Source organism: Chlorocebus sabaeus, chromosome 21 (assembly GCF_047675955.1).
Source record: "Chlorocebus sabaeus isolate Y175 chromosome 21, mChlSab1.0.hap1, whole genome shotgun sequence".
NCBI classification, from domain to species: Eukaryota; Metazoa; Chordata; class Mammalia; order Primates; family Cercopithecidae; genus Chlorocebus; species Chlorocebus sabaeus.
Genome location: NC_132924.1, coordinates 40,777,514 through 41,065,871, shown reverse-complemented (window position 1 = coordinate 41,065,871; position 288,358 = coordinate 40,777,514). Strand labels below are relative to the sequence as shown.

At 38.5% G+C, this 288,358-nt stretch overlaps 1 protein-coding gene, 1 long non-coding RNA gene and 1 pseudogene across 2 annotated transcripts; 2 read left to right on the top strand and 1 right to left on the bottom strand.

Moving 5' to 3' along the window:
* Positions 1-19,817: 19,817 nt before the first annotated feature.
* SP8 (Sp8 transcription factor) lies at positions 19,818-24,576 on the bottom strand. The gene is made up of 2 exons (XM_007981924.3): positions 24,319-24,576; positions 19,818-23,350 (listed from the first exon to the last, which is right to left on the bottom strand). The coding sequence occupies exons 1-2, from the start codon at positions 24,337-24,339 to the stop codon at positions 21,848-21,850; spliced, it is 1,524 nt and encodes a 507-aa protein (XP_007980115.1). The 5' UTR covers positions 24,340-24,576; the 3' UTR covers positions 19,818-21,847.
* A 42,354-nt stretch (positions 24,577-66,930) lies between these two features.
* On the top strand, positions 66,931-67,354 carry LOC119626190 (large ribosomal subunit protein uL14-like; annotated as a pseudogene).
* Positions 67,355-75,812: 8,458 nt separating this feature from the next.
* LOC119626263 (uncharacterized) lies at positions 75,813-264,907 on the top strand. Its single transcript, XR_005242446.2, has 5 exons — positions 75,813-75,886; positions 122,959-123,036; positions 263,637-263,772; positions 264,615-264,663; positions 264,813-264,907. It is a non-coding gene; the product is annotated as an uncharacterized lncRNA (long non-coding RNA).
* Positions 264,908-288,358: the final 23,451 nt, after the last annotated feature.

The window sequence follows — 288,358 nt, the reverse complement described above, 5'->3', positions numbered from 1 at the left end:
CCATAATTATAAAAAATGCATGGATCAACCAAATGTCTATAAATAGTACAAGTCTATAAATAGTACCCCAACTTGCCCCCTTTTAGCAAAACCACACTGATGAAGCCTGTATTACCTTCCTAATGCTGCTGTAACAAATTATCACAAACATAATGATGAAAGAATATAAATTTATTATCTTACAGCTCTGGAGGTCAAAAGTTTAAAATCAATCTCTTTGGGGTAAAATCAAAGGTGTCATTCTTTCTACAGTCTCTGGAGAATAATCTGTTCCTTGTTCTTTTTCCTAGTTCCAGAAGCTTCTAGACATTCTGCATTCCTTGGACCTCTGCTTCCTTCACCAAACCTCCAACTCTCTCTGCCTCTGCCCCTCCTCTTACTCTTATAAGGACCCTTGTGATCACACTGGGCCCTCATGTATAATCCAATATAATTTTCCCATCTCAAGATTCTTAAACTTAATCGTATCTGCAAAGTCCCTTTTGCCATGTAATGTCCCATGTTCACAGATTCCAGGAAAGAGGATGCAGACATTTGCAGAAGGCTATTAGCCTTCCACAAAGCCTATCTATTTGAATTTTTATTCCATGGAGAAGGCAAGCCAAATTTTGCACAGCTTTGCATTGAGTAAAAGTTCAATCCAATGTCATCATTATACACAGAAAGAGCAAAAACTCACATATCTGGCCTTCAAGTCCTGTGCTTTTTCCCATTGCAACATGCTTCTCCTACACTGATGCTGGGTCAGGACTTGGAGGACTTGGAAGGTGTTTGTCTTTCTCTCTTCACTTGTGCTACCAAATTCCTCTATTGCTGCTATTTCCTTTTGTCCTAGACTAGATTTATTTAATAAAAGCTTATAATAAATTCTACTTTTATTTATTTATTTATTTATTTATTTATTTGAGACGAACTTTTGGTCTGTCACCCAGGCTGGAGTGAGTGGCGTGATCTTGGCTCCCTGCAACCTCCACCTCCCAGGTTCAATCAATTCTCCTGCCTCAGCCTCCTGAGAAGCTGGGATTACAGGTGCCCACCACCACATCCAGCTAATTTTTGTATTTTTAGTAGAGATGGGATTTCGCCACATTGGCCAGGCTGGTCTCGAATCCCTGACCTCAAGTGATCCGCCTGCCTTGGCCTCCCAAAGTGCAGGGATTATAGGTGGGAGCCCCTACACCTAGCACTAAATTCTACTGTCTTAACATCATTATTCTTTCTACTAAATAATTTTATTTGCCAGCAAGTTAAAATGGCATCGTTAATACTGTAAGTATATGAGCTTTCACACACTACTGAGCCAGCACACTTTTGAATTTTCCTAAAACTATTTCAGACTACTGCTTCTAATGATGACCTATTTTTTTTTTTTTAATGAAATGTTTCATATGGCATGTCACTTTCGGTACATTATCTCATTTAGTCCTCACATTGACTCTATAATGGTAGATATTATTAATACTATCTATTTTTAAAGAAAACAAAAGCTTAAGGAAATTAAGTAACTTGTTGAGAGTCAGAATCTGATTCAGAACCTTTTCTTTCTGACACCAGAGCCTAGAGTCTTGACTGTGGCACCAAGGTCTTCTGTCCACAATTTATTCAGGCAAGATAGCTGATGCAGTCATGGCTCACAGAGTGCACTGGGTCAATGTGAGGGTCAAACCAAAATTTTGGCAGCAGCTGCATGGTCTAATTAACTTAACCAGGCACACCCAGAAAATACTCTTTATATACACATCACTAAAACAAGATTGAACTCAGCTCAAGGTAGATCTGTTTTTCCTTTAGTGTTCACTTACACATATAATTCTTGGGGATTCCGATTCTTTTTATATGGAGAAAACTGCAGAACTATGAGAATTTCAAGCCAAGAAAAATGGAGAAAGAAGCACACTTCTTAGAAAAAAGCATAGTACTTTGACTATAATGTCCGTGGAAATATTCTGAAAAGCATCGCCAATGCAATTGAGCTTGCTGGGCATGTTTTCTTAGTCACTTATACTTAATTTTCAAGGTTCAGTTTAATCCTACTAAAATGTTTTGATTTTTAAACTGTGTGAGTATCTGCTTAAAGATGTTAGTTTACTGAGATTTCAGAAAAGCCAAAGTTAGACAAACAATTGGGTATTTAAAACTGTAAATTCATGCATTCACTGCTGCATTGTTAGACTTAGGGGAAGTCTAATAAGCCAGCCTGTGTTTTTTAGATTTAAATGATGGAATGCCATTATTTATGAACCAGGTAAAATTTGCTATTGAATGGGGGTATTTCATCTAATCAACTTTACTACATCACAGTAAAACAACGCGTGGCTGAAATATTTTCTACCCAGTTCAAAGTCAAGAGATTTTAGGAAAATGGTTGAAATCATTACATTACCAGAGCATTCTGGACAAATGAAGCAAAAAGAAGGATGGAAGGCAGGAAGACAGGCAGTCAGGAAGGAAGGAAGGGAGACAGACTGAATATTTGAATACACTCAAACAATTTTTTAAAATGTAATACATACTAGTAATCAGCTTAGGACTGGAAGTATAAAATACTCTACCTTCAAATCCTCAGAAAACCTTAAAAACCTTATTTATTTATCTTTTGAGATGGAGTTTCGCTCTTGTTGCCCAGGATGGAGTGCAATGGTGCGATCTCGGCTCACAGCAACCTCCGCCTCCCAGGTTCAAGCGATTCTCCTGTCTCAGCCTCCCAAGTAGCTGGGATTACAGGTGCATGCCAGCACACCGGCTAATTTATGCATTTTTAGTAGAGACGGGGTTTCATCATATTGGTCAGGCTGGTCTTGAACTCCTGACTTCAGGTGATCCGCCTGCTTCAGCCTTCCAAAGTGCTGGGATTACAGGCATGAGCCACTGCACCTGGTCTACACACTTAAATTTAAATCCCTAGTCCTACAGCCCCAGTTCAGGCCGAATTACACCTAGTCTACATTAGTTTCATAAATTCATTTAATCTCCAATTTCCTAGAGCTATGTCCCCCTGAGAAGAGATGGGTCAGTGAGTAACAAATTAGCCAAAAAAATGGGGAAGGCAGGGAGCCTGGCTCTCATAAGAGGCCAAAGGAAAAGAGGAGAAGTGGAAGGTGGTCATCGAGAATCAGAGCATGGTCAACATGGTTCCCAAAGATGGCGAAAAAGAAACCTCCAAAGTAACAAAGAGAAGATAAATGTGTTCAATTAATAACTCTGGGAAATCCATGTGGACGTTGAGAAATGCAGAGAGAATTGTCAAATGGAATGTTTCTGTCACTTAGTAGTGGTAACAATAAGATAATGTGAAATGCCAGGTGAGATGGCTCACACCTGTAATTCCAGCACTTTGGGAGGCCGAGGTTTGCTGATCACTTGAAGTCAGGAGTTCAAGACCAGTGTGGCCAACATAGTGAAACTCCATCTCTACTAAAAATACAAAAATTAGCTGGGCATGGTGGTGGACACCTGTAGTCCCAGGTACTCAGGAGGCTGAGGCAAGGGAATCACTTGAACCCAGGAGGCAGAGGTTGCAATGAGCTGAGATCACACCACTGCACTCCAGCCTGGGCCACAGAGCGAGACTCCATCTCAAAATAATAATAATAATAAGAAGAAGAAGAAGAAGAAGAAGAAATAAGCTAAAACTATTAAAATAAATTCATATTTATTGAACACACATATATCAGGCTTAATAAGTGGTTGAGCCTTATAGGCATTAACTTACTGACAAGAAGATACACTCTATTGTTATCAGATTTTACCAAATGGAGAAACTCTGTCTGAGGCACTGGGTAGTTAAGGAACCTTACCATGGTCAAATAGCAAGGAAATGACAGAATGAGGATTCAATGCGGAAAAATCTGACTGTATAGGCCACACTCAGTTAATTCATTGTCCCTCTAAGATGGAATTGGAAACAGTAAGGTAGTTTTGAGTTGTACATATAGAAGTAACTTGCTGTTTTCCTCCTCCTTACATTGCAGAAACACAAAGGTACACATTCTTCTTTGGTTATTTTAACATGAAACTAGATTTTTTTTCTGCCCACCCACACTCTGAAAAAAAATCTTGTACATAACCCAATTGCAGCTTGGAAGGCTTAGAAATACAGCTGCTACAGGAATAACACATTTTCCCTGTGACTCTTCATTTTTCTCTACCTTCCAAAAAGCATACTCCCAAGTGTATGGGGAGATTAGACCCTGGTTTCTACAGAGATTATCTATCACTGTTGAACCATCCCTGCTATCTTTATTTTCAGGGTGTTTATCGAAATTCTTTTGTTCCATTTGCAACCCACTTGCTGATGTATCATTCCTCTCTTTAGTTAAGATTTAAAAAAATCTTGATAGCTGTATCCTGCTAAAACCAAGACAGACTTACAAATGTTGAAACTGAAAAAAAAAAAAAAAAAAGTAGTAACACATGCATTGGGTGAAGTGTTGGCTAAGGTGGAGTCATCAAAGTGGTTTGGAAATGTGCACAGCAGTGAGCACCTATCGTCCCAGCTACTTAGGAGGCTGAGGCAAGAGGATTGCTTGAGCACAGGAGTTCAAGGCCAGACTGGGCAACATAGAGAGACTCTATCTCAAAAAGAAAAAAAAGTGGTTCCAGTTTGCTTACATATACTGAGGCTCCTAATCATATAAATGACTTTCTAAATACTGTAAAATAAATACAGCTTAGGACTGTAAGTATAAAATACTCCACCTTCAAATCCTCAGCAAACTTTTAAAAAAAGTGATACACATTTATTTATTTAATTTACTATTTTATTTATTTATTTATTATTTATTTTTTGAGACAGTTTTCCTCTTGTCATTTACAAGTAATGACATTGTTTTAAAATTGGGATGTTTGGTGATGGGCTATAAAATTTTATATATTTTCATGTATTACCAGAAGTTCTTATGACATTAGCCTAAACAAAATAAAACCATTTGGAGAGACCACTAATAAATTATATCACAAACCCAGCATAGACACAACCAGCAAGAGAAGTGCAAACATCATGAAATTTGGATCATACACTTCTGAAATGGAAAGACAACACACCATGGTTTTTCTCTTATATCTATTGTATTTCAGGTTGCTCCTTCAGTGAAAATTGGGATCTTTGCAGAAAATCCAGTCAATCAGACAAGAGTTAGCCTTTTTCCATATTATTTTTTTGATGTGGATTATAGAGCCAAAGATAAAAAATAGTTAGTTAGATGTAATCAAGTAAATTCTTCTAAAATGTCTAACATCTTAGTAGAATATATAAACTAAGGACCCAACAGCTCACCTCTAGCTCCAGGTCTGGGGTCCACTGAGTGGCATCAAAGAGGTACATTGATGGGCAAACTTTTAAGAGAATGTCCATAGCTGGTTTCAGAATCTCAAAAGAGTTTGTTAATCCAAAAAAGGATGAGAAGCACTGTTCTAGACAAAACAAAAACCTGTCTCCAAAATCAGTCACTTTATATACAGAATTCATGAGTAGGAGTTTTAAACTTGAGTATGGATGGAACAATTAATGAAGTTCAAAATGCTAACTTATTTTCTCTCTTGTAATATACAATAGTTTTAAAAAGACATAGGAGGTGCAGTGGCTCACATCTATAATCCCAGCATTTTGGGAGGCCCAGGCAGGAGGATCACTTGAACCTGGGAGTTGAGACCAGCCTGGGCAACATAGCGAGACCTCATCTCTACAAAACATAAACAAAATTAGCCAGGCGTGGTGGCAGGTGCTTGTAGTCCTAGCTACTTGAGAAACTGAAGTGGGAGGATCACTTGAGCCTGGCAGGTCAAGGCTGCAGTGAGCCACAATCATGCCACTGCACTTCAGCCTGGGTGAAAGAGGAAAGCCCTGTCTTGAAAAAAAAAAAAAAGGAGAGATAGGTTCTTGCCTCCATTTTTTAGTCTCATTTCAATGTGTTCTGAATTTCTTATGTATAGTTAAAAGAAAGAGCTGTTACTTTTTAAAAAGTCTATCTAGCACAATCAGTGAACCCTTTTAGAATGCTATACAAAATGCAACATTTAAATTTACTTAAAAATGAAGTAACTCTATTTGAAGGAAAAACCAAACTAACCTCTGCCCCCTTGTAATAGTTTTAGATAAAAATAGATAAGATTTAATTCTGGGTAAATACATGTACACATACAGACCAAAGCTTAAGTTATTTTAACACACTTCGAACATTTTAAAATTATAAAACTATAAAGCCTACATATTGTTAAATTTTTAAACAGTTAATTTTAGAGTCAGGGTAGGATGATGGGGTGATTTTTTTTTTCAGATGATGACTTTTTTCTTAGAGAAATAACACAAGAAATATTTTACTGTTGTTTTACAATTATAAGTAAGTTCTCAGATTATGACTATGATTCATGATCATGTGCAAGGCTGATTTTTACCCCAAATACATTACTGAACAATAAGTAAGCATTCAGTATTTGTTGATTTAATTTTTATTTTTAAACAAAAGCAAAAATATTATTTAAAATATCACTATAAGATAAACTTCTGTCTACTACAAGCTGAGGCTGTATTAGGGAAATCGTGTTGTTCAAGCTCATAATCCTTTTTCCCTTCTCTCCCCTCAACAACTCAAAGGTTCAAGACTTTTTGGTGTTGATAGGTAAACATTTCTTCCAAGTGCTAATGAATATGTCATTTTGGTATTACAGAACTTCATATTTGCAGAAGAATAACTCTTTTAATTATATAGCATTATACAAGAAACTTGACTTAGAAATAATTAATGATTAACTAGATCTGATTTAACTGTTGTATGCTATTTCTCCAATGGCCATAAAATACCAGAATTTTCATTTTTATTTTTATTTTGTGAGACAGAGTCTCGCTTATTGCCTAGGCTGGAGTGCAGACACGATCTCAGCTCACTACAACCTCTACCTCCTGGGTTCAAGTGATTCTCCTGCCTCAGCCCCCCCACCCCTTTCTAGTAGCAGGGATTACAGGCACACACCACCACACCTGGCTAATTTTTGTAGTAGAGACAGGGTTTCATCATGTTGGCCAGGCTGGTCTTGAACTCGTGACCTCAAGTGATCCTCCTGACTGGGCCTTCCAAAGTGCAGGGATTATAGGCATGAGCCACTGTGCCCAGCCCAGAATTTTTAAGTAGATCTTTTTGTCTAGCTATGATAGTTTATTCAAATCAAAGTTATTATCTATGGTGGACATAAATGAATGAATTTGATTTAAAGGTCAATTTTGTAGCTTCATGCAGCCAGAGACCAAAATATCTACCTAAATCAGTTAACAAAGTAAAATATAAAAATCTTAAGTAATTTTTTTGGCATTCTGTAGACTCATTGATTGATTGAATTTTTCTTTCTTTGCTTTTTTAATCAGTTAAAAGCCTTTTTCTCTTTTTTTGTTTGTTTCTACAACTGGTCACAAAGTTACAGCTTTTATAGAGGCTGCCCGGAAAAAGACACTTAGTAGAATTTAAGATTCAGATATGTTCAATTCAATCTATATTTTAGAATCATATGACAATGCAAAATAATGTCCACTCTTCACTGAAACAATAGGTTGTTCCCCCAAAATTCCTTTGTGAAATAATAACATAAAGTTGCATTTTGCCTACTTACTGTAGTCAATCTAGGACTAATAAAGGGAAAATGACTTTCCAGTCCCAGTTTAAAGGAACTATGCATTGCAAAGGCTTGAAGTGAGTTTCTGCTTCCAGGAAGAATCAGCACTCTTTTCCCCGAGAACATACTCCTTGGCCAGATCTTCTGCCTTATTTTGTGATCAAGTGGACTGTCTTTCTCAAAGCAGGATAGCCACAGAGAAACAATTCATGAAAGATGATATTAAAATGGCAAATAACATATGAAAAAAAGTTTAGGGATCTAAAATTTATTAGACAATAATGAGATTCATTTATTTTTTAAAAAAGGAAAAAAGATTAAGAATTCAGGGCTGAATCTCTAAACCACTGTTTGTTGGAATATAAACTATTACATACTTCTTGGGGAGTAATCTAGATCTAGATTTAATCTCTATCTAGAGCCTTTAAAATGTTCTTATTCCTCAGGAATTCCTTCCTTTTTCGGTATCTTAAGGAAACAATCAGAAATTAAAACAAGAAGTCATGCACAAGGATGTTCGATGCATGTGGGGAAAAAACTAAATATTCAGTATTATAGGAGTAGGTAAAACTTTAATACATGCATATTTAATATATGCATCCCCTACAGTATTTTTAGCCATTTAAGATAAAGTTTGCAGAGAATTTTTATTTATTTATTTATTTTTAAGACAGATTTTCACTCTGTCACCCAGACTGAAGTGCAGTGGTACAATCTTGGCTCACTGCAACCTCTGCCTCCTGGGTTCAAGAGATTCTCCTGCCTCAGTTTCCGAAGTAGCTGGGACTACAGGCGCCCACCACCAGGCCCGGCTAACTTTTTTTGTATTTTTAGTAGAGACAGGGTTTCACTGTGTTAGCCAGGATGGTCTCGATCCCCTGACCTCATGATCCGCCTGCCTCGGCCTCCTAAAGTGCTGGGATTACAGGCATGAGCCATCGCGCCCGGCATGCCCAGCTAATTTTTGTATCTTTAGTAGAGATGGATTTCACCATGTTGCCCAGGCTGGTCTCGAACTCCTGACCTCAAGTGATCTGCCCGCCTTGCCCTCCCAAAGTGCTAGGATTACAGGCGTAAGCCACTACACCTGGCTGATAATTTTTAATAGTAAGGAAAATTTATTTTAATATTATGGTGGGGAGGGGAAAGCAGGTTAGAATCTTGCACATATATGTAAGAAAAAAAATCACACAGAAAAAAGATTATAGGTAACAACACAATTGTCGTGTGTGAGAAGTAGGATTAAGGTAATTTGTTTTCCCTGCTTCTTCACAATTTCTTATATTTTTCAGTGAGCATCCAGTTGTCTCCAAAAAATCTTACTGAAATGGAAAATCTATGGATTAGGATGAAGGCAATATGATTAGACAAATTTGTACTTATATATGAATGCTTCCCTTATAATTCATAGAAGCAATTATATTTTTTAAAGAAATATTTATTAATCCAATGAGTATCTAATTGGTTTGATAAAACAAAGTAAAATGGAAAGATAAGTAGGGTAATTTGTGGGAGCCTGTACACTATTTAACTTCCCAGGGAGTGCTATTATTAAACCAGCCTCCAAAATAAGATTTCCTAAGTTTTCCACTTTCCAATTTCTCTTGAACCCTCATGGTAATATTACCTGGTAAAAGCAAAATCTAAAGAGTAGCTGTCCTTTGAGCCTGGATCCTTGATACATCTTCTGTTTATGAGTAAAAAATTCCCTGTATTGTTCTTAAGGATTTATCTGATTGGTACACATGGGCTGTTAATATTGTTTTCACTTACTCTGTATAAGGTATATGAAGGCAAGATAGAGGAATCTTAGATGCCAGGGTCATTCTCCCTCTCATCCTTACTAGCCTGTATTGTGTATAAGCTATACAGACTTTTACTCATTATTTCTGGGCATAATCACAATAATTATCAAAAGATAGAAAACTACTATAAAAATTAAATTAATAGCGTAAATGAACCAGAAAACTGTTACATAAATATAACAGCTTGTTCCTTCAGAAAATGGCATGAATAAATGAGTGTTATTACCTTTATTTCCTAAAGCAATACTTCCACAGGAAAAAAAATGAAATCCTCCTGCAACAGAGAACTTCTTAGCTTCTGATTATTTGGCTATAATTTACGGAATACTTAGTAAATTTGATACATAAGTACTAGTGCTACAACTTATATATGACTTCTAGAAATACAGGATTCCACATTTTGTATAAGTGAAGTGAGAGCAATTCAACAAGGGGGTGGCTGTAAAGTACCTAAGGAATAGAATTTGTAAGACTAAAACTTAATTATAGAGTCTCAATTGCAAAAATATAATAAATAGAAATGAGATTTTTTTAGATATTTCCTTTTGTACAGCATTAATATTAGAAAGAAGATGGAGATGTTGACCAGCAATCATCAGCATAATATTTTTTTCTTGGAAGCTAGGTAAATGCAGGTTTTTCATAAGGTAGAGTAGGACTAGTGTTCTAAATGTATAAGGATAGTTCAGAATGAAGCCAGATGAGCTGAAAAAAAAAGAAAAGCAAAAGAATAATAGGAAAATAAAACTTATATTTTCACCCTCCAGGTAACAAGCAAATCCTAATGTCCTGTATTAAAATAAGTAAACCCTCTTTATGTCCCGTATGTCCCTTTTAAAATAGTACAGAATGCTACTATAAGCTTTCGTGAACAGTCACAGGCTACTTTGTTTTTACATAATCTTTTTTTTTTAGGTTTGTCCTTATAGATATGTAAAATTTATTTTTAAAAAAACAAAAATGAAAAATCAGCATATTTAGTTAAATTTGGATTTCAAAAAACCAACAAGTCATTTTTAGAATAAATATGACTCAAATATTGCATGAAGCATATTTATATTAAAATATGATTTATTGTTTATTTGAAATTCAAATTTTACTGAATATCCTATATTTTATCTGGCAATGCTAGGTATAGTGAGAATGTATTTTAAATAAAGAATATTTTCTTTTTGATGAAATGCCTTACAATCTTACTTAAATAAAACAAAAATATATGCAAATGTATTACATCATGGAGTATAAAGATGCATTTATCTAAACTTGACAACAAAACTATTGAGTTTTAAAAGAGTCTCACTCTGTCGCTTAGGCTGGAGTGCTGTGGTGTGATCTCAGCTCACTGCAACCTCCGCCTCCTGGGTTCAAGGGATTCTCCTGCCTCAGTCTCCCGAGTAGCTAGGACTACAGGTGTGCGTCACCATGCCTGGCTAATTGTTTTGTAATTTTAGTAGATAGAGGGTTTCACCATGTTGGCCAGGCTGGTCTTGAACTCCTGACCTCAAACCATCCACCCACCTCAGCCTCCCAGAGTGCTGGGATTACAGGTGTGAGCCACTGCACCTGGCAAGTTTTAAAGGTTTCTATACTCCGACAAACTCAGTTTCTTAGCAAAAGTGATCCTAAAGTTTAAGTTTTGAAATATGGGGGGAAATTAATTTAATTGTTTATATTTTCGCAGTAACTACATTAAATAATAATGATTAAATAAGTCATTTGAAATTATAGGATAAAAATAGGAATAAGTAACCAATAGAATATTACAATTTTGGATAATTTGAAGTGAAAATATTGACCATTTAAAATTTAATCTGATGCTTCCATACATAAAATAAAAATGCAAAATGGAACTAAGTATGTTTTCTTATATTTTAGTTAACCATGAAAGAAACAAAACTTTGTTATAAGAAACCATATCTTAAAGACATATCCATGAGGAATAGCTTTCTACTTAACTTAATAATTTAGTACATAGTCTGTCTTGGAGGCAAATCCCAGCTGATCATAAGAAGCTGAAAAAAAAAAAAGGTCGGCAGTTTTCTAAGCTACAACCTACCACTGACTGATAGGCGATGCGTTTTTTGTTTTTTGGGGTTTTTTTTTGGCCTTTATTTCTTCATTAAAAAAAACTCAACTATATCAATATTGATTTCTTACATTTGACAAGTATACCATCATAATGTAAGGTGTTAACAATAGGGAAAACCACAGGAACTGTCTATATTATTTTTACAACTTTTCTGTAAATCTAAAATTATTCCAAAATAAAAAGTTTACTTAAAAAGTGAAGGGAAAAAAAGAATATGCCACTGCTTTTGCAGCATAAAATAATAAAAGTAGTTCCAAACAACTTCACGGACATAAATATTACTACCATTTCTTTACAGTAGGGATCTATTATACCTCTATTGTGAAAGTAATATTTTTTCTACAAAACAACGAGCATAATTTCAATAATGAAAAGTTAACCAAATGTGATTTTCCTGATTTTACTGAAACACTTAAGTGAACACATCACTAAGCAATGTATTTCAAATTTAATAATTACATACGAAATGAATTATTAATATACCATATACTTTCCACAAAGTGTATGTAGCTGGAAACTATACAGTATTCTGTAGCCAAAATATTTACAAGCTTGTTTTAATGCTCTCTGATCATTGCTATGACAACATTCAATTGTGATACTCACTAAAATATGTCAATACTGAGGACACAGGAAGTATAATGTATATGCACCTTAAACTTAACCACTGCAGTTTTAAGTCAAATAGTTATTTACTGGGAGAAAGAGTAAAACTTATGTTGCCTCATAGTAAAAAGCCACTGAATTGTCCTCTATAAGAACTTTCTTTTCTTAAAGTTTGGGGAGAAATATAATTTAATGTTATAAAAAATATTTTGCCCTAAATAAAAACTTCATTTATCTATAGGAAAAGTCTGTGTAAATTCTCTTAAAAAGGATATATAACTCAATAATATTTTTAAAGCTAAATAATGTGAATGTCTTTTAAACACATTTCCACCTGACACTAGCTCCCCTCCCCACCTCCCCGCAATAAGGCCATTGTTTGTTACATTGAAAGGGGAAAGAACCCGCTTAGAAAAAAAAATAATAATCATAAGAGATAGGCATGTAAGAGAAAAAATGAAGCATTGATCAGTGTACAAGAATGAGCACAAAACTTCCTGAAATGATGGGAAACCTGATGATAGGGTGCCTACATAATTAGGGACATTAAATTGGGTGCAAAATTGGGCAGTACAAATCCTTTATTTTCAGTTGAACTAAACAATCACTTGAACTTTAGGGGAAAAAAGAAAAATAGCTACTTTCTTTCTTCTATTTCAGCGCTTAAAATGGAGTAGCTAAAAAACTTAAAGCTGGAAGGATTTGTTCCCCCAAAGATGTAAAGATAACCCAAGGTGAATGATTAAGGGTTTTTCAACATTCACACAGATTTCAGGGTAAAATGAGCATAATGTAAATCAACTTATTGTTTGAGCCCTTTCAAATTAGTTGCCAAGAGAAGAGTGAAAACTTGATAAGCAGGCTCCAGTTTCTGTGTGTTGATTTAGAAATCTTAAAGCTTGAGGGAGCTCAATTCATTTAAAGGAAGAAATGTAAAGAGACAAAAAGTAAACAACGAAAATGCTATACAATGAAGCACTAAAGTGAATGGGGGTATAGAGGATTTTCTTTTAAAAACAAAACAATAAAGAGTTCCATTGTGCTTTAAATTACAATTTTAGAGAGTTCTTTAAGTTAAGGGTCTGATTTTCTTTTGAGTGTCAAAATGTCATGACCCATTTACAATATCCAAACTGTTGATGCTGTTTATCTAGTTTGGAGGGAAATTAAATATAAATATAAATTGGTATCTCCAAGAATTAAGTCCACATTTTGTAATAGGCAGGTGGCTATTTTGAGTGAAGCAGCCAAGGCATTTTTCCTTTTAACCTTCCTGCATGGAAAGTCAATTTCTGAACTGCAAACTAGATACCTTCAGAACACTAATGATCAAATCTTATGCCTGCAGCAACTTCGGGTCCAGACTCTTCTCAGGAATCAAGCCAAAAAGCACTATTTCACTAAAAGAAGTGAAGATAGTTAGCCAGACTAAATCCAGGTATTTGGACATAAATCTCAGGTGGCTCATCTGCCTTTTTCCAGGAAAATGCGGCCCCAGCTTTCATCAGTGTGTGCTTTGTCTTGATAGAAACGCATATTTAATCATCAAAGCTAAGTATTTTTTTACCTCAAAAATAAAATCCTTTAGTACTGATTTTTAAAGTATTCATAAATTAGTTATAAACTACGAATGAAAAAATAAATGACGGCACAGATTTGTAGGGGCAAGAAAGGTGAGTTGGCAAGGACTAGATCATCTGCATCGAGATTTGAAAGACACTTGTGGCTTACTTGCAAAGCTTCATTTAGCGTTGAGCGTACGAGGGAAATTCTGTTCCTGATGACAGCGCAGTGGGAATTCCCACTCCAACAACCCATGAAATGTTACTGCATAATTATTCACCTTCTGAGGCCCATTACGACTTATCAGCAGAGAAAGAAATTTAATTTAAACTCACCCCTCTGTGCTAAAGAATGACTGGGACATGAGATCAAAGCGCGAAGCTCTGTCCTCCAGTGGTTTGCAACACCTAGGCACAATAGGGTGAGAGAACGCAGCATTCCAGCGCTTCCCGGCTTTCCGGACCCCGGAGAGAAGGGGTGGGGGTGGGGGCTCACATCGCCGGCTGGCCTGAGGGAGGAGAGTGGTGGCGGCTCCGGAGGTGGACTTGTCAATTGTATCCTTAAGCTCCGGGAGGCCAGATTGCTTCTACCGGCGGCTCCATAGGCTTCACAAGCTAAGACAGGCGACCCCCCTTCATTCCCCACTATGGGGGATTGGGGTCAGTGGAGCCCGTGGATTTAACCACGAGGGGACATGACTAGAGCCCTGTCACGCGCAGGTGTGCGGCTCTGAGAGCTCTTTCAATATAAGTGCGGGAGAAGATTCATGCTGCAGCCTCATCACACGATGCCTTAAATGCATGTACATAGTGCGTGTCTAACCACCCATAAAAGCCAATTTTAATCCTTGGCGTATCTCGAGAATACAAAGTGGAACCCACAGATCCGAACCTGTGCGATGAGCTTCCAAGGCCAGAAGGCCTAAGACCTAGAGGCGCCTAAAAGAGTCAGGGGGTGGGGGTGGGGAAAGGTTTACCGGGACCCGGTTCCTTTCCTCAGGCAGCCTGGGGAGAGGCAGGTACATTCTCCAAATAAAGACCTTTAAGGGGGGCATGACACTCTTCTCCGAAGGGTTGATCTATCTTGATCTCCTTTCAGATGTCACCAGAATAGAGGCCTTCAGAATGTTGCTAGCACTCCCCAAAGACCCAGTGACCCAGAGTCAGGAGAGAAGAGCAGTGGGAAGGAAGCCCAAGAAAGGTTGTTGGGTTTTGGGTGCAATGCAGTAAAGTAGAGTTCTGTTCAACAGGTTCAGTGATTCTATTTCTGTATCCATCCACCTATCTATCCATCACATTTTCTGTTAGTCACCAAGGTAGCTAAACTTTTTTGATATCCTGAAACTAAAAACAGCAAAGAGTTTTCACATCCATTCACACTTAATTGTGCCTTCTTTATGAAAACAGTGTGGGGAAGGTGGTGAAATTCCTTCACTAGAATCTGGCAACCGCATGGTAAAATGACAAGAATAAATCTTGCCACCTATGGAGGACGCTGCACTTTGACGCTACTGGGAAGAGAAGGCGGGTGCGAGTGAACACAAAGCAGTTTGGCCAAGAAAAGAGCACAGGAGGTGAAGAAAGGCAGGCAGCCGTGGGCCAGGACAGAGAGAAATCTGAACAAGTTCAGGAAGAAGAATCTGAGTCTGTCCACACTGCAGCAGGCTCCGGTGGCACTGGCAGGAAGATCAAAGCACGGCACCCCGGGACAGGGTGGCACAGAGGCCCCGGGCTCCGAGGCGCTAGGATGGCGCAGGGCAGCGGGAGGGTTCGGGAAAACTGCAGAGCAAGCGAGGGAGGGAAGCAAAGGCAGGGGAATCCCTCACTCCGTCCGGCCTGAGCGTCTTTTGAGAGCCCAGAGACCAGAGCAGGGCGGGGGAAGGCTCCCCGCGGCAATTCCCACAGTGGGTTTGCCCAAGGTCAGAGGCCCGGGACTGGCGGGCACAGGTCTGGCCGGCCTTACCCGCGCGGGGCGCGCTGCAGAACGGGAGCAGGGCACAGGGTGGCGCTCGCTGTCCGTGCAGCGAGCGGAGGCGGCCGCGGCGCCTTTGTGTGCGGTGGGCGCGGCGTGGGGCTGCTCGGGTCGGCAGCCCGAGGGAGCGGCGGGCCCGGACCGGGGCCAGGGCTTGAGGGGAGACCTCAGAACACCACCCCACTCTTCGCTGCTACCCGCGGGCAGACCGTGCGGCTCGCCAGCTCAGAACCCTCCCCGGGAGGGCCCGGGGGTCTTTCTTAAAGCACCCGGCACATGGAGGAGCTGGGAAGAGGAAAGCGTTTAGAATGGCTGGGAAGTCCTCCCGGGCTCAAAATCTCCCGCAGAATTCATTCGAAAAGAGAACGAAGGGAACTTTGGGCAGGCTGGACCTCGGCTCAGCACCCTGCGAGAGAAGCAGAGGTCGCTGCCAACGTTTCCTCCCGCGCAGCAAGAAGTTGATGCCTGAGAAGCAAACTTGAGGAATGGGCTTTTTAAAAGCAGCAGCCCCAGGCCAGGCGCAGTGGCTCAGTGGCTCATGCCGGTAATCTCAGCACTTTGGGAGGTCGAGGCGGGCGGATCACCTGAGGTCAGGAGTTCGAGATCAGCCTAACCAACATGGTGAAACCCCGTCTCTACTGAAAAATACAACAATTAGCCGAGCGTGGTGGCGGGCGCCTGTAATCCCAGCTACAGGGGAGGCTGAGGCAGGAGAATCGCTTGAACCCGGAAGGCAGAATTGCAGTGAGCCGAAATTGCGCCGTTGCACTCTAGCCTAGACAAGAGCGAAACTCCATCTAAAAAAAAAAAAGGCAGCAGCTCCGGTAGATGGACTTTCAAAAACGACACTAGAACACCAGGAAAAAGCGGCTGCTTGTAGCGGAGCTTTATTCCGAGTTCGAGGTCACCTCAAGCCCTCCCCACTGTCCCTAGAGCTCTTGAAGCCCCGACTGTTCGTTAGGAACCAAAGCAAAATGTATAAGACTGCTTTCCTCACCGCCAAGAGACTCCGCAGAAAATTAAATTAAATTAAACATGCGCCGAGGGACCAGGGAAAAATAGATTCCCCCCTCCCTTCCGCCGCTGTAAGCAAATCATTTCTGCTCACAGGGAGAGCAGCAAATCTAAAGACATGGCCACTGACGCGCATCCCCTTAAACCGCAGCGGCTAGGGTCCAGGATGGCAAGGAATTAGCGGCTTTCCTTTAATCCGGAAGCAGGCAATAAATAGGGAGAAAATTCCGAATCTTATTTTTAAAATAACATCAACTATTGTATATTGAACAGTCTTCAAAAGACGCCACCCAGAACCAAAGCGCTGACTTTAAAATGGGTACAGCATTACTCTATTTCAATTCCTTACTTTAACACCATTTTCTTGAAATACAGGCAAAGAATTGATCTTCTGCGCCATTTTTTAAAAAGGAGGGAGGGAAATTGGGAGGGAGGGAAGAAGGGAAGGAAGGAAAGAAGGAGGGAAGGAAGGAAGGAAGGGAGGAAGGAAGGAAGGAAGGAGCTGTAGAAACCGTACTTTTAAAAAGAGAGAGAAGGATAAAGACGTTGGTAATCTGGGTTTTTCTTAGGAGTGTAACGAGAAATAATGCCTGTTTGGACAGAAGCAGCAAAAATCAGTAGTAAAATGAACAACCACAGTTTATTCAAAATACCTGCATCAAATCAATCCCTTTTTGAGGCTGTTCGTACAAAATGCTTTTTAAAAAAAATTCTTTGATGATAATATTTGTCTTTACCATCTTAGGTAACCAGATAATAATCAAATCCACACTTTTTTCCCTCCTTTTTCTGCCTTAATTTACCAGCCAAAAAGATCATCTGACCTTTGAGCTAATCCTCTACAATAAAATATTTTTTAAAAAATTCCTCTACAAGCCTTCTGTAGCATTCCATTTAACAATCTCACCAAAAGATCCATGAAAAAGATGAAAATGATAGCAAAATTATTGATCTGCCTACTCAGGAATCCAATCTCATCACCTGCTTGTCTTTAAATTTTAATTTCAGCATTCTCTAACCAAAGGAAGCCAGTTAAGAAGTTATGCCAAGATTGGGGTAAGAGCAGGGTGGAAGGAAGGCAAACTCATTCAGGAGCTTTTTCCAGCATCAGTTGTTCTGAGAGGAAGTCATCACATTGGTTTAAATTAAGTTTCTCACATAAAATATTTCAGTTGATAATCCAGCCTCAACAAATCATGGTCACATTTCTCAGTGAAAGAGATCATCCACAGAGAGAGAAGGTGAAGGAGCCAAAAAAGGAGAAAGCAGGATAGGGAAGAAACATTCAAGTTTGTAGAAGAGATGAGGTAGGAAATTGAAATGGTTGGATTGGCAGCCCTTTCCAGACTCTGGAGGGTGTGCTGATATATGCTGGCCTGACCCCTGGGTCAACAACTAGTTTAACTCTATCTTGATCTGCCAGACTGGAAGCTTGTCCCTTGGTTCAAAGTGAGACCTGGCCTTTGACTTCACTTGAGTGAGCCTCCAGCTACTGCTAGGAGGTGCTTTATCAGGGACAAAGCAGGAAAAAAAAAAAATCACAATTTGGTACTTCATCTGTTTTCCCAAAAGAGGATGCCCATCCCTAAAAGGAGAACCCTGCCCACCCTGCAGAAAATTAAGCTAGAAATACTGTTCAATAACCACCAAAACAAACCAAGTAAAACTAGAAGGGTGAGGAGCCAGAAGGAAGAAAGTGAAAGTTTGCACATCTGTACAGCAGAAAAAATGTCCCCCTTCAATCACCCCAAAGAAATCTTCTTCCAGACAATATTTCTCATTGTCATAACCCACCTCTTAAATCAATGTTGATTCTGCATGTAATACAACTGATATTATAAATGTACCAAGCAGCTTTCCTCTTACCTGCCACTACATTTAACTCCTTCAGAACGGCTCTTTCCGAATCCCTCAGCACTGCAACTTTCAATAAAAAAGAAACAACACTTAAACTGTGTTCTGCTTGTTATTCCTAGGAAGAAAGTGACAGAAAGAAACTATTTTACTTTTAAAATCCATTATTTAGAACTACAGTATACCAAAGAATCAGAGTTAACTTGTTTGTCTGAAACCATAGAGACTGGAGGCCTCAAATACCTGTATAGATAGCAGGATTAAAGGTGTCACCTACTTGGACACGAGCTACATTATTCTAAAACATCTTTTATCCCTAATTGCTTTTTCCTCTCAATTTACAATGATCATATCACTTTGTATTTTCACTTGTTTCTATGTATTATAATTACCATATATAGATTTCAATGGAAAATGTTCAGTTCAAGATGTATACCAAGACTATACTTAGGGTGGGGAGATTGCAAACAGAAAGAAAGAAGCTAAACTTGTAAGAATCCGAACACGCTAACTTTTTATTCAATTTGATTCAAAATAATAATATTAATCTAATAGTGAAATAGTGATATAACATCAATCAACATTTAAAGTATTTTATGTTTCAAAGTATGGCTCAAGGAACACCCATTGCTTAAATGCACTTAGACATAACAAGACAATATTTTTTATTGGCATCATTGACACCTATGAACAATAGCCTAGTAAATAGATTAAGGTTTAACCTTCCCTTTCTTTGGTGGCTGTTTAGAGACTTTTAAAGAACAGATAACTCATTTCAACAGGAATCTACTACTGATATTTACCTCTACATAATCTTTAGCTAAGACTTGGAATGCCAAAAACAAGCTTTTGTTAGCTTGACCTCCTCCACCTCCTAACAACAAAAGTTGTCCCCAAACCCATGTTTTTATTTTAGATGTACTTATCTTCCAATGTAAGGCTTGGCCTTTTAAATACTAAATGCAATCAATGGCCAACAACCTGACTCCTTCTGGAGACTGAGAAGGAAAGAGAATGGTGAAACTTCTTTGAATTGTGACTTAGTACAAATTTTAAGAGGTCAGTAAATCCTGATGCTATGAGCTAAATCTACTGGTAAATAATCAATTACATTCCTTAGACGCTATAATCTTTATCTTGGTAAACAGAGAAAACACAGCTTTGCCAAATAGATCTTTCCATCTAACATCTTAAAGGTAATTATTTAAATATTACCACAACAGGGTTATATTTTGTTTAAATTAGAAATTAACTGAAGATAAAATGCACATGTCCATAGTTTAAAAAGGGGAAAAAATACAGATTAACTAGCCTAGTCTTTTATCTGAGTTTATTAATACCATTTAAAATATTACAAATAAATCAATTACATTTCATGCATTTAAAATGCAAATCTAAAATGCTCCAGAGAAAGGCTTTTCATTTCAATGTGAAATATCCAAATTATTTCAACATTACAATGAGCAATTAGTTTGCAGAATCTGCAAACATTTAAATGTAGTGTCAGAAGTATTTATTAACAGTTAACAATATTACCTTCAGGAAATACACAAAGGCCAAAGTTAGTCGAGTTTCACTTGGACAATTTATTTAATACATGGGTTTTGGCAGACCCACTTATTATGAAATATAGGAGAACTCTCACTTTAACTATGCCTGAACTGCCAGCAAATGCAAATAAGTACATGCTCCATTAAATTAAATGTCATCCAACATTTATCAAATATTGTCTTAGTTACAGCTTGATACCTATCTAAATTCATATTTGAGCAAAACTAGGCCCCGAAAGTGCGTTTGTGGCTCTGCACCTCCAGAATTGAGTTCAAAAAACCTGCAGCTCATCAGAACTGCAACAATAACTCTTAATTTTCTTGTGACAAAAAAAAAAAAAAAAAAAAATCAAGTTTACTTCAATATATTTTCAAATATTTACTGGAAGTAATGTACAAGAAAAATACTATACAAAATCATCTCCTGGACAACTGCACCTCACACCCTACACTGGTGGAGTTATATTTAATTGGTAACTAATCTAGAACGACTCTCCAGTTGTACAAACCATTAGGTTGAGATATATTTTACAAAGGTTTTTTATTTTCCTATTTTCCCTTTTTTTGGCATTTAAACTACAGCCTCGTCTGAAATAAATGATAGCTTCTTCAATTATTTGTAAGTTTAAACCACACAAAAAAAGTGTAACCCTACGATCTTCAATGAATTGCGAGAATTTACAGAAATGGGTACTATACAAATTGACGGCCGGACTAACAAAAAAAGATTGGGAGGTTATGTTTGGGAGTGGTGAAAAAACGAGGTAGAAAAGGACAAACATGGAGATAGTTAATCTGGTCTCACCGGAAAGGAGTATTTTTGCATAAGAAAAAAACACCTACCCTCACCCCCGCCCCCACCCCATAAGTTAAGTTAATGCGGTCAAAATAACTTTGGGATCAATACTAGCAGTTTCGAGAGAAAGACTTGCTCTCCGTTAGAGGAAAAAACTATCATAGAAGGGAAACCAAGTGGAAGGTTGCTATTTTCCCCTCAATGTTTTAGTTAAAAATAAAATATATGCTATAAAGATGAAAGAAAGCTGCTGCAGCGATTCGACAAGACTGCCCTTTGCTGAAACTTGCATCGGTTCCACCTCAGGGAACAAAGAAAAAGAGGCAGAGCTGACATTGGGAGATCTAAACTCTGCAAACTCTGGGTCTCGGTGCTGCCAAAAGGACACCCCACCAAGCCCCGACAGCCTGCGCAGGGCGTCCGGCGATGCCCAGGGGCCTGGCAGGGTGCTCCGAAGTCGAGGTGCCTAGGTCAGCGGCTCTGGAACCAAGTCGGCGACAGCCCGGGTGGCGCTGTTCTGCCCAGGCCTCCAGCCTCGCCCTCCCCACTGCTCCGGCTCAGGCTTGCTCAGCCCGGCCGCTCCTGCCCGTGCCGAGGCCCACAGTCTACCAGGCACTGGATTAGTCCAGCTCTACCTCCAGTGGCCGCTTCCCCCTAAAAGTTACGCCCATCACAACCTGGGGGTGGAGAAGGGGAGGACAAGGAGGGGAGAACGGGAAATAAAGGCCCGGCAAGGCGCGGGTTCCAGCTGCACAGGGTTCAGACAGCGTTACCCACGGAAAGGGAAAGCCAGGACCTGGGACAGGATGAGTTTTACTTACATGTCCATATCCCCTTTACAAAGTTAAGTCACAGAAGGAAGAGGAGGGGCAGAAACAGAAAGACAGAGAGCGAGTCGGATGCAACAGGGAGAGGCTGGAGTTGAAGCCGGGACAGACAGGGCCCAAGAGGACTCGGTGGGAGGAGGTCGGGGAGAGAGGCGGGCGCAAGGTGGGCGTCACTCTAGGCCGTTGCGGTGCCCGGGCTCGGGGGGCTGCAGCAGCTCTGGGGAGTGGCAGGGCGGGCTGCCCGCGGCGCTGTGCTCGCTGTCGGTGTCGCTGCCCTTCTTGCCGCCGCTGCCTGAGCCCGCCGAGCCGCCGCCGCCGCCGCCGCTGTGCGTCTTCACGTGCTTGCTGAGGTGGTCGCTGCGCATGAAGCGCTTGTTGCAAACTGGACAGGCGAAGCGTTTCTCGCCGGTGTGGGTCCGCAGGTGCCGCTGCAGCTCGTCGGAGCGCGTGAAGCGCTTGCCGCAGAAGAGCCAGTTGCACACGAAGGGCCGCTCGCCCGTGTGCCAGCGCAGGTGCGCCTTGAGGTGCGAAGTCTTGCCATATACCTTGCCGCAGCCCGGGATGTGGCAGCTGTGCAGGCCCTTGCGCCGCAAGCTCGCCCCGGCAGGGCCCAGCCGCTCTGCCTCCTGGCAGTTGGGGCAGTCGCAGGTGGCGCGGCCAGAGTAGCGTCGAGCTGAGGAGCGCGGGGAGCCCCCCAGCGGCGCCGAAGGCCCAGCGCTCAACATGGAGCCCCCCGCGCCGGCCAGCGGCGACGGGGCCGAGTCCGGGTAGGAGCCGGGCAGCACTGGCTTGAAGCCGTCCATGAGATGCTGCCCAGCAGGGCTGAGCAGGTGCGAGGAGGCGCCGCTGCTGAAGGCTGAGTGACTCAGGCCCGAGTAATCCGAGTTGTAGCCTCCAAGCGGCGAGTGCAGCGAGGTTTGGAGCCCCCCGGCGGCAGGGTGCAGCGAGCCGGGCAGCGCAGCCGCGCCGTTCGGGTTCTGCACGTCGATCCAGCCGGCCCCCACGTCCCACCAGCTGGAGGCGCCGGCCGAGCCCACCTCTCCCGCAGCACCCAGGCCCGGGTGCGAGGGCTTGAACCACGACTCGTACGGGTGCGCCATGCCCACCCGCGGGTAGATGCCCTGCAGCCCGTCCACAGAGGTGTGCACCTTGGAGATGAACACCGGCTGGTGGGAGCCGTCCTGCGAGTGTGCGGAGGAGCCGCTGCCGCCGCCCCCGCCGCCGCCGCCGCTGCCGCCAGAGACTCCGGGGGCCTGGAAAACAGAGTAGTCGTTGGCGAAGGGCGAACTGGAGGCGGCAGCGGCGGCGGCGGCGGCGGCGGCTGCGGCGCTGCTGGAGGTGAGGGAGAAGGCGCTGGAGCCAGGCGAGCCGCCGCAGCTGAAAGAGTCGGACACCAGGGCCGCGGCAGCAGCGGCTGCTGCAGCGGCCGCCGCAGCCGCTGAGGACGAACCGCCGTTCCTGGAGGCCCCGGACACGCCGAAGCTTGAGAGACTGGAACCCACTACGTTGCAGCTGGAGGAAGAAGAGGACGAGGAGCGTTTCCAGGGGTGGAAGCCTTTGCCGAAGGAAGAAGAGCTGTCCGAGAGGGAGGAGGGAGATGGGCTGGGGCTGCCGATCTTATTACAGGTAGCAGCAAGCATGGCCAGAGGAGTCGATCCCAACCTCGGTTCTTCCTGCGAGAAGGAGGCGAGAAGGAGTGGGGGAGGGGAGGTGGGTAAAGGGCCGGTGGGGGAGGAAAGGAAGAAATGTGCATCAGTCCCCCGGTAGCCTCCAAAGCGCCCCACTGCACCCCATCTCTCGCTGCGGCGCGCCGCCACCAACTCACCTGGCACCCCCAACAGCCCCGGTGCCCGGCCGCTTCCTACTCTACAGGAGGGGACAAGTTTGGCTGCCGGCGTCTGATTCGGGAGCAAAGCACCACGCTAAAGAAGAGTTTGACAAGTATTCTCACCTAAAACAACACTCTCTTGCACACAAGGCCCCAGACACTTCGTAACAAACAAGCAAAAAGTCCATATTGGAAAGGAAGGAAGTTTTCTTTGCCGAGAAGCCTGGGGGAAAACCATTGGATTGCTTTCAGGAGCGCTTCCCCTGTAATCCTGAGAGCTTTGAAAAACCTGTTCCGGTCCCCAGAAACCCATCCTGGGTTGTTTCTCCCAGGCCAAAAGAGGTCAAACTGTAGCGCTCACTCTTTCTTTCTTTTTTTAAAAGCGTATCTACAATAGTAAAAACGAGACGAGTTCAACGTACCTGCGAGACAAGGCGGGCTGCAGAATTTTTTTTAAGGGTTAGGGGAAGATCTGCACTTTGCCCAGTAGGAAAAACTTGCTCTCTTTACCCCCGAAATCGGTGCCTGTAAAATGGGCTGGGCGCAGGTCTCCCGGGCAGGGAGCAGTCAGGCGCTGCGCGGTGGCTTGTCTAAATGCCCTTCGAACCTTTTCCTGCGCTGAAAAAAAGTGACTCTGCCCCCTTCTCCCCCTTTTTCTTTTCTCCAAACTCACTTGTATTTAAAGAAAAAAAAAAAAAAAGCTCTCAATAGAGAGACTGATAGCCCGTGGCCTGGCCGGGGCGACTTTAACCCCCTCCAATCGGCAATAAAAGGAAACTAATTAAACCAGCAAGAGAAAATCCTGAGACTCACCCCTAGAAGTGAAGTTGCCATCACACAAAAGTGCCCTCCTCCTCTCAGAGGATCTTTTTTATATTGATAAATCAGAGGCAGTGTTTTTTTTAGAGGTGTGCAATACAATGATCAGTTCCGCCCATTCCACCACAATTGTAGCTCCCTCTCCGGCTTTGAAGTGCCGCGGAGGCGCGGCCAGCCAATCTGCGGCCTCGCCGGGCCGCGCGGCGCGCGCGCCGTGAGGTCATCGGCGCCGCCGCCTGCCGCCGTGGTGGATGGGGGAGTGGGAGCGGAGGGGGCGGGGGCGGCTGCGTGTGTTACAAAGCGCAAAGCGCGCGCGCGCGCGTGTGTGAGTGTGTGTGTAACAATGTAACTATGTGCGAGTGTGACCAGGCCGAGGAGAGGACAGTGCGGAGACGGGGGGGGGGGGATGTGGGTGTGACACTGTAACTGTGACAGTGTGGTAAACGGGGGACTGGAGAGAGTGCAGAAAAGGGAGGGTTGTGTGATAGGATAACTAAGTGTGCGACAAAGCGGGGTAGAGAGAGCAATTAAGTGTTGAGGGGAAGGGTGTGAGTGTACGGGAGTGTAACTGTGAGTCTGACAAACCTAGGGAGGAAAGAGGGACTAAAGTGGGTGGGGGGTGAGTGTGTTTGGTGTGGGGAAGAAGGAGGACTGTGAATATGTGTGTTTGTGCGACAGAGAAAAGGGAGGGTGTGTGTGGGCGCCTGTGTTGTGTGCGCGCACCGAAGCTGGTAGTGGGGAATGGGAACAATGCAATAAAGTGTGTTTGTAAGAGAGAGACTGTCGAGCTGAAGAGGGAAACCGACTAAGTTGATGGAGGCTGAGTGAATAAATATTCACAAACGCTGCCCCCGTCTCCAACTTCCTTTGGCTCCTTGTACCTAAAATATTGAGTGATTTTTTTTTTCTTCTTCTTATCTGGGTAAACACCGTCACTACATTTTTGAAGAAGATCTTGATACCCACCTTTTCTTTCCCGGCTCTCCAGCGAAACAGTAGAAAGGTTGAGAGTCTAAGGGGTATTTTTAGGGATGCGTTGGGACGTGGATGCGCGCCTGCGCGCCCGTGAGTTGTTTCTTTGATGCCGTGGCCTTTTTTTTTTTTTTTTTTTTTTTTTTTCCTGAGGTGGAATTCTGCTTTAGAAGTGCACGTCTCACTCTAGGGGAGGAGGTGCGTTTGTCCCGTGGTGTTGAGTAAATTTCAATACAAAAGGATTAGATAGAGAAGGGAGTAAGCGAGGGTTGTTTTTTCTTTGGGTGAGAAGTTGAAGAGCGTTTTACAGAATTCAGAAATTTTCGCAGAAAATCTCACTGCCTCTTTCTGAAAAAAGAATCAGTACTTTGATTGAAATATATGGGTTATATTTATCTAAGAATAGAGAGGAGCTTTTGACAAATCTTGGACCACATTTATCCAGGCGTCAGTGTCTAATGGCGATTGGTCCAGAGATCTATCTATGAGTGTGTGTGCATGTTAATAGATACACTTAGTTCAAATTCGGTAGGGTTTAGTCATTTGCTTGCCATTTGTGTTATTAGTTGCCTTCAGAAATGCCATTACAATTTCACTGCCACCACAAGGGAACTTAAACCACAGAAAGCACAACACCAGTGTGGCAAAAAGTCCAGTCTTTACAGCCCTATTGAATATTCATAAGTTATAAAAACAGTTCATATTTTTAACCAGTTACAAATGCTCTCAGAAGTCTAATTTTAAGATGGAATCAACTAAAATGTGACTAGCTGGGAGAACTGTTTTGTTTTGACTGGGGAAACATTTTTATTTTATTGTTGTGTTTGAACCCCCCTCAAGGGTTTCACAGCTGCTAGGGATGTCAAAATATCCTCCTATGGTTTACAGAATTCCGAAGTCAGGTTGTATCGTGTAAATTTCATTGAGCAGAGTTGAACTGATGTTTGTGGTGTGAGAGTGTACATTTATGACCCTTTTTTAAACGCTGTGGGGATATTGACTGTACATCATATCTATTGATTAAGGGGGTAAGGTATACTCTCATACTTTGATGTAAGTGTGAAGTAAATTAATGAACTGCTTTCTTTCTCTGAAGGCTGACGCTTACCATAAATGTCGTGTTTCTCCCTGCAAGCAGCTCTGAATGATTTTAGCGTGTTGAGAAGGCGTGACAGGCCAGCCCAGAAGGAGGAAGGGGTGGGGGAAGGAGGGTACTCCGTTTAACAAATAAAAGAGAATTAACTTCATTGCTTTGGTCTCCTTCTGTAATGATATTCATTTTAAGGGCCTAATATACAGTTGTTCAGATTTGGGGTTTAATTCTAATCAATACCATCATCCTCAAAGGTGGAGAAAAACAGCTTTGAGGGGAGGCTCCCATCTATGAATAGTTATTTATTTTATCTTTTTATCCTCCTATCTTCTGGAAGGAAGTGAGGCAGGACTATTAAAAAGTTAAATGCTGATACGGAGAGTAAACAGAGGCGTTAACACTGTTTCCTCAAAAATGCCAGGAATTAGAAAAACCCAGCATCATGTGACTGCAGTTTTGAGCTACCTAATTCTAAGATTTTTAATGTGTATAAATTCACTTTAGAATCATATGTTATTCTTCCTATAACATAAGTCACAATGTTGGTCTGGATTTAATGAAAATACTGGATTCTTCAATTTGTGTAAGATTGGCTTGCAGCATTTGGGGATTTCCACAAAGGTTTGTATGTGCAACTTTCTTCATTATATATATGTATATATATTTTTATTAGAAATGTGTGTATATTCCATTTACTTTCATTTAAAAAGTGAGCGATTTCTTTCATAGTAGCATTGGTCAAAGGGCATTTTTTTCTTGTACTACCCTTCTTTCACTCCCTCCCCAAAAGAAATGGTTAGTGTTTGTGACATGAGGCAGAAGGCAGCAGTGTTAAAAAGAAAAGACAAAGAGAATTATATAATTGACCAAAAATTTCAGCAGTCATAATTTTGTATCTAAACATGCTTGAAACTAGACTTAATGACAGCTCTTTCTCCACTTTGGAGAAGTGACCCGATCATTCTTAAATCCTGTCCCATAGGAGAGAACATCTGTAATCCATTGTTGATATAGCCTGCCTGGTAAAGCATTTCAGGGTGCATACACTTTGGTTTAACTTTTACGATACTGATTATTACTCTTGAGTATTATATTGTGATAATATAGATGTTTGAAAAAGAGGGGGAAGAAAAATAGGAAGTACAGGCTTTCTAACATTAATTAAAAGTTTCCCCACCCCATATGAAGTTTAATGTGCTGGCAGGAAGAGGGGTAGATGGATATTCTGCTGTTTCTTGCAAACCTGTGGGATCCACTATCAATAAAACTAAAATCTATTAGCATTCTGTATGCATCTGCAGCATAAATTTCATTTGAATTTCAAATTTAATAAACCAGGAGGTTTTTAATCATCCCTGGTTTTATTTGTTTGATATTAACATGCTTATTGACCGGGTCTGGTGACCAGTTTGATCATTACAGGACAGCAAAAAGTTAATTAAAACGACCACAGCCCCTTAATCATATCATCTGTCTCATCCATGTCGCTCTCTTTATTACCGGTGATGATGGATAGTCTCCCAGATTAATTTCTCTGTTTCTTCGATTTGGACAACAGCTTTTGGGACCTAATTTACATCCTGGGAACAACTTGCTCAAGTATATCTAACACCTTGCAGCTACAATATACATCAACATCTCCTTAGATGGAACAGAAAAAGGAAGCTTTTTTACAGGCAGGTTTGAAGACTAATCAATGCTCAGATCTGGAGCTCTTAGCTTTCACAACCAAAGAAACAGAAGGTCCTAAAAGCAAATTAGAGGCCTCAATTCCTGCTTTTCCTTTTGCGGGAGTAGGAAGTGAAATATGCCTCTGCTGTTTGATTAATAGATTAAAATGTGTAGCTACAGCGACAAGTAAATAAAGTCATTTGTAACCATTAAGTACAATTAGGGATTTATAGTGGAAAACATCAAAGTTATCCAGGCTTTCAAGTGTCTGCCAGCTCATCTACACCAAATATGGTTTTTGAACTTGTTAAGTGTGGACCACTATAGAAAGAGTGCCAAATAATAATAATAATAATAATAATAATAATAATAAAAATAGAGAGAGAGAGAGAGAAAATAAAAGGAAAGAAAAAAAAAAGCCTAATGGAAAAAAAAAAAAAAATGCACACGAACTCTAGCGCGTACCTCTGCTGGGTACGTTTAAACCCGGCTCTTAGCATCTCCGTTTCCAAAGCGTTGGCAGGGACAGGCAGCTATGGAAGCTGACCGGCAGGAGCCCGCGGGAGACAGAGCAAACGCGGTGCTGGCACTGCGTCCCTGGCCTGCGCCTCTCCCAGAATGGGAAGACGACCCCAACCCCTTGGCCAGTGTGCGGGGTCCTCGCACGCGGACGTGTTGGCTACTAAATAAAGCGTGAAGAGGGATCGCTGGGGAGCTGAGCGCCGCCGGCGGCCGCCGGGAGCAGAGAGCTGAGCCAGGTTGGGGGTGTTTCCTTGTCGAGAGCTCTCTGGTCAAAGTTTCTTTCCCGCTGGAAAACAAAAACAAAAACAAAAAACAAACCAAAACCAAAACAAACAAAAAAACCTGGCCAGGCGTGGATCTGTAAATTCCTGAGGGGTGCCCCTCAGCAGTCCATTTCTCTTTCGTGTGGTTTTACTAAGAGGTTACCTAACATTTCCTGGGAAGGGAGGTAATAAAAGCCCCTCGCTGGTGGCAGATTGTTGAGCCGTAGGTGGGAAGAGATCAGTCGGCCAGAGCCCAGAGAGGGCTGTATTTTCCTGATTGGAAAATGGGAACTTCCACGCTAAACAATAGCCTCTATTAGTGAGGTTATTCGGTTTCAAACTGTCCGGCCACATTTATAGCCGAGTCCTTACTTTTCTGGTACTGCTTAATTGGATGCATTTGTTGACCACAGCGAAGCAATAGTGACTCTTGATCTACTGGCACAGTAGCTTCTTGGTGATGAAACGCGTTGCCTTGATGACTATAAATAAATGAGACCACTTGAGAGAGCATTTCATATTTTTTCTTGACTTGATATTTTTCTTCCATTTATCCTTAATTTTGCTTTTTCTTCTCTGCCACTTCAAAATGTTCAAAAGTTAGGAACAGTTTAATTAAAAGAGATTTACTCATCTGACTTAGTATATTACCAGCTTTGATTTATTTTAGCTGGATATTCAAATTGTATAAGCTAGAAGACAAGGAGGACTTTCCCTATGTATCAAACAATCATCTTAGTAGTAGGTAAGTTCATAGATAGGAAAAGTGTAAAGATATTTACCAAAATTGACGTTCGAAATCTCCCTCTCTATGTACAGCCTGTATTAAAGGAAGAAAACAAAACACCTTTCCCTATTTATTGTCAACATACATAATGTTCATATCTTCATGCTATGTTAATGTGGCCTCGCATTACTTCTACATGCAGGCTTGTACTCTACAGTACTTTTTATATTCATCTCTGCCCGCCCATAGATAAAATTGATAATTAATTCTACAGCACTTTGTATTTCTCCTTCATCATGTAAATGAAGGGAACACATGTAGGGAAAAGAGTTTGCTCATTTGGGGTGAATGGTGTGTGTTTGTGTGTAATTGTCGTTCAAGGCAAGAGAGCAAAAGAGAAGCTTAGACATTCAGATGAGTGTGTCTCTGATTTTTGTCCTACAATGGATTTGTTTCTGCTATTTTCTATTTTGGTATTATATATCACTTTCTTACAGCTAACATGCAGAGTTAAAAACTACTAAATTCTTAGCCTCAATGCTATTGATTTCTTTTCATTCTGTTCTGTTACTAGAGGAGGTAATGCTCCCAGATTACCCCGGGGTCTCCTCCAGACGGTTGACAATTGCAATCGCAGTTTTGGGAAGATAAATGTTACTCTGGGAATTGTGTTTAATTACAAATAATCTAGGAGCTGCTCCGGGTCTCTGGGTTTAACCACACATTGTGTTCAAATCACTGTATAAGGTTTACAAATGGTTGATATTTGTGAAAGGGGATACAATTCACTTTCTAGAACCAGGGGACAAAGTAGCATGCTCCCACTTGGAGTATGTCAACTGATTCTCAGAGATGACACGACCCAAAATAACACCAATGACCAAAAAGTGTGGTGTCTTAGAGCACTTGAAAAAATTGTTCATTGGAGTTTACTTTCAGGTCAATTTTATTAAAATGAAAATCTGAAAATTAGCCATGCTTTCTTGAGTTCTCAAATTCTCTTGCACAAGTCCATTTGCGTAGAGAATATTTTTGAGTTCACATAGGTTTTTTTGTTTGTTTATTTTATTTTGACAGAAGTTTTGTGGATGTCCCCTGAAATAGCTCAATGGTTATTTTTTACTGTTCCTCTTGTAACTCAGCTGCTACCTTTGTGTGTGTGTGATTCTTTGCTTATATGGCAGCTCAATTAGCGTTGTTTGTGTGTGTGTGTGCTCGGTTTTTTCTAATAGTCTTATTAACAAGAAAAAAGGTGGCGAACAGGTTATTCTCTTAACCTGACCTGGCTCTAAGAGTAAGATGAGCAGCACTGAACAGATGTCCCCATTTAAGCCGTTCTTTTCCCACATGCCTGCTGGATATTGCAGGCGCGCAGGAAGCTCGCTTCAAACCTGGCCCATTTCAGGCCATAATGGCCACGTTATTTCGGCCCAGTGAACACGAACAAAATCGCGTGCTTTAGAATCATTCGACTCTGAGTCCAGGAAAAGCAGGGGGTGTGGTGGCAGTGGGGGTGGCTAGGGAGGGGTGCATATGAGTGGGGGAGCCGATTTCATCTCGGATCGCAGGAAGATAACTTGCTCAAAAGAATTTTTCCCCAGCAAAAATGGTATAATTTACAGCGCAACTTAATAATCCGAGGGGCAATGCAAAAGCCCTTTGCGTTGTAAACCGCTTCTAATTACCTGCCAGAGCAATTAGCTGACTATCACGAAGAAATTAGATCGCTCAATGTAGCATAAATAATGCGAATAATTTTGTAAGAAGAATGGAAAGCGAGACCTGGTGTTTCTTTATAAGGAAATAACACCTCGTACTGTACGAGCCCTCCATGAACACATATTAATGTCTAGGCATGCATGGCAATGAGTCCGAGCAGGAGCCCTCTGGCTGCGGTTCAGCACTTTTTCCGTTTACGTATGCGGGGTGAAAGTCGGCTTCCAGGCGTTCGATCTCCAGCCTTCCAGCTCACAGTAATTAACACATAGCGACTTCAATGGGAAAACCTGTTTTCCAGATGATTTTTACAATGCAGCTTTATGTCTCATTTGGCAGTTTAAATAGCTGGAGTTGTTTTCTGGCTTCATCTCTACTATCATCTGTTGAGCATATTTTGCTTAGAATATTGAATCCCAACCAAAATTTGGGTGCAGGCTTTTGCTGACTTTTATTTTCTTAAGAAGTGGGGATATCAGGAGCCATTTTGAAGGATACTAGAGCAAAGAATTCTTGTGAGGACCTGTTAGTGCCAGCAGATATTTGAGTTCCTGAATGCGTTTGCAAAGTACGTTGGGATATTTTTGTGTATGCTACACTTTAACTTTTTTATTTAAAATCTACCTTAATTATATTTTCTAACTAACTTCTCTTGAGTGATCGTGTCCTATATGGGGGTTCAGATGGTGAGTTCACACATTTCTTAGCAAAGAAAAATAGAAGTAAAGCTACAACCGAATTTGGGAGGAAAGATAAAGGTGCATTTAGGTGTCTGAAAGCACCATAAGCTCTTTGAAATTTACTTGGTTTGTAAATTACAAGTGCGAAAATAACTTCCAAAGATGTTTGGAAAAAGAATATATGCACCAACACCTACACACACACACACACACACACACACACACACACACGCACGCACTTGAAGTTGTCGCCTGCCCACAACTCCACCGCTTTCCTGTGCCGCCCAAGGGAAATGGGTCTCACTTGAGCCCCTTTTTCTGTAGTAAACCAGGTGGGTCATACGTTTATGTCAAATTGAATCAGCCAGGACAGCTTCCGTGGTAATTAAACTGGACGTCTGTATTGGTCACAGTAAAGGGTGCCTTGTGAATCCAGATTTTACTTGGTGCATCACAACTGTCAGGGTGAATCCCGTCCCCCACAGAGGTCTGAGTCATGGGTTGCCACTCTCCTACCACCTCTGCCAGCTCATCCCTACCCATCGAAAGCTTTGGCCCCCGTCATTTCTGAAACATTTTTCACGACTGAGTTCAGTGTTTTGCAGGACTTCATAAAGATCTTGTCCCAGTGGGCCGCACATTCCCAGTTTTCTCCTGCTAAGAAAACATCGACAGTTTTGCTGGTGACTGGAGAGTTCTAGATGAAAACTGAGGGAACCTTAATTGTTATTATTATCATTATTATTTTTGAGACAGAGTTTTGCTCCTGTTGCCCAGGCTGGAGTGCAATGGTGTGATCTCGGCTCACTGCAACCTTGGCCTCCTGGGTTCAAGAGATTCTCCTGCTCCAGCCTCCCCAGTAGCTGGGATTACAGGTGCCCGCCACCATGGCTGGCTAATTTTTTGTTTTTAGTAGAGACGGGGTTTCACCATGTTGGCCAGACTGGTCTTGAACTCCTGACCTCAGATGATCCACCCACCTCAACCTCCGAAAGTGCTGGGATTACAGGCGTGAGCCACCACGCCTGGCCTGGGAACCCAAAATATTATTTCATCAACCTTGGCTACAAATGGGGTTACTCCTGCTTATGGTGTCAAGTCCATGCAGCCCCTCACCCCCTTTAAATAGAGAGGCATTGGCCGCCTTAGGCTCCCCCTGCCCTGAGTTTAGGGCTGTTGAGTGTAGGCCTACAGGGAGGGGGACCCACTAAGCAGAAACCCGCTCCACTTTAGAAGGTGCTGGAAATAAAATATCCATAACAGCTGTCGGAAACTTGACTTGATGCGCTAATCATTCGGTTCAAGGGTGTCTACATTACTAGGTGTGAAGTCCCCACTTCCAATCCCAGACAGAAACGCCCTTCTAGACGGAACAGAGAGCATGTTTTTATTTAAGACTTGACAAGTAGCAACTCTTATTCTGAGCAGAGATTATTTTTTAAGAGGAAATAAGATCTTGATTCCTGCTTATGAATTCTGGAAAAGTCATAAAGGTTGTTCCGATAATTTTCCACAAGATCTTCATCCGAACCTTCCCACTTGCTGATTTTTTTTCCTTGCAGCTTAGTTTCCCCTAAACATTTTGCATCGCTCCCTCCCCTCAACATGGCCCTGAAGATTCTGCATCTTAAATAACAAGGACCCTGCTGGCTACTAAAGGAGGCTGCCCATTTTAATTCAAAACAAGGGCCACGAGTGCTGGTCTTAGAAAGAGCTGAGGAGTGAAGATCAACCTTTTTTTTCTCTTGAAGTGCTTGCACTTAACCCTCAATCGCCAATATAGTACCTCTTTCTCTCTCCTTTATTAAAATGTTTCTTTCATTCTTTTTTTGTGTGGGGGGGAGGGGGCAAGGTTTCTTAAGGTAAAAGAAATAAGCTGAACAGATTCATTATTGTCATGTGTGTAATTGCTCTAAAAACATTTTCCAGTGGGGCCTCATAGGGCAAACATGTTGGTCTTTGATCAACACTGAAGAAAGCAAACATTGGAAAACCAAAACCCACTACTTTGGAGTCTACACTTGGCATTTACAGCCCTGAAATGGAATGCCCATTACCTTCAAAAGGGTAGTCATTAACGACAGAAAGTTCTTGAGGTTTTCAGTAGTTTTCTAGTAGTATTCTAACCTAGGCATAACTTCCTCTCTTCTGGTGAAGCTGGGGAAACCCATTTGCAAAGTGAAACGATTTGACTGGTAATACCCAATGTCAGTTTGAAACTATAGATAAAAAGGGAAAAACTAATAAATCCACTGTGATTACTTTTCTGCTTAGGTTCAAGACGTCTTCTAAGCTTAGATAACAAAAGTGATTTCAAAAATTTTGACATACTTACCAAATGAAACTCTAAGAGGTGTGCAGCAAATTAATAGGAGCCATAGTCAAACCAAAAGAAGGATTTTTTTTTTTTTTTTTTTTTTTTTTACTAAAAGAAACCTGCACTGTTGATTTTATTGACTGACTCAATTTCAGTGTTTTAATCAACTTTAACAAAGTTAACTGAAGACAGGTTAATTGATATATAGTATTTAAAACTTCAAAAACAAGCCGCAGATGTTCACAAATATTTTTTATTAGGTGATTTGCTGTTGATCTACCATTTAAGTAAAAAGATCTATTCTTTTTTTCTAACTTAAGCTACGGTGATCTGAATTTCCTTCCCTTTAGCTTCCTCAGTCAAGATTTGGGAACAGAAATTCCAAAATGCTTAGAAATGGGTGGGAAGATTGTAGGTTTAAAAGTCTGAGGAAGGAAATTACAAGCCGATGCTGATTGACTTTTAAAAGGCCTGGCACGTCCCAGTTTATATAATTACTCAGTTAGAGGAAGAACCTTGAGGACCGGGTGTCTCCAGATCACTTAATGCATCGGCATCCACCACGCTCGGCTCATGGGCAGGGCCCCCGAGGCTGCCACCAACCCACGGAGCCTTGAGGAGCCGTGCTTTCCCGCGGTGGTCCAAGGAACTTCGGAAGTGCTCCCGCTTCCGGTTTCACGTATACCCGGGTGCGTTGCCATACAGGTTTGTCCCGTTTTAATGCTTTGACCCATCTAAGATACGAGGACAGGAGACTGGAGAAGTAAACGAAAGGCAATGGCCGAGGGGTAGGGCGGGGAACACAGTAGGAAGAGGACAGGCTCCCCCTTCACCTTCACCCCCAGTGTTGGCAACGGCTCAGGGATTCTCGGAGCTGAAGCTTCTTCAGAAAACAGTCAGCTTAATTAACATCCTGCCCTTGGGGAATCTGGAATAAACGGCGAGTAGTGGTTAGCTTTCCCCACCAGTTGCAGGATCTAAAAGCAATGAGTGACCGTTGTCTGTGCAGCAGTCAGAGGGAAGAGTGACAGTTCCAGACGAGGGGCAGTCGGACTTGTCAGCAGTCTACCGCCACCTTGGAGTGCAGATCTCCACCGACTGCGCCACAGATAGTCTCCGTCCCCAGCAGTCACAATATTTGCACTCCCCTTTCTTCCTGGCTTGCCAACCCCTCCCTTTCCTTCCTCCTCAACCCTCCCACCCCGCACCCGAGGGACAGCCTGCCATCCCAGGTCCAGCCCGCGCCTCCGCGCATCTTCCGGTCCCCGGCGCAGGCCGCCCGCCGGGGCGCACACGCGTCCCCGCCTGCTCGCCCGCCCGCAAGGCCCGGGCTGCTGGGGCCGCGGGCGCAGGAGGCGGAGGCGCGGGCGCAGGGCTCAGCCGCAGCCCAGCCCCGCCCCGCCCCGCCCCACCCTCTGGCCCTCCCCTCCGCTTAGCCGCGCTCTCCCGCCGAGCTCCGCCGCCGGCTCCGAGCTCTGCCCGGCCGGCAAACCGCTGGCCACCGCGGCTCCCCGGCCGGGAAGGCTGCGCCGGCTCCCGCCAAGGGGGAGGCGCCACCCCGCCCCGGGGCGGTTGTCTTGCTGGGACTCCTGGGCTGGTCACAAAGCCCCTCTCCGTTGACTCGGCGGGCCTGGAGTCGGGTACGCGGCGGCTCCCCACCCCAGCACTCAGCCGCCCGCCCCGCTCCTCCTCCTTCCCTCCTCGTCCCTCCTCCTCTCCCACCCCCCGAGGGCTCGCACACCCAGCGGGCGGGAAGGTGCCGCCCTCGGGGCGGACAAAGGGGCAGGCCGGGCAGGAGGGGCTGTAGCCGGCACGCGCGGCCGCGGGAGGGGTCCGCCTCGCCCCGGGCCGCCGACCTGACACCTGCTGGGCAGCCTACGCGGCCTGGGTCGGAGGCCAGCGGGCGGCGGGATGGGAAGTGCCAGCGCTGGGGCGTGTGTTCGGGAGGGGGTCGCGGACAGGTCAGGCGGCTTGGGACCCACCACCAGGGCAATAGTGACCTACTGCTTCGCTAGCGTCCACTTTCAGGTCTTGACTGGACTTTAAAGATCCTTTAGAAAATTTATATTCTAGTTTTTATGTCAACGACTATACATCAGAATCACCCAAAGGGCTAGTTAAAACGCAGATGGCTGGACTCGTCCGCAGTTTCTGCTTCAATAGGCCAGGGGTGGGGCCCAGTCATTTGTATTTCTAAATTCTCAGGTGATGCTGCTGCTGCTGAACCGGGTACCATACTGGGAGAATCACTGCTATGCCATTCATTCCCCACTGCCCGCTAACTGTAGAAGTGGGGAGAGGATCTCCCGCAGGGATCCCAAAGACACTGCTAGTGTTCTCGTTGCCAATGTAGTTTTATCTCTTTTGAAGGTAAGCTCTGCATTGAATACAGACTGGATCTTCTCGATAGAAGTTTGACCAGATGCTAGAGTGGAACCCTCACGCTGCTGGTGCTGGAGAAAGCAAGTCTGTTTAGATAGATGCCAGGCAGAGAAAGCCACAGTCCAGTTTCCATTTCCCCTAAAGAGCGGGAACCAGGGCGATGATGGTTCTCACCACCCCAGCACAAATTTAAAAGAGAACCAAACAATTTCATTCCAACATAATGACAACTTCCCACCTTCTCTTTATAAATTTTTTGATATTTCGATCGAAATATTCTATCCTATGTTTTACATATTTCCGTTGTTTTATATTTTACTGAAGGACCTAAACTATTTTAAAGCAGAGCAAAATAGCTAAATGATAGGCAGAGAGGAGATTTAAATAAAACTTTAAAAAGCCACAAATTTACAATTGTTTTAAAAAAGCATATCTGTGTATTTAAAGGGAATATAAGGAATTGAATCTTGAAAATGCACTTGTCCTTTCAAATTTGTTTTTTTCAAAAATTTTTTGAAAATCTAAAGTGAAATATATTTTGACATTCCAATCCAGTGAATTAGTTAAGGGAAAACTACCCAAAAAGAGGCACACTAGACTTTTCTTATCCTCAGTGGGCGGTGTTAATCATCTAGTTTGAGCCTTGTAGTTTTCATTGTTGAATACTTGGGTTCTCTCAAAGGGAAGAACGTTGGGGACTTGCATTCACTGTTTTTCAAGAGGAGATTAAACACAAAATCGATTTAATGGAGCATCTGTAATCTTAAATACGAGAAGTCAAGAGCTAACACTATAATAGAAAGGTTAGCTTTCCTCCATTGTTCACACAATCTAACTCATATTTTTGGAACTTAATTATCAATGAAAGCTACCACATCAATGCAATACAGTATAGGCAAATTACAAGAACATTTTACTTCTCCCAACTGGGTTTAAATTGCAAATCTTAACACTGAACAGTGTGTTTTTGGCATTGAATATTCAATACAGGGAAATGTGTTTTAAGTGAACCACCCAAGGGCCCAGGAACATTTGCTTAATAATGATACTTTGCAATTCTATAGGGCCTTTCAGGCAAGGATCTCAAGTGGAATGCTCTTTAACTATACCCTGCATGGGAAACCTTGGGAATATTTTAAAGTGCTCACTTAAGGCCTATTGGAAGGAATCTTTTAGTATAGATTTCACAGTATGATTTTAAGAAATGAGGTACTGCAGAATTTTCAGTCTTGGGGGTATCGTATTCATGGGGATTTGGTGGTTACTGAACGTTTATTAGTTATTTTATGTGAAGGTTAAAATGTACATTTTCTCCAACTTTTTATTTTCAAAAAATTTAAACCTACAGAAAAGTTGAAATAATGGTACTATGAAACATTTAATTTCAAAGAACACCCATATTCCCTTCACTTAGGTTCATCAGCTTTTAACATTTTGTGACAATTGCTTAGATTTTCTCTCTAAGTAGATGGGTAGCTAGACAGACAGACATATACGGATCTACTATGTCTGAATAGATAGGTAGATGTAGGATGTGATTGTTCATACGCATATATAAACTTACTTCTTTTATCTATTTCAAGTAAGTTATAAACATCACTGAACTTTATTCCTAAGTACTAAAGCATGCTTCTCCTGATAAAAGGGTATTCTACATAACTGTAAAGAATACATTCTTGTTTTTGAGTTTTTAAATGCATTCCAATGGTTTTATTTTATTTTTGTATTCAGAATATCCTTAAGTTTTATTAATGTTGTCTACAAACTTAGGAAATGAGATTTAAGCCAGTACTGGCATACAAAATTCTAAAATACTGTCGTGTTACCTAGGCATCTTGGGAATTTTAGAACCTGAGATTCTAATTAAGAAATTGCTGTATGACCCGATTTCAAAAACAATTGAAGAAACAAAACCATTTGCACACGCTTACAGAACACAAACAGAATATTTACATTTCAATCCAAACAAACAAAAAATTCTATTTTTACCTTAATATTTGGTCTAAGTTATCAGAATAACGGTCTTAATTATCCACTTCATTTTGCTAGCTAGTGTAGACTTGACCAAAGTGAAAATAGCATTGGCAGTTATGTACTCTGAAAAGTGTGTGTTGATGATTTATATAATTTCGCCAAAATGGCCAATTAATTGGTATAATTATGAATGTCTAGACTTAGCTTTTACGGGTAGGTTAAAAAAGTAAAACCTCTCGTCTTTCCAATGGTGGCTTTCTACTAGCTTTAATGATCCATGTTTTTCCTCGATTGAATATTTTTGCATGCTTAATTTTAAAATATTCTCATATGTTTCAATAATATAGACATATTAATTAAAAGTAATTAGCCAAAGACTATCAAGTACATCTACTTGTCTCTTACAAGTCCTTGAATTATTACATAACTTAATGTGTGATTTGTCCCACTTTTGGAAATGTATATAATTATATATTTACCTCTGCAGTGTTAGTGTCTTATACTTAATATTCACTCACTAGTATTATTCTATCTTCTGTAGAAAGCCAACTTCTAACCTCATGAAATTCCTGTAGCTTAAAGTCATCTTACAAATAAATGTAGATGAATTTTGCAGTTTGTTAGGTGTGAAATTTATACAACTTTATGTAAAAATTAGTGGGAATATTAAATTTTATATATGTAATTACCTCCTTCGGTCAGAGTCACTGTTATTTTGGTTATTTTAAATGTAATTTAGGCCGGGCACGGTGCTTACGCCAGTAATTCCAACACTTTGGGAGGCTGAGGCGGGCGGATCATGAGGTCAAGAGATCGAGACCATCCTGGCCAACATGGTGAAACCCCATCTCTACTAAAAATACAAAAATTAGCTGGGTTTGGTGGCACGAACCTGTAGTCCCAGCTACTCTGGAGGCTGAGGCAGGAGAATCACTTGAACCCGGGAGGTGGAGGTTGCAGTGAGCCAAGATCACACCACTGCACTCCAGCCTAGGAGACAGGGCAAGACTCCATCTCAAAAAAAGAAAATAAAAAATAAATAAATACATAAATAAATACATAAATGTAATTTAATGTTTTCTTTTATTCTTATGTAGTTCACTTTTTTTTTTTTTTTTGAGACAAGGTCTTGTTCTGTCACCCAGGGTGGAGTCCAATGGTGTGATCATGGCTCACTGAAGACTTGGCCCTCCTGTCTCAAACCACCCTCTCACCTCAGCCTCCCAAGTAGCTGAGATTACAGGTGTGTGCCACCACACCTCACTAACTTTTGTGGTTTTTTTGGGTAGAGACAGAATTTTGCCATGTTGCCCAGGCTGGTCTTGAACTCTTGGGCTCAAGCAATTCTCCTGCCTTGGCCTCTCAAAGTGCTGGGTGTGAGCCATTGTATTTGGCCTCGTTAATCTTATTAAATAAGAACTGCAATATGAATTGATTTAATCAGAATTTAAGCATCAGAGATATATAATCTAAATTGTAATACATGGTTTTTGACAACTGCTAATGGTTATTGTCTCTGTCCCTGAGAAGTTTGTTATTACTGATCAACTGAAAGAAATTAAGAATGACAATATTTCTTTTTTTCTTTTTGCAATGGAGTCTCTGTCATTCAGGCTGGAGTGCAGTGGCGCAGCTCAGCTCATTGTAACCTCTGCCTCCCAAGTTCAAGTGATTCTCTTGCCTCAGCCTCTCGAGTAGCTGGGATTACAGGTGTGTGCCACCTGTAATTAGCCCAGCTAATTTTTGTGTATTTAGTAGAGACAGGGTTTCACCGTGTTGGCCAGGCTGGTCTCAAACTCCTGACCTCATGATCCGCCCGCCTCAGCCTCCCAAAGTGCTGGGATTACAGGCATGAGCCACTGTGCCTGGCTGAGAATGAATTTTTTTTTTTTTTTTTTTTTTTTTTAATGAGACAGAGTCTTGCTCTGTCGCCCAGGCTGGAGTGCAGTGGTGTGACCTCGGCTTACTGCAAGGTCCGCCTCCCTGGTTCACGCCATTCTCCTGCCTCAGCCTCCCGAGTAGCTGGGACTGCAGGCACCCGCCACCACACCCAGCTAATTTTTTGTATTTTTAGTAGAGACGAGGTTTCACCATGATAACCAGGATGGTCTCGATCTCCTGACCTCATGATCTGCCCTCCTCACCTCCCAAAGTGCTGGGATTACAGGCGTGAGCTGCCACACCCGGTCTGAAAATATTTCTAAATAAAATTGCTGTATTTTTTCATACTTTAGGAGAAGCTATATGATATGAAATGACTACCAAATTATAAATTGGGAAAACTAGTTTCTACTTTTGATTCCATTAATTTTCTGTATTGTGTTAGATGATATATCACTTAGTCTGGCTAAGTCTCAGTTTGCTTATTTATAAAATAGGGATATTACCACCCAGCCAACTCCAAAAGAGGACTCTGAGGACCCAATTAGATAATATATGTGACTTGTCCTATTAATGGAGCACCTCCTTTAGAGAAATGTAAGCAACAGATATCTGATTTCTAGACATTTACAGTTCCTGGGTAGGAGAACAACAATGCAGGAAGGTACCACATATGGTAGAGAAGAGAATATGTATTACTAAACATATTTGTTACTTTGGGTCAATAGGGAGTTAAATAAAACTAGGGGTCTTTGGTTTATTGTGAAAAGATACATGTAACAGATATTACATATTTTGGAGGCTAAAATTCTAACTTTTCAGATTTTTTGTTGAGTAAATCTAAGACAAACTTACAGCAGCCCTTATTATTTGAGATATGTACTAAAACTATAGAAAGATCAATAGCATACAGTATATACCTAGTATGGCTAGAATAAAAAGGTAATACTAATAAGTCAGGGAAAAACTGTTGGCATTTTGCATGGATTATCATGCAAGATGGTGTTCTGAGACCTAATCAGTTACTATGGCCTTGTATCAGTATCTTATGTACAAAAAAAGACAGCTGGCTTTAAAAAAAATTCTTTTTATTGAAGTAAATGGGACTCTGAGACTGTCACCCTCTTTTGTCTGTTGGGGATCAGGTCCTGCTCACTTTGGGGCACTGGCTCTACATCTGTCACTCCATTCACCAGTGAGTCTCAAAGTCAGGACACTACAGCTGTCCTGTTCTTTTCAACCTTTTCTGGGATGGAAGAGATGGGACGACTTGCCGGCTGGTCAAGGCTTCATCACATATTCGGGAAATCTGTACAAGCACTATCATGTAATTGTATTGTTCTCTCTTTTGTTTGTAAAGCAGAACTTTTCAGTTTAAAAGGTCACTGGAATGTTTATTTTACTATGTGTCCCTATTTAATTATTCTACTTTGAATTGTATTTGTTAATAAAACAATAGTGACAAATTGTTAGCCATAATTTATGTTGGCCATGCACATGCGTGCATTTGCATAGCCCAAAGCAGTTAGTAAATGGAAGAGGACTGGAGGATCTAGTCAGGAGGTTCTGGTCAGATTTCCTTCCAAACAAGGAATTACTGTTAGCTTCCCTAATAGGGTGTGGACATAGGCAAAGAATCTTTTGTGTTTGAAAGTAGAACATTCTACTAATTCAGTATTAATAGCTTGAATCTTTCACAGAAACTTGAATGTAAAGCAATCAAATGGTTTTTCAGTTGGTTGGTGACTGGGCTGATTCTGGCCAAACTCTGCATCTTTGAGTTGGAATTGGTGGAGATCAAAGTTCACCTGGGCTTTATCTTTCCTGGCTATTATGTTGAGAGTGTGTGTGTGTGTGTGTGTGTGTGTGTGTGTTTTAAAGACAAAAAAAAAAAAAAGTCTTTAATTATTTCGATAGTCTCGGTGGAAAAGTACTAATTATAATTTCTAGCTCCAGAAATTTAGATCACTCCACAGGTGGATTTGGTGCAGTTTTCAATGAAACACACTTTAGAGCCACCAACCAGCAAACCAGATTTCTAGGAAGACCCCAAAACACGAATTATTGGAGAAACATAACAGTTTCAAAGATATTTTCCATTTGGAAATTCAAATTTATTTTCTAGATTAAGACTATTTTTTCCAAAAGTCTGCTTAATTCAGGGTACTTCATAAAGCATGAAGAATATATGATTTCTACACACACACACACACACACAGAAGGTTAAGCAATTTAGCTATAACTAATACCAAATAAAACAGTGAGACTGGGCATGGTGGCTCATGCCTGTAATCCCAGCACTTTGGGAGGCTGAGGCAGGTGGATCACAAGGTCAGGAGACTGACACCATCCTGGCTAACATGGTGAAACCCAGTCTCTACTAAAAATACAAAAAAAGTAACCAGGTGTGGTGGCATGTGACTCAGGAATACCTGAGACTGGGTAATTTATAAAGAAAAGAGGTTTAATTGGTTCACAGTTCTGCAGGCTGTATGGAATGTGTCACACTGTCATCTGTCTGCCTTCTGGGGAGGCTTCAGGGAGCTTTTACTCATGGCAGGAGGTGAAGCAGGAACAGACATGTCACATGGTCAGAGCAGGAGCAAGGGAGAGCTGGGGACGTGCTGCACACTTTAAACAACCAGAGCTCATGAGAACTCACTCACCAAGAGCACCAGGTCGTGAGGAATTCGCCTCCATGACCCAAATGACTCACAACAGGCCACACTTCCAATATTGGGGATTATATTTCAACATGAGATTTGGGGTGGGGACAAACTGTATCAGTACCCATATGGAGGCCACCACCTGCAAAGAGTTTGTCTTTCTGTGGACTCTAGTTCATCAAGGCTCCCTTGGACTCCTACCTTGCACTAGTGCCATAAAAAATAGGATTTTTATATTTCAATTTTTTATGTTTTTTGTTTCATTCGCTACTGGAGTAAAGGTTTATTGGTTTTCTATTGTTGAGCAATAATTATCACAAATTTAAAAGATTAAAACAACCCACACTTATTATCTCAGTTTCTTTTTTTTTGAGATGTAGTCTTGCTCAGTCACCCAGGCTGGAGTGCAGTGGCGTGATCTCGGCTCACTGCAAGCTCTGTCTCCCGGTTCACGCTATTCTCCTGCCTCAGCCTCCCGAGTAGCTGGGACTACAGGCGCCTGCCACTATGCCTGGCTAATTGTTTTTGTATTTTTAGTAGAGACGGAGTTTCACCATGTTAGCCAGGATGGTCTTGATCTCGGCCTCCGAAAGTGCTGGGATTACAGGTGTGAGCCACCACGCCCGGCCTATTATCTCAGTTTCTATGCCACCATGGCTTAGTTGCTGGAATGAATTCAACACATTGGCTGGGCTGGATGTGATTTCATACTGGATTGCACAGGATGAAATCAGCACATTGGCTGGGCTGCAACCTTATCTGGAGGTTTGACTGGGGAAGAATTCACTTCTAAGATCATCGCTCAGGTTGTTAGTAGAATTCATTTCCTTGCAACTGTAAGCTGAAGGCTCTGTATTTTTGCTCTCTAACAGCTGGAGGCTTCCCTCAGTTTCCAGAGGCTGCCAACAGTGTCACGCCATGTGCTTGCTTACTTCATCAAGCCAATAAGAAAAGTATCTAGAGTGGGTTACCAAGATGGAATCTCATGTAATGCACTATAACCTCAGGAGTGAATCTCATCACCCTTGCCATATTCTCTAAGTTAGAAGCAATTGACAGATTATGCTCACACTTAAGACAAGATTATACAGGGACATACATATTAGGAGGAAGAAGCCATAGGGGCTACCCTAAATTCTGTCCACCACAGAAGGTCTTTTGTGCCCTTACACATTTTAGCTGAACGTAGAAGTCCACAATGAAACTTTAAAAAGTCCAGTGTCTTTATGTGGTGGATATTACACCTTCCTATTGGATATACATATTAGGAACCTAGGAAAAAGGTAAAGACTATTCAACAACACTAGATGACAGACTCAATTCAGCACTAAGAACTATCAGGGTTGAGCATTGCTTATAATACATCCAAAACAGGGTAGAAGAAGCATGGTCAAAACTTATGATAAGGCTGGCAAGAAGACATTCTAAGTGGTCATTCAGACAGAGAATAGATTGTGCATCTTTTATTAAGTTATGGATTTCAGTAATTTAAAACCCACAATGCTGATCTCACAATTAGATCATTCTAGTCAACAAAATAAAGGCAAAACAACTCCCAAAACTTTGTTGGTGCAGTCATTTCAAACAACGGAAAATGGACAAAAGAGACACCCTGACAAGAAAGACAATAAACACAGTCATAATCTGGTTCACTGGACAACTGTGATTATGGTTATTTGACTCAACAATTGTAATTATGGCTAGCTACAGTGATTACTGAACACACATTACTTGGTGGCAAGTTTGTGGTCTCTTTCCTTTGTATCCAAAGGAAATACTCTACCACTGCAAAATTTTAGCTAAAGAAGAATTAATGATTTATCTCATACTGGATCATGAAGAATGAAAAGAAGAAAAGAAAACCTTATTACATATCATAGAACTGAGAAGGTTTTCCCTCCTCAGACTTCTATGCATTACATTTTTTCAAAATAGATATATTTTTTTACCTTCTCTCCTTTTCATAACTACTAAAATCTGTATCTTTTTCATTGGTTACTTTAAAATTAAATGGGAAGCTAACCTTACTAATTAAAATTACATATCAGCTGTCAAAGGGATACCATGTTATGGGATTGGTTTTTTCATATGTGATGTAATGGATAATATAATTTTTAAAAAATGATTTTAGCCAGGCGCAGTGGCTCACGCCTGTAATCCCAGCACTTTGAGAGGCCATGGCAAGTGAATCACCTGAGATCAGAAGTTTGAGACCAGTTTGGCCAAACATGGTGAAACCCTGTCTCTGCTAAAAACACAAAAATTAGCTGGGAGTGGTGGTGGCTGCCTGTAATCCCAGCTACTCGGGAGGCTGAGGCAAAAGAATCACTTCAACCCAGGAGGTGGGGGTTGCAGTGAGTCTAGATCATGCCATTGCACTCCAGCCTGGGCGACAAGAGCAAAACTCTGTCTCAAAAAATAAAAATAGGCCGGGCGCGGTGGCTCAAGCCTGTAATCCCAGCACTTTGGGAGGCCGAGACGGGCGGATCACGAGGTCAGGAGATCGAGACCATCCTGGCTAACCCGGTGAAACCCCGTCTCTACTAAAAAAATACAAAAAACTAGCCGGGCGAGGTGGCGGGCGCCTGTAGTCCCAGCTACTTGGGAGGCTGAGGCAGGAGAATGGCGTGAACCCGGGAGGCGGAACTTGCAGTGAGCTGAGATCCGGCCACTGCACTCCAGCCTGGGCGGCAGAGCGAGACTCCGTCTCAAAAAAAAAAAAATTAAAAAAAAAATAAATAAATAAATAAATAACATAAAAAATAAAAACTTGGTTTTAATAAATTGTTATAAAAATTCAGAATGAGGCCAAAGTAAACAGGATTAAAAGCCCTGTAGTGTAAGTGTCTTTTCTCATTTAATGACCTCAATATGCTGTCTTAGATTGTCAACTCTTAAAACAATCTACATTATTTCTTTGTATAATTCTATGTACCTATAAGAACTTGGTAGATTTATTTAGCACGTAATTATTTCAGCATCCTTCCTTCATACCCTGCTCCATATACAGTAGACTCACTCTAATGTTATTTTTGGTGGTAAAATACTTAAATTGAATTTTTTCCCACGGTTCATCATAGGGAGAATAATTCTCTCCCAAACTTTTACCTCTAGAAACTAAAAGCCTTTTCTTACACTGAAGGTTCTTATATTTTGCCTCATCTTGGTATGTCTAGGTTTTTTTTTCTCTTTATATTCTTACTTCATATCTGAATCCCTACTTAATTTTTTGATCAAAAATTATAACTATTTTGTAAGTATATATGGCACTATATTTTTAATGAGAAAATTGATTCTACTATGTATCTTTAATGACGAAAACAGTCACTGATTGCAACAAAAACTTGATGTATTGAAGAAAAAAAATCTATCAGAAAGAAAAAAATTAGCTAGAGCTTGTTTTTACCCAAACATATTTAGATTCTCTTTATAGACTCTGAAAAATAGCCTGAACTGCTTTGTCTTCACTTCAGCCAGCTGGAGGCCACTGGGACAGTATACCACTGTATAGCAAGTAGCCATAATGATCAAATTATATACATAATCTATCCAGTTAGATGTTAACTGCTGGTGGTAATAATTTTAAATTGCAGTTATAGTCGTTATGCCTTTTTTTTTTTTTTTTTTAAATCAATGAAGACAAGTCTACTCCCATTAAGAAAACCTACCTCAATATAAACAGATTGAAGAAAATGTGAGTTAGGGATTTTTTGTTTCTCCCTCCACAGAAGGGAGAACTTCAAGAAAAAAGTATAAAGTAATAGATTATTTGATGTGCATAAATCTTTAGAAAAATTGAGAGGCATTTGCCAAATGCGTTATGCCATTTGGGGAAAAAGTAGCTATCAGTACATAGAAAACTAAACCAATATAATATCAAGGAAATGAACAATTCCAGGAAAAACAAAAAGATAAGTGAGAGACAGAAAACATAATCAAAATATACCACTTGGCTCAGTAGTAAACAATTATTATGTAGTCATAATGCAGTAAATACCAATTATTGATTTAAGTGAAAATTTTGATATACCTATATTGGATGAATGGGGAGATAAACATGTATTTTTTTTGTGAGGTATAAGAAAGCTCAATCATTATCCATAATAGAAAACCAATAGGTTATATATATACATAGAGAGAGAGAGAGAGAGACTACCATATATAAATATATATATAGAGAGAGAAAGAGACTACCATATATAAATATGTATGTACATATATAGTGCATGTATATATATACTTAATATATATTTGTATATTGCGTATACATATAACATTTATGTGTTAGTAATTAAGTACATTTTTTTACACATAACATTTATATACTATATATACAATAAACAAATATATATATACACACATATTTACTTAATTACTAAAAGAAAGAACTAAAAGTGGTTGCTTTGGGCTGTGAGGTTTGGTGAGAGGTTGGGGGTTAAGAGAATTGGGAGTGGGATAGGGAGAACTTGTAATAGTTCTTGATTTTTATACCATGTAGATGTGTTACATAAGTAAAAATTAAAATAATATCTTCCTTAGTAAACAAATATGTGGTTTGAGGAAACACTTTCAAATCATATTCTTTCACTCCCAGAAGCAGTTAACACATACATGTATGATTTCTTTTTTGTTTTGGAATGAAATTTCGCTCTTGATGCCCAGGCTGGAGCTCAATGGCGTGATCTCGGCTCACTGCAACCTCTGCCTCACAGGTTCAAGCGATTCTCCTGCCTCAGCCTCCTGAGTAGCTGGGATTACAGGCGCCCACCATCATGCCCGGCTAATTTTTATATGTTTAGTAGAGACGGGGTTTCATCATGTTGAGCAGGCTGGTCTTGAACTTCTGACCTAAGGTGATCCACCTGCCTCGGCCTCCCAAAGTATTGGGATTACAGGTGTGAGCCACCATGCCTGGCGCATATGTATGATTTCTTAAAGACCATTTCTAATCAAAAATTTTTTAAAAAATTGTGCCTTTTCTTTTTTTAGAGAGAGAGTCTCATTCTGTCGCCAGGCTGGAGTGCAGTGGGGTGATCTCAGCTCACTGCGACCTCCGCCTTCCAGGTTCAAGTGATTCTCTTGCCTCAGCCTCCCGAGTAGCTGGGCCTACAGGCACTTTCCACCATGCCCAACTAATTTTTGTATTTTTAGTAGTGGCAGGGTTTCACCATGTTGGCCAGTATGGTCTCGATCTCTTGACCTTGTGATCCATCTGCCTCGGCCTCCCAAAGTGCTGGGATTACAGGCATGAGCCACTGGGCCTGGACAAAAATTGTTACTTTTGAGAATGTTAAAGTTCAGAAACCCAGTAAAATGGGCTCAGAGTTCCAATCAAACTATTTTTAAAAATCACCAAATAAACCCCAGCTTATAACAATGAAGGAAATAGTTTACACGTTTTGGTTTTTATTCCGTCTCTTTGATTTCTTAGTTGCAAAGTGCAATGCAGTCCACATTCTTGAGTTGAATAAGTCTTATCAATCATGTGATCTTGGACCAGTAGCTTAACTTCTCTAAGCATCAATTTCTTCTCTAAAATTAATGATAAGGTAGTGTAGTTGTGAGAGTTAAATGAAATATATCAGCAAAGTGTTAAGTACATCACAGGCTTTTGCTAAATGCTAACAACGATTACTCCTTCTTTCCTTTTTCCTTACTTTTTTTTCCTTCTAGAAAGCGATTGTTGTCTTGCAACTTTGTTAATATGCATTGTCTTCTACCACTGTGTGACTAGGTGCTCTTTAACCAGCCTATTAGTTATCTCTAGCTACATCTATTTTTATAAACAAATAAATTATGAGCCATTATGCTGTTCAGCATAATGACAGAACTAAATTTATCAGAACAGAACTAAATTCTTAATAAGTATCCTAATTATATATTATGCAAGAATAGGTAACTAGTTTCTGATGTTCTGAGGAGGTAAATTGAATATTAATTAAATTATTTAGCACTTTCATTTGTCAAGCTTAAATTGTGTGTGTATGTGTATGTGTGTATAATTTGATAAAACCTTTCTTGAAGATGGTATGTTATTATCATTTCCATTTGGCAGATTAAAAGACTGAGGTTTGAAGAAGGTGTATAATTTGTTATAGTCTATATAATTTGTCTTTAAAAAACATTTCATTCGGGCCGGGCGCGGTGGCTCAAGCCTGTAATCCCAGCACTTTGGGAGGCCGAGACGGGCGGATCACGAGGTCAGGAGATCGAGACCATCCTAGCTAACTCGGTGAAACCCCGTCTCTACCAAAAAGTACAAAAAACTAGCCGGGCGAGGTGGCGGGCGCCTGTAGTCCCAGCTACTCGGGAGGCTGAGGCAGGAGAATGGCGTAAACCCGGGAGGCGGAGCTTGCAGTGAGCTGAGATCCGGCCACTGCACTCCAGCCTGGGCGACAAAGCAAGACTCCGTCTCAAAAAAAAAAAAAAAAAACAAAAAAAAACCTTTCATTCTGTTCTAGCATAGTGCATTCTTTGTCTCAATTCATTTTAACTTCATCATTTTGGCACTATCATAAATGCAGCTGAATAATCATAAAACATTGTTTCAAAACTTAAATACGGCCAGGTGTGGTGGCTCATGCCTGTAATCCCAGCACTTTGGAAGGCTGAGGCAGGCAGATCACCTGAGGTCGAGAGTTCAAGACCAGCCTGGCCACATGGAGAAACCCCATCTCTACTAAAAATTCAAAATCAGCCGGCCATGGTGGTGCATGCCTGTAATCCCAGCAACTTGGGAGGATGAGACAGGATAATTGCTTGAATCTGGGAGGTGGAGATTGTGGTGAGCCGAATTTGCGCCACTGCACTCCAGCCTGGGCAACAAGAGTGAAACTCCATCTCAAAAAAAAAAAAAAAAAACTTAAATATGTAGTCCTTGATAACTTTCTGCCCAAACGAGTCATATTTTTGAATCCTAAACAGTTGCAGGTTTGATTGCCTTCATTGCTACAGGGTCACTATGACTTTCGTTCATTGATTTGCTTTGATTGGTTTATTTGTTCGTTTATTCAACAACAGACTGTTCATCATGTGATAGGCACACTGCCTGGTACTGAGTATCCAAACTTGAAAGGATATGGTCCTTGCCCTCAAGCAGTCCAGTGACGGGATCTATCTTTGCGCGTTAGTAACACCATGTGATTAAGGGCATAATATGTTAACAAGGCTCTCAGAAGAAAAGCTCCTGGGTGAGTTCAGGGAGAGTCAGGTCTGGTTTAAGCCATTACATCCTAGACTATCCAGGAGCGAAGGACCTCTCCTCTAGGACTTGCCCTTCTCTCTCTGAGACCTGGCTGGAGGCAGATTGCATTGGCATGACTCTTTCTTTTTTGAGACTGTGTTTTGCTCTGTTGCCCAGACTGTAGTGCAGTGGTGCGATCTTGGCTCACTGCAACCTCCGCCTCCCGGGTTCAAGCAATTCTCCTGCCTCAGCTTCCTGAGTAGCTGGTATTATAGGTGCTCGCCACCATGCCCGGCTAGTTTTTGTATTTTTTGTAGAGACGAGGTTTCCTCATGTTGGCCAGGCTAGTCACGAACTCCTGACCTCAGGTGATCCACCCGCCTCAGCCTCCCAAAGTACTAGGATCACAGGCATGAGCCACCGCGTCCGGTTGGCATGACCCTTTTTTAAAAAACTTCTCCCCAAAAAGGGCAATATGTTTCCATGCAGTAGGCCTCTTGGGACCCTTCTTTGTTTTCAGGCTCTAGGGACAATATTCCAATCTCAATCTTAATAATTGGAGTTCCTAGTTGCTAGGGCAATTGCCTTGTTGGCTTTGGATGCCAGTTTTCAAGTGAGAAGCACCCCGGAGTTAATTTTCTGGAGTCCATTTCCTGGAGGCACTTGGCTAACATGACTACAAATTCCATGCTCCATCTGCGACACCACACTACCTCTGGCCCCAGTTTCTTCACACTTGTATAAACAGGAGGAATACAGGGTCTCCTTACTGATTCCATAATGGCTCTTCATCAGCTTGTGTGTGCTGCCCCAGTCTGTCCACTGTCCTTGTGAATTCCAGATACTAGAATGCCATGAAAAGTTATGGTGTGACCACATGGCTGATGACGTCCCTGACATGAAAAGTTTAAAGTGTAGTGTGCTGGCTGAGAGTGCAGCGGTTTGAGTGTTGGCTCTAGTTTGTAGTCATCTCTGGCAAGTTGTTTAACTGTAGTGTTCAGTTTCCTCATCTGTAAAAGGAAGATAAAATATAGTGGTAATCAATTTCATATAGTTGTTGTGATGATTAAGTAACAGAAACCATTATAAGTATCCAAAGCAGAATGTTTGGCATCTAAGTGCTCTGTACATGTTGGTCATTAATTTATGCAGAGAAGATAGCAGGCAGTGCATACCAGCACTTTTTCCACATCTTCCCTCTAGAGTGGTGTCCCTGAGGATTATGCTATTTTTCTCATGGCACGTCTCGCTTTGGTAGTCTTCTCACTTTCAGAAACTGCATCTGGAGATGGTGACTTACCTATTGTCTTTCCATTCTTGAAGCTACTGTGAGGTTTTCTAGGGAAGTCTAGAGAAGGTATTAACTGGGACATTGGGAACTTGTTAGATTTCACCCATCTGGTTTTGAACTGTCTAAAACTCCTTTATTTATTTATTTTTTTTCAATTTGTACCTAGAAATTTGTTGTAGCACCAAAGGAAAATATACACAGAGAGCCGGGCACAGTGACTCATGCCTGTAATCCCAGCACTTTAGGAGGCTGAGGAGGGCAGATCACACGAGGCCAGAAGCTCTAGACCAGTCTGGCCAACACGGCAAAACCCCATCTCTACTAAAAATATACAAATTAGCCAGAGGTGATCATGCACACCTGAAATCCCAGCTACTTGGGAGGTTGAGTCACAAGAATCACTTGAACCTGGCAGGCAGAGGTTGCAGTGAGCTGGGATTGCACCACTATACTCCAGCCTGGGTGACAGAAGGGGGAAAAAAAAGGAAAAAAAAAGAAAATGTATACAGAGTCTCAAAAATTGTGAATAAGTTAGTAACATCATTTCCAAAAGTGTTCATTTAAATGTTATTTTTAAGTAGTATGAAATACCTAATAATTAAGTGTGATAAATATTATTTTTCCACTAGGCACAGTGGATCATTCCTGTAATCCCAGCACTTTGGGAGGTTGAGGCAGGCAGATCACTTGAGGCCAGCCTGGCCAACATGGTGAAACCCCACTCTACCCAAAATACAAAAATTAGCTGGGTCCACACTCAGGTGTCTTCCTGTAGTCCCAACTACTCGGTTAGTCTGAGGTGGGAGAATCCCTTGAGTCCAGGAGGCTGAGGTTACAGTGAGCTGAGATCACTACTGCATTCCAGCCTAGGGATAGAGCAAAACCATGTCTCAAAAAAAAAAAAAAAAAAAAAAAAAAATTGTATGTTTATATATATATACACACACACATAGTGATATATATATAAAATGATATATATGTTTTCTCTATTATGTAAACAAAGTAAGGGTTATTGAGACCCTAAAAGTACAAAAAGGAACTTATTAGTAAGAAAATACAGTATAGAATATTTTCATTGAATAGTGATGTGTATCTTAGTTATAGACTCCATTAGAATCCCAATATTTTAACTCTAAAATTTCAGCTACAAATGATCATTTGATTACTTATGTTTTGACACTAGATACTTTATATTGTTCTAAAAATTTTTAAAACAAAATTTGTCATGAGTGGTTAAAATAACTCTTGAAGAAAAAATATTTGATAGAAATTTGAAATATTTGCTTCCCATGAAAGTACATCTGAGGTCTAAAGGATGTGTGTAAGGATGAGTCAAAGATGGTGTTTGGAGAACTACATAGAGGCTAAAACTATTCACCTTCTAGAACTCACTTGTTTGTGTCCTCCATTGGTTTGAAAGTTCTTTGAGAGTATGACAGTGTCTTATGCTTTTTTATTTTCTTCCTACCATACATTATCTTGCCTTGGACATGGAAAATACTAATTGAATATTCAAGTGAATTGAATGAACATGATGAACTTGAGATCTGTAATGGCCTACAATTTAATTTTTAAATCAGAGTCTAAAATTCTTATCCATGTCACTTGTAACTTCTATCACTTCTGGTTAGGTTACTGGATGAGGCTTTGAGTTAATTTGCAAAATTAGACGAGGTTTATCATGTTGTTTTAGAAAAATAACCTAATTAAACACTGGGATTGTCAACAAGATATGCTTGGTGAAATATTTTTATGGAGATATTTCTCTTTAAATAATAATTGTAAAATAGCGGTTTGGATGAACATATGGAATCATTTATGTAAGGTAGACTGCTTCTAATTCTTTTGTTCCTTTCCAAACACTAACTATGGGACATAAAATAAAAAGACATTAATATTCCAATTACATAGTGTTTTTGGTTCTTTTTAAACCATGATTTTTTTTTTTTTTTTTTTTTTTTAGTGGCTAGTGTAGCACTTGGAAAATCATATACACTTCAATCGCAGGAATAGTGGTGTTGCCAAAGCAAAACATCTTCTATTTACATATAAATGTCCTCATTCAGCATGACTGAATACCTTTCTCATTTATAATGAAGTGGCAACAACCATAGCAATCAAATTCTAAGACATAGAGCCTAGATTTAAGTGACGGAGCATATCTCAGGATCGAAAAACAATCTTTCAAAAAATTTAGCCTGATCCCAATGTATAATCCTTCGTAAAGCTATTTTGAATTATTGCCAGATCCCTGGCTATGATTTTGCACTTCCAACCAAATACTTCATAAGACCTTTGGAGGAGAATCTTGGAAGTTCCTGCGTCAGTCAGTGACACAGAGGAAGTGTTGATCTATTTTCACTGCACCATCTATGTTTTGCTGAGAGACCAGTAGCTTTTATTTGTAAAGTGACCTATTGAAGCCAATGAACATTGTGGTTTTGCATTAACCACAATATTGTCATTTCAAATGGAATGTACAAGTTTATCAAAATCTACTTTAAACTTTTTATGTTTCTCAAAGCCACAGGAAGCCAATTTATGTGGCCAATTAAATAGCTGTTGACTTTGATTTTGATATTTTGTGCCATGCTCTTACCATTTAATTTGAAATATATATATATTTTAATCAAAACATTAAAAAATGAGTAAAATTTATTCTGCAATTGCTCCTTTTAAAATTTAAAATAAGCGTATTAATTTATTATTTAATATTTGAATAAATATCATTTGAACATCAATCTCACTACCAGTTTAGAACAATCTTCTAAGGTATTTTGCTCGTTTTAAATGTATTCTAAGAGATTAGAGCAAACTAGATTTCTGAGAGTTTGTAAAATAAAGGAAAACAAATTAGGCATTTCTTCAGAAATGTAACCTCCTAAAGGACAGCTAAAGAAAAATTTTTAAAAAGGATTGTTTTGACTTCTGTCCTTTCCTTGGACTTTCCTAATCAATTCTTTTGTGCATGTAATAGCTTTTTTGAACTATAAATCATATACCATAATATTCACCGATTTAAAGTATACAATTCAGGCAGAACACTGGTGGCTCACACCTGTATTCCCAGCACTTTGGGAGGCTGAGGCGGGAGGATTGCTTAAGGCCAGGAGTTCAAGACCAGCCTGGGCAACATGGCGAAACCCTGTTTCTACGAAAAATACAAAAATTAGCCAGGTGTGGTGGTACATGCCTGTGGTCCCAGCTACTTGGGAAGTTGAAGTGGGAGGAAAGATCACCTGATCCCGGAGGTCAAGGCTGCAGTGAGCCGTGATCACTCTTCTGCACTCTAGCCTGGGTAACAGAGTGAGACCCTATCTCAAAATAAACAAATAAATAAATAATACAAAGAATACAATTTGAAGGAAATAATGTATACAGTGGTCCATTTTCAAGACAAAGTGCCTTAAATTGGCTTAGGTCAGCAAACTACGGAAGAAACAAGATATACTAGGCCCCTGCTTAGATAACTAACCCCTGCTTGTCATCCTCCTACCCCACAACCCATTAGTTGCCCTCACCCAAACCAAAGAAGTTTAGTCTAAGATAAAAGTTTACTAGCCTGCAAAATAGTTCACTTTGTCTGTTCTTATCAGCCTGCCTAGCTACTTAGGTTATAAGTCAAATACTTAATAGCCCCTGAGCTGACTAGGATTGCAATGTATTGTGGGCTGCAACAAAATGCATCAGGACAACCTTAAAGAAAACACCTAAAGCCCCTACGCAACAACCAGTCAGCGACGTCCGGGAAGTTTGTAACCCCATATACTCAGTCTATGAGGAACTAGGGGAGGGACTTGTGCACTAGGGGATATGTTGCTTGTTGAAACTGTGCAGGGTGTGCCCGCCCATCAGACACCTGATCTGGCAAGACTGTCATTAAAAGTATCACTTTCGCTGTTCTCTGGTTCTCTGAGTCTATTCTTTGGGTTTGGACAGATGAGTTTGTTCTCACACAATTCAATGTTTGTAAATGTATCACAGGGTTGTACTACCATTATCACAATCAATTTTAGAACATTTTTAAATCTCCCTCAAAAAACCCATACTCTTTAGCTACCACCATGCAAACTCCTCATCTTCCCATCTCCACCAGCCCAAAGCAATCAATACATAAGTCTTTTTAAAAAAATGTCTTGCCGTGTCACAAAATCAAGCCTGTCATTTGTTGCAGAGCCAACAATAAATGAATGGAACTGAATACAACCTCCTAATAAGTGCATGCATGTCAGACATGAGATATAAAATATGCTTTACATCCTATGCCCTAAGCTACTAGATTTGCCTATTCTGGACATTTCAAATAAATGGAATCATATAACATGTGGCATTTGTGGCAGGCTCCTTTCACTTAGTATAACATTTCAAAGTTTATCTATGTTGTATAATGTATCAGTACTTTGTCTCCTTTAATGAATGAATAATGTTGTTAATATTACTTCCATTAATAATATTAACATGGATATATGACAGTTTGCTTATCCAGGCATCAGTTGATGGGCATTTGGGTTGTTTACACCTTTTGTTTTTTTTTATTTTATTTTATTAAAAACATTTTTAAGGCTAGTTAAGTGATGCAGTGGGAGTGGAGAAGGAACAAAGAAATCTGTGACTGGGGCCAGGCGCAGTGGCTCAAGCCTCTAATCCCAACACTTTGGAAGGCTGAGGCAGGTGGATCACAAGGCCAGGAGTTCGAGACCAGCTGGCCAACGTGGTGAAACATTGTCTCTATTAAAAATAAAAAAATTAGCCGGGTGTGGTGGTGCACACCTGTAATCCCAGCTACTCAGGAGGCTGAGGCAGAATAAGCACTTGAACCCAGGAGAAGGAGGTTGCAGTGAGTGGAGATCCTGCACCACTGCACTCCAGCCTGGGCGACAGAGCGAGACTCCGTCTAAGAAAAAAAAAAAAGAAATCTGTGACTGGTTGTAATCAATTTGTTATAAAACCACTGAACTCGGACCAAAACTTTTGGTTATTTTAACCAAAAAGAATGACATACCAAGAGCATTGAATCGGAACCTAAGTTTTCTAACCCAAGTCCATCTTCTTTCATTTCAACAAGTTATCAGAATTTTATTTGTCCAAAATGTAATGTTTGATAATTATTATTTTTCTTTTTGTTGTTTCTTGTGCATATAGCATAATGCCTGGCACATAGGTGAGAATCAGCTATTTTATTTCGGTGTGTCATTCATAGTGCTGCTATGAACATTCAGTACAAGGTTTTTTGAGGAAAAATGTTTTTCATTTCATTTGGGTATATCCCGAGGCCTCTTTTCCAGATGCTGAACAAACAGCTTCTACAAACACAGACTAACACACTTCTGTAAGTTGTGAGAACTATCCCCTTTAGCCCATGCCTCCAAACTTAGGCAAGTTAAGTCAAAATTCTACTCAACCTTCCAGGCCCAATTCATTCATTCATGCATTCACTCAATAAATATTTTATTTATTTATTTATTTATTTATTTATTTATTTATTTATTTGATAGGATCTGGCTCTTTCATCACGTCTGGAGTGCAGTGGTGCCAACAGAGCTCACTGTAGCTTTGACCTTCTGGGCTCAAGCAAACCTCTCTTCTCAGCCTGTTGCATGGCTAGGACTCCAGGTGTGTGCCACCATGCCTGGCTAAATTTTAAAAAAATTTTTGTAGAGGCAGGTCTCACCATGTTGCCCAGGCTGGTCTAACACTTCTAGGCTTGCCAGGCACGGTGGCTCATGCCTGTAATCCCAGCACTTTGGGAGGCCGAGGCAGAGAAGATCACCTGAGAGGTTGGGAGTTCAAGACCAGTCTGACCAACATGGAGAAACCCTGTCTTTCTTTAAAAAATACAAAATTAGCCGGGCATGGTGGTGCATGCCCGTAATCCCAGCTACTCAGGAGGCTGAGGTAGGAGAATCGTTTGAACCCAGGAGGCAGAAGTTGCAGTGACCCGAGATCGTGCCATTGCACTCCAGCCTGGGTAACAAGGGAGAAACTCTATTTCAAAAATAAATAAATAAATAAATAAACTCCTGACTGGGCGCGGTGGCTCATGCCTGTAATCCCAGCACTTTGGGAGGCCAAGGCAGGTTGATCACGATGTCAAGAGATCGAGACCATCCTGGCCGACATGGTGAAACCCCGTCTCTATTAAAAATACAAAAAATTAGCTGGGTGTGGTGGTGGTGGGTGCCTGTCGTCCCAGCTACTCGGGAGGCTGAGGCAGGAAAATCACTTGAACCAGGGAGGCAGAGGTTGCAGTGAGCCAAGACTACGCCACTGCACCCCAGCATGGTGACAGAACGAGACTCCGTCTCAAAAAAAAAAAAAAAAACTCCCAGGCTCAAGCATCCTCCCACTTTGGCCTCTCAAAGGTGTGAGCCACCATGCCCGGCCTCAACAAATGTTTATTGATTCTCACTTATGTGCCAGGCACTATGTTATGTGCACAGGAAACAACAACAAAAAGAAAAATATTAATTACCAGATGGTACATTTTGGACAAATAAAATTCTGACAACTTGTTGAAATGAAAGAGGATGGAGTTGGATTAGAAAATTTAGGTTCCAATTCTATGCTGTCAGTGTGTCACACTTTTGTTATATAACATTGGGCAACTGATGGAATTCTTCAAATGTTTTCTAATCTGTGAAATATATATAATATTTTCTCCCTAATGAAGCTGTGAGAATTCAGCTTAATATGACATCTGAAAACATTCTGCAGTGTTTAACAAGGTATAATTATTATTCTTTTAAATATTTTAATGTATTTTAACAGTATATTAATATTATTCTTTTAAATATTCTATTCCCTATAATACAGAATAGGGTTGTGGTTAAGAAGATCCGACTGTCTGGACTGGGTCTTGGCTCTTCCACTTACTGACAAAGATGTTATGAGAATAATGTGAATTAATACATGTAAAATATTTCGAATAATACCTGGCAGTTAATAATCACCCAGTATTTAATATCAATTATATTATTGTTATTATAATTAACATAATTAAATGTTATTATTTATGAGGTAGGTTTATACAGAATAATCTCTTTAAAAATTTTTTTAAAATTTGTTTTTTGTTTTGTTTGTTTGTTTTTTGAGACGGAGTTTCACTCTTGTTGCTCAGGCTGGAGTGAAATGGTGCAATCTTGGCTCACCGCAACCTCCACCTCCCGGGTTCAAGGAATTCTCCTGCCTCAGCCTCCCAACTAGCTGGGATTATAGGCATGTGCCACCATGCCCAGCTTATTTTGTATTTTTAATAGAGATGGGGTTTCTCCATGTTGTTCAGGCTGGTCTTGAACTCCCGACCTCAGGTGATCCACCTGCCTCAGCCTCTCAAAGTGCTGGGATTACAGATGTGAGCCACCATGCCCTGCCCTAGCTCTCTAAATTAAGTGATAAAGTAGATACTGTGTATGAATTGTGCACTTACAGGATCTTAGAAATATTTCATACTTCCAAGGGCTTTTTATTATACTTTAAGTTCTAGGGTACATGTGCACAACGTGCAGGTTTGTTATATAGGTACACATGTGCCATGTTAGTTTGCTGCACCCATTCACTCGTCATTTACATTGGGTATTTCTCCTAATGCCATCCCTCCCCCAGGCTCCCACCCCATGACAGGCCCCAGTGTGTGATGTTCCCCTCCCTGTGTCCAAGTGTTCACATTGTTCAGTTCCCACCTGTGAGTGAAACATGCAGTATTTGGCTTTCTGTCCTGTGATAGTTTCCTCAAAATGATGGTTTCCAGCTTCATCCATGTTCCTGCAAAGGACATGAACTCATCCTTTTTTATGGCTGCATAGTATTCCATGGCGTATACGTGCCACATTTTCTTTCTTTCTTTTTTCTTTTTTTGTTGTTTGAGACAGAGTTTTGCTCTTGTTGCCCAGGCTGGAGTGCGATGGTGCAATCTCCGCTCACTGCAACCTCTGCCTCCCAGGTTCAAGCAATTCTCCTGCCTCAGCCTCCTGAGTAGCTGGGATTACAGGCATACACTACCACGCCCAACTAATTTTTGTGTTTTCAGTAGAGATGGGGTTTCTCCATGTTGGTCAGGCTGGCCTTGAACTCCCAACCTCAGGTGATCTGCCCGCCTCGGCCTCCCAGAGTGCTGGGATTACAGGCGTGAGCTACTGTACCTGGTCCATGTGCCACATTTTCTTAATCCAGTCTATCATTGATGGACATTTGGGTTGGTTCCAAGTCTTTGCTGTTGTGAGTAGTGCCACAATAAACATACGTGTGCATGTGTCTTTATAGTAGAATGATTTATAATCCTTTGGGTATATACCCAGTAATGGGATCCCTGGGTCAAATGCTATTTCTAGTTCTAGATCCTTGAGGAATCGCCACACTGTCTTCCACAATGGTTGAACTAATTTACAGTCCCACCAACAGTGTAAAAGTGTTCCTATTTCTCCACCTCCTCTCCAGCACCTGTTTTTTCCTAACTTTTTAATGATTACCATTCTAACTGGTATGAGCTGGTATCTCATTGTGGTTTTGATTTGCATTTTTCTGATGACCAGTGATGATGAACATTTTTTCATGTGTCCATTGGCTGCATAAATGTCTTCTTTTGAGAATTGTCTGTTCATATCCTTTGCCCACTTTTTAATGGGGTTGTTTGTTTTTTTCTTGAAAATTTGTTTGAGTTCTTTATAGATTCTGGATATTAGCCCTTTGTCAGATGGGTAGATTTCTCCCATTCTGTAGGTTGCCTGTTCGCTCTGATGGTAGTTTCTTTTGCTGGCCAGAAGCGGCTTTAGTTTAACTAGATCCCGTTTGTCTATTTTGGCTTTTGTTGCCATTGCTTTTGGTGTTTTAGTCATGAAGTCCTTGCCTATGCCTATGTCCTGAATGGCATTGCCTAGGTTTTCTTCTAGGGTTTTTATGGTTTTAGGTCTAACATTTAAGTCTTTAATCCATCTTGAATTAATTTTTGTAAAACATGTAAGGAAGGGATCCAGTTTCAGCTTTCTACATGTGGCTATTGAGCTTTCCCAACACCATTTATTAAATAGGGAATCCTTTCCCCATTTCTTGTTTTTGTCAGGTTTGTCAAAGATCAGATGGTTATAGATGTGTGGGGTTATTTCTGAGGCCTCTCTTCTGTTCTATTGGTCTATATGTATGTTTTGGTACCAGTGCCATGCTGTTTTGGTTACTGTAGCCTTGTAGTATAGTTTGAAGTCAGGTAGTGTGATGTCTCCAGCTTTGTTCTTTTGGTTTAGGATTGTCTTGGCAATGCAGGCTCTTTTTTGGTTCCATATGAACTTCAAAGTATTTTTTTCCAATTCTGTGAAGAAAGTCTTTGGTAGCTTGATGGGGGTGGCATTGAATCTATAAATTACCTTGGGCAGTATAAGCATTATTTATGAAGTAGGCTTATACAGAATAATCTCTTTTAAATTTCTATTTTTTTCACAAACCCCTCTCTGCTTAAAAAATTCATAATATGCTTCTTCTCAGTAACTAGAAGCAGATTTCATAAGTAAATAAATTCTACACACATACAAAAATTTCTAGTTGATAAGAGGGCTCAAAGACTTGCCATGTCACAAAATCAAGGCTGTCATTTGTTGTAAAGCCAACAAGTGAGTGGGGCTGAATATAACCTATTAATCAGTGCATGCATGTCAAACATAAGATATAAAATATGCTTTACATCTTCACAAGCTACTTTCTGGAAAAATGTGGAGGTCATTGTAAAAATCCTAAGATTGACTATTCAACTCTGTCAACTTACCAAATTAGGAATTTTCAGATGAAATCCAAATCTCTTCAATATGTGAGACATTGACAACATGTTATTCCCTTTGTTTCTTGGTTTCATTTAATAAACTGTGTATTTAATTGCTCATTTAATAAACTGTGTATTTAATTGCTCAAGATGACACAAATTCACTTATTACTATTACTGAAACTTATAAGCATTCATGGACGGCTAACTGAATTGTTTTTTATTAAGCATGGTTTGGATACCACCACGGATGTGTGAACTTTGCTCCATTTGACAAGGATGAGCTGTATCCCTTATCTTTTTATCTATATCTTCACAGATACATGACATTCATTCTCATGATAAAAATCTTTCTGTTTAAGGAATATATATTAAAGATAAGCTGATATAGCAAACAGATGTAAATATAATTGCTTAAATAAAGCAAAAGTTTCTTTTTCTCACTGCATCCAGAGAATGGTCCAGGGCAGCTTGACTCCCTGATATGAAAGACTCAGGTACCTTCCATCAGCTTGCACAACCATCCCCTAGGGCACTGTTGCCATATGCATGGCAAAGTGAGATTGCCAACTCATTTCCTTCAAGTGAAAAAGGAGGAAAGAACAGGAAGAAACATACCCTGTGTCCTCAACTCAGGCCAAGTAGTAGAATTGATTACTTCTCATGTTCTATAGCAACAAGTAACCACTAAGGATGCTGGGAAATGTGATCTACCCTGGTAGTCATATGCCCAGGAAAAGAAGGAAAATAGATTTTGGTAGATAGCCAGCAGTTTCCGTCAAATATATTATTTTGTTGATTTGGAGAATTATGTCTCCAAGATAAATAATTTGTGTTTTCAATAAGGGTTTTCTTTCACTGATTCATAGCAATTTAAACCTGCTTTCATACTGCGTTCATATTTCTATTACATTGTGCTATGAGGAAAGCAAAATTCATGCTTGGGAGTAAAGTACTCACTGATTTGCACTGTTTTCTTGCACAAAGCAAGATAGCCCGAGTCTTTTGAATGAAGAATACATTTTCCTCAGGGTCCAAAGATGAATACTCATGATTTGGGGATATCAAATAAGCTAAAATAAATGCACTTGAAAAGTGTAAATCTTTCTATAAATGCAAGATTTTAATTTTTAGGTTTTTTTGTTTGTTTGTTTGTTTTTTTTTTTTTTTTGAGATGGAGTCTTACTCTGTCGCCCAGGCTGGAGTGCAGTGGCACGATCTCAGCTCACTGCAAGCTCCACCTCCCAGGCTCACGCTATTCTCCTGCCTCAGCCTCCTGAGTAGCTGGGACTACAGGCGCCTGCCACCACGACTGGCTAATTTTTTGTATTTTTAGTAGAGACAGGGTTTCACCGTGTTAGCCAGGATGGTCTCGATCTCCTGACCTCGTGATCCGCCCACCTCGGCTTCCCAAAGTTCTGGGATTACAGGCGTGAGCCACCGCACCCGGCCTAAATGCAAGATTTTTATGGTTACAGTATTATCATCACTTAAGTGTTAGCAGTCCATTCTTTATAGGATATTATGTGTATTGGCTCAACAAGGAATTGGCCTTTTACAAAGACTCTTTGTTCTTTACTTTCCAGTTTACATTTCCAGCCTATCCTAGAGTTCAAAGTGTGATCTGCTAAGCTGACTAAAATATGATGATAATTATTACATACTTTGTCACAGAAATGAATAATATAGTAAAACTGTATGCTTTCATTATCATGATCTACACAGTTATACATTCTAAGCTTCTTGTCTGGAACTTACCAAATTTCCTATCTTGCTAACATACTAGTTTCCCACAAGTTACGTTAATTTCTTAGAATTTATTCTTACTCTTTTAGAAAAAGCTACATTAACCCCGGGCATGGTGGCTTATGCCTGTAATCTCAGCACTTTGGGAGGCTGCCGTGGGTGGATTGCTTGAGGCCAGGAATTGGAGCTGGCTAACATGGCAAAACGTTGTCTCTACTAAAAATACAAAAATTAGCCAGGCATGGTGGTGCATGCTGTAATCCCAGCTACTCAGGAGGCTGAGGAAGAAGGATGACTTGAACCCAAGTGGTGGAGGTTGCAGTGAGCTGAGATCACACCACTGCATCAGCCTGGGCAACAGAGTAACACTGTCTCAAAAAAAAAAAAAGAAAAGAAGAAGAAGAAGAAGAAAAACTACATTAAAATTTACATTTGTTTATTGTGGTACTGGCTTTTCCATCCAAGATTCTCAAAAATGTTTGAAATATGCTTTGGAGAAATAACCCTTATTTACTTATTTTTTCAAGGATTCTATAAATAAGTCTCTTGACAAAGTGAGCTTGTTTGTCCCATAGAGGTGTGCCTACTTTGGTTGGTGAGAAGACACCTGCAAACATATTATCTCTTCTCAGGAAAAGAAAAAAAAAAAAGAACCAACTTATTTTTTCTCATAATATGCTCTATTATCGTTAAATTGGTGTGATTGTTGTCAAACAATAATTATTTCTTATAGCTGCCTATGATTTTTATTTTTGCACTATTTATGTGGAATTTTCTACCAATCTTCAGGGAAAAAAACGAGCGGAAGAAGAGCTTTACAGTAATAATAATACTGTAAGGATGTCCAAAAAAATAAGATAATATGCCGGGCGCAGTGGCTCACGCCTGTAATCCCAGCACTTTGAGAGGCCGAGGCGGGCGGATCACAAGGTCAGGAGACTGAGACCATCCTGGCTAACACGGTGAAACCCCGTCTCTAAAAAAATACAAAAAATTAGCCTGTAGTCCCAGCTACTCAGGAGGCTGAGGCAGGAGAATGGTGTGAACCCGGGAGGCGGAGCTTACAGTGAGCCGAGATCTCGCCACTGCACTCCAGCCTGGGAGACCAGTGAGACTCCGTCTCAAAAAAAAAAAAAAAAAAAAAGGATAATATTATGAGAGTGGACTAATTTTTTAAAATTAGATAATCCTTGTGTACCAGAAGTTATAAAGCATAAAGAAGTTCTTGCCTTCAAAGAACTACAGTCTAATTTTAGAAAAATTAGACCATACTGAAGAGATGCATAGAGTTAGTCTTGTGCAGAACACATGACTTGTAGAAAGTACCTACTCTGACTCACCCAAACATTAGCCTATATCTTACTTTGGTTAATTTTATACACCACTCCTATTGTTTTAAGAATGTTTGTCCTCTACAAATGTCTCTTCTTTCAAAAACAAACCCGTTTGGGGATTATGGCAATCTTTGTTCCTGATTAAAATTTCTCTGTCCTGTTGCTTTGTATTTTTCCTTTCACAGTAGCTTAATCCATATTCTATGGGTTTGTGATTAACCCTGAGTATGAAATCTTAGTGTCGGTTTCATATGAGCCTCATTGGAACATAAAGCATGTCTCTTTGTTTCATTTACAATTTCTGCAATAGCATTGATTTACCTTGCCTTTAGTTTTGTTCACTGAGCAAAGAATTTTCTTTTGAGTTTTTGTTTTCTTTCTTTCTTTAATTGGTTAGCTCTGGTAGGTGATTTTGTAGATTTTTTGAGGGGGTATTCAAAGCACTGATCAGTAATTCATAAAGCTGATTTCTTTTTTCTAAGTTGAAATAAGCAGTGACATTTGGCAATCCACAAATGCTAGCCCTACTGTCCGCAGTGTTAAGATAACTGATTAGTTCCGCAGCCCTGCTCAACACCTCCCAGCATGCACCTATAATGGGCCATAAACTTGAAAGCCCCCAGGCCTCTTTCCTTGCTTCTGGGTGAGGTTTGCAGTGTGGAGGAGGGGCGCCAAGCCCAGTAAGAATGAGTGGGAAACACTGACAGAATCACAGGGGGAATGGGAAAAAAAGAACTTAAGAGGATTATAACAAGAAAGGAAGCATTTGGAGTCCTGGGAGGTGATGCCAGTCAGGATCTCTGAACTGCTAAGAAAAGAGAAATTTTCCCCTTCCTTATGTAGGCCTGGGGAAGGGTATTTCTTTTTCCCTCTCCTATCCCTTTCCATCTTTCTTCACAGGTGGTGATGGTCCTGCCCTTAGGGAGGAAAGGGACCAGGCCAACCTTCCCAGAGAAGGAAGCTCCTTTGAAAGGGTGACCTTAACTTTACATGTTCATGGAGTAGGAACGAGCAATCCAAAGACGCATGTTTTTGCTGGACAAGCTGATGATGTCTGAAAACCTCAGGCCAACCTGACTCTGAGTGGAATGTAGAAAATGGCTATTCAACGGTGACTATTCAATTTAGGGAGTTCTAAGAAGGGTTTTTCCACAAAAAGCCTTAGACCTTCCGAAGGAAGGTCAGGCAATATGAACCATTTAAATGAATATTTTAATCTTGAAGTGTATTTTAATCATATTAGATTGTATAAGTCTTTTTTTCTTTTCTTTTTTTTTTTTTTAATACTTTAAGTTCTAGGGTACATGTGCATAACGTGCAGGTTTGTTACATATGTATACTTGTGCCATGTTGCTGTGCTGCACCCATCAACTCATCAGCACCCATCAACTCGTCATTTACATCAGGTATAACTCCCAATGCAATCCCTCCCCCCTCCCCCCTCCCCCTGATAGGCCCCGGTGTGTGATGTTCCCCTTCCCGAGTCCAGGTGATCTCATTGTTCAGTTCCCACCTATGAGTGAGAACATGCGGTGTTTGGTTTTCTGTTCTTGTGATAGTTTGCTAAGAATGATGGTTTCCAGCTGCATCCATGTCCCTACAAAGGACACAAACTCATCCTTTTTTATGGCTGCATAGTATTCCATGGTGTATATGTGCCACATTTTCTTAATCCAATCTGTCACTGATGGACATTTGGGTTGATTCCAAGTCTTTGCTATTGTGAATAGTGCCGCAATAAACATACGTGTGCATGTGTCTTTATAGCAGCATGATTTATAATCCTTTGGGTATATACCCAGTAATGGGATGGCTGGGTCATATGGTACATCTAGTTCTATAAGTCTTTTTTTCATGAACATGTTGCAAATATTCAGTACTAGAGATTACTGTTGTTTTGAATTTTTAAAGAATGTTACTAGATCCGTTACCAGCCACATAATTTTTTTTGCATGAGCCTATTTCTGGTGATTATACTTTAACAGATTTGCAAAGATATTCAAAGTTCTGAATATGCGGAATTACTGATTGCGGAGGTGAGAACTCTGGTTTTTTTTTTTTTTTTTTGAGATGGAGACTTGCTCTGTTGCCCAGGCTGGAGTGCAGTGGCTTGATCTTGGCTCACTGTGACCTCTGAAGCCCGAGTACAAGCAATTCTCCTGCCTCAGCCCCCTGAGTAGCTGGAATTACAGGCGCTTGCCACTGCACCCAGTTAGTTTTTGTATTTTTAGTAGAGATGGGGTTTCACCATCTTGGCTAGGCTGCTTTTGAACTGCTGACCTTGTGATCCACCTGCCTCGGCCTCCCAAAGCGCTGGGATGACAGGCGTGAGCCAGTGCGTCCAGCCTATTCTTTTTTTTTTTTTTTTAACAGGATAAATTTGCCTAAAATTTGTTTAAGAATAGTGTCAAAATCTACTTCCCTTTTCCTTCTTTCTGGGTTCAAGATGTGGAAGTGAGGATGTGGTGGGTCCTCTGGTGCGAAATTCCGAATTTCTGTGAGTCTTCCAGTAGGAGTTGTGATCAAATGAGCTGACAACACAGGAGCCAAAAACCTGTATATCATCTCCCTGAAGAGGATCAAGGGACGGCTGAACAGACTTCCCGCTGCTAGTGTGGGTGACATGGGGATGGCTACAGTCAAGAAAGGCAAACCAGAGCTCAGATAAAAGGTACATCCAGCAGTAGTCATTTGACAATGAAAACCCTACCGGAGAAAAGATGGCGTGTTTCTTTCTTTTGAAGATAATGCAGGGGTCATAGTGAGCAATAAAGGCCAGATGAAAGGTTCTGCCATTACAGGACCAGTAGCAAAGGAGAGTGCAGACTTGTGGTCCCTGGACTATGTCCAATGCTGGCAGCATTGCGTGATTGATTCTCCAGTATATTTGTAAAAACAAAACAAACAAGCAAAAAAAAACTTTAAACCCATTAAAAAGTATTTGTTCACAGAAAAAAAAAGAGCAGTGTCAAAACACTTTAACAGAAGCCAATTTGTAAATACTTATGGTATTTTAATGTCCTACAAAATTATTTTTGAGGGACTGAGGCAACAGTGAACAGGTAATTTTCACTATTCATTCAAAAGCAGGAGATCTCTGGGGCAAGAATGGAGGGGAATCCATGAGAAGCCTATAGCTAAAATAATCCACAGGGAAAAAAACCTTATCTGGAGTCCTAACACCAATAGACATGTTTGTCTATGTGGCATGACCATTTCTCTGAGTTTTTTAGCCAAAAGAAGAGTATGTATTTAAGAAATTGCTCTAGGTGATGATTAAATGATTGTGAGTCCGGTGACTACTTTAAGCAGTAAAAGTGGCCAAGGAAGATATATTTCTTCCTTCATATTCTGCTTCTTTTCAGTGCTCAGGAACTCTGGTCAAAGGAACACCACTAGAGAACACTGAAGGAGGTATGTCAGGTGGTTCTGCTTTTCCATGGCTCCCTATGATGAATGCCTAGAGAGGGTATTGACATGGCAACCTGATGCCAGCACATCTGTCCACAACTGGTGAGTCTCACACCCTTCAGTTACAGTGAGAGATGTCTGATCTGGGCAAAACCAAGTCTTCGGGTTAAATGTCTCTCTCTCTCTCTCTCTCTCTCTCTCTCTCTCTCTCTCTCTCTTTTTTCTGAGACGGAGTCATGCTCTGTTGCCCAGGCTGGAGTGCAGTGGCCCGATCTCGGCGCACTGCAAGCTCCACCTCTTGGGCTCACGCCATTCTCCTTCCTCAGCCTCCTGAGTAGCTGGGACTACAGGCACCCGCCACCATGCCTGGAGAATTTTTTGTGTTTTTAGTGCAGACGGGGTTTCACCGTGTTAGCCAGGATGGTCTTGATCTCCTGACCTCATGATCCACCTGCCTTGGCCTCCCCAAGTGCTGGGATTACAGGCGTGAGCCACCACACCCGGCCTCTCTCTCTTTTTTTTTTTTTTTTTTTTTTTGAGATGGAGTCTCATTCTGTTGTCCAGGCTGGAGTGCAGTGGTGCAATCTTGGCTCACTACAACCTCTGTCTCCTGGGTTCAAGCAATTCTCCTGCCTCAGCCTCCCAAGTAGCTGGGATTTCACGCACCTGCCACCATGCCTGGCTAATTTTTGTATTTTTAGTAGAGAAGGGGTTTCACCATGTTGGCCAGGCTGGTCTCCAACTGCTGACCTCAAGTGATCCACCTGCCTTGGCCTCACAAAGTGCTGAGACTACAGGCATAAGCCACTGCGCCCAACCTGGTTAATTCTCTTAAGAGCAGCATTCAGAGTGCATTCTTATTGTGTCCTGGCTCTGAATCGACATGGTCAGGATGGAGGCAAACCTTGATGCAGAGCCCCCATAATTATTAAACAGGACAGGCTCCTGTGGGTGAACATACAGGAAGCATATCCACAGAAGGGGTAATGAAATCTTATTGAACAGTCACCTAGCAAACTGCTGGCTCATTTTTAATGGTCTATTCTATCCCTTTATGCTGATTTGCTTGGAGGTAATAAGGCATAATAGTGTTGATTTAGAGAGGCTCTTGACTACAAATTCATCAGCTTGCTGGAGGTAATTGTCAGAGGCAACACGGCATTGTTCAATGAATTACACCTGGTCAGCACCTAAGGCTGAATGTTGCAGCTGAGGTTTGAGATCAAACTAGGAGTTTCAGTTTTTCTAGGCTAAAACCTGGTGCCAGCCTCCTCCCTTTTTCTCATTTTATCTTAAATGATTTCCTCCTGGCTCATTCTGTTCTGGCCTCGCCCACCTTCTTTCTGTTACTTAAATAGGCCAAAATCCTTCTTGTCTCAGGTCCTTTGCTCCAGCTGTTTGCATTTCTCCTAGATTTTCCTGTGAGGGACTTGCTCCATCCGTCAATAAGCCTCAACTCTAATGTCACCTTCTCAGAGACATCTTAACGAAATTAGAGTACCATTTCTCCCATCTCTCACTTCAGCTGTTATCAAATGCTCTCTTTTGTTTTCTTCATAGCATTTATCACTCTTTAGAGATTATTATCTTTCTTTTCTCTTTCTCTTTGATGGCTTTTTTTTTTTTTTTTTTTTTTCTGAGACAGAGTGCTCTGTTGCCTGGACTGTAGAGCAGTGGCAAAATCTCGGCTCACTGCAACCTTTGTGTTAGGTCCAAATGCCAGAGTCTGGGTTCAGCCCATGCTGAAGTCTGATGGGAGTGGGTGGATGGGCAGAAAGAATACTTGGGGGGCCGTAGGCAGGTGAAATGTAGTTTCATTCAGCAGCTTTCTCATCAGTAGCTTACACTAGCTCTCTCACACTGTCCACCTTTATCTCAGCTATTTGCTCCGGCTCTGCGGCTCCTGCCACCCCCATGCCTGCAGCTGCATGGCGGGCTCTCCCTTGCCTTTGGGATCAGCAGCTTAACTCTTTCTCTCCCTGGGTACCAGTGCAAACTGTGCTGTGGCTCCCCTCTGTCTGCAAGATGGACATCTTTGGCTGTCTCTCTCTTTCTTTCTCTGGTTGCCAGCACGCCTGCCATGTCAAGCCATGTTGAGCTGAGCTGAGCCCCAGGAGCCAAGCCAAGAGCCCCTGTAGAGCGTCAGCAGGACAGTTATACCTTTTACAGACAATAGTGGCTTAGAGCCAAGTATGAACTTACACAGACAGGTTACATAACAAGTGGAGGTGTGCGCCTGTGCACCAGACTCACTGAGTCATGCAGGCCTGACGTCTGCCTTGGCCTATCCTTGACCAAAGCACATCCATGTACCTTACACTCCACCTCTTGGGTTCAAGCAATTCTCCTGCCTCAGCCTCCCGAGTAGCTGGTATTACAGGTACACACCACCATGCTCTGGCTAATTTTTGTGTTTTTAGTAGAGACAGAGTTTTGCCATGTTGGCCAGGCTTGTCTCAAACTACTGGCCTCACGTGATCCATCCACCTCGGCCTCCCAAAGTGTTGGGATTACAGGCGTGAGATATGGTTTATGGTATAAATGTTTAGGAGAAAACATAGGAGAAAATCTTCAGAACCCTGGACTAGGAGAAGAATTCTTAGACATGACACCAATATTATAATTCTATAAAAGAAAACAAATAAATTGGGCTTCTTCAATACTAAAAACTTTTGCTCAATGAAAGATCCTGTTGAGAAGATGAAAATACAGGCTACAGATTGAAGGAAAACATTTGTCGACCACTTCCAAAGCATACATGTGATAAAGAACTCTCAAAACTCAGTAGTAGTCTGGGCACAGTGGCTCATGCCTGTAATCCCAGAACTTTGGGAGGCCTGATGGCATTTTCTATTTGAATTTTAAGTTCCATTTTAAGGTTAAGAGAACTGGACTTTACCTAACACTGTGTCCCATGGACTCAACACAGGACGTGGCTCTTAGAACAAACTTGATACATATTTGTTCACTGAATGAATAAAAAACATTCCTGGGCACTGTTGCTCACGCCTGTAATCCCAGCACTTTGGGAGGCCGAGGTGGGTGGATCACCTGAGGTCAGGAGTTTGAGACTAGCCTGGCCAACATGATGAAACCCTGTGTCTACTAAAAATACAAAAATTAGATGGGAGTGGTGGCGCATGCCTGTAGTCCCAGCTACTCAGGAGGCTGAGGCAGGAGAATCACTTGAACCCAGGAGGCAGAGGTTGCAGTGAGCTTAGATCGTGCCACTGCGCTTCAGCCTTGCCAACAGAGTGAGACTCCATCCCCAAAACAACAGCAACAATAACAACAACAACATTCCCATCTATAGTAACCTTTTAAAGCTCTGGGCCAGCACCCCATCTTTGCTTTCGTCAGTTGCCACACTGAATCGTGTATGTTCAAGTCCCCTATTTTCCTGACCAACCTAAACTTAATCAAATATGTTAACAGCCTCAGATTTCCCTTCAGATGGTGGTCACAAGCCCAGCCCTGGGTTCTGCAGGTCCCTATGCAAATCAGGAGAGAGAGCCTTGCAGCCAGCCCTGAAATCTGGGATCTGGAATCCTTTGCTCCCAAATGACCTTGAGACTCTGCAGAGATCTCAGGTCACCATTTTGCTCTCCCCTATTAGTCCTAGTTTTTAGGACTATGCCACTGCTTGTTTTCTAACACCCTCCTTCTCTCCAGCCTGGGAACTGAAGGCCTGCCCTTGGCAAGGATCCTGTTCCACATGGACAAAAATGCCTAAATGACAACCATCTGCCATCTACTGGCTCTCTTTCCTTCCCAGCTTTCTCTGCCTACCCCCCCCCACCCCCAACCAAGTTAATTACTGCTTGACAATCCAGAAAGTCCTGGAAGGCCGGGGAAGGCAATGCCATTACACCTCCCTGATCAGGATCGCTTGCCTTTGGAAGAAAGAAAAAACATAGTGGATAGTTAGTACCTTCAGCAAGGCTTGAAATTCTTGCTTTGCTATTAGAGTAAGCATTTTTTGCATTTTACGTGTTTTATTTCAAATGCAGCATTGGTATGATCAGATAAGTTGACACTGGCATTTCTGATTTTCATTTTCCTCTCTTTTTTTTGTTTTGTTTTTTATTGATGTTTGTACTTTAAGAATCTAAATGTAGGGATTCTGGTACCCTTCTTAAAATCCAACTTTTCTTGATACCATGTCTTGTTTCAAGTATGTAAACAAGCTGTTGTGTTCTCTGGTGCCAACTGGTAAGAAGGAAGAGAGGGAAGTTTAGCTTTGTATTCTCCTGGCTCCTCCCCAGTGGGTTGCTAGGCAGGCCACAGCTCTTGCTGTGAGGACTTCCGCAGCTACAGCTCCCTGGTATCTCCTCTCCCTCTCGCCCAGTCAGGCCTAGGAGTGGTAATAGTGCCCCACTGTTGCGACCCCTAGGGTGCTTCACCTTTCTTGGTTTCTCTTTTCTCTTCCTGCACCTTTGTAAATGGTCCCTTTATTAAGCTTTATCCAGTTATCTGTTGGAGGGTGTCATTTGTTTCTAATGAGACCTTAAGTATATGGGATATGAATTAGGGTAAAAGCATTAGTTCATGAGATATGGTATATGGTATAAATGTTTACAAGAAAACATAGGAGAAAATCTTCAGAACCCCGGACTAGGTGAAGAATTCTTAGACATGACACCAATATTATAATTCTATAAAAGAAAACAAATAAATTGGGCTTCTTCAATACTAAAAACTTTTGCTCAATGAAAGATCCTGTTAAGAAGATGAAAATACAGGCTACAGATTGAAGGAAAACATTTGTTTGGAAGGAAACACTTCCAAACCGTACATGTGATAAAGAACTCTCAAAACTCAGTAGTAGTCCGGGCATGGTGGCTCATGCCTGTAATCCCAACACTTTGGGAGGCTGAGGTGGGTGGATCATGGGGTCAGGAGATCGAGACCATCCTGGCTAACACGGTGAAACTCCATCTCTACTAAAAATACAAAAAATTAGCCGGGCGCAGTGGTGGGCACCTGTAGTCCCAGCTACTCGGGAGGCTGAGGCAGGAGAATGGCATGAACCCGGGAGGTGGAGCTTGCAGTGAGCCAAGATAGCACCACTGCACTCCAGCCTGGGTGACAGAGCGAGACTGCATCTGAAAAAAAAAAAAAATTTTTTTTTCAAAAGAAGTGATAAAGTGGTAACACCAAATGCTGGCAAGAATGCAGAGAAATTGGATCCCTTATACATTACTGGTGGGAATGCAAAATGGTACAACCACTTGAAAATAGTTTGGCCATTTCTTAAAAATCTAATCACATTTTACCATACAACTCAGCAATGATACTCCCAAGCATTAAACCCAAAGAAAAGAAAACTTATAGACACCAAAATGTATACACAAATGTTTATAGCAGCTTTATTTGTAATAGCCAAAGATTAGAAACAACCCAGATGCCCTTCCATGGGTGAATGAATGAAAAACTTATAGACACCAAAATGTATACACAAATGTTTATAGCAGCTTTATTTGTAATAGCCAAAGATTAGAAACAACCCAGATGCCCTTCCATGGGTGAATGAATGATCAAACTGTGTGGCATCCATACCATGAAATACTACTCAGCAACAGAAAGGAATCAACTATTATTACACATGTAACAAGGTGGATGGATCTCAAGGCAATTATGCTGAGTGAAAAAAAGGTTATAAACAGAAGGTAACACACTGTATTATTCTATTTCTATTACATTCTCCAAATGACAAATTTATAGAGATAGAGAACAGAGTAGTGGTTGCCAGAGGATAGAGATGGTCTCTGGGAGGGAGATGGATGGGTATAACTATAAAATGGAACCATTAGGGATCTTCATAGTAATGAAACAGATCTGTACCCTTATCACATCTACATGTAATAAAAGTGTCTGACTCATAGACATATGCACATACACACAAGTGCCTGTCAACATTGGTGAAATCTGAGTAAGACTGTACTTGTACCAACGTCATTTTCTTGGTCTTGATATTGTATTAGTTATGTAAGATGTTATTTTTGAAGGTGAAAACGGGTGAAATATACATGGGACTTCTTTGTATTATTTTGGCAACTTCTTGTGATTCTGTAATTATTTGAAAATAAAATTGGCCCCACATTGGGACCATTAACTTGGGAAATATGTTGTTTTATTCTTTAGCGTGGGAGAAGGGGGAAGATGAGGGTACTGCCACAAGAACTTTCGCTGTTAGCTATATGTCATTGCTAAGCTCTGTCATTAATTGTTAAATTGACAAACGGCCTAAAATCAAGATCCCATTATTCCAACAGGAATATTTTATTTTCAATTGTTGTTTAATGTAAAAATATAAACTTTCCTTAAAAATGGGTTTTCCATATCCTGTTTTCTTGTGGAAGTATTTCCAGGAAAGAATATCAAATCCATAGAAAGTTTTCTCATTGTACAAATATAAAAATACAAAATGCTAGTAATTTGCTCCTTAAGAATGCTCAAACTTGTGCAGAGACTTTACACGTCTTCAGGGAGCCCTGGGTACACTTACAGAGACTTTCCTTTTTTTTTTTTTTTTTTTTTTTTGAGACGGAGTCTTGCTCTGTAGCCCGGCTGGAGTGCAGTGGCCGGATCTCAGCTCACTGCAAGCTCCGCCTCCCGGGTTCACGCCATTCTCCTGCCTCAGCCTCCTGAGTAGCTGGGACTACAGGCGCCCGCCACCTCGCCCGGCTAGTTTTTTGTATTTTTTAGTAGAGACGGGGTTTCACCGTGTTAGCCAGGATGGTCTCGATCTCCTGACCTCGTGATCCGCCCGTCTCGGCCTCCCAAAGTGCTGGGATTACAGGCTTGAGCCACCGCGCCCGGCTGAGACTTTCTAAAGAGATATCATCATTCAGTGATGACCAAAAACTGCAGTAACTCCAAACACACTCTGCACGAAGAGAACACAAGAAGAAACACTGATGGAGGCAGTGTGGCATTTCAGGAGGCTGTGGCAGCTGTGAACTTTGCCTAACCAGGGTGATGAGCTTTTCTCTTTGGTTACAGACACAGAGAACTTGGCTTTCAAGTCAGAGCACTCACTGACTAGGGTTTGGACAACAAGGGAGAAAGTGGACAACATCAAACATCTCATTAATTCAAATAAACATGGAGACAGCCTGATTTTATTCAATCTCAAAATTATATACTTCCTGAAAGGCTGACATAATATTTCCAAATAGATCTACATCAAAAAATAGATTTAAAATATGTGATAGTGTTCCAGACATTTGTATATGTTGCTGTCATTATGTTAACAGTTCCTTGACAATTTTTATAAAGACCTCAAAAATTTTTCTAAAAATTGTTCCCAAAGCTTGAAGTGCATGCTTTGCCTGTACCACCACCTTCAGGAAGACTTCTGTAGTGCCTGGCACTAATGTACTTTCAAAATGACACTCAATATTTCCCTTGCAATGTCTTCTTTTTCTTCTAGAGACACGTAAATTCCTCTTTTTTATATACCCACGTTTTGACCCACTCAAGTTATAAACATTTTTTTAAAAATAAATAAATGAAATTCGAGACTCAATAAAGACTTGCTATATTCTAGTTTTATAGATTAAAGACATTTTATGGCATAATAGTGTTGTGGGACTTTTTCCTTAGTTCAGCTAAAGACAGGGTTCTTTATCACACGGCCACGAAAAATTAGGCTCACAGACGATTTGAAGCATGAGGAGGGCAGGGTTTATTGGGTGAAATGGAAGAAAAGGTGAAACAGAGACTCTTAGCAAAGCGAGAGAGTGTTTCCTGCCAGTGAGCTTCCCGCCTCACAGATTGAATCCCAGGTTCCACCCAGGAAGAGGAGAGGCCAAGCTCCTCCCGCTGCAAACGCGCGCGAACTTCTGTGGCTCCATCCCATTGCCCACTTCTCCCAGTGCACTGGCCGGTTGGAGTTTTGCCAGGGAGCCCTTTCCATCTGCGTGTCTCAATACAAAGAATATGTGGATGTGGATTCAGGGACACCGTTATCACCTATGTGACTTTAGGTAAGTTACAAACACAGCGAGCCTCAGTTTTTGTACTAGTAAAACCTATTATGGCACAGGTTTGCTGGACGGATGAATGAGGTCGTGACCGTTGAAGTGATTTGTAATGTACTTACATTAGGACTGGAGTTAGTGGGCTAACTCAGAGGCCACAGTTAGTGGTACTGACAGAGATTGCATTTAGGTCTTCCCAAAGGTGGTTCCGTTCTTTATCCTTTGATGTTTTCCATATTTAATGTTGTTACTCATCTTTTAGCATGTTCTAAAGTGGGTCTGAGGACAGTGAGTAACATGACACAAAGAGTACCAGGGCGAGATTATGTCTGTCACAGATGAAAATACTCTATTTATGTGTCATAGTAATCTATTCATTGGTTTATGGACCCAAAATTCTCCAGGGGGACTCACAAATCCCCATAATGTTTCTATGTGCCAGATTTTTCATTTCGAACTCTGATTTAGTTGACAGATGTGTAAAAATCACATGTAGCCAAATGACTCTTCAGTCAGCACTAAGCTGATAATGCTGAAGACTGGTTATTCCTGCTAAGATTCACTGGACCCTCTGCCCAGATTATGTTTTTCAAATCTCATATTAGAGCTTAATGTTATTTTATTTTAATGCCAATGCTCTGCTCCCCAATGCCATATCTTTAAAATATTGTGCCCCATTCTAATACAAACACTGACTTACATGGAGAGCTCTCTTTTGAGGAAGTCGAAGTAGATCAGTAACTAAATTCAGTTCCTTAAAGGTGTTATAGTAAAACTCAGAGAGTCACACACAAGTCAGATTGGGAGAAAGTTTCTTTCTTTTTTTTTTTTTTTTTGAGACGGAATCTCACTCTGTTGCCCAGGCTGGAGTGCAGTGGTGTGAACTCAGCTCACTGCAAACTCCGCCTCCTGGGTTCACGCCATTCTCCTGCCTCAGCCTCCCGAGTAGCTAGGGCTACAGACGCCCGCCACCACGCCGGGCTAATTTTTTGTTTTTTTTTAGTAGAGACGGGGTTTCACTTTGTTGGCCAGGATGGTCTTGATCTCCTGACCTTCAGATCCGCCTGCCTCAGTCTCCCAAAGTGCTGGGATTACAGGCATGAGCCACTGCGCCTGGCCTGAAAGTTTCTTAGAATAATAAATTTTAAAATCTTAAAAGATAAGAATTAGTTGGATGTTAAATATTGAGTCTCAACTGTATCATGTCTCTAATAAAGAAGCTGGTATATGGAGGTAAGTTGACTTGCCCCAAATCTGCTGAGAGTAACTGGTAGAGCTAGAATTTGCATCCACGCGTCTTCTGGTTACTCCAGTTTGAGTGTTCTTTTGGCACTTTTACTATCCTTTATGTAAAACTATTAATTGTGTATTGGTAGGACAGTTTCAGTAAGCACAGAAATGATATTAATGGCAGTGCTATATCAAGAAGTGGACAAATTCCTGTGTTTTGTTTTAGATTTTGTGATGATGATAGTAGTCCTTAACTAGGATAGCTATGTGATAGAACAAAACTTTACAAATTTTGCTGCATCTTTTTTTTTTTTTTTTTGCTCTTTGTGTTATTTCAGAGTATTTTCCCCACCCTCTTTTTCTCTTCAACTGGGGAAAACAAACCCAAAATATGATTCTACACGAAAAATTTCATTAGTTTGATTTTTTTCTTAGAAATTCTGTCATACTTCTTAATATATGACAGCTTTTAAAAATGACTTTATTTCTTTAAAAAGAAAAAAATGGGTTTCAATTTGCAGTGCAGGCAAAGTATATCAAAATATGTGCTAGGATATGTATCAGGAAAGTCTAGCCTGAAATAGAGTAGACCTGTGATATTTATAAATATTTACAAATGAATCTTTTAGTCACTCCCTGAATTTCTAAATAGTGCTTTGGCTGCAAAAAAATAAAAATAAAGATCTAGTACTTCCAGACGTCATGTAGAGAATGTAAATGGTGTAATTCTAGAGGAAGACAACAGAGAAGAGTGGGGACTATGGTTCACTGGAAAGTGCATGACCTATCTTCAGGGACCATTCATAATCAGCTTTAGTCCTGTGATGTCATAGGGGAATGCAATTTCAGTATTAAGTGTTCCTGATTTTGTTTTTTGAGAAGTTTGAAGTATTGCTTTTTTTTTTCTTTAATGGTGACAACTAATTTCAATTTTTAAAAAACATCCAGGCCAAATTAAATACATCTGTCATTGTATCTGGCCTGTGGGTCTTTAGCTTTTGACCTCTGATCTAAAGCATTTAATTCCTTCCTATAAAATTTAGTTGTGACAAGTAGAGTGCAGCAAAGCTGAATTAAAAGCAGATGCTGGACGGTCAGCCACGCTCAGCCCTTAACACTGCTCTTTGTAACTACATGATTCAAATTCAGGATTTAGAAAAATAATACGTTCCTTTAAGCCATGGTCTCAAGATCTCTGAGGGAAGCTGCATGATATCCTTACAGCCAATATTTCCTATATTTGAAAGCTCATTGATTTGGAAAGTTCTCTGTGGTCCTTTTTGTTCTTGTTCTAAAAAACCCAAAAAACCAAAACAAACCAACCCAGGGGATTAATCTCATGATAGGTAGAAGGCCTTAAATGCTAGGGTCTTACACTGAGAGCAGCTCCTGCCAACTTCCTCAATACACGTGGCTGGTTTGAGCAAGATAAAACCATGATATTGAAAGAGTTTTGATATTTTCTTTCATTAACACTTTTTAAATCCAAATACTCTATTTACAATTTTATGTTTTGCAAAGATGAAACCAATGTCTCAAGAATGAATGATTAAAAAACGCAAAAGGTAATTACTATAATACAATTTAGCATTAAGAGAAAGAAACCACTCTTCTATTCTGCATTGTGTGCGTATATATATATATTTCAGTCTAGGGTTGTTACTCTTATTAGTAACAGTTTGATGCACAAACTCATTAAGAATACTAAAAACTGCTCTTATGTTAAATTCAACCGTCTTTATTGGATTTATCACTTTAAAATAGCTGTTCTCAAATTTTATCATCTATGTAGTACTAGTCTCCAATGATGGCTACCAACAATTCTTCCTAACCCTGTACATTCATGGTGCCCCTTCCATCAAAAGGTAGAGTCTTGCTTCCCTTTCCTTGAATCTGGTCAGGTCACATGACTTGCTTTGATCAACAGAAAGCAGCAGAAGAGTCCCTGAGTCAGTTCTGGAACTAGCCCTGAAGAGACCTGGCAATTTTCATGAATATGATCTTGGAAATTGGCTTCCATGTGAAGAAGCACAGAGTAGGCTAATGAATGGGGAGGGACCAGAGGAGAGAGAGAGATTCCCCATGGAAGAGGACTTTGGTGCCCCATTGATGGTCAGCACCAAGTGCCAGACCATGAGTGAGACTCTCTTGGATAATTCAGTCCAGTAGAGCTCCCAGCTGAATGCAGCCATTTAAGTGAAGTCAGCTGATATCACAGTGGAGCACAAGTCCAGTCAATCCACAGAATTGCAAGAAAAAAAAAACCAGTCATTATTTTGAGCCATTACATTTTGGAATGGTTGTTTATGCAGTGGTAAATAACTGACATGACCTGCTTGTTACCAATGCTGAAATCCTGGCATCTCTTGCAGAGATTCTGACTCAATAGGTTTGGATGAGGCTTGGAAATCTGCTAGTTTAACAAGGTCCTGGAGTAATTCAATGCCAGGTAGTATTTTCAGAACCACACTCAGGACCATTACTCTGAAGTACTCCCAGGGATTATTCAAGAAATTTATTGTCAAGTATGAAGAAAATATTAGAATTTCTGTTTCTATATTTCTTTGGTCTAAAAAAATGTAAATAAATTATGCTTGACTGTGATTGACATCCTGTATATTAGGTGCTCATGTGATTTTTTGGGCATGTTATCCTTCAAATAGAAGGGACCGTCTAATGTAAAGAGGAGTGGACATTCTCTCCTTTCATTCCTTTCGGAACCACCTAGCTTACATGTGTCTATCCTAAGTGAATCTATGGATTATACTATAGAATATATTATATTATAGAATCTTCCCAGTGTTTAGTAATAAGATGGGGGGTTGACCATGAAAATCTCCTATGCCTTACTTACAGTTCAGTGGTTACTTTGAGACAAAACATTTGGAATTGTCAAATTTAAAGAGACATAGTTCACATTGCTTTCACAAAATACAAGTTTCCAAGTAGGCTGACCTTTCTGTGATAAGTAACTGTGAGTAGAATGCTACCTAGTAGAAAATTAACATAGGCATGTACACACACATACTTGCTCACTTGCTTTGTACCCACAAAATAGCAGCAGTTTTCACAGTAAGTGAGAATGTTTCTTTTTTTTTCTTTTTTTGTTGAGGAGCGTTTAAAAATAAATGATGGAAATGTTTCCATTGTTATATGATTTTGCAGAAAATGATGTGTTACATAAGAAATGGCTTATTTTGGTACACTTCAAAAATTTGGAAACAGAACTTAAAAATCTTTTTTCATATCTTCCAAGTTAAGAATTTTTATGTGTTTGAACACATTTATGATTAGTTTGCAACAATGATTGGACATTAGAGAAAATGGAAATTTATTGGCTGAATTTTACCAAAAATCATATTTGGTTGAGGGATTAAAATATGAGCATCATGGTCGGGCAGGTGGCCCCTAATCTCAACACTTTGGGAGGCTGAAGTGGGAGGATCCCATGAGCCCACGAGTTTGAGGCCAGCCTGGGCGATATAGGGAGACCCTGTCTCTACGAAAAGTTTTAAAAATTAGCCCCGCATCAGGGCACACACCTGTGGTCTGAGCTACTTGGGAGGCTGAGGTGGCAGGACGGCTTGAGCCTGGAGGTTGAGGCTGTAGTGAGCAGTGATTGCGCCACTGCACTCCAGTCTGGGCAAGACCCTGTCTCAAAAAAAAAAAAAAGTGCATTGTGAAAAAGAACAGCCAAATATGCAGTTCTTCTGTTTGGGATTTATATATATTTATGAGAAGTCTTTTTCACCTATCTTTAAAAAATCATAGCAAAAGAAACTGAACTTAGAAGCAGACCTTCAAATCCTGTCACATGGTGTTAAACCAAAATTTGTAAAACTATTCAAACATATTATTGTATTAATTTAATTAATATTGTATTTTTAATGAGAATTTTTTTTATTTTTTATTTTTTGAGACTGTCTTCCTCTGTCACCCAGACTGGAGTGCAGTGGTGTGATTTCGGCTCACTGCAACCTCCGCCTCCTTGGTTCAAGTGATTCTCCTGCCTCAGCCTCCCAAGCAGTGGGGATTACAGGTGCATGTCACCATGCCTGGCTAATTTTTGTGTTTTTAGTAGAGATGAGGTTTCATCATGTTGGCCAGGCTGGTCTCGAACTTCTAACCTCAGGCAATCTGCCCACCTCAGCCTCCCAAAGTGCTGGGATTATAGGTGTGCGGCAGCGTGCCTGGCTGAGAGTTGTGTTTTTAAAAATACTATCACCTAATAAAATTCTGTATGCTTTATTATTTGGTAAATTTTCTTTTTTATTTTAGATATACCTAATATGACAGCACATGTATATAATTTTATTATTTATTTATTTATTTTTGAGACAGAGTTTTACTCTTGTTGCCCAGGCTGGAGTGCAATGGCACTATCTTGGCTCACTGCAACCTCCGCCTCCCGGGTTCAAGCTATTCTCCTGTCTCAGCCTCCCGAATAGCTAGGATTACAGGCATGCGGCACCATGCCTGGCTAATTTTTGTATTCTTAGTAGAGATGGGATTTCTCCATGTCAGTCAGGCTGGTCTCGAACCCCTGACCTCAGGTGATCCACCTGCCTTGGCCTCCCAAGTTGCTGGGATTACAGGTGTGAGCCACCATGCCCAGCCTATGATTTTAAAATGCCCAGCCTATGATTTTAAAATGAATAAATTTACAACTACTTGCAGTTCATACTTGGATATTTTTTACTGATGGAGTGTATTATCTAAAAACTTGGGAGACCAAAATTCTAGAATATCAAGAATTTTTGTTTTTTTTTTTTTGAGACAGGGTCTCACTCTGTTGCCCAGTCCTGAGTGGAGTGGTGCAGTCACAGCTCACTGCAGCCTCAACGTCCCAAGCTCAAGTGGTGTTCTTGCCTCAGCCACCTGAGTAGCTGGAACTACTACAGGCACGCACCACGACACCAGGCTGATTTTTAATTGTTTGGTAGAGACAGTTTCACCGTGTTGCCCAGGCTGGTTTTGAACTCTGAAGGTCAGGCCTTACTCCCGCCTTGGTCTCCCAAAGTGCTGAAATTACAGGCGTGAACCACTGTGCCTGGCTCAAGGACCTTTTAGAGTATCTTCCATGTTTGTCACTGTGTGGGAAATAATGTATTTCTGATTGCCCATGGGTGACCAGGCTTTAGAGCGGGAACGTAGTGTTTCAGGCCTTTCTAGGATGAGAGAATGGGGTGCTGGCTTAGATCCATCTTTTGGCAGATCACTTGCAGTTGATGTTGTTAGAGTCTACTCTAAAATAACATAATTATACATATATGGTGCCTTATGAGAATTCTATTTAGCATATACTACAAAGGATAGCACATTTCTGAATAGATTATCTTTTTCTTATGTACTCTAGAATTGACATTTAGCTCTCTATCTTGAAAATAAACCATCCTGACAAAATTACTTTTTAAAAAATTCTACTTTTTAATTTTTTTTTTTTTTTTTTTTGGCCTGATGCTGTGAGAAACATTAGCAAGGAGAAACTAAACTTCATCTAGCAGAGGTTCCTGGTCACTTTAGCCCTCAGGAGGGGAACCCACTATTTTTCTCATTCTTGCTCTCTGGGAAAGCAGACGGAACATTTTAGTGCAGGCACTTCTCAGCTGTATGGTGTGTAGTGAGTGCATCATTAAACAGGGGCACGTGCTTGTAGGCAAAAGTACATTTCAGTAAGTGGATTGAAACCTCGCTGAATTGTGCTGAAGCAATTTAAGCCTCTTATTCCATTTTACTATTGGAGAATTTGCGATAAGCAACTTGTATAAAGAAGAATACTATAGAAAAACATGCTCTGTGGTAAGCACTTGAGGTGGCAATGTAGTCTCAAAACACAAACCTTCTTTCTTTTAATTTATCAGGTTCCCTTGATATTATAGATGTTATAAGATTAGACACCACAAATGCTAAACCAACATAGATGAAATATGTGTTATCTTCATAGTAGAAGGTGTAATATAAATAAAAGGAAACGCCTTTAGGAAATACTTTCCATTCACACTTTAGTCCTTTGGTGATTTTCTATAATATATTTAAATGAGTGCTGTAGTTCACCCAATATATATCTGACAATGTAGTTGCTCACATTTTTATCATTTTATCAACTGGATGTGTTAAATTATTATTCATTACTTACAAACACCCTCCCTCCACCTCTGGCCTTTTAAGACTCTCTAAGAATGGCATTTAACCCTAGGAACATTTTTGTTACATTTGTTTGTGGAGGGGCCTAGTGGGTGAAGGCAAAAATTTGGGACATTTCTTCAAAGAAGAAAGGGACAGAGACACTAAGCGGGGGATCAGAGTTTGAGGAGAAAAAAGGAAAAAGATTCATGTGACAGGATAAGGGAAGAGAACCTGAGGGATTTCAGAAAAGGAGAAAGGAGATGAAGGATAGAGGAGAAAGGGTTTTTTAAAAGATTCCCTCCCTCAGGTCCTCGCTTCCAAGACTACAAAGCAAAGAAGGAACAATGGTGGTGCGCAAAAGGGCCATGACCATGTGTAGCCTATTTGCTGCACAAGTTGAGCCCAATGCATGACCAGCGACAAGGCTATTAACAAGTTCGTCATTCGAAACGTAGTAGGGGTTACAGCTGTCAGGGACATTTCTAAAGTCAGCATCTGCCGGGCGCTGTGGCTCACGCCTGTGATCCCAGCACTTTGGGAGGCCGAGGCGGGCAGATCACGAGGACAGGAGATGGAGACCATCCTTGCTAACACGGTGAAACCCCGTCTCTACTAAAAATACAAAAAAATTGGCCGGGCGTGGTGGTGGGCGCCTGTAGTCCCAGCTACTCGGGAGGCTGAGGTAGGAGAATGGCCTGAACCCAGGAGGCGGAGCTTGCAGTGAGCAGAGATCGCGCCACTGCACTCCAGCCTGGGCGACAGAGGGAGACTCTGTCTCAAAAATAAATAAATAAAAATAAATAAATAAAATAAAGTGAGCATCTTCGACAGCAAAGTGCTTCCCAAGCTGTGTGGGAAGTTACCTTGCCCTGTGAGTTGTGCCATTCACAGCAAGGTAGTCAGGAATCGATCTTGTGAAGCCTGCAAGGACCGAACACTTTCACCCCAGTTTAGACCTGCGAGTGCTGCCCCATGACCCCCGCCAAAGCCCTTGTAAGGAGCTGAGTCCTTAAGGACTGAAGAAAAATTATCCTCTGGAGAAAAAGAGAATGAGAATTGTACCTAAAAGAAAAAAAATTGGTTACGTTGTCCATTATGTAACTCCTCTTTTAGCCTTCCAACAAAGCCTCATGTAGAATTCAGTTGTTCAGTGCTTTTGGAGTATTTATATTTGTTTCTCATTCTGAATGTATGTGTGAGGCTAGCTTTAAAGTGTCAAGGGGTTTGAAAGAGCAGAAATCTTTTAGAGTTTTGGTTAACATAAGCAGTGGAGTACTAAGAAGCAGAATGTGGTTGGGTTGGGTGAGTTGCTTTGGTAGAAAGGAATATCTTATCATGGATAACATTTAGAGCTTTTCGTGCATGGTGGTGATAAAGAACAGACTGATTTTTACGCACTTCTAGTGTTTTAAAATTTGCAACTCATATGTCTCCTTGTTGCAGGTGCCCAGGCTGAATGCTTCCACTATCCACCTTGATCTGTCATTGGAAATCAGCAAACAGCTTTAATTTAAAATAAGCCAGGCACGGTGGCTCATGCCTATAATCCCAGCACTTTGGGAGGCTGAGGTAGGAGAATCACGTGAATCTGCGAGTTCGATAGCAGCCTAGGCAACATAGTGAGACCCAGTCTCTACAAAAAAAAATAAAAAATACATCTGGGTGCAGTGGTGTGCACCTGTAGTCCCAGCTATGCAGGAGGCTGAGGCAGGAAGATGCTTGAGCCCAGGATATCGAGGCTGCAGTGAGCCATGATCATGCCATTGCACTCCAGCCTGGGTGGCAGAGTGAGACTCTGTCTCAAAAAATAATCTCAAAATAAAAATAAATAAATAAATAAAAATAAAATAAGGCATATATGTGGCAACTTCCATCAGAAGCTTGTCACTCTCTTTTTCCAGCTGTTCTCTACCAACTTAGAAGACATTGCAGGTATGTAAGTGAAAGACGAACTTGAAAGTTCCTGGTGACTTTGGTCTTAATTTGTAGCCATCCTTTCTGTACTCAAATCTGAGGTATCCTCTGAAACTGGGAATATAGAGAATGACATTTCTGTCTTCCTTTTTTTTTTGCAAGTGGAGTATCACTCTGTCACCCAGGCTGGAGTGCAATGGTGCAATCTCAGCTCACTACAACCTCCACCTCCCTGGTTCAAGTAATTCTCCTGCCTCAGCCTCCCGAGTAGTTGGGACTACAGGCACGCGCCACCATGCCTGGCTAATTTTTTGTGTTTTTATTAGAGACAGGGTTTCACCATGTGCCAGGCTGGTCTGACCTCAGGGGATCCTCCCGCCTCAGCCTCCCAAAGTGCTGGGATTACAGGTGTGAGCCACCGCGTCCTACCTTCTGTCCTCCTTTAGGTAGCTGAAATTCCTCTGTACTATTTCTGATCCTGTGTAAATAGGTTGGAATAGGATTCTGCTTTTTCATTTTCATCCTTTCTTTCTTATCGTCCTCCTCTTTTTTCTTTCTTTCATTTTATGTCTACCTGTCCTTTTTGCTGGCTCTTATTTCCATATCCGTAACAGTGAATTGTTAGAGAATAGGGTGGATACAATGGGACATACAGCACCTGGTGGTAAATATCCTGCTGCCTTTCTTCTTCATAGCTAGTCAAACTCAAGTTTAATAAGTTTCTATCAGTTATGTTTTCTCAGGGCAATCAAAAGGGAGAGTTAGAGAAAAGGGAGAACACATAAATGCATAAGCAAAGACACTACTATGAAAATAACGAGGCTGAGCGTGGTGACTCACACCTGTAATACCAGCATTTTGGGAGGCCGAGGCGGGTGGATCACAAGGTCAAGAGATTGAGAACATCCTGGTAAACATGGTGAAACCCTGTCTCTACTAAAAATACAAAAATTAGCCAGGCATGGTGACGTGTGCCTGTAGTCCCAGCTACAAGGGAGGCTGAGGCAGGAAAATTACTTGAACCCAGGAGGTGGAGGTTGCTGTGAGCCGAGATTGCACCTATTGTCCTCCAGCCTGGGCAACAAGAGCAAAACTCTGTCTCAAACAACAACAACAACAACAACAACAAATAAAATGAAGGCCTTAAAAGTTGTCAGTCATTTGTTTCTAGTTGGCTGTCTTCTCTTTGATTGTGCTTATGCTTGTGGAATACTTACAATGGGATTAGAAGCCTTAGTTATTTGCTTGTTTTGATGGAACTTAGACTTCCGCCCTGCAGTAGGTAACTGTTGAATTGCTAAAGTTGGAGTTCTGCTAATACTTGTGTTGCTACATCTACAATATTTTAAGGAGGGGGAAAGAGCTAGTGACAGCCCAAACACAAATTCCTTACACGGACTCTTAGGTCACTTGTGCCTTGCTTCCTTCTCCATACCTTTTTGGTCACTGCTGGAGAGTCCTTGGTCGTTGGTTGTACACCTTTGCTCTTCTGATAAAATTTCAGAGTTAGTATATGGGCAGTTTCAGGGGGTTATGGGTGGTGGCCTGAAGCTTGTGCCCAGGCTGCCAAGACATGGCACACCCTCTTTCCTTCTTCCTCCAAGAAGCACACCCTCCTTCGGCTGTGCTGTTTTTGACCACATGTAAGCTACTGAACCACAGCTAGAACAGAGATCATCAAACTCTTTCTGTAAAGGACCAGATAGTAAATATATCAGGTTTTGTAGGCAAGATACTCCTTTTGCAACTATCCATCTTTGCTGTTGAAGTGCAAAAGCAGCCATAGATGTAAACCAATGGGTGTGGCTATGTTCAAATGACATTTATTTATGAACACTGAAATCTGAATTTCATATATGTTTTATATATCACAAAATATTATTCTTCTTTTGATTTTTTCCTCAGCTGTTTACAAATACAGAAACTGTTTATAGCTTGTAGGCTGTACAAAAACAAGGGGGTAGACTGGATTTAGTTTGAGAGCTGTGGTTTGCCGATCAGGAATGAGAACATTGTCCTTTGTTATGTTACTGTGCACCGCAAGTTTAGTGGCTTAACACGACAGCCGTTTACTTATTTAGCTTGCTATTTGTTTGTTGGCAATTTGGGTGGGCTCAACTGGGTGGCTTTTGACTAGGTTCAGTCATGTAACTGTGGTCAACTGTTGGTTGACTGTTTCTGTTGGCTAGGGCAACAAAGGTGACTGGGCCATGTGTCTCTCATCATTCAGCAGGCTAACCTGTGGTCGTTCACATGCTGGTTCTAGGATTAGCCAAAACAGGCAAACTCCCATGTATGAGCACTTTTTGAGGTTCTGCTAGTGTCATTTTGCAATTGTCTCATTGTTTGAAGCAAGTCACCTGGTCTAGTCCAGAGTGTGGGGAAGAACTAAGCTTATGGATACAGGCAGGCATGAATGATTACGGTCTATTACTGCCATGTCTTATCACAGAAGGCCTCTAGTGTTGATGATTTATATCCTTTCTGCATTCATAATGTATTTCCTCCCAAGACCCCCTAAATCTCACCCAATCACAGCATCATATTCAATGTCCAGGATCTCTTGTTCGATAATTGTGTTTGGGAGTGACTTTTTGGATGCAGATCCTCTTGATCTAGCTGCATTAAAAAGACAAGTTATGCAGTGAGAAGACAAACACATGATAACTGCAGTAGACACTACTATTGGAAGGAGGGAAAATGGGAAACACATAGCAATCACTGGTTCATAGAAATTCTGAAACCCAGCCAGGCATAGATTTTCAGATCCTTATATTTCAAGGATCTGAAAATTTTCCTTGGAGAAAATTTTGGAGAAAATTCCAAGGAGAAAATTTTCCTTGATTGGGATAAGATTCCACTTCTGGCAACTGTTTCTCCAGTGTCTTATTTTCCGCTGCTCTCTGGAAGTAGTACTGTAGTCCATTGGGCATCACCGTTCTTGACTCTGTCCTCTGAAATGTCATTCCTTTTTAATAAGAAATGGCCTCTGTATACAGCTGAATACCTTCCTCAACCTTCATTCCTGCAGAATGCTGGGAGCCCAGAAACCTCTTTTTGTTTCAAGCTGATGTGAATATTTCAGTCCAAGCTTGTGGTGCTTTTGTTGGCACAATTGACTTCAGTGTTTTCAGAACTTCCTACAAGGCAGATTCAGGTTCACACCATACCCCAGAAGCCACATCTATAATTTTTATTGAGAGAGACTTTTTGAGACTTTTTACTTTGGTGTGTCAGCCTGCTGGGGAAAACAGTCTTTAAAAATCTTAAAAGCCATTTTTGTCTGAGTGTCTACTATGTGTAATCTTAAATTCTTCAGCGTTTTTAACAAAGGGACTTACAGTCACACTATGATTTGATCTTTACCCTGAAGCCATTTCTTATTTTGACAATTTTTTACTGACAGGGAAGACTGGAGATAAGGAACAATTTATTTTCTTCCCAGCATGTTCCAGCCCCTCTATATTTCTCCTAAGTTCTGCTTATAAACATAATTTTTTAAAGCTCATCTCTCCTTTCTAGTACTTTATCATAGGCAGCTAAAAGAAGCCAATTAACAAGTTTAACTTTCTGTGAGGCTGTCGTTATTAATCAAATCCAAAAGTTCATTAGTTACCATAGGTAACATTTTACCAATTGTTCCACAACTACCAATCTCAAATAACTGTTTTTCTAGGCTGCCATAGTAGTTTCTTTGCTACTTTTGCAGCCTCTGCTAACAGTGTGCTTACCATTTTTCAAGGCTTCATAGTTGCTTTGCTGCTTTTCCAGCTTCTACCAGCCACATCATTCCAAAGCCAAAATGCAACGTTTTTGGTTTCTGTTGCAGAAATGCCCCACTTCTAGGTACCAATGTCTTTCTCAATTATCTATTGTTGCAAACAAGGCATTCTCAAATTTAGTGGCTTAAAACAATCATTTGTGTATGTGGGTTGGAAAATTTGGGCTGGGCTAATTAAGGAGGAACTTTTGCTGGTCTTAACATGGTGACCAGGCCACATATCTTTCATTATCAAGCCAGCTAGTCTGGGCTTGTTCCCACAATGGGAGTGGCAGGGATTCCAAGATCAGTCAGAGAAGAGAAACTCCAAAGAACAAATACTTCTCAAGTCTCTACTCGTGTTACATTTACTATTGTCACATTGGCCAAAGCAAGTTACATGGTAAGTCTAGACCAGTGTGAGTGTGGGAGGGAATTACCCCCAGGCTTATATTGAAGGAGATGATGGGTTCAGAGAAGTGTGAACAAAGTTGACACCATTATTGCAACAATCTACTGGGCTTATGTTAAATAGAGTAGACTATTATCTGACACATAGAAAGCCTATCAAACTTGCAGAGGAATTGCATCAGCAAAAGGGCTGCCAGCTTGCAGAAAAAACAAACAAAAAACATGAAGTTTGCTCAAATTGCAAATTTAGAGTGATTGATTATGCAGCTAGCTGACGCAAACATCACAAATTCAAGTAATGACTTAAAATTTGGTAAATAGAATTTACCAAATATCAGTACTACATACGTTTGTGCGTGTGATTTTTGGAGGCTGAGCTATCAAAAATGCAAGAGGATGGAAAGAAAAATACTTCTGAGATTAGGCAAACACAGTGAAAAATAACAATGGATACTATCTAACATTTATGGTGTATTGATCATGTGACAGACACTATGCTAGTAGCTTTTCATGGATTACGACATTATCTCTTTTAAAAATAGAAAAATTAGTATTAACTAAGATGATTAAAAATAATTTTTTGCTTTTTGCATCTAGGAAACATGACCTGCTTAGTATAATGTAAAAGCTTTTTACATTGTAATGCTGCTAAGGATTAGTGAAAGCATTACTGGTTTAAAGTTGGAGTTTAATAGAAAAATGTAGGCAGCTAGTCACGCCTGTAATCCCAGCACTTTGGGAGGTTGAGGCAGGAGAATCACTTGAGGCCAGGAGTTGAAGACCAGCCTGGGCACCATAATGAGACCCCATGTCTAGAAAAATAATAATAAAAAAATTATCTGGGCATGGTGGCATGCAACTGTAGTCCTAGCTACTCAGGAGACTGAGGCAGGAGATTGGCTTAAGCCCAGGAGTTTAAGGCTACAGTGAGCTATGATCATGCCGCTGCATTCCAGCCTTCGTGAGAGAGTGAAGCTCTAAGTCCGAACAAAAAAGTATAGGGTATTTTGAGGTTTATTAGTCATTTGCCCACTTTCCCAGTTGAATAAACACTACTGTTTAGGGCAGCTTTCATCTTTGTAATGAAGCCACCTCAAACTGAAGCTTCTTCCTTTACTAAGTAAAACATTTTAGTATAATAATTGGCTTTTGTGAAGAGAGAGCATATTATGATTCCTTTTGTATATTTCTCATCCATTCTTTATTGATTCCAAACAAAAGAAAAAAAAAGTGAAATTTTTCTAGGACAAAATATTTACTTCTCATAATTAAGGCAATTTATAAGGATTCACAGGAAATTAGCAAAGAAATGACAGTAGTTAGACTTGAGGAGAAGAGTAGTTAAAGGTGTTTTTCTTTGGAGTCTTAGGTTAAAGTGAAGAGTAAACATGAAAGAATGAACCAAACCTAGGGGTATGTCAATATTTTCTCCAAATGGATAGAAAGTAATCATGTTAAAGCTTTCTGAGACACACACACACACACACACACACACTCACAAACACAGAATTAAGAATGACAAATGGATGGATGGAGGTGAAAAAAGATTCTGCAAAGACATAAAATGTTAACCAAAGTTTATTTTTATATTGAAATTCACTATTTTGGAAAAGATACCTTCCTCCATGAAAGAAACAGGATTTGAGAAAACACATTTGAAAAGTGCCTCAGATGTTCAAGTTTGTTACTGCAAAGTGTAATTCATAATTGGCAAAAGTAAATTAGGAGCTTTGGCAATTAAGACAGTACCTTAATTTAGACTGACAGATATACATGCCAGGCTGAACAAACAGAAAGTTCTTGAACCCTTATAGAAAAAGTAAATATATTAAAAATATTTAGTATTGACAGTGTATTTTAATGTAGCGGGAAGATTAATAAATTCACTAAATTGTATAATGCTTAATTTTTTAATTTGATTTTTCTCCTTTTCTTTAAGAATATTTGTTCCTGTTACATGATTTGCAGAAATTTGTCTATTTTTTTACTTTTTATCTTGAAAAATTTCAAATCTACAAAAAAGTAATAGAAGACTTTACAGTGTAGGGTAATGAACACCTGTGTACACTTCACCACATTCCCCAAGTGTTAATATTTTCTCACATTTGCTTTATCTCTCCATGAATATGTACACATCATCTATCTAACTAATCTATTTATCATGATGAATTATTTGAGAATAAATTGCCCCTAAATACATATAACATATGTGTCCTTATAGTCTTCCCTGGAGCAATAGTCTCATGATCAAATTCACGAAATTTAGCATTATTAATACAACACAAATTACACAATATATAGTTCATATTTTTTTCAATTGTCCCAATAATGCCCTTTAGAGAAAAACAAACAAAACAAAAAAACCTTTTCCAATTCCGGAATTGATTCAGTATTCCATATTGTGCTTAGTCTCTTTAGTCTTAAATCTGGACCAGCTCATCAATCCTTTTGTTGTTCATGACATTTTGAAAATAACAAGCCAATTGTTTTGTGTTTGATCATTTGTGTTTGATTGTTTCTTCATGATTAGAATCAGGGTGTGCATTTTTCTTAGAATACTGTATATGTAGTGGCGTGTTCATTTCTGAGTATCCTATCAAGTGCCATGCGATGCCAGTTTATCCCATTACTGGTGATGTTAACTTCCTTAAGGAGGTGTTTGCTATTGTCTCTACTTTAAAGATATTATTCCCTTTGGTAGTTAATACATAAACCAAGAGGAGGTACTTGGATCCTGTTCCCAACTGACTTTTACCCAGAGATTATGGCATTTATTGATGATTTTAGCCTAAATCAGTGATCACTGTGTTAGCTACCAAATGTTGATTCTTAAAAATTAGATCAAGCAGAATTTCTTACCAGTGATTATTTTTAAAGCATATAAGGGGCTATTGTTGTAGGGAATTAATACATCTGTAGACAACCAGAAGGGCAAAATGTTATTACAGGTAATTAATCTGGAAAAGCAAAAGAAAAGAATAACCCCATTGAAGAACAAAGCTATTGCAAAGAATACTCTGAATTTTTCATCGAGCAGCAAGATGGTAATAAGTTAGGTTTATGAAGTGAAATGTGCGCATCAACCATTTTCCCCTGCATAATCTCCAACTGCTTTGCATTTATACACAATCATGCACCGTAATAATCAGGAAAATGTTTGGACTGTACAAAAAAACCCAGCTTGGTACCGAGTATAATAGAAGAGAAAAATGAAAACAAGAAAACTAGGTAAGACATTTAAGATTAGAAAATGTTTATGTAAAATTTCTAAAGCAATTGATAAAATTATACTAATATTAGTTTTCTCTCTCCATTTCTGGCTAATTTTATTAATATACTATAGCTTCAGATTATTCCCAGTTGCATCTAGTGAATTTAAAAAAGAACAACCTGCAATAAAGTATTTATCATGTCTTGCTGAATAAAATGTGTATTTTGTGCAACTTGAGATTGAAAGCTTTCTAAACCTCTCAGAGTTTTAAATCAGACAACCCCCCACTTCTTGCAGGCACAGTTGCTTATTTGTCACTTTGAGTTTGATTTATCTCAAGTAGGAGCTAAAACTGTATTAAAATCGTCTGTTAAGCATGTAAAACTCTACATATATACAGCCAGTCAGTTAAACATCTCTAATGAAAGATAGCTGAATTCTTATTGGAAACAAAACTAGGATAGAAAGAGATTTGTTTCTGTGAAGGATGCTATGAAAAGTATGAGAACCAGGTGTCTTTTCTTTACAAAATGGTGCTGATATATAAGGCAATGAAAATATTTTTAATGATTTTTTTTTAAAAGAGCACATAAAGTAACCAGTGAATCTGTGTATTCAGTTATTGATCAATTTAGTGATGGGCTGAAAAGTCAGTGAATTAACTAGTGTCCTCTGCCTTATTCATTATATCATTATGTCATATTTTTTCTTTTTGTTTGCATTTAAATGAGAACAACTCAAAATATAAAGTTGTATAATATTGATAGTTTTATAAGAATTGTTTCTCATAGAGTATTTTTTCCTCAGATTAATTAGAATCTATTAATAGAATAATTGTTCCTAGGATAGAACAATAGAATAATTGTTTATTCTGTTAATAGAATAAATTATTAATAGAATAATTGTTCATCATAGATTAATTTTTGAGACTTTGTGGCCTCGTGACACTTTTGGTTTTTCATCTATATTTTTAATTTAAAAAATAAATTTTATTGATAACTTTAAAATATTATGACTATGAAGTTTTAGCTCTAAAAATATGTAACCAAAGACAATGACCCATATACACTAAAGTCAATGTAAGATATCTAGCTAGAGATCTTGTAAATTTTTGTTCATATATTTACCATAATGTACATGAAAGGAAACAAAGGTAATAATTGATGACTTTGTGTTAAGAAACTTAAGCCTAAATTAAGGCAACGCTTGATTATAGCTTAGTCTTCAGAATTCTGTCTGGTTTACCTGATTATGGTGATATACTGAAATTCTCAGATTCATTAATTAATTTATTCAGAACATTTATTTAGTGCCTGACACATAGAAAGTGTTCAATAAATGCTCATTACAATGTTTTATTTATACACGCACATCCACACGTGCATACTGCTGATACGGATTCCTTATAGATTAAGAGATTTGAACTTTGCTTTTAGAATATGTGCTGTGTGATTTCATATTTGTCTCGTTCATTTAATAAAGAATTGAGGGTCTTTCATGAGCCAGGCAGTGTCAGACTCCAGCAATATATCTGTGGAGAAGACAGGTGGATTCTCTGCCTTCAGGGAGCTTATATTTTTTGTAGAAGAGACAGAAAAAAAGTGAGTGAACAGGTAAAGAAAACAGCAATATATTTTGATAAGTGCCATGAAGGAAAAGTGCCCAGAGTGATTGGCCTTAAAAATTAAGTGTGTGCGTGCATGCCTGTATGTGTCTGTGTATGAATGCATGTTTTCTATATGTGGCAAAGGAGGGCTGAGGGATGGGTATTTGTGTATATGATATGGTAAATTGGGTGGTAAAGGAAGTCCTCTCCTAGAGAGAATAATGTATACCTGAAGAATGAGAAGAAACTAACCATGGAAAAAGGTATGGAATGTCATGCCAAAACAATGATCAGGATTTAATATGACTCTTATGATACTTTCAGATTTGAAAGCAGCCAAATAACTCATCCCCTTCTTCTGAAGCCCCAAAGCTTAAATTACTTGGCAATGTTGCACTAGCCAGGACCAGACCCAGGCATGACTGTCATTCCTTAAAACAGAGTAAATTAAATATGTAGAGCATCAAAGCAGAAACTTATCATGTGGTGGCATTAAAGGAATGGAGTCGGAAGCTTAGAAATACAGATCTCTTGCGTCTTCACATTTTCTATTTCATCTAAACTCAGTGAAGAGTTTAAAATTGAATACAGGTAAGTTGGATAAAACTGTAATTCTGAGTCATCAACAACATATCTGAAAGGAACAACACAGCCAACTCTGGCAGCTCCTATTTTGCAGATTAGAAATTAACTGTTATGTTGTCAGGATGAAATGGTACGTTTTATTATTGAAAAGGCAGCTCTATTAGCTTCTTTGGGCCACAAGGGCCCATTTATTTAATTACTTCTTCCAGGACACTAAGTGGATCCCTAGTGACCAGGCCAAATTATTGCGACTTCAAAAGTGAGTGATGTATGCAATTTGACTGGTAGTAGATTTCCTTTACTTTTCTTTCATTTATTTATTAATAAATTTTAAAAAAAATGGAATTGGGGGAATCTGGTGTCTTCACCTCTGATAAAAATGACAGAAGCTGGTTTGATTCATTTTAATAATGTCATAGATATAGAAGGGAAAAGTAAGATAATGCCCATAAATAAGAAGCACGACTTGTTTTAGAATTTTTTTTTTAGAGCTTAAAACCTAATAAAGATTTTCAGTGAGAAGGTTTAAGATCAGAAAAGGAAAAGTAAGCTAAAATTATTGCTTTTTATAATAAAACATGAAGAATAAATGAATTCTTAAATTAACCATGCAAGAATGTAAATGTAAGTATTGTTTTATGAAAATGTTTTATTTATTTAATATATTAACAAAGTTAAGGTAATGCTAAAATCTCAATAGAATCAATAATAAGAAAGGATAAAATAAAAGTTAAGACATCTCACAATATAAATATAGGTCATTGGTAAATATCAAAATAGAAAAAAATCTGTATCTTCATGATATTTAATTGGATCATCAGATAGCCTTTCAAGCCAACATTCTTTCAGATTCTTTATGGGTGTGGTTGATATTTAAGTTTGCTAACATACCGTCGAGCAATTCTTACTGATGGGTTATGAATTTCATCCTTTAATTTTCCATTCTTAATTTAGCATACTATAAAGCAGTGACAATTCTAAACCTTCAAAATGAGTTTTTGTTGCTACTCACTTTTGTTGCTTGGGATAAAAATATACAGTATTATATAATTTCTTTCTTCAGAGAAATGAAAGCCTTTTCAGACATTATTAATTTTCAGAACTTTCCTGTAAGGTAGTGGAAAGATATTTATCACTACTGTTACTGAATGAATGGAAAAACATTTGTATAATCTGAGAACCAATCTCTTTAAGATGAATTAATAAGTCAGTAGGCATAAGGGAATAAGGGAGAACAGAACTTATGTTTTTTTGTTTTTTTTCGTTTTTGAGATGGTGTCTCGCTCTGTGGCTCAGGCTGGAGTGCAGTGGCCGGATCTCAGCTCACTGCAAGCTCCGCCTCCGGGGTTTACGCCGTTCTCCTACCTCAGCCTCCCAAGTAGCTGGGACCACAGGCGCCCGCCACCTCGCCTAGCTATTTTTTTGTATTTTTTTTTAGAAGAGACGGGGTTTCACCGTGTTAGCCAGGATGGTCTCGATCTCCTGACCTCGTGATCTGCCCATCTTGGCCTCCCAAAGTGCTGGGATTACAGGCTTGAGCCACCGCGCCCGGCCTGTGTTTTTAAACTTTTAATGTTTGAGACAGGATCTCACTTTGTGGCCCAGGCTGGAGTGCAGTGAGTTGAGTATAATGGCTATTCACAGGTATGATCATGGTTCACTGTGGCCTCAACCTCATGGGCTAAAGTGATCCTTCTGCCTCAGCCCCCTGAGCAGTGGGACTACGGGCACATCTTGCACTTGGCTAGAAATTCCATGTGTTGACTCTTGGGATCTGGTGTTTTCCTTTGAAACCTTGCTTTGTTGATTTTAGTTATGTGGCAAATTGGCATGATTTGTCCTTCATTAAATCATAATATATGATAAATTTAGGTAGCCATCTGAATTCTGTTGGATTTTCTTTTTTCTAGCCTTCTTTCTCAATAATGGAAGGAAGGTAATAGGCAGTATTGCTTATGATTAAGAGCCCTTGTTTTGGAAACAGGCTCCAGCTGAAAATTTGATTCTGCAACTTATTAACAGCATGATTTTAGGAAGAATACTTAATCTGCCTAATCTGTAAAAAAAGAAAAGAGATATGCATTCACATCATATCATATCTATATCATCATTTTTATGTAGATAAAGCCAAACATTGACTATAATGTACCTAGAGTACAGTGCTTAACACATTGAAAATGTCCAGTAAATATCAATTTGTATTATACAGAGAAGGTAGAAAATTGTTTGTGTTATTGTTTTATAGATTATAATTTCCTCCAGCAATATAATTTAAATGTTGAATTATTTAAGTATGTGTTTTACTGTTACTTTCAGATTTAAAGAAATTTTTCTGTTTCTCTTTTTACTTAGTGCAGATCTGGAGGGTTTCATCTGTGTGAAAAAAACCTTTGGGCTCCTATTACTATATTCAAAGAATCTAAGCTTTGGTATTGGAAAAAGTGTTTTGTTTTTTCATTATCATAACATAATTAATATTTTAACTACTTAGTATTTGTGAAAGTATCCACATTTTATTTTTATTTATTTATTTGTGATAAAGTCTTACTCTGTCACCCAGGCTGTAGTGCAGTGGCATGAAAATGGCTCACAGCAGCCTCGACCTCCTGAGCTCAAGGAATCCCCTGCTTCAGCCTCCCAAGTGGCTGAAACTACAGGTTCACGCCACTGCTACTTTTTAAATATTTTGTAGAGACAGCATCTCGCTCTGCTGCCCATGTTGGTCCTTTTTTTTTTTTTTTTTTTTTTTTGAGACGGAGTCTAGCTCTGTCGCCCAGGCTGGAGTGCAGTGGCCGGATCTCAGCTCACTGCAAGCTCCGCCTCCCGGGTTTACGCCATTCTCCTGCCTCAGCCTCCCCAGTAGCTGGGACTACAGGCGCCGCCACCACGCCCGGCTAGTTTTTTGTATTTTTTAGTAGAGACGGGGTTTCACCGTGTTAGCCAGGATGGTCTTGATCTCCTGACCTCGTGATCCGCCCGTCTCGGCCTCCCATGTTGGTCTTGAACTCCTGAGCTCAAGAGATTCTCCCATCTTGGCATCCCAAAGAGCTAGGATTACAGGCATAAGCCACTGTGCCCAGCCAGTATCCACATTTTAGAATGGTGTATTCTAACTGCTGCTTGATAGGCCTCAATTAAAAATAAAATTATGATTCAAATAAAATGTGTTGCAACTTTGATTAGTATTTTAAATATTGAAGTCAAACAGAAAGCTCTAGTCTAAATGACTAAAATTGATATGTCATCTCGAATACCCATATTTGAGGAGTTTTTTTTGTTTTGTTTTATGTTGTGTGCAAAATACAATCCTGTCCCCAAAATACATTAATATTCTACTTATAATAATAAATGTAACCGAAAAGCAGAACCAATTTTCACCTTCCACTGACTATTGACTACAAACTCAGTATGTACTTGTTGAGTTGATTTAATATCATGCCTTTGTAAATGAATGCCCTTATTTTATGGATACTAGTCTTTAGTGCCCTGTTCAAATCATTATATGGATTCCAGCAAGACACTTCACTGATTTGTTTCTTTAAAATACATCTTATTTATCTTGTAAATAATTTAGATTTGATTGGTAGTTGGGTGTGTCGGAGTGTGACTGTCAGGAGGCGACCTCTTTGGGGACATAACATTGAAGCTGAGATCTGAAAATTGAGAAGGAATTAATTAGCCCAAGAAGGAGGAAAAGAGCAATTCAGGCAGAGACAATAGCATGTGCAATGACTCCAGTGCAGGAAAAGCTTGGCGTATTCAAGGATATGGATGAAGGCCAGGAGTGTTGGAGTCCTTGACCAGGCTAACTCGTGAACCTGGCTGGTCAATGACAAGCTATTTGCCTGTGCTTTGAAAAGCCATGATTTGGCTTATGTGCAGTTCTGCTTGGCTTCCAAGTATACAACCCTTCCCCTGCCAATTTGCATAGGCCCTATTTCACAACATTGGACTGAGGAATTTCTGCTCTTAAGAGATTTCTTATTAGAATCTGACTGGCGCATGAGCCACAGCAGAATAACTTTGTCTCCCTAATAAAAACTTCCACTACTGCTACATTTTCTATTTAGCAGTATAAGAATTTGAGCACAGAATAAAAAGTAACCAGAACTATGAAGAAGCCATTGATCCTGGTCTAGGCTTCCTTTCTTTTGCATAGAGAAGGACAAAAATAATTTCTCTTCAGGACAGCAGCTGAGCTTTAGAGGCAATCGATGTTAAATTCCGTTTTTTGCTGTCTTCTAAAATATTGACGACCAACCAGCCACAGCCTTAAACAGAGGCACAAATAATCTAGGGTCTGAGCATATGCGTGAAATAAAATGCTGAACGGTGGAAGTCACACATGTCCCCAATGGGAAGTTAGAACTCTATTATAGAACATTCATCTCCTTCATGATAAAGAAATGCAACTCCAGCCGGGCGCAGTGGCTCACGCCTGTAATCTCAGCACTATGGGAGGCCGAGGTGGGCGATCACGAGGTCAGGAATCGAGACCATCCTGGCTAACACGGTGAAACCCCGTCTCTACTAAAAATACAAAAAATTAACCGGGCGCGGTGGCGGGCACCTGTAGTCCCAGCTACTCGGGAGGTTGAGGCGGGAGAATGGCGTGAACCTGGGAGGCGGAGCTTGCAGTGCGCCGAGATCGCGCCACTGCACTCCAGCCTGGGCGACAGAGCGAGACTCCGTCAAAAAAAAGAAAAAAAAAAAAAAAAAAGAGAGAGAGAGAGAGAGAGAGAAAATGCAACTCCAAACCAAAACCCAAGGACTTTCACGGGAGTTAGTCATAGATCATAGAATAAGAATTCCAGAAAAAGCTCAAAGATAATGAAATCAAATCCTCTCATTTTATAGATAGGCAGTCCCAAACAGGTTAAACGACTCTATCTATGGATGGAGATTAAATGACTTGCCTAGTGTCACACAGCTAGTCAGAGGTGAGCTAGGCTCAGAACCAAGTACCCTAACTTCCAATTCAATGTCTTTTCCATTAAGCCTTACTGGCCCCTAAATAACCAGATTTTTATACCAATAGTAAAAAGAAAAAAATTATTGAAAACAAAATGATTCATAAGGTTATATCTAATCTGGGATACTTCATAAAAAACTGCTCATTTTGAATACCTGAAATGCAATTTATAGACACAGGTGTCAGTTTTTAAATTGTGAAAATACTGGCACAGGCCAATATAAGTAATTTCTCATAAAATAGAGAAATATGTATATTCTGTGACCACATCTATTTCTTTCTTACTCTCTTTTGCCCTCTGCCCCCACCTTGTTCATCCTATGCATCTTTCAACTCATTAATTTTCTCTTTCCTTATAGAGGGAATCAAATTCTGGCGTAGTTTATCCTATGGTGGATCTTAATCTCTTTCTCTTTTTTTTTTTTTTTTAGACGGAGTCTCGCTCTGTTGCCCAGGCTGGAGTGCAGTGGCGTGATCTGGGCTCACTGCAAGCTCCACCTCCTGGGTTCTTGCCATTTTCCTGCCTCAGCCTCCTGAGTAACTGGGACTACAGGCGCCCGCCACCATGCCTGGCTAATTTTTTGTATTTTTAGTAGAGACGGGGTTTCACCGTGTTAGCCAGGATGGTCTCGATCTCCTGACCTTGTGATCCGCCCGCCTCAGCCTCCCAAAGTGCTAGGATTACAGGCATGAGCCACTACGCCCAGCCGCCATTAGGTAAGTTTAGCAAACAAACATAAATTTGAGATAAAGGAAGGAAATTGAAACTGGAGATCTTTGTTTTATTTGACAATCCATCTTTAGTCAGATTTATTTGTATGGTGTGGCCATTACATGTGCAGTTTAAAGGAAGGGAAGGCATCATTCACTTCCCAATTGAATTTGATAGGAAGATGTACCCGTTTGTCTCCAGCTACCTGGAAGATATGTCTTGGGCACAGTAGAACAGTTGAGGGAATTTGCTTCAAAGTTAACTTTGAATTTCTTCATTCTGTTGCTTCCGTCCAGGGCAGGTTGTTTGAAAGAAGTGAAACAAACACACCAGGAAAATGCTCATGAATATAATATTAATTATATTTTATAATATGGCATGGAAAATTTAGACTTCAGGTAAATGCAAATCTTTACACATCTCAGTGTCTTCAGCATATTTTATGCAAATAGTTGTTAAGAATAAAAATTCTAATTTCAAATGAAGAAAATTCATGACATGCATCTTGGGTTGCGGTTTAATCACTGTATACCCAGGAAGGTATCGACAGTTGTCCCGTGGAAGCTATTAAAGTTGCTGTCCAAGGTTAAATGAAATTGCAGTTTATCAGAGCAGCATTGAGAAAATAAGGGAATCTGTTCATGGCTCTTGATTAATGCCAAGCGTGATCAACACAAGGGGGTTCATTAAGCTATACATCATGTGGGTAATTTAACATGTCATTGTGCCTGCTGTCTGCTTTGACTGTGCACAGCCCGGAGTCTCAAAGTTGTATCTCTTATGCCACTAAGTTCTACACAGAAGAATCCCTCTTACTCCTTTTGCTGTAGATTTTCCATTATGCAGACGTACTTTTTTTCAGACATATTAGGCATTTCATATAAATTATTTAATGTTTGGGGGCAAAAAATGTATCTTGACTTTTTAGTGGGTTTTCCCCACACTATATAAAATAAAACTTATCAGGAAACTCTTCCCCTTTTGAATTATTCTTTTCCCCTAATTTTATATATATGTGTGTCTTAATCTAACATGACATGGACAAAAAATATCAAAATTCTTAATCCATGTTAATTTTTAATACTCTTAGTTATTAATACTCTTATTAAACTATAACTTTCACAGTACATATTTACAAGAAATGTTTTCTCATCATTCTCTCTTCAGTGGTTTTCTCATTACTATCTGCTTCTATAGCATCCATTTTTAAGTTGATAAGGATTGGGCAGATATTAATTGCAAAACTGGGACTTGAAGTAGATTATTCATCATTTTATCATGTATTGGAATGCCATTTAAACATAATTGTTACTGCAAACATTTCCATGTCATTTGGAAAAATATACCAGACATAATAAATGATGAAATGCTTGGTATTTCTGCTTCAGATATTTATTTTTCTATTACCTTGGTTTTTCTGGGCATAATCAAGCCTTTTTCTAAAAACATAAGAGCTATGATTTTGACTTCTAGTTTTATTTAATTTTTTAAGTAATTTGCTTCACAAAATTAAATTTGCTAGTATTATTACTATTGAATAAAATTTGACAACTTAAGAAAATAAAATATTTCCATGTATAAGACTAAAGAGCTATAATTTATCATTTCATGTTATTTATTTATTTGTTATCTAATACATGGAATTCAATATAATCATACTTTATCACTCTCACTTAAAAGTAGGCTCTCCTAGTCACAGAAGATTTATGAGATGCAATGAACTAGAGGCCAAGATCTCAGCCATAAAGTCAGTGGTTGTTGCAAGGGAGGACATGACAAGAAAAATACGACCACATTGCATGCAACTTTAAAATAAAAATTTTGGCTACAGGAATCTAGTGAGTAGGTTCCATGTTGTGCTTCTTTTAGATTCTTGAGAGTACACGTGCCAATCAGTAATCTGGCCAGAGCTCTAAAACTTCCTTAAATGTCCCACTACGACAACTGTATATTGTTGACCATGGCTTGGAATATTGCAATATTGGGATTTATATGTCTAATGTCCTATTACATTGGAAGCATTAAGAATTCTCTTAAAAATGAACTCCCATATGATATTGTAATGTTTTAAAGAAGAAGAACAACAAAAAACCCAAGGTAATATTTTACAGAATCGGAATACACATGTGAAAGAAACGACCATCACTGATGTACAAAATACTGAGCTATGTTTGTTGGGAGTGATAACCTGGTTGGCATCTACCATTCTTGGGAGGAGATTAGAATGCCATTTAAGAGCTGATGGTACCCCGTGCCAGCTTGTAGAGACACACCTGAATAATGGAATGCTATTTTAATTTCGGTCTTTTTGTTTTGTGGGTTGTGAATGCACTATCTACAAGACTCTCAAAATAAATTGTTTAATGATTTAAACTGGGTGTTTAAAATGTATTTTAATTAGGTCTAAGATCAAATTAGAATGATGTCTAGTGAATAACAAACATTTTCAAAAGTGACACAACATAAAGCGTTTTCTTTGCTGGTATGTAAAGTAGGAAGGATGCATTTTACTTGTCAGCTTTCTGTTATAACTCCCAACCGTTTATTCTAACTATATGATAGGTCTCCCCTCCCTGAAAAATACTGCAAAGGTTATTCACTTGGTCAAGGTCCTTTCCTTGAATTTTTTTTTTTTTAAAAAGGTACTATATTGTTTTCTGTCGCCATTCATTACTAAGGGTTTATTTACAAGACAATAATTAATTATTCCTCTGGGAAACTCAAGAGTCAACATGAATCAAAGCAGGCTTGGTAAGGAACATAGAAGTCTCAGATAATTAAGCAGGGCACTGGAGACCAATTGTTTATAGAATGATTTTGCTGCAGCTAATTGACACTAATTATTTAATCTGATTTTCTTCTTCCTAGTTATTCTTCTACAGTCACTGCTTTCTGCTAACGATGCACAGGAAAGGTGCTCTGTGCTTTCATTCAGTGTGGCCAGCCTTCCCTATAGAAAATCGATATTGATATTGATAATTGACATTTTCCAACATGTTACAGAGTGTTACAGAAAACAAACCACAGAAGACATCCACAAATTATCAATAGTAAAAATACATATCTGGCAATAACTTGTATCTTAAACTATTTTTTTTTTTTTTGAGAAGGAATCTTGCAGTCACCCAGGCTGGAATGCAGTGGCATGATCTTAGCTCACTAAAACTTCGAACTCCTGGGCTCAGGCAGTCCAGGCAGTCCTCCCACCTCAGCCTCCCAAGTAGCTAGGATTACAGGCACAAGGCACCATGCCTGGCAGTAAATTGTGTTGATGGTCATCGTCTCCAGTTTTCACTCTGAATTAAACTTAATTCATTTTAAAAGTGTGTATGAATGAATGTGTAAAATGTGTCAAAATGCAATGAACTCAGAGTTTCCATAGTATTTTTTATGCATGAGATGAGGTAAGGACTGTAGCATGATTAACAGGAGAAATGCAAGTTTATGCAGCTGCCTGAGTAAAAAGAAATATTCCGATGAAGCATATGGTAAAACTTAGGGAAAAAAAAAAAACACATGCAATCATGCTACTCTCCATACAGGATCTATGGTAATGGTTAAATGAAAACTTGGGAAATATGCTCGTTAATTAAAAAGCATGCAGTCTGAATTGTATTTTATGGTACCAAGTGTCTCTGTGGTTTCTGCTTGTGAACTGCTCCCTCTTCTGAATATATCTGTTCTGTGACAACATTCACTGTTGAGATAATTGAAGATGGGTATTAATTTATTGGTGTGTTGTTTTGATTTATTAGCTTTTTAACCCTCCATCATATTCAAGCTAGCTATGCAAGATTCGGACTCTAAGTAAACTTCTAACTAAAACATTAGTAAAAATGGAATCTCTGCACCCTTTGTAGTACTGTGAAGAATAATAGGTTTACCTTTTGGTCCCTGTCATCAACCTCACTCTTTCTGTGAACATACTCCTCTCCTTGGCGATGTCCTAAACTAGCCTGTGTTAGTAGTCTGTTTTCTAAATTGCTGTCTCCTCTTTCTTTTCTTTCTCTGCCATTAAAAGTTATTTTTATAATTGTTTCCTCAATCTCTCATTCTCTATTTTCTGTAGGGACAGATAACTAAGGGGTCACTTGATTGATTTTTATGTATTCATTACCCTACATTATTGCCAATTCTAGATTTTATTAACATTTTGTTCGCCGTAGAGTGCCCCAAAGAACTTAGTGTAGTGAGATGATTTAGACATGAAAAGAAGTATTTCAGAATATTGTAAGAAATACAAATGGCAAATTGCAGAGTTTAGAATGGAAGGACATTCACCCAGCCTGGGAGATGGAGGGGATCAGTTAAAGCATCCTAGAAAGTCGAGGAGTAGTTAGTCTCCTCTGTTTGCATCAGAGTATTTAATGTCCATGATTAAAATCCATCCCCAAGCTAAGTAGCTAAATAAGCTAAAGAGATGTAAGTGGTTCTCTTTTAGAGACACTGCGAGATATAATAATTGCCCTTATTTTGTACCAGCCATTGTTCCAAATGCTCTACGTGCTTAAATAATCTTAACAATCACAGGAAGACAAAATGTTGTGTATTTGCTTATTGATCCCCATTTTACACATGAGGAAGCTGAGGCACCAAGATGAAATAACCTGTCCAAGATCACGTAACTGTTTAATACGATGAAACTGGGATTCAAGCTCAGGTGGTCTGGCCCAAAAGCTGATTTCTTAAAGCTGGCATCTGAAGGAGACTTGGTGACATTTTTATTCCAATATCTTTGATCATTATAGTTCTAAATTCTGGCTTCTCATTAGAATCACTTGGCGGGATTTTAAAAATAAAACATGATCTCTGGGGAAATCCCTGGGGCCAATGCATGGGCACTTTCAAAGGTGCTCCCGGTGATGTTAAAGTGCAGTCGAGGCTGCTAAGGCTTGCTCTAACCCTTCAAACAGGAGGTCCCCTCTACCTGGCTCCTCTCCATACCCTTCACCCATAGTTTCTAAAGTTTGTAAAAGCAGTTCAACAATACTGCCAAAAGCAGTTTCTTAGGTGCTGATTCCCCACATCACCCTTAGTGAGCCAAACTCTGCACTTTCCAGGTCTTGATATTTGTGAATAGATCAAAACTGGCATGAAGGTTGTCCTGGGACTGACTCAGGTTGGAGTCTTCCTGGATGATTAGTCCAATTTACCAGTGATGGAATTTTATTTTATTTATTCATTTTTTTTGAGACAGGATCTTACTCCGTCATCTTTACTGGAGTGCAGTGACGCAATCTCAGCTCATTGCAACCTCTGCCTCTTATGTTCAAGCAATTATCGTGCCTCAGCCTCCTGAGGTAGCTGGGCTTACAGGCGTGTGCCACCACGCCTGGCTAATTTCTGTAATTTTAGTAGAGATGGGGTTTTGCCATGCTGGCCAGGCTGGTCTCGAACTCCTAGCCTCAAGCGATCCACCTGCTTCGGCCTCCCAAAGTGCTGGGATTACAGGCGTGAGCCATCGCACCCTGCCTCATGGGTGTAATTTTAACAACCTGATGTCCTGGGATCCCTGGGCCTTTCTCTTTTCATACCCCACCATTCTCCAGTGCATCCCAACCTTTTAATGTGCAAAAGTACTTTGCGAGTCTTTGGAGAAACCTTGAAATAAGACCTTTCTAGGTAGATAAATTTAAGCATAATCTTATAACTTGATTTATTAATTGTAAAGGGCTTTTTAAAAAACAAAACCACAAACCATTATCACACGTAATACAATTTTTAAAATTATTAATATGATTATCAAATTGTATAAAAAATATCTTAGAATTAGCTTATTAGAATCAGGATCCAAATACGGTTTATGCATTGCATTTGTCCATGTGGCTCTGATATCTCTTTTGATATATATCAGCCCCCTCCCTCTTATCATGCTATTTATTTGTTGAAGAAACTGTGGGGCTATTTCTCCTATAGAATTACCCATGTTTTATATTTGTCTGCTTATAATCTCCTGACATTTAGCATATTCTCTATTCTCTGTATTTTCTGTAACTTGCCAATGAGATCTAGGCCCTTGGTTACTATGGATTTTGATTTTTTGCAAGCATTCTTTGTAAGTGTGTGTATTTTCTACTGTATCACAGCAAGAGGTACATAATGCCTAGCTATCTTGCTTTTAGTGAATAAGATTTATCAGTGAGTTCAAGTATTGCCAGTCTGAAACCTCCATTATGAAGTTCCCCATCGACCTTTTACCTGATGGCTTCAGCTGCCATTGGACAGTTGCAAGATCAATTATTCCATCTGGGATTATAAAATGGTTATATTCTAATTCAGTCATTCTTTCTGCACTTATTAGCTAGATTTCTTTTATAAAGGAGAGCTTTTACTCATCAACTATTTAATTGATCTGAATCAGTTTGTTAAGAAAATGTTTAAAATGGTGGATTTTTTGCCTACCAATTTTCAGAGTAATGAATTTGATGTTCTGTTAACTTTTAAAGATAACTCAAATTCTTTTGGTAGCATTTTAACAACTTTTGGTGCATTGCAGCATTATTGTTTTCCATACTGACATTAGCCCATTTTCAGCTGGGGGATCATTTTCAAGTTGACTGCTATGTGTTTTTGATATAACTCTAGTAGACTTCGATAGTATCCTTGCTTTCAGTCACAACAAGATATCATAGGCACATACTGTGTAATACCAGCCCTGAAATCAGCCCTAGTTCCTTTTTATTGGGAAGTGGTGTTTAAAGATCACAGTCTGGGCCTTAGGGGTGCTCATTGCTACTGGTTGTATGTCACTGCTTCTAATCTTTTTAATAGACAGATATGATATGTTTTTAAGAAAGAGAGAAACAAATTACAAATGTTTATTATTTTCAATCCAAATATAAAATTGAAGTTTTTAAACCAATTTTTTAAAAAAATGTATGATTGTATTTTTTTCTTGTAACAGAAAATGTTTCCTAATAACATTGACATAACCCAAAATCACTTATTTGCTTTATTCTTTTTTCTCTCTCCTTCCATATGTATATGTGTGTGTGTATATATACATACCTACCTATAATATTTCTTACTGCTTTCTTTTTTTTGAGACAGAGTTTCGCTCTTTTTGCCCAGGCTGGAGTGCAATGGCGAGATCTCAGCTCACCGCAACTTCCGCCTCCCAGGTTCAAGCGACTCTCCTGCCTCAGCCTCCCTAATAGTTGGGATTACAGGCATGTGTCACTACGCCCGGCTAATTTTGTATTTTTAGTAGAAACGGGGTTTCTCCATGTTGGTCAGACTGGTCTTGAACTCCTGACCTCAGATGATCTGCCCGCCTCAGCCTCCCAAAGTGCTGGGATTACAGCCATGAGCCACGGCTCCCGGCCACCTATAATATTTCTAGCAGCTCTTAGTAAGGAGCTCTTCAACTGAATGCAGTTTAATATTTTATTGTGGTTCCTTTTGTCTTTTTGATATATACTACTAGAAATGTATCATCATTTACTTTGTTTTAAAGTCACTTGAAATAATTAACATGACTATGTTATCATAATAATGTATAGCTAGATTCATTTGTTTCAGTATGTTTTTGATTTTAAATGACTCCCTTTTCAAAAAGTTTATTTTAAATTTTGTAAAAGAATTACGTATTTCCCAAGTCAAAACCATAAAAATAATTTAGAGAGCTCTAACTTCCATCTTAGTTCTCTTCTTTTCTTTCTATTCTCATGTAGATAACCATTTTTATTAGTTTCTTGGGTTATCCTTCCACAGTTATAGCAAGCACAAATACACATACATATACGTGCACACACACACACAACCACCCAAGTGCGTGAATGTCTTTTCCTCTTCTTACATAAAGGTAGTCAGTAATACATACACTCTTCTGTCCCTTGTTTATTTCACCTCATGATATACCCTGGAGGATCCCTCCACCACAGAATTTAGAAGCCTTCCTTGTCACTTTTCATAGCCACAAAGCACCCCATGGTACGGGTGGCCACGGTAGGCTGCTGTGTTTCCTTCTAGTTCTTTGCAATTCCAACATGATCGTTTAAGTTCAGTTATTTTAGTCTCAGAGGAATCCTACCTACTATTTCCTGTCCAAACTTCCCCCCACCACACACACATAAAGCTTCAGCATTTGGCAGCGCTTGGAGTAGGCATTTAATAAATTTTGAGTAAGTGGAATACATGCAGCAATGAAGTTTCCTTCATTTCACTCACAGAGAGTCCCTGAAGTTAAGACTCACATTTTTTCTTCCTTGAGCAGCCCCTGATTTTTCAGTCTTGATGATCTTACATTAATTATATCTTTACCTGCTTTTAATCTGGCTTCATTCGGAATCTAAATTCTCTCTGAGCACCCTTCCCTACCAGGATTACCCATATGATCCCACCCCACCCCACCAGATGCCTGGATGACAAAAGATTTCAGGATACAGAGATATTTCTTTTTTTTTCTTTTTTCTCCCTTAGTCTAGTGATTTTCATTTATGATGATATAATTGTTAGAGATATTTCTAATCTGAACTTTCTTTTTATTTATTTATTTTTATTTATTTATTTTTTCAATTTAATTTTACAAGTTGATTACAGCTCATATCTGGAGCTGATTAAGGTGTCAACATTTTAAAATTACTCAAGATAATTAACCAGAAAAGATGATTATGGCCTCTAAAACTATTGAACAAACTGATGCTATTTAACATTGTTCACAGCCATTTAATTTGAATTACAAATTTTAGATTCTGGTAAGTAGGCCATAACTTCTTTGAACTTTCTTTTACTTCTTTAGAATTTCCTCTCTCAGGAACTAATTTCTTCTCAGTTATAGCATGGGACTATATAAAAAACAAAACAAAACAAAAAAACTCTATATTTTGTTATTTAATTATACTCTACTTTATTCCAGAGAAGATTCTAGACACTTAACTGTGACTACATTATAATTCTTTAGTGGCCAGCCAAAATGTTGGAGGAGGGTTTTAAATTATGGGCACACAAACTCATACATATATAACTGGTAAACCTATCAGAACTGTTTTTATATTGAAACAATTGCTGAAGTACTGTATGTGTATCATTACTTAATTAAAAAATTGTATTCAGTAGTATAAACAATCACGTGTGTGACTTCTGAAATTTTATATGTCTCTAATTTAAGGCATGTAATTCCTAAGGCTAAGGAGAAGCTCCTGCAGGCTGTCTTTGTCTTATCGTAATGAGTCATACACTTAAATTTCGGAATTTGATTTATCTCGGAAGACTAAACTTTAAATTCTTCAGTGGAATTTTAAAAGGCACTTTTGAGAGTAATTTAAGCTTATTTATTTATTTATTTATTTATTTTTTATTTGTTTTAAAAAAGCTGCTTTGTGGTAGACACATCGACGTTTAAGTTGAAGATACATTTATTTTCCTGTAAGGGAATTAAGAGAACACCAATGGCTGGGCGCAGTGGCTCACGCATGTAATCCCAGCACTTTGGGAAGCTGAGGTGGGTGGATTACTTGAGGCCAGTTCAAGACCATCATAGCCAACATAGCAAAACCCATCTCTACTAAAAATACAAAAATTAGCCAGGCGTGGTGGCGCACACCTGTAATCCCAGCTACCTGGGAGGCTGAGGCAGGAGAATCACTTGAACCTAGAAGGGAGAGGCTGCAGTCAGTTGAGATGACGCCACTGCATTCCAGCCTGGGCAACAGAGCAAGACTCCATTTCCCCCCTCCCCCCCCAAAAAAAAGAAAGAAAAAAAGGAAGAGAAAAAAACACCAATGTAAGAATAATTACTCACATTTTCTCCCTCCTAGGATTTTTATTATCAATATAAATGTAATAAATGTTAAGATTATAAAATGTAGATCATACCTGAAGTAAAAAGAAAATCTCTAAACAACTGTGATAAACACTATTAGTATTTTTATGTATTTCTAGGATTTTTCTAAATATAAATTATAAATTTATATAATTCAAAATATGGTTGAAATTGTATTACTTACAGTTTTTTATATCTTATTTTTCTTTACTTGTCATTATGCTTAAACATTTTTAAACCATATCATCTAAAATTCCTTAGAATGCTAATATAGCATTCTATTACACAGAAGTTGTAAAATTTCTGTAATCATTCAGTTGTTTCACAATTATAATATTTTCCATGTGTAAAGGTGTAAATCACTGTTCACATTTTGAAAAATTTTCTCAGACTCTATTCTAAGAAGAGAAATTACTAAGCAGCAAGTGACTCAGTGTTTTGTCTGTCACCCTCATGCTTACAAAGATGGTCAAGTAAATCAGGAAATATAGGAGGTATAAGTTTTGCCTTAATTTCAATCATGACACATAGGCTGCCTGTCAAGAACAGTTGATGTCAGGCTGGGTGCAGTGGCTCACATCTGTAATCTCAGCAGTTCGGGAGGCTGAGACGGGCGGATGACTTAAGGTCAGGAATTCCAGACCAGCTTGGCCGATGTGATGAAACCCCATCTCTACTAAAAATACAAAAAAAAAGTTGGATGACAACAGATTTGTCGTAGTGGTACATGCCTGTAATCCCAGCTGCTCGTGAGGCTGAGGCACCAGAATTGCTTGAACCTGGGAGGCAGAGGTTGCAGTGAGCTGAGGTTGCACCACTGCACCCCAGCCTGGGTAATAGACCGAGACTCTGTCTCAAAAAAAAAAAAAAAAAAAAAAGAGCAGTTGATGTCAGGATGTCAGTTAATAAGAGCATTCCCTCAGCATAAGCAGATTTGCGTCCTCGCTGGTCTCAGATGGCTCAGCATGGAGTAGTGCTAGGACAATGGGTAGAAGACAGAATTCTAGTTCTAGTCTTGGCTTGTTCATTATCTATTTGCATGATCTCAGCAACACTAACATCTCTGCTCCTTGGTTGCCAGGCCTATAAAATGAAGGAAGTGCATTGCATTTCCTAAAATTCCTTTTTTTTTTTTTGGTAAAGACAAGGTTTCGCCGTGTTGCCCAGGCTTGTCTCAAACTCCTAGACTCAAATGATCCACCTGCCTTGGCCTCCCGAAATGTTAGGATTACAGGCATGAGCCACCACACCCAGCCTAAGATTCCTTGTAGTCCCCAAATCCTCTGATTTTATGTTTAGAAGTTTAAGGTGACCCACGCAGTTTCAAAGGCTATTGTCTAAAGATGTGGCTGATTGGATTCTTGCCATCAGCATTCCATGAAAGTCATGCTTTATTTGTAAATGAGGTGAGCACAGTTTTACTTGTTCTAGGTGAGTGCTGAGATTACAGATGTGAGCCACCGCACCCAGCCTGACATCAACTGTTCTTGACAGGCAGCCTATGTGTCATGATTGAAATTAAGGCAAAAGTTATATCTCCTATATTTCCTGATTTACTTGACCATATTTGTAAGCATGAGGGTGACATGATAGTCCTAGCTGTTCTAGTTCACACAGCTTATATTGAGGAAGTACCACGTTACCTGGAAGACTTGTCTGGCAGCTGCCTCCCATTCTATGGCAAGCTCTTTCAATTCTATATATTGCAATCTTCAGGAGAAGTTCTAGAGACAATTTTCTGGAAGATTTTGCTCACTAATAACCTAACCCTTCCATCTGCTATACAAGGAGATATGCAAATCATGCAATGTTAGTTCTCCACTAATGCCCACTCATCAACCATTTGTCACCCATCCAATAGACAAAGACAAATCTATATTAAGAAGTTCAAAATGGGCCAGGTGCAGTGGCTCATGGCTGTAATCCCAACACTTTGGGAAGCAGAAGGAGGAGGACGATTTCTTGAGCTCAGGAGTTCGAGACCAGCCTGGGCAACATAGTGAGACCCTGTCTTTACCAAAAAAAAAAAAAAAAAAAAAAAAATTAGCTGTGCATAGTGGTATGCACCTGTCATCCCAGCTACTTGGGAGAGTGAGGTGGGAGGATTGCTTGAGCCTGGGAGATGGAGGCTGTAGTGAGCCATGATCATACCACTGCACTCCAGCCTGGGCAACAGAGGAAGACCCTATCTTGAAAAGAGAAAAAATAAATAATAAAAGAAGGTCAAAATGTCTTTTGGAGCACAAGATACAGGAATGTATTATTAATTTTCCATTGATCCTCAGCCTAAAGTAAAGGTAGGTTTACAGAACAGCAGTTGTAGCCAATCTATCATGTGACTATAATATGGGGGAACAGCCAAAATCTCATGTGACATCAAGAGGAGTATTCACAGGGCTATATGCACTCACCCTCAAATGGAAAGAGATGGCCACTCACAGAAAGATCTCATAGAAAAGTTTGTTATATTGCTGTGGTTCTAAAATTTTAGCATGCATCAGAACCAACTGTTAAAACACAGATTGCAAGCCGGGTCACTTGAGCCCAGGAGTTCAAGACCAGGTTGCGCAATATGGCAAAACCCCATCTGTACCAAAAAAATATAAAAATGAACTACAAGCACGTGCTTGTAGTCCCAGCTGTGGGGCGGGGAGCTGAGGCAGGAGGATCGCTTGGGCTTGGAAGGCAAAAGTTGCAGTGAGCCGAGATTGCACCACTGCACTCCAGCCTGGGCAACAGTGAGACTCCGTTTTACACACACACACACACACAGAGAAAGAGAGAGTCAGACAGAGAGAGAGAGAGAGAGAGAGAGGAATTGCGGAGCCCTATCCCCAGAGCTTTTTGTGTCAGTAGATCTAAGCCTGACCAGAAGAATTTGCATTTCTATCAAGTTCCCAGATGATGCAGAGATGACAATAGATATTTTAGAGAGATTAACTCAGGGACAGTCAAAGTAGTGAAACCAAGAGTGTGGATGCTAGAGCATAATAACTGAAGGTAGTCCTCCCAGAATTTGGCTGTCAGAGATGAAGTAGCTAAGCCTAAGAAGCCACCTGGATAAGAGGCTAAACTGACAACAGCAACAAGCTCTTTACAGAATAACAATCTACAGGTCAGTGATACGTTAAACTAATCAAACATCAGATCTTATTAATTGACACCTCTCTTAGCTAGTAACATTATCTCTGGTTTTCTCTTACCGTATAAGTAATAGTGATAGATTACTAATAGAGTAGAATATTGTTGAATATTGGCTCACAGGAACCATCTCTTTTTCTTGCATTTTTTCCAGATAAGGATTTTTTTTCACATTTAAATGATCTGCATCTTGAAGTATCTGCCATTTATAAAGGGAGTTCAATATACCACAGCACCCAGGAATATGAGTGGGAGGAACTCTATTTCATAGTTACTTTCTCCTGGAGGCACTCCCTCTTGTCCAAGTTTCAGCCAGGGAATCAATGGGGAGCAAACCAAGATCAATTTTAATTGATTGTTCAGATTTTTAAATAATTTGCATTCTTCCCTAATACTTGACAGAATAACCACAGTACTTGAGTCTTGTACCTTGTAATTTTAACTCTAATTCTTAAAGCATTTTACTATATGGCAACTTTTGCATCTACAAACAGCACACCGCCCTCATAGTGTGTCAGAGGAAACAGGGGAGCAGAATAAAGGGGGAAATGTGACAAAAACATGCTTATATTTGTGTACTTAAACACGCAGACATACACACACAAACACACACACACACTCTAGCTGCCATGGTTCCCATTGCTGGTATTAGAATGTTGTGTAGGGAATAAAATTTTGCAAATATTAAATTGATGCACTTTAATTTCTTCTTAAATCATATTTGCAGACTTCTACCTTCAAAATTATGTCATAAGGCTAGTTGACCCAAAGCAGGAGAGAGCAGCATTGGGAATGGTCTTTAAAATCAGGTTTGGATGCTAGAGTACACTGGTAATCGCTTTAGCAAATGGTTAGCAAATGTGGCAGATGCCATTGGTTGTCTACCCAACAGTAATTCTCTGCTTCTAATCTTGCTAACAGAATCCAGACTGTGGGGCATTCATTGTGCCCAGCCTTTTGAGTGTCTAAGTAATTCAAATGACAAAAAAATGCTTATAGAGACTGTATAAATTAGTGGTTCTCCATTTTGATGATATATTACATTCAACTGAGGAGCTTAAAAATACTGAAATCAGGGATCTACTCCCATAAATTCTGAGTTAATTAATCTAGAGTGAGACAACGCATTGATATTTGTAAAAGCTCAAAACTAGCTATGATGCAAATCATTGGTTTTAATTCTTGAAATCATCACATTTTAAAACAAATAGGTCTATTCTCAGTTCTCTCTTCACTTCCAGTTATGAGAATATTTAAAGACAAAATAATGAATAATATGGCTACGACATTGGAAAACTGCCAACATCTCATCTAATACCAAGAGCAGTAATTACAGGGCCAACTATACTGCATTAATGAAACTAAATTTCCTCTGTAGCTCTGAGTCATAGTCTGAGAAAACATGTGGACTGCCTAAATAATATCCATTTTTGAGTCCTGTCATTGGTAAGGTATTTTTCATACACACTCATTAAATACTTATAACATTACAAAAATGCGGAATTAGTATCCATCCCCATTTTATAGATGAGAATATTGAGGCATGACAGGAATATAGTTAGTGGGATCAACTCAGATTTCTTGGGCTCCAGAGTTCATAATCTTTCCACTTTACTGTTACTGCTTTTCAAAAGCTGTCTCTTTTCACCCCTTTCCCAGTATCAGATCCTCTGCTTATATAGGGCAAAGCCAGAGTTAGAATTTGGCATTTCTGTCTAATGCTTCAGCTCTTAAATTTAAGATTCAGTATAGTCATGAGACAGTTCTATTGGATTACTTTTTGGGACCAAGATTGTGTCTATCAGTCCAAGTCCTCAAGGCCAAACCCTTCAGCTCCTGGGAGCATTCCAGTGCCTCCATTCCTAGGGGAATGATAGCAATTCCCATGAGCTTCTTGGTGTTTATTTTTAGAAACTGTTTTTCTTTTCTGGAAGTATTTGCCATGAATCACCAAGAATTAAATTCATCAGTACATTGTCTCTCAGTCACTTTGGGATGTAAGTGATCAGGATTGGTCATCACGTCCAGCAGGCTGACTGGATAAAAATCAGATTTTTTTTTTTTTTTTGAGACGGGATTTCGCTCTTGTTGCCCAGGCTGGAGTGCAATGGCGTCACCTCGGCTCACCGCAACCTCTGCCTCCTGGGTTCAAGCTATTCTCCTGCCTCAGCCTCCTGAGCAGCTGGGATTATGGGCATGTGCCACCACGCCGAGCTAATTTTGTATTTTTAGTAGAAACGGGGTTTCTCCAGGTTGGTCAGGCTGGTGTCGAACTCCTGACTTCAGGTGATCCACCTCCCAAAGTGCTGGGATTATAGGCAAGAGCCACTGCTCCCGGCCCAGATTTCAATTTTAACAAAACATTTCTTGTCATGAATTTTAACTGTTAATGTGCCTTAGAAGAGGGTCTGTGATTTTCCAGAACAAAATTTAGTTTCATGTCTGAATTTTCTCTTTTGACCTACTAGTAACTGAAAATGCCCTAGACGATTTGTTATTAGTATTTTGCTTAGCTGTCAACAAAATCTTTACCTGTAATCAGTGGATATTTCTTGGGGAAAAGAAATCTCAAGCCAATATTAACTGACTTGATTTATTCTGTTTCTGATGTTTCTCTTACTTTACTCATTTTTCAGTTCATTGCATCTAAGCTGTTGAATTCTATTAAGAAGGCCTATTTTCCAAATGACCAAAGCAGTTGTAAAATAATATTACTGTTAACTTTCTGAATAATATAGTACCTCAATTCATGTCCATTTGCACTCACTGAACATGCTGGGGTTTTTTTTGGGTAAATGTGACAGAGATATATTGATCTCTTAAGTGCTTAATCAAACTCTATTAATACTGCTAGCCATAAACTACCTATCAGAATGGATGGCTTGGAAATATTTGCATGTATGAGTCAAACTTAAATAAAATAATTTATCACAAGACTACTTTTCTGGACTTACTGGGAGTGCATACTAGATTTTTTTGTACAGTGTTATTAACCTACGTGTTGGCTTTGTCTAATTCTATGTAAATTATGCTGATTTATTAGAATGCTCACTCTACAGTAAACTGATAATTGGATGCTCTTGAAAGAATGAGTTTCATTGATCTAGTCAATGACCACAGATATTACTGAAGTAAACCTCTTAACAGTGTTGGGGCGTATTTTGGCCATGATCAATGTTTCTGCATCTTCCCTTGTATTTTTTTGTTTTGTTTTGTTTTATTTGGCACTATCTGCATTGATTTAAATCTGCAGCAAATTTAATGTGCTAAATGCATCTTGACACAAAGTTTCATTACTTTTCTGGAGATGCGAACTTTTCTTTGTTTATTATAGATTAAAAATCTTCCCTGACAGTCTTTGAAAATTATCTGTTTGTACTTATGTCAATATGCATCAGTGGTTGACAGTAAGTAAAGTGAAAAATTAAAGATATTGCCTTTAAAATAATTGAATTACATTTCTTTTCTTTTTGTTTTTAAAGCCATTGCAAGGATCTACCTTGGTGCCCTCTAAAGAAATTCTGAATTTTCTGAGAATAAGAGGTCAGGTCCAGTATGTGGAAGTCTTTTCTGTATGTCTGTGAGTAGAAAGTGAGAACTGATATTCCAAGGGATGAGTAATGAACCTCATCTTGACGCAGAGTCCCCAAGAACCAACTTTTACTGAAGAGCGTGCAGGCAGCTTTATACCCCATTTGACAACATGAAACCCAAAAGAAGAAAATGCACTGGTTCTAAACTATGTGCAGATTGCTTATCAATCCTCTGACATATACGTAATGAAAAGATGTAAAATATACAGGTTCATGACATTTTGTTAGAATTACAAGACAAAGAGGGAAAAGCCTCACAGTGTGAATATGCATGCCATACTTTCTGGTTAGAGTAGAAGCCATTTGAGAATGTTTGATTTTTTGTTCCCCATTTTAATGTTTAGGAAGTTAAAATTTTCTCTAGATATAAAGAAAATCAGGGTCACCATGTTTATTTGATTGATTTTCTTTGAAAAAATAGTACAAAAAGCTGTACATGCATATGGTAATAAGTTCAAAAGGTAGCAAAGGGATTTGAGGCAAAAAATAAGCCTCCTCCCTCCTAAAAATATTAGGTAATAGGCTACCTAAGATCTTCCTGAAGACAGCCAGCTACCTGTTTCTTGCATATCCTGCCAGAGACACGTTCAATGCATTCACAAATATATATGTATGTAAATATGTGTGTATATGTGTATATATATAACACACCTGCATTCAACACATACACATACACAAATAATAGCATGTTGCACAGTGTCTTCTACTTTGATGTTTTTCATTTAATAATGCTTTTTGAAGAGTTTTTTTATATTGTTGCACACAGAGTTGTTCCATGCCTTTTTTTTTCCTTGAGACAGTTTTGCTCTTTTTGCCTAGGCTGGAGTGCAACGGTGCAATCTCAGCTCACCACAACCTCCGTCTCCCGGGTTCAAGCGATTCTCCTGCCTCAGCCTCCTGAGTAGCTGGGATTACAGGCATACACTAGCACACCCAGCTAATTTTGCATTTTTAGTAGAGATGGGGTTTCTCCATATTGGTCAGGCTGGACTCGAAGTCCCCGACCTCAGGTGATCCGCCCACCTTGGCCTCCCAAAGTTCTGAGATTACAGGCATGAGCCACCATGCCCGGCCTGTTCCATGCTTTTAAAAAACTGCATAATATTTTATCAATGTAGCATAATCTATTTAAGCAGTCCTCCATTGATGGACATTTAGGTCATTTCCAATTCCTTGCTATATTGAATAATGTTTTAATGAATATCATTTTACATAGATTATTTCTTACATATGCAAGTATATCTTTAGGATATACACATATGTGGAGTTGTTGGGTTTAAGAATATGTTTAATTAAAATTTTGACAAGCTTTGCCAGTGTGATATTTGGGCATTTAACAATCAGTGTGGCACAGGCTACGATTCATCAGAATGGATGCTGACTGTAGACAGCTGGTAAAGGCTGCATGTCAGATGAGAATATTGTCAAACTGCCCTTTAAAGATGTAACTGATGGTTCTCCTTTAAATAAGTGATGAGGACAGGTACTATAGATTTCCATTACTATTCCTATTTATAGAATTAGCTAACTCTCAATGGTTTTTAAATAGTCATTATTACCAATAAAATGTTACCTGAGACCACTGGTGAATTGTAGTCATGAAGGTGCTATATTTAGACTGCATGTTAAATATATTAAATATATTATTCATTACAAAGAAAAATTAAATATTGTCTATCAACATTAACATCACATAGAGCTCCTTCCTGATGTAGCTGAAAAAGTGACCAGAGCAGGGGTCTTATCTGCCTCTTTTTTTGGAAGGTAAACTTCATAGGGGCAGAAACTTGTTTTGTTCTTTTTCCCCACAATAATATCTTCAACATCTAGAAAAATGTCTGGTAGTGGTTTAACCAAATATTTCCTAACCAAATATTTCCTTGCTGAATACATATACAAATATTGAACTGAAATATAAAGTCTTCTCTACAAGGACAAGGAAAAATTGTAAATATTTATATAGTCACACTTACTTTTCTTGTTACATCTATTTTCTGTTCCTAACATTTGGAGATTGGCCACTTGTTTATTATTATTATTAGAGATGGAGGTCTTGGTCTGTTAAACAGGTTGGAGTATAGTGACACAATCACGGTTCTCTGCAGCGTCAGTCACCTGGGCTCAAGGAATCCTCCTGCCTCAGCCTCTCCAATAGCTGGGGCTACAGGCATGCACCACCCTGCCTGGCTAATTTTAAATTTTTATTTGCAGAGATGGGATCTCACGATGTTGCCCAGGCTGGTCTTGAACACCTGAGCTCAAGAAATTCTCCCACCTTGGTTTTCCAAAGTGTTGGGATTATAGGTGTGAGTCACTGTGCCCAGCCATGGAGACTGGCCACTTATTTATTTATTTATTTATTTTTTGAGACGGAGTCTTGCTCTGTCCCCCAGGCTGGAGTGCAGTGGCGCGATCTCGGCTCACTGCAAGCTCCATCTCCTGGGTTTACGCCATTCTCCTGCCTCAGCCTCCTGAGTAGCTGGGACTACAGGCGCCCGCCACCTCGCCCGGCTAGTTTTTTTTTTTTTTTTTTTTTTTTTGTATTTTTAGTAGAGACGGGGTTTCACCGTGTTAGCCAGGATGGTCTCGATCCCCTGACCTTGTGATCCGCCTGCCTCGGCCTCCCAAAGTGCTGGGATTACAGGCTTGAGGCATCGCGCCCGGCCTCTGAGACAGGCCACTTATTAAAGATGTATCCTGAAGTCAAAATTGTTAAAACAAAGCCTAGATTTCATTAGGAAGAAATCCTTGAGGAAGAGTGTCTATGTTTGAATATTCTTAAGCCATGGTTATTGCTGAAATTTGTACATTTTATAATATGGTAATTGTATTTAACTAGCTGATGTCTTTTGTTTTGGAGGGCTGGGGTGTAGATACTTGTGAATGTAGAATTTAGCACCTGAAGTAGTAATTATGTGTACTTAGAAATTACAGGGTAGGAACTGGAAATTGGAATGGAAAAGGCAGGTTATGGAAAATAATATGCAATATATAGATTTATATGTTAAGTACTGTGGGGACACATAGCAAAAAATGCTTGTGATACCTTAAAACAAAGTTGCTAACTTTCTTAATTCTCTCCCGCCTCCCTGCCACCTCCAAATCATGAGAAACAATGAGGCAAAGTCATGGAACAAGATGATGATTCAAAAACACCACAATATCAACACTGAATTCAATGCAGTCTCATAAATTGAGACTTTCTGGGAAATGCTTGATGTAGGAATATGGTTTCACATCTAATGCAGAGTCTTCACAACAAACTGCATTATTTGGACTATTTTAAAACTTTTCTCCCGTGGAAATATAATTCTATATTATAAACACAGGAACTTGAGATGACTGAAAAAACAACACAGAATTTCAGATAAACAAGGACTAGCTAAATGTAGTAGGTGAGACTATATAGGAACCCTAAAAGAGTATGAATGCTACATTTTTTTTTTTTTTTGAGACAGAGTCTTGCTCTGTCACCCAGGCTGTAGTGCAGTGGCGCGATCTCTGGTCACTGCACGCTCCGCCTCCCGGGTTCACGCCATTCTCCTGCCTCAGCCTCCTGGGTAGCTGTGACTATGGGCGCCCGCCACCTTGCCCGGCAATTTTTTATGTATTTTTAGTAGAGATGGGGTTTCACCATGTTGGCCAGGCTGGTCTCGAACTCCTGGCCTCAAGTGATCTTCCCACCTTGGCCTCCCAAAGTGCTGGGATTACGAGGCATGAGCCACCGCACCTGGCCTGGCATGCTACATAATTGTTAGGAAAGACTCTCACTGTAAGCTTCATGAGGAGTGGGTTTCTTTGGTTCACCATCATATTCCTGCACCTAGCACCCTGTGCACAGTAGGTACTAACCAAATATTTGTTGAATGAATTCGTGAATGAAAAGGAGGAATGTTCTTTGTCAGGCTAACACAGGGGAATCTCAGCAAAAGCAACAAGTGGTCAGCGTTTGTTAAAATGTTGAACTTCATAAAGGAAAGGGATAAAGTGTGAGTTATTAAATAATGCCCGTGATATCCAGCCTGTATTCCATTAAGCCCCAGGCTAAAGGGTGAACAGTTAATTTCATAGCTGTACTAAATAGTTATATCGCATATCAGTCAAGGTGATATATGCCTCTAAATCCCTCGGAAAGCACCCAAGGGCAAAGGCCAGAAATCATTATAAGCTTGACTAGGAAAACCACTAATAAAGTGGGTCATGGAACTTTTTTTTTAATGCCAAGAAAATAATGTAATAATGGGATTGTGTCTTTCCTCATTTCCTTTGAAAATGCTTTTAGTATTAGGATCTGTTCAATCAAAGGATTTAGGAATATTCTAACAATGAAAGGTTCTGCGTTTTACATTCAGTACTTATTAAAGTGGATACCTGCTGAGTTGTATTATCAGATTAAAATCTCTATGAATCAAAAATAGAGAGAGGGGAGTTTATTGGACTTTGTAAAGATATTTACATTAGGAAGACTGACAATTACTGAAGTTTTATTTGAGGGTAGTAAATGGGAAGATTTTCTGTGTGAAAATTGAATGTAGATAATAATAATGGAAGAATGTTTAATAGATAAGGCTTTAGAATTTTACAAAGAGCTTTCAGTTATAATATGCAATTAAGCATATTGGAAAAGCTATTGAAAATAAAGCATAGTTCCACATTGTTAAAGAAATGAGGCCTGGAAGCAATATTCACAATTAACATCGGGTTAGTTCATCATCCTCTGATTTACAGTGATTTAACAATGTAGCATGGCACACATTTTTCAAATCCAATTGCTAATCTATTTCAGGTCAAAATGAATTGGAACACGATTAGAACTTCATCTTGGTGTTCTGACCTGAAATGAAAATGCATGTACCGGTGCTGTCAAGTTTGCATTACTTCTGGGTACTACATCATGTTTCTAGGATGGTTTTTCATCATCACAGCAACTGCACCTCGCTGTCTTATCCCTTTTTATTCCTGGAAGAAGTGGAATTGTCTTTGAAATAAAAGGAAGTTCTGCATGTGAGACAAATGTGGAGTCTCATTGTGGAGGTGGTAGAATAAACAGTGGTTGGGATGAATATAGACACTATTTCAATCCTTTGTGTGTTTCTTTTCTTCTATCCCAAAACTTCCTAGTGAAGTACTTTTCTATAACTCTCCCCCACTCACCTACGAAGCGATGTGGTAAAACAAACTTTCACCTTTTAATCAAGAAAGATATCAGTTAAGAGGTGATTTAGCAATTTCCAAGGAATCTCTGATTTTTGCAAAACGTGTTGGGGAAGGGATTGAATTCTTCAATGTTTCCTTTGGGACCATGCAATAAAGATGCAGCCGTGTTAATTGGTGAACAAAGCTGATTGGCTGGGATTGCCTTGGATTACTGCATTCAAATTTGGCTTAATTCTCCCCAACTTAAGGTTACTGGCTTATGCGATGTTAAATTGTGAAAACTAAATGAATAGAGAAAGACTTAACAATTCATCCCCAAATGGTTTTCTACATATTTTTAATGATATCCATGTGTACTCCCTTAATAAGCAAGATAGACACTCATAAATATTTTCTCAGAGCTTCTGGGCAAATGCAACTTGCTTTAAGAAAACTCTGTTTGTGAAAATCCAAATTTAACCTTTTTTTTTTTAAAACAAAATAATCATCCCCTTGAGAGCCTGTGAGAAACCGAAGGGAAGTTATATCCATTTGCTTAGTTCTGAAGGAGTTTCTATATTTTAAATGTTTAATGGTCCTCTGAAGGGGGAGCAGTTTGTTTTAGCTAAGGGCCTGCAGCCACAAACAGATATGTGAATTTTCTACATAACTGTGGAATCTAGCACTTCTTGTAGAGCAGCATTGGTAGTTTTGGGGGCATGATGGTTATAAGAATTTGAGAATGAGCTAGAAATAGATTTGCTGGGAAAATATGGGCCAAAAGGGATTCTCCAGACCTTGATACTACATAACAACAGACTCATAGTAGTACTTCTTCGATGAAATGAGACAAATCTTAAGAGCACTGGAGGCTGAAAAGGTGACTCTCTGTGGACCATTTTACTTTTCTCTTCACAGGAGTCAGTGAAGCAAGTTCATGAGACTCGGAGGCAAGGACACCAAACCAGGAGTTTTAAGCTCCTACCCATGGTACTGGTAAGTGATTAAAGAGCTGCAGCTTCACAAGAGACAGCAAGGGCAAGGCTAGGGCCATAAGATTTCATAAGTCTTGAAATCAGGGAAAAGGCACCTCGCCCCTGCTTTTACTGGAAACAGCAAGATTCAAAGTCAGGAATTCCAAACTGTCAGAGGAAGGAGTGGGTCATGGTTTTGTGGGGCCTGAAACTTATACAACTTTCAGAATACAAAATAAGATGTAGTGTAGGGCCCTCCAAGAAATCTGTGTTAAAGAAAGGTCCTGAATCTTATGATATGATCTATAACAGATCTTTATCCCTTGCTGTGTAAAGCAAAACATACATCACTCTTTTTTTCTATTGACACCTTGATATAACATCACTCTTGAGTAGTAGTAATAATAATAGTTTATTGAGCTCTTATTATGTGCTGAGCTCTATGTTAGAACCTTCCTGCATTAGTTTGCTAGGACTGTTGTAACCCAATGCCACAAACTGGGTGGCTTAAAACAACCAAAATTTATTTTCTGAGCTCTGGAGGCTTAAAGACCAAAACGAGCACATCAACAGAGCCAATTTCCCTCCAAAATCTCTAGGGGAGGATGCTTCTTTGCCTCTTTGGTTTTCTGGTAGCCCCTGGCATTCCTTGGCTTGTGGCACCATCGTTTCAATCTTTGCCTCCATCTTCACATGATGTTCGTCCCTGTGTGTGTTTTATTATAAGGACACCAGTCATTTTGGATTAGGACCTACTCTAATTCAGAATGATCTCATCTTATTTTGATTACATCTGCAAAGATCCTATTTTCCCAAATCAGGTCACATTCACAGGGACTAGGAGTTAGGACCTCAACATACATTTTGGGAAGAGGGGACCACAATTCAACCTATTGCACTTACAGATGACTCCTTTAGTCTTCACACTAATCCTGAGAGGAAGTTGCTATTATTACTCCTTTTTACAGTTGAAGAAACTGAGAGAAATGCCTGAGGTCACTAAGTTAGATGCATTAGTGCTGAGATTCCATAATTCCAACCTAAGCCTCATGCCTCCTGTGCCCAACATTTAATTCTGATAGAAGTGAATTAATCAATTTCTATCTGTCTGATAAAAGACCGTAATTATAGCTAAAGTTTTCTTTAATGGAAATCAAGACAAGGAATTCACCCATTTCTTAATTCTTTGAGATGTTCATGAATGACTTTAAGGACATCATTCCTTAAAACTTGTTTGGCAGTGATATTTAAAGATGCTATTCTAGAGTGTTTGGGGACATACTCAGGTCATTCTAAGAATCTTTTTAATCTCCTATTTAAAGCTACCAAAAATTTTCCTGGCTTAGATTTCTTATATGCAAAGACTTTTAAAAAACTGTGTGTAATTGGAATCAGAACAACACAGCTAGAATTTTTAAAAATGCCCAATGGCCATGAGTTGGTACCATGCATTTTGGGAGTAGAGGGGTAATTGTTTTATTTATTATAGAAATATTTCTCATGATTTATCTATGTTATAAAAAACAGAGATGGTTTGATGAGTTCAGAAATAAAATGGCTCACAGCCAGAAATTGTTGAGATCTTTGGAGGATTACACACCTTTATATGCTGGGCAATAAAGGAATTCCTTGCAAGAGAAATGTCAAGTATATAGTGAAAGGGAAAATTTAGTTCTTGACCAAACCACAAGTTACTTAACACCCTGTAGGCCTTAGTTTCTTTCTTTCTTTGTTTGAATTATACTTTAAGTTCTAGGGTACATGTGCACAATGTGCAGGTTTGTTACAGAGGTATACATATGCTATCTTGGTTTGCTGCACCGATCAACTCATCATTTACATTAGGCATTTCTCCTAATGCTATTCCTCCCCCAGCTCCCCATCCCCCCGACAGCCCCCGGTGTGTGATGTTCCCTGCCCTGTGTCCAAGTGATCTCATTGTTCAGTTCTCACCTATGAGTGAGAACATGCAGTGTTTGGTTTTCTGTCCTTGTGATAGTTTGCTGAGAATGGTGGTTTCCAGCTTCATCTGTGTCCCTACAATGGACATGAACTCATCCTTTCTTATGGCTGCATAGTATTCCATGATGCATATGTGCTACATTTTCTTAATCCATTCTATCATTGATGGACATTTGGGTTGGTTTCAAGTCTTTGCTATTGTGAATAGTGCCACAATAAACATACATGTGCATATGTCTTTATAGTAGCATGATTTATAATCCTTTGGGTATGTACCCAGTAATGGGATTGCTGGGTCAAATGGTAATTCTAGTTCTAGATCCTTGAGAAATCACCACACTGTCTTCCACAATGGTTGAACTAATTTACACTCCCCCCACCCCACAGTGTAAAAGCGTTCTTATTTCTCCACATCCTCTCCAGCATCTGTTGTTTCTTGACTTTTTAGTGATTGCCATTCTAACTGGCGTGAGATGGTATCTCATTGTGGTTTTGATTTGCATTTCCCTGGTGACCAGTGATGGTGAGCATTTTTTCATGTGTCTGTTGGCCACATAGATGTCTTCTTTTGAGAAGTGTCTGTTCATATCCTTTGCCCACTTTTTGATAGGGTCATTTTTTTTTTCTTGTAAATTTGTTTGAGTTCTTTGTAGATTCTGGATATTAGCCATTTGTCAGATGGGTAGATTTCTAAATTTTTCTCCCATTCTGTAGGTTGCCTGTTCGCTCTGATGGTAGTTTCTTTTGCTGGCCAGAAGCTCTTTAGTTTAATTAGATCCCATTTGTCTATTTTGGCTTTTGTTGCCATTGCTTTTGGTGTTTTAGCCATGAAGTCCTTGCCCATGTCTATGTCGTGAATGGCATTGCCTAGGTTTTCTTCTAGGGTTTTTATGGTTTTAGGTCTAACATTTAAGTCTTTAATCCATCTTGAATTAATCCATTTTGAATTAATTTTTGTATAACATGTAAGGAAGGGATCCAGTTTCAGCTTTCTACGTATGGCTAGCCAGTTTTCCCAGCACTATTTATTAAATAGGGAATCCTTTCCCCATTTCTTGTTTTTGTCAGGTTTGTCAAAGATCAGATGGTTGTAGATGTGTGGTGTTATTTGAGGCCTCTATTCTGTCCCATTGGTGTATATCTCTGTTTGGTACCAGTACCATGCTGTTTTGGTTATTGTAGCCTTGTAGTATAGTTTGAAGTCAGGTAGCATGATGCCTCCAGCTTTGTTCTTTTGGCTTAGGATTGTCTTGGCAATGCAGGCTCTTTTTTGGTTCCATATGAACTTTAAGGCAGTTTTTTTTCCAATTCTGTGAAGAAAGCCATTCATAGCTTGATGGGGTTGGCATTGATATATTGATTCTTCCTATCCATGAGCATGGAATATTCTTCCATTTGTTTGTGTCCTCTTTTATTTTGTTGAGCAGTGGTTTGTAGTTCTCCTTAAAGAGGTCCTTCACACTACTTGTTATTTGGATTCCTAGGTATTTTACTCTTTTTGAAGCAATTGTGAATGGGAGTTCACTCATGAGTTGACTCTGTGTTTGTCTGTTAATGATGTATAGGAATGCTTGTGATTTTTGCACATTTATTTTGTATCCTGAGATTTTGCTGAAGTTGCTTATCAGCTTAAGGAGATTTTGGACTGAGACAGTGGGGTTTTCTAAATATACAATCATGTCATCTGCAAACAGGGACAATTTGACTTCCTCATTTCCTAATTGAATACCCTTTATTACTTTCTCTTGCCTGATTGTCCTGGCCAGAACTTCCAATACTATGTTGAATAGGAGTGGTGAGAGAGGGCATCCTTGTCTTGTGCCTGTTTTCAAAGGAAATGCTTCCAGTTTTTGCCCATTCAGTATGATATTGGCTGTGGGATTGTCATAAATAGCTCTTATTATTTTGAGATACATTCCATCAATACCTAATTTATTGAGAGTTTTTAGCATGAAGGGGTGTTGAATTTTGTCAAAAGCCTTTTCTGCATCTATTGAGATAATCATGTGATTTTTGTTGTTGGTTCTGTTTACGTGATGGATTACGTTTATTGATTTTCATATGTTGAACCAGCCTTGCATTCCACAGATGAAGCCCACTTGATCTTGGTGGATAAGCTTTTTGATGTGCTGCTAGATTCAGTTTGCTAGTATTTTGTTGAGGATTTTTGCATTGATGTTTATCAGGGATATTGGTCTAAAATTCTCTTTTTTTGTTGTGTCTCTGTCAAACTTTGGTATCAGGATGATGTTGGCCTCATAAAATGAGTTAGGGAGGATTCCCTCTTTTTCTATTGATTGGAATAGTTTCAGAAGGACGGGTACCAGGTCCTCTTTGTACCTCTGGTAGAATTCAGCTGTGAATCCATCTGGTCCTGGACTTTTTTTGATCAGTAGGCTATTGATTATTGCCTCAATTTCAGAGCCTGTTATTGGTCTATTCAGAGATTCAACTTCTTCCTGGTTTAGTCTTGGGAGGGTCTATGTGTCCAGGAATTTATCCATTTCTTCTAGATTTTCTAGTTTATTTGCCCAGAGGTATATATAGTAGTCTCTGAGGGTAGTTTGTATTTCTGTGGGATCGGTGGTGATATCCCCTTTATCATTTTTTTATTGCGTCTATTTGATTCTTCTCTCTTTTCTTCATTAGTCTTGCTAGCAGTCTATCAATTTTGCGATCTTTTAAAAAAACCAGCTCCTAGATTCATTGATTTTTTGAAGGGTTTTTCGTGTCTCTACCTCTTTCAGTTCTTCTCTGATCTTAGTTATTTCTTGCCTTCTGCTAGCTTGTGAATGTGTTTGCTCTTGCTTCTCTAGTTCTTTTAATTGTGATGTTAGAGTGTCAATTTCAGATCTTTCCTGCTTTCTCTTGTGGACATTTAGTGCCCTAAATTTCCCTCTACACACTGCTTTAAATGTATCCCAGAGATTCTGATATGTTGTGTCTTTGTTCTCACTGATTTCAAAGAACATCTTTATTTCTGCCTTCATTTCATTATTTACCCAGTAGTTATTCAGGAGCAAGTTGTTCAGTTTCCATGTAGTTGTATGGTTTTGAGTGAGTTTCTTAATCCTGAGTTCTAATTTGATTGCAGTGTGGTCTAAGAGACAGTTTTTTTGTGATTTCTGTTCTTTTACATTTGCTGAGGAGTGCTTTACTTCCAATGATGTGGTCAATTTTAGAATAAGTGTGATGTGGTCTGAGAAGAATGTATATTCTATTGATTTGGGATGGAGACTTCTGTAGATGTCTATTAAGTCTGCTTGTTGCAGAGTTGAGTTTAGGTCCTGGATATCCTCGTTAACTTTCTGTCTCATTGATCTGTCTAATATTGACAGTAGGGTGCTAAAGTCTCCATTATTATCATGTGGCAGTCTAAGTCTCTTTGTAGGTTTCTAAGGACTTGCTTTACGAATCTGGGTGCTCCTGTATTGGGTGCATATATATTTAGGATAGTTAGCTCTTCTTGTTGAATTGATCCCTTTACCATTATGTAATGGCCTTCTTTGTCTCTTTTGGTCTTCGTTGGTTTAAAGTCTGTTTTATCAGAGACTAGGATTGCAACCCCTGCTTTTTTTTGTTTTCCATTTGCTTGGTAGATCTTCCTCCATGCCTTTATTTTGAGCCTACGTGCCTCTTTCACGTGAGATGGGTCTCCTGAATACAGCACATTGATGGGTCTTGACTGTATCCAATTTGCCAGTCTGTCTTTTAATTGGGGCATTTAGCCCATTTACATTTAAGGTTAATATTGTTATATGTGAATTTAATCCCGTCATTATGATGTTACCTGGCTATTTTGCCTATTAATTGATGCATTTTCTTCCTAGCATTGATAGTCTTTACAATTTGGCATGTTTTTGCAGTGGTTGGTACCAGTTGTTTCTTTCCATGTTTAGTGCTTCCTTCAGGAGCCCTTGTAAGGCAGACCTGGTGGTGACAAAGTCTCTCAGCATTTGCTTGTCTGTAAAGGATTTTATTTCTCCGTCACTTAGGAAGCTTAGTTTGGCTGGATATGAAACTCTGGGTTGAAAATTCTTTTCTTTAAGAATGTTGAATGTTGGCCCCCATTCTCCTCTGGCTTGTAGAGTTTCTGCTGAGAGATGTGCTCACTGTTAGTCTGATGGGCTTCCCTTTGTGGGTAACTCAGCCTTTCTCTCTGGCTGCCTTTAACACTTTTTCCTTCATTTCTACCTTGGTGAATCTGACAATTATGTGTCTTGGGGTTGCTCTTCTCGAGGAGTATCTTTGTGGCGTTCTCTGTGTTTCCTGAATTTGAATGTTGGCCTGCCTTGCTATGTTGGGGAAGTTCTCCTGGATAATATCCTGAAGAGTGTTTTCCAACTTGGTTCCATTCTTCCCATCACTTTCAGGTACACCAATCAAATGTAGATTTGGTCTTTTCACATAGTCCCATATTTCTTGGAGGTTCTGTTCATTTCTTTTTAATTTTTTTTCTCTAATCTTGTTTTCTTGCTTTATTTCATTAATTTGGTCAGACCTTAGTTTCTTGTTTATAAAATATGGAAATGGGCAGGGTTCTTAAGGTATTTTTCTATGTCAAGTTATTACTCTAAAATTTTCCCACACAATGTTGGGATTTAAAAAATATTGACTACAATTAGCCATAAAAGCAAATAAAAAATTTAGAATGAACACCCACCATCGTTCTATTTTGCAAATTGTTTTCTCGTGATAGAAATTTTTGCTTAATAATATTATATTTTATGTCAATCCATGATGAATGTACATGTCGGGTTTCTACGGCTTTGTTTCCTTTCTCTTCCAAACATGTAGTATAGATCAGGGGTCCCCAACCCCCAGCACTGGCACCAGTCTGTAGTTAGGAACCAAGACACAACAGGAGGTGAGTGGTGGCGAGTGAGCATTACCGCTTGAGCTCCATCTCCTGTCAGATCAGCAGTGGCATTAGATTCTCATAGGAGCACAAACTCTATTGTGAACTGCACATGTGAAGGATCTAGGTTGTGCACTCCTTATGAGAATCTAATTAATGCCTGATGACTTGAGGTGGAACAGTTTCATTCCCAATCATCCCTCCTCCACCCGCATCTGTGGAAAAATTGTCTATGAAACCATTCCCTGGAGCCAGGAAAGTTGGGGGCCACTGGTATAGATTATCTGTTGCAGTATTTCAGATCTAGAAACTCTAATGGAATTGAAGTGGGTTCTCTGATCTACTGGTCCCACCCAGTACCTGGCCTGTGGGCTTTAACCATCACACTATCATGTCCTACCCTCTGAGGGAGGTGCTTGCTGGTGGTATTCTGTGTAGTTAGTATAGAACTCAGCAAAATGTCAGAGAAGGGTTGCAAATCCTTTGGTTCACAATGCATGAAGATGAAGGTGGAAAATTAGGAAAGCAGGTTCTCACCCCACAGTGGTGAGAACTTCTAATGAAGACACGCCCACTGGCAGGCACTGCATGGTACTGAGAGCACTCACCAATGCCACCACAGTGACAGAACTTAGTCCTGTGTAGACCTCCCAGGTAAGCCCTCCCAGGAAGGCCCTCTCAGTAGCCTCTTATCCTCCAAATCATATACTACCTTCTGGCTTCTCCCTATATCAGATTGTGGGAGGACAGAGGATCTGACCACTTAAAAACAGACAAACCAACAAAACAACATCTAAAACATTCCCAAGAGTCCGTTATGGTACCTATTCTCATCTCCCTTATATAAGTAAATGAACCGATGTAAAACTCAATCTCTTAACCTCTGTAAACTGACATTAATAATTCAGCCTTTTATTGACTATTTTTTTCTGCTGGCCAAGAAGCTGCCTAGGGCCCTAAAAGGCAATTAATTAAAATATAAAAGATATTGTTGCCCATTCATTTAATAAAGTCTATCCATTCATTCATTTTCCCAATCAATGAATATTTATTGAATGACCATTTTATGTGAGTCATAATTTTAAGCCGTGGGTATATGATGCGGAGGAGCAAATCTAAAAGAAATATCCCTTGCCTTCAGGGAGCTTACAGTCTCATTTGTTAAAAACAAGTCTAATTTGATAATGTGTAATGGAAAGTTAAATTATAATTAATATTTTTCAGCATTTATTTTTATTTGTAGTTTTAGCATTCATTAGATTTTAAAGGTATATCACATATTTGTCTTTCTGTCTATTTTATCTTTAATTTTATATTTGTGACTGATGGGCATTTTTTAGATTGCTGGATCCTTGAGAACAGGAAGTTTTTTCTATCTTTTGTACAGGTCTTATTACAACAAATACATCTTAATCAGCACTTGTTAATGATTTTGTCATTAAAATTCACACAATTTTAACCTTGGAAGAGGCTTTGGAGATCATCTAATTTAATCGTTGAATTATATAGGTGAAACAATGGAGGCTCTAAGGGGAATAAAGCTTTTTTTATAAAATACTAGAAAGACCTGTAATTATTAACATTGTCGCCAGGTTCATGTAGTTAGTTTGGTCAAAACAGGCTAGAATCTAATTCTTCTGAATTATTTAATAAAATATTTCACTCAGTAACTATTTATTGAATAAAATGCAGTTTAAAGAGCTTTGATTTCAGACAAATGTCTCAAATTTAATGTTATATCCCTTCCTGCACGATCTTTGCCAATTTCTTCATTTCTCTGAGCCTTAGTTTTGTCACAGGTGAACTGGGGATAAAAATAATACATTCTTTTGAGAATTATTTGAGGATTAAATAAGATAAGATATGTAAAATACTTGATGTAAAATAAACTTAAAACCAACAGTCTCTCATCATATGGATGGCCTGTTTGCACCATGGCTGCCAAATATGTATGGAAGTCAGGAAAAGGTGAACAGGGCCTGAGGTAAACTCAGCATATTCTCCAGCTCTCTTCGAGACACAGCTGGAAATAGTACTTCCATCTTCAAACTCAGAAGACTCATCTGGTTCTTGCACAATTCACAGGGAGGAGGCAGAGTCTAACTTGATACTACAGGAACCGAAGTGGCTAATTTGAACATTAAAAATAAGTATTTAACTTTTTGTTGTCGCTGTTCTCCAAGAGGGTGAGTTGAGTCCTGCTGATTACTGTATGATTATTCCTTAATCTTGCATTGGTGATTTATTCAAGTGCCTTCCGCCATATATGAAAGATCATATTCCTATCCTCCATCTGAGCAAAAAGTAAATGTAAGGAGCATTACTTAAAACTATGATGGCTGGGTGCAGTGACTCATGCCTGTAATCCCAGCACTTTGGGAGGCTGAGGCAGGCGGATCACGAGGTCAGGAGATTGAGGCCATCCTGGCTAACACTGTGAAACCTCATATCTACTAAAAATACAAAAAATTAGCTGGGCGTGGTGCCACATGCCCTGTAGTCTCAGCTACACGGGAGGCTGAGGCAGGAGAATAGCTTGAACCCACGAGGTGGAGGTTGCAGTGAGCCGAGATCATGCCATTGCACTCCAGCCTGGGCAACAGAGCGAGAGTCCTTCTTAAAAAACAAAAACAAAAACAAAACTATGACGAGATAACATTATCAATTTTTTCTTTTCACTGAAAGCTGTAATTATCTTATACCTTTAATCTCTGTAATTGTTTACTGTCTTTGAAATAAACAGTATTTGGGGAAAAGAAACATAGAAGCCTTTATGTTTAACAGCACCTGATTACCTAGGCCTTTTGGTAGTGGCATTTTGGCTGTGAGGAATAGGAGAGAGAAGTAGCTACTTGCCAAATGAAATAATGATTTTTATTTCATCATCTTTTTCTATACTGATCACCTAACCACAACAATGGCTATTTGTGAGAGGGATGATATTATAAAAATATAAATAAAATCATATATGCCTAAATAAACAGGGTATATTCATGCAATGGGATACAAAATGATTTGAGACCTACCTACCTATCTGAAATACTAAACAAACTATTAACTTGCATAAATTTCTAAATTAAAATGTTGAGTAAAAAATTTAAGTGAGATTATTATTAATATAAAGGTTTAAGTGCTACTGTTCCTTAATGAATACACTTTAGGAAAAATATCTATTTTAAAAATATGGGTGGGAAAGATGTTCAACTTCATGACAGCAATTCCCATGGGGAATGAAGGAAATTATATTAAACAGAGGGACAAAGGAGGCTTCAATAGACTTTTTTTGGCATTAAAAAATGCAACAAAAGTACTTTAACATGCAATTGAAAGTAGAACTTCCTGTGACAATGAAAATATTCTGTCTCTGGGTTGTCCATTCAGGTAGCACTAGGCCACAAATAGCTACTGAGCACTTCAAACATGGCTAGTGTGACTGAGAAACTGAATTTTAAATTGTATTTCATTTTAGTTAATTTGCATTTTAAATTAATTTAAATTTTAACGTGACTAGTGGCTACCATATTGGACAGTCCAGCGTTAGACTACAGAGAACATTTTAAACCTTCTGTTTGACTTCAGTTAGGGAAGATCCCATCACATTGTTCTTTCATTATGAATGTGACTATAAATATTTAAAGAAAACTAAACAATCTCTTGATAACATCCTTTAGTATGGCAAAGGGCAACTGAAAGTTATTGGGGTATTGGGGGAGGGTGGAAAAAGAATTACATTTGTGAAGTGGAAAGAGTAGAAAGGTCACTATCCAGTTCCATTGGGTGTCTATAGAAAAGAAAGAATCAGGTACTCATGGGGGGTACTTCGGATTTGGTAACAGATTTGATAACTGAAGACTTAATTTCCCCAGTGACTCAGCTGATACAGGAGGTTTTATCTTTTTCAGAAAATTAAGAGTAAATTGGCTGGCTCAATAGACTTACTGACTCCAGTTAGATAAGTATTTGCTGTGTTTATTAAGTTGTTTATGTAGTATAATAATACAAGTGATTTAATAAAGATAAGACTTCAGATAAATGTCAACACACTTCCCACTCTGCAGCTGGTCCATTTCAAGCAGTTAAAATAAATTAAAAGATAAAACACCACTCACAAAAAAATTGATCATTGTCCAAGGGAAACATTTAAAATTGAAAGAAATCTTTCACTTTCAGTACACAAAGGCATATGCATATGTGTAGGAAATGAACCTCTCTGTAATCCAGCGATTCTTTACCTAGAAGGAAAGGACAAGGAGTTATGTTTTGTAGGTGTTTGCTGTAATGAGATACAATTTAAAAGTACTTACGGTTTGTAGACAAGTATTAATGACCAGTGTTATTTATAGCACAAGTAATGGAGATCTTTGAATGAGACAAAATAATTATTATTAATTTTGTTATTTTTCTGTCTTTATGTACTTCAAGACATAGCTAGTGAAAGCTTACTAAAAGCTGTAAAATGTAGATGCTGTTGCTGAAATTTAAATAACATAAAGTGGATCTGAATTTTGCCCAACCTTCTCTGTTTACATCATTTTGGGAAAAGAAGTTTTGTTTTTACTTGTAGTTTCTCTAGAACATCATCTAAAATTTAAAAATATAGTAAAAAGCGTGATAATAGAGAAAGAAGATATATCTTCATGGTGGTTAAATCATTGTTTCAGTGGAGTTATCTTCCAGATTAGGGGCGATGAAGCTCCCTTCCTATGTTCTCACAAAGCACTCAGGGAAAATTTTTACCATTTCATTATGCCCCTCATATATTTTTTCCATCTAAGGAAAAAACTTCTATCACAGTTGTTAGCATATGGAACTTTCTTAAAAGAATATTTACAGCGCTGTTCAGTTTAGAAGTGATAGCCCAGAGGGCCCATGGTGAGCTCTTGGTGAATTCGGAGTAACTGCACTTGCTTACAGGACACGAAGGCTGCTTTCACGTAATAGGAAATATTGTATGAGCACATAAAGCATGATGCTAATGATGCCAAGTTCTTGGTTTGATCAGAAAAACATTATTTACCATACATGGTTCTAGATTAGTCTTCTGTCTTTTTGAAAATTGTGTGGAATATTGGTAAGTGTTGTACAAGCTGTTTTTCAAATGCTTGACACACACTGACATTGGACATTTGTCATTTCAAATGCCTGGGATGAGATGTCGACCTGTTCTATGAACTGAAAAGTTGGCCTTTGTAACTAGGTATGGTAGGCTATTTAATGGGCACACATTTCTCCAATCATTGTATCCAGGCCCCTGTGCAATATGACTTTGCTGTTCCTTCCATCCAGAAGTGGAGTCTATTTCTTTAGACCTGGACGCTGGGCTAATCATGTGACTTGTTTGACAAAGAGCATGTGCCAGAAGTGATGTTGTGTGAGTTCCGGAGGCTGGGACTTAACAGAATTTTCACTTTCTGCCTTTGCATTCGTAGAATGCTACCCTGAGACCTCCATGTGACAAAACTTGTGCTTACTGGAGGATGAAAAGCCATTAGGTGAACTGAGGCTTCCCAACTGACAGCCAACACCAAGTATCAGACAAGTGAGTGAGACTACCTTGGACCCTGCAGCCCGTCTGATCCTCCAGCTGAGTGTAACCACATGAGTGAGCTCCAGCAAAGCCCAGAGGAGACTTGTTTTAATCCACCAAATTTTGTAGTAGTTTGTTATGCAGCAAAGGGTGACTGAGACACTGAGGGTACAGCTTTTGTTCTGATTCTTAAGTGAGAGTTTTGTGATGGACTATAGAAAAATAAAGAAAAAGGATGCGTTGTTAATTTCTAGATTCTTTTGGGTTTTGGAAGGATCTTAATTCCCTGATTTTGAGAGTGACATGTAACTTAGTAGGGAATGACAGATGTTTTCATTAGTACAGTGTTTAAATGTAAAAGGTAAATTACATGATTAATGTTCATGCATTATTACTAACTTGTCCATTCTGTTCATGCAAATGCATTTTGTACAACATATTTTTCATGGTAGAAATTAAAATTATTTTCTTCAGGAGTTATGAGAATTAAATCGGTTGATGATTGACAAGAACAGTGGTTGAGATTTCCAGAGATTCTATATATGGGAATGACTCATCCAAATTTACCACGTATTGTTCATTGTGTATATTTGTTAACCTCAGGAAAGTAAGTGTTTATGAAATGCTTGAAATAAATATATACTCACACATACTTATTATTTTACTGTGGTTGTTTTGGTTGTGGTGGTTGTTCAGATTGCTCTGGGTCTCTAAGCAAAATTTAAAGGTTTTTCTTTTTTTTTTTTTAAGTAAAAAAATTTAGAAAAGAAAAAGCTGGAGGAAAGAGGAGGAGAAGTAGTAGCAAAAATCATTCCTTAGTGCATGTTGCTAAGGGACTGCAACCTAAAGAAAGGTTAAAAGTTGACTGGTGAACCTTAAGCAGTTTAAAAATATGCTCATATTAATCAATGCTTCTCCAAATATCATATCAGTACAAAATTTCAACAGCAAGAGTAAGCACGTTTTTACCAAGTTGTAGGCAACTGAAAATGCTTCTCAATAAAACATTTTCCAATCTCAGCTCAGAGAAATAATAATCTTATAAAAATATAGTGCTTAGAAGGTTGGAAGAAAGAGCAGAAGATTGCAAAACTAGGCACAAGAAGTCCACCAGCTGTTAGAAAGTTCAAAAAGTCAATAAATGAAGCTAAATACTAGTCTTCTAAAGTCATTTTTCAGGTAAGATAAATAGGGTCTTTTTCACCTTAAATTCTCATTTGACAGTATCCCAGCACATGTCTTGGCTATTAATACACTTGGGTAGCCTCAGGGAGACTTTCAAAAAGTGGTTCTTAAGACACCGATATTGTTGTCTCCAGACTCATGAGTCATTTGGACACAAGCATTGAATTTAAGGAGTAGTCACTTCCTCACCGTTGAGGAGCTGGTAGAAAACACATGATTATTGTATTGAAGATTCAATAAACATTCTTTCATTTTCAAAGTAGATTCTCACAACACTATTCTGAAACCTTTCATGACTGGGTCTTTGGTGAGAAACGAATAACATGTCTTAAATTTGTCCCTAGACCCATGGCTCTGACCATCTCTAAATACCCCTCCCCAAATAAAGACAGTGAGTTACAATAGGAAGCAGCCACAGATGCTTGTCATGAATTTCTTCCAGCTAATAGGAAATAGACCTTGTTAACTTTTTTTTCCACATAAAGTTTTCTGTGGCATTGGAGCTATTTTAATGAGAATTTGTTACTAGAAGAATTCTAGGATCACTTTTTTAAAGATGGATATCTGATGTTTGCATTTTTAAAAATGACTGAAATGTTCTTCGGTCTTGGTTTAGTTACAGAAGGTTAGTTTAGATTGAGGTAGGCGGCATATTTTTAAAACACGGAAACCTAATCCTGTGTGTTGTGCGTGCGTGCGTGCGTGCGTGCGTGTGTGTGTATGAATACACAGAGTAAGCTTTAAAGAACTGGCTCCTCCATATTAAACATTAAGTTTGTTACAATGATATGCACTATGTATCAACTATATGTAAGGTACTATGCCAAAGGTAGCCAAGGGAGAATAGTCTTGACTCCTAAGGATCTTTTGATGCAGTGAATTTATGTTACATGTTCTTGTCTTCTACATTAAGTTATTTGGATCCTAACAACAATGCCCCTTATTTGGAGATACATGTACTTTTTGAACAGTCACTAACTATAGAAGCGACCTGGAAACATGGAAATGCTTATATCTGTAACTAGTTCATAGGCAGTTGATGCTTAGCTTCTTTTGGCACAAAAAAAGAAGTTAGTGTACAAATCAATATTTAATGAAGGAACAAAGAAAATACAATATCCTGTTAAAATAGTATGTAATTTCTGCATGTTGCTTATAAATGATTTTTCATTTATGGCAGTGTAAGTAAGAGGAGAGCTGTTTTTAAAAATCTTTTGAAACAAATAGGAGGAAACTATGTCAGATCTCTAATACTGCCATTAAGAAAAAAAAAAACATTTTGGCACAGAACTCTGGCATTTTAATCAGTTTTTTATTTTCTATTGTAATGACTCTTGTTCTGTGTCAATGAGTTTTGTGGTAGCTGATTAAGTGACTCAAGAAATAGTTTTGTGGTAATATAACAGTTTTGTTTAAACTATAATATACAAAATGTGCTAGGCAATGTCCAATTAAATGAAATATACTTTACGGGTGAAAAGACTCGTGTAATATCCTAAGGTGCCTTAGACAGATTTATGACAGTCAATTTATAGGCAGGCACAATATTACCCAATTAGCAACCTTGGCTTTATGAATCAATTGCATTATGTATTTTTAGATTTCAACATCTCTTGTGGTCAATCATCTTTCAACATCAAGTACTCAAATGCAATTTCAAAATGAGGGAGCCAGAATCATTGAATGACATAGATGCTTGGCCAGTTGTTTTATGATGCTGGTTATTGAGAAAGCTAATAGTTCTCTGTTGATAGCAATCATGTATCTCTAACAATACTATCATCAAATTAAATGCTGTAGAAGTTAGCTGGTATGTTTAAAATATTATTAGGGATTATATATTATCAGTGAATATACATAATACATATATAAAACAAATATGTATTATGTATATTAGCTATATAAAAGTAAAATAAAATAAAATTTAATTTTTTATTAATCATCTCATAGTAGGGTTTTCCAAGTATTTATTGTGTTTGGTGAAGGAAAGAATGGATTTTATTTAATAGAATGGTGGGGCAGGCCCACATGTCATTCAGTCCAAAATAATTGTGCACATTTCTTTTTTAAAAAATAAACTACTAAGAAGAAAGTTAATATAAAGGGAAGATGCAACAAAGACCTCTATAGAGAACAGCCCACTGTCACTTCATCAACAACTGTTAACATTCACTTACTGAATATTCAGCTTATCTGTTGACTAGTTTGTTTAGAACTCAATCCCTTGTTGAATGGCTTTGCAATTGTTTGAGTTCTCCCTCTCCCTCTCTCTCTTACTGTCTCTTTCTCTCTCCCTCCTCTCCCTCTTTATAAATTCTTAGAATTAACCAGTAAAACACTTAGCTTGTTGTTTTAGGCAATACTGCTTAATGTTATGCCCTTTATAACTGATAGAACTGTTTTGTACACTTTTATTTTATATCTACATCTATATCTACATATTTATATCTATATAGTACCTATATCTACATAGATATACATTTTCAACATTTCAAGCACTTTTTAAAATCTAAAGACTTATTTTATGTTTGGTTTTAAGGGATTTAACTTGAGGTGGGCTAAAGATTTGGAGACACTTTCCTAGTAGAGAGCTTATAAGAAGGCTGGATAAATTTTTTAAAATAATAATTTAATTGCATGGCTTGATTCAGTGGAAAGTAAAAGTCCTTGGAAGCCAGGACGAAAGATAAGTTAAGGATGCTAAAAATGGAGCCAGCATTGAAACCAGTCTGCCCTGACACATCAGTCGATCTCTGCAGGCACGGGAGCTGGGACTACATTTGTAGGAAGACAAGAGGCAACGTCTGAGGACAGAACAATGAGAGTTTGGTTGCAGACTGGTGAAGGAACACCAAAAAGGTATTCAGAGGGTAACCTGTAACTGTTTCTCCCAGGGGGAAAACATAGAGACACTTGCCTATATTGATCCTGGCCTTAGGTAAAGAGTTAAAAAGAAAGTCTCCTTTTAGAATTGATTCTCACAAGCCCATCCTCCTAAGGCTTTAGGGTCAGAGTTTATACTATTACACTACTGTAGGGGGAAAAAAGATAAAAACTCAGGCTTTACTTGTAGTCTGAAGGGGTCCAGGCTGAGAGGGTCTGTTTCTCCTGGAAGAGACAAATATGAATACATTTTGGAGCTACACAATTTAAATCCAGACCATAATATTTCCCATAAATAAAGTTCCAGGAAATATGAGCTCATAATCACAAGCATATAACAAAACAAACCACTATGCACGAGAGTCTGCATTAAAAAATAATAAATAGGCCAGGTGTGGTGGCTCACACCTGTAATCCCAGCACTTTGGGAGGCCAAGGCAGGCAGATCACCTGAGGTCAGGAGTTCCAGACCAGCCTGGCCAATATGGTGAAACCTTGTCTCTACTAAAAAAAAATACAAAAATTATCCAGGCGTGGTGGCGGCCACCTGTAGTCCCAGCTACTCAGGAGGCTGAGGCAGGAGAGTCACTTGAACCCAAGTGACAGAGGTTGCAGTGAGCCAAGATCTCACTATGGCACTCTAGCACGGGCAACAGAGTGACACTCTGTCTAAAATAATAATAATAATAATAATGATAATAAATAAAAACTACAGAATGAGACCCATAGAAAGTGTAGATTTTGGAATTAGCAGAAACAAAAGATTAGTACATTAAAAATAATAAAAGACTCTCAAGGTATGATGAAGAAATAAAAGAAAAATAATCAGACACTTTTGAAAAAGAGCACAGTAGAACTTCTAAAAATAAAAACTGTAAAAATTGAGACTAGAAAAGTACAGTTGTGTTAAACATCAGATTAGACACAGCAGAAGATAAAATTATTGAACTGAAATCTCAGTCTTAATAAATTACAAGAGTGATGGGCAAACGAGAGGTTAAGAGACATAGAGGGAGTGGAAGGCTTAATCTAGATCTAATCAGAGGTCTATGAGAGAAGAGAGGAAAATGAGGAATAAACAATATTCCAAGAGATAATGGCTATGACAATAAGACACATCAATCTTTACATTTAGGAAGTCCAAACATATCCCAGAAAGATACATAAAAAGAAATCTAACCCTAGGCACTATACACCCTAATAAAAAACAAAGAATAATATATAAAATACATAAAGAACACTCACAAATTGATCACAAAAATACAAATTACAAAAGAAAAGTGGCAAAAGAAATAAGCTTTTATGGAATAGAAAGAGGATTAGCTAATAAACATATAAAAACATACTTAATATTATCAGAAACCAGGAAAATACAAATAAAAGCAACAATGAGATCATTTAACACTCACCAGATTGGAAACATTCTGAACACCATTTTATTTTATTTTATTGGTTTGTTTGTTTAAGACAGAGTCTTGCTCTGTCACCCAGGCTGGAGTGCAGTGGCACGATCTGGGCTTACTGCAGCCTCTGCCTCACAGGTTCGAGTGAGTCTCCTGCCTCAGCCTCCCAAGCAGCTGGGACTACAGGCACACACCACCATGCCTGGCTTATTTTTGTATTTTTTAAGTAGAGTCGGGGCTTCACCATGTTGACCAGGCTGGTCTTGAACTCCTGACCTCAAGTGATCTACTTGCCTTGACCTCCCAAAGTGCTGGGATTACAGGTGTGAGCCACTGTGCCTGGTCTTTTTTAAAATTTATTTTTATTTTTTTGAGACAGGATCTTGCTCTGTCTCCCAGGCTGGAGCACAGTGGCATGATCATGCTCACTGCAGCCTCAGCTAATTATTTTTAATTATTTGTGGAGACAGGGTCTCCCGAAGTCGCCCAGGATGACCTCAAACTCCTGGGCTCAAGCAGTCCTCCTGTCTTGGCCTCAAAAAGTGTTGAGATTATAGACATGAGCCACTGTGCCTGCCTCCAAATATTTTTTAATATTAAATGCTGGCAGGTATGTATATGTCTTAGACTGCTTGGGTTGCCATAACAAAATATCTGTATGGCTGCAAGGCTTAAACAGCAGAATTTTTTTTTCCCTCACAGTTCTGAAGGCTAGAAATCCAAGATTGAGGTGCCAGCATGGACAGTCACTGGTAAGGCCTCTCTTTCCGGCTTGCAGACAACCACCTTCTTGCTGTGTCCTCACATGGCTCTCTTCTCATAAGGGCACTAACCCCACAATAAGGTCCCCATCCTCATAAACTCATTTAAACCTAATTACCCCACAAAGGCTCCATCTCCAAATACCATTGCATTAGGGGCTAGGGCTTCAACATTTGAATTCGGGGTCGGGGAGCACACAATTCAGTCCACAGCAGTGTGGTAGTGGGAACTATCACACAATGCTGGTGGAAGTATAAATTGGTATAATCACTTTGGAAAGCTATTTGGCTCATGTGCCAGTTATTCTCTATTTACACCTAATCTCTACCTGTCAGATTCATTCTCTGACCTGCTTTTTCCTGCTCTAGGCTCTGGGAGGCTGATGCTGAGGACTGCCATCAGCTGGACTGCTTTGCTTCTGGTTGGTCTTGGCTAATGGAACGCAATGGCAGGAGAGCAGAGGACAGAAGAGAGTTTGAAGTATGTTTTCCTTCATCTGACCATGTCTGTCTTCACTTACATCTTTTGCTAATGGCCCCTTGCTTCAAAGTTCCAGCTCTCGCTGAGTTTCAGCAACAATCTTTCTTTTCTTTGGAATTACTGCTGCTAGACCTGAATTACCACCACTAGACCTGAACTACCACCTTCAGGCCTGGCGGGGATAATGCCTTCCCATATTTTCCCATTAGGTTTATCAACATCTCTCATAGTAATTTAACCCTGCCTATGCCTCTGTTTCCTACCAAGAACCTGCCTGATTATCCTAGTAAAGGCGAGATATTATGACCCGGCATCCTAGGTATCTACCCTAGAGAAAGTCTTGCAGACATGTTCAGGAGTCCTATAAAAATATGTCCTTGGCAACACAATCCATGATCACAAAAAAAGGGAACTGCCTGAATGTACGTTCATAATAGGATGGGACAAGTCATTGTCATAAAGTAACACAATGGAACATTGGAAAGTGGTAAAAGAATGGGTGAGCTGATAACAGCTACCCAGAGTGACAAGGATATATTTAATAAAATATCAAGTGAAAAAAAGCATAAGTGAAAAAAATCATACATAGCATGATTCTAAAACTAAACATTATACTGTTAAGGATTATACACAAGAGTAAGAAGCATGTGAGAAAGAGCAAAGGCAGGATAGAGGTTACCTCTGGTTTGAGAGGAAGAAGGCTGAGATCCAGGACATCACAGAGGTATCTTCAAGCATCCTGGTAATGCTCTTTGTTTGGCTGGTGGTAGGAACATGGCTGCTCTATTGTTCTTAATGGAACATATACAATGTATGTTCTTTTTTGGTGTGTGATTTTTTTTCTTAAAATGTAAATTAAAATGTAGTAGCTGAAGAATACTCAAAAAGGGGTGGCATTTTAAGTAAAATTTTATGTGGTAGGCTAAAGAATAACCCGTCAAAGATATCCAGGCCCTAATTCTCCAAAACTTGTGACTGTGTTGCCTTAAATGACAAAAGGGACTTGGCTGATGACATGGTTTGACTGTGTCCCCATCCAAATCTCATCTTGAATTCCCATGTGTTATGGGAGGGACCTGGCAGGAGGTAATTAAATCATGGGGACAAGTCTTTCCCATGCTGTTCTCATGGTAGTGAGTAAGTCTCATGAGATATAATGGTATTTATAAGGTGGAGTTTCTCTGGCAAAGCTCACTTTTTGCCTGCTGTCATCCATGTAAGATGTGACCTGCTCCTCCTTGCCTTCCACCATGATTTCGAGGCCTCCCTAGCCATATGGAACTGTAAGTTCATTAAACCTCCTTTTCTTCCTAGTCTCGGATCTGTCTTTATCAGCAGCATGCAAACAGACTAATACAGCTGATTTGATTAAGTTAAAGATTTTGCAATGGGGAGATTATCCTGGATTATCTGGGTGGGTAATCACAAAAGTTCTTATAAATGGGAAGCAGGGGATAAAAGGCAGAAGGAGATTGGATGATGGGTGCAGAGGCTGAGGTGCTAAGTGTTCAAGAAGGTAGAAGAGGCCATGAGCCAAGGAATGTAGGCAGCCTTTAGCTGGAAAAGCTAAGGAAACAAATTCTCCCCTGGAAACTCCATAAAGAATGCAGCACTACTGACACTTTGAATTTAACCCTCATTTCAGATTTCTGACTTCCAGAACAGTAAGATAATACATTTGTATTATTGAAACCACTAAGTGTTTGGAAATTTATTACAGCAGCAATAGAAAACTAAGACATGGTGGTTTGATGAGTTGGTTTCAGGAAATTTTGTTTTTTAATGGATCTTAGGGGATAGTAAAAAAGAAATGATTTTAAGTGGAGGTCTGTCACTAGTCTGAACCATCAGAAAACAGGGAAAGAAATGTGTACTTGGATTGAAAATTGAAATCTCTGTTTAGAATGTTGCATTTGCAAAGTATAACTAATTCCTCTAACTCATTTGCAGACCAAAGTCTTTCTATCTTGTGCATTCAGAATACATAGCTTGAATTTTAGGACTGTGCCAATGTGACATACACTTAGGTTGACAATCCCAGAGTTAGAATCTAGAATTTACTGCCTAATGACAGTGTGTGATGTTTTTTCTGAAAATCAAAAAGTACTAAATTGTTGACCATAACTGCAGGCTTAGGTACTTTGGTGCTTAAAATAGCTGCCCAAAGTAATTGTAGCAAGGGCTAATTGGGAAAGCTAAGCTGACAATTATGGTTTTGCACCTGAGTTTTAAAAGTATATTCCTATGAGACAGAATATGACAAAAATGCAAAAATGAATAAAAGGAAAAGAGTTGAAAATACAAGGACTTGTGGTTCAGTCTCTGACCCAGGATACTGTCACCCAACAGTTTTAGTAAGTGTTCCCTTATTTAATCCCTTATGCATCTTATGTCTTTTCTATAAGATATAAGAGGATGGACCACACTAGGACACCTGTCTGGAAAATTCTATACATTGATGTAGAAACATATGTTACACTGTTTTTACCAGCTGCTGCTCAGGGGGAGGTCACAATATGTGAACTCGACTGCTGGCTTCATACATCCTCAATTAAGATTCTCAATGGTGAAGGTTGGTGAGTAAAAAGAAATATCTTTCCCAATAAATATAATTCCAGAATTTGATATTGTGAGAAAAATACCATGTAGCCTTATTTGCTCATAGTATTTTCTAAACATTTATTGTTCATATAGGTTTTGAACTGGGAATACTTTATATGAAAATCTGAGTGTTAAGAGAATTAGGTTATCTCAAGATACAAATGTAGGTTATTATAAGCATGAAAAATGTGGTTGAAAATAAAATGCTGTATCCTGGCTAACACGGTGAAACACCGTCTCTACTAAAAATACAGAAAATTAGCCAGGTGTAGTGGCGGGCGCCTGTAGTCCTAGCTACTCTGGAGGCTGAGGCAGGAGAATGGCATGAGCCCAGGAAGCGGAGCTTACAGTGAGTGGAGATCGCGCCACTGCACTCCAGCCTTGATGACAGAGCGAGACTCCATCTAAAAAACAATAAAAAAGAAAAAAAAGAAAATAAAATGCTAATTTTGATTTTTTTTTTGAGATGGGGTCTTGCTCTGTTGCCCAGGCTGGAGTGCAGTGGCATGATCATGGCTCACTGCAGCCTCATGCTCCCGGGCTCAAGCTATTCTCCTGCCTCATCCTCCAGAGTAGCTGGGACTACAGGTGGGCACAACTTGGCCCAGGTAATTTTTTTTAATAAAAAAAGTTGTTTTTTTTTTTTTTGAAGAGACGTTATCTCACTGTGTTGCCCAGGCTAGTCTCAGACACCTGGGCTCGAGTAATCCTCCCACCTCGGTCTTCCAAAGTGCTGTGATGACAGGTGTGAGCCACGACGCTTGGCTTAAACACTAATTTGAAAATCAGTATTTCAAATACCAGAATTCGGATTGTTCAGGTAGAATTATTTTTGCATCTTCACAGGGTGTCAAATACAATGTCTGAACCGTCGTCATAAGCATTCAGTACTTGCTGGGTGCAGATAGTTACTATGCCCACAGTTACTTGTTTTAATTCTGAGTTCTCTTTAATACTCAGCAGTAGCTGGCATATGGGAGTTGCCAGGATGTTTCTTTAGGAAGCCCCGGGAAAACAAGAGTGGAAATATAAATGGGAGAATAGCAGGATATTTCTTACTGCTCCACTTCTTCACATGTAACTGTTCTATATCAAGCCACGATAGGTTAGAAAGGGAATGTTACTTAGATCATTGAATGAGTATGTGTGAGATTACTGCAAGAACAGACCTTATGTGCCAAAATAACAAGTATGTGCTAAAATATTAATGCAGATAAAATTTGAGCTAATTCCTAGCTCATTTTATCTAAGACTAGGCACAATTCTCAAATACCGAAGAACTTGTAATGTGAAGTAGTATATTGTAGCTAAAACCTTTTAGGGTTCTATCAAGTAGCGATATGCACAATCATTGGTACAATCCTCTGTAGCAAAATAACATTATCTATCACCTTAAAAATATGATCCAGGCTGTGGAGTCTACCATTCCTTGTATGAGTATCTTAATGTTCACATGAATATAATATTAATGTGTAAAAGTAAGGCAATTTCAAGAACAAGAGAAAAATAAAATGGAAGATGAAGGTGCTATTATTTTCTTTTTGATATTTAAAAATGTTCTTAAGATGAGAACACGTGGACACATGTGGGAGAACAACACACATTGGGGCCTGTCAGAGGGTGGAGGGGGAGGAGGAAGAATGCTAATAGATGCTGGGCTTAATATGTAGGTGATGGGTTGATCTGTGCAGCCGACCACCATGGCACACATTTACCTATGTCACAAACCTGCACATCCTGCACATGGACCCCTGAACTTAAAATAAAAGTTGAAGAAAAGAAAAACATAATGAGAAACCACTACACACCTACCAGATTGTCTAAAATAAAGAGTACAGTAATGAATGGTAAAATAAATAATAAAAATTTTTAAAAAAGATCTCTGAGGGACTCCTGAAGAGAAAAGCTGTGGCCACATCACAACAGACCACCTTCTTGCTGCCCTATTTAATGTGGTCTTAGCATCTGTGAAATTATAAAATTGAGCCATAAAAAAGTAATTTTCCAGAAGGTTAGTCAATTTATGAGCATGATTTTTCTATTATGCAATAACAAAAATGTGCATGCCACAAATTAACATTGATCACACATAATTTCCTTGACCAATGGCAAAATTGCCAGATGATCTAGAACATAGTTAGATCTAGTTCTTATGCAATTATTTTATGGCTGGGTGCCCGAGTCAGAAAAAGAAGTGGGGAATTTGGGAATATGTAGGTGTCCACGGGAGAGGGGCATGGGCTGCTTTTATATTAGTGATGTGTGTTTGTTGAGAAATAGCAGTAGAATATATTCCAGCTCTTCCCAGCTTGCCCTTGTTCTACTGGACTCCAGGTACCTCATAATAAAGTTTCATTTAACATGCAGATGTGTGAGTCTTATAGTCTGTGCAGTTTTATAATATGGTTGAACAAGACTATAAGGGATCACCTAACCTTCATGTGAATAATTAACTCATAAAGATTAGCATTAAAACATCTTAAATTCAAAAAATTAGGAGACTACCCAGCAATCTTTTTCTTGGAGGCAATCTCTACTTATCTTTTTCATTGTCCTGTTGTCCAGGTATGAATTTCTTTGTGTCTAGCAGCAATTCCTCTATGGTTCATTTTAGAATAATAATTTCTTTACTTCTTTGAACGACTACCATCAGAATCCCTGGCCAGAATGATCCTCAAAAACTCTAGATATTCAAAAACAGCCTTCAAGTCACCCTGGAGCCACTTCTTAAAAGTGCTTGACCTCACCTTGCCCGACTCCTTTTTCATCGTTTTAGCTAGTCAGCTCTCTTCTTTGAATGCGGTTGGTTTCTGCAATTTTTTCAGTGTGCTGTCCAAAACAGGATACTTTCTTCCCTTTGACTAATGGGGAGGAGAGAAGAAGAATTATGTTTCAGCCTTGCCTACTTTACTCCTATTGATTTGTGCTGGTATCATATTGACTTTTATCACAATAGCACTGAATTGCTGATTCATATTCGGCTGTGGCCAACCACTAGTTCTCTCTCTGTTGTTTTTGTTCATACTTGCTGTTCCCCATCATGTATTCATGGTGCCTGATAATTTTTTCAGAGTATATTGCTCTGTACTTACCTTATTAAATATTTTGTAGCTGTTCCTAATAATCAAGTGTTAATGTCTTCTTACAGCAAAATATGAACATGTTTTATAAAGCACTATTATGTCTTTGAGTCTTTAGCATACTGATTTGAACACATAGCTGATTTTGCATAGCTCTTCTCCAAAGCCACATATTATCTGATTATATGTATAAGTAAACTATCACTATTCATTTCATAGCATGTTATGTACATGTAGAGATAGCATAGTAGATGCTGAGTAAATATTTATTGATAGTTAATGACCACAGGCTGTTGTACATAGAAACTATTCCAAGTTCTTGCAGGAAACACTGATTTTTTAAAAAGCATGCTTTGGCCTGTCTTTCCTGTTTACATTTAAACAATAAGGATGAAAAACTACAAGCCAGAGGGCTTCTGTTGTTCTCAGTGAATAACTGAGATGGTGTTTTGGTGGCATGCTCACAAGGTTTGTGAAAATTAACTTCACACCAGGAACTCTGTATTGAAATAGATTGTTTAAGAATAATTCTTCTCTTTGAGAAGGGTGAGGGATTAATCTGCAGAAATGTTCATGCTAGAGCTGTGCATGTGTTGAAATTTGTCAGGGAGAAGATAAATGGGCCCTCCTTGAAAAGTAAATCGCACCATGGCTAATCCCTTGGGAAAGCTGGAGAATTGTTATGGTAGCAAAAGCAACCTCGAAAAAGGAGGCACCATCACTGTTTACTTAGAAAAGAGAAAGATGGGGAGAAAACTTGATGGTAAAAGGAAATGAAGGTGTGCATAACTTTGAAAATATGTTTATTCAAATATATATATGAGATGTAAGTATGACTGCACTGGGATTTTTATTTTTGGGAAATCATTTATGTGCTTTAAATTAAGTGTTGCACTTAGTACGGTTAGGAAAAATATGTAACAGTAGTGTGTCTGGGCACTGACCAATCAGAAGAGACATCAGGAGAGGTGCCTGAGCTGGGTCTTGAAGATGCCCTGCCCAGTGCCAGGTGTTAACCTTTTAGTGCTGACACAAAAGAAGCAGTTGAAAGGCCGCTTAAGAAACTCAAAGTAGTGTCTATCCCTAAAATGTATGGGAGATATTAATATTTTAACAAATAGTATGGCTGTTCTGGAGTATAACATCTAAATATCAGCTATCATCCTAATATAAAAATATTTACTAATTTCACTGAAAAAATAACATAATTTTTTTCAAAGAGATGATACATACTACATACTAAAGAAGAAGTCATAAAATGTCCATGAAATTTTGAATATCTTTAGTGTTGCCAGATTTAGCATAACAAAACAAATAAAACAAAAAAGCTAAAAAGACCAAAAAAGCAAAATGCCCAGTTAAATTTGGATATCAGAGAAACAATGAACAGCTGTGATTTTTAAAAAGTATTAATATGTCCCAAGAAATATTTGGGACATACTTATACTAAAATATTATTCATTATTTATATGATATTCAGGTTTAATTGGGAATTTTGTACTTTATCTGGCAACCCTAAATAGAATGCATTTAGCAGGAAGTGTATCAATATTCTTCTGAAAGTGCTAAACGAAAGAGAAGAGAAAGATATGTTCAGGGAACCCAGCACATTGAGATCACTTGAGCATACTTGACAGGCAGCCGCTCTGGAATTCCAATGTTGTGGCAAGAAATGTTAACTGTAGAATTATAGAACCCTGGCATCGAAAGGTTGCATATAATGAGATGTTTTTGAAATTATACTAATAGGATCTAAGGTGCCACTGGCATTTAAAAGAGTTGCATTTTCCAACTAGGAAATGCCAATCCAGTAATTATCGAATAGCATCCATCAAGTGCCTGTCTACATGGGCCACTGTGTAAGGTGTTTTACAAAGTGAGAAAAGAGACATGGCAGATAGCCCTTGTCAGCCTGTAGTCTAGGCATCTGCACTGAAATGGAATCATGAAGGGGATAACCGAAAAAAATGTTGATTAAAGATTCATAATCTCTTTCATTTCCCTAAACAGAGAAAACTTAGCTTGATTTATAGGATAGGGTTTTGTATATCGTTTTAAAATGCAGTTTTAGTACATCTAAGTGTTGATACAATTATTTAGTAGGCTCAGAAATATATGCCATAGGACAGAATTTCTCAACCCAAGCACTATTGACAATGTTGTACTGGATAATTCTCCCTTGTGCAGAAGGCTATCCTGTGTGTTGCAGTATTGCAGCAGCATTCCTGGTCTCTTCCTGGCGTGTGCCAGTTGCACACTCTCTGCCAGTCATGCTAATCAAAACTGCCTTTGGATATTGCCAAATGTATCCTGGGGGTAGGGGACAAAATTGCCCAGAGTTGAGAACTACTCATTTAAGCAACTGCTGGAGAGAGATTCCTGGCAACACAGGTGGGGGAAAGGTTTCTTCAGACTCACAAATGTGCCCATGATTCAGCTAGTTTCAAATATCTGCTATTTCCAGAAAACCTTCATATTTAATCACCACCTGGTCCCATCCCAGAGATTCTGATTTAATTCATCTGGAATAGGGCATAGGCAACTGGACGTTTTAAAAGGCTCCGTGTAATTCACTCTTTAGAGTGGTGGTTCTCAAACCTTAGTAAGCATCAGAATCACCTGGATGGCTTGTAAACACAGACCTCTGGTTCTTAATTCCTGGAGTGGGGCCTGAGAATTTGCATTTCTTGTAAGTGCACAGCTGCTGCTTATGTTGCTGGTCTTTGGATCACACTTTGAGAACCACTAGTTTAGAGACACACTCCTGACCTCTCTCTTTCCCTTCATTTCCATTTTTTCCAAGAAAGGAGATATGGCTGACAGGGACACATGGAATTGATGAACTATAGATGTATACCTATATGGTTTCCTCCCTGCCAAGCACCCATTTTTGAATAATCCCTTTTACAGGCTGAGCACATTCACCTGTTATCTGCAGTGCAGTAAAGTTGTCTGCCCCTGTGCTAGTATCTGGTAACAGGCCTGGCCAAATTCTAGACTGCAATATAGGAATCCAGCTGTGCTCATACATCTTAGCACTATTCCTTAGTGATGGATCAGTAATGAAGCTGACAGTTTGAAAAAAGATTCTCCATCTGCCTGTCTCCTTTTTTGTCTCTTAATTTGTTCTGACCTTGGATGGGAAATGGGAATAACTGATTGGAGCCCTCGTCCTACCAATCATATTTTAGTTCAGTGACTTGGGCTGCTATTTTCTCCAGAATTGGAGAGGAAAGGTGAGGACAAGGGGGCACACATATAACCCTTTCTCTGATGTCTACACATAACTCTTGATAAAACGTATAATTGTTGGAAACAAAATTAAAGTGCCTAAAATGTGGGGAAGCAAAAATCTTGGGCTTTCATCTCATGGCAATATTAGAAAGTAAAAACAAAGAAGACCTTTAAGAATTTCCTGGAATAATCCACCAGTATTAAGGCTGACTTTTCTTTATCTTACCCTCCGCTGAACCACATCTGTGAAACTCACTTTCTTAGTTAAGGCAGCTGGAATTCTGGGGCTCACACTTGTGTCCATAACTCACTGTCTTGGTACTGTGCCTCATATTTTTGTTTCTCCACTATACTTTGCCTTGTGATAGTATAATTCCAATTAATCAGGTTAAAAGTTGGCCTAGAAGAGGGTCATGGGAGCCCACTGATATTTGTTCATAGAACACTGCAGCAGTCTTTAAGGGAATTGCCTGCTAAAGTGCTATAGATATTAGACCGACACATAAATATTCATATATTCGTTGATGATGGATTGCATGAATAGAATAATGGACAAAGGTGGTTAGGAGAGCTAGTCTATTAGAAAAATTTAAAATACAACCCTTCTGTCCTACAAGTAGAACATGAAAATTGCTGTGCTAAGGGTGTTTCTCATTCTCTACCTTGTCATTCTATGCATATTCTAGAAGACCCAAGGGGATACCAACTCTTCCTCTCCACAAGGGCCACCAATTCTGTTTAAATTCTCTTCCTCCAGGAGAGATCCCTTACAGTGACTCCTAAGGTACGAACAGCAGAGTTTGAAAAATGGTAGAGTATATGTAAAGCATTCTGTGATTGAATCATAGCTCCCAGAAAATGAACTCTCTGAGCTGTGCTTTCCTCTAGTCTGAGTGATGTATACATTTATTTATAAATACAGAATAATCATGGCCAGTGATAGCAAATTGTCTAACTCCTGGATTTTTATTTATATGAGTATTTCCTTCTTTTGCCTGTATTTAATCATCCCACTTAAGTCTTTTTAGAAGTTTCCCTGGACTTCCAAATGGCTAAATAAACCTATCTTAGTATCAGAAGGAAACTCAAGAAGTGATTCAGCCCAAATTCTACTTCTAGGCAAGATCCTCCCTTCAATTTTCAACAAAAAAAAATGGTCTGTTCTCCAAGTTCTGCCAGATCCCGTATCCCCTAACAAGCTAACTTTTATTAGTTGGATGTAGCACTGAATCACCCTTGTTGTCAGGTCTCTTTCTTCTGGCTAGTTTGTGGTGTTTAAACCCATTTCCTCCGACTCATGGTGCTCAACTGCTTGGCTGCTCCAATACAGACGCCTTCCACTTTTTGTGCCTCACTGGCAAAGCCACCTGTTGCTTGTTTCCTGGAATATGTAATCTGCCATTTTTCACAGTTGACTGTACTAGTCTGGGTTCTCTAGAGAAACAGAAGCAATAGGAGATAAACACGCGCACACACACACACACACACACACACCAGTTGAGAGAGAGAGAGTATTTACTGTAAAGAATTGGCTTGGCAGGGCACAATGACTCAGCACTTTGGGAGGCCGAGGTGGGCGGATCGCTTGAGCTCAGGTGCTCGAGACCAGCCTGGGCAACATGGCAAAACCCCATCTTAACAAAAAATATGAAAATCAGCCAGGCATGATGGAGTGCACCTGTAGTCTTAGCTACTCAGGAGGCTGAAGTGGGAGGATCACTTGAGTGTGGGAGGTCGAAGGTTCAATGAGCCGTGATCACACCTCTGCACTCCAGCCTGGGCAACAGAGTGAGACACTGTCTCCATAACCAAACAAACAAAAAAGAATTGGCTTGTGTGAGGAGGCTGAGAAGTCCCTAGATCTGCAGTCAGCAAGCTGGAGACCCAGGAGAGCCCATAGTATAATTCCAGTCCAAGTCCAAAGGCCTAAGAAGCAGGAGATACAATAATAGAAGTTTCAGTCAAGTCTGAATCTGAAGGCTGGAAGACAGGTGGAGAGAAAGAATTCTTTAGTACTCAGTCTCTTCTTCTATTCAGTCCCCTAAGGGACTGAATGAGGCCCACCCACACTGGGGAGGGCAATCTGCTTTACTTAGTCTACCAATTCACATGTAAATGGCATCCTGAAACACCTTCACAGACTCACCCAGAAATAATGTTTCACCAAATATGTGGGCATCCCATAGTCTAGTCAAGTTGACACATTAAAATTAACTATCACCATGACACATTTTAATCCTTAAATCAGCATGCTCTTCTCTAAACCTTTCTAATATCTCCTTGTAAGATGTTAAAACTAACACTGGCCACAGAATGTAATGACAGCTGGACCTGGCTCAGAAGTAGGAAAGATTGCTTTCCAGCCTTGAAAAGGTAGCAAGATCCCTATTAACACAACCTGTCAGCAGAGTGTGATGACAGGAGCATGGAGAGAAAAACAGTCCTTGCTCCCTGTCCCAGCCTACCATAGAAATTGTCCATTAGTCTTCTTTCAAATCTCTACAAACATGAATATTTCCCTTTAAATCTAGAGGGCCCCAAGAGACCTCTGTGTTTCAGAACTGGACCTAGGATTTGATTTGGGTGCTATTGATGATAACAGCAATGATACCACGGCTGCTCTTTATTAAATGCCTCCTGAATGCTAGGCATTTTACAGAACTATCTCAGGGCCTCTGTCATGTTGCATAGTTGATATTGAATACGCCACTCTCATAGATGAGAAAAGGGACTCAGACAGGTAAGTAACTTACCTTGGGCAAGTGATGGTTCTAGGGTTCACATCCAGTTCACCTTCGAAGTCTGTTCTATTTTTCCTGCTTGCACAGTCCCAGACTTGGCCAAGTAGGGGCAAATTCATTAAGTGATCTAGGTTTAGCTGGTCCGGATTACATGGGTTATGATGACAGGTCATATTAGATTTTGGGGAGCTGCTCCAAACTCCAGCCTAGCATCCTAACTGAAGATTTAGTTTCCAGGGCTAAAAATGTCAAATTGATCTTGGCATCATCTGTACCGTCTGACAAAGTGTCTTACACATAATAGGCAATCAAAAGATATTACCTGATTGGTTGACAGATTCATTGAGAGGCTGGTGCAAGCCTGAAGTAATGATACTAATTTAACTCCTCTGATTCTACTAAGAATCAGAAACATCTCCTGATGTTTCATCATCTCTGGGAATTTGCATGATATTGGGGATACTTAGATTTTGGTTCTGACACTGCTAACCTTAGGCTAGTTATTTAACTCTAAACCTTGATTCCCTCCATTTTAAAGAAACAGCTGGAACTGTATGTGTCTCTTTCACCACAAACACTCTCCTGTTAGATGACATAGTGAGGTTCTAACAATTGATTTAGAGTTTGTAAGTTACATGGTGATCATGGTGAAGAAGACAAAGCCAGCATCTCCGGCCACCCACTCCTGGCAGGAGCTTATGTCATTTTAAAATTGGGTTAAGACAGGCTGGGCACAGTGGCTCACACCTGTAATCCCAGCACTTTGGGAGGCCAAGGCAGGAGGATCAATTGAGATCAGGAGTTTGAGACTAGCATGGCCAACATGAGATCCATCTGTACCAAAAATACAAAAAATTAACTGGTCTTGGTGGCACATGCCTGTGGTCCCAGCTACTCAGGAGGCTAAGGTGGGAGGATCACTTGAGCTCGGGAGGTGGAGGTTGCAGTGAGCCAAGACTGTGCTGCTGCACTCCAGCCTGGGTGACAGAGCCAGACCTTGTCTCAAAAAATAATAAAATAAAATAAAATAAATAAAATCTGGTTAAGACTGGTCATAGACCATCAACATGCTGGCAGCTGAGGATTTAAAGAGGATGTCGTTAGGCCAGAGCTGGAAGTAAAGGTGACAGCAGATCAACTCGGGACTGTGCTCCATCAGGCAGACGAGAAGGGCATTGTTTCTGCTTCAAAGAATCCAGTTGCTATCGCCACAGATTCCTGCCTTGGGGATTCCACGAGGCCTCTGTTAACTGCTATGGCAGCTTCTTCAAGAAGGGTCTTGACACAGCTCTTCAAGTCCCATCTGGGTCCATTTTCATGCAGTAGGCGGCGTGCCCACTGGGCGGGAGCACAGGCAAACAGACCTGTGTTTACCCTCTGCCTCCAGTGCTCTCTAGCACTGAGATCCAGTTCTTTATTGGAATAATGAGAACAATAATAATAATAGTTTCTTCCACCTAGAGTTATTTTGAGGATAAAATGAGATGATAAATTGTATGTAGATGATAAATCATATGCTTGGCTTAACAGCAAGCCTATAATAATGGGTAGCTATTATTATTCAGTGCTGTGGGATATTCACTACTGGTGCTGCTACCAGAAACAGAGGTTGCACTGAGTGAGGACTCATGACATGGATTCTTCCTTGTCCTTCCAGCCCTTCGATGCATTGACCTATTTGAAAACTGATGCTGAATTCATGAAGTGGGAGGCATCCTATGAGATTAGAGTTTAGGATCTCAACATCAGAATTATTTTTTTTCCCATTTTCAGTGCAGTCAGTAAAGTTTTATAACATACCTACTTTATGCAAACTACTATATTGGGCGTAAAGAATCAAAGAGGAAGATACAGACTGTGCCATTAAAGAGGTTATGGATTATTTAGTTAGTGAATTACTTCTTAAATGAGCACTTGATTCTAGATGCGGTGGGTTAAATTGTGTCCCTCCCTAAAAAAATACATTCTAGCCTCAGGATGTGACTTTATTTGGCAATAAAATCTTTGCAAATTTAACCAGATTATGATGACATTATTAGGATGGTACCTAATCCAATAAGACTGGTGTCCTGATTAAAGGGGGGAAATTTGAACAGACAGTCACATAGGAAGAATGCCATGTAAAGATGAAGGATTGGAGTGATACATGTAAGAAGCCACGGAAAACCAAAGCTTGCCAGCAAACCACCCGAAACCAGGAAGAGGCAAGTGGCAGTGTTTAGATGGAGAATGGCCCTGCCAACACCTTGATTTCAGACTTCCAGTCTCTAAACTGGGAGGCAATAACATTCTGTTTTTTAGGCCACCTGGTATGTGGTACTGTGGCAGCCCTAGGAATTTAATACTCTAGGCTGAGGGATAGATATGACTAGCGAAAATAAAATTATATGTGTGCATTGATTATGATATACACAAAGGGAGAGAGAGAGAGAGATACCCACAATGGAGCATTACTGAGATCTGATGAATGAGGAGAGAAAAGGACTTATACGTGATGTGACATATAAGCTTGGTCTTCTAGTGGCCTTTGCATTAAACCTAAGATGAATGTTGATTTATCATTTCACCTCTGTTTTAGGGTCCCCAAAATGCTCTGGCCAAGAATAGTGTGGTAATGTGCACAATGAAAATCAGAAGTGACACTTGAGCCACTTAAAAACATTCAAAGCATGAATACATTTTCTATTGTTTTACACACTTTTAAGATTTTCAAGTTGTCTGATATTCTCCATTTAGTAAGCTCTGAAGTTGGTCTAAGTTTGGTTGGAATACTTGCATATTTATATTTTCTGGATTTACGTGTCAGGTGACAAAAGGAGACCACACGAAATCCCTGGACTCTCGCGCCCACCCAGAGATTAACCTGGAGAGGTCAGGAGCTCTCCGTAGACTTCAGTGGCCTTGATGTCTGAGTTTTCAGAGACAGGATAAACCCACATATTATTTTTAAACAAATTTCTTACAACTCAGAAGCTTTCATCTCTTACTTTCTTGGTAAGAGTCAAGTTTATTATCCACGTCCATGCAAACACAGCTGACTACGCAAACTGATCTAGGACAAAAAGTAAGAAACATGGGGCCATAGGATTCTGGGTAAATGTGCTTTCTAACAAAAACTATTATATTTACAGAAAAGTATACAACATGATGAGAGTCTTCTGCCTTTAGAATTAGCTGACTTTAAAAATTAATTTAACTATGACATGTGACAAGAATTGTATACATCATTGCAAAATTAAAAAGGCACTTTGGAGTGGAAATATTGATTACAGCATATTTTTGATAGAGATAATGGACTTTATTTAAAACATGTTCTATCATTTTCTCCTGTGTTTTTCTTTGAGTCCACAGAGCAAAGTTACTACACAAATTCAGGTTATTTTTATTGACAGTTATGTTATGGTGAAGCTAGATGAATAGAGTTTAAAGTTAAGTATTGTTGGGTTTTCCAGGCCACTTGGCACCTCAAACAGGTAAGCACTTTTTCTCAAAGAAAAGCATGTTGTATTGATCTTGCTTTGCTCCAGCATTTGACAATTATATGAAATTTTAAGCATCTCTTTAGAATTCTCAGTTTTTTGAGGCCAATTTCTATTCAGGTTTTTATGGCTAATCTCTTAGTCATTCCAAGTATTTCAACTCTCATATGTTTCTTTGGTGTGCATTTTTTCATTTGTTTCTTTAAGCTCATTTCTTAGATCAGTGAGGGTGCGTGTTCTTTCTTTTATATCACAAGGCTTTGTCCACAGGGTAGACTCAACTCATGTTACTATGATGGAAATAAAACCTGGAAACTTCATACTGTGGCTCTCTCTGCCAAGGGGAAAGGGTCTTTCCTTCCTTTCTTTGTCTGACACTGCTACAAAACGCCTTGATCTTCATTCTCATGAGATCTATAAATGGCTTACTTTCTATTTTACCCTCTCTTCTCTCCTAAGAAATATGTTTTTCACCATTTTTATTTCTTGCCTTATCATAGAAGTAGAGAAGTGCTTGACTCTTTGTGGAGTCCCATCCAGCCTGCCATTCTAATGAGGTCATTTTCCCTTATTAGCATGTGGGCAGGGAACTAAGGAGGAGAGGATAGAAAGGAGGACTAAAAGAAGAAGTTGTATATGTATTCTGCTCAGTATTTTGAATGTTCAAATAATATTTTCCAAGGAAATAGACAATGAGATTGACAGAATGGGATCCTAGTCTCGGCTACGCCATTTCTTCACTGGTAACCGTGAGTTAGTTGCTTAACATTTTGGAGCTTTAGCGTCCTCATGTGTAAAATGGGAATAATAGAACACCCTGCTTACCTTGTTGGGTGTGCTAATACAAATGCCAGGCAGAATTAATTTTAGGTCAGTAAAGCTATCACGAACCAGGCTTCAAGAAGATCTATCTATCTATCTATCTATCTATCTATCTATCTATCTATCTATAGTAAGTTCATTTCATTTTGCTTTGTTTATTCCTTCAAACTTCTGCCCGAGGTCAGCGTCACTCACCCTTCATTGAGGCTTCCTGAACTATGGAAGGATCTGTTCCTCCCAGGAGAAGAAAGATAATGCAGGATTAAACAGATACCTACTTTAACAGCAAGTCTATACTCATGAAATGATTTGGTAGAATATACTGAAACTATTTAAATTAATTGTATTATGAAGTTTCACCAAATGTAGAAAATATTTTCTGGTGGGGAGGGGTGGCACCTCTGTAGTTTCCTGAGGAAGTCTATGCTGTGGAGTGTCCTCTGAGGAGAGGGCACATAGGTAGCAACTATTAGGTTGAGCCATACGAAATCATACCATTTGCCACTTTTGACTCCTGAAATGACAATTTTACATGGCTCAATCTCATACATCTTCTAATGCTACCACAGTCTTCTATGGGTTATAGAGTCATAGCATGGCCCCAGAGCTCTGCAGTCATAATGAAAGTAAAATTCTGCTGAAAACTTGTAGCTGTTACCAAAAAATTTTTTCTTTCTCATTTGCAAAGCTGCCATATGTCTTTCTTTAATTTAAAAACAAAGAACATGAAGCGTAGCTGCCACATGTCTGGCAGAAATCTGTTTATGCCTGGAATCTGCAAATATCAAGATGCCTCTTTACACTGACTGGCAAAAGCTGCAAAAGTAAAATATGTAAACAAAAAAGAACTCCATGCCTAGGCGAGTGCATACTCCAAAGAGTATTAATTTGCATAATAAATAGTTCAATATTCAGGAGATTATAAAATAGCAATTACTACGGAGTTGCTATATTAAGGCTTCTAACAAATAAAGACATTCAAAATGCAATAGTTTGCCTTTACAAAGAACTTCTCCCAACATCTGTATTTTGAAGCAAAATCTTATTTATTTTTTAAAGGGGTTTTAAATACTTTGCACATTTCTTTAGAAAAGACGCAGAAATATCATAGCCAAAAAAATAATAGTGGTAAATAATCTATGGCTAAAAAAAAGAAATAAGCCATTAATGGATTTTTTTTTCCAGTTAAAAAATGTTATTGCAGGGGAGAGTGTGTTTCACCATCTGACAAGAGATTGGGAGACCAGTGGAGAGGTGTAGAATCAGACTGTGTCAGTAGCGGGTGGTACACTGGCAGGGGTAGGCACAGAAGTCACTGCATGTGAATAAACCATCGTCTACTTATGCTAATGGTGAAGCAGATTTTCAAAAACACCATCTGTGGCTTTTAAAATGAATCAGGTGTTTCAGGTATTGTATATGCAAGTGCAGTTTCTACTTTCTTGACATACTGTAAGCATTTAACATTGGAAAAGAAATAGAGCTTTTGACGATAGTATATTTTTGCAATGAATATCATAATTTAAATGCTCTTACATGGAACTTCTTGATTTCTCAGTAACACTGTACTTAGAAATTTTTATGTATATGTTGCATTAACCACTTAACTAAATGTGCATCGATACTCTAAGCCTTTTAAAAAAATGTTTATTTCCTGCCAGAAAGAAAATGCTGTGATATGCAGGGAAGGTTCTATGTATACCTGTTTATCTCAGAAAACCTATTAAAAGTAAGCCCTTGGAAATGGAATAATTGTTAGGCTAGTGGTTTTCCCAACAAGGATGGGAACTGGAAGGATGAGAAACAAGAAGACCGAGAAAACTAACAGTGGAAGACCCAGAAAACCAACATTCAATGAGCACCTTTTGGGCACTGGAAACTGTGCTGGAAAGTGGGACATTCAGTAACACAGTGCTGGGCTTACATTACACCAAAGAGTTGTAGACATCACAATAGCTCCAGGATTTAAAACGCCCAGGGTACCGTCCAAAGGTACAATTTATCTATTGGTGTGTGGAAGAAGCCTGCTCTGATTAAGACTCCATAATTATCAACCCCATCTTATAAGGAGAGGCAATTCCAATAAAATTTTATTTTTTATATTTCATAACCTCTAACAATATTTTTGAAGTATTTAAATTGTTTTGTTAAATTGAATATTGCTAATACTTTCAATAAAAACTATCCAGATGGCTCTAATGCTTAGAGCCTCATAATGGCAGGCCATTTTTTAAGTTAAAAATTTCAGTGTACATTTTCGTTGTTGCAGAGACATAAAATATAATCAATGAATGAAAGACTTTCAAACATTAAACACTTATTACGGTAAGATAAAATTGTATGCAAAAAGAGGAGTGGAAACACAATTTCAACAGGAAGAAAGAATCATGTAAAATTGGGAACTGTTTAAAATAATTAGTTGAATCTGGTTTTCAGTGATCCATTGGTAGATGTGAAATCACTATGGCATTTATTTTCCACTGAATTCATTGAAAAGAGTGATAAAGTTGTATTTTAAAATGCCAATATTACATTCTTTACAACTATTCTCACTTATGATTAATTTAAGATGTCAGCTTGAAATGTATGAGAGGGTATCTAGTTTTTCAAATTCATAGTCATTTTTGTCCCTCCTCCTTTTATGAGTAGCCTCAGAAAAGATGCCTCTTGAAGGCTAAGATTTCAAAGAAGTTTAAACTTCAGGTTATCTTCTTTTGAATATTCAAAAAATTGTTTTTAAATTTTTAGTACATTGCAAGGTGGATAAACATATACATGATGTCTTCACCCATTTCCATCACCGACTCCTACGCTTGTTCTGCATTTGCTTATTGTACTTCAAGTCAAAGAGAGTGTCTAGCTCTATAATGGCATTTTCCAAGGATTTGATAATGATTTTTGAAAATTCGACTGAAATATTCATCTGTTTATAGCCTGAAAAACTTTTTTGTTCCTTATGAAAACTTGCCTGCTTGGAAGCTCAGCTCATGGCATTAAATCTTTCTTTTAGATGTTTATGAATGAAATTCCAGGCTTGTGGTACATTGTGTCCTTCTGCTGCCATGTTTCCTGGCTTCCTCTTGGTGACTGGGTGTCTCCTATATTTTTTTTTTTTTTTTTTTTAACGAGACTGAACTTTTCCTCCATTGTCACATGGGAAAAAAATTTCAGAGATGTCACTACTGTTGTTATAGTTTCCTTATCCTTCCAGGCGTCTCTTAAGGTCTTAGCCACTGTCAGTAGAATCATCTTGAAGTGATCACGGTTACTCCATATTACAAGATAACCAACACTTGGCCTTTATGTCCCTTACAACTCTTTTTTTCTTTTTCTTTCTTTTTTTTTTTTTTTTGAGACGGAGTCTCGCTCTGTCGCCCAGGCTGGAGTGCAGTGGCCGGATCTCAGCTCACTGCAAGCTCTGCCTCCCGGGTTCACGCCATTCTCCTGCCTCAGCCTCCAAGTGACTGGGATTACAGGCGCCGCCACCTCGCCCGGCTATTTTTTTGTATTTTTAGTAGAGACGGGGTTTCACCGGGTTAGCCAGGATGGTCTTGGTCTCCTGACCTCATGATCCGCCCGTCTCGGCCTCCCAAAGTGCTGGGATTACAGGCTTGAGCCACCGCGCCTGGCCATTTTTTTTTATCTTAAAAAAAAAATAGAGACAGCGTCTCACTATGTTGGGCAGGCTGGTCTCAAACTCCTGAGCTCAAATGATCCTCCTGCCTCAGCTTCCCAAAGAGCTATGAAGGGCATGTTAGGTCGGGCATGAGCTACCACGGCTGACCCCCTCACAACTCTTGATATTTCCAAATCTTCATGCTATATCCCATTTGCCAACACTTCCCACTTTGTCCCTTAAAATTACCATAGTTACTAGATCGATAAAAATTAAATAAAAATGTAAAGCTGTCAACTCCATAAATGTTGTTACGTCTGATCTAACCTAGTCAGAATTATAATTCTGCTTTATTGCTAAGAGAAGTATAGGATGCCCTCACAAAAAAGTCTTTTGATCTCCTTGAATCATCATATTATCAGATTCTTACTCTGTGAAATAAACTTCATTAATTACGTTAGCAAGTTTAGCACATCTCCTGCCTTGTTTAGAAACTCCTGGGTTATGAATATGAGGATGATGTGATAGCATAATGCCAAAGAACGTGAAACATGAAGAAGGCAATGATATATCAAACACAAGTTTTCAATTAGCCCTGCTAAGAAGCTATGCTTCCCTTGCTTTCCACCACAAAGTAATGTCTGAGTAGATGTGGTGTAGACGGAACCGGAAGTGAGAATAGTGGCTGATGTTCCACTGGAATGCACTGGTAGCCTGTACTAGGAATTAAAATAATGAAATAATTTTGCACCCATTGGTGGGCAACCACTAGCCCAGCACCAAGTGCACTCACCACCACCTCTTTGCCTGAGCTGCCTCAGCGTCTCCTGGAACACCTAAAACAAGCCTAGATCTGGGAATTAACACAGTGATCCCAGGCAAGGTTGTAGGTCTCATGGATCCTGCTCTAGCATCTCAACCAGCACGTGTTCTGATCCGTCAGTACCTAGACCAGATATCTAGTTGCCCAATATTTTAAATATATCCCTGGTTAAGAGGATCGTTTTAGACTCTCAAACTTAATTTTTGGCCCTTTGCCTTGTCCTTTCTTTGCAGAACTGTTGGACCCAATTTTTCACAGTTTGAGAATAGAAATAATCCCAGGGTTGATAGCATCTATTTGATTTATGCACATTTTAGTGCATTTGTTACTTGTTTCTTGGTTCTGTGTTTTATGATGGTGGTGTCACTGTTTCCCTACACCATAATTTCCTGGTGCACTTCACTGCTCCTTCATCACACAAGAAACTGTAAGGGTCAGTGATCTTCGGCGCCACCACTTCCATTTCCTCATTACAAAAATTGACCTTCTTTCTGTTGTTTGAAAGGGCTCAGGCCACTGTCATTCAGATTTCAGGACTGTTGAACAGTAATAACAGTATAGGAGGAACAGGCAACCAGCGCAGCAACTGGGCATTGTGCTCTCTTCCTGGAATCCATTTTGGATCTCTTAGTGTAGCCAGCAGGCGCTGCTTGCAGCCTTTCCCCAGCGTTATATTTTGTAGTAATTCCCTACTTGTCATTAAATCATTTAGCTGCATTAAAGCATTGTACTCTACTCTGAATATTCGCCAAGGTTCTTGTGCTTTCTAGGCAATTTTGTGTTTATAACTCACGTCACTCAACTCAGTATGTACAACTAGCATCACAGAAAACTAAACTGGTCAGTAATTCCTGTTAAACTACCCATAGCCTTCTCATCATCTATGAACTTGGTGAGTGTGTGTGTGTGGAAGGAGGACAAGTGTGAAACCAGCTCAAACATGAAAAATAAAAGTACTATGAAAAATAAAAATCAGACCTCTCATCTTTTCCTATAGGGTGGTTCCCCTATTCGTTCTTTTATTTCACATCTATGGTAATCCCACGAAATACTGTACTGTTTTCTGAGTGCCTGGTTGTTCGTTGAATAGGAATTTTATACGTTGAAGTAGGATGTTGGAATACAAAATTATCACTATTAACTTAATAACAATAACCTCCACGTGTTAAGCAAAAATTTCTTTTTTAAATAAGTTAATTTAATTTTAAGTTCTGGATACATGTGCAGGATGTGCAGGTTTGTTCCATAGGTAAACATGTGCCATGGTGGTTTGCTGCACCTATCAACCCATCACCTAGGGATTAAGCCACACATGCCTTAGCTATTTATACTGATGCTCTTCCTCCCCCTGCCCCCCTTTCAGGCCCCAGTGTGTGTTGTTCTCCTCCTGTTCTCATTGTTCAGCTCCCACTTATAAGTGAGAACATGCAGTGTTTAGTTTTCTGTTCCTGTGCTAGTGTGCTGAGGATAATGGTTTTCAGTTCCATCCATGTCCCTGCAAAGGACATGATCTCATTCCTTTTTATGGATGCATAGTATTCCACAGTGTATATGTATGATATTTTCTTTATCCAGTGTATCATTGATAGGCATTTGGGTTGATTCCATGTCTTTGCTGTTGTGAATAGTGCTGCAGTAAACATGTGCATGCACGTATCTTTATAGTAGAATGATTTATATTCCTTTGGGCATATACCCAGTAATGGGATTGCTGGGTCAAATGGTATTTCTGGTTCTAGGTCTTTGAGGAATCACCACATTGTCTTCCTCAATGGTTGAACTAATTTACATTCTCACTAACAGTGTGAAAGTGTTCCTATTTCTCCACAGCTTTGCCAGCATCTGTTGTTTCTTGACTTTTTAAAAATTTCCATTGTGACTGGCATGAGATGTTATCTCATTGTGGCTTTGATTTGCATTTCTCTAATGATCAGTGGTATTGAGCTTTTTTTCTTGTTTGTTGGCTGCATAAATGTCTTCTTTTGAGAACTATCTGTTCATATCCCTCGCCCATTTTTTGAAGGGGTTGTTTGTTTTCTTGTAAATTTGTTTAAACTTCTTGTAGATTCTGGATATTAGCCCTTTGTGAGATGGATAGATTGCAAAAATTTTTTCCCATTTTCTATATTGCCTGTTCACTATGATGATAGTTTCTTTTGCTGTGCAGAAGCTCTTTAGTTTAATTAGATCCCATTTGTCAATTTTGGCTTTTGTTGCCATTGCTTTTGGTGTTTTAGTCATGAAGTCTTTACTCATACCTATGTCCTGAATGGTATTGCCTGGGTTTTCTTCTAGGGTTTTTATGGTTTTAGGTCTTAGGTTTAAGTCTTTAATCCATCTTGAGTTAATTTTTGTTTAAGGTGTAAGGAAGGGGTCCAGTTTCAGTTTTCTGCAGATGGCTAGCCAGTTTTCACAACACCATTTATTAAATAAGGAATCCTTTCCCCATTTCTTGTTTTTGTCAGGTTTGTCAAAGATCAGATGGTTGTCAATGTATGGTGTTATTTCTGAGGCCTCTGTTCTGTTCCATTAGTCTATATACCTGTTTTGGTACCAGTACCATGCTGTAGCCTGTAGTATAGGTTACTGTAGCCTTGTAGTATAGTTTGAAGTCAGGTAGCGTGATGCCTCCAGCTTTGTTCTTTTGCTTAGGATTGTCTTGGCTATAGGTTCTTTTTTTGGTTCCATATGAAATTTAAAATTGTTTTTTCTAATTCTGTGAAGAAAGTCAATGGTAGCTTGATGGGGACAGTATTAATTCTATAATTTCTTTGGGCAGTATGGCCATATTCATGATATTGATTATTTCTATCCATGATCATGGAATGTTTTTCTATTTGTTTGTGTCCTCTCTTATTTTCTTGAGCAGTAGTTTGTAGTTCTCCTTGAAGAGGTCCTTCACATCCCTTGTAAGTTGTATTTCTAGGTATTTTATTTTCGTTGTAGCAATTGTGAATGGGAGTTTACTCATGATTTGGCTCTCTGTTTCTCTATTATTGGTATATAGGAATGCTTGTCATTTTTGCACTTGATTTTGTATCCTGAGATTTTGCTGAAGTTGCTTATCAGCTTCAGGAGATTTTGGGCTGAGACGATGGGGTTTTCTAAATATACAATCATGTCTTCTGCAAACAGAGACAATTTGATTTCCTCTCTTACTATTTGAATACCCTTTCTTTCTTTCTCTTGACTGATTCTCCTGGCCAGAACTTCTAATACTATGTTGAATAGGAGTGGTGAGAGAGGGCATCCTTGTCTTGTGCCGGTTTTCAAAGGGAATGCTTCCAGATTTGCCCATTCAGTATGATAATGACTGTGTGTTTATCATAAATAGCTCTTATTATTTTGAGATACGTTCCATCAATACCTAGTTTATTGAGAGTTTTTAGCATGAAGGGGTGTTGAATTTTATCGAAGGCCTTTTCTGCATCTATTGAGATAATCATGTGGTTTTTGTTGTTGATTCTGTTTATGTGATGCATTACGTTTATTGATTTGCATATGTTGAACCACCCTTGCATCCCGGGGATGAAGCTGACTTGATCGTAGCGGATAAGCTTTCTGGTGTGCTGCTGGATTTGGTTTGCCAGTATTTTATTAAGGATTTTCACATTGATGTTCATCAGGGATATTGGCCTGAAATTCTCTTTTTTGATGTGTCTCTGCCTGGTTTTGATATCAGGAAGATGCTGGCCTCATAAAATGAGTTAGGGACAAGTCCCCCTTTTTCCATTGTTTGGAATAGTTTTAGAAGGAATGGCACCAGCTCCTCTTTGTACCTTTGCTAGAATTCAGCTGTGAATCTGTTTGGTCCTGGGCTTTTTTTGGTTGGTAGGCTATTAATTACTGCCTCAGTTTCAGAACTTGTTATCAGTTTATTAAGGTACTCAACTTCTTCAGGGTTAGTCTTGGGAGGGTGTATGAGTCCAGAAATTCATCCATTTCTTCTAGATTTTCTAGTTTATTTGCATAGCGGTGTTTATAGTGTTCTCTGATGGTAGTTTGTATTTCTGTGGGATCAGCGGTGATAGCTACTTTATCATTTTTTTACTGTGTCTATTTGGTTCTTCTCTCTTTTCATCTTTATTTGTCTGGCTAGTGGTCTATTTTGTTAATCTTTTCAAAGAAAAAAAAAAAAACAGCTCTTGGATTCATTGTTTTTTTGAAGGGTTTTTCACATCTCTATCTCCTTCAGTTCTGCCCTGATCTTAGTTATTTCTTGTCTTCTGTTAGCTTTTGAATTTGTTTGCTTTTGTTTCTCTAGTTCTTTTAATTGTGATATTAGGGTATTGATTTTAGATCTTTCCTGCTTTCTCCCATGGGCATTTAGTGCTATAAATTTCCCTCTAAAAACTGCTGTAGCTGTGTCCCAGAGATTCTGGTACATTGTCTCTTTGTTCTCATTGGTTTCAAATAACTTCTTAATTTCTGTCTTAATTTCATTATTTACCCAAGAGTCATTCAGCAGCAAGTTGTTCAGTTTCCACGTAGTCGTGTGGTTTTGAGTGAGTTTCTTAATCCTGAGTTCTAATTTGATTGCACTGTGGTCTGAGAGACAGTTTGTTATGATTCCAGTTATTTTGCATATGCTGAGGAGTGTTTTACTTCCAATCATATAACCAGTTTTAGAGTGAGTGCCATGTGGCACCAAGAAGAATGTATATTTTGTTGATTTGGGGTAGAGAGTTCTCGTAGATATCTATCAGGTCCACTTGGTCCAGAGCTGAGTTCAAGTCCTGAGTATCCTTGCTAATTTTCTGTCTCTTTGATCTGTCTAATATTGATAGTGTGGTGTTAAAGTCTCCCACTATTATTGTGTGGGCATCTAAGTCTCTTTATAGGTCTCTAAGAGCTTGCTTTATGAATCTGGGTCCTCCTGTATTGGATGTATGTATATTTAGGAGAGTTAGTTCTTCTTGTTGAATTGATCCCTTTACTATCATGCAAGGGTCCTCTTTGTCTTTTTGTTGTTGTTGTTGTTGGATTAAAATCTGATTTATCAGAAACTAGAATTGCAACCCCTGCTTTTTTTGACTTTCCATTTGCTTGGTAAATATTCCTCCATCCCTTTATTTTGAGCCCACGTGTGTCTTTGCATGTAAGATGGGTCTCCTGAATACAGCACACCGATGGGTCTTGACTTTTTATCCAATTTGCCAGTCTGTGCCTTTTAGTTGGGGCATTTAGCCCACTTACATTTAAGGTTAATATTGTTATATGTAAATTTGATCCTGTTGTTATGATGCTAGCTGGTTATTTTGCCCATTAGTTGATGCAGTTTCTTCACAGTGTTGATGATCTTTACAATTCAGTATGTTTTTGTAGTGACTGGTACCAGTTTTTCCTTTCCATATTTAGTGCTTTCTTCAGGAGCTGTTGTAAGGCAGGTCTGGTGGTGACAAAATCTCTCAGCATTTGCTTGTCTATAAATGATTTTATTTCTCCTTTGCTTATGAAACTTAGTTTGGCTGGATATGAAATTCTGGGTTGAAAATTCTTTTCTTTAAGAATGTTGAATATCGGCCCCCACTCTCTTGTGGCTTGTAGGGTTTCTGCCAAGAGATATACTGTTAGTCTAATGGGCTTCCCTTTGTGGGTAACCCAATCTTTCTCTCTGATTGCCCTTAACATTTTTTCCTTCATTTCAACCTTGGTAAATCTGATGATTATGTGCTTTGGGCTGCTCTTCTTGAGGAGTATCTTTGTGATGTTCACTGTATTTGCTGAATTTGAATGTTGGCCTGTCTTGTTAGTTTCTCAAAAGAAGACATTTATGCAGCCAACACACATATGAAAAAAGGCTCATCATCACTGGTCATTAGAGAAATGCAAATCAAAACCACAATGAGATACCATCTCATGCCAGTTAGAATGGCAATCATTAAAAAGTTAGGAAACAATAAATGCTGGAGAGGATGTGGAGAAATAGGAACACTTTTGTGCTGTTGATGGGAGTGTACATTTTTAGTTCAACCATTGTGGAAGACAGTGTGGCGATACCTCAGGGATCTAGAACCAGAAATACCATTTGACTCAGCAACCTCATTACTGGGTATATACCCAAAGGTTTATAAATCATTATACTATAAAGACACATGCACATGTATGTTTATTGCAGCACAGTTCACAATAGCAAAGACTTGAAACCAAACCAAATGCCCACCAATGATAGACTGGATAAAGGAAATGTGGCACAATATACCCTGGAATACTATGCAGTCATAAAAAAGGATGGGTTCATGTCCTTTGCAGGGACATGGATAACACTGGAAACCATCATTCTCAGCAAGCTAACACAGGAACAGCAAACCAAATACTGCATGTTCTCACTCATAAGTGGGAGTTGAACAATAAGAACACATGGACACAAGGAGGGGAATATCACACACTGGGGCCTGTTGTGGGTGGGGGCCTAGGGGAGGGATAGCATTAGGAGAAATACATAATGTAGATGATGGATTGATGGGTGCAGCAAACCACCATGGCATGTGTATACCTATGTAAAAAACCTGCACGTACTGTATATGTATCCCAGAACTTAAAGTATTAAAAATAAAAATAAAAAAAAATACTTGTGTTAAAGTGCATGAGAGCTCAGCTTAAGCAATTCTGAGCACCATTAGTATCTCTTATTTGAAATGGGACTTTAGAATAACAAAAATATAATAATTTTGCTGAATAAAAAAGTTAATTATGCAACCTGAGGAGAGAAATAAGGAGCAAGCAGGTATAACGCAGGCCCAGGAGGAGACAGGCACATGTGCAAATCCAACACAAGCCTCTAGGTGATTAAGGAAGAAAAATAGTGGTCACACATTTCATATTTCTAGGAGAGCAATTTCTTTTATTAAGATAATTCAGTACTTCTTTATATCCAGATTTTGTACTTGGCCTAACTCTAGCCAAGGATTTAGAAATAGCTTATTCTGTGGTCAGAATCATGTAAGTTTTCACCAACTGATGTGTGCGGTTGGTGGAATTTCCTGAGGAAGGCTTTTTAACTGAAGGTAAGTGAGGCAGGTCAACCTCCACATTTTAGTCATAGATGTCATCATTACCAGTGGCAGCAAACAAAGCTGCATTGAGCTCCAGCCATGCCAATCAGAAGCTGATGGAAGCAGAAAAAGGAATTCCCTGTAGATCTTGCTCCTGTAATGCCATTCCTTAAAACAGAAGAGAATTCTCTTAGAGAAGGGAGTCTCACTGATTTTTAGGGGAGGTGTTGTTCCGACTCAATCTGAACATTTTGATTGCTTGGTCTTTTGGATTAGACATATCCACCATAATTTGTTTATAATAAAAACTTGTACATTAATGTGAATTCATTTTAGATAAAATTTTCTGCCATGGTTTTGGCTCTAAAACTTGTTACTGGGTGTTAACCAATTACACAACTTTGTAAAAAAATTACGAAGATCAAAGTTGTTGTAAATTTATATTTTTCATTGTGTCCTAAATGACTTGTAGGAGGAGCAGTGGAATGGAATTGCCTGAACAAAGATGGAAATATTGAGGTTCCAAAAATGAAGAAAAGAACTGCATTAAACTAAAGGTATTTTACAAGCAGAAAAACAGATTTATTTATTTTGTTCCTGCTGGGCATTCCCAAAAATCTGAAGCAATACAAAGAAATACCTCGGGTTATGTTATCAATTATCTTGACATAGCAACTTTCATCTAGAGCTTAAAATGCAATACAAAGAATATACTTTTACTTTCTAATTCCACCAGATGGAAAGAGTACCCCACCCCAAAGCCACAGAAAAGAGAAAACTGTCTTGTTTTTGATGTGCCACTATAAAAAGAATAATCCATCTCCCTACCTTGTTTTGTGACTGCTAACATCTTCCTTGCCCAAGGAGGATGCTGTTCACAGGAGAGAAGTTAGTCAGTTTGCTTTCCTACTTACATAATGACAGAAGTTCAAATACCTCGTTCTTCATTTTTGCTAGTTCTATCCGAAGTGTAATTATTGTTGTAAAATAATGATTCCCAAGAATTTGTTAATCTGTATATTAATTTGACAGGACAAAAGGCCTTATGCCACCCCATTCTTAGTTACCAACATTAAAATAGAATGAGGGGAAAAATAATACCATCTCTGATGACTCTTACTCATAAATGAGATGATTCCTATTTTTTGCCCATCATTACGCCAAAATTAATAGTACAATGACTATTATAAAAGACTGCCTAGAGCCAAATCAGACTATAAGCACCATTGTTCCAAAATAAATATTTCCCATTTGTAGGTTCAACCTCCAGGTCTCTGGCACTCTGTATAACTTTTGTAAGAAAGCAATGTCACTTTATTATTTTTTTTAAAATTTGAAACGGAGTCTCACTCTGTCGCCAGGTTGAAGTGCAGTGACTCGATCTCGGCTCACTGCATCCTCCGCCTCCCGGGTTCAAGCAATTCTCCTGCCTCAGCCTCGAAAGTAGGACTAGGACTACAGGTGCCTGCCACCCTGCCCAGCTAGTTTTTGTATTTTTAGTAGAGACAGGATTTCACCATGTTGGCCAGGATGATCTTGATATCTTGACCTTGTGATCCACCTGCCTTGGCCTCCTAAAGTGCTGGGATTACAGGTGCGAGCCACCACACCTGGTGGTAATGCCACTTTAAATAAATGAAAGCATTCCCTCCTCCTTCCCCCCACAGACAAACAAGCAAAAACCAAATGGATTGATCCAAGCATAAATACAATTAGAGGGTCTTTGGGGATAAAATGAAACAGTGATATTTAAATAGAGAAGGGAAAATGAGCAAATGAAGGGACTATTCATAAGTGATTTTTTGGGTGTGCCAGCCTCGTATTATCTCATTTAATTATCCCACCAAACTTAAGTTTCAAACAAGAAACCAAAGGTTAGCACTATTAAGAACATTGCCTAACAAAGTGGCACTTAAGCCTAGTTTTGTCTAAACATAATTGCTGTCTTCCTTTCATTCTTGTGTAGTATCTCTGGGATAAGGAGGCTGGAAATAGGCAGAAAATACAAGGTTATCACAAAAAAGATATTTTTAAAATGACGATGAGAAACGAAAACAAAACAAACAAACAAACAAAAAAATCCTTCTTTTCCCACCTTTCTGGAGAAAAATGGGCAAGAATTCCAAGAGTTTATCCTTATGGAGACGATGAACAATTTATCCAATAATTTTCAAATTTGTTAATTTGCTTCCTTCATCATGCAAAAACAGACAAAACCAAACATTTTTAGCCTGTCTAATGGTGAGCTGGAGAAAATAAGTAAAATAGGTTCTTATCTTAGCCTAATTGAGGCCATCATGCACAGGCAGGAGTCATGATATTCAATATTCGAGGAATATTGAAATCAGATAGCCACACACTTTGGGAACACCCACACGGCCCAGTCACAGTGGAGGCTCCGTGACCTGGCAGGTACCCTATCTTGACATAGCTTCATCTGGTAACTTGGTCAACATCCGCTGTCTCTATACCTCATTTTTTTTCAACTTTATTCTTCCTCACTGATTTGTTAGTCACAGAAATGTTGCACAAATTTATGAGATGTCTGTAAGTGCTTTGAGCGTCTTAGAAGAAGTGAATTTAAAAAGTGGCATCTTATGACAGAACTCTACTTTGGGAAAATGTGAGCAAGAAGAATGAATGTGTAAAGATGATAACTATGAGGTCTTGGGAAGTCCCTACCTTGCTTTTACATTTGAATAATAATTAGAGCAATTTCACTATTCAAGAGAATACAGCAAAACATATCTGGGGTTTGGATCCAAAGTGTCATGAAAAATGCAAATAAGAAATCTGTTACACAAACAGGTCAAAAACAACCAACGGTTTTTCTCTTGTGAAACCACCATTTAGAATATGTCTGTTTTAATGTTTTGTCCTGAAGGAACTGAGTATTTTGGGGACACGTTGGAAGATTCAAAAAGTGGGAAAGGTCTTCTAGGAATTACTTCTATTAGAGGAGAAATGATTTCAAGGTTAATGGCTTCTCAACATATGACTGGGAGCTAAGAACGATCACAGCTGACATTTAGTGCAGGCCTACACATTGTTCCAGGTATTTTGTTAAACATTTTAAATACAATATGTAATTCAATCTTCATAATGGGTCTACAAGTTAGATTCTGTTATTATCTCCATTTTGGAAAGGAAGAATTGAGGCGTAGGTAGCTCACTAATTTGTCAAAGCCATACGGTAGCTAGTGAAGGTGGTGTCGTATTTAACCTGAGATCTGCCTACGTCTGGCCGCTCTTAAACACTGTGCTACAATTTTCATTCTTCGGGTAGCTTAATAGTAAATGGGAAAGGCTGGGCTTTGCATGTCTTTTGCTTCACGTGCCTCCCTTTCTTTCTTCTTTCCCCAGAAATATTTCTCTAGGGTGAAGGGGAATAATAATACTGCCTCTGATGGGTCATTTTCATGAATGAGGTGGTTTTAATATTTTGTCAATCATTAATCTATGGTACATCATTTATCAATAGTACAATGACTGTTACACAAAACTGCCAAGAGCTGAGCCAGACTTAAAGCACCATTGTTCCAAAATAAAATTTTTCCATTAATAGATTCAACTTCCACTCCATCAACTCACTCTCATAGGCCACTGGGAAAATGTCCAGTTGATATCTGGGCAAGTCTGAACTACTAGGCAATTCAGTGATATTGCTTTCTACGCTAAGATTTGAGAGGAGAAATATGGACATCACGTAGTTTTACTGCTGATAAAACTGGATTGGGGAATTTGGCTTGGACTAAGGCAAAATAGGCTTCCTAATACTCTCCTTTTATCACCACCCAAAACAAACTGACCAGCAAATCAATAAACAAACAAAGGCACTGGGAAATGTAGGGCTTTGGTGCACAAAATTCAAACGTCCATTCTTTCAGAATATACTGTCTTTATTTTTATACGCTGTCTTCCTTTTCATCCTATCCTAAAGGAGAAACCGGTTACTCGATTGGGACAATTGAAAAGAGGCTCAGTTGCATGCAAGTGGTCTACACTCTTTTTGCCTCCTTTATTTAGGGCTTGCCAGCTTGTAGACTGGCCCCATTCTCTTGTCTTTTGCTTGGTAAAACTACTGAGGCAGGTGAGTCCAACCCTTGTTCTCCAATCTCACTTTAATGCTAATATAGCTGATATTTTTACCCCTGACTGTTTTGTTTGTTTTCCAAATGACTCACAACTTGAAGAAACCAACAGAGTGAATACTTGGCTCTCCCTTCAAAAACTCCAATAACCTCTAGAATACACCAAGTCTGTGTTCCCATTAGTGGGAATGTTTCATGTTTCACAGAGTTGGCCTCATATCAGACTGTATAACCCAAGACCAGTCAAAACTAATATTTACTCCACATGTTGGTTCCCTCTTGAAAATACTCTCTCCTGATATCCCAGGAGAATTATAGATAAGGCCCAGCACCTCAACCCGATGGCTTTCAATCTCCAAAGAAAAACAGATTGATTTTGTTAAGTGCTAATTTCCAAGCACGTCACAAAATCTGTTTTACTATATCTTTTACTTCCCTAACCCTTTATCTTTTCTTTCATCATTACTTGCATGTGTATTTTGAGTGTGGTAACCAGATAGATTTAGAAAAAAAATCTTGGTCTGGAAGCTGTGACAGGCCACACTGTAATACAGCTGGCAGCATGGTGTTCCCAATTCACCACAAAGAACATATGAACTCTTTGTACCTGACACTTTACACAATATGCTCCCTGGCTTTAAGAAAACATTATTTCATGTTCTTACTCTAATCAGTCTTGTCTGCCAGCCTCGAGAACTGAGAGGTTCATTGTTATATGCAGCTGTCATTTGTTCCATCTCCAGGCTCTCTCTGCCTTCAATATCTTTGTGGTATTTAGTGAAAGTAATTTTCAGTTGGAAATCTTCTGCCCTTTCAGTAAGTGCAAGTATAGTACTTCATCAATGGCCAAAGAATCCTGAGCTATCTGGGATGTATCGGGACAGTTGATAAAACCTCACGGAGCAACCTATGATAGTACATCCCATCATAAATTTTTTAAAAAAGGCAGAAAGGGCCTTTGTCAGTGTTTATCTGAAGCGCTTTTATTCTTTGCCCTTGATTTCCTCTTCAGAAAATTGATGCGCCCTTAAATTGAAGCAAGAGGCTTGACAGGTGATGGTTAGTGTGATAACTGCTCAGATTTCATCAGCCAGTGTTTTTCTGGTGGTGCAATTGTCGGAACTTTCAGCTAGATTACCTGTCATCCACTACATCAGATAAAAGAGGCAGGGTTGAAAGATGCAGTTTTGCCACTGCACCTTATAGCAAATGAAAAGTGCAGGTGTGGTAACAGTAGCGAGGAAGAAGTACAATTATTTTCTAATCAGGCTATTTCTTTAAGAAAGTTGGTGCCCAAATTGGGAACCACTGGGCAAAACTATTGCTAAATTTGCATTGTTTAATTTATGAGGAATACATGAAAAGAATAGTCACACAGTAGTGCTATGAGCGCCCCTTCCAAATCCATTTTATTTGTTCCACATATTGAAACAGTAGCAGTTTATTTTTAGACACAAAAAACGTGTTCCTATTTTGGATACATCTCAATATGCTGATGTTGAGCCTGTATTTTGATCTGCTATTAAACTGTTTGAAACTATGAAGGGAGGCGTTATTCTAGAGAAAGTTTTACAGACAAACTTTTTAGTTAAAAAATTGAAAATAGCACATTTTGGAAGAATTGTACTTTGTAAGAATAATTGTGTAACTTTTTTTCTTTTAAAAGCAACATGGGGTGATAAATCAGGTCAGAAAAACTCTAACAATAGAAATGTGTGTTTTTTTTAAATTTTGGTTTGGTTTAGTTTTTGTAGAGACAGGGTCTTGCTATGTTGCCCAGGTTAGTCTCAAACTCCTGGGCCCAAGTGATCCTCCTGCCTTGGCCTTCCAAAGTTTTGGGGTTATAGGCATAAGCCGCCACACTCAGTCTGAAAATGTGTTTTTATTTGTGAGGTTATACTGTGCACTATTCCCTAAACTTCAGATTTAAAAAATGATCAAATTTCATTATCTTCAATCTGTCACTTCCTCAGAATAGAAAAAGGTATTTGAATGTAGCTGTCACATGACAATTGGAAATTGGTTTCCTCTGAAAAGGGAAGAGTACTTTTCTTCTTGATAGGATAGAAGAGAGTTATACACTTTGTTACCACATTAGATAAAGCCCTTTAGAATTTTCACTAGAAAATACTTATTTTCAGAGTTTTCTACAATTACCCAGGATCATTTATTTTCCAGGGTGAAATATAGCATTCAAATCTGGCTGTCATACAAGGGACAATTGTTCCTTATTGAGGCAAAATAATGATTTTTCATAGCACAGTCACACACACGTTTAGATCTTCTCATTTTAATTAAATATACATACTCAGGGCAAATCTCAATAGCAAATTGTCAACTTAATATGAGCAGTTGATGCTTAGTTACTAAGCCATTTCTAAAAATTTCCCCTTTCCTTTGTCTTTTTCTTTTGGAGATAGTTTGCTATAGCAGAAAGAAGGCTAAACTAGGGAGGCAGCATAAGCATAATGGTCAAGGATTTGGGTGTTACTGAGAGAAGAGTCTAAGATCATATGCATCAAATTGGACATATTGTTTACCCCAAGGAGAGTGCTTTGGGAAAGGAGAGAGGCAGATTATTAACTTTTTCATTATACACTTCTGTACTGTTAGAGTTGAATTACTTTTGTAACTAAACGCAATATAATCAAGTTTAAAAGTTTAAAAATATATATTGTCTTAGGAATTGATATCCTAGGGTTTAAATCTTGTCTCCTCTACTCATTCACTGTGCCATTTGGGTCTAGTAATTTTTCTTCTTCGAGCCTCAATTTTCTCATCTGCAAAATGGGAATAATAATAACCAGGTTATGAAATTGTTATGAGGATTAAGTTACGTAATCCATTTTAAATACTCTGAACATAGAAAGTACCCAATAAATACTAGCTTTTTGGAATAAGGAGACCTGTATATCTGTCACAAACTAGATACAAGATGCATTCCTTGGGTAAAAAATTTGAACTTTTATGAGTCGACTTTCTTTTCCCCATAAAATGGGTAAATTAGAAGTGATGGCATCTGAGGCGCATTCCATTTCAAACATTTTGTATTCCACATACAATTTAATTGGAGAGGTGCATGTGTGTTGATTTCATAGAAAGAGACTTATGTTGTGATCTTGGTCTACCATGTATCTATTTCTTCACTTAGCAAAGATCCGTACCTTCATGTTTTCAAAGTGTGAAGGCTTTAACTATTTAAGTAACCTAAAGTGCACCCTCCACACTGTGAAATCTTGCCTGACTTCTCCAGCATATAAGAAAACCCTCCTCCTTCAAACTGAAGCATTTCTAATTCTGCCTTTGGCCTTGTGAGGTCATCTGGGTCAACCTATCATTACAGCTCATACAATTATATTGATGGAGAGTGGACTATATTTTGAGCTAGAGCATTCCATGATCTATTAGCAAAACATATTAGAGAGATTTTTCTTACATTGAGTTGAAATCCAGCTTTCTGTAACTTTTACTGACTCGTCCTAGATTGTATAACAGCATTCAAATCTAGCTGTCATACAGATTGGTGTCCCCAAAGCTGTACAGAACCCATCTTTTCTTTCTTCCACGAGATAGCCTGCCAAACATTTTAAATTTGCTTCATGTCCTCTTTATGCTTATTGTTTCCCAGGTTCCACTGAGACTGAAATAACTAATATGTGGCTCTTCAACATTCCTCCAAAGTCATAACTGCAGACATTTGGTCTTTCTTCTTTACACACCTTGAGGTAGTCTTAAAATATATCATCCACAATCACAGTTCTGCTCCAGAGAGTCTGTGACAAGTATTGAATACATTGAGACTATTATATCTCACTCCCTGAGCAGCATATTTCCATCTAGGAGTATGTGTGTTAAGTTTGTTTGATTTTGCTAGCATTCTCTGGATCTCCCAGCATATAAATCTTATTTTAAAAAAAAGAAGAAAAGAAGATGCTTTGGCCTAATTTGGTTTTAGTAAGATTTTTCTGGCTCTTGTTAATCATCATTGTGTGTGTCTGTGGTTGGGGGATGGGGGACAACCATCTCTTTAACAATTCCTTTTAAAATATTTCCATGCTGGAGAATTTGGACATTAATAGGCAAAAATAAATAAACCTTGACCTAATAGATCATGGACTTAAATGTAAGATGCAAAACAATAAAGCTCTTAAAAAAAAAAAAAAAAAAAAAAAAAGGACAAAATCTTTGAGACCTAGGTCTAGGCTAAGAGTACTTAGATTTGACCCCAGAAGTGTAGTCCATAAGAGGAAAAAATGCCAAATTGGACCTTATCAAAATTAAAGACTTTTGCTCTGTGACAGTCCCTATGAGGAGAATGAACAAGCCACAGACTGAGAGAAAACATTCGCCACACATTTGACAAAGGGCTTGTGTCTAAAATATATAAAGAACTCTCTAAACTCAACAGCAGAAATAGACACAAGGCAATTAGAAAATGGGCAAAAGACATGAAGAGGCATTTCACTGAAGTGGATATAGAGATGAAAAATAAGCAAACTGAAAGATTTTCAAAATATTTAGTTATTAAGGAAATGCAAAGTAAAATCATCACAATGAAATGTTCCCATACCACTATGAGAATAACTAAAATAAAATACAGTGACAACCCCAAAAGCTGGCAAGGATGTGGGGAACCAGATCACTCATACATTGCTAGTGGAAATGTAAAATGATAGTTACTTTAGAAAAAGAGTATGGCAGTTTTGTAAAAAACAAAAAACTGAAAAAAACTAAAGAAGTGCTTATCATATGATCCAGCAATTGCACTTCGGTGCATTTATCCCAGAAAAAGGAAAGCTTATGTTCACATTAAAACCTATACATGAATATTTATAGCAGTTTTATTTGTTATTTAGCTAAAATCTAGAAGCAACCTAAATATCCTTCAAAGGATGAATAGTTAAACAATGTGTGGTATATAAATACCATAAAATACTACTCGGTAATGAAAAGGAATGAACTATTGATGCAGCTTCCCTTGAAGTGTGATATAGCTATGTCACTGTGTTTGGACCAATGGGATAAAAACATATATGTTTTCAAAGGCCTTTTGGTCATCCTGCTGGCTGGAATGTGAACGTTATGAATGGAGCGCCAGCCGACCTCTTGGACCACATAGTACAGGCTATGTGTAGAGAATGGTGGAGCTACAAATAGGAGAAGCCTGGTACCCTGATGATTGTGGAAGTATCATACCAGCCCTGGACTAGTTACCCCTGGATCTATTTTAATTGAAAGTGAAATAAGCAATAAGTGAAAGTCATCTTTATTTGGAGTTTTCTGTCACATGTAAGTGAATCCAAACCTAGAAAATGCAAGATGCACATCCAAGCAGTGGAAGGAAAGGCAGTGTGACTGGGGAATAGTGGCAATGAGAGAGAGAGAGTTGTATAGAATGAAGTCAAAGAGATGGCTGAACCAGGGTAGACAGTAGGGTTGTATTCAACCTGTAAGGGAAAACTGTCTTAGTCTGTTCAGTCTACTATAACAAAACTCCATAAACTGGGTAGCTTGTAAACAACAGAAATTTACTTCTCACAGTTTTGCAGGCTGAGTAGTACAAGATCAAGTACTCACGGATTGAGCAAGAGTCTATTTCCTGGTTCACAGAAGACATCTTCTGGTTGAGTCCTCACATGGCAGAAGGGGCAAATAAGCTCCTGAGATCTATTTTAAAAGGTCAATAATCCCATTCACTTAACCTCCCAGGAGGACCTACCTCCTAATACCATCACCTTGAAAGCTAGGATTTTAACATATGAATTTTGTGGGAATACAAACATTCAGACTATAACAAAAGCTACTGGGACATTTTGAGTGGGAGAGTACACAGTCTGATTTACATTTTAAGCGTTTGCTTTGTTTGCTGCAATGTGGCAAGAGTGAACCATGGACCCTAGTTCTAAGGCTGTTGAAGTATTCTAGGGAAGATACAGTGAAGTGCATAGAGTTCATAATTTTTACAGGCAGTGTTGGCAGGACTGCTTCAGGTTTAGATTAGAGTGATATAGTACAAGAAGAACCAAAATAACTCTTGGATGTGGGATTTGGCAAGTGAATGGATAATGACGGGCAAAAATTCTGTTTTGTCTGGGTTAAGTTTGAATGAGGTCTTTTGGCCTCCTTGTAGAGAGGAGTTGGCAGTCAGATATATAAAGCTGGAGCTCAGGGAGAGGTCAGCCTGAACCTAGAGATTAGGAGCCATGGGATATAACACTGGACGAACCCGCTATGGGACCACATGCAAAGAGAAGGAAAAAGGACCCAGAGCACAACCTTGAGGCACAGAAGCAAAATGGTGAGTCCCTTAGAGGTAGGGGTATAAGAGGATCAGGGAAACCTTCCTGCAGAAAGGTCTATCAGAGACATGAAGAGTGGGTGTGACTGTGTCAGGCAAATGGGGATGGGGTGTTAATAAAATGTTCCAGGCAGAAAGAACAGCACAGACAAGAGCTGAAAAGCATTCAAGGAACTGAAGGAAGTTCATTCATGGTGAGGAAGATGGTTAAGAAGTGTGGGAGTTTTGGTCAGGGTGGCGGCTGTTGAAGTCAAAGAAAAAGATGAAGGGATGAGCAGGAGTCAGATTTTGGAGAGGATAGTAAAGAAGTTGAATGTCACCCTGAGGGTAAAGGGGAGCCATTAAATGTTTAGGCAATGGTGTGACTTAATCCTAAGAAGCTAAGGTAATGGACATGGGCTCTGGAGCCAGACTGCATGGGTTGAAATTTGAGATCCATCACTTTCTGTGGTGGAAACTTGAGAAGTTGCAAAGATACTTGGTGCCGTAGTTTCCTTATTTGGGAAATGGGAGTCATAACAGGATCTATTTTATAGGATTGTTGTGGAGTTTAAATGGATGTAAAGTGCTTGGAACAGGCCCAGTAAAGTTATTTACTATTTTCAGATTTGAGTAGCTAGAGGGAAAAGTGAGGCAGCTGTCATATGGAAAATTTAAGATCTCAATACAAGTAAATAAACACATGGGCAATTATAAAGATTAGTATTCTTGTGACAACAGTTTGAACCTCCAATTTTTGCTTTCTTCATTATTTAAGAAATGAATACATTTAAAAAATTATCAATCTAAAGCTAGTATTGTTACAAACTTTGCTTTGTAGCTCTTTGTTTTGTTTTCTATGTAATTTAGGAAACTAATGCATTTAAAAGAATTATTAGTTTGTGTTTTGAGGTATGCAATGTTTAAAGACATAATTTTATGACAATAACCCAAAGGGGTGGTGACAGAGCTGTAAATAAAACAGAGTTTTTATATGTTATTGAAGTTAAGCTGCACAAATTCAAATTGGAGTGTTATAACATTAGGATGTTAAATGTAATCCCCATGGCAACCATAAAGAAAAAATAGTTTATCGTATACACAAAGGGAAATGAGAAAAGGAATCTAAACATTTCACTATAAAAAGCCAACTAAACACAAAAGGCAGTAATGCAGCAAATGAGGGACCAAGAAAAAATAAAGACCATATGGTATATAGAAAACAGATATCAAAATGACAGAAGTAAGTCCTTCCTTACCAGTAATTACTTTAAATGTGAACAGATGAAACTCTCCAATCAAAAGACAAAGATTGGCAGAACGTAAAAACACACAATCTAACTATAAGCTCTCTATAAGAAACACACTTTAGGTCCAAAGATACAAATCGATTCAAAGTGAATGTACGGAAAAAGATATTCCATCAAATGATAGCCAAAAGACAACATATATGGCTATATTAATATAAGACAAAATAAATTTTAAGTCAAATAAAGGTTGCAAGAGACAAAGAAAAATGTTATATATTAATGAGAGGAGATACAGCAAGAAGATATAACAATTATAAACATTTGCTCCTAATGTCATGCTCCTAATGACAGACTATCAAAATATATGAAGTAAAAACTAACATAATTGAAGTAAAAAATGGGCAATTGTACAATAATAATTGGAGACTTCAATATGCCCTTTCAATAATAGATAGAACAACCAGATAGAAGATAAGTAAGAAAATAGAGGACTTAATGAAATAAACCAACTAGATTTAACAGACACGAACAGAACACTGTCTCCAACAACAGCGTACACATTCACCTCAAATGAACATGGGACATTTTTCAGGATAGACTATATGCTAGGTAACAAATAAAGTCTTAATGGATTTTAAAAGATGGAGATCATGCAAACTATCTTCTCCAACCCCAATGAGATGAAGTTAGAAATCAGTGAGAGAAATAAAACTAGAAAATTCACAAATTTGTGGAAATTAAACAACGCATTCAAACAACCATTGGGTCAAAGAAGAAAACAGAAGGAAATTAGAAAATACTTAGAGATAAATGAAAATGAAATCATAACATATCAACATTTATGGGACTCAACAAAAGCAATGCTGAGGGGGAAACTTCTGACTATAAGCACTTACATTAAATGCACACACACACACACACAAAAAAAATTTCAAATCAACAACCTAACTTTATAACTTAAGGAACTAGGAAAAGAACAACAAACTAAACACAAAGCTAGCAGAAAGCAGGATATAATAAAGATTAGAACAGAAATAAATAAAACAGACAATAGAAACACAATAGAGAAAATCGGTGAAACCAGAAGTTGTTTTTTTGAAAAAGTTAACACAATTTACAAATCTTTTGCTAGATGGATGAAAAAAAGTTAGAAGACACAAGCTATTAAAATCAGAAATGAAAATGCAGACTTTGCTAACAATTCTAGAGAAGTAAAAAGGATTATAAGAGGGTATTATAAATAATTGTACACCGACAAATTGGATAACTTGCATGAGATGGTACATTTCTAGAAACACAAAGTCTACCAAATTTAAATAGGAAGAGTTAGAAAATCTGAATAGACATAACTGGTAAGATGATTGAATCAGTAATCAAAAATCTCCCAAAAAAGAAAAGCCTTGTACCCGATGATTTAATGAGGAAATTCTACCAAACATTTGAATAACTAGTATCAATCCTTCTCAAACTTTCCCAAAAAAATGGAAGAAGGGACACTTTCTAACTAATTCTATGAGGTCTGCATTACTCTGATACCGAAGACAGACAAGAACACTGTAAGATAAAAGAACTACGGACGAATATCCCTTAGGAACATTGATCTAAAAAGCCTCAACAATATACTGGCAAGTCAAATTTAGCAGCATATTAAAAGGATTATGCACCATGACCAAGTAGAATTTATTCCAGAAATGCGAGGATGGTTCACGAAAACCAAGCAGTGTAATACACCACATTGATTAAATGAAGAAACAAAATCACATGATCTTTTTCAAGGCAAAAATCAACACCCTTTTGTGATAAAAATGCTCAACAAACTGGGAATAGAAATAAACTACCTCAACATGATAAAAGCTATGTGCAAAAATCCCACCGCAAACATTACTCTCAATGGTGAAAGACCAAAAGCTTTTCCTCTAAAATTAGGACTAAGACAATGATGCCCACGTTGATCACTCTATGCCACATAATGCTGGAAGTTCTAGCCAGAACCGTCAGGCAAGAAAAAGAATAAAAGACATCAAAAATGGAAAGGAAATGCAAATCATAACTGCAATGAGATGCCATCTCACTCCCATTAAGATGGCTACTAGAAAACAAAACCATAATGTGTTGGAAAGCATGTGGAGAAACTGAAATCTGTGTGCACCATAGGTCAGAATGTAAAATGGTACAACTGTTGAGGAAAACAGGGTGGCAATTTTTCAAAAAATTAAAAATAGAATTACCATACAATAAAGCAATTCTACTTCTATGTATATATTCAAAAGAAATGAAAGCAATATCTTAAAGATATTTGTGCAACCATGTTCATAACAGCATTATTAGCACAGCTAAAACATGGAAGCAACCAAAATGTCTATCAATGGATGAATGAATAAGAAAAATGTGATATATACAAGCAAAGGAATATTATTTAGCCTTAAAAAGGAAGGAAATTCTGCAATATGCTACTGCATGGATAAACTTTTAGGACATTATGCTAATGAAATAAGCCAATCACAAGAAGACAAATACTGTATGATTTCACTTATATGAGATAAGGTTATACTCAAGTTCATAGAGACAGAGAGTAGAAAGGTGGTTTCCAGGGACTTGGGGGAGGAAGGAATGGGGAGTTATTATTTAATGGGTATAGAGCTTAAATTTTACAAGACAAAAATGGTTATGGAGATGGATGGTGTTGATGGTTGCACAACATTATGAATGTGTTTAGTATCACTGAACTGGACACACATGAAAATGATTCACTTTGTTCAGTTTTCTGTTATGTTAATTTTATCACAATTTTTAAAAATGGGGGTAAAAGTGAGGCAGCTGTTACAAGATCCAAATAAGCGAGAATAATGGTCTAATTGGAGATGGTAACAGTAGGTACTAGCAAAAGTGAATGGTTCAGGGTGCCGTGGCTCATGCCTGTAAACCCAACACTTAGGGAGGCACAGGCAAGAGGATAGCTTAAGCCCAGGAGTTCAAGGCCAGCCTAGGCAACAAAGCAAGACCCTGTTTTCCACAAAAAGGAAAAAAGTGAATGGTTTCCAGAGATGTTTAGAAATGACTATTGGTAGCCCTTTGTGATTGGATAAGCATGGATTAGAAAGAGAAGTTGAAGATCGGGCGCAGTGGCTCATGCCTGTAATCCCACCACTTTGGGAGGCCGAGACGGGTGGATCACATGAAGTCAGGAGTTTGAGACCAGCCTGACCAACATGGCGAAACCCCCTTTCTACTAAAAAATTACAAAATTAGCCGGGCGTGGTGGCGCATGCCTGTAATCCGAGCTACTCAGGAGGCTGAGGCAGGAAAATTGCTTGAACCTGGGAGGTGGAGGTGGAGGTTGCAGTGAGCTGAGATTGTGCCATTGAGCTCCAGCCTGGGAGCTCAATGGGCTGGTTCTATCATTCAACAAGTATTTACTGGGTACCTAATTTGTACCAGGCAACTCTTTCCTTCATAAGTTTACATTTTAGTAGGGATAAACAAAATAATTTGGTGTATTATACAGTATATTGAAAGGTGAAATGTGCCTTGAGAAAAGATAAAGCAAGGAAAATGGACGAAGGATGCCAGATGAAGGCGTGAGGGCAGCCTGTAGTTTTAAATAAGAGCAGGAAAGTGCTCTTTGTAGCATGAAGGGGTAAGGTACTCACAGAGCTATTGGCAGAAAGGACGTTCTAGGCAGAAGGAACAACAGATGCAAATGTTCTACAACAGCAGTCTGTCCAGAGTGTTAGAGGAACAGCCAGAAAGCCAGTACGGGTGGGAAAAACAGTATTTAGGAGGAAGAATAGTAAAAGAGGTCAGAAAAGTGATGAGAAGCCAGTCCATGCAGGGCCACATTGACTATTACAAGAATACTTACAGTCTGTAAAAATTGGGTGCCATTGTAAGGCAGAGGGTGGTGGAGGGATGGGATTTAACCAGAGAAGAAACATGAGCTGACATCCTTTATAACAAGATTAATCTAGGTGTATATGTACACCATTGCCTACACCACTCTGGCTAACTGGGTGGTCCTGAGTCAGTCAACATGACCAGTTCATTACTACTACAAACAGCATTTGAGAAATCCAACACACTAAGGCTTTTATAACCAAGGAATCTCACAGAATGTATGTCACTCCCCTGTCATCTCCATCAGAACTGGTGCTGGCACCCACTACTGGGGAGACTTGAGGACAGAACACATCACTAGATCCCTTGCAGACTTTCCCCAGCACGACCATGGAGTATGGCAGCCCCACTGGGTGGCTAGACTCAGAGGAGCAGCAGCATTTACAGTAATCAGCTCTCAGAGACTCCTAATCCTAGGAGAAGGAGGAGTGCACCATATCAATGGAACACCCCATGGGACAAAAAGATCTGGATGGCAGGCCTTGAGTCCCAGATATTTCTGCTAGTGGGAAGTTTCTTTTAGCAGAGGCACAGTTGCAGTGTTGGACTCAGTGGGAAAACTCTGCAGCTTTACCCCAATAGTCAGGCAGCCCTTGTGCTCATGAAAGGTCTTGGAGAAGAGGACTTCTTTTCCCCATTGTTCGCCACTGCAGACAAAGCTGGGGCTTCTTCCATGGGAGCTCAGCATAGGTGCACATACACACAGCCTTTCTGGAACACTGCAGGATTTCAGATTGCATCCCCACAGGAGGAACACCCTCCAGGTTCAGACTTGCACAAGAGACAGAGTCACGATTCCTCTCTATTTGGAACATCAATATTCCTGCAGATGAAAAGAGGTGCTTGTCTGTTCTGAATAGCCAGAACACTGGGTCAGGAGTGTGTCTGGAAGGTGGATCACTTTCTTGCTGGACTGATGGGAGAGCTGAGGTGGCTACCACCTGATAAGACCTCAATGTGTTTCACTGAGAGCCCCCCAGCCATCTCTGTCAAAGCCGAGACCTCAACTCACCATTGTGTATTGCATTTACCCACCTTCTTTAGATACAACTGATTTCTATCCAGGGACACCTCTCCTACTGGCCTGAAGCCTGAACTACTCAACCCAGCAAACAAAATACTGGGAAAAAAAAATCTAAAAAGTACACATCATAGGGGAACAAGGTAAGCTTCTAGAGACTTCTGCTATTCCAATCCCATAGAAGTCAGTGAACTTTCTCACAAACTGAGGACGTTGCTACTACAACCAGCATCTGAGAAAGCCATCATACAATGACTCACTATAGTCACGGAACTTATACAGAATCTTCACCCCTGAAAGCACCAAGAATTAAATTAGATCACAATAAACTATGAGTATTAGTAAGGTCATATTGTTAAGGGGGGAAAAAGGAATTAAATAAACACAGTCAAATAAAAAATAATTCAAGAATAATTAGAAGAAATAGTCTACCCAAATGAGAAGGAACTAGAAAACATGAATAATTCTGGTAATATGATAAAAAGAGTTATATAACATTCCTAAAAGATCACACTTGCTCTCCAGCAATGAATCCCGGCACAAGACAAGGATGCCCCTTCTCACCACTTCTATTCAATGTAGTATCGGAAATTCTGTCCAGGGCAATCAGGCAAGGAGGAGAAGAAGTCAAATTGTCTCTGTTTGCAGATGACTTGATTCTATATTTATAAAACCCCATCATCTCAGCCCCAAACCCCTTAAGCTGATAAGTAACTTCAGCAAAGTCTTTGGATACAAAATCAACATGCAAAAATCACAAGCATTCCTATACACCAACAACAGAGGAGCAGAGAGCTAAATCATGAATGAATTCCCATTCACAACTGCTACAAAGAGAATAAAATACCTAGGAATACAGCTACAAGGGATGTGAAGGACCTCTTCAAGGAGAACCACAAACCACTGCTCAAGGAAATAAGAGAAGATACAAACAAATGGAAAAACACTCCATGCTCATGGATAGGAAGAATCAATATTGTGTAAATAGCCGTTCTGCCTAAAGTAGTTAGTAGATTCAACGCTATTCCCATCAAACTACCATTGGCATTCTTCACAGAATTAAAAAAATATACTTAAAATTTCATGTGGAGCCAGAAAAGAGGCCGAAGGGCCAAGACAATCCTAAGCAAAAAGAACATCAAGCTACCTGACTTCATACTATACTACAAGGCTATGGCAACCAAAACAACATGGTACTGGTACCAAAACAGACATATAGACCAATGGAACAGAACAGAGATCTCAGAAATAACACCACACATCTACAACCATCTGATCTTTGACAAACCCTACAAAAACAAGCAATGGGGAAAGGATTCCCTATTTAATAAATGGTGCTGGGAAAACTGGCTAGCCATATGCAGAAAACTGAAACTGAACCCCTTCCTTACACCTTATACAAAAATTAACTCAAGATGGATTAAAGACTTAAATGTAAAACCGAAAACCATAAAAACCCTAGAAGGAAACCTAGGCAATACCATTAAGGACATAGGCATGGGTAAAGATTTCATGACAAAAATGCCAAAAGCAATTGCAACAAAAGCCAAAATTGACACACGGGATTCAATTAAACCAAAGATTTTCTGCACAGCAAAAGAAACAATCATCAGAGTGAACAGGCAACCTACGGAATGGGAGAAGATTTTTCAATCTACCCATCTGACAAAGGGCTAATATCCAGAATCTACAAGGAACTTAAACAAATTTGCAAGAAAAAAACAAGCCCATCAAAAGGTGGGCAAAGGATATGAACAGATACTTCTCAAAAGAAGACACTTATGTGCCCAATAAACATATGAAAAAGAGCTTAACATCACTGATCATTAGAGAAATGCAAATCAAAATCACAATGAGATACCATCTCACACCAGTCAGAGAGACAATTATTAAAAAATCAAGAAACAATAGATGCTGGCGTGGCTGTGGAGAAATAGGAATGCTTTTACACTGTTGGTAGGAATGTAAATTATTTCAACCATTGTGGAAGGCAGTGTGGTGATTCCTCAAGGATCTAGAATCAGAAATACCATTTGACCTAGCAATCCCATTACTGGGCATATACCCAAAGGAATATAAATCATTCTACTATAAAGACACATGTACAAGTAAGTTTATTGCAGCACTATTTACAATACCAAAGACATGGAACCAACCCAAATCCATGAATGATAGGCTGGATAAAGAAAATGTACATATATACCATGGAATACTATGTAGCCGTAAAAAGGAATGAGATCATGTCCTTTGCAAGGACATGGATGAAGCTGGAAGCCATCAAGGCCTCAGCAAACTAACACAGGGACAGAAAACCAAACACCGCATGTTGTCACTCATAAGTGGGAGTTGAACAATGAGAACACATGGGCACAAGGAGGGGAACAACACACACCTGGGCCAGTCGGGGGGTGGGAGGCAAGGGGAGGGAGAGCATTAGGGCAAATACCTAATGTATGCAGGGCTTAAAACCTAGATGATGGGATGATAGATGCAGCAAACCACCATGGCACACATATAGCTATGTAACAAACATACATGTTCTGCACTTGTATCCTGGAACTTAAAGTAAAATAAATAAGTAAATAAATAAATAAATAAATCAGTAAATAAATAAAATTTAAAATACATGAAAAATGCTCATCATCACTAATCATGTAAGAAATGCAAATTAAAACTATGATGAAATACCAAAAAAAAAATTACTACTAGACCTAAGAAATGAGATAGACAGCAACAACATAATAATAGTGGGGGACTTCAACACCCCACTGACAGCACTAGGCTGATCATCTAGAAAGAAAGTCAACAACAACAACAAAAATGGGCTTGAACTACATTCTAGAACAAATGGATCTAACAGATATTTACAGAACATTTCACCCGAGAACTGCAGGATATACATTCTTCTCATCAACACATGGAACGTGCTCCAAGACAGACCGTATGATAGGCCATAAAACCAGTCTCAATAAATTTTTAAAAACTCAAAATTATATCAAGTATTTTCTCAGACCACAATGAAATAAAACTAAAAGTCAACTTCAAAAGGAATCCCTAAAACTATACAAATACATGGAAATTAACTAATCTGCTCCTGAATGATTTTGGGGTTAACAATTAAATCAAGATGGAAATTTAAAAATTCTTTGGAATGAATAATAGTGAAAGAAATTATCAAAATCTCTGTGATAAAGCAAAAACACTGCTAAGAGGAAACTTTATAGCACTTATGCCTCTATCAAAAAGTCTGAAAGATCATAAACTGACAACCTTATGTCACACCTCAAAGTACGAGGGAAACAAAAAGAAACTACACCTAAAGCTAGCAGAAGAAAATAACAGATCAGAGCAGAACTAGATGAATTTGAAACAAAAATTACAAAAGATTAATAAAACAAAAAGTTGGTTCTTTGAAAAGATAAGCAAAAATTTTAGCCCATTAGCTAGATTAACCAAGAAAAAAAAGAGAGGAGGCTGGGTGCAGTGGCTCACACCTGTAATTCCAGCACTTTGGGAGGCGAGGTGGGCGAATCACAAGGTCAGGAGATCGAGACCATCCTGGCTAACATGGTGAAACCCCATCTCTACTAAAAATACAAAAAATTAGCCAGGCGTGGTAGTGGGTACCTGTAGTCCCAGTTACTCAGGAGGCTAAGACAGGAGAATGGTATGAACTCAGGAGGCAGAACTTGCAGTGAGCCAAGATTGTGCTACTGCACTCCAGCCTGGGTGACAGAACAAGACTCTGTCTCCAAAAAAAAAAAAAGAAAAAAAGAAAAGAAAAGAAAAAAGAGAGGTGATTTCAGCAAGTGCAATTAGAAATGAAACTGAAGATATTACAACTGACACCACAGAAATACAAAAGATCATTGGAGATTACTACGATTATCTCTATGCACACAGACTAGAGAATCTAGAGGAAATGGATAAATTCCTGGAAAATACAACCTTCCTAGATTAAATCAGGAAGAAATAGAAACCCTGAACAGACCAATAAGAAGCAGTAAGATTGAATTTGTAATTTAAAAAATTGCCATCAAGGAAAAAAAATCCCAAAGCCAGATGGACTCACAGCTGCATTGTACCAGACATTCAAAGAAGAATTGATACTAATCCTACTGAAACTATTCCAAAAGATTGAGACAGAGGGAATCCTCCCTAACTCACTCTGTGAAGCCAGTATCACCCTAATACCAAAACCAGGAAATGACATAATAAAAAAAGAACACTACAGATCAATATACCTGATGAACATAGATGTAAAAATCCTTAACAAAATACTAGCTAACAAAATCCAACAGCATATCAAAAAGTTAATACACTATGATCAAGTTGATTTCTTTCAGGAATGCAGGGATGGTTTAACATATGCAAGACAATAAATGTGATACATGATGTAAACAGAATTAAAAACAAAAACCATATGATCCCCTCAAAAGATGAAGAAAATGCATTTAATAAGCATCTAACATCCCTTTATGATAAAAGCCCTCAACAAATTAGGCATTAAAGGGACTTATGTCAAAATAATAAAAGCCATATATGACAAACCCACAGCCAACATAGTACTGAATGGGGAAAGTTAAAAGCTGTCCCCTTGAGAACTAGAATAAGACAAGAATGCCAACTTTCACCACTTCTATTCAACATAGTGTTGGAAGTCCTAGCCAGAGCAATCAGGCAAGAGGAGAAAATAAAGGGCATCCAGACTGAAGACGGGGAAGTCATACTGTCACTGCTCATTGATGACATGATTGTATACCTAGAAAATCCTAAAGGCTCCCTCAAAAACTCCTAGTTTTGAAAAATAAATTCAGTAAAGTCTTTGGTTATGAAATCAGTGTACACAAATTAGTAGTACTGCTAGACACTAACAACGACCAAACTGAGAAACAAATCAAGCATTCAATCCTTTTTACAACAGCTGCAAAAAAACAAAACCAAACAACACAAAAACCTGGGAATATACCTAACCAAGGAGGTGAAAGATCTCTACAAGTATAACTACAAAACACTGATGAAAGAAATCATAGACGACACAAGCAAATCAAAAATCAAAATACATCCCATGCTCACGGATTAGAAGAATCAATATCATGAAAATGACCAGAGTGCTCCCAAACAATCTACAGAGTCAATGCAATTCCTATCAAAATACCAACATAAATTTTCACAGAATTAAAAAAAATCCTGAAATTCTTATGGAACCAAAAAAGAGCCTGAAGAGACAAAGCAATCTTAAGCGAAAAGAATAAATCTGAAGACATCACATTTCCAGACTTCAAATTATATTACAAGGCTATAGTTACTGAAACAGTATGATACTGGTATAAAAGTAGACATGGACCAATGGAACAGAATATAGAAACCAGAAATAAAGCCAAATACTTACAACCAAAGACTTACAATCTTTCTGACAAAGCATATGAAAACATATATTGGGGACACCTATCTAATAAATGGTGCTGGCAAAACTGGATAGCCACATGTAGAAGAATAAAACTGGATCCCTTTCACCTTATACAAAAATCAACTCGAGATGGATCAAAGACTTAAATCTGAGGCCTGAAATCATAAAAATTCTAGAAGATAACCTAGGAAAACACCTTCTATACATTGGCTTGGCCAAAGAATCCATGATTAAAACCCCAAAAGCAAATATAACTAAAACAAATGGAACCTGATTAAATTAAAAAGTTTCTATACTGCAAAAGAAATAATCATCAGAGTAAGCAGACAACCCATAGAATGGGAGAAAATATCTGTAAACTATGCATCCAAGAAAGGACTAATATTCAGAATCTATAAGAAACTCACATAAATCAGCAAGAAAAAAATTCAACAATCACATCAAAAAGCGGGCAAGTGACATTAATAGACAGTTTTCCAAAGAAAATATACAAATTGGCCAACAAACAGGAAAAAATGCTCAACATCACTAATCATCCCCATCTTTCACCTTATACAAAATTCAAGGACATGTAAATTAAAACCACCTTACTCCTGCAAGAATGGCCATTACTAAAAAGTCAAAAAACAATAGATATTGGCATGGGTGGGATGAAAAGGGAAAACTTATACATTGCTGGTGGGAATGTAAGTTGTTAGTACAAACCATATGGAAAACAGCATGGAGACTTTTTAAAGAACTAAAAGTAGATTTATCATTTGATTCAGCAACCCCACTACTGGTTATCTATCCAAAGAAAAAGAAGTCATTATATGAAAAGGACACCTGCATGCGTTTGTTTATTGCAGAACAGTTCACAATTGCAAAGATATGGAACCAACCTAACTGCTCGTCAACCAATGAGTGGATAAAGACAATGTGGTATGCATACACTATGGAATACTACTCAGTCATAAAAAAGAAGAAAAGAATCTCTTTTGCAGCAACTTGGATGGAGCTGGAGGCTATTGTTCCTTTTCTTTTTCTTTTTTCTTTCTTTTTTTTTTTTGAGATGGGATTTCACTCTCTTTGCCCAGGCTAAAGTACATAACCTCACTGCAACTGAGTTCAGGTGATTCTCCTGCCTCAGCCTCTCAAGTAGCTGGGATTACAGGCGCATGCCACCATACCTGGCTAATTTTGTATTTTTTAGTAGAGACAGGGTTTCATCATGTTGGCCAGGCTGGTCTCGAACTCCTGACTTCGGGTGATCCACTGGCCTTGGTCTCCCAAAGTGCGGGGATAACAGGCATGAGCCATTGCACCCAGCCTGGAGGCTACTGTTCTGTGGTCTATGCAAAGTAACACAGGAATGAAAAACCAAATACTATATGTTCTCATATAAGTGGGAGCTAAGCTATGGGTACACAAAGGCATACAGAACAATATAATGGACTTTGGAGACTCAGAAGGTGGAGGGTGAGAGGGAAGTAAGGGATAAAAACTACATATTGAGTACAATGTACACTACTCGGCTGAAAGGTGCACCAAAATCTCAGACTTCACTACTATATAATTCATCCATATAACCAAAAGCCACGTGTACCCCTAAAGCTATTGAAAATAAATAAATAATAAAAATCCTTCCAAATACTATTACATTGACTTGAGAATAGCTCCATAAAAGTGCATACTTTAGGAAAAAAATAGTATGTATTTTAAAAAGTAATACATTCATGTAATAAAGATTTTGATAATACAAAAGGAACACAGCAAAAGCCTATCTCCTTTCCATTCCCATCTTCCAGTTCCTCTTCCCAGAGATAACACTCTCATCACTTTCGCATTTCCATCTACATATAATATCCTCTCCCCAACCTTTAAATTATAATTAGCACATTATTCTGTACCTCATTTCTTTGGAAGTGTTACAGTTTACGCAGGTCTTAACAGATAAATCAAGATTTGCTGGATGAGATAGGCAGGCAGGGCAAGGAGCGTGTGCAAAGGTGTGGAGGGTACAGCAATGCTCCCGTATTAAAGACAGGGTAGTTCTGAGTGGCTGGAGCATGGGGTGATTAGAGAAAAGGCAGGAAAGTTCTGTCTAGTTACCTCCAAAGTGAATGTATAGACCAATGAAGCAGAAAGTCTGCAGACCCACACCGTGTAAGAAATTGCTCATTTGCTAAAGGTGAGACTTCAAATTCGTGTCAGGGAAAAGATGGATTATTCAGTAAGTAATGTTAGGGCAACATTAAGGCTCTCTGAAAAGAAGTTTAATCCTTTCTCCACATCACACATCAAAAAGTTCAAAGATTTCAAAATGAAGCCATAACAATAGAGAGTACAAGATGGGAGAATCCCTTTATAACTTTGGAGTAAAAAGGCTTTTTAAATTATGACTGAAGTCCAAAGATTATAATAGGAAATTAAGGTAAATGTATGGAAAAATAACTTTTAAAACTTCTGAGTTGAAACAAAAGCAACACACAAATTCAGAGAAAAACAAAAAACTAGGAAAATTATTTCATGTCAACCAAATAGCTAATTGCACTAATGTGTAAAGAAATTCTACAACATAGTTTAAAACTAAAATAAAAAAGAATTTGAATAGAGATTATAGAAATAAACTCTTAAACATGTGAAAAAGTACATAACCTCACTCAATATAAAAGTAAATTAAAACCACATCAAGATACCATCATTTTTAAAAGTTTGTAATCAAAATTCCAGATTTTCCTAAACAGAAATTTATTAGCATTTTGTTTCCAAGATGGTGGGAGGCCAGGTGCCCTGGCTCATGCTTGCGATCCCTGCTCTTTGGGAGGCTGAGGTGGAAGGATTACTTGAGCCCAGGAGTTCAAGTCCAGCCTGGGAAACATGGTGAGACTCATCTCTACAAAAAAAGTAGAAATAAATTGGCCAGGCGTGGTGGTGCACACCTGTAGTTCCAGCTACTCTGGAGGTTGAGGTGGGAGGATTGCTTAAGCTCAGGAGGTGGAGGCTTCAGTGAGGTCGTGTTCATGCTGCTTCAGTCCAGCCTGGGCAACAAAGCTGGACCTTGTCTCAAAAAATAAAAAATAAAAATAAAAATAAAAAGGCCAGGCACGATGGCTCACGCCTGTAATCCCAGCACTTTGGGAGGCCGAGGTCGGCGAATCACGAGGTCAGAAGATCGAGACCATCCCAGCTAACACAGTGAAACCGTGTCTCTACCAAAAATACAAAAAATTAGCCGGGCGAGGTGGCGGGCGCCTGTAGTCCCAGCTACTCAGGAGGCTGAGGCAGGAGAATGGCGTGAACCCGGGAGGCGGAGCTTGCAGTGAGCCGCAGAGATCGCGCCACTGCACTCCAGCCTGGGCGACAGAAAAGAAAAAGAAAAAAAGAAAAGAAAAAGGAAAGACCGAGAAACAGGTAATTTAATATATTGCTGATAGTAGTGTAAATTAATGCATCTATGGAAGAAAGTTTAACATTATCTTTCAAAATGACTACTGCCTATGTTCTTTGACCAAGCAATCCCACTTACGGAGATTTTTCCTACAGATAAATTTGCACACATGTAAAGTCACATATGTTCATAGTTATTGACTGTTGCATTATTTTTTGTAGGAAAAGACTGGCATCAACCCAAATGTCCACCAACAGTGGTATATCTATGTGATGGAATAACATGTAATAGAATTTTAAAAAATGAAATGAACTCTCCGTGTATCAACATGGCTAAAGTTCTAAGGTACATGCCGTGAAAAAAAGCAATGTACTGAACGGTGTGCATAATACGCTGTCTCTTCAAGGGAGAAAATAGAAGTGCATATTCTGTCTTGCACAAGGAAATTCTGGAATTATACAAAGAAACTAATAAAAATTGTACTATGAAAGGCTGTGGGAACTGACAAATGGGAACAGTAGTAGAAGCAAGTGCTCTCACCATACCTGTTTGAATGTTTGATGTTTGAATTATGAAGATGTATTAACTATCTAATAATTTTTTTAAAGTATCTGCCTCTATCTTTGCACTACTTCAGTGATTAGCCATTCATTAATTGCAAGCAGTGGGGTTTTGCACTGGGTTATTTTTCCTTTTGCCTGTCGCTTTTGTTTGTAAGATTTGATCCATGAGTAAAATCACTAAGCAAGCCTTGCCCATAGCATCACCATGTGTTGAAATACAGGGGAGAACTGACAATCACAGGGTGAATGGTATTTTTGATGTATTCTCTACCCTGTGGTCAAAGAGGTGGCCTGATACCTGCTAGGAGTGGAGGGAAAGTCTAGAACATACAAATAATTCAGTTCTCATTCAAGGTCAGAAATGCATTTGCTTTAAAGATGGAGCTAAGTATTCCTGGAACAAACACAGGGAAATAACATGGGAAGAGGATTAAAACGGAAACGAAGTGACTTAAAGGAAATGAGATGGGAGAATGAGATGCCAAAATTAGCACCTACGTGCAAAGGGGCAGGTAGACAGGATCCAGTGTTGTACAAGGAAACTACTCCACTGAAGGATAACCAGGAAGGGAAGGGAGGAGACTCATTATCAGGGAAATGTGAATAACAAGAGACTGTTCAAACTGATTTAACTAAGGGTCATGACTAAGAAATATCCCAAAGATCCTCAAGAGTAGAACTAAAACGTTAGAGTTGCATATTGAGATCTCTTTGATAGTCAAGGAAGCCAAACCTGAAGTTGTGAAGAGAACAATCTAGGGTCACACAGAAACCGTGTCTGACACTTCTAGCCTAGCATTTTTTTTTTCTTGCTTGTTTATTTTCATGCAGCATCTCTTGTTAATGCTCGATTTGATTTAGTTTCAAGACTCTCATTTTAACATGAATAATCACTGTTGACTCTTGCCAGAAAATAGGAGAGTGGGAAAGAAAGCGAGTGAGAGAGAAAAAGATATAGAGAGAGATGTTAAATCTTATAAATGAAAGCACATTGATAACAGCAACTAGCAGACATACATATGAACCAAACAAGCAAAAAATGTCATTCCTGCTAGAAGTGGGCCCAGCCAAGCTGTTCTGAGCAGTGAAGGTCAAAAGTTCCATGACCACAGCTCTGCATCTCTCTCAGTACAAGGCTTTTTGTTAAATGGTGGCAAAGCATTTTTAAAAATCATCCTTTCTTAAACATCTATAAACCATAAAAAAAGAAATTTTTCCCCTTAGGGCCTTTAGCTATATTATGTTTTCTTGCAGATAGCTCATAAAAAACTCCCCCAGAATAGCCCTCAGTATGTTCTTTTTAAGGCACAGTTCTTCCCCTAAATTGTTATTTAATCAGTAAACATTCTTATTCTTCACATAAGTTTTTCTCTGTGGTGGGCTAGGAAGTGTTTGAATTTTTACTCTAGAAAATTGTTTTCTCGGTTAGTATAAAAATATGTTCTTTATTTCAGTTCCTGGACCCACATCACATAAATGTTCACATAAAAAAATTCACAGCTTTTAAATGTGACTTAGTAATAAAGTTGAGTCTCTGTTAACGCTGACCAATTCCAAAGAGTTGTAACACAGATAATTCTGCTCATTTTCGCCTTAGTCTCAAGGAGGGGGGAAAAAAACCAAAAAAGGAGGCTACTCTCCATAGGAAGAAAGGGAATCCTAATTTTCTATTCAATAAAATATTTAACATTCCATATTTTTTAACTTCCAAGTACCTCCAGTAATCAAGGGTGCTTTACAGGTGATAATCAGGGCGTTAAGGCAGAATTTTGCTCTTCCTGGCCTGGAAGAAGATGAAGCTCTAAGGTAACATAGAGATTCAAAAGAAAAAACAGAAAACAACTCTCTACTCTTTTGGAAATGTAGACAATCAGGTAAATACATTAATAACTAAAGCTCTAATTTTTTACTCATATTCTGATTTGAAATTTAGTCCTTTCCAAGTTTGTGCTGTCTCTCGATTTTGTTTTGTTTTCACAGGCTTACCAAAAAAATTAGTTCTGATCACTGTAGACCGTTTTCTACCGTTTAGACCGTGATCACTCCGTAAACCGTTTTTCTATGGGAAACTGTAATAAGGGTTGTGGACTTTCAGAGACATAAAATTACCTTTTTAAAAATTACCAGAAGAAAACATACAACTAAGACTTTCTCCCTGTTGATGTGGTAGGATTCATCTTTTCTGCTTCCTAAGCTTGATGGTAGCTGCCTAGTTCTCTAAATTAAGTGATAGCGTGGATACCGTGTGTGAATTGTGCACTTAAAGAATCTTAGAAATGTTTCATACTTCCAAGGATTTTGGTTTTTAAAAAATTGAAAACATGAGACAGTCTGTGCCAGGAGCTATTGGGTAAATAGCTCTTTCTGTGTTTGGCTTGATCCTCTCTGCCCACGACATTCCTCCACACCCCTCGCACATTATATCCTCCCATTCCCATGGTGTGTGTCTATGACAAGCCTCTGAGAGTCAGGGAATCATGGTGTTTACGGGTAGAGCAAGAAGGCCAGGGAAAGTGTAATAATTTGAAATAGATCAGGATTTCAGAGATCTACTTACCAGAGCCAGGTGTGGTAGTGCACAGCTATGTTATCCCAGTTACGTGGGAGGCCAAAGTAGGAGGGTCCCTTTAGTCCAGGAATTTGAGACAGCAGTGTGCTGTGTTCATGCCTGTGAATAGCCACTGCACTCCAACTTGGGCAACATAATAAGACCTCACCTCTTAAAACAGTCTATTTGCTAACATGCCACTAATTCTGCAAGATTTATAATAATAGCTACCATTTATTATGAGACTACAACAAGCCAAATATTCACAAGACATTTAATCCTCAGAATAACCCTGTAAAGTTGGTACTCCTTTTCTATTTTACACATGTGGGAAATGGGGTTCATATTGCCTAGGAAAACTCTCCAAACAAAAACAAACAAACAAAAAGCAAGCTAGTTGGAATCAGAGTTAGGATTTGAGCCTGTGTTTACCAGAGTCCAAACTCCTGCTCTTTCTGCTGTTAGCCTACTTATGATCTAAAGCCTAAGTAAGGTTCCTTGAATTCTAAAGGGATTCTTATGGTCCCGTGGTTCTATTTCAGGTTAACATGGAAATCTCTTCCTTGAGTGCATTCAAAAAAAGGTTAAATTTTATGAGATACACTTTAGTGCTGAATATGCTTTACCTTATCCTATGAAAATAATTAATATTAGGAATAGGAGGTTGAATAGAAACCAAAGTATTACATTAGCTGGAATATCATGCTTCTCAATAACTATGTATAAATGAAAGTTCACTCTTCCATTCATTATCACTCATCCACCTACCTATCCATCCATCTATGAGTCCATCCATGTATCCATCCATCCATCCTTCCACCCATCCACTTAACAAATTGAGAACTACTGTGGACCAGTTGCTATTCTAGGCCCATAGAAATGGAGGTAAAAAGAGGCTGGGTGTGGTGGCTCATGCCTGTAATCCTAGCACTTTGGGAGGCTGAGGCGGGTGGATCACTTGAGGTCAGGAGTTTGAGACCAGCCTGGTCAACATGGTGAAACCCCGTCTCTATTAAAAACACAAAAATTAGTTGGGTGTGGTGGCACATGCCTGTAATCACAGCTACTCGGGAAGCTGAGGCAGGAGAATTGCTTGAAACTGAGAGGCAGAGGTTGCAGTGAGTCGACACTGCTCCACTGCACTCTAGCCTGGGTGACAAAGTGAGACTCCATCTAAAAAAAAATTAAAAAAAATAATAAAAAAGAAATGGAGGTAAAAAGTCAGAACTTTCTTTTGCTCTCAAAGATTATATTCTGGATCAGCACTGTTCAGCAGAACTTTCTGTGAGACAACAGTGTTTTATATCTGTGCTATTGAGAAAAACTGGGTAATGGAATTTGTAATTGTAGTTAATTTTCGTTTTAATTAATTTAAACTTAAGTAACAACATGTCATTACTGTACTGGACATCACAGTTCTAGAAGATTTAAGGAGCCGAGAAGATAGAAAATAAACAAATTAAATTTTTAGTTTTAATTTTATGGACATATATTATTTTACATATTTATGGGGTACATGTGAGGATTTTCTTCATGCATAGACTGTAATGATCAAATCAGGCTATTTGCAGTATCTATCACCTCAAGTATCTATCATTTCTATGGACTGATAACATTTTAAGTCCTCTCTTCTGGTTTAAAATATACAATATATTGTTGCTAACTATGGTCACTCTATTCTTCTGTGGAACATTAGAACTTATTTCTTCTGTAACTGTAAGTTTGTATGCTAACTCTTGAGTGAAAACAAGGAGTTAGACATGCCAAGAGCAAAGGAAGAACATTCTAGGCCTAGAGAAGTATGTCAAAAGCTCTAAGAAGAGAAAGACTTTGGTGTGTTCACGTTTCAGAGAGTGAATCAATGTTGGTTAGATTGCAGTGAGCAGGGAGGTAATGGTCATACAATGCTGTTGGAAGGTAGGAGAGGCCAGATAATGTGGAGTTCTTTCGGTTGTAGTAAAGGGTCTGGATTTAATTATAATTGAAATCTCAATCTATAGATAACTTTTTAAGAGGGATTGCATTGTCCTAAAAAATACTGGTATCCAAAGTTGAATTAGTTAATGATGAAGTGGGCGATAATATGGAGCTTTACTCTTTTTAAAAGCTTTATCTACAATTTAGTTCAGAACATGACCTATATTAAAGAACTACTGGTGGTTATGATATTGTCTTGAAGATTCAAAGATATGTATTTTCGAGATGTTGGCATTGAAGATGGCAAACAACCTACTAACATAGAATATCCGAAGAGAGAGTGAGCGAATCAGGGCATTTCATTTTAAGTCTTCTGTGAAAATAATTTTTACTATCTCTCCGGGCTCATTTGCTTTGGAATACAGATGGGAAAACTCTTTTCTAGATGTGGCATGGTTTGTCATCCTCTGAAAATATGACTCTTTATACAATTGGTCTACAGCCAGTTTTTAGTGGAAAAGTCATGACATCAGAATGCTCATGAGCCATAGCCGAGAGTCCGAGACTTCCTTATTAATTCTGAAATGGTTCTTTAATGAGACTGGGTTTAAAATATATCACTGTTTTTGAATTTACCAGAGGATCTGAGCTACTGGTGCAAATCAATTCAACATAGTACCTCTCAGGGTCACAAATCACTTGGGCCAGCTCATGAAAAGGAGGGTCATGGTAACCTAGTCTCCAGAGCAACTACATTACCTACCGTCACTCTTGCCGGAAAAAGCATAATTTATACTTTTAACATCATTGGTTGAAAAATAATGCAAACAAATTATGTAGCATAAAATGGTAGGAAAAAAAAATTGATAGTTACCAGAATAAGCAAATTGCTAAATTATGTAGACAATCTAGATGATGAAAGCCCCACAGCCTGCTTTATTGTAGAATTTGAAGTCATCAGCTTATAATATTGAACATCTACTTCACAGAGTTTTAAGACTTACAAATTTCTATTTTTAAATGATGTAAACTTTTCAATATTCATAAGGTAGTAATTATTGTTTTGTGTTACTATTTTAAAAATACAAGCAACAAAAATGCAAGACCAAACTATCAAAAAATACTTAAAGTTTCAAGTTTGTATTTAGCAAAAGTCTTTTCTTATAATAGAGAGTCATTTTGTACATGAAGTGCAAGGGAGAATGAAAAGATACAGAAAGAGAGAAAGGCAGAGAGAGAGAGAGAGAGAGAGAGAGAAATCCTTTTTCACCCTTACCAAACTAGCTTGTGTTTATAAAGATGTCAAACCTCCGTTTTACCCAATAAAACATTTTTGGTGTGGTAATGATGTTTCCCTGGTGAATTTGCATAAAACTAAAATGATTTTTAAAATCCAGCTTTGTAAACCAATGTGGAACTATGATTGTTTTAAACCTTTAAACCAAAAGCAGGGCATGGTTTTTGTCTTAAATTTAGAATAAATTGAAAGCATACATTGATGTTCTTTGTTTCAAATACATTTTGGAACCCAGCAGACCACATTCAACCTAGTTAAATTATCTGAATGGATTTGGGGAAAAGAGAAAGGAGCCTGTTCATTTTAATATACCTTCAGAAATATTTTACTTCTTGATGATGACAGCAGCTCTTGCTGACAACTATTAATACATTATAAACACCCCATCAGAGTTATATAAAAACATGTCAGTTTTAAAGAGAACATCTTTGACAGCAAATTTTCTGATTGTGAAACAGCTGTGCCTTCAGTACAATGCATTAAGTAGTTTATTCCTTTTAGATAGTTAAATTGTGCATGAAATGTTGCTGGCGCAAGGGCTCCAAATCTGGCCTGATTAGTGAACATCTGTTACATTGGAAAAATTCATGTCTACCCTAATTAGCTGTCAGGCTGATGTACATCAGGCCTGATGGTGAGGGATCCTGTGCTGTTTAAGTCAAACAGGTTCCTCTCCTCTCCTGTCACCTGCCCTTTCAAATCTCTTCCTTTCATGGGTTGCTGTAATTAGAGATGGTTGGACACACAATGGAGCAGGCTACGGTCAGTTATAGTCCCATCTGTGCAATACTTTTATTCCCACCAAACTTGGGAACCGATATATGAAGTAGCTCAACAGCAGCAAGGCTGTTAGACCTGTTAGGACTATGACATTTCTTAATCTTGGCTCAAGATCTTTCTCTGAGTCTTAGGATCCTGGAGTCATCATCTTATGGTGACTGAAGGGTAATCTATAGCTTCTGAGGAATTGATCTTTATTTCATTTGTTTTAAATAGGGATAGCACTCAGCTGATTTCGAAATGTTGCAGTGTTCTCTAGAATGACATGTTACTGTAAGATCAGGTATTCAAAAGAAAAAGAAGTTCAGTGTTCTGCAGTGTCCAGGCAACTGACTATAACAGCTACAGGAGGCAGTTGACACCAAAAGATCTGATTTTATTGGGTTTATTAGTCCTGTGCACACAAAGTTTTCCAATGTAGACAAAAACTTTCTTTAACCTGTGGATGGGTACCTATCATAACTTTTTACCTTTTTAGCAAACTGGAATGTGCAGTTTGATGCTTGAGCTGGTTAAATCTTCATTTGTTCAGTAACAGCCTTTCATGAAAGAGCTAGAGGGCCTGGGGCCAAATTCAGACTCAACCTGAAAGATTAAGAATATGTAAGATTACAACATTAGGTTTTATTAGAGTGTGATTTGACCAAGGAAGAATGAAAAATCAGCCCTTTTCTGACTTTGTATCATCCTTTCAAGATAATTCAAGTACAGGATTATTATTCCCAAGCATACATGAGGTATAATTACAATGTACGCAAAATTTAGTAATTGAGGACATGCTTTATGAAATGCTTGATGCATGAAGTTATAAACAAGGAAACTCATTTACCCAGAGCGTTCAGAATTTTTAGGTGAACTCAAGCAGGATCGCGTTTAGAATTCTGAATGCTCTTGTTACAGCACTCCAATGAAACTGGACTTGAGCTTTCTAACCTAAGCGAGGTTCTTTCCTCCCTCCTGTTTCTTCCTTCCTTCTTATGCTTTTCCTTTTACCTCGAAGTACTTTCTCTATCTATCCAAAACTTACCTAATAAAACATTTAAGTATGATCTCAAACATCAAATATTCCATACCACTATCAACTTGGTTTAAAGGAAAGGGCAAAGTTTATCAAAACCATTGTGTTCTGTACTATGGTTTCACATGAATTATCTACCTCTTCTACCAACCATGGTGTTTTCATTTCTTTTAAGGTACTTACCTTTTATAAACTTTTATTTAAATATTTGTTTGGTATAGGGTACCCCTTATCTTTTATACTAGACTGTAAGCTCTTTGAAGAGAGAGACAATGATTATATATATATACACACACACATATATCTCTATGGATATATCTATATCTATATATCTCCCACATAAAGCATAGTCCATAATAGGGGCTCAATAAATGTTTGTTGAGTAAATATAATTCGACTCAGATCAGAGCTATTGAAACACAGTGATACGCCTCCAGGGGAATGTGACCATTTTGACTAAGCTCTAGTGAATTACAGGGCCCCATGGCCATCTCCAGCTGCCCAAAGACAGCCACCACAAGCTAGTTGCAGGCCACTAGAGTCTGGTTTAGAGATGTAAGGTATCTTGCAGGTATGAGGTGCTCTTGGGAGTGTTCACTAGCATTCCACTAAAGTAAAGAATGGCCTAACTCCTCTCCACAGAGCCAGCAAGCGTTCCTGAAGCATTTGGAATCGTCTGATTTCCCCAGATGAATGATCCCTGAGGGACACCATGGATCCTGCTGGTGTAGGACTGGCTCCAACTTTTTCTGGATCTGCATTTGCTGTGCAACCCTGCTTGGCGGCTGAGAGATGCTCTGGAGCTGTCTAGGCTGTGAGTCTGACTTCCTCCCCACTTCCCTCTCTGCTTTCCTACGACATTCTCTATGGTCTTCCACACTGGTTTCTAGGTTATCGAGAATGAAGAATATAGAAAACTCTTCATTCTTAATTTTCTGCTTAATTTTGTGGATGTAACAGAAACTAAGCAATTTACATTTTTTAAAACACATGCAAAACCTTCAAATTTTGTTCATTCTAGCTTGAAAACTACTTTGTAATAATTGACCAAGATACAATGAATTGCAATGTGATTTCATCCCGGCTTGAAAAATACCTTTTGAGGGATTTTTTTCTTTTTGATGATAATATTAAAAGTTTCCTGAATTTTATGGCACATTTTCAAATGTTTTAATACAGATTCCGTCATCTGAATATAGCAGCTATTTCTCATTTTTATCCATAGAAAACAACATAAACATAGAAACTCTTGGATGCTTACCAGGTTAGATTATCTGATCATCATCATCATCATTCACAATAAAAACAACTACAATCATAATAACCAATGATTTTTATTTAAACATCTAGTATATGCTACTTCTAATGCGATATTTTTACTGCTCACAAACATTTCTGTAAGATTTTATTATCTCCATTTTACAGATGACAAAACTTGGACTCAGATTACGTGATTTGCCTTTGGCTACACAGCTAATAAATATCAGAGCCAAAATTCAACCCATATTTTACCCCAAAGTGGTTGCACAACTGCCATTCGAGAAACTTTTTTTTATATTTTTAAGTGCTTATGATTTTTAAATAAACATCATTATTTCATTGTCTTCTTAAAATACTTTGAGGACTAAAAGACTTCTATTTGGCTAAATGGCGTTGCTCCCGAAGGGGTGCTACAATTTTTATGCATTTTGCCTGCTTGATGGTAGCAAGTGCAATTGAGTAGTTTTACAAGAATTTACATCATCTTTTACTCATGTTATTACATTTGATGGGGCAAGTCTAATTAATGTAAATATGTAGTTCAACCCAAACTAGTAAAGACTCTGAATCCTCCTCTCTGGGAAACTTTATCTTTAAAATCCAAGTCTCTGAGGTGTGAATTCCATTAAATTCTAATTTCTCTATGAGGAATTAGGACTACAATAGTGACTTTGAAATACTTTTGATGATTCTAGCACTATATGCTTTATGGTTAATACAGTTGCTGTGTGTGATTTTGACTAACTTAATAAATACATTTGAAAGGCTTTTTCTGCAGTTAATAAAGAGTGATACAACAAAAATATTTACTATGCACTATGCCAGCAACTAAATTAACCAGTAATAATTGTTTTCGGTGGTACCAATCAAAGGCTGAGAAAAAAAAAATCCCTCAGGTCATTATATTTATCAAAATTAACTATGGTTTCTGCCCATCCTCTTGTGTAGCACTCCTTTAAACATCCTGAGTCACACACACACACACACACACACTCTTAAACACAGACACATACACACACAAGGGTATGAGGAGCTAATTCTTCTCAATGTTTGTTTCTCTGGAAGCGATCTTGCAAACTTTTGAGTGTTTTGTACTGGTGAGATAGCAAATCTCTTATTGCTATTCCTAGCCTATAATTTACTCTCAAGACTGCTGATGCCATCCTTCCGTGGAATCATCCCTGTCATGTTGTGGATGGCAACAGAAGGTCACTCCCTTCTTATAGTGACTTGTTCTTGAGTCTGTCAGAGAACAGTTAGAAAATGCATGCATTTCTTCAGAACACAGTTGCACACAGGCCACCTAAAACCAGAGAGAGAATTATTATATCCTTCTGCAAGCTTCACGTTACAGAAAATGTAAACCCTTCTAAAAGGACTCTGCCTTTCCCACAGAGGCTAACCCCTCTACTTTCAGTCAAGTAATAGACTTGTTTCCGAAGAGCCAACATGGCCAACATTGGGCCATAGTCCCCTGGACAATGCCCTCATTGCTCAGGGATGATCCTCATTGAGTAATTTAGATGACACTCTCTGCGACACCAGCAGTAGGGAACTGCTTGCTGATGTTCCTTAAGATGGTCATGAGAAGAGGCAGCCGATAAAACTGATAAAACTCGGCCGGGCGCGGTGGCTCAAGCCTGTAATCCCAGCACTTTGGGAGGCCGAGACGGGCGGATCACGAGGTCAGGAGATCGAGACCATCCTGGCTAACACGGTGAAACCCCGTCTCTACTAAAAAAAAAAAAATACAAAAAAAACTAGCCGGGCGAGATGGCGGGCGCCTGTAGTCCCAGCTACTCGGGAGGCTGAGGCAGGAGAATGGCGTAAACCCGGGAGGCGGAGCTTGCAGTGAGCTGAGATCCGGCCACTGCACTCCAGCCTGGGCGACAGAGCAAGACTCCGTCTCAAAAAAAAAAAAAAAAAGAAAAAAAAAAAACAAAAAAAACTCTTCCCCGGAGCTGCTACTGTTGTTTGGTACAAAGTAGCAGTGAGTAAAGTATGTGAGGGAAGTATCTCTTGACAGAATGAAGCACCATGTTAGCAATGATTTGAGAGGGCATCTCAAGAAAAATCCTAGAGTCATGTGTCACCACAATACATTAGGTCCCATTGTTACAGACAAATCTGAATGCTACACGTCAACTCTGAATTCCCTTGTAAGAAATTATTTTCTGTAGACTGGAAGGAGTCAAAGATGAGCCCTGTGATACAGTAAAAGCTGTTACAAAATGGAGTTGCTATTTTCACAATAGGCCTTTTCACTAATAAAAATCTTCATAATAAAACTGTTTCCTCTTTACTATGAGTATCTCCCATACATGCATGTCTGATGCTCTTTCTTTGCTGGTATGGAAATCATGGTGTCTGAACTCAAGCAAGACAAGGACATTCACGAGGATAAATATCCAGCCTTGTTCTTAAGCCAAAATGATGTCAGTTCACTCAAAACAGGAAGACCGGCCCTCATAGATATAGGCCTAAAATAACTCTCTCAGTCAGCCAATATAGAGATGAAAATTAAACTTAGATTTTCTGACACTCTATTCTTGTTCTCTCACCACGAGATCCTCCCAGTTCACTGAGAAATCATTAGGTTTACACTATAAGCCAATTCTCCTCAAGGCCTGACAAATTTATAGCTTCTTCAAACATGGGAACCAAAGCAGAAGTTATCAATTATTTTCAAGGCGTCTAACTTTTAGCTGGGAATACATTGATATAGACATGTGATGGCATCTGTAATTCCAACCAGTCCTCAGGAGAATATCCACAGATGCCTTTTTGGAGCCCTCTCGAAGATAATAAAATAGGCTCTGGTCAGACACACTGTACCTCACACTGTATAACAGCTTTCAACATAAATCTGGAGCATGATTTACATTTGAAAGCACCAGATCAATATTTGAGGAGGGATTATTTTTTATCAACTTGGCTCTAATTCTCTGAAATATAAAGTTATTTTTTAAATGTCAAGACCAACTACACCCACACTGGCATGAAATGGCTTTGTCGAAAAAGTTGAAAAAAATTAAACGTAAATTTTGTGTTGACATAATCCAGGTTAAGTCTAAAAAAGAAAAATACTTACTTTTGTAAAATGAGAGGCTATTTTATCACTCAGAGAATGTCACATCAATTGTAAAGCCATCAGCCCCAAGGTTTGGTGGTGATTGCTTCATATTTACTGTTAGTCCAGCAACGGGGATGGTACTTTTACAGTCTTTGGACAGACTAGTGAGTGTGACATTTAAAGTGTTGATTTTTGCAGCACTTATGTTAATTGTTGTAATTTTCCTGATGAACCACCATTCTGGTTTCCTGATGCAGCCAAGATAGTTTTACATTTTCTATGCAGGGCCTCTTTGCCATTTGGTCTGTGTAGTGTCAGCTTCGAGTGCTACTGAAAGCAGACAAAATTGCAAGCAAATTGCATCAGATTGCCAACATTGTGAAAAGGTAAATTGCTTGCAAATCTATTTAAACCACTGCCCTATTTTCATCAGCTTCAGTACTTGGTATTCATGATTGCTTAATTGGCGACCTTTCCTATTGTGTAGTGCTTTATGGTGTAATGGAAAGCGATCTTTACCAAACCAATTACCCTTTTTTTCTCAGCACTACATTATTGCTGTGATTGCAACTGCCAGTCCTTTGTAAATGAACTTTCTGATTTCAATGATGTTTTTAAAATGTAAGATAGAAAAAAGTGGCATTCATATTGTGCGATGTTCTATTTTGAAGCCTCTTTGTAGTCACCATTGTCTGGGAAAATGGACTGAAGGGTTACACAGTACCTACAAATATCCATGTAACTATTATTAATATTATTATAATGTCCTCCTTTGTACTGCAGCTCAATTAGGAAAGGATAGGAGAAATATTTTGTCACCCTGTCAAGTGCACAGGAAGTGCATTTGAGGCTTCTTTTTTGACACATACATTATCTCTAGTAATAAGATTCGTTTTAAGGAGTGGTGATGAAGATACAAAATCAATTTAAATAAAATTCACATTGCTAGTTTTATGGTCAGTCAACATTTAAAAGGGAGCTTTAAATGACTCAAATATTCAGCCTTGGAATAAAAGCTTAATTTTAAAAGAGAGAGTTGTGAGCATACTAAGAAATAGTGAATTTTTAAGATCTTAGGTTCTGAATATAGATGCCAAAACACAGCAAAACATGACTATTCTATAGTTCAAAGCTAAAAATACGTAAATACATATATGTAGCCTGAATAGGAACAGAACTAAGACAGCTTTTTAAAAAAAATTCCCCTAATAAGATTCTATAAAATCAGCATCCACATGAATTCTCATAAAAATGGGGCATAGTACGACATTGAATCCTGTTTACCTATTTTTGTGTGATTTAGCAAATTATATCATTACTCATAAGTGTATGTACAGAAAGGGAGCGACAAGTAATTTAGTCATTCTCTAATACTGTAAGTGGAGATGGATGCATCTTTCTACCCCCTACAGTTAGAAACTCTATTGTATGTGGGATATTTTGCAAAGATTTCTTTTACTCTCTTCTCTCATTTAATTAGGAAAAAAATGGAGTTCAGAAAAGGCTTGCCAATGATGATCAGGTGATTGTTGATTTTAGTACCTTTGATGTAATGTAATGATTTATTTACAGCACAGCAACTTATTCTTTGAAAGCAAAGAAATGTGTTTATTATCTGCTGCTTATAAAAGTGCTCACAACAACCAATTTCACGGTGATATTGAGGTCTAATACAGTTATGACTTTGTATTGGCAATGTATATTCTTTTGGAACAATTAGACACATAATTCAATTGTTTAACTTTTAGTATAGTCATGTATTTACAGGTGGAAGGATGACGTTTGTTCAGGTGTTTGCTAAAACAAGGGATTTTAAAAACAAGTGTCCTGTCAATTTGGAGCAGGACCCAGAAGAGCTCTCACCTTGTAGAGGGACTTTATACTAAATAATTTTTGTAGAAAGACTTTTAAGAGAATTTTACTTTTCTGGAGGGCAGGGGAGATCTATGATGGGAGAAACCTCAAGGGTTGGCAGGGACTGCAGTTATTACTGTCAGCGTTACTGACAGAGGCTGGTCGTGAACTCTCACTCTCATCATTCATCTTTTCATCTTTGTAGATCACTACTGAGCCCTGTGATGGTGACACAGACGATAATAACTACAGCATACATAGTCAGGGCTCACAACGTGCCAGGCACTATGCTAAGCCCTTTAACTAGTGTGTCTCATGTAAAATCCTTCCAACATTCCTATTAGGACAATAATATTATTCCCATTTTATAGATGAGGCAACTGAGGCTGAGGAGGTTTTGAGGCTGACACAGGGAGCGTCATGCAGCTAATATGAAACTGGAATATGACCCTGGGCAGCCAGGCTCTAGAGCCCTGTGTTCTGTCACCTAAAGAACTCTGTTTCCCAGTTCCAAATTTCTCATTCTTAGGCTAAGAAAGAAAGCCGATTGGTTAACAGACACATAGAATCTAAATATATGATTTTCAAGACTATTTTAAGTAGTTATTAAGAAAATAGACAAGTGTGGCCAGGAGTCATTTGATCTTTTATTTTATTTATTTATTTATTTATTTATTTATTTATTTATTTTTGAGATGGAGTATCCCTCTTTCACCCAGGCTGGAGTGCAGTGGCACGATCTCTGCTCACTGCAAGCTCCCCCTCCCTGGTTCACGCCATTCTCCGCCCTCAGTCTCCCGAGTAGCTGGGACTACAGGCGCCTGCCACTAGGCCCAGCTAATTTTTTTGTATTTTTAGTAGAGACGGGGGCTCATGATGTTAGCCAGGGTGGTCTCGATCTCCTGATCTTGTGATCTGCCCACCTCGGCCTCCCAAAGTGCTGGGATTACAGGCGTGAGCCACCGTACCCAGCGAGTCATTTGATCTTTTATGCTTTTCATCTCTTTAGACTTGGTATAGTTTTGGCATTGATATTTATGTTTTATATGCAAAACTCTTGGAAACTCAGATGCTCAAATCAGCTTCTGCATGCATGAGAATGAATTCCTGTATATGCCAACTATCACAAAGAGTCCTGTAGCTGGACTCTTTCTCCTTCCTTTGGGAAGAGAAACTCCTGAATGCTGTCGGCATGGTAAATATCCAGTCCATCTTATCACCTCTGCTAAATAATGTACTCTGGTGTTTGTTATTTGAGTTTGTTGGTGGGTGGAACCATTTTGTTTTAGTTCAAAGCTCTTTCAAAGTAGTGGCAATAAGAATAGTTGTCAGATTTCTTCCTGTGAAAGAGGTAAAGAGGGTGGGGACTGGAATGAGAGTGAGAGAGTAGGGGTTTGTTCCATTTCAAGGGATCTACAAGTAAATGACAGCACGAATGAAATATTTTTTTGAGATTGCACATGAGGCATTTGTTGCACTGACTTAAGTAAAAGCCAAAGTGTTTTGCTTGGTATCCCAATGCTCATACTGCCATGAGTAACCAGTGCAGCCTTGAGCACACTACTTCATGTTTTCAATGGGAGTTAGCTCCATGCTCTCATCTCAGCAGGTCATACATAAGGTCCAATAACCAAAATGTTAGGAAAACTTAGAAAAAAGCAAGAAGCTGGAGAGCCCGTTTTATTCCCCTTTACTCAGACTCATATACCGATTTCTGGATTTACTCCAAAGATTAATTCAGAGGTGGGGCATGGTAGGGGGGAATTCTAGCCAAAGAATCACTTATGTAAAAATTCATTACATAATTTATGGCCAGGCGCTGTGGCTCATGCCTGTAACCCCAGCACTTTGGGAGGACGAGATGGGAGGACTGCTTGAGTTCAGGGGTTAGAGACCAGCTTGGGGAACATGGTGAAATCCCATCTCTACAAAAATAAAAAAAACTAGCCAGTCATGGTGGTGTGCACGTGTAGTCCCAGCTTCTCCAGAGGCTGAGGTAAGAGAATTAACTAAGCCTAGGGAGGTCAAGGCTGCAGTGAGCTGTGATCACGACACTGCACTCCAGGCTGAGTGATGGAGTAAGACCCTGTCTCAAGAAAAAAAATTATCACCACATTTTTATTTAGCAAACTCCCTGCACAGATTAAATATACTATTTCATTTATGGACAAAAAAACTGTATTTAAAGTTTTCAGACTTCCCACAATTTCAGGAAATGACCTCTGTGTTGTTTTTCTTTGTTGTAATACTGCTACTGCAATTCCTTGCTCTCCTGCGGGGTGTGGACCTGTCAGGATCGTTTATTCTCTCAAATAATGTCTTCTTCATAACCAACAGCATCCATTTACCCCAAGCAGATGGAAGTTAAGGAACAACAAACAAGATTGACCATACATGTATTACTGACCCCTCATGGATATTAAATTATTAAATTAAAAACTTTTATGATCCAACACATTTTTACCATTGATAATAATGATGGATGCTTACAAAGCAGAAGTTCTCTGAGCTTTCTTGGCCTTAATTCCTTCTCTACATGAAAGTAAACTGTGAAACCCCTCCACATACACAAAAATAGCTAATCTCTTATTTCCAATTTATGATTTTTTTTTTAACTGTAGTATACCCTTAGAAAGATCATATAATTTAAGAGCAAATGGAAGTGGTATGGTATAAAGGAGACATAAAATTTGTGGAATAGGATTTAAAATTTTGAGATAGTTAGTTCATTAGCTCTGTGTATTTTAGGGAGACTGTAACTACCTGATATACTAGCAATAGTAATAAACAATATGCAACATGTGTTTAGGGTTTACTATGAGCCAGGCACAGCAACAACTCTGAGATAGATACTATTAACACTTCTGTTTAATAAATGAGGAATACGGGATCTTGAGATTAAGCAAATTTTTCATGATCAGAAAGTTTGTGTGTGGCAGATCTGGGATTCTGATTCAGATAGCCTGGAAGTCATTACCGACTTCCAGTTTACAAAGAAGGAAGAGGAGAAGGAGGAAAAGAAATGAAAGGAAGCAAAGAAGAAAGAAAGGGAGGGAGGGAGGAAAGGGCAAGAGAAAAAAAAGACAGAAGACATTTCAGAAATTAAGAAAGCCAGCAAAGGGCTGTATTATCTTATTAAGAAGCTCCCAAATCCCTAAATATGCACAATAGAATTTAGAGTTCTCCCTAGGTTTCTGGGTAGTCACTTCTTAATGTACATACCTGGCCTTGGAATTAGTATCATTCCTATCTTTACAAATTTTTTTCGGTTCGTTTTTCATAGCCAATGCAGAATTGCATTAACCTTATATTGGCGGCAAATATTCTTGTCGATTGTATAACAGTGTAGGAGATGATATCACAATGTAGGGAAACTTCCACCTTCGTGATGCCAACAAGAGGCTATTGATAGAGAGCCCTACATAGAAATGCCTTCCTTCTCCCTCTCATGGTAGAATTTTCAAGGGCTCATCTTAGGTTAGCTGAACAGCAGACAAAGAAATGGTAAGACTGAGAAGAGAGAAGTGTTCAAATCCAGAGAGATGAATCCTGCTATGGACTCACTGTGTTTCCCCAAAATGCATATGTTGAAGCTTAATGGCCAGTGTGATAGTACCAAGAAGTGGTACCTTAGGAGGTGATTAAGTCTCTGCCCTCATGAGAGGGATTAGTGACCTTATAAAAGGGCTGGAGGGAAATACCTTCCTCCCTACTGCCGTTCCACCTGCCTCCATGTGAGAGCATAGCATTTGTCACCTCCTGAGGACACAGCAACAAGGCACCACCTCTTAGAAGCAGAGAGATTGGTCCTTGCCAGACACTAAGTCTGCCAGTCCCTTGGTCTTGGGCCTCCCAGCCTTCAGAACCATGAGAAAATTTCTGTTCTATATAAGTTACCCAGTCTCAGGTGTGTTGTTACACAGCAGCACAAACAATCTAAGATCCCAAGATGAATATAACCCACTACTTCTGCCTGGGCCTGCCTGAGTGACCTGGCACCCGTTCTATTTAATGTGTTAGTATGTAAAAGGATCTTAATGGAGAGAAATATCTGAGAGCCCCACCACTCAGGTTTAGCTATTTGGGAAGGCATTCCTAAACCAGAATGGATAATTACTTTTCTTGCTCCCAGGAAATGAATGATAGTTTCTCAGCAAGGAGAACCTTCATTCCTGGAGGCCCAGGTGAAGTGATTCATTCCATTACTGAATAAACATTTGCCCAGCACTTTCTGTGTGTCAAAACACTGTGGCAACACAGACCTAGCAGTCCCAGCTTCTCCCAGCGAGCCTCAAAGTGTGATGGTACACATTGACATAAGCCACAAGAGAGACTTATTTTAGAATGCAGTACCATTTAGAAGAAGAAATTTTCTTTTAAGTAAGTAAGTCAATTTGAGAAAAATCAATGTTTAAATGGCAGTGAGGAAAGAAGGAAAAAAAAAGGAAAACAAGAATAGAGTTTTACATTAGATGGAGACTTGCTTAACTTAAAATAGTCCATTTAAGAAGTGTGCCAATACATTTATAACATTACATTTCATGTGCTGATATTTATTTCTACTTATTATTTTAATAGATGTAAGGGAGATTTCCTAACAATGGTGTCTTTTAAAGAATAGAGTTGTCATTGGTCCCTAAACTGCATTTTGACAATCAGTGAATATTTAATCTAAAATTTTAACTGGCCTCTGTTTTAAAGAATTTACAGTTTAGATTGTTTTTGTTTTTTTCAAAAGGATTGAGACTTTCTGACTTATGATGTCCTCCTAAGATAAAGAACTGAATGGTTTCATTATTTTAGAATGAAATAATCTTAGTATATTTAAATGTGAGTTAGACTTCCACTGCACTTTTTCTAAGTTATATCGTATGTAGTCTTCGTGAAATATTGGGTTTTTGAATGCTTACTGAAATTTTTTTAAATATCTATTTTAGGAACATCTTACCAACGTACAGCATTTTAATGAGCAACTCGTTATTTGAACAAAGCATTTCTGTAATGAACCCAGTAGCCAGGAGTAATGAACCCTGCAGTCTCTGGAACCCTGAGCACCGCATAACTCATGGGTCTGGCTACCATGAGATTGAGCATGAAATTTCACATCAAAGACCTCCATGCTTGAGGAGCAGAGATGCACGGGGGTGGGATGACCAGGGCGAAAGAGCATGCACAAAGCAGGCTGAGTTCTTCCCAGTGTGTTAGGAGACCAGATGGAGTTTCTGCAGGGGAAGAACCTTTGCAGTCACTGCTCGCTCTGGAAATAACAAGCTCCTGCAGTCAGAGCTGCAATAATAGAGGAGTGATCACTGAAACACCAGCCTCAAAAGTCCTAGAGCACCGTATAGTAGTTGGCCTGTACCTTGAGGGTGGGTCAGATTCATAGGCATACAACCTGTACTGTTGCACAGAGTCCTTTGCCTAAAGGGATTCCATGCTTGGTTTAATGTTCTACAGTCATTGTTCTGTAATTTTTAATAAATGTTGAAGAAGAGGCCCCTCATTTTCATTATGTAACGGGTCCTAGCAAGAGATTTATTTTTAATTATGGCCATTTCATTCTAAGAAAGTCACTGACAAGACCCAGGATTCAGAAAGGTCTGGAAATTGTCGAAGAGGAGACTCTTGAGGAAACCAGGAATAGTTATTAAGCAAAAATATAACTTGCAATCAACATATAATGCTTTATGGCTATCTTGATCTGGTAAAACTAGATAGTATAGTCCAGGCTGGGCGCGGTGGCTCAAGCCTGTAATCTCAGCACTTTGGGAGGCCAGGGCGGGCGGATCACGAGGTCAGGAGATCAAGACCATCCTGGCGAGCACTGTGAAACCCCATCTCTACTAAAAATACAAAAAGATTAGCCAGGCGTGGTGACAGGCGCCTGTAGTCCCAGCTACTCGGGAGGCTGAGATAGGAGAATGGCATGAACCTGGGGTGTGGAGCTTGCAGTGAGCAGAGATCGTGCCACTGCACTCCAGCCTAGGCAATAGAGTGAGACTCTGTCTCAAAAAAAAAAAAAGAAAGTATCGTCCAGAGAAGGAAGGAGAATTCTATACCTCTGTTATTAGAGTCTTCAACTTGTAATAATGGCAAAGGACTCCTACATATCAATGGCATTTAATCATGACCCATGCAAAGAAATACATTTTATTCATGACCATGTATACACAAATATACACAGACATATGTATTTATACATATGTACATATATGTGTGTATATCTATGTGTGTACATTCACACAGTTTCATGAGCTTACCTTTACCATATGGTATGCATTCTGAGGCTTTCTGTTCTTTTCTCTTTTATTAAAAAGAAGTGTGTGTGTATGTGTGTCCTATTTGCCTAAAACTCTGTTATGTAGTGCAGGATTGCATTAGATAACCCAACTTTTTTTAGCTCTATGATTACAATTTTCAAGGGCTGAAAATTGCAAGTGATGCCACGGGTGACTTGAGAATGTGCCCGAGCAATTGGATGGGGGGTTCCTATACTCTGCTCATCAGCCTCCACTCCTCATTCAGCTCCCCGCTGAAGAGCTGTGGGCCTGCAGTGAACAGACTTTGAAAGTGATTCAACTCAGCAACTGAATCTTAAACTTTGATACATGGACTACCGGTGAGCAATGAGAGTTAGGAATGAAACGAAAGAGTCTATGTCTTTCTTAAATTATGCTCACCCTTATACTCACAGAATGAACTCCACGAGGAGAGGGGCTATGTCTGTCCAATTCCCTGCTTTCTCTATCGTGTGCACAGTACCTAGCACACAAGAGGTGCTCAGGAAATACTGAGTGAATGAATGAATTACTTTTTAAGATATGTCAAAGTAAAATCTGGGGAAAGTGGGGAGAGATTTATAAAAAGTCTCAAATTGTTAACAGGTATGAATTTTAAGATTCATCCCTCACCAGGTTGATAGTAGTACCACATATATTTATAGTAAAATTGGACATTGTCATCTCCATTTTATAGATAAGAACACCAGGGCCCTGTGAAATTTAATGCTCTTGGAGTTACCTAACAATTTATAGGCAGGAATGTTGATTGAAAGCTATTGAATTTCTGACTTGCTTATTGGTAAATTCTAGAAGGAAGCTCCATGAGGACATCCCAATGTTCAATGAATGAATGGGGTGCATATTAGTGAATAACTCTGTCGAGCCCTTTAAAACATTGGTATTTTGTTGAGTGGTGTAATTGTTAAAAAGAAACTTGTGCTGTTGTGCCAATCACTGGCCTCTATGGGCTCACCAATTTCACTCCTGAATATGACAGCCTCACTGTTAGTAGCAATTTGTTTCACAGTATTGTGGTGTGATGGAAAGCGAATAAGAAAGAAACAGGCCATAGGAATTTTTTTCCCTTAATGGAATTACTACTCAGAAAAAAATGGTAGTTTGGTTGGGCAAGTCCTTATCATACCAAGTGAGCTCTTCAAAATGTTATGTCCCATTTGTATCACTAACTGTATTTTTAAGATGACAAGAGATGAATGAAATATAAAGCTTATGGTTACACAGGATACTCATCTTCATGCACAACTTCAGCATTAATGTAACCTTTAAAATGTAACCTTTAAAAAGCGCGGTAGTTATCAGCAGCATGACCCATATCAAAATGGAACTGCCTGTCAAGCCTTGCTCATTTGATGCATGAAAGTTCTGTATTTTCCCTCATAGGTGTACGTTACGGTACCTTTATGTTAGCCCGCACAGCATGCCAATGTGGAATTTCCATAATTGTGAATTCCGCACTGAGGGTATAACCACTAGCATCTATCTATTTAGGTGGCCCAGAATACCCAGATGTTTTGAAATAGTCGTTCCCTTAAAATGAAATAGAACACCCTCGCAACTATTATGCACATCTTTAAACTAAGTTTGAGCATGTGTATTCTCTTTTAATACGATTCAGGATTGTTAAAAACATACTCAGAACCTACTTTTAAATTTCTCAGGTACAGTTTACTTGACCTAATGCACATGCTGTACAAAAGCTAGTTAACTCCTTTTGAAATGGCAAGCAATATTTTGTATCATAAATCCCAAAATAAAAATTGATTCAGGGCACTGAAAACACATCATAATAGCAAAACACTCTAAGCACGGAGGGTAAGAGGAAAAGCTGTTTTGCACTACTGGATGAAGTCATTTAACTACATGAAATTGCCCATTCTCAGCCATTTTTGGCCTATAAAAATGGCAATTTTGTAGAGCTCAATATTTATTTCTCGGCACCTGTTGCTCATTCTGTCTTTATGATTTCCCAAGAAAGTTGGGGCTCACCTGAGTATAAAGAAAGCAGGAATCAAAAAATTCCAAGTGGTTTTCACTTGGCCTTCACAGGAAGGCAAAATGCTTCAACAGATATTTAGTGGGCCAGTTTCAGTCCTTTAGCTATCCTTGAAAAAGGTGGAAAAGCCCCCTGAAAAAAATTACCAACAATTTATTCCACCAAATATTTTTACCTTCTAGAAAAGTGCCCTAAAATAATAAAGATTACGTGCAAATTTTATCTATGAAAATGTTAGTAGATTATAATATTAAAGATTTAAATACAACATAAAAAACTAATTATAGAAGCTTGACTAAATAGAGTATAGCCCTTCCATAATAAAAAACAAAATAGGGAAAGTATTTATCAAGTAAGAAAGGTGTTCATGAAAGAGTATTTATTTAAAAAAAAAAAGGATGCAAAATAGCTTCACATTATTGTATCTCATAAAAAATCAGTATAGATACATGCAAACATAGATACATTTAAATATATATAAACAGAATTCATAACAAGACCTGAATTGTATTCACTGTTGTCAGTGATTATTTCTGAGTGTGAGCTTAAGGTTATGAATGTCTTTGGGCTTTTATTTATCTATACTTTCTATAATAAACATGTATTATTTGTGAGATAAGAAAAAATAAAATAAAATGTTACCAAGAATATTTGGTTAGACAGAATTTATCAGTCCACTCTTTTTTTAAAAAAAAAAAAAAAAAAAGATCTGACTCCTAAATTAAGATGATTTCTGAGTATTTGCATCAGGAAGCATGATTAGCACAGACAAAATCCCATGGAACGTTATGCATGTGATATATCGATAACTTCTCTTGAAGTTCCAAGAGAACCTGAATCAGTGAGAGAACAAAAGGCAAGGGGTGCAGAGGGCTGGTAAGCAAACCTCTGGGAGGGGACTTACAGCAAACTAATGAATTTAAATAATTTTCTACATACCCCGTGCCTCTTCAAGTTACCCATTTGGGTTGTTTACCTTATACCAGTGAGTAGCAATTAGGCTGCTAAAGAAGGCAAACAAACTTGATTAGTAAACAGGAAACATTTTACATGAGAGGAAATTAAGTGGGGTTGGTTATTTGACCTTAATTTAGGAAATACTTCAGACAAATTTTTTTTCTATCTCTTGTCACAGAGAGAATGCTTTAAATGGCCAAGGGCAGAGTAAAATATTAGAGCTTCATTCTGAAGAGATGATACAGATAGATAGATAGATAGATAGATAGATAGATAGATAGATAGAGATAGAGATATATCAAATTGATACATAGATCAAATTGATAAAATAATGATTTCATAGGACAAATGGACATGACAGAACAAGTGAATGGAAATAGGATTTTATGGGAAAGTTAGTGAACATACTGAAATATCTCTTCGGATGAAAATAAAAATAGGCTCCAATAAAATTACATATCATGTGTAGTGCAGTGGCTGACACAAATTGAGAAAAATTGAGAACACATGTAGTTCTCAATATACATTTGTGGGTTGGATTTTTTTTAAAAGAATGAATGAATTGATATAACTTCACGTCATCAACTTAGACCATGGACCAGATCTCTGCAATTTATATACAGTAGCACTGAGTTAAATTATACTGATATGGTTACATGCTACATAGCAAAACGATTAAATTTTGTGATTGGGGAGCCAGTTACATTCACTGTCATATGCCAATTTAGCTCTTCAATAGTTATTTCTTCTATGGAGCTTTATATATTTAATTCAGAAGTTTAAAAATGAAACTTATGTATACTCTATAGCGTACATAAATATATAATGTAAAAGCAAAAAGTCATAAAGTCACAGTAAAGGAGAAAGCATTATTCTAGAATGCTAACCACAAAATACGTAGTTTTCTTTAATATAACATAAATTGGTTCTAATATTTTTCATGAAGCTAGATTGAAAAAAAAAAAGGAAGAGTAACTCATTACAATTTGGCTGGGCAAGTAAAAACACCTATGTATTCTTTTTACTAAAGTGAAAAGTTTAGAAGTAAAAGAAGTATTATATTTACTTTTATTTCCTATATATGCACAGATTTTCCCATACCAGTATTTCATGATGAGTATACAACTCATTTGATATCTACACAACCTAAAGCATTGTTGAGGTGGCAATGTCATCTGCAAAAATCAATCCTCATGTATCAAAGGAAACTGAAGCAAGTTCAGTGATTAACATGTCTGAGAGTGATATCAGAACAGAAGTACTGGTTGCCTAGCCATCACTTTGGAATGATAACGTAAAATGCCGATGTTCAATTATTTGAAATTGAGCACTTGCAAAACAAAGACTGATTCTCCAGACCTCACAAATCTAAAGGTAATAGATACCCATATTGTTGTGCCATCCATTTTATGATGATTAGTTTTTTTTCCAAATGATGGTAGATACTGAAATGTTAACTGACATGTTTGACATATGCCCAAGCGAATTATTGGCAAACTTCTGCTAATAAAAAAAGAAAAATAGCTAAGAATTCATAATATAATTAATTGCTATTTTATAAATCAGATGCATTCATTTAATAAATGTTTACTGAATTCATGCCATGTGCCAGGCACTGTTTTAAGTGCTAGACAATTATTACAATAGTCCACTTTTATCCACAGTTTTGCTTTCCACAGTTTCAGTTACCCATGGTACACTGTAAGATATTTTGAGAGAGAGAAAGAGACCACATTCACATAAGTTTTATTATAGTACGCTGTTGTAATTGTTCTATTTTAAGTTGCTGTTGTTAATCTCTTTCTGTGCCTAACTTAAGCTTTATCAAAGGTATGTGTGTATAGGAAAAAATAGCATATATGGGGTTCAGTACTATCTGAGGTTTCAGGTGTCTCTTAAACCAAACTTCAAAATGTGAAATTTACTAGTTCAGCTGGTTTTCAAAACAAGAATAAATTTGGAAAGAAAGCCTCTTGATTTTATCTTAATTTTCTTCAGAAGTATCAAGTGGCTTACATCAGCTTATAGATCACTGGTATTGTATGATAGTAAGATATATGTGATAGAATTTGATATCCTCAACATACCTTAGTTATTGCCTGGAAACTAAATTCGAGTTCAGTCACAGGTAGAATAGTTTGTAATATTCTAGAGAACAAGAGAAGTAAATAACTCTGCAAAGGTAAAAAAAAAAAAAAAAAAAGTGAAAAATGAATTTCTCTTCCAGGCTTTGCTTTCAGAGATCCTTGCTGCCACTAGGAGATTTCTACTGTCTCTCTCTCTCTCTTTTTTTTTTTTTATCTGGAGAAGGGAGTGGGGACAGGAATAGATAATAAAATAAAAGTCTACGTGCAGTGTGGGAAGCACAGACCTTAGCCTGGGGTGTGAGAGTGGACACTAACAAAGTCTGACACATCTTTCAGAACTCTCCATCAGATGAAAAGTGTAAAATAACAGAGCTGGCTAAGCCAAATTCTAAATCCGTAAAAGGAAAAGATAAAAACTTAAAAGCACACAAAGACCATAGCCCCACTTGTTCGCACTAGTGTGTTTAGGGTTTCTCCTGCATGTTCCTTGATACCTGTAAAGAAGTCAAAGTTCAGTGATCCAATACCACATTCACATTATTTTCTTACTTGCTTTTCAGAAGCAATCTGTGTTGGCTCTGTTTGTCTTTGTCTTGTCTTCCAGAATATTTCCTCTCTGGAGAGTCTTTGCTCCTGCGAGGCAATATCCAGCTGGTTTTTCTCTGGCTTGGATAGTGGGGAAGGCATACAACTGTGTCGTGCTCATCTTGGAGGTTTCTTGTCATCCTATTTGTTTTCTTTGGGTCTTAACATGACTCAGCAACCTCACCTTTTAGCTCCAGGATATTTTATAACACCTTCATTGTGTATTAAAATGGATCCAAATCAATATGTACAGCAGTATATAGATCAAGATATTTATATCTACCTGGAAGGACACCAGCTAAGTATCAGAATTTCCATCTTAAGAAAGAAAATTATTTGGAGCAGTCAGAGAGACCTCCCTGAAATCACTGATTAACACATTTGATCATATTATAATACTTACATCTAGATAATTTTTTCATTGCGCTCATTTTGAAATCCTTCCAATTTGACACAAGAGATCTGGCAAATTAGACACTATTTTAAACACATAATATGTGAACTAGTTAATTCTTACAAGCCTAAAGGATAGGTGCTGTTATTATCACCATTTTACACTGGACAACACCCTGGCACAGCAAAGCTAAGTAACTTGTCCAAAGTCAAACCACTGCTATGAGGGGGAACTAAGAGTTGAATAGAATCATCATGGCTCCACAGCGTGAGTACTCAATCGCTTCATTCACTCTTCCAAAAATCAAGGGTCTGTTATCTTTATCTAGAACAAGCACAACAAAATTATTGTAGAGAAAAAATGGAGAGTTACAAAATTTTTGAGCGAGAAAAGTTAATCTGTCCAGATAGAATGAAAACATGTGGGGAACTTATAAATACAGCAAACCTGCAGGAAGATGATGGCACAATGATTCTTGCCTGGGCTAGCACAGCCATGTCCTCACTGCCTCTCTGCACCCAGTTGCTTAATGGACCCATCTAGCATCCACACTTTTGCCAGAGTTAACATGCCAGAAACAGTCATACTAAGCTCCTGCTAAGCAGGGACATGTGGGCAGGTGCATGTGCACGCGTGTGCACACACAGACAGGCTCCCTGTTGCTTATGTCCTGTGAGATATATAGGTTGACCTTGGCTTCAATTCTAGTTACTCCTCTACCATCCTTTTTTTCACTGGTCTCCCTAATTGTTTAGTATCTCAGGACTTTGGCACGTGCTCTCACACCTCCATATCCTTCTTTGCTCATGGTCTTCCCAACGACAAGAATGCCTTTCCTCCCCACTCTGCCCAGGACCCCGTGGAAAATTTCTGATCATCCCTCAAGGTCTAAGGCAGGGGTGTTCTAAGTCAGGGGTTTCCAACCTTTTGGCTTCCCTGGGCCACATTGAAAGAGGAAGAATTGTCTTGGGCCACACATAAAATACACGAATACTAATGATAGTTGATGAGCTAAAAAAAAAAATCGCAAAACGTTTACAAATTTTTGTTGGGCCACATTCAAAGTTGTCCTGGGCTGCATGCAAGTCTATGGGCTGCAGGTTGGACAAGCTTGGTCTAAGTAAAATGTTATGTTCTCTTTGGTACTTTTCTTGAACAACTCCTTTTTCTCCGTGGCGGTTTTGATCCCTTTCAATTATGTTTCCACAGCATCACACACTTTTATTGAAACATTTATCCCAATGTATAATTCTTGACATGTCTCTTACTCCCACGAGATTCAGCCTTAACTACTTTTTCTGTATCCCCAGGGTCTATCAGAGCCTGGCACCGATGAGTGTTTCAGTAAATAGTTTCAAATTATATTTGTTGCTATTCCATATGATTTAATGGATATTTATTATCTCCTGGCAAAATAAAGCATCAGGGTCCATGTGTGGGTGTTTCACAGGGGAAGAAAAAAGCCTCTTTTAAACATCTTGACCCTTAATGAAATAGTGTTTTCTTTTACAAGAAGTTAGAGAGGGTCTTTGTCACCTCCTTCTTAACAACATGAATATTTCTAAGATTGATATGTTCTAGTTTTTTACAAACAAAATAACCTCGGAAATCAAACTCTAGGAGTTGTGACTTTCTCCCCAATAGGAGAGAATAACTATATTGTTCTCCACAGATGCCTTTAGGTTAGTTTTAATTCATGTGTAATATGGCCAAATGAGTGGGTCAGTGATTCCACAGAGTTCTTCTCCCCAACTGTTCCAAATCACTTTCTTTATTAAGATGGTTTCTGATACCTAGCTAGTTTTACTTCCTTCCAAGTACCCACATAGCACAAAATTATCTTATTATATGCCATTGGTCAACTAAGAGTAAGGAAAATATATTCCTGGAGCCGTTTCATTATTTTTATCCAGTGTCTGTATCTGCTAGAGCTTTAGACATCAAGTGCCACGGATAGAAGCGGGTCTTTTATCAACCCAGGGGGTGCTTTCTCTGTATCTGAGCTGTTGGCAGATACAGTCCCATTCTAGCGGGATCCACACACAACATACATTTCCCCCAAGTAACTGTTTTCATGTTTTTCCTCTGGTCCTGTTGAGCAAATGCCGCACCAAATAACCCTCTCCACTGGCATACGGTGAGCCCAGAGTCTCTTGCGGGCTTGGAAGGGGAAGTTCCATAGACTTTCTCTCCAATGTGTCAAGTCAGGGCACACGCAGCCCCAGTTACAAGATAAATGGTGGTGTGGGAACAAGTCAGCTGAGCCAACAACTGCCCGAGCGCCACAGTCAGTGTCTTTTCTGTAATTATTGCATTTAATACAGCTAGTTACTTGCACAAAAGAGCTTCCGGATACAGCAATTTCCACTGGGGGCTGTTTAGGAATGTACAGGCCCATCATTTAGCCCTGATATTGTTGGGTTGTCAGAATTGATCATAGCTCTTGACGGAACACCTCTAGCTTTTTTTTAATGGAGTGCCTCAGAGTGACATTTCACATTGTTTAAGTAGGAGTGATCTGTTAGTTTATATTTTATCTAAAACTGCAGATCAGATGACCTCCCTCAGGGTCTAAATACATGAATCCTTTTCGCATGTTATAATTAATAGTAGAGCCGGGAGAGAAATTCATAACAAGAGGCCGAAGAAACTGGGCAGAGCAACTTGTCAAAAAGAAGGAAATTCCACTACAGATTAGCTTATTTTTAAGCATGTCAAGCTCTACATACAAACATGATCTATTGCTTCCTTGTAATGTCTGTTTGGGCCCACATGCTCCGGGCGGTGTCAGAGACTGCTGTAAATTTTGTCTGAGTCAGGGCAATTCTGATTGATCTCTGAGTGTAAAATCGATAAGAAGACACTGTCATTTTCTTAAAGGATGAGCTAGAAAAGGAAAATAAATTAAGACTCCACTGAATGTCTATCTCCAGCGCTCATTAATTCAGTGTGGTCTGTACTTTGTTAATGTTATGGTCACAGCTTTAATCTTCCAGGTGCTCTTCCTGTGGCTCCTTGCCAGGGGCCCTTTCTTATGTTATGTATATTTCATCTGAAAGTGGGCAGGGGGATAAAAGGGCTGCCCTCCTTTCTCCCTTAGCTCTTGATTAATCCATTTTATTATTTTAGAGAAATACATCACCATAGATACTGATTAACTTTAAAATGGACAGAGTCATCCTCTCTCTCTCTCGTTCTCTCTGTCTGTCTCCTTCTCTCCACTGTCCCCTCTTCATCAGGAGATGTATTCATTTGTCTTGAATAGTTTGAACAAATAATAATTCCAAGCATTTTGCCTTGTATAATAAACTCTATGAAGATCAATTCTCTCTCTGCCTTTCTCCCCACTCCCGCCTCTCTCTTTTCTACACCCCCTGCCTCATCTCTCTCCTTTTTCATCAGGAGATATACTCATTTGTCTTCAATAGTTTGGGCAAATAATAACTACCACACCTTTTGCCTTATGCAATACACTCCATGAAGGTTAACTTTCTTCTCTCTCTGTCACTCTTCCTTTGTGACTCCCTTACCTCTTCTCCTTCCTTCCCCTCCTTCCCTTCTTCACTTCCCCATTTCCATCTCCCTCTCTAATCATCTCCCTCTATCCTTCTGTTTCTCATCTAAGGCTTTTTTACCAGACATTTAAAGAATTGTATTTGTAGATTTCAACAGCTTTAAAACTTCTTGTACATCAAGAGTTTTCCCAGAATGCTTCCATTTTGTGGTTGTGTGTTGTGTTTTCTCCCATAGGCTCCCAAACGTGTCCTCCAGTTTCAGATTTTGCATTTTGCCCCTCAGGAGAAGAAGACAAGGAAGGTGGAATGTTCCCTGCCTTATTTGTATTCTATGTTAAATATCAACATTATAACAATCTATGTTTCTGTCTGCTGCAGAAACTAAGCATCTCGTTTTGTCTAAAACTCTGTCTGGCTTCTGTGAGTGGAGGTGGGGAATCAAGTGTTCTTTAGATATCGCTCATTTCAGACACATTCTAAACATCCTGCTCAAAAGTCATAGCTCCAATAATTGTTCGTGGAAATCCATCAATCAAAGGTTGGTTCCAGAAGCTTTTTGTGAAAACTTACAGAGATAATGCAAAATTTTGTTATGTTTTTCAAAACTGCAAAGTCTAAAAGGAAGGGAGAGACTGTTAAAAAAAATCTGGATCTATGTGCTTCAAAGGCATTAAATTCATATTCATGAAGGGTGTTTGCTTTCTTTAACAAAGCCTAGCACATGCCAATTAATTATTTCTCAGGGAAAGGTCACTTAAGGGACTAAGTCTGTATCTCCATCTTCCCAATTGAGCATACTAAATGAATAGATTTGCAAATTTAATCTAGAAGCGACATACATTTGGCCTTGAAATTATTTGTCGTATTTATCTTCTTTAGAACATTAGTCTTTACTTGTTATGGAGATCATGAAATAATTAAATAACATCTTGAAATTCATAAATAATGTGCAATTATTTTAAGATGAAATTAGAGAGGAAAATGTATACTAAGGTAATACACTTACTATTTATTCCCCCCATTGCCACCATCCATATAGTGCCATCATAATTCTTTACCAAGGAGACTGCTCTCGAAGAGCTGAGAGGCATTAACTGAAAGTGATCATTTGTATTTTTTTTAATTTTTGTTTCTTAGATCTAAAAATGTAAGATATTTTTCTTGAAGATTGTTTATGAAGTTGGACCAAAATAAGAAGTTTGATGAGACAGTTAAATGGTTATTTTGTGTCTATGTGGAAGTCCAGAGTTTGCTGAGGGGCACCTTCACTCAAGTATTCATTCACTCCTGCCTACCGTGTGCCTGGCACTCTGTCTTATGTACTAGAAAACTAAGGGAATGAATGAGAAACCCTTCTAGCCTATTTCTTCATGTAAACATTAGAGATGACACCTACCTCACAGGGTTACTATGAGGATTACATGAAAAAAAGAGGTATATGAAACAACTAACATGTAGTAGGGTTTTAATAGTAATAGTTTCTCTTCCCTTCATTTATTGACTGGGTGGCCTTAGGCAAATCATTTATTGAAGAACTTTGGTTTTCTCATCTATAAAAATGAGATAATTTTTACCATGCGGAATTGTGAAAATGAGTAATAATGTGTTTTTGTGGCAGCCCATGATACATTTAATCCACTTAAATATTATTATTATTAAGACAGAGTCTCACTCTGTCGCCCAGGCTAGAATGCACTAATGCAGTCTCAGCTCACTGCAACCTCTGCCTCCTGGGTTCAAGCGATTCTCCTGCCTCAGCATCCTGAGTAGCTAGGACTATAGGTGTGTGCCACCCTGCCTGGCTTATTTTTTGTAGAGATGGGTTTTTGCCATGTTGGCCAGGCTGGTCTTGAACTCTTGACCTCAGGTGATCTGCTGGGATTACAGTGCTGGGATTACAGGTGTGAACCACTATGCCTATAGGACATCCAGGTGGAGATTTATGTTAGGGTGTTGAAAATACAAAATTGTGGTAACTCAAAAATTTTAGAACTTTAAATACCTAAAACAAATATTTGGAATATATTATATTCACAAACAATTATGAGTAAAGATGAGATGAATTTAGAAACGGCTAAGACATCTTTTGCAAGGCTGTTTTCAATTCATTACTGATATTTCTGCATTCACAGCTTGTGTATTAGCTAGACTTTCATAATTGAATAAGGCTTTGGTAGAAAGTAGGCCCCTTGGAATTTTGGCATAGGCATTGTAGAGAGAAAGTTACTTGCAATGTAAATGGTGGCCAATGTAAATGGTATGTCTTTCATACCACAGACATCAGAGACTTCCTTTTGGCCAGAAAACTTAAAGAGATGAGGAGTGTGAAAAGTCTATTAGTTCAAACACAGTACCTGAGCCACACTAAATTTTCTCAATGCCATTGACAGACTTAGGAAAGGATTAATTTTCTAAATATCTATCTAAAATTTAAATATACATTTACTTTGACTCAGCAATAATTCTTTTAGAAATTTAGCCAGAGAAGATAATTCCACAAGTGTACGTAGATGCACAAACGGGGTTATTCACTGCAGTCTTGCTTAAGGGAAAAATCTAATTGCTTTTCCGTAAGTGATTAAAAATAAGTTATGATTTGTAAATGCAATTGAATCTTATGCATATGTTTGAAATGTTTATCATGCTTTATAATTCTTGATATCTTGGACATATTCTTGAGATTATATGGAAGAATGATCACTAAAATGTAAACTACAGTTATCTCCTATGGATGGAGTTTCAGTTGATAACCTCTGTGATTCCTTGCATTGTTTGAATTTTCATAATGATTATTCTTACTTTTTATAATCAGAAAAAAATGTTTATTATTTTTGGAGAAAAAGGTGTACCTCTATATTTATTGGTTGGGTGGTTTTAATCCAGGTTAGTGGAAATGTGAAATGATTTTTCTTTGGGATTCTGGGATATATCTCCTAATTACCTTTTCAGATTCTAGCCCAGCATGTTAGCTTATTTTTCTCTCTACCTTTTCCACTGACAGACAAATCTAAGAAACGTAAGCTTTCTTCAGTTCCTTTGCCTCTTGATCTGGAGATTTCATTTCATACTCATCCTATTAATTACATGGGTTTAGCATGATTATTTGTTAGCCAGGCTTGAATTGTCACTCTGATTGACCCTACCTGGGCCCTGATCAAGAAAGGGGAAAGAGACTGGGTGTGGTGGCTCACGCCTGTAAGCCAAGGGAGGTGGATCACAAGGTCAAGAGATCAAGACCATCGTGGCCAACACGGTGAAACCCATCTCTACTAAAATTACAAAAATTAGCTGGGAGTGGTGGCATGCACCTGTAGTCCCAGCTACTCAGGAGGCTGAGGCAGGAGAATCACTTGAACCTGGGAGATGGAGGTTGAAGTGAGCCAAGATTGTGCCACTGCACTCCAGCCTGGCAACAGAGCAAGACTCTATCTCAAAAAAAAAAAAAAAAAGAAAGAAAGAAAGAAAAAAAAGAAAGGGAGAAGACAGGGAATTCACACATTTTTAGTGAAATAACAATCACACATATCATACATTTGTAGATTTGGAACTTCTTACTTGGTTGCTTATGTGGGGATCCTGTTCTGCCTTAGTCTACTCAGGCTGCCATAACAATATACTGTAGACTGGGTGGTTTACCCAACAGGAATTTATGTTTCTGGAGACTGAAAGTCCAAGATAGAGGTGCCAGTGGAGCCAATGTCTGCTAAGGCATGTCTCCCTTGGTTACAGGTGGTTGCCTTCCTCACTATGTCCTCATACAAGCTTTATTTTCTGGGGTGTGGGTAGAGAGAGAAAAGAAAAATTAATCAGACTCTCTGTGGTGTCTTATTATAAGGGCACTAATCCCATCCCATCATGTGGGTTCTACCCTGAAGAACTCATTTAAACTTCATTACCTCCCAAATGCCCCATCTTTAAATACCATCACATCGTGTGTTTGGGCTTCAACATATGAATTTGGTGTGGGTGGAGGGGCATAATTCAATCCATAGCAGCTTGTCAAACCCGAAAAGGTAAGACTGAGCCTGCTAGACTGTCAAAGGACCTGCAGGCTTTGAGGAACACTCAAAATGATTACTTTTGTGAACTGCATAGGGCCATAGGGAGACTGTATGTGGAAATACAGTCCATTCATGTTATTCACAATAATTATGTTCTATAAAAGTCACTACAAACACTGAATTAGCAAATACTGAACCATTGCTCCTAGGAGAAATATTAGATTAAGTTCCTTTGAGTCTCTGGCCATAGGATTTTCATCAATCTATCAATATATAACTTTGTTTTATGTGTGTTTCTGTTTAAAGGCACCTTATTTAATATATACATATTAATTGACATTGAACTCACAGCCAACAGCACTATAACTCATGCCTGAATGAAGTGTATGTAACACACATGTTTTCTCTGTAAGACCCATGACAGCCTTCATGAGCTTAGAACAGTAGAAATGACTTCAGCATTACACCAGAGTGGTCATTTTAAACAATGAAATAACTAGCAAAGATGTAAAACATGTGGTGTAACTTTTGAAGTCAGGACTTGTTCTTCTTTTTCACGATTTGTTCTCAAGAATTATTAATTTAGAAAAACTAAACAACTTGTCTTGGGTCCATGTTCTTCAGGCCATTGCTATATTCCCTACCCACTAAAGGGAGAAGCACATCCCATTTGGGCAATGAACTGAAGTGCCTTGACACTTCTTGTGTGCAGTTTCATTAAACATTGCAGCAACAGTCCCTAGGGGAGCAGTGTTTTAGCTTCTTTGGACCAAATAATGTGTAAATTCTGTCACAGAGAACCATGCACTGAGTCTAAAGACTCATATTTTGAAAATATATTTTATTCCCCAAGTTCCCTATCGTTTCTAAATTTTTTATAGTATTATTATCTTTTCATATTTGTCTTCTATCTTCTAGGTTACTATTTATAATTTACCCCTACCCTGGATTTTAGACAGTAAATAAACATTTGAGGCATGTGCTGAAAGTTAAGATTTTACCAGACAAACAAGGAGAAGAGTTTTTATTTTCAATTGCTTTTTGATGTTTGTTTTGATCTGAATCAAAGAAGCAAGAAAGAGCTTGGTGTGTCCAGGGATCATAAGTGGATTGAAGCGACTAGGGCAGTGATTCTCAAGTGCTTTCCTTCATAGCACCCCGGAACTGTGGGTGGTACTCTTTAAGGGATAAAAAGATATATGGTGACATTAAACAAATCAGCAATAATCATAACCCAACTGGTACTCCTGTATAGATAAAAGTGCCCACAGTTATCTCACCACACAAGGGGTTCCTCTTCAGCAATGTGGTTGTGTTGGAGTAGTGTAGTTTACTTCCCTGATGAGGTGTACTCACGGGGCTTGTAAATCTCACTTTAGAGTACACTTGCTTTAGCCTCTTACTGGACACACCACATCCTCCCAGCTGAACATTCCATCTGACAGGCCATGGCAAAACACAGTGCACATTCTATTGTAACAAAAATTAAGTTTGCACATTTGTCAAAATGGGGTGGCATACCTTGCGGACGCTTGGCAGGATGCCTGTGGGGAATCACTAGGCTCCAGGAGAGGGATTGTATGGGGAAATAGAGTAGATGTGGGGGAAAGGGCAACAGCAGCAATAAAGATGACATCCAGGATGTACTGAAGGCTAATATTGATAAATCTTTATTTACAGTGTTTCTAATCCTCACAACTACAACAAGCAAACTTGTTGTTATTAGTTTCTTTTTCAGAGGAGGAAAACAAGGCTACAAAGGTTAAGTAACTTGTATGCAGCTCTTCAACTAATAAGAAACAGAACAGGAATCAAACTCAAATTTATCTAATTCTAGAATCCAGGTCTTTTCCCCATGAGGTCTCTAAAATCTGATCAAAAATATCCTCATATGTTATCACACTGGGATGTTTAAATACTACAATCAAAATTTCCTAAAGTGTGTCCTGTGGGATAGTAATTCTTCAGGATGGGAAATGTTGTCACTCTAAATTAAGGGCTCTGGATCCCACGTAGGTTTATAAAATGCTGGATTTCTCTAGCCATGCACACGCTCAGGTTGCCCATCTCTTGAGCAATAGTTTGCATTTATGAAACCACTGTTTGGTGTTGGGGTATATTCTGGTGCCACGAAATAGAGTTTCTGTAAGTGTGATGCTAAACTCACCCATTCAGAGATTGAACTCGTGACCTTAATCTCATTAGCAACGCCATTCTAGACCCATGCTATAGCTTCTTAACCAATCACAGTGATACAGCTATACTTCAAGGATACGTAGCAAATTCCTTCAGAAGCATGTTTTGTTCTGCTTTGCTTTTAAAAAAATCTCTTTTTAAGTCAATTTATTCTAGGATGTTTAAAATTGCTTAAAGAATTTTACCTATGCATTTGAATGTATAATTAAATATATACATATGTGTACCTATATATATAGAATAAGTTCTCAATTTTATTTTTAAATATGTGTATTTATACATGTATGTAATCATGTAGGGAAAAAAGGTTGGAAGAACTATAACAAATGATGAGCATTGAATATATCTCTAGTGGTAAGATTACTGGTGATTTTAATTTTCTTTTTTATACTTCGCTACATTTTCTAAATTTTCAATAAGACTATATATTATTTTTATAAGGAGAAAAAATGTATATTGCCAATATGTGTTCCCATTACCTGATTTTAATATTTGTTATATAGTTTTTTGTGTTTCAATATACCTGGCATATGTCCCTTTTGGATATTTTATTAATGGACTAAAATCCTTGTCTGACTTTCATAACTAAATCCGCTTCTTAGTGCTGAGAAGAAAAACTAAGATTTGCCTTGAGACCAAGTGAGTGAGTAATCATCATTATGAGTAGGAACTCTTTGGAGTTGTATTTGTTTGTGTGTTTCTTGTGTGTGTGTGTGTTTTGACTTCATGATGGAGTTTGAATGAGCAGAAATACAAAACACAGGTTAGCTCAAGCAAGAGATGGAAGGGAAAATGTAGAAAGAAGAGGATGGGGAATGAAGCCAGAAATGGGGAAAACACAGACAACAGCTAGGAAAGAGGTGAAGAGTAACAGCTAGTTAATGTAAGGGTTATACATTTCAGAGCATGTTATGGAAATCTCAAATTCCTAGAGGCTAACTGCAGCATATTTCTAATAGAAACTGAGACTATCCTTTCTCTTCCATGTTATTTATATTTTTCTTTGTTGTTAGTCTCCATGATCCTTTTTACATAAAGTTTCAGCCTCTGTGGCTGTGAGCACGAACAGCAGGCTACTGCTTTAGACAATTACAGTCCTGTAATATAAGTAAATAAGTTTGAATCATGTTATTTTCAAAGAATTATATTTTCAGGATACATTGATTGACTTTATCTATTTGATTCCCACAGATATTAAAAGGAAACAAAATAAGTAGTCATATTTCTAGAATTGTGGAAATTTATTAGTTTTGGTTTATGCCGATTTATGTAACCCACATTTTTTTCTTGGTGGTGGTCCTTTTCTCCTTTTGGGGAGACTTGTACACCTGGGGTGTGGAGTTTATGTGAACCTGAAACTTGGCCCAAAACCCCTAAAATTACCTAGGCTTTCATTGCTTTCACTAAAAATTGTGAAACTGCTTTGCTTCTCATCAGCCTGCTCATCATGTGCAGAATTATCTCCCATTATTTTGTTTACATGTGTAAGTGCTTCCCCAAATTTGGGGTATGAAAAGATAAGTCCTTTAGACTGAGAAATGTTGATTTCTGTCTTTGTTAGTTATTAAATACAGGAAAAGTTAAATAGTCATATTTGCAGCGTATTTTCCTCAGGGAATTTTGAAAAAAAACAAAAAAGCAAAAAAAGTACCTCTATCTTTTGAGAAACAAGTTGCACTTTGTCCTGGCCAAGAGACAAGTCTTCCAAACAAAGGGGAAAAACAGCTACAGTGTTTAATGTTGTTTGGATTCTACATGAAGGCAGAAGTATGATCACCCAGACTTGTTTCATGACAAAATTCAGTTCAACAAACACACACTGAGGACTTGGTAATGTGTATGTCACTATGGTCGTGCTAGAAATTCAAAAACAAAGCCAACATGACCAAGTCCTGCAGGAGCCGAGTGTTGTGGGGAAGACAGATGCATACACATGTAAGTTAAGAAAATTAAGTTATCTGAGCTGATTTGGAATATAGCACAAATGAAAGAGCAACTGAGTCTTCCATTAGGGGCTTGTCCAGTTATTACCAACAAACCAGACATGGAAAACTGCGTGGCTTAATTTTCTTTCATCTCTCTGAACTTTTTGTGGTATGTTCATTCTAAAACTTCAAACAAATTAAGGATCTTTTTAAGTGTCTTTGAGGGTTAATTGTTGAAGTACATTCTCCACACTGGAGACACCCTAGAATATCAGTTTTCAAGTGTTTTAAACTGAATCCCTTTTCCAAAAAAAATTTTTTACATGAAAAGTCAAAATACAAAATGCAAAACAGATAAAGGCAGTGCTAATCCAGCTTGTACCTCCCTCCTCTCCTCATGCTTCCATGGCATAGCTCTAGGATCGGGCTCAGCAGGAGGCATTTTGAACCCCATTGCCCTAGAAATCACAAAATATTTATGCACTTCATTTTTCTATTCTATGCCAATTTCATAACAATTCTAATTTTTAACATTTTATATTTTGTTTATGTGTTTCTATAGTTATATGCATATTTGCTACTTTAAGCTTATTTTATGTTAGAATATAACATCTTGAGCACAAGAGTCCAGAGGTTCAGCCAGGCGTGGTGGGTCATGCCTGTAATCCCAGCACTTTGGGAGGAGGCTGAGGTGGGCAGATCACCTGAGGTCAGGAGTTCGAGATCAGCCTGACCAACATGGAGAAACACCATCTCTACTAAAAATACAAAATTAGCTGGGCATGGTGGCACATGCCTGTAATCCCAGCTACTCGGGAGGCTGAGGCAGAAGAATCGTTTGAACCTGGGAGGCGGAGGTTGCAGTGAGCCAAGATCATGCCATTGCACTCCAGCCTGGGCGACAAAAGCGAAACTCCATCTTAAAAAAAAAAAAAAGAAAGAAAGAGTCCAGAGGTTTAGTATCACTTGTTTTAAACAACAGACCCCACTAAGGGGGCCTCTCAATGCTTTGATTTGGATAGAAATCTTAAAAAGTAAATCACATTCCCTAATTACATATTTTGAAGAATTTATGAGAAAAAGTACATAGTTGATACTTTCATCAAAATGGTGATGTTACTATTATTAAGAAATCAGTTATTCTGAAGCTGTTTATGGTTTGCAGATGACTGTGGTCTTTAATAGATGTCCCTTCCATTGGTTGCTATTTGGAAATATCATGCCCAATATCACTTTTAAAGTTAGCATGGGATAACTTCATATTCATTGGAGAAAGGGTCACTCATATGGGGGAGGCGCCAGCCCTACCCCCTCTAAAATCTCCCCTCAAACCCAACCCTTCCACACTGAGTCTGCTCAGACTTAGATTCCATGATTAGAGTTTCATTCTTTGTGACTCTTAATGTTTTATCCCCTATGAAAATATACGGATATCTAGGAGAGAATGTTCGTGAGATGGTAATCCACTTTTTATTGGGACTGATTTTTTTTAGAAAAGTTCGTAAGATTTTGAACGTTTATGAATAGAGACATCACAAAGGACACTATACCTACTAAGTAGATTTAATATGTCAGAGAAGAGGAAAACAGCAGAGATGACAATACATAGTCCAGGTTCTACTTATACTCTGCAAGCTGTGTTCACATGAAGCTCTTTGTTTGAACTGTATCATTGAAATACCAGCTAGATGGCTTCAGAGTGTTCTTCTCTACACTGGGATTTCTCAATTTGGGCACCAATGCTGGACTTCGGGTTGAATAATTCTTTGTTGTGGGGTTGTCCTGTGAATTGCAGGATGTTTATCAGCATTTCTGACCTTTATTCACTAGGTGCCAGTAGCATATGCCCCATGCTCCCAGTTGTGACAACCAAAAATATCTCCAGGCTTTGCCAAATGTCTCCTGGGGGGTAACTATCACCCCTGATTGAGAAGCACTGGTCTAAGTTAATCTGTGTTTTTCTCTTCCTCCCTAGGGGCTGAGGTCTCGTCAGCATTTCTCCAAGATTATATTGAGCAGCTGTATATTTACTTTAAACCATTGTCTCCTCATCTTTAACCTACTCTCCAGTTCTCGATCAGTATGATGACTCTTTTAGTCCCCAAATTTTATAGCTACCCATCACACCTAACCATTGTTACTAAGCTTAATCTTTGCAACATAACTGAAGTCAAGAAGAGAGGATTTTTCAGCCAGGTAGGAAATTGAGCACAGACACTATGCTCAGTCCTTTGACCATAGTAATTCATTAGTTTTCAACTGGTCTCCCAGATGATACAGTGGCCATCAAAATCCAGTTTTCCACTTCATCCGACAACTCATAATTTTGTGTTTGTGAGTATTTGTTAACAAAATAACCTAATATGGTAAAAATAATTAGTTCTCTTTTGAAGATTAAGTGTTAGCATCTGATTTTAAATAAGTTGTTTCATTTATGGTGTTGAGTTCAAGATAACTATGATACAATGACATCACAACAATTATATTTAGCACGTCTAGATTCTACTCAGAGGACAGCACAAACCCACAGGTAACACTATGCTGATAAAAGTACCAAATCATAGTGCTCTAGGGTCTAAACAGGGCCATACAGGATCTTAATGCAAAGAGACTCAGGCTTCACAGGTTAGTGGAAACCCTAAATTATGGTAGAGAAGGCAACAGAAGGTTAAAGCAGAAGCAATGCTGTAGAGAAAGCATGAGAGCCAAGGTGAGGGCACAGGCAGATCTGGGTCATGAAGTCAGAGCTAGGGAGAACAGAAAGAGGCAAAGGAGTATAATAAAAACAGTTTAAGGCAAATTATTCTGCCTTAATATAGAGAACAATGCAAGAATCATGCAATCCCTTTTCCATGTACACTGGCTACACAGTGTACACTAAAACCTGAAGGCTTACCAGTGCACAGTGCACAGTAGGACAAGATTATACTTTGAATCCTGGACTATTAACTCATTTCCTCTAGATAAAATTCCCAGCCTATCCACAAGATTATAATTGTATGCTAATATTTGTTTCTAGGTCCCTCATTATATACTAAATCATGGCTCTACAAAAAGCACAAGATGAACTCAAAGTAGATTTAATTATGTATTTTTGCTACATTTTTGGCACTTTAAGAATACACTTGATAGGATGCCTTTAGCTGTAATTCACTTGGTCATATGAATGCTAGAAAGTTTCCAGAATACCCTATTTTTGAAAAGATATATAAATACTTGCAAATTACACATCCAACAAAGGTCTAATATCTAGAATCTAAAAGGAACTTAAACAATTAAATTAGCAAAAAACCAAATAATCAATTTAAAAAATGGCCAAAATCTGATCATGAGGTCAGGAGATCAAGACCATCCTGGCTAACACAGTGAAACCCCATCTCTACTAAAAATACAAAAAATTAGCTGGGTGTGTTGTGGTCCCAGCTACTCAGGAGGCTGAGGCAGGAAAATCCCTTGAACCCAAGAGGCAGAGGTTGCAGTGAGCTGAGATCACACCACTGCACTTGAGCCTGGGAGACAGAGTGAGACTTGGTCTCAAAAAAAAAAAAAAAAAAAAAAAGGGCAAAAGACATGAACAGACACTTCTCAAAAGAAGACATACAAGCAGCCAGCAAACATATGGAAAAATGCTCAAGATAACTAATCATCAGAGAAATGCAAATCAAAACCACAATGAAATACCATTGAACACCAGTCAGAAGAGCTATTATTAAAAAGTAAAAAAAAAAACCATATGTTGGCAAAGCTGTGGAAAAGGCAATACTTATGCATTATTGGTATGCAGAAACAGAAACAGATATGAATGAGGGATCATTCGTATCCCAAAACTCAGCACACACAATAGATATATTTAACAATCCTACACATGTACCCACTGAATCTAAAACAAAAGTAGAAAAAAATGATAAACAAACATTAGTCAAAGTTATTGGCAAATACAATATGAGATAATGTGATTCTCATTATCTATTGCATAATAATTTAAAAATAATTTGCCAATTTTGAAATAATAAATTTAAACTTTTTAAAGATCAGTGAATACATTTAATATTTTAAAAATTCAAGGAATATTATTGGTTAATAATGTATCATAGTAGTATGTAATTCTATCAGTCAACAATGGCACATCATCATTCACATAGGATAGTGTTATACTTTTCATGTCTGCTAACTATGCACAAGGAAAACAAAAATTGGTTGAATCAATTAGAAGAGATAACATGTAAAAATGGTTAGCACGGTACTTGAAATAAGCAGGTACTCAATGGTAACTCTGGGTGAAAAACTGGAGCAGGGAAGTTGTCTCAAGATAATCCGGTGTAATTGAGCCAGGGAAAGAATACAGGATTCCTGTCTTTTTTTGATATGTTGGGCCTAGGAAAGGAGGCTTTACCTGACATAATTTTTCTCTTTATAGTATTTATCAACATGATGATTATCTATTAGATTATATTAGTTATGTCTTAATCATAGTGAAGCCTTAACTACTATGAACTCTGATCAATTTACTTCATATCTCTGAGTTTTCTCATCAGTGTAGTGGATTTACTACCACTTGCCTCATAAGACTGTTCTTGGGGTTAAAGGAAAGAATGTATGTATAATGTCTAAGTATTTTACATTAAGAGAATCTAAGTATTTTGAGCAATATTTCAGGCCATTATTAAAGAAGTTTCTTTCAGAAAGGTGTCTCTATGATATATTCTAACTTGAGAATTTGGTTCATATATTTAACTTTTCTGATTAGACATTTTTAATGGCTACACCCTTAAAACTATATTAAAAGGATTTTTGCTCTATTTTCTATAAGCTTTCTCATTGTTTGGCACAGAGCATTATTTTACACTATCCCTTAAAGGATCCAAATGAGAATAGATATGGCTTCTGAAAGTCTTGGGTATTTTTAATCTTCTAAGTCTTCAACCAATTGTCATTTCATTAAGGTGCCCTGCCGAGATGTTCTTTCACATACCATCATTAAGATGAATTGTAGCTCTGCTCTATAATACACATATTACAAGCTCAGTTCACATGTGCTGAAATTATAACTACAGACAAGGTTCCATTTCCCGGAGAGGAGTGCAGCATCACAGCTGCTGTTTCAGGCAGCTTTGCTGTCAGTTTCAAGTTAGAAAACACCTTTCTTAGTGATAAGATTGCAGCCCAAACTAGGAATTAAAAAATCGTTTCTGTGACAGAAGACAAGTGGTAAAGTGAATATCAAAGATTACTTTATAATTTATTTAATGTGGTAAAATATACATAACATAAATATCTAGCACTTTAACCATTTGTAACTATGTGGACAATTCAGTGGCATCAAATACATTCACCATGTTGTATAACCATCGCCACTACTTTTATTCAAAACTCTTTCATTATTCCCAACATAAACTCTGTCCCTATTAACGGTAAGGTCCCATTTTCACTTACCCCCAGTCCCTGGTAACTTATATTTTACTTTCTTTGCCTATTCTAGGTACTCCATATAAGTGGAATCATTCAATATTTGTTCTTCTACATCTGTCTTATTTCCTTAAACCTAGTATCTTCAAGGTTCATCCATGTTGTAGCGTATATCAAAATTTCATTACTATTTATAACTTAATCTAATGTATTAGCCTGTTCTCATGCTACTAATAAAGACAGCTGAAGCTGGGTAATTTATAAAGGAAAAAGGTTTAATGGACTTTCAGTTCCACATGGCTGTAGAGGTTTCACAATCATGGTAGAAGGAAAAGGAGAAGCAAAGGCATGTCATACATAGTGGCAAGCAAGAGAGCTTGTGCAGATGAACTCCCATTTGTAAAACCATCAGATCTCTTGCAATTTACTATCACAAGAACAGCACTGGAAAGACCCACCCCCGTGATTCAATTACCTAGCACTGGGTCCCTCCCACAACACGTGGGGATTATTACAATTCAAGGCGAGATTTGGCTGGGAGCATAAGGCCAAACCATATCATCTAGTGAATGTATATCCCACATTTTGCTGATTCATTCATCTGTTGATGAATACTTGGGTTGTTTCTACCTCCTGGATATTGTAAATAATGCTACTGTAAACATTGGCATATAGATATCTGTTGGTGTCTCTGCTTTCAATTCTTTTGCATATATGCCTAGGAGTGGAATTGTTGGGTCATACGGTAGTTCTCTATCTTTGATGTCTAAAAAACCATCTAATTGTTTTTCATAGTAGCTGCACCATTTTACATTCTTACTAGCAATGCACAAGGGTTCCAGTTACTGCACATCCTCACCAGTACTTGTTATTTTCTGTTTGTTTTTTTTTCTAAAATTATTATTATAGTCATCATAGTAGATATGGAGTGGTATTTCATCATGGTTTTGATTTACATTTTCCTAGTGACTAATGATATTGAGTATATTTTCATGTGCTTATTAAACATTTGTATACCTTCTTTGGAAAATGTCCATTGAAGTTCTTTGCTCACTTTTGAATTGGTTTGCTATTTTTGTTGCTGTTGAGTTGTAGAGGTTCTTTATATATCAGATATTAATGCCAATATGTGATTTGCAAATACATTCTCCCATTCTTTAGGTGATCTTTTTGCTTTTTTGATAGTGTCCTTTGATGTTCAAAAGTTCTTAATTTTAAGTCCAATACATCCATTTTTTCTTTTATTACCTATGCCTTTGGTGTCATATGAAAGCTTACTGTTTAAAATTTCAAATAGAACTTTATCGTTTATTTCCAGTAATTATTTTTACAACTTTCCTGTCTTCTGTTATCTGTTGCCATCTGCGGAGACCAGCTCTGTCAGGGAGACCCTAACCCAGTGGTTCTAGAGGAATTAAATACACACACACAGAAATATAGAGGTGTGAAGTGGGAAATCAGGGGTCTCACAGCCTTCAGAGCTGAGAGCCCTGAACAGAGATTTACCCTTGTATGTATTAACAGCAAACCAGCCATTAGCATTATTTCTATAGATATACAATTAAGTAAAAGTATCCCTTATGGGAAATGAAGGGATGGGCCGAATTAAAGGAATAGGTTGGGATAGGTAATTGCAGCAGGAGCATGTCCCTAAGGCACAGATCGCTCATACTATTGTTTTTGGCTTAAGAATGCCTTTAAGCAGTTTTCTGCCCTGCGTGGGCCAGGTGTTCCTTGCCCTCATTCCCGTAAACCCACAACTTTCCAGCTTGGATGTTAAGGCCATTATGAACATGTTACAGTGCTGCAGAGATTTTGTTTATGGCCAGTTTTGGGGCTAGTTTATGGCCAGATTTTGGGGGGCCTGCTCCCAACACCATCAAATATGTTATCTGAGTTTACAGGGTGCCATAAGTGGAGCTTAATCCCTTTTTACAGCCAACATGATTCTCAAAATCACATAAAATTGGTTCAGTCTGTTGACTACTCCTTCAGCAGCTACTCATATCACCTCATCCTTTCTACTCTGTAACACAGGAGAGGACAAGATGAAGTATTCCATGGTATTCACTATCCAGGCACATAAGTAAGACTGACTTTGCTATTGCATCATACTCACATTCTAAGCACAACTGTGCTGGAGGTACTTATGTTCAACCTTGTCTTTTATTTCTTTATTTCCAGAGATCAGCTTTATTTAATTAGGGTGCAGCCAACAAGAACACAAAATCCTAAAATCAGGCCTAAAAATCACTCTCCCACTGTTGTCTGTAAAGTCATTGTTAAAATAAGGCTGATCTCAAAATATAAAAGTATTCAATATTAGCTGGTCCCCAAATTCTTCTTTTATTTGGTCATATTTTGGGTCTAACAGTGTGAATAGTGAGAAAGAATGTACATGATGGGAAAAAAAGCAATGAAAATGCCAACCTTAGAGGTATATGGAGACCTAAGAGACCAGAGAGGTCAGTGCCAGGCTGAGTCACAGAAAAAATGGCCCAATAGTCTTTTATGACCATGGAAGGCCAGGTCCATCAACCAGCTGGTCCTCTTTTTGGGGATCCTTATCAACCTCTGTCTCTAAACAGCTTCTGAATAGTAAATGCCTTGGAGTTTAGGCAGTGACTTAATCCAAAACAGAGATTATAAAAAGCAAGGCACCATGTGAACATTAGAACACTTCCACACCCATTGCTTATTTACTGACTGTAAACACTAGTAAACATCTCCAGGATGTGTCTTGGCTACGCTTTTAATCATTTTTTTCTAGTAAAAGCAGTCAGACACAAGCAAGACATACAGTTAAAAACACAATAAGTGTGACTATCTCAGCGATTGTGTGGCAGTAAAATGGTTTAAAGACCTCTTAAGACCTTCAAGAGGAAACAAAGAAATATCACTCAGCACAGCCATATTAGAGATACGCAGAATAAGCTTTCAGTAAAAATTTATAATTAAGACCAAAGAAAAAAATTTTTGGCTGGGCGCGGTGGCTCATGCCTATAATCTCGGCACTTTGGGAGGCCGAGACGGGTGGATCATGAGGTCAGGAGATCGAGACCTTCCTGGCTAACACGGTGAAACCCTGTCTCTACTAAAAATACAAAAAAGTACCCAGGCGTGGTGGTGGGCGCCTGTAGTCCCAGCTACTTGGGAGGTTGAGGCAGGAGAATGGCATGAACCCAGGAGGCAGAGCTTGCAGTGAGCTGAGATCTGGCCACTGCACTCCAGCCCGGGCGACAGAGCGAGACTCCATCTCAAAAAAAAAAAAAAAAAAAAAAATTTACTGAAATTGAATGGGCATATAGAGCATAAACAAATCATGTATCCTTTTCCACCAGGTTAACAACTGCGGTATAAATCAGCTTCACGGACTCTCTCGACTGCTTCTGGGAGGCCTCATGCATGACCCATCTGCTCACCTCCGGCAGTACAGGCTTCTGTACATCAGTCCTATCCTCTAGAGTAGGAGTTAGCAAAATTTTTAAGTCAATAATCACATGGTAAACACTATAGACTTTAAGAACCAAGAGGCAAAATCTAGGATACTATGTAAGGACATATAACCTCTCTATGTGTAACCATCTAAAACAATAAAAACCATTCTTAGCCAGATTTGGTCTGTGAGTCACACTTTGCTCACCTCGATGTTGGAGGACTGATCAATATATTAGGCTCCACATTGTGAAATAGTAGCAATAGCAGGTGATTGGCAATTAGGGTGAATTTTTCCCCTTGAGAGTTCTCCATTGAGACAGAATGCAAATCATTGGGCTGGGCGAGGTGGCTCATGCCTGTAATCCCAGCATTTTGGGAGGCCGAGGTGGGCAGATCACGAGGTCAGGAGATCGAGAACATCCTGGCCAACATGGTGAAACCCTGTCTCTACTAAAAATACAAAAATTAGCTGGGTGTGGTAGTGCATGCCTGTAATCCCAGCTACTCGGGAGACTGAGGCAGGAGAATTGCTTGAACCTGGGAGGTGGAGGTTACAGTGAGCCGAGATTGCACCACTGCAATCCAGCCTGGCGACAGAGAAAGACTCTGTCTCAAAAAAAAAAAAAAAAAAAAAAAAAAAAAAGGATTGCAAATCATTGTGTCCTCAGAGGTGCTGGATCATAAGTACATGCCAAAACCATTAAAAGTTTCCTTTCCATCAAGGTGCAGGTGGCGAGTCATGGTTTGTGTCTCATTATTGATGTCTAAAGTTGCATAAGACTTTTCAGAAATGACGAATCGTTTCCTCCAGATTTTGGGAAGTCTGAAGGTTCCCCTTGCCATCCTGGCCTTATAAGAGTACTAAGAAGTAGAATATGACCCTCTTGTTACTGTGATGTTGCTAGTGACCAACAAGCAGCCCAGACAGGTTATGAGAATGAATGAGATAATGTCTGTGAAGTGCTTTGAGCTTTTGAGAAGAAATTTTCTTTTTAATTAGAAAGTAATGCTGTATTATTACAGTTATTATGATTATCACCATCATTAAAGGTAGATCCAGGAGACAGAGCCTCTACAATAAGAAAATTTGTAAAGAAAGTCAAGTAACTCATAAAAGAAGTGGTCCATGCACGAATTATGAGCTTCCATTTTATAATTACAGTGTACTGGGTGGTTTTGCAGGTACTAGTTCATTATTCATCCAGAAGAAGTATTCTTTGCATGTATAACAGCTCCCAAAAGATGCCCAATATATGCCAAACACAAAAGGAACAGAAGAAAGCTCTGTGTGACCACTGACTTGTAAACTTGAAATTTAATTGCTTATTAAGAATTGTCTTAAATTTGCACAAAACATAGTAAAATTTTGGCAATGAAGAACTTTTGTTAAGAAAAGAAAAAAATGCAAATGTGAGTTTTACATGTATGAACAAGGGAATAACCAGATAAACCATATATTCATTTACTCTCCCGTTATGTTGAACATTAATAATGCTTTTACTTAAGTGCTGTTCATTTCAAAATGTAAGAGTTCATTATTATCCACTCTGGCTCCCAAATGCTCATTTTGTTTTGCTACATCTCTGGTCCCATAGAGGCTAGAATGGTAAGGAATGAAAACGAAGGATAAAGAAGAATCAAAAAGCCAAGAGAGGGTTTAAGGAGTTGTTGCTTGGGACCAAATGGCCAATGGGAGCCTACGAGGGAATGCCCAGCAGCCGGTCTCCTCCCTTCACCATTGGACTCTTCAAACTCTGCTATTAGCCCTTTCTGAATATGAAACTTAAACTGTGGCTTAATCCAGAGATCTGAAGCTGGAAGACAAAATGCATCATTGAGAACATCAGAATCTACTGTCTGCCTGCTCCCTGGGCCACATAATATGTCTCCAGACCTTCTTTGTGTAGGAAAGGTTAGTTATTTGCCATTTTCACACTCTGTGGACAGCCAGTCCTAATTTCTGTAACTTGCCCTCTAACCCACCCCAACATGCAGCCTTTCAAATTCCCTTTTTTAAGCTGTTCTTTCTGAATCTGCAATTGGGTAACCAAGTTCACTTGCACAGAGTCACTAACAGAAGAATAGACATTTTTTAAGCCTGTGGTTGGCAAACATTTTTACAAAGACAAATTCAGAGAATAAAAACAAATGGACCCCATTTTTCCCATCCAAAATAAACACAGACTTATTAAGTCCTAGAAGAAAAAAATTTATATACATTCTACAAATTATATTGGTGACCTTAATAAATGAAAGTCAATGAGAAAATTGGCAGAGCCTTTTAGACAATAAAATGTTAAAAAGCCAAGCACGTTTGAAGAGAAATCAGAAATTACATTTTAATCTTTCAACCCTTGTATTTGTCAAGTGCCTTAGAGTTCAAAAATGATGTTCACATGTCCCCTTTCATTTGATATTTGCAACACATCATGTGCATATTATTATCCTTTCTGTTTTCCAGCTAAAGGAACTAAGGTTCAGAGAGGCAAACCGATCTTTGTAAGATCATATAGCCAATTTGTGGCAAAGCTTTGGATAAAATTTGTTTGTTCCATTATTAACTTCATACATAGAGTGCTATTTTAGGATAAGAGTTTAGTTCCTATAACAAAGGTCCAAACAAGAGAAAAGTTTATTGCTCTCTAATTCAATTGTCTGTAAAGAGTCTGAGCATAAACAGTCCAAGGCTGTTTTACTGTGTTGAGGATCCAGGTTCTGTCTACCTAATTGATCTGCAGCTCATGGCTTCCATCTCATGGGCTAACCCAATGGCCAGAGTTTCCATTTTCATATTTTAATTCTAGCTAGTGAGAAGGGGAGGAGAAAGGGAAGAAGGGCTCTCTGCTTCACTCTAAGAGTATAATCTAGAAGTGGTACACATCTCTTCTGTTTCCATTAGCCAGAACTTGAAAACACCTACTGGTAAGTAGCCTGTCCTCAGGTAAAACGGGATTCTATTGACAAAGGACAAGGTATGAAACGCATACTGGGGGACAATAGCAATCTTTGTCATTTCGAGCACCTATTGCATGTCAAGGATTAACCAAGGTGTTGGAATAGAGAAAGGAAGAAAATGTGATTACCTTCCCCTCAATTTAAGCCAGTATGAGCTTTCCTCCTCTGGTTGGAAAAGTCCCTCATTCTCAGGTAGGCAGGATGGTTTGAACCAGGCATCCCAAGTGTGCTAGGCTGAACCGTAACCACCAAATATGTCCACATCCAAATACCAAGGTTCTGTGAAAGTTGCCTTATATGGCAAAAAAAGGATTTTGTAGTTTCAATTTAACTAAAGATCTTGAGATAGAAAAATTATACTGAATTATCCAAGTGGGTCCAATATAATCACAATGATCCTTTTAAGAGGGAGGCAAAATATCAAAGTGAGTAGTAGAAGGCAGTGTGACCATGGAAATAGAGATCGTCATGATATGCCACAATCCAAGAAATGCCAGCAGCCTCTAGAAACTGAACTGACCACGGAATCAATTCTCCCCTGGATCTTCTGTAAGGAATCAGGCCTGCTAGCATCTTGATTTTAGCCCTATAAGACTCATTTTTGACATCTGACTTTCAGAACTCTAAGAGAATAAATTTATATTGTTTTAAGCCACTAAGTATGTGGTAATGTGTGACAGCAGCAATAAGCAGAAACAAATCCATCAGGTGAATAATGAGACCAAATGCCACAACTTCTCAGAAAAGCCAGATGCCAGGACTCAACTTTATGTATGGTGACATGACCTCTGGCACCACCCAGCTGGAAGACAAATATCTAGTTTCTTTATATATCATGTTGAGCCCCTGGGAGCCTTTTTCCTCTTGAACCCTTTGCTTTGAAATTAGATCCTCAGAGGAAGCTTCAAAATGAGTGACTAGAGGGACCTGGCACTCACCTCCTCCACAAAGAAGAACCAAACAGCAAGTATGTAACCACATCTAGAATAGAGCTTCTGAGAGAGAAATGATTTCAGTAAGGAAGTGAGAGAAAACCTCTGAGACAAAGGAGGAGAAGGAAGCAAAGCAGTCTGCCTGACTAGGAGGAACTCCCTATTGCAGGGAAAATTTGAGAAATGTCCAGTGGTCCACATTCCTACTGCACACTCCTGCAACCTCAGCCATGGGAGAGCCCCTTGACCCTCACAGGCCTTGTGACTACTACAGGGAGCTTGCTAGAGACTATGCAGAAGCATTGTTCCAGAGAGAGAAAGTTTATGCTGGGTTCCACATAACCACTGAGACCCAAGCAGCTGTAGCATGGTGCAATTTTGAGAGCCCAGCCCACAGTAGATTATATCCCGCGCTTGGGCCCAATAACTCCACATCCCTGGAGCCCTGCTGACAACCCCCAACATTCACCCAGAAAGCTGCAGTATCACGATGCCAGCTAGACCCAGCAGTGTGACTGAGTCTCCAGCATTCTAGCCCATGCAGTGTCCTACATCCAAGGGAGTAGGTGGTGCAGCACACCAGGGAGAATGCCACCAAGACAAAGGGAGTCAAAGCATGTGCTCACCAGAACCTGAGAGCCACCTGCCTAGGCCACTGACACTGACAGGAGCCTGTGCACTTCAATGGCAGGACTGTTGAAAACATACATACACCTTTAGAGGGTCTGGGGACTGGCCCACCTGGGCACTGTCCCAAGGCCTAAGGAAAGATCCACTCTGCCTCCTGCAGCCAGTGCCTGCTTGCACCACCCAGGAGTCTGAAGACAGCTCTATTCTGCTCACTTCCACCACTGACAGTGCTTGAGTGTGCTGGCCAAAGGCTTCAGGATTGATCCATTCCATCTGACACTGCTGGCACCCACACACATTGTAGGGGATCTGCAGATTGATCTGCCCAGCATGCTGTTATTGGCACCCACTTACACCATTCAGGGGCCTGAGGACAGGTCTGTCCTACCCACTGCTGCCACTGCTGGTTCCTCATCCAGGTGCCTGGGGATCAACCCCTGTCTATCTACCATGACTATGCCCATGCACATCTTCTGGGAGTTTGAGTATGGGTCCAACTGCCCACCACTACTGCCCAAACATGCTGAAAGGGGCCTGGGGATAAGCCCACACAGCCTATCACAGTTGCCACTAATACCTATCAGCTTGTCCCACCTAGAAAACTGGGGACTGGCCCACTCAGTCCACTATCACCAAGATGGCACCCAAATGTGCCACTCAGGAACCCAAAGATTGGCTTGTTATGGCTATTGCCACTGCCAACACCAAACACGTCTTCTGAGGGCGCAAGAAGCCCCCTGCTTACCTCACCCTCTGCTACGGCCAGCACCCAAACAAGTTACCTAGAGGCCCAAGGACTGGCCCACCAGTACCTGCTTCTTCTGGTGCCTGCATATGTCACTCTGGGGCCTGAGAACTGGCAATACCTGGCCCACCACAGGTGCCTGAGTATCAGCCTGCCTGGTGTTTCCATCCCGAGCAAAGCCTCATCACAGCCTCCAATAACAAGAGCAGCCTAAGTCACTAAGGAACACACAGACACCACTGATGCTGATTAACAGCCAAAGAAATCATACAGAGATCATACTATTATACCCACCCAGAATCAAAGCCAAGCACCCTACCCAACCAACATGATAGTACATCTACTTTAGTAGGAGAAAATCTTTTCCTACTAAAGCCAAATCATTAAATTGGAAGAAGTGACTGTTACATCAGATGTGGAGATATCAATGTAATATCAGCAAAATATAAGAAACATGAAAAAGCAGACACGACACCTCCAAAGAAGCACAATGATTATCTAGTAACATATCTCAATTTAAATAAAATCTTTGAAATATCTGAAAAAGAATTCAAAGTGATGATATTGAAGAAATTCAGTGAAATACAAGAGAACACAGATAAACAATACAAATAAATCAGGAAAACAATTCAGTATATTAATGAGAAGTTTAACAAAAAGAGAGATAAAGAAGCAAACAAAAAATACAGAACTAAAGACTTCAATGAATGAAACAAAAAATACAATGGAGAGCTACGACAATAGACTAGATCAATCAGATGAAAGCATTTCTGAACTTGAAGACAGGTCTTTTGAAATAATCCAGTCATACAAAGAAGAGAGAAGGAAGGAAGGAAGGAGGGAAGGAAGGGAGGGAGGGAAGGAGGGAGGGAAGGAGGGAAGAAGGAAGGAAGGAAGGAAGGAAGGAAGGAAGGAAGGAAGGAAGGAAGGAAGGAAGAAAGAAAGAAAGAAAGAAAGAAAGAAAGAAAGAAAGAAAGAAAGAAAGAAAGAAAGAAAGAAAGAAAGAAAGAAAGAAAAGAAAGAAAGAAAGAGAAAGAGAGAGAGACAGAAAGAAAGAGAGAAAGGAAGGAAGGAGAAAAAGAAAGAAAGAAGAAAGAAGGAAAGAAAGAAAGGAAGAAAGGAAGGAAGGAAATGAGGAAGAAGAAAACCTACATGACAAAAGAGAAACCAAAAAAGCAACCAAATATTTGAAATTTGAGAATTCCAGAAGGAGAAAAGATAGGCAAGGACATAGGAAATCCATTTAATGAAACAATAACTGAAAACTTCCAAAGTCTTGGAAGGAGATGGACATTCAGATACAGGAAGCCAAAAGATCCCCGAATAGATTCAACTCAAAAAGTCTTCTCCAAGGCACATTATAGTCAAACTGTCAAAAGTCAAAGACAAAGAGAGAATTCTAAAAGCAGCAAGGGAAAAACATCAAGTTATATATAAGGGAATTCCCATCAGACTAACAGTGGATTTCTCAGTGGAAATTTTACCAGCCAGGAGAGAATGAGAGAATATATTCGAAGTCCTAAAATAAGAAAAAATCTGCCTGGCAAGAATACTATACCTAGAAAAGCTGTCCTTTAAAAATGAAGGAGAAATGAAGTATTTACCAGACAAGCAAAAACTGAGAGAATTCATCACCATTAGACCAGCCCTACTTGAAATGCTTAAGGGAATCCTACATCTGGAAGTGAAAGAACAATATCTACTATCACAAAAACACAAAGTATAAAACTCACTGGTATGGTAGTTACACAAAAGAGAAAAAGGCAAAAGTTGCCACTATAAAAACACCCACTAAATTGCAAAGGTGAACAAATAAAAGAGAAAGAAAGAAACAAAGGTTATACAAAACAATCAGAGAACAATTAACCAAATGACAGCAGTAAGTCCTTACCTATCAATAACAACCTTGAATGTAAATGGTTTAAATTCCCAAACTGCAAGATACAGACTGGCTGAATGGAACAAAAGAAAGACTCAACTATTTGCTGCCTACAAGAAACTCACTTAATCTGTAAAGACACATATAGACTAAAAGTGAAGGGCTGAAAAATATATTTTATGCAGATGGAAACCAAAAACAGGCAGCAGTATATAAGTTATACTTATATCAAAAAACATAAATAGGGACAAAGAAGGTCATTATATAATAAGAAAGGGATCAATTCAGCAAGAGGATATAACAATTCTAAGTGTATATGCATACAATACCAGAGCACCCAGATACATAAAGCAAATATTATTACAGCTAAGGAGATAGACTTCAATGCAATAATAGCTGGGTTCTTCAACACTCCACTTTTAGCACTGGAAAATCATCTAGACAGAAAATCAACAGAGAAACACTGATTTAATATGCACTACAGACCAAATGGACCTAATAGACATTTACAGAACATTTCATCTAACAGTTGCAGACTATACATTCTTCTCATCAGCCCATGGAACATTCTCCATAATAGACCATATATTAGGTCATAAGACAAATATCAAAATTTATTTAAAATTTGAAATTTGTTAAGTATCTCCTCAGACCACATTGGAATAAAACTAAAAATCAGTAATGACAAGCTTTAGAAACTGAACAAGTACATGGAAATTAAACAACAGGCTCCTGAATGACCATTGGGTCAATGAAGAAATTAAGAAGGAAATTTTAAAACATCTTAAAACAAATAAAAATGAAAACACAATATACAAAACCCATAAGATACAGCAAAAGTAGGACTGAAAAGGAAGTTTATAACAATAAGCACCTACCTGGAAAAGTTTCAAATAAACAACCTAACAATGCTTCTCAAGGAACTAGAAAAACAAGAAAAAAACAAACCCAGAATTAATAGTAGGAAAATAATAATAAAAATTGGAGCAGAAATTAACAAAATAGAGACTAAGAAAATTACAAAGGGTCAGTGAAACAAAAAGTTGTTTTTTTAAAAAGATGATATTACTAGACTAACCAAGAAAAAGAGAAAACACAAATTAATAAAATCAGAAATGAAAAAGAGATATTACAACTGATATCACAGAAATACAAATGATCGTTAGAGACAATTATGAAGAACTATACACTAACAAATTGGAAAATCTAGAGAAAATAGATAAATTATTGAACACATACAACCTACCAAGATTGAACCAGGAAGAAACAGAAAATGCGAACAGAACAATAATGAGTAGTAAGATTGAATCAGTTATAAAAAGTCTTCCAAGAAAGAAAGTCCAAGACTGGATGGCTTTACTGCTGAATTTTACCAAACTTATAAAGAAGAACTGATACTAATTATTCTCAAGCAATTTCCAAAAAAGTGAAAAAAGGAGTGTTGGAGTGTTGAAGAACCCAGCTATTCATGTATTGAAATCTATCTCTCTCCTTAGCTGTAATAATATTTGCTTTATGTATCTGGGTGCTCTGGTATCCTATGCATATACACTTAGAATTGTTATATCCTCTTGCTGAATTGATCCCTTTCTTATTATATAATGACCTTCTTTGTCCCTATTTATGTTTTTTGCCTTATATAACTTATATACTGCTGCCTCCTTTTGGTTTCCATTCTATGAGGCCAGCATTATGCTGATACCAAAATTAGAGGACACACACACAAAAAAAGAAACCTAAAAGCCAATATACCTAATGAACATAGATGCAAAAATCCTCAACAAAATACTAATAAACCAAATGCGACAGCATATCAGAAAGATATTACATCATGATCAAGTGGGATTCATTCCAGAGATGCAAGGATGGTTCAACATACACAAATCAATAAATGTGATAAATAACATCAAAGGAATGAATGACAAAAACATATGTTATGGTTTGTATATTTGTCCCCTTCAAATCTCAAGTTGAAATGTGATTCCCTCCAACACTGGGAATCACATGGTGGAAGGTAATTGGATCAAGGGGGTAGATCCTTCATGAATGGGTTAGTACCACCCTTTAGCACCACCCCTGTGGTGATAAGTGAATTCTCACTCAGTTCCCTCAAGGTCTGGTTGAAGAGTCTGAGACCTCTTCCTTCTCTCTCTCTTGCTCACACTCTTGTCATGTGACACGCTACTTCTGCTCTACCTTTTGCGGTGAGTGAAAGCTCCCTCAGGCCACACCAGTAGGTGAGCAGATGCTGGTGTCATGCTTCCTGTATAGCCTGCAGAATCATAAGCCAATTAAAACTCTTTTCTTTATAAATTACCTTGCCTCAGATATTTCTTTAGAGCAATGCAGAAACAGAACAATACACCACATGATCATCTCCATAGATGCAGAAAAAACATTTGATAAAGTCAACTTCTTTTCATGATAAAAACTCTTAACAAATTAGACATACAAGAAACATAACTCAATATAATAAAGGCCATATATGACAAACCCACCACTAACATTATGCTTAATGAGGAGAAGCTGAAAGCCTTTCCTCCAAGAACCGAAACAAAACAAGGATGACTACTTTTACCACTCTTATTCAACATAGTACTAGAAGTCCAAGCCAGAATAATCAGACAATAGAAAAAACATTAAAGGCATCCCAATTGGAAAACAGAAAGTCAAATTGTCCTTCTTTGTAGATAACATAATCTTATATATAGAAAAACCTAAAGACTCCACCCAAAAACTCTAAAGCAAGTTCAGTAATGTTGATAAGCAAATTCAGTAATTTTGCATATAAAATCAGCATATAAAAATCAGTAGTGTTTTCACATACTAATAGTAAACCAGCTGAAAAAGAAATCAAGAACATAATCCAATTTACAATAGCTGCCAAACCAAAAAAAAAAAATACTTAGGAATAAATTTAACCAATGGAGATGTACAGAGTGAAAGCCCTAAACAGGAAAAACATTGATAAAAGACACTGAAGACTGGCCAGGTGTAATGGCTGATGCCTGTAATCCCAGAACTGTTGGAGGCTAAGATAGGAGGATTGTTGGAGGCCAGGAGTTTGGGACCAGCCTGGGCAATATAGCAAGATCCCATCTTTATTAAAAAAAAACAAAAAAAAGGAGCCAGGTGTGATGGTGCATGCCTGTAGTCCCAGCTACTCAGAAGGCTGGGCCCACTTTGGGCCCAATAGGTTGAGCCTACAGTAAACTGTGTTTGTGCCACTGCACTCCAGCCGAGCAGCAGAACAAGACTCTGTCTCAAAGAAATTGAAGAGGACGCAAACAAATGGAAAAACATCCCATACTCATAGAACAGAAGAATTATTATGATCAAAATGACCATACTACACAAAGCAATGTACACATTCAATTTCTGTCAAAATTCCAATGACGTTCTTCACATAAATAGAAAAAAATAATTCTAAAATTTGCATGAAAACACAAAATACTCCAAAAAACCAAAGCAATACTGAGCAAAGAGATCAAAGCTGGAGGCATCACGCTACCTAACTTCACAATATATTACAAAGATATAGTAACCAAGACAGCATGGTGTTGGTATAAAAACAGACACACAGACCAGTGGAACAGCATAGAAAACCTAGAAATAAATCCATGTATTTACAGCTGACTGATTTTGACAAAGTTGCCAAGAACATACATTAGGAAAGAGCTGGTGTCTTCAATAAATGGTGCTGGGAAAATGGTACTGGATATCCATATGCAGAAAAATGAAACTAGACCCTTATCTGTCATTATATAAAATAATCAATTCAAAATGGATTAAAGACTGAAACATAAGAGCTGAAACTATAAAACTTTATTTTATTAGAGTAAAACATAGGGGAGATATTTCAGGACATTTGTCTAGGCAAAGATTTTATGGCTAAGACTTCAAAAGCACAGGCAACACAAACAAAAATTGACAAGTGATACTACATTACACTGAAAGCCTTCTGCGTGGCAAAGGAAACAATCATCAGAGCGAAGTGACAACCTGTAGAATGGTAGAAAATATTTGCAAACTATTCTTCTGACAAAGCACTAATACCCAAAATATAAGAGGAACTCAAACAACCCAATAGCAATAATAATGGTAATAATAATGATCTGATTTTAAAATTGGCAAAATCCCTGAATAGACACCTCTCAAAAGAAGTCATACAAATGACTAACAGGTATATGAAAAAATACTCAACATCATTAATCATCAAGAAAATGCAAATCAAATCTACAATGAGATATCATCTCACCTGAGAATGGCTACAATCAAAAGATAAAAAAGAACAAATGTTGGTGAGGATATGAAGAAAAGGGAACTCTTATACACTGTTCATGGGAATGTCAGTTAGTACAGACATTATGGAAAACAGTATGGAGATTCTCAAAATAACTACAAATAAAACTACAATATGAGTGAGCAATCTCACTACTGCATATTTATCCAAAGGAAAAACAAATCAGTATGGGAAATACCTGCACCCCATGTTTATTGCAATAGTATTCACAATATCTAAGATATGGAATCAACCAAAATTTCTGTCAATGCATAAAGAAAATGTGGTATGTATATACACTTTGGAATACTACTGAGCTATGAAAAATATTGAAATCCTGTCATTTGCAGTGACATGGATGGAAATGGAGGTCATTACGTTGAGTGAAGTAAGCCAGCCACAGAAAAGACAAATACTGCAAGTTCTCGCTCATGTGTGGGAGCTGAAAAGCTTGATCTCATAGAGACAGAGAATAGAATGATAGATACCAGAAGGTGGGAAGGGTTGAGGGGGAGGATGAAGAGAGATTGGTTCATGGGTAACTCACAGAGTTAGATGGCAGAAATAACTTCTAGTGTTTAATAGCACATTAGAGTGACTATAGTTGAAAATAATTTATTGCATATTTCAAAATGTCTAGAAGATTTAAAATGTGCCCATCAAGAAGAAATGCTTAATATTTAAGGTGACGGATATCCTAAATATCCTGATTTGATCATTACACATTGTATGCATGTATCAAAATATCATATGTACTCCATAAATATGTACAATTATTATGTATCCATTTAAAAGTATTTTAAAAATTTAATAAATATATCTAATTAAAAATCCTTGCAAATTAAAATAAAAGTAAATCATGAGTCTTACTGAAAAGCCAGGCAAGCCACATGTGGCCTAGAAATCACAGCTTCCTCTCATACTTGGGTTAAGTCTTCTGTGGACGTTCCTTTTTTTTGCATTTCAATTGCTTCATACTAAAAAGGGAAGCGTTCATTACAAGACTGCACTGTCTAGGTGCACCTTACTTTCAGAGGTGGGTAGCCCTGTGATTTATTTTTTTGGAAAGACTTAACTCAAATATTTTTTATAAAAGAAAAAAGAAACCATAGAGGATGATCAGAAAAGTATTCTATTATCTGTTACTATTTATCAGTAAGTAGATCTGAATTGCTGTGGTCCTTGGCCACTGTCACAGGTAACATTCCATTGTAGTCCTCCTCCCTCTCATTTGAACACGTTGAAGTATGAGTCAGGAATGGCCACAGGCTCTGTCGGAAGCTAAGGTGAATGAACAGAGGTGTGGCTCAAATATTTCTAACGTGAATTGCTTTAGACTGAATGGATTCATGCCCTGAACTTGCACATGACGCACTGGATAAACCCAGTGAGAAGCTGAGAGTTCACTTGTCCTTTTGGAGAGAGGCTGGAGTCAGCTGCTTCATCTGGAGATACCAGTCAGCTCTTCTTGGTTGTCAATTCCTAAGGAAAGAGAGATATAAAGGATATATCTGTTGTGTAGCAGATATTTAAGAGGATAGTCAATTCACCTTGCGATTGGATTTGGCTCAGGTTGAATACATTCTGAAGGCAAATATTAGCATTATGTTTTGGAATCAACAGCAATTTTTTATAGATATTGATCTCATGTCATCACTGCGATAACTCCGTGATCTTAGTATCATCATTCTGACTTACAGATAAAGTACCTGAGACCAGAAAGATTATGTAGCTTGTCTAAGTTTACTCAGTTTCATCAGGTAGAATCCAGACCTGAACTCAAGTCTTCAAACTTCAAAATTTCACATCTTTTCACTAAAACATGAAGCCTCTGTAGTAACATTCAATGTGAGGGCATTGGTAAAGGAATATTAATATACTGTTGGAGCTGCAGAGATTCAGTGATTAATTTAGCTCTGCATGTGCCTGTGGAGGTAAAGCTTGGGAGACCTGTGGAGGTCTTTGGATAGGCTGTCTTCAGATACGCCATCAGTGCAAGAGCAATGCCGACTCTGCATAATTTCTCTAATTGTCTTTCTCCTGCCATTCCAGTGCATCCATTAGCATACATCAGAGACTATAGGACTTCCCCAGGAACCTTTATGACAGTTGTCTATAAACTCAAGGAGTCAAGTAAATTCCCCCAAGTAAATGCTACTGTAACCAACACGTCCAAGGCTTCTTGAAGCTGTGTTGTTCTTTCTTCCCTTATCTTCATACTGCTGCCTGCTTCTCACCATTTAGATCCACAGAGTAGTCTGGCCAACAGCCCTGACTAAAGGACTCACCCTAACCCAGGCACTCCTCATGTCATTACCATTTAACTTTTCTTCAGAAGTATTAATATTTTCTGTAACCTTTATATTTGTTTTCAAGTTTATATATTCCCTCTCTCCTCACTAGAATATAATCTCTGTGAAAGTAGGCTCCTTATCTATATTATTCACTGTTATATCCCCAAAGACTAGAATCCTGCCAGGTATGGGAACAGATTCTCAATAAATTGTTTGTTGAGTGAATGTATATAGTGACACTTAGATGAATGCTTCCAAGCCCTTCACTGAAAGAGAACCTAGATTTTTCTCATGGTGAATCTTCCCAAACATTTCTGGAACCCTCCAGGGGCCCTTACAAATGCTTGTGAATCCTTATAATCTTTGCTAAGGGAATGAAAACCCAGGTGCCCATCTCAAAGCTGGACTTCACGTCTGGCTGTTGCTGTGTTGGTTTTGAGCTGGAAATTCAATACTTCTGGCACCATCTTGATTTTCATGGCTTGTGCTAACTCAGTGGTCCCTTTTAAAGTGAGAAAGTGGACACAATTTCTTTCTGTGTTACAATCAGTGAAGGATTCACCATAGCAAAGTTGCCAGGGATCCTAAGTGTTACTGACCTTTCATTTCATATAAAAGCTGCCAGAGTGACTTGGTCAAGATGAATTCCAAAATCTAGAATTATCCAGAGGTTTTCTTGCTCAAGGTCATCAAGCTCGTATCCCACTTAGGTATGTTGGAAAATAATGATTAGTCCCACAGCTAAGTAAAACCTTACATTTAATACCACAGGTGGTCTAAATATTACTGTAGCATAAAGATGTATGCAGTTCCAGTGATGTTGTTACAAAATTATCACAGATGCTTCCTGGTGCTGCACCTCATGGGCTCTTATCTCAGCTGAGATCCTCTGCTGGACACTTGAGTACTAGCCCTTAACACAAGGTATAGACACTGAAATGTAATTTTTACACCTACTCACTGGTTTCATATGTGGTAACTTCAACTCTTGTTGTATGTTTTTAGCTCTTTTGAGTAAAGGAACCAAGTCTTATGGGTCTTTTGTTTGTTTTTGGTTTTTTTTGAGACAGTCTCACTCTATCACCAGGCTGGAGTGCAGTGGCGCGATTTTGGCTCACTGCAACCTCTGCCTCCTGGGTTCAAGTGATTATCCTGCCGCAGCCTCCTGAGTAACTGGGACTACAGGCACCACCACGCCCAGCTAATTTTTGTATTTTTACTAGAGATGGAGTTTCGCCATATTGGCCAGGATGGTCTTGATCTCTTGACCTCGTGATCTGCCTGTCTCAGCCTCCCAAAGTGCTGGGATCACAGATGTTAGCCACTGTGCCCGGCCCAAATCTTATGTTTTATTCTGTGTTTCTAGTGCCCGCATATATAGGAGCTGGATCATCAAATATTGAATGGCATTTGATGATTCATGCACTTGCATATTATGGCTAAGAAGCTCTAACTAGATAAATCTGCAGTTGCATAACCTGCTTCAGTTATATTCATACTTATCATTGAAGGACATTACATTCATGAAATGTTTAGGAGATGTATTAAGCTAATCAATTTAATCGTGGGCCAGATTAGAAGAGACAAGTAAGTAGCTGAAGATTTATTGCTCATCAGCCTTGGCAAGGCTAAAACCATGCCTGGACATGCTGATTCTCCTTTGCCTTCCTCTCTCTAAAAGCTTAAGTCTCTTTTATTTGTATTAAAATGTAACTCTCTTTTTTCCAACCATTTCAACCACTACTAACCCCCACTCCAACCCTTTCACATCATCCCTGACCAAAGTCTTTCCGGGTTTTTGGAGTCACTCAGGATTCTAAGTAACTTGTTCAGAAAGAAACTTTTTCTTTCACATACATGGTTTCTGTTTTCCACACAAGCAGGACTGACACTGAGTCAACCTTATGTGTGCTGAGCTGTTCCTCACAACAACGGGTCATGCTCATTCTTATGTGGGATAGTATTTCATTGAACAAATAAACTACAATTCATTTATTTAGTCTACTCTATTCATTCTGTACCACATGCATTTATTCATGTTTTGCTGTGAACAGTCTTATACACGTCTGTTAAACTTACGCTTGTAGTGTTGGTTGTAGAACTAGGAACTGATTAGTGTGTTTTAAGATTGTCAAAAGAAGACTTGCAGACTTGAAGAAGAAAAGTTTATTTGCAAAGTAGTACAAAGGACTCAGATTCCAGAAGGCTCAAAAAAAAAAAATTTAAAAATGAGCAAACTGTTTGAAAAAATCAGCAAGTTTACATTAGTTGATTCATCAATTCATGGTGGGAAAAGAGCAACATTTCTATATGATTATTTTGTCTGCGAAGATCATGGTCTATCTTCAGATATCAGCATCACAAAATCGGCAATAAAGCTATTTTTACAGGGCAGGCAAGGGCTCCAGGAAATGTTCAAGGTTTCATTTATTTTGAGGCCCAGAACTACACAGGTGTGCCTATTATTCCTGCTGTATCTCTGGGTGAAAAGTATTTTGTTTTCTCTGTGTCGTGTGATACATATTGTTTATTCATTACATTAGCAGGACGAAATGTTAGCTATGCTTTTACAGGAATATACAGGCATCCTTGGAGATACTGAGGGTTTGGTTCCAGACCACCACAATAAAGTGAAGCTCACAATAAAGTGAGTCACACAAATTTTTTAATTTCCCAGTACATGTTGTTTACACTATACTGTTGTCTATTAAGTATGCCATAGCATTGTCTAAAAAAAAAAATACATACCTTAATTTAAAAATATTTTATTACTAAAAAATGCTAATGATCATCTGAGTCTTCAGCAGGTCATAAGCTTTTTGCTGATGAAGGATCTTGCCTAAATGTTGATGGCTGCTGACAGATTAAGTGGTAGTTGCTGATGGTTGGGGTGGCTGGGGCAATTTTTTAAAATAAGACAACATTAAAGTGTGCCACATCAACTTTTCCTTTTCATGAAATGTTTACCTGTAGCATGTAATGGTGTTTAATAGCATTTGACTTACAGTAGGACTTCTTTCAAAATTGAAGTCAATCCTCTCCAACCCTGCTACTACTTAATCAACCAAGTTTATGTAATAACCTAAATATTTCGTTGTCATTTCAACAACATTCACAGCATCTTACAGGAGTAGATTCCAGCTCAAGAAACCTCTTTCTTTCCTCATTTATAAGAAGCAACTGCTCATTCTTTCAAGTTTTATCATGAAATTAAAGCAACTCAGTCACATCTTCAGCCTCTACTTCTCATTCCAGTTCTCTTGCTATTTCCACCACATCTGCAGGGACTTCCTCCGTTGAAGTCTTAAACCCCTCAAATTCTTCCATGATGGAATCAACTTCTTCCAAACTCCTGTGAATGTTGATATTCTGACCTCCTTCCATGACTCGTGTTCTTAATGGCATCTAGAATGGTGACTTCTTTTCAGGTTTTCAATTTACTTTGCCCAGATCCATCAGAGGAATCATTATGTTACGGCAGCTTACAAAACGAAGTTTTCACATAATAAGCCCAAGTTACTCCTTGGCTCCTGAAATGCAGAACATACGCTGTATTCACAGGCATGAAAGCAATATGAATCTCCTTGTACATCTTCATCAGAGCTCTTGGGTGAGAAGGAGCATTGTCAATGAGTAGTAGTGTTTTCAAAGGAATCTTTTTTTCTGAGCAGTAGGTCTCAACAGTGGGCTTAAAATATTATGTAAACCATGCTGCAAACCAATATGCTGTCGTCCAGGCTTTGTTGTTCCATTTATAGAGGACAGACAGAGTAGATTTAGCATAGTTCTTAAGGGCCCCAGGATTTTTGGAATGATAAATGAGCATTGGCTTCAATTTAAAGTCACCAGTTACATTAGCCCCTCACTAAAGTGTCAGCCTGTCCTTTGAAGCTTTGAAGCCACATTCTGACTTCTCTCTAGCTATGAAATCCTCCCAGATGGCATCTTCTTCCAAGAGGGGTATTTTGTCTACATTAAAAATCTGTTGTTTAGTGTAGCTACCTTCTTCAAATATCTTAGCTTTATCTTCTGGATAACTTGCTGCAGCTTCCACATCACTTGCTACTTCACCTTGCACTTTTTTGTTATGGAGATGGCGCCTTTCTTTAAACCTCATGAACCAGCTCATGCTAGTTTCAAACTTATTTTCTGCAACTTTCTCACCTCTCTCAGCCTTTGTAGAATTGAAGAGAGTTAGGATCTTGCTCTGGATTAGCGTTTAGCTTAAAATAATGCTATGGCTGGTTTGACTCAAACTTTCTCCATATCAGAATAAGGCTGTACTGCTTTCTATCATTTATGCTTTCACCGGAGTGGCACTTTTAATTTTCTTCAAGAACTTTTTACACATTACATACATGTATCAAAATATCAAACATGCCTTAAAAATATGTACAACTATGATATATCAATTTTTAAAACAATTTTTTAAAGAAAGGAAAAAAATAACCTTTCATTTGCATTCACAATTTGGCTACTTGGCGCCAGAGGCCTAGCCTTCAGTTTGTCTTGACTTTTGACATACCTCCCTTGCTAAGCTTAATAATTTTTAGCTTTTGATTTAAAGTGAGAGATGTACAATTCTTTCTTTCACTTGGACACTTAGAGGCCACTGTAGGGTTATTACTGGCTTAATTTCATTATTGTTGTGTCTCAGGAAATAGGGAGGCCCAAGTAGAGGCAGAAAGATGGGAGAATGACTCGTCAGTGGAGCAGTCAGAACACACATAATATTCATCAATTAAGTTTACAGACTCATAAGAGAATGGTTTGTGGTACCCCAAAATTATTATAATACTAACATTGAAGATCACTGGTCACAGATCACCTTAACAAACATAACAATAACGAAGAAGTTTGAAATGTGAGAATTAACAAGATGTGACCCGGAGACATGAAGTGAGCACATGTTGTAAAAAAGGCACCATGTATCTACTCAATACAGGATTGTCACAAGGTTTCAATTTGTAGAAAATGCAGTAACTGAGAATTGAAATAAAACAAAGCACAATAAAATAAGATATGCCTGTATACCTTCAGTTTAGTTGATACTGCCAAATAGCTGATCAGCATGGTTGCATTGATTTACAGTGCCATTAAATGTGTGTAAGTTACTTTCAGTTGCTTTGCATCCTTTCTACACTTTTTGCTGCCTGTATTTCAAATTTAGCCATTCTAGTAAACATGTAGAGGTGTCTTCTTGCAGTTTGTATTTGCATTTCTCTGTTTTCCTGTGGGTACTTGGTTATCTTTTGTTTCACACCACTCAGTTGTATCCATGTTCATGTTGGCTTATTTGCTTTTGATTGTCATTTCACAGCAGTACTTTATATTCTGGGTAAAAATCCTTTGTCTGATATATGTGGTGCAAATAATTTATCCCACTCTGTTGCTTGCTTTTTTTCTCCCATAATGGTGTCTTTAGATGAACAGAAGTTTTTAATTTTAATGTAATCTAACTTACTCTTTTTTTCTTTTATGGCTGGTGTTTATGAAATCTTTGCCTATTTCAAGGTCATGACATATGATCCTAAGTATTCTCCTAAAAGCTTTATTTTTTTACCTTTCACATTTAGATCTACAATCCAACTAGAATTGAATTTTGTGGATTGTGTGAGATAAAAGTTCAACACTTATTTGTTTTCAAATGGATATCCAATTGACCTAGCACCATTTATTGAAAAAAATAATTGTTATCCTTTCCCCAATGCACTGCAGTGTCAACTTTGTCAAACATCAGGTGTCATGATGTGTTTGGGTCTGTTTCTGAATTCTAATTTGTTCCCCATTGGTTTATTGTCTATTCTTGCATTCATACCAGTCTGTTAGTCACTATTAAATGTGGTAGTTCAGGTTCTAAAGTTATGTTATTCTTCAAAATTGCTATTCTTAACCCTTTACATGTTGCATACATTTTAGAATCAGCTTTTTCAAATTACAAACACACAAACACATACACATACTGCTGGGATAGTGATTAGGACTACAGTGAAACTATAGATCCATCAGAGGAGAATTGACATCTTTATACGATTCAGTCTTCATGCCAATTCATCAGCGTGGCATATGCCTCCATTTATGTAGATATTCTTTAATTTATCACTATAATATTTTGCAGTATTTAGTGTGGAATATCCTTAGTATGTTTTGCTACCAAGTACTGTATATATTTTATTCTTTTGTAGATGATATTTTTAGTATTTTATCTTTTATGTTTTTTGGTTGATTTATAGGAATACAATTGATTTTTGTATAGTGTCCTTTTACTAGTGGCCTTGCCAAATTTCTTGTTTGATTCCAATAGGTTGTAGTTTTTTTGGACTTTATACAGATGATAATGTCAAATTCAGTTAATAACAGATTTATTTCTTCCTTTCTGTGGGCAGGACAATGAAAGATAACCACCAATTAAAAACTGAATCTAATTCTCTTCTTCCTGCCTTTCTTCCCTTGATCTACTAGTGGCCTTTATACTTGATTGACCAATAGAACATGGCAAAGGTGAAGTCGGGCCAATTTTGGGGATAGGCATTACTAGAACTGGCAGGTTTTACCTTGCCCTATTGGGTCCCTGAACTGCCACATAAAAAATAAAGTATTTATACCCTTTCTCCTACTAATTCCACTTTTGTATGACCCAAACATAAAAAAATAAAAATAGAAAATGCAGACAAAACATCATGCACAAAATTGTTATTGACTATGGTGCAAAACTATATGTAGCCTAATTGACTAATAAATGGTTACATAATTTAAAATAAAATAAAATAAAATGAAACTACTCTGAGACTTTCATTCTGTAAGGAATTATGATATATAGTAAAAAATAATTATGATATATAGTAAAAATGCTGTTGTTTTAAGTCATTAGGTTTGGGCATAATTTTCTATAAAGCAATATATTTAAGTTCATGAAATGTTGACCAGAAGTGGTGGTAGTATCCAGACTTATACTTTTCCTGAACACAGAGGGAAAGAATTGAATATTTTCCCATTAATTATGATGGTACTATTGGCTTTTCTTCCTTTTTCGTAAATAGTAATGCATTCCAGATCAAGAGGTTTTCCTTATATTCTCAGATATTGCTGAGAATTTTCATGAGTAGGTTTTTAAATTTTTTAATAAGAAAATGATTTTCATTTATTATGTTAATATGAATTACATTGATCTTTGAGTGTTATATAAACCTTTCATTCCTGAAATAAACCCGATTTGTTGTGTTTTTATCCTTTTATAATACTGTAAGAGTCCTTTTGATCGTATTAGTTTAGAATTTTTGTATATATATTCATTACTGAGATTGGCCTTCAATTTTTATTTTCCAAAATGCCTTTATGGATTTGATATACAACTAATTTTAGCTTTATAGAGTTCAATAGTGTTATTAATTTTTTAATATTTAGAAAATTTTGTGTAATAATTTTTGTTATTGAGCATTGCTTGTTTAAAAAATTTACTGCAAAAACCATCTAGACCTCAGCTTACAAGAGTGAAACTCCATCTCAAAAAAAAAAAGACGAATTTACATTTTTCTCCTATAAAACTCTAAAACTCACCTCTTTCATGAGTCATTCATAGCAAGCATCTATTTAACTCTGATTACAGTAACAAACTCACAAATTTCTTGGGACTTACATGCAATTTTGATTAATTTATATTTAATAAAACTGATTTGTCATTCTTAGTAATAACAACCTGAAGTACTTATATGTGCCAGGCATCAAAAAAAGGTTAAATCATTTTCCCAATATCATATAATACATAATTGTTGACCAAGAATCAAATGTGGTTTGATTTTAATCCAAAGCCTGTGCTCTTGACCGTGATGCTATGATTCTTCACAGAGCAAATCTGCCTTCTTGTTTAATTCTTGCAAGAAGCAAAGATTTATCTGCCCAAAACCACATGAAAGATGGTCACTTAATTTATAATCTAAAGTTTAATTGTAAACTTCCTGTCAGAATTTTTTTGCTACTTCTCAAATTGCAGATATGGAACAAACCCAATTAATGCTGACTCCCTAAACCACAGGCTAATATATCTGACCACACTGGCTCTGCAAGACCATGACTGAAGACTGCTTAAATGTTGTCCCTGAGTGAATATCTTAACATTTATTGCATCTTTCATTTTCTTAACAAAAATGAAGGCGTTTGTGACTGCGTTGGTAAGTTAGAGTGAAAATATACTATATACTACTATAAAAAAATCTACTTATTAAATAGAAACGCATGTCACAGAACTGCACTGATAGCTACTGTTTCCTTACATAATTGAGGGTGTGCCTTCCCCTAATCATGACCAAGTCTCCCTTTATAGTCCTTCATGTTCACCTTGGCTGATAGGTTGAAATAAAGCTGGGACCCTTGCATCGAGAGTCTGATCACAGTTTTTCTTTATGGGTTTCTTCATTTTACGTCCAGGTTATCATCTCCTGTGGGATGTATTGGTCTTCAATAATCTGCTTAGTCAGAAGTCTGAAGTAACTTAATTTATAACAACAAGAAAAATCTTCCACTATCTTTCTCCCTGAATCAACAGGGTTTCCCCATTCTTATGACATAAACCTACCCACCGTCAACAAATGCTATATAACATTTTGAGCTATAGAATTTGCCTCTAAATAGTCTTTTTTAAAACAGATCAGACAGCATTATGCATCTCACGTGGTGCTGAAAAATAACATTCTCTGGCTTTACATAGTGTTGGCTATTGCATTATAAATTCTCACAATATAGGAGGATGGTGACAGAAGTATCAAGTCCCACCCATTCTTTACTATCTAGAGAATACTTTATGTTTCTTGCTTATTTATAATGGAATTTTTAATCATTGTATCACTCAAATGTGGCAAGTATTCATTTGGTATGTAAAATACTTCATTATTCTGGAATGCTTTTTCTGCTTCAAGAGAATCCACAAAGTTGCTACATTTTCTCTTAAGATGGAATGGAATAGAAATTTAATAGAAGTGTTGATTGACACAGATGTGTTTCTTTTTCTTTACAGTTTTCCATCAAAAATTGGGAATCATGCCTTTTCATACAACATAGTTGTGGTAAGTAGAAGTAAAAGTGTTTGTGGATCATTAAGAATTGATCCCTCACTTTTTAAGAGACAATGAGTAGTTACATTTACATTAAAGAGTCAAGCTTTTTATTTTTGAATAATGGTTCAGTTCAAACTCCTTTGATTTGGATATTTGAGACACAATTTGTTGAAGTGAAAGAACACTGGAACAGAAGCAAAAAATACCTGAGCTGGAGACTCACCTCTTACCATCAACCTAGTGTTGACTTTGGATAAACTACTTAATCTCTTTAGCATCTGCATCCTTACTTGTGAAATGAGAGGTTTAAATTAGTTTCCTTCCAGCTGTAAGAGTCCGTATCATTATTTATCATACAGAAGTAATTTTCATTAAACATCTTAGAATTTAGATTTCTATCTTTTAAACATTTTATTATTTTATAATGCCAGAAACTAAGAAATGTTATGCCTAATATCCCACTAACAGCGTCCTTTGCTGGATTGGCAAGTACAACATGGCTATATGTTGTACTAAATACGCTATATGCTGTTGCTAAAGCTATAGCAATTCTGCTATGGTGCCTCTTAAAATTCTGCCCTAGACTAATATGTTATATCTTCTAATTAAACCTTAACAATGAGCATGCAATCAAGAATCATTAAACATTTACTCAACAAATACAAGTTTAGCTATTTATTGAATAAAGTATACCTGTGAAGTCAATGTGACCTAGATTTTAGTCAAGTATGAATTTACCTATCTGTCATCTCTCTCTCTCTCTCTCTCTGTATCTATCATGTCTGGGTATATATTTAGTCAAGTTATTTTTAAATTTTATTTTTAGTTATTATGGGTACATAATAGTTGTACATATTTCTGGGGTATGTGTGATGTTTGGATGCAGGCATACAAAGTGTAATGATCAAATCAGGGGGATTGTGGTATCCATCACCTCAAACATGTATCATTTATTTGTGTTAGGAGCATTCCAATTCCACTATTTCATTTCTCTAAGACATATGATAAGTTACTGTTAGCTATAGTCACCCTATTGTGCTATCAAATGCTAGATTTTATTCATTCTATCTAACTGTATTTTTGTAGTCATTAACCATCTCTACCTTATGCCCCATATTTTTGTATCCATTAATTATTCAAGTTTGTTGTATTGTTTTTCAGTGAAAATTGTAGAGGATATTGGTATTCGATTTACCTACAACCTGGGACAAAATTGACCCCACTGATTTATTTCTTCCTAGGTCCATCTTTTCTCTGGGGGTAGTGGAAAGATCAGTATCATCAGAGAACATAGGGTGTGATACCAGCTCTCCAGTACTGAACACAGTTCATTAACCTCTCAGAACCTCAGGTGTCTTGGGGCATAGTTCATGTCTCCTGGCCCATCTCACAGGATTATCAGGAGAATGAATGAGATAAGTGAGTGCATTGTGTAAACTGTGAAGTGCTAAATAAATGCAAGGTAATGCAATACTATGTGAAGTCTTCACTCAAGCTATTAGTTCATTAGCATACACTCAGCAAATGGTTTTGAGTACCTGGTACGTGGCACAGGCACTGTTTTAAGCATTGGGAATCAGCAGTCAAAAAGGCAGATAAAACTGTCTTGGGGCAGTAGGAAAAAGGCATTAAAAAGATAAATAAAAGGTTTCAAATAATCATCATTCATAAGAAAATTAAAATAAGAAGCTTTGAGAATTGAGGAACAATTATAAATGGTCCTCTCTGTGAGGCGTGATTTTCAAGCTAAGACCTGGTCGAAAAGATGGTGTGAGTCAAATCCCTCAGGGAAGAGCATTCCCTTGGAAGGGAAGAATAAGTACAAGGACCCTAAGGCAGGAACCAGTTTCATGTTTGAAGAACACAAATAATCTCTGTGACTGTAAGTGAGGGTAAAGTTGAGGTGAGATAATTTAAATGAAGTAGAATTTGCATTCCCCAGAAAACGACAGAATGTTCTAGAATTTTGGTATAGTGTAGACTAAAGATGTTTTTCACATGAAATGGTGCAGCTGCTCTGTCTTAAAAAGATTCAGAGTAAATCCTGGGGGCCAACTGCTCTATACAGGTTAATAAAAACTTCATGACACCTACATGCTATTTCCTGAAGACTTGTTTTGGGGAAGTTGGACTTCAAAGGAGAAATCATAACCAACATGTTTTCATCATTAGGTGAAAGCCAGTTTCCTTTGTGAGAGTACCATAGAAGAAGCTTCAAATTTTCTGCCCATCAAGTTTGTCAGACAGTATTTCTGTTCAGGAGCAGATAAATTACCCAGTGTCTAAAGCTACTCCCATTATGCCCAGATGCCCATAGCAATTTTTTTTCTTCAACAATAGGTGTCACTAAGAGGTAGTTGGGGAACACTAAGACCGACTTGCTTCAAAAGGATCTCAAATCATTCAGTCTATCAACCACAAGGGCACCCTATTCCCTCCTTCCCCACCTCCTGCCCAGCCCTGACTTCAGCCTGTTTTCAAGAAAGGCAATATAGCAGCAGCCATTTTTTTGTTTTGTTTTGCTGTCTTTGCCTCAGACTCCCTGCCCTAGCCTAGGAGAAGCAGTGTCCCAAACCCTGCCATGACCAATACGCAGGCGCTTTTCACTTAACTTTAAGTCAAATTCCAATGATTCAGCAATGTGAAAACAAGCATCAAAGGGAGAAGCAGTGTGGGAGAGCAGCAAAAGCACTGGATTGGCAGGCAAGGAGACAGAGTTCAGCTTTAGATGTGCCTCAGTTCCCTTGTGTGTACAATCAGGATGGAAATATTTCCCTGCTGTTCTGGCAAGGTTCTAAAGGGAATTAAGTAGCTGTTATCTGCAGAAAGCACTTTGTGAAGCTAGGCTGCTATATAAAAATGGAGGGGGGAGAAATGGAGTAGTTCCAAATTGGCGAGTTTGTTTTCATTGACTACCAGGTATGGGAAGGGCACTGAAGAAGCAAGACAGGGGCTGAGAATTTGAAAAATATGCCCTTTGCCATGAAGACACTAGAATTTATGCTAGGGAGCAGAGATCATGTATTAAGGGGCTACTGTATGGCACAGCCCTGGGAGGCACTGTTTGCACTGTAGTCTACGCATACATTTGAAAGGGTTAAGTAAGAACATAAGTCCACTCAATTAAAGGATAGGCAGTAAGTGATGGAGGATCTCAGTGGCTGGAGACATTGAAGAAAGGTGAAAAGAAGGGATAAGACTTCAGCTACTAGGTAGAAAAGGAAACCTTCTGATGGGAACAAGAATAGACACAAAAGATCTCCAGTAAATTTAAGAACATGAGACTAATTGGGTGTCCTTTAGGTAAGGGTATGAGAAAGTGGTGTGACTTTTTTGTTCTTTTCCAAAGTGGTTTTTTTTTTTTTTTTTAATATGGAAATAGTTTGGGGACTTTAAAAAATAATATTATGGCACCTGCCTATTCTTTCTCAATTCAAATGAAACTCAGCATCTGTTCTAAAGCACTAGGAAAAGCCAAGAGGAGAATGAAGCGCCCGACAGCTAAAACCTTTGTGTTCTTATCTTTTTACAGTATAATTTTTATTGACCCATGATCTGTTAACTTCTGTTCCTCATTCAATATAAAAAGATGATGACACAAATGTCTTTCAAAGCCTTTATATATGTTCAAATGCAGAAAAGGCCCTGTGGTTGCTGTCAAGCTAAGGGATTCAATATCCCTGAGAACATCCATTCCAATAACACTGGCCACTCAGAATGTGTATGTGTCTGCGAGAGCACATACATGTGCATGCATGTAAATTCTGTGTCTAAAATACTACAGTCCATGAAAACTGTCTTACTCGTCAATAAAATTCAGACATTTAGGGCTTCACAAGGTCCAGTATTTCTTAACGTTATAAGACAAAAGAAGTTGAATTAAAGAATTTAGTTCATGGTTTAATTAAATTTGTAATTTCAAAATTACATTTGCATCTGAATGTTAACTGTATTTGAGTAAATAAATGAGCAAAAAAGACTTAAGCATTTCTGTGAAATTGGGTCAATCAAGACAAATTTTTACTGTGATTCATTTTTTTGTCCCTCTTTTACTGTATAGCCTTTGATTTTTTTAAATGGTCTCATGTTTTATTGTTGACATTTTATTTCAATATCTGATTTGAAAACAGCAGAGAGAGCCCCTGTGAATTTTAAAGAGATATCTGCTTTCTTTCATCACAGCTGCTCAGCCTTGGTGGATTGGCTGGGATTTTTTTTTTTTTTTTTTTTTTGATTATTATTGTATTACTTGTGAGAGGAGAAGGAGACAATGCGAACCAATATTCTGATGATAAAGATTTGGCAATCGAGTCATGTCATCATGTCTCTTTTCTCTTCCTCATCGGAGTTTTATGCAAAAGCAGAAACAGTGACTTTTTTCAACACCTGCATCTTTAACAACCAGAGCAGTGTAATTACCTTTCTTGAATATTCTATAGAATTGTCAAACAGCAATTTTCTTTTACAAGGGTGGCTTTTAAATAATGTCGTTTACATACAGAGTTTAACATCTCTTAAAGTGAAAATCTAATTATAAGAAACTAAAATTTACTGCATGTTTATAATTTGATCCTTATAAAATTGCTAATCACGGCACCTTTAACATATATTATGAAGCAGAAAAAGTACATATAGTCAGGTTAAACTAAATATTTTGGAGTTTCTTGAATATATGTTAATTTCTATCACTATTACTCTTATTAACACTATTTGGTATTTTATTGCATTGCTCTTGAATTCAACAATTTGTGGAGAGAGGTGGCTCACAATGACATGTTTTCTCAAGATCATCTGATGTCATCGTTTCCTCTTTGTTAATGAAAAGTATCAATATTTAAAAAGAACTGTCATTGTAGTTTATGTATAGACAATAAATGGTAAGTCAAGCAAGCTGAGATAATTCTTCCAATGGACACATTAGATAATAATGCCAATACTAAATAATATTAGAATTTAGGTAATGTACTGCCATTTGATAAAGTGGTTCATGTCCAGATTGTATACACACTTATCATCTTTGGCATCTGACTTTATAATTTTTGAAGTGCAGATGGGATTGTCAACCACTGGAAGGAGTGATACTTCAATAGTTTACTACAAGGTGAATGTTAAAGTGAAAATTTTAACGTATCCCCACATTATTCCATTATGGAACAAGCTCTAAATTAATGTTATGTAATGTTATGAAATGTTATGAGCACACCTATAAACCTATCGCTTACAAAAAGATTAAAGAGTATCTTTTATAATCTTCAAATTGTCACTGTAGCAATTCCTCTGTTGCCCCACACTATTCTCAGAATGTCAACTCGGCTACATTTTCCTTCTGTGCTTCTGGTCAGAATTTCTGTTCCTTATGCCAATTTATGCCCAAGGAGTCTGTAAATGTTTTGTATCTTTTTTCTAAGCATGTTCTCCACGGAAAAGATAATCAGCCTGAAGTCTAATGTACAACCTTCTCAGGCGCTTTCTCAAAAGCACACTCTATCATTCTTTAAAAAAATTACAAATTAAAAAAAAAATTTTAATGGAGTCTTATACGGCATTGTTTTGAATTTCCATCAATTGTCTAGATAACCAGTATTTGTTTATATAGCTCCATTCTATAGACATACAACTGTCATGTAAAATAATTTTTAGACTGTTTATATCTTGGTCATATACAATATGATTTTTGTGCCTGAAATCTAAGTATGCCAGGAGGAAGAATCACCAAGTCCAAAATGCTAGAAATGTATTCTTTATGCTATGATACTCAGTTTAAATCTTGACATTTCCTGTTTGGAAAATAACGTTTGAAAAAGAAAGTGATACTCAAAATATTCCACCTATTCATAAATGATCTCAATAGCGATATTTTATTATGTAAAACATGTTACAATTCTTATTTCCCTCCTGTATTTCTAGGTCCTCCATAAAATATACATGTATGATGGTAGATATGTGTGTATCTGGGTTGCGTGTATTTCACATGCAAATACCAGAAAGCAAAAAAAGTAGCACGTTCATTCAACTTCTATGTGGACATAATGTTACCAAAGTGAAAAGGCAATTCTCTCTCTCTCTTTTTTTTTAACTTTGCTTTCTCTAGCAACCACTTTAGATTTTATAGGGTTTCTCTCATACTATCTTAACTGGATTAAAGAGTAAGAACAAGTTTTCTCCATTACAAAATTCTCATTTAATCCTTATCCACACTTAATTTATCAAATTAAATCAGACAAGATTGATGCCAGGGCTTTTCAAGCCGGACATCATGTGTAAAATCGGCAGACAAGGGTTTGTAAAGGGTGCCCACCGTAACTTGTCATAGCCTCTTGCCTCAGCTGCCCTCGCCTCGATCCAGGCGGGGTCAGGATGCTTCTTGGTGTTCCACTGTGGGCTCGGCGGGGAAACAGAGCAGCTACACAGCCTCCAGCAGAGTTACTTATTACACCCTCGCCTCCTTCACCTGCCCCAGCCATTCAAAATAACACCACACCATAAAATATTCATGAACCGCGCCATGCTGCAGCCAGGGCTCGCTACTGCAGGTGGCTGTTACATCAGTAATTGCTCAATACTTCCCTCCACAGCGTAAAATTGTTTTCATTATGTGTCATGAACACAGAGCCAAGCAAAGCCCTCTTGAGTGGTTTCCCAAGGGCTGGAGGGAGGTGGTACTTAACTTAAACAGGCGCTTTTTGGCTTAGATTTAAAAAAATAAATAAATAAAAAATAAAGGGAGAAGCCAGTGAAAGCTCATCATTAACTCTCCTTCTAAGTGCAACAAAAAGCAGAAGCTCATGCAAAACTCTCATAAAGATTATCCTAAATGTCTCAGTTACTAGGAAGAGCTTTAGGGGTTTTAGCGGGTCTTACGATACTTCAAGCTGCAGAGAAGAGAATAACTTTCCACCTGACTGAAGTTCCCATGGAGTGCAGAGCTCTGGGATAAGCAGGTTTCAGCAATAAACTCCTGCATTGTGAGGCAATAATGCCCAGCCAGGTCCCCGCATTTTGATTCAAGGGTGTCTTTTTCTTTCCCCCCTGTGGAGGACTAATCACAGCTCCACTTTGTTTAATTGCAGCAAAGAGAGAAATGTGTTTAAGAAGTCATTCTGGACCCCTTTAAATGAATGCTGGGGTTCTTCAAGGACAACAAACAGGATGCATAATAAATAAGCTTTAATTTTCAGATCAAAATAGGCAAAGTTAAAGATTTTTAGTGACTGATCTGGGAGAGATGCTGCTGTAAAGAGACCAGAAACTGGGGGGAAAAGGGCGGGGAAAGCAACAAGTGGGATTACAGTCTTGGTTTTTATATAGCACAAGCTGTTTTTGCATGGTGGGAGGATCCTTACAGGAATAAAATCTTTACGGAATTGGGAGCTAGTCGATTTCCCCTAGGATTTTGATTCTGATTCAGAAAGAAGAAAAAAGGAAGGACGGGAAAGAGAAAGAAAAAAATGTCCTTCTTGTAAACTATGTTAAACCTCAGTAATTGACAGATTCGCCTCCCCTCATTTTCAAGCTCAGGCCCAGTTGGGTGCAATACGTGAGGGAGATGGCCTCAGGGTCATGAACTCCCAGGGTTGGGAGGAAAACCATTTATCCATCACATGCTTGCTTTCTGAGTTTGACAAAACTAAGCCTCAGACCAAATGATTGGGAAGCACCCCTTTTCATCTATTTAAAATCTGTTTATTTCTTACCACTCTGGCCTAAGCATCTTCTTAAAGGAAAGTTAACTATTTCCCTCTTGTAAGATGAGTATTTGCTAATCCTTATCACTTTGTTTAGAAAATATTTACCATAGATGTTACTGCAAAATTTTCCAGTACTGTAGCTATCTGAAACGGTATTATCAAACTTGAAAATGTGTAATACAAATCGCCTATTTCAAAACCATGATCTACAAATGTCTATAGTTTGTCTTTTTCTTTCCTGAAAGGAGTTTTGTTTTTTTTTTTTAATCAACCCCTCTAGAGAGAAAGTATTAAAAAATTTTTTAAAAATGTATGGCACAGCTCTGATACTATTTTTTTTTAGTAACATACTATCCATTGATAACAAATTGACCATAGATAACTGTCAGTCCCATTAATTGAGGAAGGCAATGGGCATAAAACCACTCACAAGCATCTGCTGCAGGGGGTTTTCCTCTGGGTTAAATGGAAGATGTGAGGTTATTTAACATCCTGCAAAAACAATGTAGAATGAGTGTGTGTGTTTGTGTGTGTGTGTGTGTATGTGTGTGTGTCTGCCATATACATATGTATCCTGAATGATGGATTTCCTTTGCATCTGGTAACTATAGACTTTTCTTCCCCTGAATACACCAAATGACTGTTTCAAAATGAAAATCACTATGTGTTTGAATGTTGTATTATGCCTAGTCCCTTTTTGAGTGAAAGGCGGCTTTAAAAAGTAAGGTATATCATTGCCAAAAAGGGGCTAAATAGTATTGTCAGCATTTTGAGAAGGAATAGGTCCTTTTTCGCCTTCCTTCTCAAACTCTTTTCTGGACAGCTGTTAGTGACTTAGCGAACTTTTCATATGGATATGTATGTTAATGGCAGGCAATGAACTGGAGATGGAGAGGCCCAAACACAGGCCCAACTCTTCAGTGCACATCAAAAGCCTTTACAAAAGGAGCAGTAAAAGAGGCAGCGATGGCGGAGCCTTCACTTTTGTACCCTGAATTAGTTCTGCAAGCAATGAAACTGATCTTTTCTCCTTGCCAGAAAAGTCTGCTGATTTTTGTGAGTGCTCATTAGCACAAGAGGCATTTGTGAAGATAATTGACTGACGCTGATACTGCTGGCTGTCACAACAGTGCCAGCCAGCAGTGTATGTGCATTTTAATAGTTGTATTTTTTTTCTTTCTTAGAATTCATGGTTTCTAAAAGATACTAGTTTTCCAAAGGTTTACACTCTTCTTTGAAGCAGAAGGTTTTAAAATCTTTGCTTTGAAAACTGACAACCAACCTTACTTTTTAAAATATAATATTTCTATGTAGTACCTGGTATGGATGTATAATGTAAAAGGTATCTATTCAATGCATGCAACTGGACAGAAATTACGCAGTTGTAGATCCAAATTATTTTGATATCAGATGGACATTCAGGAAATAGTGTGTACTATCCAGTTCCTGGAATACAAGCTATCATCCTGTAGAAATAACAAATAAGGCAATATTCCACTTTGTCATAAGCAACTACAAATAATTTCATACATTTTCAAACTTTTTTTTAGTTTTCTTTTTTGTAGACATGTTCATAAAATTAGAAAATTAGGGGGGAAAGGGAAGTATTTTTGGAAATTCTAACTTAATAATGCTTTGACACGAGGTGGATCTTTTACATGGTGGTACCACCCAGAATGGGACTCCAAAGTATCAAAGCATAGATGTCAGAGGACAATTGAGTCTCTGTGCTCACAGTGTCAAGGAATTCTGCAGGGAACATGATGTCAACGTTCTTTTTCACTCGAGTTTTTGCTGCCAATTCACAACATATCATAGAAACCTGTGTTACTTGGTTGACATATGCCTTCTCTCTTTTCTAAAGGAACTTCTAAAACATTTACTTTAATTAATTATACATTTATCAGTTCTTTGTGTGGAAGAGCATATCTGGGAATTTATGTGTCATTGCAGCAAAATACAGACTTCATAAGTGTCTTGTCCCAAATGAATGGTATATAATAGCAATATGTTAAATCTTCTGTAATCTATATGTGTATTAAGCTGTGTAAGGACTCTGTACATTGAATATGCTCAGAATAGTATTTTTCTAAAGCACTTCAGAAGCCTGCCTAGTTATAACATGTGACAGAGAGAGTATTTTCTTTGAGGGAAAAATAAGTTATTTTCTCAAGTTAAGGATGACAGAATAAGTTGAGTGAGGGTGAGAGTTACTTCTGTACTATCACCACTTTTGAATGAAAATGAGTTGTCTACTTTACCCTCTGATATATCTATTCCTGGCAGCTAAGCTCACTGATAAACTAGGTTGCTCTGAAGGGGCTCCAGGGGAGGGTAAAAAGGTTGGTGATTTCACTGAACATGCTTTTGAATCTGCTGCTAGATGTGCTTTTTAGAAATAGGCTCTCGATTTCTCAGAATGTAGCTATTGTGTCAACATTTTCTGAAAAACTAGCAATTGAATCCTCGATGTTTCACCTTTGTGGGGTTGTATATGTTCACAGCACAGACAAGTACAAGTTAAAGTATTTTAGAAAAAGAATTGAAATTCTCTTGCCATTCTTTTTCACCACTTGGCTTTCCTTGCGTGATATTCTGATAAGAGGGAAGCCAGCTAGCCATCCTTCAAAGGATGAAGGGTGGGATGTATGTATGAATGGGTGTGTCTGGGGGGGCGGCACTTCTCCCCTTCTGTGCTAACCACTGCAAAGAGGATGTTAGAATGATGCATCAACATTTTCTTTACCCAACTATCATATAAAATCACATTTGCGAAAAAGTAGCTCAGTGAATAATAATCCACATGTGATGAAGAGGATGACATGTGAAAAGCACTGAGTTTGAAAACAGTTAGGAAATAGGAAAAACAGATAACAAATAGAAAATAGGAGAAAATACCCACATCCCACGTTATTAGGCTTCTCCCTGCAGCCATAACTGAACTCATGTGGGGAAATGTCATGGTCTCTGTCTTTTAATGAACAAGGATGGTCATCAATTCTCTCTTGAAGGTCCAATGTTGGAACAAGAGGTGATAGAATTGCAATAACTTAGAGACTTATCAAGCAATTCATCCCTCAAATATTTTATACAATGTTCTAGGCATTATTTGAAGCACTGGGATAAAATAAGTCTCTTTCTTCACAAAATTACATTCAGAAGGGGACATGGAAGTAGAAACAGATATTCCTAACTATGTGTCAGGTAGCAATGAATGGTATTGAGAATAGTAACAAAGGCTAAGTAGGTTGATAGTATTGGGGCTGCTATTTGAAGGTGGTGCAGGAGGATCTCTCTAAAGAAAAGACACTTGAGTAGAGACTGAAGGAAGGGGGGAAGTAAACCATGTGAATATATGAAGAGAGAACATTCTAGGACAAGTGGAGAAGCACAAGGACAAGTGGAGAAGTGCAAGGACAAGTGGAGAAGTGCAAGAACGAATGTCCAGAGGAGTATGCTTGAAGGACGCCAGAAGTAGTAGGGTGGGCATAAGACTTTCCAAGTCATGCTAAACTGAGCTGTCTCCAACATAATTCAATGCATGCTGGGGTGGCATTATCTTCTTACTTTTTTTAAACCCACACAACGTAAGTGGCCCAGTCATTGGTGGAAACCATCATCATACAAATGTATTTTAGACCAACGAGATCCAGTGTCTATAATCAAATCACATATGCTGGAGGAATATGATGAAGCCTTGTAATCTTTTAATATTGAACATACAACTTGTAATCTTTTAATATTGAATATACAACTTTCACTGCTGATTGTCTACATGAGTTTGTGTTTATTATCTATTTCAATTGGTTTTTATTCATTTAATAGATAAAATGTGTTTGTACTAGAATATCTTCATATATTTTTGAAGAAAGAGGCTGACCAATTAAGAGGAGTGAAATTTGGAGGAAATTACTAACCTGATAATTAGAACACTGATAAAATAAAAATGGGAGTCTCTAAGAACACATGAGTAAACAATGTAATTGAAAATGATTTTAAGCAGTGAATATATTCTAGGGAAGATATTAGCTTGACAAATTCATATAATTCAAATCCTAAGAAAAATACACAAAGAGACCTTACTATGTAATGCAGGATTTGGAAACCCACAGCCTAGGGCAGTAGGGCAACAACAGTGATGGAAAAATCCAAAGCTTGTCTTAAAGGTGCAGCCTGTCATAATTCAGTGAGGGCCAGAGAACCCAGTGATCCAGGGTCTTCAGATTTTTCAAGAGGAGCCAGAAATCTGCATTAATTTTTATGTGAACTCATTCTATTTTTAACTGTTGGCAATTAATTTAGAAACACACATATAAGCCAGGCACAGGGGCTCACGCCTATAATCCCAGCACTTTGGGAGGCTGAGGTGGGTGTCTCACTTGAGGTTAGAAGTTTGAAACCAGCGTGGCCAACCTGGTGAAACTCTGCCTCTACTAAAAATATAAGAAAAAATTAGCCGGCATGGTGGCAGGCACCTGTAATCCCAGCTCCTCTGGAGACTGAAGCAGGAGAATCACTTGAACCCATGAAGTGGAGGTTGCAGTGAGCCCAGATTGCACTACTGCACTGCAGCCTTGGTGACAGAGTGAGACCCTGTCTCAAAAACAAACAAACAAACAAAAAACATATAAAGCATACCTATGGGCTGAATTCTGCCTGCTGCCATACAGTTTGCAACTTATGATTTAAAGAAGACTTAAAGATTAAATTCTTTTCAATAAAATTCTATAATGAAAAGTCCTTAATTTTTCGTTTTTTATAGACAAATATTTTTATATGGAATATTATTGTACTAGTTCATTTTAAGGTAGTGTTTCCATGTTTCACGGTGTGCTACTTGCCTGTTTAAACACTTTTGTGATTACAAGCACAAATTTGGGTGCACCCATTTTGGTGCACAATTTTGGTGCTCCCATCTCCCAAGAAGTATACACTGCACCCTATTTGTAGTCTTTTATCCCTTGCCTGCCTCCCACCCTCCCCCAAAATCCCCAAAGTCTATTATATCATTCTTATACCTTTGTGTCCTCATAACTTAGCTCGCACATATCAGTGAGAACATATGATGTTTGGTTTTCCATTCCTGAGTTACTTCACTTAGAGTAATAGTCTCCAATGTCATCCAGGTAGCTGTGAATGTCGTTAATTCATTTCTTTTTATGGCTGAGTAGTATTCCACATACCACAGTTTCTTTATCCACTAGTTGATTGATGGGCATATGGGTTGGTTCCACTTTTTTTTTTTTTTTTGAGATGGAATCTTGCTCTGTCACCTAGGCTGGAGTGAAGTGGCACAATCTCAGCTCACTGTAACCTCCACCTCCTGGGTTCAAGCAATTCTCCCACCTCAGCCTCCCGAGCAGCTGGGATTATAGGCACCCACCATCATGCCCAGCTAATTTTTGCAGAGACAGAGTTTCACCATGTTGGCCAGCCTGGTCTCGAACTCCTGACGTCAGATGATTCGCATGCCTCGGCCTCCCAAAGTGCTGGGATTACAGATGTGAGCCACTGCGCCTGGCTGGTTCCACGATTTTGCAATTGCAAATCGTGCGGCTATAAACATGCGTGTGCAAGTATCTTTTTTGTATAATGACTTCTTTTCCTCTGGGTAGATACCCAGTAGTGGGATTGCTGGATCAAATGGTAGTTCTACTTTAGGCTCTTTAAGAAATCTCCACACTGTTTTCCATAGTGGCTGTACTAGTTTACATTGCCATCAGCAGTGTTGAAGTGTTCCCTGATTACCACATCCATGCCAACATCTACTGTTTTCTGCTTCTTTGATTACGGCCATTCTTATAGGAGTAAGGTGGTATTGCATTATGGTTTTGAGTCGCATTTCTGTGATCATTAGGGATGCTGAGCATTTTTCCATGTTTCTTGTCCATTTGTATATCTTCTTTTGAGAATTATCTATTCATATCCTTAGCCCACTTTTTGATGGGATTGTTTGCGTTTTTCTTGTTGATTTGTTTGAGTTCATTGTGGATTCTGGATATTAGTCTTTTGTCAGATGTATAGATTTTGAAGACTTTTTCCTACTCTGTGGGTTGTCTGTTTACTCTGCTGACTGTTCATTTTGCTGTGCAAAAAGCTTTTTAGTTTAATTAAGTCCCAGCTACTTATCTTTGCTATTGCATTTGCTTTTGGGTTCTTGGTCATGAAATCCTTGCCTAAGTCAATGTCTAGGAGGGTTTTTCCAGTGTTATCTTCTAGAATGTGTATAGCTTCAGGTCTTAGATTTAAGTCTTCAATCCATCTTGAGTTGATTTTTGTATAAGGTGAGAGATGAGGATCTAGTTTCATTCCCCTACATGTGGCTAACCAATTATCCCAGCACCATTTGTTGAAAAGCATGTCTTTTCCCCACTTTATGTTTCTGCTGCTTTGTCAAAGATTAGCTGGCTGTAAGTATTTGAGTTTATTTACGGGTTCTCTATTCTGTCCCATTGGTCTATGTGTCTATTTTTATACCAGTACCATGCAGTTTTGGTGACTATGGACTTAGAGTATAGCTTGAAATCAGGTAGTGTGATGCCTCCAGATTTGTTCTTTTTGCTTAGTCTTGCTTTGCGGGCTCTTTTTTGGTTCCATATGAATTTTAGAATTCTTTTTTCGAATTCTGTGAAGAATAATGGTGGTATTTTGATGGCGATTTAGTTGAATCTGTAGATTGCTTTTGGCAGTATGATCATTTTCACAATATTGATTCTACCCATCCATGAGCATGGGATATGTTTCCATTTGTTTGTGTCATCTATGATTTCTTTCAGCAGTGTTTTGTAGTTTTCCTTGTAGAAGTCTTTCTCCTCCTTGGTTAGGTATATTCTTAAGTTACGTTTTGTTTTGTTTTTTTGCAGCTATTGTAAAAGTTGAGTTCTTGATTTGATTCTCTGCTTGGTTGCTGTTGGCGCATAGGACGGCTACTGATTTGTGTACATTAATCTTGTATCTGGAAACTTTGCTGAGTTCTTTATTCAGTTCTAGGAGCTTTCTAGAGGAGTCTTTGGGGTTTTTGAGGTAAAGGATCATATCATCAGCAGTGACAGTTTGACTTCCTCTTTACCAATTTGGATGCCTTTTATTTCTTTCTCTTGTCTGATTGCTCTGACTAGGACTTCCAGTACTATGTTGAAGAGGAGTGGTGAGAGTGGGCATCCTTGTCTTTTTCCCATTCTCAGAGGGAATGCTTTCAACTTTTCCCCATTCAGTATTATGTTGGCTGTGCTCTTGTCATAGATAGCTTTTATTACACTGATGAATGTCCCTCGTACACCGATTTTGCTGAGAGTTTTAATCATAAAGGGATGCTGGATTTTGTCAAATGCTTTTTCTGCATTTACTGAGATGATCATATGATTTTTGTTTTTAATTCTGTTTAAGTGGGACATCACATTTATTGACTTGTGTGTATTAAGCCATTCCTGCATTCCTGGTATGAAACCTACTTGATCATGGTGAATTATCTTTTTGATATGTTGTTGGATTTGGTTAGCTAGCATTTAGTTAAGGATTTCAGCATCTATGCTTATCAGGGATATCAATCTATAGTTTTCTTCTTTGGTTATGTTCTTTCCTGGTTTTGGTGTTAGGGTGATGTTGGCTTCATAGAATGAGTTAGGGAGGGTTCCCTCTTTCTCTATCTTGTGAAATAGTGTCAGTAGGATTGGTACCAATTCTTCTTTGAATGGTAGAATTCTGCTGTGAATCCATCTGGTCCTGGACTTTTTTTGTTGTTGGTAATTTTTGAATTACCATTTCAGTCTTGCTGCTTGTTATCTAATTCTTCTGGGTATCTAATTCTTCCTGATTTAAGCTAGGAGGGTTGTATTTTTCAGATATTTATCCATCTTTTCTTGGTTTTCAAGTTTATTTGTATAAAGGTATTTATGGTAGCCTTGCACGATCTTTTGTGTCTCTGTGGTGTCAGTTGTAATATCTCCCATTTTGTTTCTTATTGAGTTTAATAAGATTTTCTCTCTTCTTTTCTTGATGAATCTTGCTGATGGTCTATCAATTTTATTTCTCTTTTCAAAGAACCAGCTTTTTGTTTCATTTACCTTTGTTTGTTTGTTGTCATTGTTTCAATTTCATTTAGTTCTGTTCTAATCTTGGTTATTTCCTTTCTTCTGCTGGGTTTGGGTTTGGTTTGTTTTTGTTTCTCTAGTTCCTTGAGGTGTGACCTTAGAACGTGTTTGTGCTCTTTCAGTCTTTTTGATGTAGGCATTTAGGGCTATGAACTTTCCTCTTAGCACCACCTTTGCTGTACCCCAGAGGATTTGATAGATTGTGTCATTATTGTCACTCAGTTTGAAGAATTTTTTAATTTCCATTTTGATTTCGTTTTTGACCCAATGATCATTCAGGAGCAGGTTATTTAATTTCCATGTATTTGCATGGTTTTGAAGGTTCCTTTTGAAATTGATTTCCAGTTTTACTCCACTGAAGGAGTGCTTGATATAATTTCAATTTTCTTAAATTTATTGAGGCTTGTTTTGTGGCCTATCATATGATCTATCTTGGAGGAAGTTCCATGCACTGTTGAATAGAATGTGTATTTTGTGGTTGCTGGATGGAATGTTCTATATATGTCTGTTAAGTCCATTTGTTCCAAGGTGTAGTTTAAACCCATTGGTTCTTTGTTGACTTTCTGTTTTGATGACCTGTCTACTGTGGTCAGTGGAGCATTGAAGTCCCCCACTACTATTGTGTTGCTGTCTATGTCATTTCTTAGGTCTATAAGTAATAGTTTTATAAATTTGGAAGCATATATGTTTAGGATTGTAATATTTTCCTGTTGGACAAGGCCTTTTACCATTATGTAATGTCCCTCTTTGTCTTTTTTAACTGCTGTTGCTTTACAGTTTGTTTTGTCTGACATAAGAATAGCTACACCTGCTTGTTTTTGGCTTCCATTTGCATGAAATACCTTTTTCCACTCCTTAAGTTTATGTGAGTCCTTATGTGTTAGGTGAGTCTCTTGAAGGCAGCAGTTAGTTGCTTGGTGAATTCTTATCCATTCTGCAGTTCTGCATCTTTTAAGTGGAGCATTTAGGCCATTTACATTCAATGTTAGTATTCAGAGGTGAGGTACCATTCCATTCATCATGCTATTTGTTTTTTGTTTTTGCTTTTTAAATTATATTTTTGTTTTATAGGTCCTGTGAGATTTATTCTTTAAAGGATTTCTATTTTGATGTGTTTCCAGGATTTGTTTCAAGATTTAGAACTCATTTTAGTAGTTCTTGTAGTGGTGGCTCAGTACTGGCAAATTCTCTCAGCATTTGTTTGTCTGAAAAAGACTGTATCTTTCCTTCATATATGATGTTTAGTTTTACTAGATACAAAATTCTTAGCTGACAATTGTTTTATTTGATGAGGCTGAAGATAGGGTCCCAATCTCTTCTAGCTTGTAGGGTTTCTGCTGAGAAATCTGCTGTTAATTGGATAGGTTTTCCTTTATAGGTTACCTGGTACTTTTGTCTCACAGCTCATAAGATTCTTTCCTTCATCTTAACTTTAGATAACCTGATGACAATGTGCCTAGGCAATTATCTTTTTGCAATGAATTTCCCAGGTGTTCTTTGTGTTTCTTGTATTTGGATGTCTAGGTCTTTAGCAAGGCTAGGGAAATTTTCCTCGATTATTCCCCCAAATATGTTTTCCAAACATTTAGATTTATCTTCTTCCTCAGAACGCTGAGTATTCTTAGGTTTGGTCATTTAACATAATCCCAGACTTCTTGAAGGCTTTGTTCATATTTTCTTGTTCTTTTTTTTTTTTTTTTTTTTTGGTTTTTGTTGGATTGGGTAAATTTGAAGACCTTGTCTTTGGTGATTGATTGATTGATTGATTGATCCAGGCAAAGAAAATCTCTGAAGCAATGCCTTATTATTTCTACAATATTTAGGATTAAAAGAGTGTAGTTTTATATAGAGGAGAGAAATGGATTGGAGCAAATCCCTTATATGTAGAAATCATTGCTTGTTCCTGCAGCTCTTAGGTAAGGGAGAAAGGAGGTTTGTACCTAGAGGTACATCACCACTATGCGAGGACTTTGCCATTTACTAAGCAGTAGACACATTCAGACCCTTCAGTGATTTCTCTACTCTAATGTCTTCCAAGCACCCAATAGTCTTTCTACAAAAGATAAGAGAGTCTGGGGACATAGTTCACATTCAAAGAGCTGGGATAATATGGAGAAATCCTAAGCATAATTTTTTAAGGTATGCTTGGCTTGATTTATATTCTTTTGCCTGTGAGAACCTCTACTGACACAAACAGGGTTGAGGTAGAGTAGGAAAACTCTTGCTATAGTTTTATGACTAAATCTTTTAGGACTGAAATAGGAAGCAGTTTAACTTTACCAACCTCTTTTAATGAATTAAAAGACAATCACTATTTCAAAAAACAAATTTTACCTTTAATCGACTTCACACTTCAATAAAGGAAAGTAATCGTTTCTTGACTTTTAAAGAATACATATGGGGAGGAGAGAATTAGACTTTTTTGCAATGACTTAACTGGAACACCCACCTTCAGACAGCATTATGACATTTCTACTTAATGGTATGGTACTTCTACAACACAGCAATTCTCACTCTTTAGGAAACTTCTTGAGTGCAGGCTGTGTGGGATTCGTCTTTGTGTCTCCCAAACAACCTGGCACTGTGTCCTCTTGCTTACTGGAGAAATTCAATAAATAATTGTTGAATGGGTGACTGAATGAATAAGCCAATGAATGGAATTAACACTACATTGTTATTCTCATCTATTCCATCAATCTATATGCCATCACATTCATTTTTCTCTAAGATGATTTCCTTCTTGAGAAATGCAAGCATCTAAGAAGTGTCTAAGAAACAGGTACAGTGCTTGAAGATATGAGCTTATCTGTTGCTGTTGTTGTTGTTATTGTTGTTGTTTTGGCTTAACAAGCACACTGCACCTTAATGAGAAGAGTGCCAGGATATTTACCTCTAATGTTTTGGAAAGCAAATGTACCTGATACTGCACTCACCATTTGTGCAAATGTATGCATGCAAATTTAGAAAAGTATAACTTCGTTAAATTAAATCTATTTTGTCACAATCAAATGATTGAGGTAATAAAGGGGCAAAGAAAGATAATCCTGAATTTTAATGGCTAAAACCTGTGAGTAGAGCATTATCTTGCTGCTGCTGTTATAAGGACCAGTAATTGCCATAGTCTAGACACAGGAACAGATGCAAAGTAGAGCTTTATTATATCAGACATTTGCCCTACTACGATACAGTCTAATTACCCAGAAAATACATTTCTACATGAATTATTCTTAATTTGATTCCAAATGGGCCAACTGTTGTATTTTACGGAACTTTATCAAATGACAACATGGAGCACTAAATTTAAGAATAGTTTCTCTTCGATGCCAGTGCTGTTGAAAAAGCAAATGAAATCCTCAAAGATTGAAATTAGATAAACTTTTCAAATAAGTTGGATATTTGCTTGGCAATGTCATTAGAATTATGGTCACGATTATTACCTGCCTGCCTTTCTAACTTGGCAAATTTACCACGTCAAGTCTGCTCTGTCTGCACAGGTCTTCTTTAAGAGTAAAGAAACAATCACTTTCCTTTATTGAAGTGTGAAGCTTATTGAAGACAAAATTTGTTTTTTGAAATAGTGGCTGTCTATTGTGGTTGATAAAGTTAAACCCCTTCCCATTTCAGTCCTAAAGATTTTTTTAAACTTTCCTAAGCATTAAATGTGAATGGTTTTCTGAAGGAAATGTGACCTGTATAACCAGTTCTCTTTCCCTGATTTTTTAAGGTCCATTAGAAGTGAGTAATTCTGTGCGTCTGTAACTTTATGCCAGTATTTTTAAGAATTTCAATTCAATTTTTTCCCCTGCCGGCAGTGAATTTTAAAAGTCTTAAACATGCCCAAACGTCTCAGCGGATTTAAAGAAAATTATAATAGTAACTAGTTTCTCCCCCCTCCCTAAAAAAAAATAGAGCACACTACTGAAATTATTTAAATTGACTGAGGCTTTTAAGCAAGTAAACACATTTTAACTAGGTTTTTTCGCAATCCCTCCATTCATGCCAACTATAGAAATTAGCCTTCACTCTTCCTTCACTTACACATGGATACACACACTTGCATGGACACAAGAAAAATTTCTTTTCTCCTGTCAGCATTCCTCCCCAACAATGGTTAGATTAGTGGCATGAAGGCAGCCGCAGAGAAAGGACATTCAGGCCAGAAGGCTCCCCACAGGCACAGCTGGTAGGGGTTAATGGCGGCTGAACCTCCCAGCCAGGGCCTTTTCTCTATTGTGTGTTCGACTCCTGGGAAGGAGGGACACTTGTGACAGCCTCTGGGGTGCAGCGGATCAGAGGTAGAGCAACTGGGTCACAGAGGAGTGTTCCAGGGGAAGGCGAGTTTAGGAAAAACGCACTCTGAAATCCAAATGGTGGTGTTTCTAACTGTACACAACTGCTGTGGGAAAATGCAAAGCGTTTAGCAACATGGCTTATAAGCTTCTAATTCACATCTTCATATAGGAGCCTTACAGGAACAATTGGGCAGGGACTTTGAATCATTCCTGTTGGAAAGTGATTGAAATCTGAGTGAAACCTACACATGTATGGCCAATATATGTTATTAAAGTTTGCATGCTAATGTCTAGGAGGTATATTTTCCACATGGCATAAAGACTAGAGTGCAGACACAATGGTCAGAGGGGGAAAAGCTAGAGGCATCTTGATGAATAGGAGGTTGAAATTGAAGTAGAAATTGATTATTATGTGTACATGTCCAGATAAAGTAGGTGGGCTTTAACACACACCATCAAATCAAGAGAGGCATGGAAGTGGACCCGGATTTCTGAATTACCTTTCAATGCAAAAACAAGACAAAGCAACAACAACGGTAACGCTAAAACTGTTCTAGACATCTGATCTCTTAAATAGATTTTTGTACTTAACTGGATAAATAAGGTTTCATAGGGAGGACATGTCTTTTACAAAGAGTCCAGGTTTCTTGAAGAAAGAGAGCTTTATAACGTCAAGGGGTACTTATCCGTTAGTATCACAGAGGTGGGTTTTGTTACAAGACATGATCCTATGGCTGAGGGCGGCTGAACCGAGGGTCCTCCATAAATATTTGTTAAATAAATAAAGATCCTACAGCCACAAAAATTGGCTCTGCTTTTCATTTTTAGCTTAAAATGTCTACTTGTTTAGAAATGAGAATAAGGCCCAAGGAGGTTGCTTTTTATACCGGTGAAGTGAATTTGTTTCTTTTCAAAATAGCTACACATCTCTACCAAAGGGTGCTAAAACAATTCACTTCCAAATTAACATTGGCCTAATTTCTTTTCAATAAACCCAACCTTAAGAGCTGTCTAATTGGAGACCCGGTTTTGGCCACATCGAGGCACTGAATACTGGAGGCATCTTTATTCTAAAGCTTTTGGCTTTGTTTATCTAATTTGAAATTTTAATGTCAGTTGACTAAAATTTGCCCTCTGCTTGAGTTTGTTTTGACTTACTACTCTGGGAAAAGGAAGTAGGGGGAGTGAGAACAAATTAGGGCCCTTGGATTTTACCTGCAGCATAAACATTTAATACTTCCTCCCTTAAGTCACAATGGTTTTTTTGGGAAACAACACAGCCCAATGAGCTCATTAAAGTTGTTCTCTTTAGGTTGTAGCACGGGAGGGAAAGCAAATGAGTCAAAGCCCGGGGTGTTACAACAGCACTTTGAGGCCAATTGAAGAGGGCTGGGCTTTGCTGCACCTTGATGTGTCTTCTTGGAAGGGACTGATATTCTGAGTACACAGACCTTCTAGGGACTCCTAGCCGTGAGCAATCGAGGATGACCATCTTATTATCAAGTACCATGATGAATGCCTGGAACCTGCTAGGGGATTTATACTCACGAGCTCATTTGGCATAGTTGGAGTTCAATTGGCAGACTAGACTGACATAACTATTGTAATATGCCAAAATAGGCTTCTGTGGGCTGTGCTAGTACAGGTCAGTGCTAGTTACAAAATTCACAGGTGTAGAACACCAGGCATTATTTTATTCACAAATATTCATTTTATTCCTGCCATTTCATTATCAGCTTTGAAGATTATTCCGACATGTGATTTTTTAAATACACAGAAGGGAAAGCACAGAAGCTTTCCTAGTTCCACAGTAAGTCAGAGGGAAGACCAGAGTGCATTCCTGAACACACCCATGCTCCACCAGAAAAAACTCCCTCTCTAGGAAACACGTCATTTTCTTTTCTTTCATCTTTCTTTATTTGGGGGTAAGAGATGTGACTGACAAAAATGATCGGAGGATGGGACGTTTTTATTGTCACTCTAATGACTACCACATGAGGAACCTGAAGGGTTAAAGTCTATTTTCTTTCTTTAAAAGTTTTGTATTTGTGTGCATGTGTCTATACTGTTACATTTCTTTTTCATTTGCAAGAGGAAAAACAAGTCACACCTGGATAGAGACTTTTCATTCCTGCCAAGTTTCAGCTCACATTGCATTTTTATGGCTGTGTTATTATAAATCCCCCCAAATAAAGCTAATACAACCTCCTCCTCATGGAGCTTGCAGGTGCTGGCGTAATAAGATACATTTGCATTCCCTGCTTGTTTGAATAAAAGAGAAGGTGAGATAGGGGAGTTTGTTGACCTCATAGCCCTGGTATGTGTATTTGGTGTACAAAGATACAAAGAAATATTAAATTAAGAACTCAGAAAGAATTGACTTAAATGACAGCCTCACACATTATGGAGTTTTTACATTTAATAAACTCCTGATCTCCCTGGGAGCAACTGATTTGAAGCAATTGATTCAAATAGTTTGTTGTCACATTTTTAAAAATGTAGGTAATTCCATTTTCAAAAACAAATTTAACAGAAGATGCTGTTTACACAATCACTGTGCTGTTCTTAAACTGCTCACTCCAACATCGTGTGATACAACTACACAGGACATGCTAGGGAAAGGGTTAAGCTTTTCTGACTTTCAGATACAATGAAATTATGACAGGAAGAAAATTGTGCCATTTTAGCATGAAAATGCTTGTACAAATACTGTCGTTCCTTCCTTCTTACTTTCTTTATAATGCCTCAGCGATAGCTAAGATGACAGACATTTGACAGGTATCTGTAAGCATACGGCCCAGGCAGCTCATTAAAGTTTTTCTTTCTATGCATCAGCTTTCACAAAGGCAAAAACCCATTAGCATTGACTATTTTGCAGATTAGAAGAATTAAGGGCTTCAAACGTTGGCTTATACCAAGCAATGTCATTTGTGAAGTGATGTTTGCTTTATTATTTCCCTTTCTCTCCCTCTGAAACCAGACTGACATGACTTTAGCTCAACGTAGGGCGTAATGTGCAAACCAAAGGACTGGCTCATCGATGAAAAGAAACACATTCCCTTTTAGACATGACTGGAATGGCAAAAAGGGGAGACTTTACATGTACTATTTAGGCTCATTAGAGGACTGATTATGATAGTTCTCTGGTGTAATCTTTAATCGACTTTGACACTAGATTTGCCCCGTTACAAATCCTGTCATGCAAATTAAGTCATTTGTGTTGTTTGATATGGAAAGATCTGCTATGAAATGAAAGATTAGCTCACAGATGAGGCACGAGAGACCGCTGCCCTTGTGCTCTGTGCAACTGATTACAGGGATGACAGCGTCCATTTCCACACTGCTGTTAACATTTAGGAAAGGAGATTAAATTAACGTAGCTTTAGGTCTTCTTGCCTGAAGATATTCAAAATAGATGTTCATGTTTTCAGAGATATTAGTCTTGGACCATACCAAACAGGTGCTTCGAAGGCAGGGTCCTCATGTCCAGTTATTTTAACCTGTTTTCCACCGAGTGGGCTTCTATTGTGTCGACTCATGGGTGAAATTCTTTTTCTAAACAGGTGATTGGTGTTGACTGACTAATGGACAGCTTGACAAACCAGGTGAGAGCTCCGGTTGTCCCAGCAAACTA

What these genes read in the sequence shown, in the direction of transcription:
- SP8 (XM_007981924.3), bottom strand. Translation starts at nt 24,339, where the DNA reads ATGGCAACTTCACTTCTAGGG. An exon ending in TGGCAACTTCACTTCTAGGG is followed by an intron (nt 23,351 to 24,318) that starts GTGAGTCTCAGG and finishes TCCTTCTCGCAG; the next exon opens with GAAGAACCGAGGTTGGGATC.